Source organism: Athene noctua, chromosome 1 (assembly GCF_965140245.1).
Source record: "Athene noctua chromosome 1, bAthNoc1.hap1.1, whole genome shotgun sequence".
Lineage (NCBI taxonomy): Eukaryota > Metazoa > Chordata > Aves > Strigiformes > Strigidae > Athene > Athene noctua.
Window position 1 is genome coordinate 130,282,761 of NC_134037.1, and position 287,220 is coordinate 130,569,980.

The 287,220-nt window shown below is 45.8% G+C and overlaps 4 protein-coding genes across 17 annotated transcripts; 2 read left to right on the forward strand and 2 right to left on the reverse strand.

Moving 5' to 3' along the window:
• Nucleotides 1-6,458: 6,458 nt before the first annotated feature.
• ARHGEF33 (Rho guanine nucleotide exchange factor 33) lies at nt 6,459-35,242 on the forward strand. The gene is given in 16 exon segments (XM_074933189.1): nt 6,459-6,559; nt 9,897-9,946; nt 15,144-15,308; nt 16,918-17,039; nt 17,940-18,082; nt 19,850-19,909; nt 20,955-20,966; nt 21,088-21,300; nt 21,921-22,050; nt 23,373-23,505; nt 25,306-25,389; nt 26,264-26,347; nt 27,159-27,307; nt 28,192-28,350; nt 30,030-30,791; nt 32,515-35,242. Coding segments are annotated over 16 exon segments (2,427 nt in total). The 5' UTR covers nt 6,459-6,537; the 3' UTR covers nt 32,654-35,242.
• On the reverse strand, nt 24,356-93,858 carry SOS1 (SOS Ras/Rac guanine nucleotide exchange factor 1). 7 transcript variants are annotated; one of them, XR_012635605.1, is made up of 23 exons: nt 93,421-93,858; nt 83,583-83,708; nt 80,722-80,853; nt 80,037-80,201; nt 76,388-76,597; nt 75,752-75,895; nt 71,877-71,987; nt 71,669-71,767; nt 59,546-59,673; nt 57,926-58,581; nt 52,899-52,980; nt 52,358-52,480; nt 51,704-51,807; nt 50,364-50,586; nt 49,610-49,729; nt 49,127-49,289; nt 48,663-48,780; nt 47,152-47,324; nt 46,062-46,178; nt 45,611-45,875; nt 44,435-44,553; nt 26,966-27,275; nt 24,356-25,541 (listed from the first exon to the last, which is right to left on the reverse strand). XR_012635605.1 is itself a non-coding variant. In XM_074932886.1 (23 exons), the coding sequence occupies exons 1-22, from the start codon at nt 93,505-93,507 to the stop codon at nt 27,240-27,242; spliced, it is 3,501 nt and encodes a 1,166-aa protein (XP_074788987.1). In that variant the 5' UTR covers nt 93,508-93,858; the 3' UTR covers nt 24,358-25,541; nt 27,201-27,239. The 7 variants fall into 7 exon arrangements, 6 of the variants coding, with proteins under 6 accessions (XP_074788987.1, XP_074788918.1, XP_074789150.1 ...); XM_074932886.1 differs by having other exon boundaries at nt 24,358-25,541; nt 27,201-27,275; XM_074933049.1 differs by lacking the exons at nt 24,356-25,541; nt 26,966-27,275 and adding exons at nt 35,754-36,802; nt 37,604-37,648.
• A 2,100-nt stretch (nt 93,859-95,958) lies between these two features.
• MAP4K3 (mitogen-activated protein kinase kinase kinase kinase 3) lies at nt 95,959-180,222 on the reverse strand. Of its 8 annotated transcripts, none has more exons than XM_074933384.1 (35): nt 180,008-180,222; nt 169,897-169,954; nt 166,680-166,770; nt 161,115-161,179; nt 158,806-158,861; nt 155,472-155,519; nt 153,354-153,396; nt 152,658-152,730; nt 150,561-150,692; nt 150,193-150,255; nt 150,027-150,108; nt 149,815-149,925; nt 144,867-144,942; nt 143,803-143,861; nt 141,119-141,181; nt 139,073-139,102; nt 131,158-131,216; nt 129,948-129,986; nt 129,596-129,649; nt 125,884-125,926; nt 124,696-124,858; nt 123,596-123,705; nt 121,811-121,852; nt 118,747-118,831; nt 116,643-116,722; nt 113,965-114,025; nt 113,761-113,872; nt 111,091-111,149; nt 108,652-108,755; nt 107,691-107,862; nt 105,091-105,159; nt 104,882-104,974; nt 102,590-102,660; nt 99,931-99,986; nt 95,959-97,420 (listed from the first exon to the last, which is right to left on the reverse strand). In XM_074933384.1, exons 1-35 carry the CDS (start codon nt 180,107-180,109, stop codon nt 97,333-97,335), a joined length of 2,712 nt encoding a protein of 903 aa, XP_074789485.1. In that variant the 5' UTR covers nt 180,110-180,222; the 3' UTR covers nt 95,959-97,332. The 8 variants fall into 8 exon arrangements, with proteins under 8 accessions (XP_074789485.1, XP_074789412.1, XP_074789571.1 ...); XM_074933311.1 differs by having other exon boundaries at nt 113,761-113,878; XM_074933470.1 differs by having other exon boundaries at nt 107,685-107,862; nt 113,761-113,878.
• Nucleotides 180,223-185,951: 5,729 nt separating this feature from the next.
• TMEM178A (transmembrane protein 178A) lies at nt 185,952-187,553 on the forward strand. The gene is given in 4 exon segments (XM_074927267.1): nt 185,952-186,051; nt 187,313-187,326; nt 187,328-187,446; nt 187,448-187,553. Coding segments are annotated over 4 exon segments (339 nt in total).
• The last annotated feature ends 99,667 nt before the right edge of the window (nt 187,554-287,220 follow it).

Here is a 287,220-nt window from a genome sequence, read left to right on the forward strand (position 1 = left end):
TGCAGCACATAAAATGGTATTTAAATTATTTTGCATCTTCAGTGCCCAACAGTTATTTCCAGCTGTTTTCTTCTAAGACTGTGTATGGACATCTAGCTTCTTAGTGTGCTGCAGAATCTTGTGAGGCTGCATTTGTAGTAAGGTCTCTAAAATACCAGGTTAAAAAGACCTTTTATGCTCCTACCATTTAAGAGCTAAATTGAGGTATCATACTGAATTGAAGTATTTGAATGACAACTGTGTTAGAGTTAGCTGGAGGAAAAGCATGAGAGCAACGAGAGTAAATCACTGATTTTTTTCTCTTTTTAGAGAACTGGGTGTTGTTCTCCAAGTGGGATATTTTAAACAGCCAGCAATCTCAGCTGGCAGGATTGAAACAGTCACTAGGAAGATCCCAAGCAGTTATTTAGAAAAATTATAGATGTCTAACAACTGAAGCAGCAAAAGTGCTTATGGATTCCCCTGCACTGTTACCCATGTCATGATTTCAGAAGCAGAATGGGACCAAAAGCCAAACAAATAGTTACTGTTGTCTGTAAAGGCTAGGCTGTAAATTCTTTACTGAGCTTTTCCTGTTTGCATGCTGGTCCTCAGGGTATTTGGTTAGTCTTTTTAACAAGTGATCCTCTGCACAGTTGATTGTTTCTCCCAGTTCCATGTGGGGGGAGCGCATAGTCACACAAATGCATTGCAGGCTGCAGGACCTGCCTTCCCCATGCACAGCTTTGTGTGGGAATCCCACCCCTGTACAGTTTCAGTGGCACCTTGCTCCCATCTTCAACCCTGTGCCTGAGGCATAGCTAAAGTGGGCGACCCGCTGGGACCTTCCTGTCCACCCATACCTTCTCCTTGGGGATTCCTTGCGAAACGTGTGCTGGCTCTGCCTCTGTTAACTTTCACATGCTACACGCTCTGCTCTGGAGGGGCTGCAGTGCCAGCTGCTTGTGCAAGGCACTGGGGCCATATTCTTTGCTGGACACCAGTGGCCAGAATCATGGCGATTACTAATGGCAGATGTGGCACTCAGCTTTGTTTCTGGGGCTCAGCAGATTTGGCAGCTGGAGGAAAGATAGAGACAAAAGGGAAGAATACTTCCTTTTGCCATGATAGAGGAATCTGGTGGCTTTAACACCCTGAAACTATTCTCCGGGCTTCGCTCTGGAGATGTAATTCTGGCTTGATGAGAGCTGCGGGAGGGTAAATGACTTTTATTGCTTAGCTCTGAAGAAACAAGCACATCTTTGCTGTTTCTTGTCCCTAAAGCAGGGGGGGCATGGGCTTGGGTTGTGGGCCAAGACAGTCTGTTGACGGCTTCATGTCACTGGGTGTTGAGTCTGTCCAGTGGGGAGCTTGTAGAGGAACAATAACATCTCCTTGCTGATGAAGAAACTACCCTGTGGTCAGCTGGCATATCAGGCAAATGGATTGGATTTGCTGTGGGTGGAGGCTGGATGGTGGTTGAGGAAAGCAGCCTCATGGAGGGTTTGCACTTGCTGCAAATATGCACATGCATTCATGTATGTTCATATGGGTCGGGGTTAAGGGTGTGGGGCTTGCTCAGGACTGAGAAAAGTTTTTTCCTCAGCTTTTAATTGCCTCAAGGGGGCTATAAAGCAGAGTCCAGAGTCTTCCCAGAGGTGCACAGTGAAAGGCAATGGACACAAACTGCAGCAAAGTAAACCCTGACTGGATGTAAGGAAAAATATTCTTTCCCAGGGTACTGGAGAGCCCAGAGAGGCTGCAAAAACTCCAGTGTGGGAAATATTCAGACTGGAGCTAGAGATCCAGTTTGGAGTTAGCCTTGATTTGAGCAGGAAGTTGGACTGGAGACATACAGGGTTCCTCCTACTCACCTACACTCTGCTGTGAGTTTCTGAGCTGTTTGCTGCCAGCAGAGGTAGGATTTGACCAAGCAGCCCACATCCAGGGTCTTAGGGTCAAATGTCAGTCCTATTTTCCAACCCCTTTTTGCACCCCTTGGGAAAAAGCCAGACACTGTTCAGCCAACTCAGGCTGACTGAAACCCTTGTCCCTGATGAGGACAGCGTTAACGCTGGGGGGGAAACAGAGGACAACCATTCACTCCAAGCCATGGTGAGGTGCATGCCTTGTTTGTTTTAGTAATGAGGAAGTACTGACTAGTTTTGTTCCCTATATTTGGCAATTCAGATAAACCAGGGCCACAGTCCTGGTTTCCTCTGTATTCACAGAGTTCGCCAATGAGCCCTAAATGCTGGAAAGTAGCCAGTGTAATGCAATTATTTAATGTAACAAAGAACCGAGGGGTGACTCAGGAAATTGCAGGCTGCATCTAGAGGACATACAAAAGACATTTACTCTGGTATAACAGGGAAGATTTTCTGGACCCACATAACCAAGGTCGACCTACTTTGCAGTGTGACCATATACTGGAGCTCCTGGCAGTGCCTGGAGCAGGAGGAGATAGTGGCATCCCCGGTGTCCCAGTTTCAAAGCCTCACTCCTAAGCTCTGCAGAGGAGTGCTCAAACATTGCCCTTGTCTGCATGAGTGTGATGTGGAAGCTCCTCAGTTAAATCTCCATGCTGTGCAGATACGGTTTTAGGCTCCCTCTATCAGGAAAAATTACTTCTGGTACCAGGAACCCACAGTGTTTTTACAACCCAAGAGATAAGATACAATGCCAAAGGACTACCTTCCAGGCCTGTGTGGCCCTGACTTGAAAGCACATGAGAACAGAAGATAGGTAATGGGGCATTGACACATTCTCATACAAGCCCTTCTTCTACAAGTCTTATTTCTCATTAAAACCTCATGTAAGTTATTTTTCTCCGTATCAGACAAACTTCTTTTTTTGTAGTGGACCCAAGAAATTTCACATCATCACCTGTAGCACAGCAGAGGGAGGAAGTCCCTCCTGTGAGCTTCACCTCTTAGGTGCATCACCCCTCATGACAACTGTACTTTTCCATGTGTTAGTGGAGGGTAGCCACAGATTCTCTTTGTGTTGCATCCTTCACTCTGAATCACCACCTGTGAGACTGATGGCATAGCCCCGGTGAGGTGCTGTGCAAAGGGACCTGCCCCAGTGGGACTTAGAGACACAAGCATTCTGAAGTCTCGGATGCCTGGGAGGAGCTGGTCTTAAGAGTGGCAGTAGAGAGCGCTTCGTGGAACTGAATTATGCTTTAATTCTGGCTTTTTCTCTCCTTGGATGCCAGCCATTGTGACCTGTTTATACAATGTTTCCTCATGTATTACAGTTCCTTGACTCCCCCATATAAAGCTGTGCTGCACTATGGGTTAAAGATTCTCATTTTTGTGATGTAATAAATGTTCCCAGTACCAGCAGGGTATGATCACCCTGCCTTGCGAAGGTCAGAGGTATGAATGTCACATTGTCACTGGAGATTAGGGATACTGAGAACAATTCACCAAGTGGATAGTAAATTTATAAAATTTTTAAGACAGACTATGCAGTTAGTGTATTTAATGGCATATTAATATAACTAATTCCATACTAATTGATGTTTGCTAATTATTATTAATAGTTAACAATTATATGCTGTTATATTGCTACAACTGGCATGATAAAACAATATAAAAACAGAATGGATAAAAATATGTACATGTTTTTGTTAAAAAAGTTAATGAATTTCCAGCAAAAAGCTATTTTCATTATTTTCAGTGAAACTGTTTATCACAGAGAAGGTTTATGTTTCTTTCATATCTGTTTTGCTTTTTTCTATTTGTTCCTTCTCCCCCAACATTATAAAAACAATTCTGAATTTTGAAACTAGTTCTCAGTGTTAAAAAAGCTGGTCCTAGTTCAATGGCCAATAACAAAAGCCTCAGGAATTTGCTATGGCATTGACAAGTCTAAACTGGGAGCAAAGTTTAACAACTTTGCTAGTGAAGTTGAAGTTAAAAGTCTGTTTCACTCAGAGATCCAAACTTAAGAACCTTCTTCTTAAAACTACTGGAGGGGAGGTTTAGTTACATTAAAAAAAACAGCATAGGTTTGTTTTTTTCTTTTTGGAAGCATTCTTGCCATTCTTTGGAGTACCTCTCAGAATTATTTTTTTTTTTGTTTCCTGTCTTCTGCTAAAGAGGGATGGAGCACACAGCATAGGAGGAGACTCTGAGGAAGTTGGGTTTGTTCAGCTTGGGGAAGGGAGGGGGGTTGTCCTACAGCCATCTGCAACTACCTAATGGGAGTTATAGCCCAGACAGTCAGGCTCTTCTCACAGACAAAATGAAAGGATAAATTGTCATAAGCACAAGCTTGTTTGTTTTAGCAATGAGGAATGATTGACTAGTTTTGCTCCATATATTTAACAATTCAGATGAACCAGGGACATGCAGGCAATGTTATATATTCACAGAGTCCCCCGGTGAGCCCTAAATGATGGAAAGTAGCCAGTGTAATGCAATTATTTAATTAACAAAGAATGAGGGATAACTCAGGAAATTGCAGACTGCAGCTAGAGGACACATGAAAGACAATTACTTTGGTGTAACAGGGCAACAAGGGAAACCTAGACCCGCCATAAGGAAAAAACTTCTTCCCCATGGGAGCAGTGCAGCCCTGGGGCAGGCCCAGGAAGGTTGAGAAGTCTCCACCCTGGGAGATACTCAGACCTGGACTAGATGTGGCCGTGAACAATCTGATCTAGCTTTGGGGTTAGCCCTGCTTTGAGTCAGATAACTTCAGAAGTCCCTTGCCCATCTAAACTCTGCCATGAGCTGAAGTCTTCAGAACAAAAAAATAACTTTTACACTATCAGCTGAGAGAAAACAGATTTAACAAACTATTCCATGTATCTCACTGTAACCAGGCATCCACCTAGAAGCTTTCCCAGCCTGTTTGTACAAAGCCCACATCCAAAGTCCCTTCACCTTTGCTCAGGTTTTCAACATGTCACCTGAGAAGACAGCGGATCTTAGAAGATCTCTTAAGCAGCTCCCTTACAAATAAGTTTATCCTTTCATTAATTCTCAGTCTCAAGAAGATGCTAAACCCCCAAGGCCCTCCAGCACTGTGCTGGAAAATTTTTAGTCCACATCGTACACTAAGCAAGAGGCCTGCTGGGTATGCTGATGGCTGTACCACTCCCAGCCTGACTGCAAAAAACATCCCTTGCCACACAGCTCACAAATGCTCAGCATTTCCTCCATCTCAGAGGCCCCCATGGTGCTACCACCCTTAACCCTTGTGAGTAGTTCTACACTGGAAAGCTGTCAGGTCAAAAGTTTGTGGCCACCAAGCTACACTGCTGATTGCACCAGAAGCAACTGCTTCTGCAGCAAGTTCCTAAAGCCACTCAGGGCTTTTTCGTCTTTTGCGTCTCTCCCATCTGCCTAATGCTATGTGCCTTTCTCTGTGCCTGCTTTCCTGAAAACATCACCCCAGCCTTCTCCGAACCACCACACCCCTCCTGACAGTGCTGCGTCAGCAGAGATCTGTGCCATAATTACACTGGGCCTCTTCAATCCCATTAGCAAAGCTAACGATAACTCACATCAGCCTTGGGCATATCTATATCAAACCGGAAGGGAGCTGGGAGGTTATTCTAGACTCCTAAATCACGTCTACTTTCCTAGTAAGTCTGGACAAAAGCAGACTTGAATTAAACCCTGGGGAGAGGAAGTGTGGATGTGGGGCAGTGCCCATGCTGATAAGAGAAGTGTGAGCTGGTGCAATCCATTTTTTCTGGGGCTCTGCTGCATCATTCATCAGGCATTATCTTAAGACTATTCCTAAGGTCCTAACCCTATTACCAGACTGATGACACGCTTTACCAAGGGAGTGACTTGGACATGGCATCATGCTCTTGTCGGCCCTGCTTTCCAGAGAAGCTGCAGCTCTCTGGTTGGCAATGTTATATATTCACAGAGGCACTGAGGTGCCTTGTAGCACTCCTGTGCCTCCAAAGGTCAGGGAGACAACTGAAAGAGAAAGCAGGCATGGCGGTACATGTCCCTCCAAAAGTGCCGGCACAACTGAGCAGCAGCATTGTGAAGGCAATATCTGTGGCCCAAACACAAGTTTGGAGGACATTTTGGGTGATTAGTTGCATAGCAAAAAGGTGGTTCTTTGATACAAAGCTGCCGTGCAAAATGTTCATGTGACATTCAAAACACATCTCATTTTGCTTCTGTATTCATACAAGAAGCACCTTGCTGAGCAAGTAATCTCTGTGGGATTACACAGTACCTCTTAATCACCTGTCTACACAAGCACAAATGGCCTTGGGCTGGGAGGGGAGTGCTTGTACCCATGCCCGCTCTGCTTTTGGAGGCACTGTGAATCCAAACAAACCTTTCGGATGCCTCATTCCCTCTAAAATCTCTCCTTCTCCATCTGTTTTCTGAACTTTGAGCATCTCCACTCAATAAACCCTTTCTGTATCTTTCCGCACTCAAGGTTCACACCAGCTCACCCATCGCAGGGCTCACATGTGGGCAACTCTAAGCCATGGGATATTCCCAGTGACCAGCCAGACCCCTCCAGAGTGAGGACAGGAGTCCCTACGAGGATGCACACCCTATAGCAGCCATGGACTCAAACAAACAAGAAGGTAAAACATCCTCCTATTTCACTTTTTGATAGTACGATAGACAGTGAAGAAGAAACCTGCTCTCGTATGACCTGTCGGCAGGTGCCAGCTAGCCCTCCAAGAGCACCTCTTAGCCACAGCAGCTGTGGACAAGTGTTCCCTTCTTTTAGTTTCATAGAAATATCTGGGGTTTGAGGTTTTTAGTTCTTATTTTAGAAACACCTCCCTCTCCCCTCTAGAAAATAATCCTGTGGAATGTGTAATGTCCAATACAGGAAGTCATTCCCCTCTCTTGCCTTGGACTCACCTCTGCCTTGGGATGTACAGAGACTTCTGTCAAAAGCTACGTCTTACACGAGGGCACTATGATGAGGACCTGCTTCTCTCCCACACATGATTTGCTGCAAGGTGTTCTTGTTTATGTCAGTGCCACAACCCAGACTTCTGCACCAGTCCTGGTCATGCAAGCACTACAGGCCACAACTGCTTGCATGCAACCAGTCTTGCTACAGTCTACAGCACTTTTAGAAAGTCTGCAAAGCTCATGGGTTTCAGGTCCAGGGTTTTAGTGGTTATTGGCTTTAGATGTCCTTCTTACAGTGGAATGCGTGGCTGGTGGTACTTGCTTTCCACCCCAAACCCCTTGCAGCATTGTACTCTGCCTTGCCACCTCAGAGCTGCCTGTGTCCATATGCTGAGGAACTCTTGAAACTGTGAGGAGCAGGGGGAGCAGCTTTAGGAGTGCCCATAACTGCCAGCTCAAGAGAGAGCCTGGACCATCTCTTTCCCTCTTAAAAGATTCATTGTGGTGCCAACATTCATTCATGACATAAGAAACAGAAGAGTTAATTTCTCTATTATTATTTTAATTTGACTAAATTAGGTCTGTGTACCTAGGCCACTGCACTACAGCAGGCTGAAAAGGAAATTAACTCAGGGATTTTTTCCAATTAATTGGCATGCTCCTATGGGCTGCAGATGCTCACTGAAGAAATTGGGAGGTAACCACAAAGCACCGTTCTCCCCACAGTGCAACTGTAAGGAGCCTCCTCTATTCTGGCTCTTTGCAGTGACTTTACAGAAATGATCTGGGTTTTGACTGGGTGTTTGCAAAGTGCTTCTGCTCATGCCCACGGCAAAGGTGTGAGGTAAAATCACAGTAGCAGGGATCCTCTCCTTTCTTCTGGTCTTGCTCAGGAGTAGTTCCTTGCTTTGAGTGTGTCCAGGAACATTACAGACTGATCCATACCCAAAGACAAAGGAAAGGCCCTTACAGACCTGCAGGGCTTGGGTTGAGCCCTCTATATTATGTATCAGCTTGAAGAACACACAGAGAAAATGTGAGGAGACTATGGCTCTTCCTTGCTATGCTGCACTTCTACCTGACATCTCTAGCCCTTCACAAAACTCAGCATCCAATATGTCCACCAAGTTGCAAAAACAGCATCTCCCTGTCCTCTCAGCATCTGGTGTTATTGTGCTATTAAGAAATATGTCTTGATCTTTTTGGGTCAGTCATTACCATTCCACAGTAAGAGTCCAGCAGTAGCATTTACATCAGAACAGACATGTACATCACTTTTCTTGATTTAGGAGGATCACAATAAGTACTGGCTGCCTTCTCAAGCCTCAACTCCAGATATCGTGACAAAGCTTCATCATTCACTTCAGGACAAAAGTCAGTTTCTAGTTTGTGGGGTTGCAGAGAAAATAATAAAAAAAAAGACCCAGAAGGGCCAAAGCCAAAAATGAAAACAACCTCTCATTTAAAAGATGAAACTTGAGGCTTGGTACAGGCTGGCTGATGAGTTTTGACCTGAAACAGCTGGCAGTTTGGGGTCATGGTTACTTCTGTCTGCTGCCCTTTGTTTTCCCCAGGAGGCACCTCAGAGGATATTGCCTGGAGGAATGAATGTCTGATCCTGCTAACCCAACCCCATGGCTGCAAGACCAGCCAGCACAGGGAGAAAGTGGCACATGGGCAGAGAGGGGCACAAGGCCTCTTCTCCTCTGTCTCTCACTTCTGTGAGTCACTGAGGAATTTGCCCATGTTCCTCTGAATCAGGACAAATCCTAGAGACCAGAACAGGGCCAATTCATAGGTGCCCTTGGCAGTAACCGATATTCCCCCTCAGGGGTAAAGAAATCAGAACATAGCTGTGCCTTGTAAAGCTCTGACTTCCAGGCTTCAGCTTGCCATTTCATCACTGGCTGACTGCATAGAGTCCTCTCTGCACCCTTTTCAAGCCTCTGTAGAAATGAATTTCTGTGGTCTTAAAGGGCCAGGTGTACCCACTGAGGGTACTGAGTTTCTGCATGGAAAGAGGGAGCTTGGCTGCCTCTAGAATTGGGCATGGGGTCACTGGTCATGTCTGTGACTGACAGCAGAGAAGAGTGAAGCAAATTCTTGGAAGCAAGAGAAAACCCACCTCATGATGTGACATTGCTAAGGGGAGGTGATCCAGACATGGAATTGGGTGGCATGGCGTTTTCTGGGAGTGGAGGCCAGCCAGGGAGCCTGACATAGGGAATAACATGGGAACTGATGACCATTGGACTGCAATTCCCTCAAAGTGTAATGGTGGCACAAGTGATGATAATTTCCATTCTGTTTCTGCACAGAAGAGACAATGTTAGAAGAGTAAATAATAAATACAGACTTTTTTGGTTTTAATCAAGAACCCATTAATGCCTAGAGGTAATGTCTCTGCAGTGTCCAAAACACTTCTGCAAAATAGATATAAGCTCCTCCATGAGCTAAGTCTGGTTCAGAAATGTTAAGTCTAGCTCCATTGTACAATATCAGGCGGGATCACAATGCCACAAAAACCTAGGAATGATGAAACTGATGAAAAGATGTTTGGTGTTACAAAAGACATTGCTTGGAATGCATTGTGACAAAATATAACTTAGGGCTTAAAATATACAGATCAGATCAGTCTTTTGTGGAGATAATAGAAATATGTACAAATATAGTAGAGGATAAAATTCACAATTTCAGAAGAGAGACAGATCAGTAATGCTTTAGGGTAAAAAACATGTTACTTAAGGCTGATACACAGGGAGCAATTTAGTCCTAATTGCACATACAAGGTTTCCTACCTCTTCTCATGGATCAGCTTTGGACAGACACAGGACAGAAAATGAGGTGAATTTAACATCTGATTTAGGTGAGCCATTCCTGTTTTATACTTGCGGTTTATTTTACAAACAATATGCTGTTCACACCTCATAAAGTGAGACTTGAGTCCTTTAAAACTGATTTGTACCTCAAGAGGGGCTTCAAACCCTCTGTTCCAGTTATTTATAGCAACTATAATAAGTCATTTTAATTGACTGAAGTTCTTTATTCCCACAGGAGAGACTGAAAGTGTGCCTGTGAGTACCCCTGCAACACAGATTTCCCAGGTAAAGATCAAAATGCCCTAAATAACTCAGAGAGTTTAGAGAGTTACTAATATATAAGCAGTGGTTAAAAAGCTAAATTAGGTGGAAAAATGTAAGCACTTACAGGGAACATGGAAGTGTGCACACTGCATGAATACATATCACATCTTGGGCCTCATTTTAAAAGACACTTCAGTAAAATTTCTCTGTTCACAACTAATTGTATTTAGACAGGTGATTTGTGGGCTCAGCTAATTACTAGCTGGCATCATTAGTACCAATTAGAGAATGTCAATTTACTGGGCTGGAGGGATATTTCATGGCTGAGCTCTGATGAACTGTCCCAGGAGCAAGGATATGTTGATTGACATGGGGCAGGGGTGTCTACCCAGCAGGGGCCTAAATCTTCTGGGGGAGCTCTGGGTTATCCTGGCAGCCTCACATCTCCTTGGACCATGGAGTGCTCTTCTTGCCTGATAATCCAGAGCAGATGGGCCAGCCAGAGCATTGAGTCTTGCTGCATGTCTCTGGCTCCCCTGCCAGAAGCTTGAAAACCCTGTCTTTGAGCCCATGTTGGCTCAAGGTGATCAGGACTTCCAGAGCTTTGCAGCTGCTCTCCGAGTTGACATTCTTGCTGCAATTAGCCACCATGGATACAACAAGATTTTGTATACCACAGTCCAGGGAGCATCCTTCCTGTAAGGTGCAGTTTCAGTGTTTCCATAGTGATGTTTCCTATGCATTTTCAGTCTGCAGGAAATGCAACAGAGTTTTGAGCACTATAAACTTTGGTCTGGTTCGATATGGAAAACCATACTCTGAAAGAGAAACATATCCCTGAACTGGAAATCCTGACTATTTGAAACCTCCCTTGTCACCATTGCAACACTATAATTGCCACCACGGCAAGTGGAGAAGCTACTGCTTTCTATTAACTAGTCAGTGCTTCGCTTGCCTCATCCTCTTTTCCCGTCCAGACAGCTCCAATCAGGAGCTGTTACTGGGTTGCTGAAGCGCCCAGCACAGTGGATCCAACATGCATGGAAAGCTGGGACAGTGTGCTGGGAACACCCCACACATGTGTTTCTTACAAGAAAAACCCAGCTGAGATGTGGACACATGAATGAATTCTTTAAATGAAAGTTACTGGCTGTCTGTCCTCTTCTGCTTCAGCAACGGCCCTAAGGACACTGCAGTTACCACAAAAGACTGCACAGATGTGAAACAAGAGCTGCTAAGTGCTTGCAGTCCCCTTTAAGTATCTCCATCCTTCTCTTCTGTCCTTACCCTGAGGCTCTGCCTTTATTCCTACCATCCTTGCCTAGGAATATAAATACTGGATATACTCCTAGGGCCAGATTCTCTACCACTGTAAATCAGCACAGCTCTGCTGCTTTCCCACTATGAGGCATTGCAAGCCTTCCTAATGCTTGGCTATAGAAGTGCTGCCCTTAAATGCAGGTGCTAGTAGCTGTGTTAGAAATTAGTTGTTCCTGGTAAAAGCATACATTATGCAGCTCAGAAAAATCAGATCTAGGGTTTGTGGCAGGTGTTGGACTTTGCACCAGATTGGTGTCCTCAGGTAGCCCTCTTTTGGCTGACACTGTGTTTCCTTACTTCTTCAGATCACCCACATAAGATGTGCCAAGTGATGGACAGTAGATAAGATGTGGGAATTTAACACCATTCATGGCCACAGAAGGTTTTGCTCTTTTTGAGGATGTATTTATAATAGCAGAATTATTCCTGTGCAGTATTTCTTCATCATGAGCCTGTTTTCTACTGGTTTTACCAGGCTTCAGCTCAAGGTCCCTGAGAGCAGGCCATGTTCTAGTGTAAGGACCCTAGGCAGCTGCCAAGGATGGCAGATACAAATAGCCATCCCTTTGGAGATACAGAGCCCTGAACAGACTGGCTGGTGCTGGAGGAGATATGCGGGGACACAGCTACTCATGGGAGCAAGGGTTCCCTCTCATCCTTTCAGTGGCAGGCAGGGCAGTAAACCCAGCTCACCAAGGCTCTTTCCTCTGCTTTCCATCTCAGCCCTTCCTTCCATAAGCCATCCCCATCTGGCCACAACAATCTTCTCTGGACTGCCTCAAAGTCTGAACAGGTTTGAGGGCTATGCTCCAAAGGCAGGTGGGGGCTAGAATATGTATCGCATATGAAATTATTTAGATGCCTAAATTTTTTTTTTTTTTTTTTTTTAACAGTTCTTGGGCAGGTTCTAAGGACTCCCTATGATCATGCAGATTCATTTATCCTCTAGGCATTAGTTCAACTTAAGTTGTTATGGTGTGTTCCCTAACTTTTCCACATTAAGTGTTAAAGTGTGTATTTATTCCCATGAACAGGTGAGCCAGTGCAAGTTTCTGTGGTAGTATAAAATTTATCTTTTTGCTATGTGTTGCACTTGAGAAACTTTGGAAATACTGTACTGGCTTGACTTTCCAGGGGTTCACACACTGTGAAATGTCTCTTTGGTCCTGTAGGCATAATCACCTGGGCAAGACATAAGCATAAGCAGATGCTTCAATGGCTTCCATTTGTTGTAACAGCCCATGGGATTTAAAGGATGGTTTTCTACAGCTTGTTGTTAGAAATGAGCTCAAACTAAAATCCATAGCTCAAGCACTACGCTGACCTTGGCAGGAGTTCAAAGATAATGTGTTGTTCCTGTACCACTCCACTCAATTTTGGATCAGACTTCCATCCAGTGCCACAAGGCTGTTTGTGTTTCCTTTCCATGCTCTGAGCACTGAGGGCAGCAGAGGAGGGAGTTCTCAGGGTTTCAGCACTTCATATCTAGCCATACAAGCCCTGCCAGATGTGGCTGATTAGTGTTGCTGTCTGCTTTCATCCATCAAGTGGCAACAAAGGGAAATAAATGTGAGTGTAAGATGCATTTCTGTGTCTGAAACAGCCACTGCAAGCTGCTTGGGTCCGAGGAAGGATGTACAAGGCAGAACAAATCCAGGCTGGGGTCTGTACCACTGAGAAAGATACACAGAGAAACCAAGCTAGCACTGTGACTGCAAAAGCAGAGCCTGGCCAACAGTGAACCACAAAACTACAAGTGACTGTTTGCTCTTAGATGCAGAGGATATTTTAGTCCAGCTTCTAGTCCAACTCTTTCTTTTGGCTGCCTGAACTCTGCTTTCACAGAGCATTTCTGTGCACATGGACATCAAAGTCTCTGCAGTGGTCCCTTTTTGCTGATGCCTAGCAGTTTTGGACTCTGAATCCTTCAGATCAGCAATGACTTCCATCCCTGTACCTTTCACAAAGGATCTGTCTAGTTTACCCCTTTTCTGGAAGCATCTGATGATATGGCCAGGCCTGTTGGCAGAAATATTTCATTTTGGGCTTATTCTCCACAGACATTGTTGTCTTCAGGGCCAGCTTCTGGACTGTTCCACTGCTATCAAGACTTGAGCCTGTGACATCTCCATCTGGAAGCAGATCTCTAAAATTAATAGCATGGGATAGAATAGAATAGCATATTTCAGTTGGAAGGGACGGATCTGATTAATCACCCCTTCTCAGTTGGAGGAAAGTGTGTGATGCCTAGCCCTGACACAGGGTAGCAGGAAGACTGACTTGGCAATGTCAGCTCAGTGTGGAAGTGTGGCAAGCACCTGTGAGCAGGGATGGGAATATTAACATTTTGCACAGTTGCAGTACTTTGTATCCCTCCACTTCTCCAGGCATGTATGTTAGGATGTCATGACCATCTGGCTCACCCCTCTAGGCTGAGATATCAGAAACAGTATGGTCACTGCCTCCCCCAGCAGCCATGGCCCCAAGCAGCCCCTCTAATGCTTCAGGCTGCATTCACAGGGTGACAATTCCTGTGACAGGAAGGTGTCCACTGTGGCCAGAAAGGGTGGGTGAAGGGGTTGAACCAAGGGGTCTGGAGCTCCAGCTGGCTTGGGGAATCAGGGTTAACTGCTTGAGGAGGGAGGATATCCTCAGCCTCCTGCTCCCCTCTACCCTGTCCCAGCTCCTGTCAGTTCTACTTGTCCTACCCAGGTAGCTCTGGGAATGTGTGTCCAGCCAGACCAGACTGGGGACTGTGGGGTAATCACTGGGGTAGGAATGGGGATGTCAAGCAGACGTCCTCTGTAAAGACACTGCCAGTCTTGATCAGAGGAGGATGGTGCATGCCATTGCCCTGAGGTATCGGAAGCCATCTCTGCTCCATTTACAGGACTCAAGCGCCTGAGTTTCCCGGGGTGGCTGTCCTCTTACCATCAGTGCTCCAGTTTTGGACTCAGTTTATAACCAGATGTTAGGCCGAATTTCTGTTGTAAAGGTAAAAACCACTGGTTCCGAAGCACCTTGGGCCGCGACCTTGCCATGGGCTTTGGGCAGGCAGAGCGAGCGCCTTGCTCACAGCAGTGGGGGCAGAGTTCAGGGTTGCCAGCCCAACCTGCCCCCAGTGAGGGTGTCCCTGCTTAGCCCTCTGAAAGCTGTCTAACTCCCCTCACACCCGCCTCGTCTGCTCGCTATGCCAGCCTGGCTCTCCCTGGTCTGTCTCCTGCTTCACCCAGCCATCAACCAGCTGCCTCCAGCTTAGGTTGTGAGCTCTTCCAGCAGCACCAGGGCCTCTAGGGACAGAAAACAGGGAGAGGGGGCACAGGGTTGCTGTATGCCAGGGGAAAACCTCCTGCTCCCTCCCCTTCACAAGTTTAAGTGTTGCCTCCTTCCCCGGAAAGGACCCGCTGACCAAGGACAGAGCTTCTCCACAGCCCTTGGAGAGCAAGGAGGTGTTAGATCTGTCTGGGGAGAGCACCAGCCCCACAATCATGTGGGGGAGGAGGACTTTCTCAAAACCAGACATGTTCTTGATTGCTCAGCTGCTTTGGGGATTGATATAGTGGCTGCTACTATTACAGACCTTCTTGGCATGTTGCAGGCTGTCCTACAGATTGACAGGCTGCAAACTGCCAGGGAGCCTGGAAAAACTCTAAATCTAAAAAGGGGCACATTGACTGCCCAAGACAAATACCTCTTACACTATACTGAGGCTGCAGCAGGGGCCAAACCTCCCTTCATGTCTCCCAGCCATGAGAGGAGGAGGAGAAAGAGGACAGCACCTTACAGGATGAGTTACATCCAGCCTCCTTGCCACTCTGAACCATGGGTGACCCTCAGGGACACAGCCACCTGCATCTGGGAGGAGGGACTGAACCCACCGTGTTTGTGGTTCCTCTAGTTGCAGGCATTAGCCTCTGAGTTGAAGGCGGGTTTCACAGAAGCGATGCAGGAGCTGTCACGAATCCAGCATGGCGAGTATGCCCTGGAGGAGAAGGTCAAGAGCTGCCGCTGTGCCATGGAAGAGAAAGTGGCAGAGATGAAGAATTCTCTCAACACATTCAAGGTAGGATTGTTAACCTGTGGGGGGGTGCATACTTGCCACATCAGCTCAAGTGTCATAGGGCAGCATTCCCCTGACTCCATCAATCCTTTCTGCTTGCAAAGAAAATATTGCTGGCAATTGTTTCAGATGTATCTGGTGCACTTCCTTTGGCTTTGTGTCTCCCATGACTATTCCAACCCAAACATAACCCACATCCTGACCCGTTTAACCTTCTCAATGGGCCATGAGGCTGTGCTGTGATCTACCCTGGGCACAAGCAACCCTTACTCTGGGCTGCACATGCAACAGGCATGTGGCCTGTGCACAGGCTGCTGTTGGGCCACTGTGCCATCTCTCCCTGGGTCAGGTCTTCTGCATTTCCTGCAGGAACCAAAGCTGCTGGGGAGCAAGGAATTAACACAAAACCCTAAAGCCTTTTGAAGTTGCACTCCCATGTGGCTGGGAGGAAGTGCTGCCTGGTTTGATCCAGCCCAAGAGGATAAAGACAAAGGACTAGAGAGCAAGAAGTCTTGACATACACTTTAAACCAGCCAGTCTCCATGCAGAAACTGGATGACTGCCTGTGAGGAGACAGGCAAAGGAACTGTTTTATTGTTTTTATGGTAAATTTGCCCCATGGGGTTTTGCTGAGTCAATAATACCTTGTGAAGTTAAAGAGGGCTGCTTACTGGAAAAACCTGTTACTGACCCTCTGACAGGGAGAGACGGATGGCACCAGGCAAAAGGAGCCCTGTTGGTCCTTGATGAGTGAGGGAGACAAGAAGTGTAAGGGCACATGGCAGAGGTCTCAAAGCAATCAGAGGCAGGGTTATCAAGGACATTGTTATGGAGGAAAAAGGGGTTTTAAAATCCATATACAAGGAATTACATGAACAACAGGAGGGGCAAAGGCTGCTCTCCCTCTGCCTCATGCCCATGTTGACTGTCCAGATGTTGAACTCCCAGTGAAGCCACCTCCTTGATTGGGAAAAATCCCTCTCCTTCAATTTACAAGAAACTTTTGTGTCTCCTCCATCCTGTTGCTCACATTGATGAAACTTGCAGGAACTTCATGCATCAGAGAGCTCTACATCCTAGCAAGGCTTGTTTGAAACTGCCTGAGGGAGGATGTGATGACAGGGAGGTTATGGAGGGCCTCATTTCCTTAGGAAACCAGGCTAAAAAGGCAGCTCCAAGGCCTGACTGGCAAAAGCTTATACATGTTAGTGATCGCACTGGGATCTGAACCAAGTGCGACGTGTTAATACACTTGCTAGAGAACTGTAGAGGGAAACATGCTTTCTCAGGGCTACCTCCAAATGCCATTAAAGTTCTCCCAGTGCTTTCAGCATGTGGTGGATGAAGTACTATGTCTTCATCTCCCATCAGTGCCTTAACCATGTGACATCACACTGGTTTAGCTGAGTTGCCTGTAGTTGAATTAAGGATTGCCATGCTTTGCATGGCATGTATTACACACACTGGACCTGCAAAGGAAGAGTGTCTAATCACAGCACCACTCACTGAAGCACCCTGAAGCATCTCTAGTGTGCACCAGCCAGCATTCAAACCTATGTTATGTAAGGCTGATGGGCACCCTGGGAATGCTGTGCTTTTGCCTGTTTCTCAGGAGGAGCTCAGCGATGCAAAGTCAATGATTGAAGAAATCAGTGCGAAGCAGGAGGAAATGCAACAGAAAATTGAGCAGCTGCAGCAAGAGAAGCGGCGGGAATCACGGAAAGTGAAAGCTAAGTAAGGGCCCAAACTCCAGGGCTCCGGAAGTGCTAATTAGAAGTGGTGTCTGTTTCGTTGATTTCCTTATAGCTTAATTTCTTAATTTTTTCCTGGCTGGACATGTATATCAACCCTGATTATTACTGGAAGCTCTAGCATTTGGTTCACCCCAGGCTTTTAGATACATACCCTACAGAGCAAACACAGCAGAAAAACAGTAACACCTCACTGGGATTCCAACAGCAAAATAGCCCCAGCAGCTCTTAGGAAAATGAGGCCCTGGACAAACACACAGACCTGCTAGAGACATCTTGGGGCAGGAATACTTTTGAAAGTCAGGAGCCTTCACCATTACAAGCTATTGCTAACCCACCCCTATCCAGACAATAGCACTGCAGTTTCCCCTTCCAAGCATGCAGGACTCGGTGGACTCCTAATGATGCAGTCATGGCCTGCCTTGCTATCACCAGTCTTTTTAATCCAAGCAGGGTCATGCAGAAGCATGTTTGCACACTGCTGGGCCACACTGTTGCTGTGATGAAGCAGACGGCTTGTCCACCTTGGTCCTGATTGTCCTCCTTCTGAAAACAGAGTTTTGATGATAAGCATATAGCTGCCTTGATGCAAACACTTTGCAAATCTAGGCTAGTTCCTTAGCTAATTAAGCCATTTAATCAGATGAAATATGCTCTGCAAAAGAACAGTTCTGAAATAACCTTCCTCTATAGCCAGTAGAAGTTACTTCCAGAACAGTTCATGAACTGCAATCAAAGCCAACTCCTTTCCTGGTCTCTGCTGGAGTTGTCCTAATTTGACTCTGTGCTTGTACTTATACTGATGTCTGCCACAACTGTAGTGTAGGAGCTTCACCTGTAGCATTCATACTTTCCAACTGTCTCATTCTTTGTATTTTTACAGAAGAGCACAGAAGGATGATCATGGGTCACAGACAGTGCCTACGCCTCTCCAGGGCAGCCCATTTCGATCTATTAGCCTCCCAGAACCTGTGCTGATCAATGAAGATTTTACAAGTCTTTTACACAACGTTACTTATGAAAAAGGTAGGAAATACAGTAGGCAAGTGCAGTGCCTTCCTCAGGAAAAAAATCCAGAAAAAGGTCACTAGGCTAAGAGGATACCCAGTTTTCCTCAGGTGCCAGCTGCACAAAAAGAGAACTGGGGTGCTCCCCAGAGCAGCACTGCTCCTGGGTCTGTGCACACAGCTCAGCACAGTGTCTCAGGATAGCAACCTTGCTGCTGGCCTGGATTCAGGAGATGCTGCTCTGTGAATACTGTCCCAAAAGCTATTGCTTGTCTCTTCCAAGGAAAGGCAAGCAGGCTGGATCTTCTTCCTGCAATGCTAGTGGCACAGACACAGAGCCAAGTAGGAGCCCTGATAAGAATACTACAAGCATTTTACTCTGCTCTCATGAGACCCCACCTGCAGTCCTGTGTCCAGCTCTGAGATCTCCAACATCAGAAGTTGAGCAGGTCCAGAGAAGGCCTGGATGAACAGGGGGCTGGAGCACCTCTCTAATCAACCTCACCTCAGAGGACAGGCTGAGAGAGTTGGGGGTGTTCAGCCTGGAGAAGGCTCCGGGGAGACCTTGTGACTGCCTTCCAGTACTTAAAGGGGGCTACAGAAAAGCTGGGGAGTGTAGGAATGAGCGGTAACATGTTTAGATTAAACATAAGGAAGAAATTCTTAACTGTGATGGTGGTGAGGTGCTGGAACAGGTTGCCCAGAGAAGTTTTAGATGGTCCCTCCCTGGAAGTGTTCAAGGCCAGGTTGAATCTAGTGGAAGGTGTCAGGGTGACTAGAACCAGATGATCTTTAAAGTCCCTTCCAACCCAAACCATTCTATGATTCTATGATTTGTTTCTGTTTAAGGGAGCAGGGCACAGAAAGGAGGATCACAGGGATTGGGCTGACAGACAACAGTGGTTGATTTGACAAGGGGACATGGGAGTGGTACATATACATATGAGGCTACTGGTGTCACTGCTCCGTGCATATACACACTGCTAGGAGAATCACTGCCCCTTGTTAGCTGCAGAAGCTGCTAACTCATGGTGTTAGAGATACACCTTGACCACGAAATCACTGTCAATTGCCAAACATTTGGGAAGACTGGAATCAAAGAAAAGACGATGGACCAGAGCCATTTTTTGTATAATTGATTTTGGGGGTCTAAAATGGTCTGTCATGCACTTGCTGTTCAGATAGGAAGACACTAAAAACATATACATTTAAAATGTCAGCAAACGCAGAGATTGGATGAAAACTGTATGCTATTTTCTACTCTCTTCTGCTTAGACTCTGGTCAGTCATGCCCCACCCTCTGCCCTATTCTGAGGTGGTATGTTAGTCCTCTCCTCCCTCATGTCCCTCTTGCACATCCACCTCTCTCACCTACTTCTCCCACTGCCCATTTCTTTCCAGTCATCTTACTCCTCCACTCTTTAATAAGCTCCTTTCTACCCCAAATGGCAGCTGTGTGTCTGTCAGGCCTCCATCCTCTTGTTCTGCTTGCTGGGTGCTTTCAACCCAATGTGCACCTACTGAGCAAGGACAAAATGTTCCTCTGTAGTCATACAGCACCAAACACAACAGGGACCCCCACATTAGTCTGCCTGCAGGGGCTACTGAAACAAAGACCACAAGAGCCAAAACAGTAAAGATCCTCCTCAGTGGAGGATCTAACAGGACATTCCCATAGCAAAAATGTGAAAGACTAGAGGATCTAACCATACTGACTAGGCTTGGCAGGAGGAAGCCTGCTCTTCAGCTGTCTTCTCTTGTAAAGTTTCAATTTTTTCTTCAACAGTGTCCGACACCAGGATCATGCCAATGGGAGAAGGAAATATGAAAGTCATAGCAGGTCCAGGTAGGAAAGTACTGAACTGACAAAAACCAGTAGGACAATGATTCAGAGCAGTTGCCTTACTGCACTAAAGAAATGCTTTCAGGGCACGCATTTCAAAGGAATGTTTTTCACTTTGCATGTACCTCCATTTTCATACTTGTAGTTGAGATACAAGGGCAAACCTGCATACCTGAAGTGCCAAATACCTGACAGACAATTCAAAGGATTGATATTTGTCAGGAAAAGCTTTTCTGCTGCTGATTTTGCAGGGTCTAAGTGCCTTTGCAGAAAGGAAGAACGGACATTTTTTGCAACTGGGGAAGAGATGGTCTTTGCAGTGACTACACACCAGTAGAACTGGTGAGCTGTTTATTTGCCCACCAGCTTCCAGATTCCTTGTGGACATGTCTGAATATTAATAAAGGAGTTTTTCTGGCAAAAATAAAAGTTGGTCAGAAGTAAAAGAATGGTATAGTAAGGGGACACTAAGGACCCTGTCCAGCAAAAGGACACATGAGAATAGCCATTAGATGTTCACACTGTTCACCAGAAGCACTCGCTATTCTGGATGGCTCTTTTGCTTGAATACACTTGAAAAAAAAAGAGAGAATAAAAGCTACAGAAAATGGTTCATAGCAAGACAAATTCAAAGTATTCACATGAAAGCAATTCCAGCCCAATAGCTCTAATACACTTTCACCCTCCCCTACCTTATCTGTGATTTAATAGCCTCAGACTATCAATCTTGCTGCTACTGTATAATCACATAGCACTAACAAAAATTTTAAGATCCATAACTGTTCACATCCATTGAGAATAGCATTTAATGCCAATTTATAATACTATTTTCTGTTTCTATAATACCTGCCAGTATGTGTCATATTACCAAGTCCTGAAGTGTCCCAAAACCCTGAAGTGCAATCATGCTTGGAATATATATTTTTTCTTTTCTAATGTCTAATTTTGGACCTTATTTGACCTGAAAATAAATGCTAGAAGAGTGCAAACCTTGTTCTGCAAGAAGTGCTCACCAGATGCACTTCTGTTTGTAAATTAATGCTACAAGGCTAAAGCCCTTGTGAAGCACAGATAATGCTTCAGACTCTCCTTCTAGTACTTCAGATGTAGGTTGGCAGCCTGCTGTAGCTGATGTAGTCAATTGATGTCAAGATCCATGCAGCTCTTTGTCATTGCAGGAGCAACCATAGAGACAGATGATAGTCTCAAGCCTTCCTTGACAACAGAGGGGCAGTCAAAAGTGCATCTGCCATCAACAGTGTGGAAGCAACCCAAGGACACTAAGGACTGGGGAGATGAATACATTTCCAAAGAGCAACCGGAGAGAGGGAAAGACATAGGCCAAAGCAGATACAGCTCAGCAGACAACATTATATGCGAACCCTCTTTGGCTGGTAAGGACAGAGTGGAAAACTCTGGCTAGAGGCTTATTCTCATCTGGTGTGAGCTGGTCAGTAATCAGCTTCTACAGAGGGAGACACAGAGGCAGTTTCTCCTGCAAGAGGAGAATGTCTCAGGGCTTCAGTCTCCAAGACTTCTAGCTTTTGTATTTGCTGGTCTGTGCCACTGACAGTATTGCTCTGCACCCAGGACATCCATTCTCCTTTCCAGGACCTGGCCAGTTCAGAGTACTGATGGGATTGTGACAGTGTAGTTGCTTAAGCAGGTGAAAAATACTTCTCATTCTGCAGAAAACTGGATGTGAATCCCTGTTATGAGTTGCTTTGCCTTTGATTGCTTGTTTTGTTATTCTTAAATAGCATTCATAGGGGAAAACACATTTGCTTTGGAGCTTTCTTAGGAAGCTGTGTCTCCTGGCATGTCTGGGGAATGCTGTAGCATCAGGCTAGAATTTTATATTTTGGGGAGAGTAGACATACAAAGACAAGATATTGATGTCACTTTTCAGCAGTTTCTCCTTTCATGTTTTAATATCAGACCACTGGTCTAACATGAGGCTGTCCTTGAGGTCAGCATTTCTTTACTTTTAAACTTAACCATTATCTTCTGGAAGCCAAAAGGCAGAACATCGCTTTGGAGCTGCTGGAATCAGAAAGAAAATATGTCATCAACCTTTCCCTAATCCTGAAGATCAAGGCCACATTGCAGGGACCAGATTCGAAAAGGAGCACCAAAGAAAGAAGGTATTTGATTTAGTGTGCTCTCTCTTTTGGGGAGTTTTCCTCAGTCAGTATTCTTTCTGCATCATCCTCTCTCCCACTTTCACTTCATCCACACAGAGATCTTCGAACACTTAGAGCTTATTTCTAGTTGAAAATTGGAGGCACTGGAAGGTTTTTGCAGTGATTAAAGACCTTCCTGCCTGTCCTTACATCTCGTCCACCTTGCATCCCAAATTGTTTCACTACTACTTCATTTCAGTTTCCCTCTGAGTCCCATCAGTTTCCTATTCTTTTGCATGCCTCCTGTGCGGGCAGAAAAAGAGCTTTATGCATTCATTGCTGCCTTCTCCCCATCCACAGCTCCAGCTCTAGAAGCTGCTGTGGGCATAAGTCCCTGGCTAGTGGCTGCGACCCATCAGATATGAATAGACACAGACATACACATATATTTACACACAGATACAAGACCAGTGGGGACTGACCCAGTCTAGCAGTTAAACCCAGCTCTTTGCAAAGGCTAGCCCCTGGGGCAGCTTAGTTCTCAGGATGGGATAGCTCCTACAGCTCTCCCCATTCACTCAGCTTTGGCCTGGGAGCTTCCAGTCCCTAAGCACATTTGGGGAGCCCAGTCCTGGCTAGCTTGCTCTCTTCTGGCTCTTTCCGCTGTCCCTAGGAGTCCCATATCCAAGGAGTCATTTGACAGAAGTCTACTCGGGGACATGTGGTACATGGGTTGATGTGAACTCATTTAAGCAGATACATGACACACACAGTTCAAACTGAAGCATGATAGTACAAAGTGAGGTTTTATTTTTCCTCTTTGTTCCTGGGACCTTTCCATGTGGCAAAATATTTTAATATTTGACATCTTCATTCTGAATGAAATCAGTATGCAATGACAAAAGGAATAGCATGCTTTGACCAGCTCTTTGTCAAAGGGTTGGCTTTTTAAAGGACCTGACAAATGAGACAAAATACAAAGCTGGGGAGCTGTCCTCCAAGCACTATGGGATGGCTCAGGACCATGGTCCTGCTTCATTAGCCACAGCAGCATTTCCTTGAGCTTTTTAGTTCTGCAAATTCTGGTCAGCTACACAATGCACTGGAGTCAGCCTAAGAAACATGCAAAACACTGTAACAGCAGCCTACTGGGGAGGGTACCAGCATGTACATAGAGGCCAAAACAGGGCCTTCTGGTGCATCCAGGACTCCAGTAAAAGTAGTTAATAATACCTGTGTTTAAAGTAAGCCTGTGCTGACCACCCATGAAGGCACGCTTCAGCAGTACACGTTAGGGCTGAGCTTCTGCTCTGTGTAACCAGTCTGATATCATCTCCCTTCAGTTTCTTCCCCAACTCTTTGAGGTACCTGGTCCAGCAGCATGTCGATTTACTTCATGCTCTACAAGAGCGAGTCCTGAGCTGGCCCCGACAAGGGATCCTAGGAGACATCTTCCTGAAGTTAACAAATGATGAGGTATGTTACAGACCTCTCTGGACTCTTCTGCTATGATTCATGATGTTGGGCTAATGGCCCACAGGTGGGCCAGGATACCTTGCAGAAAGAGTGGTTGTGCTGTGGAGCTGTGGCTAGCATAAGGCCTTTTGGCCAGCCTCCTTTGAGCAGCACTGGAACGCTACTACTTTGTTGTAGTACCTGGTTGGTCAGGGAGCCCCCATGCCAGACCCACCTGGGAGCATGCAGCCATGTAGCACAGCCTTATAATAAATGCACGAGACCTAGACTTAGTTGCAGGAGCCACATGTGAGTCTTTACAACTTAGATGCCTGTATTCAGGGTGAGGGTGTGAAAAAAAGCATGTTTCTCATGCTCCCCTTCCCCATTATGCTTTGCTCAGAGTTAGTATAAGCTGATGGGCCCCTTACCCTATATGGTTTTTAGCCCCAAGTAAAACACCACCTCCTTCTCAGGGTGAAGGTGTGCCCAACCCCTGACAAGCAGTAGGACCTCTCCTGAAAGTATGTGTAAAAACTCATCTGATGCTTTATAAATTTTAAGAGTCTTAAATAAGAAAAGCTTCTTTCTCCCCAGCCCCTCTACACCTCCCATCTGCTATTGCCATGGTTTGAGCCCAGAGGGCAACTCAGCACCACAAAGCAGTTCACTCACCCCTTCCCCCACCAGCCCTGGGAAGGATAAATATGAAGGCTTAGGGAGATAAGGACTGAGAGGTGTTCCTCACCCGTTAAAGTCACAGGCAAAAAGACAGTCTTATTAGGGGAAGAAATAAACACCTGACATCACTTTAATTCAAAACGCTACCAACAGTGGCATTTAACAGACAGAATGGGACAGTGAGAAGCACTACCACATCTTAAAAACACCTCCCCCCACCCCTCCCTTCTTCCCAGGCCCAGCTTTGTTCCTGGTATTTCTACTTCCTCCCCTAGTGGCACAGGGGCAGGGGACGGGGGGTGAAGTCAGTCCACAGCTTCTTCCTCCAAGGAGGGGGAGAAGCACTCTTCTGCATTCTTCCCCTGCTCCACGTGGCATCCCTCTCATGGGAGACATGGGAGTCCTTCACAAGCTCTCTCCACTGTGACTCCTCCCCACAGGATGCATTCTTCCCAAGATGCTCTGGTGTGGGTCACCCCTGCATGTTGCAGTCCTCCCAGCACTGAACTACAACAGCGGGGGCTTCCTCTTCCCACAGAGTCCCCGGGGTCCTCCACAGGCGGATCTCTGCTCCTCTGGTGACCTCCATGGGTGGCAGGGGGGTGGCCTTGCCATGGGATTCAGGGGAGTCTTTGCCCCAGCACATCTCCCCCCCCAGCACCTTCACCCCTTCCTCCTTCCTTCCATTGATCTCTGTGTTCACACAGGTAGTGTCCTTGTCCTAATGTCCCCTCATGAATCCCCCCACTCCCTTTAGGTTCCCCTTTTCAAATATGTTATCACAGAGGTGCAGCCACTGTCACTGGCTTGGCCTTGGCCGGAGGAGGGTCCGACTTGGAGATGGGGAAGCTTCTCACACAGGCCACTGCTGTAGCCCCCTCCCCCACTACTAAAAACCCTGCCACACACACCCAGCACAGCTATAAAACTTTATACACAGTGCTCAACAGCTGAACACATTTTATTAAACATCCTTTCTTGGGAAATCCTAAGACCTAAAAGTTTCACAGTGCTGCAGCTCTGCTGCACTGCTGAGCTCCCAGGAGTGATAGTGGGGAATCAACGGTTTCTTGTTCTGGCTTGTTCTATGAACAAAAATCTCTCAAGTTTCTTTCTTCTTTTCTTTTTTCCTTTCATAAGAATAATTTTCTGGACTACTATGTTGCTTACCTGAGGGACCTGCCAGAATGCATCTCTCTGATCCACGTGGTGATCCTGAAGGAGGTAAACTTCCTGCCTGCTTCACAGATACGCAATGGCAATGTGCAAGCTGGATGTCCTCCTGTTATGCCTGTCTGCAATAGGACTCCTCGGACAATCATCTTGTTCTGTTACCAAATGTCAGTTTCATGAATGGTGCCATAGCTGACATGAACCTAAAAAAGGCAGCTTTAATGTTCATCACTATGTGTAACCAAAGTTATATTTCTGCTGTGGCATGAAACAATGTCTTGGATCAAACCTCCGAGAAAGCTTGCCTATGCATACACTATCCAGACCTGTCCCAGGCAAGTGGTGTCTCTGGGAAAACGGGGGGCTCATCTAAACAGGGAGATCAAGAGTGAGGCTGTAAGTGCTTTAGACAGAAAATAGTCTCTACCGTTCAGGTATTCCATCTTGCATTCTTAATTCTTGGTTTAAACTAGGAAAGTTAAATATAAAGGTAGTTTTAGAGTGCAGTAACTAACCACACTAGCTCACTTCCAAGACATCTTAATTTAGAAGTCAACTGTATTTTGTTCAGTTCATTTGGGCCTAAACTAAGAACTTCAGTCTGAACAACAGTGTCTGTCTGGGATTTCAATGAAACTTAACTAGTGCACTTTAAACATACACCCCTACTTAATGAGTGTCCCTCATAGATAATCCCCAACATAAGGAATTTCATCTTTAGGACTAGTATTGCTAGTAGAAGGAGTTGCAAATATCCCTTCCAGAAGCAGATGAAGACTCTGACACGCACAACTGTCACTTGACTGGTGTCCTATGAATGGTTATAACTACTTACAGCATAACTATTCATTAAACCCCAGAACCATCTGGAAGCAGACATGTTTTATGGGTGGGAGAGACTCTGAAGTTGCTTTCTCTATTTCAGATAGAAGAAGAAATCAAGTCTGATCTCTACATTCTGTTCTTCCATATAGTCCAGCGAATCCCTGAATACCTTATTCATCTACAGGTAGGGCCCTAGGATGGAAACTGTCTTGCTGAACTCTTATCACATAAGACTTAACTCAGAGCTGGTATTCAGGCCTGTACAGGTACAGGGCTTCTGGCTAACCCAGTGGGCTCTCTGAAAAAAAATTTTTGAAAGGGAAAGCCAGCTGAGAATATCTTAATTTGCATCATTTTCAGCTGAGGCTTGCTTCTATTTGCCAGTTTCTCCATTTGGCCTGACAGAACCAACTTTTGTCTCCTGGGAAGCCGAAAGCTCTGCTGCCTGCTCTTCTGGGAGAACAGGAGGCCAAAGATAGGGCACTACAGAGCTAATCTATTCTGAGCTCTGACCTAACCCCTGTAACAGAGCTGGCATCTTTGCTAGGTGGTCCACATGCCTGTTAGCTGAGAGACTGAGAGGACTAGAGGTTCCAACAGCCTCTAGAAAACAACCTTTCCTATACAGAGCTTGCTAATAAAAAGAGTTCTGGGTCCCAGGAGGGTTATCTGAATTGTTCTAAAACATTTCAGCCAAGGCAAATGACACAAAGCAAGCCCTGTAAAAACAAGAGATTGGTTTGTTTATTCAATGCTAAACTCAACTAGTTCATCACCCACACATGCCCATGATTGTATTTACCGTGGATACTTGTGTATTTGCACTGGAGTGGTAGGAGGCAGGCATCATCCAAGTCCCTCTGGTTCTGCCCAGAAGAGCTCCCACAGGGCAGTGCATGGGCACTCCATAGCACTAATCCATGATCCCAATAGCACCTTCTTCTCAGAAAGGGTTAGGACACCCTCCAAACAGTCTGCTCTCCTCTGTGCCCCAGAATGTCTTGAAGTTCACGGAGCAAGAGCATCCTGACTATTACCTGCTGCTGGTGTGTGTGCAGCGCCTCCGCGTTTTCATCTCACACTATAGCCTCCTCTTCCAGTGCAATGAAGACCTGCTTATACAGAAGAGGAAAAAGCTGAAGAAGTAAGCTCAACATCAGCTCACCCCCTCTATTACCAGGAAAAGGGAGGTGTGGGGGAAGTCCAGCAGCAGGGTGTTTAGGATCCAGACAAGACCAACAGGCACATTGTTCTGTTGAAATAAAGCCCTTTGCATATGAATGCTGGAGTAGGCTCACTATTGGCATTTGTCCTCCAAACTGAGGTCAGATTTGGGAGTTGGCCCTTCTGTCTGAGAATGAAAGGAAAATCAGTTTAGTCCTTCTAAACACAGCAGCCACGTGTTTCATGGGAATATTTGATTCCTTGAACTGATGGTAAAGTCACTCCCTAGTGGGAGAACACATGGGGACTTAGTTGCTTTGGCAGCTCAGGGCCCTGGTGAGCACCAAGAAGCCCTCATCGGCTAAGACTGAGAAAGAATAGTATTATCTTATTTTACTGAAGGAGTGGGGTGGAAGAAACAAAAGCCTCCCAAAACCTGTTTGAGATGAACTGTGATAGAAATGACTCTGAATATAGATTCTTAAGTTGTGGTTCAGAAGAATTCCTTGAAATCGAGACTTTTTACTAAAATCAAAATCTGGCCACCTTTGCTCCTTGTGATGATTCATTGGGGGAGCAGAACAAGATCAAACTTCAAGGGAAGCTTCCAAATATGGAGGGTGGTAAAGGGCTGGAGCAGACTGCTGGGGAGGGACTGCTATCAGGAGAAACATTAACAGCAGGACAGAAAGCAGGATGCCCTGCTGACTGGGACAGATTAGGTGGAACAGGTCTTTCCTTGGGGTGGGAAGAGGTGAACAGGGATATAAAGGTCCCTCCCAGCTCTGTTTTCTGTGATTCTACATGCTTGTGCTCATTCCCTGCCTTATTTCTTAGCACGACGATGGATTTCTCCTCCCTCAGGTCATCCCTGGTGAAGCTGTACAAAGGTCTCACCTCCCAGTGTACGAGCCAAGAGGTTTCTCCAACACCCAGTGCAACATCTATCCGGGACAGTGGGATCCACTCCGAAGAGACAATACAATCATTCCCACCAGCACCTTCCTCTGGCACGACAACCCCGTAAGCCTATTGTCCCAGTAGAAGGCTTTCAAAGTAGGCTTAAAACTCTCTCCTCACCCATACTTTGCCAGCAACACTAGGCAGTTACAGACTGTTATTTCCAAGACTACTCCCTGTGTATGTGTAGAGATGAAGGGCTGGCTCCTTCCTCCTATCCACTACCACATGACTTACAAGCAGGAAACATTTCAGAGCTCTACCCAGGGCTATTCTTGCTAGCTGTCTTAACAGTATACCAGGGAGCACATGTATTTGTGTAGGCCTGGCAGTGGTGTACATAGTAACTCCACGTTATTCACTGTGAACATTACAAGAGCTAGGAAACATGACCAAAGTCTCAGGCTAGCAAAAAAAAGTACTTTTCCACATAGCATGTCACTGAATGATGTGACTCACTATCACAAGATGCAAGTAAAATGGGTTCAAAAAGACACAAGAATAATTCAAGAAAGATGAGGCTACTGGTACCACCCAGCAATCTTTGCCATTTTTAGTCTACTGAGATGATTATCAGAGAAGCATTCTAGACTTATTTTTTTTCTTATGTCAGCAATTTGTGGCTGTTGTGCTTCCTTACATCATTTGACACTAAACAAGAAGAGTTTGGCTTCATCATTGAGTCCCCCTCAAGTGGCAATGTTATTACACCAATACCTAGCCTCCTTCTCAACAAACTACCCAAGCCAATCACAGATGTGATGCTCCAGGCCCTCATCTTGGTAGTCTCAGCTAGCACCTCCTCAGTTTCCCCACATTCAGCCTGATCTGAGGGCCCAGCACGGGGCCAGGTGGGGGTCTCATCAGCACTGAACAGAAGGAGGAAAAAAACTCCCCAGGCTCAGCTGGCGATGGAGCTCCTAATACAGCTCAGGTCAGGGTTTGCCTTGTCTGACATGAGAACATGCTGTCAGCTCATCTTTAGCCTGGCATCGGCTATAACCCCAAATTCATACCAGATATGCCGCTCAACCCAAATCTCCCAGCCTGGTCTGATGTGTGGGGTTATCTTGCCCCAGATGCAGAGCTCTACACATCATGAATATCACAATGTTTCTGTTCCCCCAATCCATTCATTATGTCCCCAGATGATGGCAGTGGGACTTTTCTAACTAGGGTCTGTTAAGGGCCATGGAGGTGCACACCCTGCAACTAGTATCTCAACCAATGCAGTACTCTCTGCTGACTTACCTGGAACACACAGCAGGTAGGAGCCCTCCAAGGACTCCTGACACACTTCTGAAGACAGTCACCCTACCCAAGAAAGGAACATTGTTTGTCTGAAAACACAGTCAGACCACAGGAAAGTAAGACAGAGCCCCTGCATTACAGAAAAAGAAGGAAAGTAAAAATCCAAAATGCAGATGAACAGGAAAGAGATGGAGCAGTTGGTTTCTCATCTGTTTCTATTAATTTCATGATGTAGAGTACAAAAGTCAGCCAAAGCTACTGGATAAGCAGTTCTACCTCTGCAGGTTTGCTCTTGCTAATCCATTCAGGCAATTTCTATTAGTGGCAGCTCTGTTACTGTTCTACAAGATATGATAATAGCTATTGGCATTAAAAACAAGAGAATGGGACTGGGGGAGTGAGGGGGGAAGAGGGCTTGTCATGCTGTATCTCGCTTATCCTTTAGTATTCCGCTTCCTTCTGTTTTTTTTGTTCTGTTTCCTATTTTTAAGGCATTTGATGCCTCAGCTGAAGAAACCCCAATCCACTGTGATGGAGAACATCCAGGCTGTAAAGCCCCCTGACTGGGAAATAGAAAGTAGAAAACATGAGAGGCCAGAGAACATCCTTGCATCCTCTCAGCTCACAGAGCAGGAACTCAAGGCTCTAACGGCCCCCTTACAATCCATCCCTGAAATGGAGTATGAAGCACCACCAGCTGATGCAGTGGGAAACACCGAGAGAGCCATCAGGACCTCTGTGGAGCTGCTGCAGGATGCGAGGAACTTTGTGCCAAGCTACGAAGAGTTTGACTACCCTGGAGAGGTTTTCACCCTGCCAGGCCCCTATGAAGATGATGCCTTCCAGAACCTCACTCTCTTTGAGAATTGTTCCCCAGCCTCTTCTGAGTCCAGCTTAGACATTTGTTTCCTTAGGCCTGTTAACTTCACATCAGAACCAGAGAGGACAGATCACGCCTTACAGCCATTGCCTAAGAGCTGCACTCCTGTGAGCAGCAGTACTTACAAACGTGAGATGTTCCACAGCAAAGGCAAGCAGCTGAGCAGGTCTCTGAAGGAGCTGCCAAGGAATGCTGAGGGTGTGAGCACCAGACTCTACAGCACACGGAGCAGCAGTGGGAGCCGGCTGCAGCAGAAGCAGGAGAGGAATGTCCAGCCTCACATGATCTCAGCCTCATCTCGAAGCTCCCAAAGGAGCTACTTCCCCCCACAGAGAGGAGTGGGTGAAAAACAGAGCTTTTTGGAAGTAAGGAGGCTTAAATAGGAGGAGAAAAAAAAAAGGCACATGGTGGTGCAGAAGCAGTGGCAGCAGCAGGAGAAAGATCTGAGATACAGTTAGGGCAGAACATGCCAAAATAGCTTCCAAGTCCACACATTCAGAGTCCTCATCTGCATGTACACCCCCAAGGGAGGGACAAGACAGCTCCTTTTCACACATATCTTCACAAGCATGGGCTTGAAGCACACAGCTGCTGAGTGACAGCTAGAACACTCTTGAGACAAGCTAGCCTCATGTATCTCTAGCTGTCACTAAGCTTCCCCCACAAGTATCTGACCAGGATCACAAAGTATGCACAAAGCTGTTCAAAATTAGTGCTATAGGGTGGCACCCAGTTTAAAGGGTGCCTTTCCACCTGCTGTGAGGAATGCTGGGTTAAGAAAACCAGTGGATTTACTATCAGATACTCAGCCAGTATAAACCAGAATGACTTGGCCAAACTCAGCCCATTTACACCAGCAAGGATCTGGTTCATGGATTTTGTTTCACCTGTGTTTGTTGCATGGATCACAGACCCATGCTAAAGTCTGTGTGAAAACAGCCCAGCAACCACATCCGTCAGACAACCTCTGGCATGGCAGACAGCACTCTAGCCCCTCAGGGACACTAAGTCTTGCAGGAACAATGTTTCTGTAGTCTGCAGTGCCTGTTCAGGGTCAGCTTTGAGCTGTCACAGTCAGGGGGGAAGACAGCCTTCACAATTCCTGGGGAAGAGGCCGAGGGTGCTGTGAAGTGCTTAGCTAGTTCTCTCAGTGCTGCCTGGAGAAACACCCTTCTGTTAAAATGAGGCAAGATGGAGATGAGGCTGTAGATAGATGATGATGGGAGGAAGGTTCTAACAGCCTGACTGAAAAGTCAGCTGGAAAACCTTGGAAAAAAAAGAGAGAAAAAAGCCTAGTGAGTGAAGAAGGTGGGGGAGAGCTGAGCAGGGGAGATAAGGCAGAGGGAAAAGAGCTATGGGGACAGTCCGCCCAGAAACAGGAGCTTGTGAGCTCTTTGGCACTCACCTGCACAGAGCTGTGGCCCACAGCAGGGTGCAGATGCGAGGCTAGTCCAGAACTGCAGGATACTTTCTCCCTCACAGAGCAATGGAGACTACCATGGCAGTGGTGGGCAGAACTGGAGAAAAGAGACTTGTTCAGACCCTTGCTGAGAGGAACCGAGCACTCTCCCAAAAGGGGGAAGAAATCTTTTAGTGACACATTTATCCCAAGGTGTGTGTGTGCTAGTGCAGCTTTCTGCTCCACAGATATAAAACCAGGCAGTAGTAGATCCAGCAGAAGAGTCTTTCACATTGTATCAGCTCAAGAAGCTTGAAACCTCCCTGCTCTAGGGTAAACAGAGAGCTCATGAGCTCTCAAGGAGAGGGTGGGAAGTTCCTTCAACTGCCCATGCTGGCTTGCTCCCTCATTGGCAAAATGGGCTAGTAAGCTCCCCCTAAACAAAAAACTTAGCAAGGAAGGCTCCAGTTTCCTCTAACAATGCTTATCCTTCCACTCCTCTGCCACTGCCTCAGCCTCAGAGCCAGTCAAAAGCGCTCTGCAGAGGTACCAGTGTTGCTGAGGCCTGAGTGACCTGTTGTCTCCCAGCCTTGCCAGCACCTCCTCATCCACCAGGCCCCTCCTAGCACAAAGAGAGAGAAAGAATGGGAAAGGATGTGAGGTTGAAAATGCTGGTTAAATTGTCTTTTCCCTTTTAGGAGCTCCATGCAGAAGACAACACCAGGTTCTGCCAGAAGGATGACAATGAGCAAACATCCTTCAGCGACCACAACCCACGGCACGAGCCCAAGGGGGGTTTCCGGAGCTCCTTCCGCAAGCTCTTCAAAAAGAAATAAGCAGCCCCAAGAAAGGCAGGCCACAGCCTAAGTGCAACAGTGTTTCCCCAGGTCCCTGAGGGTGGAGAGAGACAGCAAGGCCCCAAGATCCCCCCTGACTAACACAGTAGGTGGAGGAGTGGGGGAGCAGAGACTGTCACAACTGCCTTACAAATGCATCCTGCTCTTCCTAGCACAGGGCAGGGCCAGGCTATGGGTTGAAGTGAAGCTCAGCCAGCAGGTCAAACAAGCACAGGAACTTGCTAGCTCTCACTCCCTGCCTAACTTAACTTTCCTTGGAGTTTTGGAAAGCTTTGGCTGAATCCCACTGTCTTCTCCTCCCCCTCATCCCCCAATGCTGCTTGATTTGCCATACATCTTTGCTCTTCCAAATTCAAGCCAGGACTAATTTGGGCTCACCCACAATAGAGGTGTTACCTTTGCAGCCTTGGCAACCTGGCCAGAAGTCTGAAATTCCTCTCCTTCCTCCACTTTCCAAAAAACCCCCACACCATCAGTCTTCCAGGAGGCCAGCTCACATTACCCTGCTGGTTTTAGAAAGTCTAACAAGCATCAGCTGAAGCACCTGGGCTCTGTACTACTTAATCAGCAGTATCCTTTCTTTTGGACTTCCATCACCCCCCAAAATCCTCCTTCACCTTTTATGTGGCATGCTGCTTCCTGAATTGCCTCCTGCCATATGAATATCTGCTCCTGCTGTCAGAATTGCTCATGTCTCCAGGCAGGTGATGCAGGGCCTGCCAGAAGAGGCAAAGACTCTACCCTATCCCTACCATGGATCGATGCAGATGCTGACAGTCAGTCAGTGTCCTGGCTCTGAAATACTGACCTGAAATACTCTTTGCTAACTCTCGTTGGCCTGACAACACCTTACAAGCTCCATCATGTGCAGCACCCTGCCTGGGAGCAGTTCTAGATAAAATTGAGGCACTGTGGTAGGAAAGTTGATGGTGCTCCATGTTCAAAGTCACAAGCCCTCCTTCTTGCAAGGACACTCTTACACCCACAACACATGCCACCCTCCTTGCATCTCAACATGACAAACCCTCAGTAATGCTGTTCTCTGCAGAAGACTCAGCTTTTGTTAGAAAGAAATTATGGAGAGAAATACAGTCCTCTGATGTGACATCCATGTCACACCCCAGCAGCAAGAACAACTGTTCATACAGGGCTGTGGTGTTAGCTGAAGTTGGGGCACACTAGGGGTAGTTTCAAGAGGAAATGTTGTTTTATCACCTTATTTTGGCAGGATTGGGACACTGGTCTGTCATAAAGAACAGCTTCATCTGAAGAGGTTGTGAACTGTCTCTGTGGGTCCAACAGCAATGTCTTGGGGGAAATATACAAGGCTGTGCGATTAGGGGCTTGGGACTTCAACGACAGCAAAGGGTGACTGAATCTGGTGCCAAGAGAAGAGCATTCACCATACTGCACAGCACTCCTGGCAATGGCAATGGTACAGGGAGGGCCCAGAGCAGGTGTCCCCAGCTGCAGTGGCTAACACCCACTGCAGACACAGGGACTATAGCACAATGTTGACTGACCTGCATCTACCATCTGATTTCCTCCTCTGGTGGAGGTGAAGAAGTGTGTGTGAACAGGGTTATCCCCTTAAAACAGACAAAAGCTATGCTCTATCTCCATCAAAGTTTTCCCAGTGTTTCAAAAAAGTGACCAAGCAAAACCTCAAAGTTTCAAATGTTTTAGCTGATGCCTGCCCCGCAGATTTCATTGGACCCAAAATAGTTCCTAAAAATCCACTCCTCCTTACAAAGAGGAAAAAAGATACAATCTTTTCTTCCCACCCCCCAGCTTTTGGAAACTATTTTGGGAATATTTTTTTAAATTTAAGGTTTTTAATGACAAAAACCACCTTCCATCTCTTTCTCTCTCCCTCACATCCTCATTAAGTTACAAATTCCCAGGCCCATCTCAGTCAGGACTGCTCCATGCTGACCAGTCAGTGCATCACAAAGACACTTCTGTGTGTGGGCACTTCCTATGACTTTGCAGCTTTCAGTCAGACTGTGCAGGTTCAGGATAGAAATATGTAAAAAGAGCCAGATACTTTTAACTGAAGCATCAGCAAAGCCTGTTGGTTCTGCAAAGGAATCAGCCATAGGCAGACCTATTTGTTTGTCCATGGAACCAGACTTAAATCAATATGGATGAGTTTCCACTTAATGCACTGATGCTGTCAAGGGCTGATGTTTGTGTCTTTGGTTTCTTATATAACAACACTTCTTCATAGAATTTGCCAGTAACAGGAAAAAGGGGAAACCTATCTGCTAATATCTGGGTGAGGAAATCCTTCCAAAGTGGCAGACCCTTGCTTGTAAAATGCATGTGGATTTTAGCTTCTGTTTTAGTGATTTGAGGCATGGTCAGAATTGATGGTTATTGCTTTCTGGCCCTGTATGAGTTCTTACTTCCAGGCCTATGCTTACCATTTGAGATGTCCTTGTACCTGCTCAGAATCTGCAAATGTAAATAAAATGAATAATGCTCAGTATCACACAAAACCACCCAAACTCTTTCAGGATTCAATCCAACTTCACTTTTAGTGTACGTGTGTGCTCTCGATTATTTTTTTTCCTGTGCCAAATAAATGTTGCTTTTAAATAATGCTGTTGTTTCTTTTGCACTGAATCAGCCATAAGGTTGCATCCATTAAAAAACCCCACATTTCTTGGGTCCCTTTCCGAAGCAATATTTCTTACAAAATTCTGTTCCCCTGCACACAGTCATGTGAGAAGACTGTTTCCATACACCTGGTTCCAAGACTCTTACCCAGCACTCAGCCGACTGACTCTAGGCTTCTGGTCAAGATCCTGTTGTTGGTACAGGTCACTAACATTTCTTCAGCTCCTTCCTCCACCTCCTTTACTCCTTTTCTGCGGCTGTTGTTGCAAACAAATTAGCTTTCACAAAAAACCCCCATAAGCCTCCTCCAGTGACATGCATACCAGTGTAATTTCAACTAACCAGCTCTGTGAGAGATCTTAGTATCTTCCTGTGTATCACAAACCTTTGTTGCGTACCAAGTTGTTTTTTTTTTTTTTTTTTTAAATAATTCCAGTTCTGACTATCAAGACTGTCTTACCTTTGCCACATTCTCAGCAGGTCCAAAACAGCGACACCACAAACAGGAACAACTCTGCCCATGGTGCTCATACATCCCCACTCCACACAGCACCTGCAAGCGTGTGTCCCATTCCTCCTACTGCTCTGTAGCTCCCTGCAAACAGCCCAAATGCACTCCTGTGCAAATCTAGTGGGGTGTTTTCTCCTCAGATCCCTTTCAATCATAAGGATGTAGAGCATGTTTATCATCTGGCTGCTGGGGAACTGCCAGCACCTGAGACAGTCCCCAACAGAACATGCTCTTATTGTGGCTGTGACTCTTCTAGATCACCTCTCCATGGCTACATTCCCTGCTTAACTCAACCACCCTAGACTCTCCTCAAATTATGGGTAACTTTGACTTTCAGCACTGGTCAAATGTATCCTCTTACCACTTCATTCCTTTAAGTCAGCATAACTGAAGATACTTTAAAGTTTTATATAAAACTTAGGTACTTTCTCCTACTTTTTTCCCCAGAGTTGCAATATATCCTACCTTCCTCTACAAGACCTTAGAGTATTTCCACCTCAATAGAAGTCATATACATGTACAACTATTCCTCAGTAAGGGAAAAAAGCACTTCAACAGGTTCCAAGGAATCCAGTTGCTTTTTACGAACTCTACGTAAAGTTGATAGGGCCCTTGCTCATGCCTAAACAGGAGAGGAGCTGGGGCATGTGTAGTACTGTCTTTGGCCACTGTTTGGTTGGGGTGGATTAGATGGAGGAGACTACCCTGAATATTAAGCAGTTTCTACTTGTGAGTTGTGAAAACCACTCTGTTTCGCTGTTCTTTGAAAGATGTTTTGACTATTGACAAATACAAGATATTAAACATAATGTCCCTTTATTTAGTGTGATCTTATTCAACAAGGAGATGAGATGTAGGCTCTTACATGAAATTACCTACCTAAAAAATTAATACAATAAAATTCAAGAGTATTTACCCACAGACTACAGATCCTCTGATGGAGTAAGTTGTAACAGAAAGCTGCAGAGCTGGAGTAACACCTACAGTGAATAATCCTGTGGCAGAGAACAAACAGTTAAAGGATGCTATTTTGTGTACCCTACTGTATGTACACCTTGCTTACTTGTCTCCTACTCCATATGGTTCATCTGCTCAAAAGCTACTGTGTCTTTTAGTATTTTACTTTCCTGAGCAAAAGCTGTATCTGTAACAGACTCATGATTGTCCTTAATGTAAAGCACATAGTATTTAAGCTTAAGGAAGCAAGCCTTGAACTACAAGGACTTTCAGTGTATCTTACATATTCAAAAGTGTACACTTCTGGAAGACGTAAGGTGCTTTTATTTTTAGAACACATCTTTAATGTCAAAAGGTAATATCCACTATTAAATTTTCACTTAAATGCAATCTGAACCCCTTCAGACACAGCACACGATTACCTACAGACAATTATGCACAAAAGTCATCAGATGTGCCAGCTAAAGTTTACCACCCGTCTTTGTTTTCTGTTTTTTTTTTTTTTTTTTTTTTTTTTTTCCTTTTTACAGTTGTTTGATTGACAGATTGACACAGCTTTTAACATTTACTCATTTTGGCAAGTAACCATGCCAAAGGCAAATGTACACATACTGGAACAAACTTATTGGAACCTAAAATCTGTTCTTTTCACAAACAAAAAAAGGCTTATTTTGAAGTAGATTCGAACAAATTTGTCCAAAGCAATTCCAGCAACATGCACCCCTACTTCTGTCTACCCTTTTAAAAAAAAATTACAGATGTTCTTTGATAAAAGGCACATTTGGCAGCTCCTAAAATTGTCATGCATCTGACATACGTTTTTAAAATTTTATTTTTACCTTTCAACTTTTCAGTCATCTGGTACAGGATTTCACATTTGCTGGCTAGAAAGTGAAAAAAAAAAAAGTGACTTTCTCTTTACTTTGACTTATAATGATGCAGCAGTTGGCTACTTATGCACCATTTTCCACTGAAGGTAAAAAGGAAATTTGCTCAGTTGACAGAAGAATGCACTTAAGGGTTTTTTTTAAAATTGAAAATAAGGCATGGAATTTACAAAGTTAAAAACGCTTTTGGTTTTATAACTACATTGGGCCACAGGTTTCTCTCCTTAATGGGTAAGAGCTAATAAAGCCAATAAATGCCCATCCACCATCTGGGTTTTGAAATGACAATTCAACAACTAAAAAAGGGTATTTTGAGGTGGGGGGGACAATCCATAAGAATTTGCAAATTTTTAAATACCACTTTAAAACAGTCTTTTTAAACAAGGCCCTCCTTGATGGCTAGAAAAGGCAGCAAGGAGAAAGTCAAGGAGGGACTTCTACGCACTGCAGCTAATTGCACTGCTCACAGCAGCAAAACATTAAGAAACATTTTGGTTTTGTAAGAAAAACATCCATGAATAGGGGCTCTTTCTAGTTGAGCTTAAATGGCAATGCTAGAAATACCAGTAGTAGAGCCTGCCTCTGTAATGCCATACTAGGTTGAAAAACTGCCACAAAGAAACAAACTGATCCTTATTATAATGCACTGGCATGACCACACAGCCTGCCATGATGAAAACTTGGGCAGGCAATTCTTCAGGCTTATGTAACAAAATAAAACCTTCTCCCTGAAGCACAATAATCTACTACCTTCAATAGTGGTACCTCCAGTGACATCACCAAACTTGAATCAGACCCAATTCAGGAAAAATCTAATTTAAGATACACACAAAAGAAAAATAATTAAGCATCCCATGACGTCAATCTCAATCTTGAAGGATCTAAATCCAGTGTATTAGCATAAACCTACTCTTTCTGAGACAGAGCTTTCCCTCCCTGATTTAAGAGAGTGGCATATTGGAGAAACAAGTTAGCCTACACTGGAGATGGCTTCCTGAGGATGGAGCACTCAAATGCTTCTACAGTATTGATCCTGGAAGCAGGATAATATTCTCTGCTAGCAAACAGTTATAGAAAAACTTTGCAGGGGCTGCTGAATGTCATGACAACAGCATGTACCTTGGGGTCAACAGGCAGAACTACAGCTGACTTCCCATACAGCATGCTGGACAGAAGTAAATGCATGGCACTCGCAAAATCACATCATCATAGAATGGTTTGTGTTGGAAGGGATCTTTAAAGGTCATCTAGTTCAACCCCCTCTGCAATGAGCAAGGACATCTTCCACTAGACCAGGTTGCTCAAAGCCCCATCCAACCTGGCCTTGAACACTTCCAGGGAGGGGGCAGCCACAACTTCTCTGGGCAACCCATGCCAGTGTCTCACCAACCTCACAGTGAAGAATTTTTCCTTATACCTGATCTAAATCTACCCTCTTTCAGTTTAAAACCATTACCCCTCCTACTACCTCTACACTCCCTGATAAAGAGTCCCTCCCCAGCTTTCCTGCAGCCCCCTTTAAGTACTGGGAGACCACTGTAAGATCTCCCCAGAGCCTTCTCTTCTCCAGGCTTGACAACCCCAACTCTCTCAGCCTGTTCTCATAGGAGAGGTATTCAATCCCTCTGATCATTTTCGTGGTCTCCTCTGGACCCACTCTAACAGGTCCATGTCTTTCTGTGCTTAGGGTTCCAGAGCTGGACACAGCACTCCAGGTGGGGTCTGACCAGAGCAGAATGCAGGGGCAGAATCACTTCCCTCGACCTGCTGGCAACGCTGCTTTTGATGCAGCCCAGAATGCAGCTGGCTTTCTGGGCCGCAAGTGCACATTGCCAGCTCAATGTCAGTACCCCCAAGTCCTTCTCCACAGGACTGCTTTCAACTCCTTCATCCCTCAGCCTGCCCTGATCCAGGTGCAGAACCTTGCACTTGGAATCCTAGCGCTTCCAAATTTCCAGAGGGCTTTTCTGAGCTAACACACAACCATGCAACTCTGGAAGAAAACTAACCCAGGTTACACACCACTGTTGCACTAGACTATATATAAAGTAGAAACCTTGAGGTGAAACAGCACAAATTGTTAAGTAGTGCAACTATAAAGTTTTGCTGACCTTTATAACCCCTGCCTACAGTTTGCAGTTACTTAGGCTGACTTTTAGCCATACATCAGCACTCTAGAGTAATACAGCAACTCACCTAGCCTCCACAGAAGCATGTCTCATTGTCCAGGCCACATCACCATCCCATGCCATACCAGACCATCCAGGGTCATTTTACCAAGGAGACAGATAGCATCATTAAAATGATTTAATTTTTTATGTGAAAAGTATTGTCACTAATGCAAACATGGTCCAAGTAAGAAGTAATTCCAGATAAAATAACTACTAATGCAAATAAAGCTGTCTTAGACAAACCAGTGGTTTAGCAGTTTTACTCAAAAATCCTATTCTAAATGCAACAGGTTTGACTCTCACCCTGTTTCTCCTCTTTGTAGCCGAGTCAATACCATGACTTGTGCAATGTATGACTGACCCACTCTGCTGGGCTCCAAAGCACATTTAAGTTAGGTTCTCACACAGTGACCATTACCACCTGTTGTCCGAGTAAGTCACCAGTAAAGCACTTTTATTTTCAACCACAGAGGTGTGAAACAGCATTCTCCATTTCACAAAGGGAAACAGAGACCTATTGACATTCAAGAAATCTGTTGATTAGCAGGATCCATGTGAAGTCTTTCCTTCTAGCTGAGTAACCTAACCACTGGATCATTCCTTCTGTCTGGTCTGCCTTGGCTGCAAAATAGCACAGACAAGAGCATACAGAAGAAGAGATACAGATCAGAAAGTCTAAATTTAAGGAGTGTTCCCTGGTAATCCACTCATGAGCTAATAATTTAGATGACATTGCCAACAGTATGTCCATCATGGTATTTATATCCAAAGAACTGATAACCTAAACTACATCTCCTGTAGCTTGAGGGTTTTTACAAAGCTCCCGTATAATGTTTTCCTCTGAAGCCGAGTTTTAGAGATCTTTACTTTTTCTTCTTTTGCCAGGAAAATATTTCAAAACAATGTTGTTCAAGACATCAAAGAAGTAAAAACAATTGACACATTTCAACACTTGACTGCAATGAAAACTGCTGCTCTTGATGATGAAATCAGAACACTTTCTGAAATGTAATGACCACACTAAAAGATCAAGGGACACTAATGAATGGCATTGCAGAAAGCATTTAAGAAAGGTGACTTCCATCATCATTTGACTAACACCATCTCTAATGACACAGCTTTCTAAGATGCTGAAATGTATCCTTGTTGCAAAGAGGAAATGTGATAGAATTTTACTTTGATCCATGTTAACTGAAGATGAGATTCTTTACGCTTCACATACATATTATAGTGGAGATTATAGAGCTTCTTTTCTTCTGTAACTGCCATGCATTACTGTCACAGTATTGTCTGGAGTTGAAGAGCAGTACACAGGTTTATAGATAATCCATATCATGATACTTATACCCATACGTGTGTATTTTGGACATAGAAAGCTACTGTAAAGATTAATGCAAGTTTGAATTTTTCTAACAAGTGTCATACAGGAGGTGTGAGAAGTTTTATAATATATAGTAACTCACTTTGGGAGTAAACCAGCTTCTCAAATATTCCTAAATTATTACTTTGTAACACATGCCAAAACTGACTTCTCTTTAGACTCATTACTAAAATACATACACTGAACTAGGAAAAATATGTACCACATGTGCTTTATCCTCTTCAGGGCTTAACTGAAAAACTGAGTTGTACACTTGTCCATGTTATATTAACATATGTCAGCCAAACATATCTGTAGCTGTATTTCAATTAAATTAAAAACAATCTGCAACTATATTTATGCAACATTCACTATATACACGATTTATGCAACTACAAGGCAAGTCTATGCTGATTAATCTATTGTTAGTAAAACATGACAACAGGTATGGAAGTTGACCAGTGAGTGCTCCCTTTCCCAAGTGACTGTTTTTATGGCATGACTGAAAAAGAATAGCTACTAGCCATGAAATGGATTATCAGTAAACCTTAAAAAGAATGTGACATAACCTAGCAGAGATTAACAGTCTTCTAAATGTAGTAGTACATTTACTTCAGATGATAGTGCTGCTTTTTATTATATAAAAAATTTGCCATAATCTTCACGATATAAGACTTTAATCTGCTCTATCTAAAGAAAGCAATAATTAGACATTATGCTTCCTGGCAAAAATTTATTTTTGAACTGGCACCATAATATTTCAGAAAATAATAATAAAGTACCTCTTTGGTGAAGCCTAGGTACCCCCTACTACTCATTGTAACAACTTGTAAACAGGACCGCAATACAGTGCTTTGCCTTAATTCTAGCTCAGTTAGGTACCACAGATCTTCCTCACAGTCCTTCTCATAATTTAGGAAGGTATTTTAAAGCAGGGAGTAAACCAAAGGAAAATCAAGGATATAAAGTTCCCTGTTTGAGATTTTTAAAAGTGCATAACGTTTTCATTCCAAGAACTGTGCCACTGTATGGAACTGATGGATACAAGACTGTTTTTCTTCCTGTACTGGACATTATTTATCATTACACAAACACAGTCTCTGCTCATTGGCCAAAGAAGTCTCTCAAATCTGTTTTCTGGTACAATCAATTGTCCAATTACTTTAGAACAATGTCCTGCATACTAAAACAAGAATAGAAAGTTAACCAGTTTTTCCACTAGAACGTCTTTCTCTGCAACTCCATTTCTGTACACTGCATTTCCAATCTATTAGAGAGTTTTTAGTGTTTGGCATACACATCCCAACTCCTTGGCACCACCAGGTTCAGTGCATCCATTGCCAGCAACAGACGTAGCACCAGGAAAATGCAACTCCTGGCACAAGGGACAGTTCAGGAGGAGTGGGCATTCTCCAGCAATGGTGGTCCGTCTCGATGCATTGATGGGTGTGTGGGCTCCCTTTTGTAAGTTTTTGGAGGAAGCTTTGGGATATGTTGAGAAGTGCTTTGTCGTGGAGGAACAGGTGGTCCAGCAACAGAATGGAGGTCCACATCTTGCGGTATCAAAGGTGGTGATGGAAGATGCCTCCGTGTTATATGTGGAGATGGTGTCTGAGGGGGAGGGGGAGTAAATGGAGATGGACTGTTTGGGAAAAAGGTGTTACCAAGTTCACTTTTTCTCCCCAGTGGTGGAGGTTGAAGGTGTAGTGGTGAGCTAGAGAAAACATCTGGAGTTCGCACAGGTTCTCGTGGTGGTAACACAGGAGGACTTTCAGGGGGGTCAGAGATGCAGGTCCGGTCAGGCACTGAGTACCTTGGTGAATACACTTTAGAGGTTGGTTGCCTAGGAGGGATTGCTGGTGGGCTGTCCAGGTGTGCAGAAGTAATCTGAGGTACACAAACATTTAATTTAAAAAAATGTTAGAGTGGCAATAAAGAACAGGACCCTGCTGTGAAATGGAAGCAGAGCTCCTGCCCTGCAGACAGCTGTTATCCAGTTAAAGAGGAGGCACAGCAAGTGAGTGCAGAATGAAGATGGGGAGAGTAAGGAAGCAAAAGGAAGTGGTGGTGCCTGAAAACTATGTTTCTCAGAGTGATGCAGACAGAAAAGACAGAGACTGGATGTGCAGGGGGAGAGTAGAGGTATATCAATACAGGAGTTAAGAGCCAAGTATTGAAGGAATGGAGATGCACAGAGAGGGACAAAGGGAAGTCAAAGAATGGTCAAAGCAACAATTTCCATCCCAGTTCCAGTCTGTTTGCTGGGTAAGTCTGGGTATCTTCCACCACCTCCCCAGTAACAAGCACTTGGGGGGGGGGTAATACACCAGATATTCCTCCAAGAAAATGAGGAAAAGGAGAGGCAGATGATGCTGAACAGGGTAAAAAAAACCCTACACTCAGAAGATGGAATTAAGTAGTCAGAATTATTGAAGTGAACAGTTCCCACGCTGCAGACCAAAGTGACAGGGCATTTGGTCTCCAACACCCTATCATGTATACGATGATTTCAATTATATTTTGGTAGGAGCGTGATGCTGGCTGATGGCATAGTCACCTGTAGTATGAGAATAACAACTTGCTGAAGAGCCATACACAAGCCCTCTTCAAAGACACATGCACTCCAAAATAATTTTGAGTGGGATTTTCAAATCCACCCAATTCTCTGAAATCAAAAAACCCCATCTCCCACTGAAATCAAGAGACATTTGACACTGTCTGCAACAAAGGCTGGATCAGATCCCAAATGCCAGACAAATGCAAAAGAAAAATGTAGCAATGGCTCAAGCAGGCAGTCAGACAAGACAGGTAATCAAGAAGGGAAAGAAAGCACTGAGCACCACAGCATCACAACCAAATAATCTAATGAACCTTATCAGAGGACTGAGTGTGTACATCACTTTACAACATTACTATTCTTCAGTTCTTTACCCCCACTCATACAACCAAAATGATATTCTGGGACAGTTATTGCAGATGGAAACATCTGCCTGAGGCCTCAAGTTCTCACAGGCAATGTGAGGGCCTGAGCATAGCAGATCAGTAGACAAGAGACATTTCTAACCCTAAATTTAAATCCCATCTGTTAATTTTCATTTTTTTTTGGATCAGGACATAATAAGGCAGAGCTGTGAAGGTTTGAAATACATGGCTGCTTACTCTTTCACATATACGTACCAACTGTAAGAGTTATTTTCTATCATACCCTGCCCTCTGCTCCCAGAGAAAATGCCCTCTTTTCCCCTTCCTTACTTTTGATGGGGAGGATTCAGCTGGGGCAGACTCTGGTCGCCTTCGTGGAGGAACTGGAGGAGGGACATGAGCTTCATCTGAATTTTTGGTAAAGTTTATGGATGACACAGAAGCAGATCCTAGCAGACATAAAAAAAAAAATCCTGATAATGATGAACTTTTGTTCGATTCAGTGTATTGACAGCAATAAATGAAATATAGGGTGTCATAAATAATAAAGTAATTGCTCGTAAAAAGAAGCACAAATCACAAAGGTGTTAAAGAAAGACAACAACACAACCCTCTAACTTGCAGCTTCCAAACTCATTTTCTGAGCTGCAGTCATCTCTGTGGCCATCAGTTCCTGCACATTCTTAAGTAATCCTTGAGACCAAAAACCACATCACAAAGTTGTTCTTGTATCACAACAGCACTAAAACAATATCGTGAACCTGCAGTCGATGGGCTGACTCAGCAATGAAGAAACATCATCTTCTGAAGAGGTATTCCAGAAAACTGGCTTGGACACTCAGCAGTATCACTGCTCTGCTAAGCAACTTTGTTTTTAGCAAGTCATTTCACCTCTTGTGACAACCAGCTGAACACAGGACTAACCTTGTACTTCCTCTGAAAGCCCTCATACATGAAAGGAGGCTATGTCCACTATTAATTACTCGAAGCACCCCATAAAATACGAACTTTTCCTTGTATGTTGGTGAAGACAGAAGAAAAATAGGTGTGAATGGGTCCTGATGGATTTAAAGCAAGAAAATACCAATTTTAGAGTCCTGCAGGAAAACTATCCATGTGCACTGAAACCAATTTGGAATGGCAGACAGCAGAATAAAGCACCCACAAGACATCTGTTTTTATTCTCATTGCTCACCACCAGATACTCAAAGACATTCACCACATATATATATGGCAACAAATCCCATATATGGGTGCTAGAGATATATTTCTGCCTTCTGTTTTGACAGTTTCTTCAAAGACATGTAATACTCTCTATGTAACACACCTAATTCTGTTCAGTTGTAAAAAAAAAAAAAGGAGTAAAACACACTGAAAGTTTTTGCTGCTGCAAGTAGACAAAAGCAACTATTTCTATAGTCACTTCAGAAAACTAAACACAATTTCACCCGTTTGACACTGCAAAAACTAATATGCACATTCCTGGTAGACTCTATTAGCACCTACTTGCATGAAAAGGACTTGAAGGATCTGAGTCAAACACACTGCAGGCATCTGTAGTACTTGAAGTAGCAGAAGGAGGGGGGGGTGTCAAAGGCGTTCGGGGAGAGTTTGGTGCAGATGCTGTAGTTTCAGTCTCGCTCTCTGGGATGCGGCTGTAACTAATCTTCCTTGGCTCCTGTTGCAGGGGTGTGGGATGTCTCATGGTACCTGGCCTTGGATTAGAGGGACGAACACCTGGGGACTTGAGAGGATAGCTGTATTTTTTTGGCTGAAATGACAAAAAAAGATAGTATCAAACAAAATCAAAAGGCCACAAGATGACCTAAATGTAGCTTTGGATTTATGAAGTTAGAGATCTAAAATGACTTTGGCTATCTGTGAAAGACAAATGTAGGAGTTTTCTGAAAAAAAAAATAAAATAAAAAAAAAAAAAAAATTAAATTTGAATACTAACAAATCTTGGTGGAGGCTTGACATTTCGTGGCTCTATCTCTAGCGACTTGTTGAACAGATAATCTGTAAATTCTGTCTCCATGCTGTTTCCCATTGGATTCAGGTTTTCAAAAAATCTCTGAAATACAAGGAGGTAGAAAACTTGTCAGGTAAGCTACTTTTCAGAAGCTTAGTACTGTTTGTTTCTACTTCAAAAACAATCCAGCTGTTCCAGAGAAGAGAGAAAATGCTGGAGTCAGAAGCAATGATAGATTTTTTTAAAAGTTATTAAATCTGCTTGTTGCTGGGCATTGCTACTGCTACGCTTGGCTTGAAAACCAACTGTACCCTAAATACTTTCTGCAGTGCAAAAATCAGACCAGGTTAGCTCAAACACCTTTAGAAGCATCTGTATGTAGTCTATCTTTACACTGATGCAGCGAAGACTGCTCTCACAGTGCACTGTCAAGCCCTGAGAAGAACAAATAACAAAAGAAAATCTTGCAGCATCTCTTAAGATAACCTATCCTATGATTTTCTGAAAGTATACAGGTCAGAACATATTTTATAAAAAAAATAAGAAGGAAGAAAGGAAAGCAAACAGAGAAAACAGAGGACTGCTTAGAGAATACCACAGACCAAGGAGAGCAAACACCAGAAGCAATAAAAATGTGAGCGTCATTATCACCAACACATGATGTAGACGCAGTACTATCAGGTAAACCAGGAAACATAAAGGCGGTGTAACAGAGGAGGAAAAGGACAACTGGGATGACTGGACAAATAAACACAACTGAGTGAAGGACAGTGAGAATCTGGTAGTTTCTGTTCCTATTTAACACTGTCCAGTAATAAGATCTATCTACCAACATCCCAATACCCAGGGGAAAAAAAAAAAATCTAACACCCAAACCCCACCAAACTTCAAGCATTGAGCTTTCTTCTCTTTCTTACAGTGAGACCTGAGAGTGATTTTATGACAGGCCTTCTGCTCATCTCTGATTCAGCCTGATTTGCATCTATATGAATTCAGTCTATCCTTATGGTCTATCAGCTGACAGTCACCACAAAGGTAGCTCAGTGCATGGACACAATGAAATAATGCCACATACCCTGATGTCAAATTCCACTCTTAAACAATATGGCTGGTTCTGGTACTGCTGTATCTCTCCTGTTATTTCAGCTACCTTTCTTCTCTTGCTGAAGTTTATAAGTTCTTTCCCATGTCGCTTTAGAAATTCAGGGTTGCCTTCTTCTGTTTTCAAAATGTTAGTTAAGTAAATCCCTAAAGAGCACACAGAAGAGGTTCTCAAAATATAGTACAAGAGGAAGTCACATGACTGGAACACAAAGAATTCTTAAAGAATTTAATTTGTGCCCTCTAATTATTGAGAAAAATTCGCTGTTAGGGTCAATAACAGAATCATGCCTAATTTTCAAATAAGGGCAACAATTCAAATATTTTAATATGCCTTTCCCAGAAAGCTGCCTTTTTCGCATCAAAATCTCAAAGTCTATGCATCTCTCTATTGTTTAGGAAGCTCACACAACTGAACACTATCAGCATTTTGCAAGACAAGAGTACACTGAACTCAAATGCTTTCTCTGAAGTGTTCTGCTTCAATTCAGCTCCATTAGAGACCCCAGCTAAGCTCTAAAAAATTATTTTCAGATTTTATTCTTCTGTTTCACTTTCCACTCCTGGCTTCATAACTGTGTCAAATCATTTGAAGATTAGAAAGAAAAGAGCGCTCTCAAGTCCAGACATAACATATCTGGAACTGTGATTATGATTCTTTTAAGTATAAATCGAGAGAAATAACTAGAGCTATTAATGTGTGATCCTGCTAACCTCTACTCATCTCTGAAGCAGGACAGAAGGTTTCTTAGTTGATCTTAGCTTTCTTTGCAGAGCTCTGGAGTATATCTTTTCCCCAATCTGTAAAAGGCCAAAAAAGCCATCAACAGTACTTACTTTCAGCTTTGGCCTGAAGCCTATGCTGGACAAGTATAATGTCCAGAGTTGGAACTGATCTGCAGCAAACATCCAAGTAGCTTGCTAAAGAACAGGAACGTCATGTGCTTAACTATATAATTCGCTTCACAATTTCATCAGAAATTCTGAGCAATCTACTTAAAAGAACTGTTAAGTCTGATGATAAAGAGCAGTCTTTCTTCCCAAAACTGTTTTTTACAGAAGATTTTAACAGAAATAATACTCTAGTTATAAGAAACTATAAAAATTAAAACACTAGCTTTAATTTTTCCAATTTTCAGTGGAGAAGGGAGTCCTCTCTACTAGTCAATGGCAATAATATTTCTGTGACTGCCTTCCATTTATGGTCGCAACACAGTTCAAACCACATTCAAAGTAAAAATGAGTAAATACGTAAACAAGGTATCACAGATATACTTATTTTTGCCACAAATAACATCTATATTAGTAGTCACTTGAATTTTTAGATCACATATATGCAATTAACATCTGGGCATCTGAAAGTCAAACCCAAATGTCCTGTTAAAACTCACTTCTCACTACTGTTCATATTCTGTTTAGCGCCATAGCTCAATACTTGCCTAATGTTTATGTATGATATTGCCCATTCAAATCAAATGTACTTACCAAAAAAAGGCACACAAGGAGGATTAATGGACCTGAGTTTTGCCAAGTATTTCTTATAATGATCCTCACTCAGCTCATAAGCTTCTTCTAAAATCCTCTTCTGGCGACTTGGAATTTGCTAAAACAAGAGGTGAAACAGGTTGTTTGGAAAGATAGGATAAAGGTGTAGCCCAGCAACAATACTGAGAGTAATGGTCTCCCACTGATATTTAAGTCAGTGACCATGACAACAGTGTTTCACCATCTCAGGATCTTGCTACCTTTTCCTGTCATTAAGTGAGGATTGATTTCTTGCTTCTGTAACTGAGAAATTATTCTCTATTAATAATCTCTCTATTACAGCCCAATTGATTCATTTGTTGGGGGATTTACCTTCTTTGAAGGACATGCTTACTGAAAAAAATAGGCTTTTAGCGTAGCTAAGGTGCATTTCCGTACCAAAAATGGAAAATATTTCACTGTACCTCAAATGTGTGATCCAACCTATACACTGCTGCGGAGTTCATAGCACTGACAATCTCAAGGACACCATTAAAGTTGTTTAGCTCTTGAAAAACTTGCAGGATCTCAATTATCCGGCTCACTACAATTACTCTTTCCTCTAGGTTTTCTGTTTCTACAATGCATCTAAATAAACAAGAACATTTGATTTTGTATTAAAGCATTGATGAGATTTCCAAAATCATATATTAAGTCGTTACACACATATGAAAAGTTTATCAAATTATTTGACACAGTTTTGAAAATATTTAGAGAATAAACATTATTCTAAGAATAAAAAGCTGAGACCATTATGGTACAATTCTCACCAGGACCAGTTGTATCATTTAACATGACTTAGAAGTGGAATTCTCCCAGAACAGAATTTTTCACAGTTTTTCACATTTCCGAAAAGACTGTATATGTCCAGAAATGGGAGTAGGTACGGATTCAGAAAAGTCACTTACTTTTCAAACCACAAAGTGAGGTTAGTTGTATGCCTTATCATTTTGAGAAGGTTGGGAGAATTTATTTCTTTATCTTCCTTTGTCCACACACTTCCAACTAGTTCAGATGGCTGCACAGCTCTAGAAAAGTAAGAAAAAATGTAATTAAAAGCAGGAAAGGACATATTTTCTCAAAACCTCTTTATTTCCAGTGAATTTGGAATTGGTATTAGGAAATAAATTCTTAAGTCACTTGCTCCCCACGTAACTGACTGGTATTTCTACACTTTTTTAGTAAAGATTTCTTAATTTATGTGACAATTAACCATCTTTGTTCATCTAAATGAAGAACGAAATCTACATCTCATTCACCATAATAAAATGCGAGCTTCCAATGTCTGAACAACCTCTCACAGACAGCTGGTGAGGTCTGACATGGTCCGTAATTTGCTTCACAAACTAGGATATGAAGAAAACTGATTTAATTAAGGTTCATAACCCTCAAAGGTTGATCTACTTGGAAAATATCAAGAAAAACCTGCAGCACAATGCAATTAACAGTATGCATCAGTCACATGTACTGCACGTTAACTTGTGGAGGATAAGACAAATATTGGTTTTTAGAATTTTTTTCTGAAAAAATAGCAATTAATATACAGCACTGGTAAAGTCCCTTGACCTACCGTGGGGCTTCACAGCAGGGGCCCGCAGAAACAATTTCATGCTGGAGAATATTTTGGTTTGTGTCATGTGTTTTTCAATGGAGGAAAGTTACCTGTAAAAATCTGACTCAAGTAAAGTGAGCTGTCGAGCAATTTCTATTGGATGCAAAGTGAGCAAGTCAAAAGTCTCTGTGTGTCCTGGTTTGCTTATGTGCCATTCAATCGCCGGAGGTGGGCTCTCAAAAGTAATGTTGTGACTTGATCCAATGGCTTGTGCCTGCTTTTTACGGTTGATTATCTTTGTGATAGATTCAACCCATTTCTTCATTGCTTTGCCTGGCACACAAAGAAAATTACTATTTATTTACTCTTAATACTGTTTTCCCAAAGAGGTCAGTATAATTTAAAAAACTCTAGATTTAAATCCAAAACCTACTAAATTAAAGCAATCATATATTCTTTAGAAGCGTGTTAGTGGTGTTTTCACATGAGTCTTAAAGATTTTGAACATATGAAGAATTCCTCAACAGCCAATGATGAGCACACCAAGTTTGCCCAAGCACAATTCAGAAGACCCTAATTAGGCTCCTGCTCTGAATCAGGTGTTTTCCTTTCTTTTCTGACTTTAAAATAAGTTTATGAGAACTAACCTTCTTTGCCCAAAATGAACTTCTGTAAACACCCTGAACTTAGGGCAAGAGTAGATGCTTAACTCAGATAACACAGAAGGGCAAAACAATAAACAGGGAGAAGCTTCTCCCTCTACTGCATTTAGCATCAAAGTTCAAATAAAACCCAAAGGCCAAATGCCTGTTTAGCTCTATACCATAAGAACCTCATGCATGAGATGGCAAGTCCATTGGAAGTTTACCAGTAATTCACATTAAACTAGCTGACTCATTCTCCCCCTCTTTTTAATTGCTAAATAATCATTAAATACTTCTTTAAGATAGTATCTTCCTACAAACTGCTCCTGTAGCTATCTCAGTTTTCCTTACAAGGGCACAGGAAAGATCTGTACAATCCCACCTGGAAGGTGTCCTACAGGTCTAATATGCACTGTGAAATAGCTGGAAACCCCTTGATTCAAAGAAATAGTAGTTTCCACCATGAGACTTTTACAAAAACTACCCCTGTGTATAGTTTAAGAGGATAATCAAAGCAATTATTCTGTCCTGATCATTACTCAGTTCTTAGTATTTGCATTATTTCAGTTCCTTTATAACAAATCCAGTACTTATTTCTCAGGATGTAAATAACATTCATTCTTCTGAACAGGGGACAGACTTTGAATACTACTGGGGTTATTTTTTAGAATTAAGGTTTATTTTTTGTTCTTTGTGAAGTATTTAATAAGCGTTCAGTCCTGTTTATCTGCTCAGTGAAAGGAAAAGTGATCCTATTCAATACCTTTGAAAGGGGATGCTTTATGATAAATGCCAGCTGTAAGTACCTCTTACTGTTCCAATGAATTCCTCCAAACGTTGTAGAAGATCAGCATCTCTTTCAAAGTCATAGAAGTGGTGTTCTACCCAGTGTCGACATACATTTAATACTCTACAAAAGTAAAGGATAAGTAAGCACTCTACAATACAGTCTGTCTTCATGTCAAGCATTTGAAGGCTTTTAGTGGGTGAGGGCTCACAGGAATATCAGAATCAGCAGACCAAATGCGATTATTCTACTGTCTGCGTTTCACCAGCAACCAGCTATAATCATTTTTCTACCTTAAAGAACTCAGAGTAATTCTATTGTACATAAAAAGAACTTTATTTAAAATGTTCTCTGTCTACATCTTTGTGGCACACATGCTATATAGCCTTGCAGAAACACAGATTTAAAAAAAAAAAAAAGGCAAGGGTAAGAAACTAATTTGCACTCTAATAGTCTAAAACTCAGCACAAGCCTTTCCCAAGGCTTTTCATGTCACAAACTCAAATTTCCACCAGGTTTGCAAGCAGCAAAGTCAAAATGGCTGACTGCCCATGCACGCTCTCTATCAATGCACCTACAAGAAAGGCTGCTGGTATCACAAAGAGCCACTGCATCCAAAAGATGGTACTTCAAAAGACTTAACTCAGTTTGGCTCAACTGATGCAATACTCACCGTAGTTGCACAGGCTGAATGTACTCTTTCCTAAATCTTTTTAACTCTGCACTAAGAGGCTGGTCTCCGTTCTCCATAGCCATACGATCAGCTTCTGTTGGCTCAGGCTCTGGAATTTCAAACCTAGCACAGAAGATGGGTATAAGCACTAGGCTCCTATTACACTAATCTTGCTCCCAGCATGCACAAATAAAATGTTTTTAAAGATAGCTTAAAATTTAAAACACTTCCACATGTCAGAATCTTATGTCTTGGTAAGCACATAGGAAGATCTGCTAAATTCAGCAATAATATAGATTTCAAAGACAAAACCATGGAATGCTGGAAGTCACTGGAGCTACCTGAACAACCTTAAAGCTTCTGGATATAACTTGCACATTTTACTTGCAATCCTTGAATTTGAAAACTTTTAAAAAAGTGTTTGGAGTGAATAAAAAAACAACCGGAAAATGAGAATCTTACAAACTCTACTGCAAGTAAAAATTTAAAAAAAAAAAAATTACTGTCCATACGAAGTGTACATTTAATAACAGTGGCATACCTTTCTATTAGCAGACTCAGCAACTCTTGAGATTTACAGAAGGATCTATATGTTGTGAGAAAAGTCCGAACAAAGTTGGGATCTAAGACAAAGAATAATTTCATGCTCTTGTCAGCAATTACATAATATTTTTATATTTTAAAATAACTTTAAGTATCCTTTGAAATTAAGGGTGCTGGCTTATCAATTTACAGAGATGATGTAAACCAAAATTGCTCTTAAAGCCATCATTGCTCTTAAAATAGCAATACAAAGTAGAATTTAAAACCGATTTTTATTCTGTTGAAAATTCAAAACAATAACTTTATTTCCCTTGAATTATTAAAAGACTGGATTCTTTTTCAACAGCTTTGAAAATTATAAACAGATTATGTTATTTATGAGCATTCTAGTAAAAAACTGGTTTTGACAATGATCAGGACAAGATAACTCAAAAGACACTTAAGTAACTTTGCATGGATAGAAATGTCTTCTAGAGGAGAATATTTTCCCTTAAACTGGTACAACTGATAACCAGTCATGGTTAAGGCAGGGTAGGTATTATTTCAACTGACAGCTATACTTTGAGGTTATATTTATTTCACTTAAAGAAAATCAACAGATTTGACTGATTATAGATAAGTTCATTGAAAATATCCAAATGTGTTTTAAAACCAAGTAGTATTCAAAACAGAAAACTGAAGTGTCTCCCTTAATTACAAAAGCAAACCCACTTGTTTTCAAGTATGAGGAAAGCAGTGACAGCATGCTGCCACTGCACAGAGCTGACTAGAAACAAGCTTAACATTGTTATCATGGAACAAAATTAATGAGCAGGTTGCAGTGGTTCTGTATATTAAATCCATATACAGATTTTAAAAACAAACCCCAAATTGTAATTTTTCTAACACAGAGTGGCTGAAGCAGAGCACACAGGACTTGAAGCAGGAGTTCCTATAGGCTGTAATGAATTAAAAATAAATGCCTGCATTATTTGGCCTAACACTATATTAAGCAATGAGACTTGTTTCCTGGAATATGGGTTTTTAAGAGCTTTTTAAAAATCCTCCTTAACTATTTACCAGCATCTTGTCCATCTGAATGAACATTTTACCTTTCTTACATCCTACTAAGGTCTTCACTTGGGCAACAGTTTACTGTAATGCACTGATTAACTGTGTGTTGTGTAACACAGCATTTCCTTGCAATTCTGTTGTATGCCAATTCCTGTTGCTTAAACAACTGCCTATTCTGCTTTACCATCTCTACGTCCTTCATTGCTCTGTTTTTCTTATCATAACACCTCTCCCACCTCTCCTTGAAACTGTACAGTCTAAAATCCTTTTCAATGGCAAAGCTCAAATCCTTTTGCACGAAGAATGTCATCCCTATCCCCATCATCCTCAACATGAAAATACACAATTTTTGTTGTCCTAAAAAACAAGTATAGAAGTAAGCACAAAACCTCATGTTTTCACAGCCTGCATTCTGTACACAGCATCCACCCTAAATAGATCTGGTCTACATGAAAAAGAAAGACTCCATAGCAATTAACATCTTCAGATTACTGCAAGCTCTGAGTCATAGCTATTGTCATTAACAGGTAGGGTCAGTGTTTAAATCCACAATACATATTGAATTTCAAATGAAGGGGATCAGAAAATCTAATCTAACCTTGTTATCTTACTAGCAAAATCTGTAACTCAAAATATTTTACAATATTTGAGCAAGCAAAAAAAAAGATACAGACAACACTACCTAGTCAGGATGTCTGCTCATGTGATAATTCTCTCTTCAATACAGCCAATTTGAAAGCTAAAAAAGAACAATAACTTGTTCTACAAGGATTTATAAATAAACACTCTTGAATTCCTTAAGAAAGGAAACGGACACTATGATGACGCACAAGCACTCTTACCATATCAAAGCTTTAAAAATAGAAGAGCACTGCCCTATAGGAAAAAAAATTGCCATGACTTTCAAATCTGGGTATCACCTAATCTGGCTGCTCTTAAACAAGAATTAGGCAAAGGAGGAGATAATGAACACAGAAACACATTAAAACAAGTAAAACCCACCAGAACATGCAAACGGAGTCAGAACCTGAATTTCTATCAAAGGGCAGTTTCCATCGTGTTAAAATATATGGAAAGCTGCTTTTGCAGAGGACATTTCTGCCTGTTTTTCTGCTCCACCAAAGGATGGTTTGGACAGTGCTGTACCTTGCGACCAGGTGGCTGTCAGGCTGTCTCCCTGTCTGAGCTCTCGCAGTGGCTGGATGCCTCTGAGCCCTGGCATTGCTGCTTCATTAAGAGCTAGGCTACTGGGCTGTCTCTGTTCCACAGCAAAACAGAGAAATATTTCACCTGATAAGTTGGTTTGTGCATTGTCAGGGAGGCGAGGAAAGAAAAATAAGGTCCAACACTCATATCTACAAATGAGATAAGACTATGTGGATCTTCACAGACAACAAAAAAGTTGAGACTGATTTGACTGCTGTCTGAACACAGCCCATATACTCAATATGCAACTAAACAAACTGCTCTTCAGCTACTTTCAGCAAATTGGTACCACCTCTGCCATTACATCTGTAATTACATCTGTAATTATTCCTTACAGTACTAGAAAAATCTAGAGGAAAGTCAAGGTAAGAGATATGGTAAATACCGTCCTTAGACAGATCAAGGGCTGCCATAACTAGTCACGCTACGTTTGAGAAAAGCCGCCTCAGAAAAGTAAGGGCTTGCTATTTGGGCAATGAATGTGAAGTCAGTAAATTCTTTTAAGATTACAATCACACATGTCCTTACATGGGGCAAGAAAAGCATTTCTACAGACTGTAGCTGTTCGGTTAGATATCACCAGAGTACTCATCTTTCCACATCTCCAAGCCCTGAGCTCAGCTGATATGTGCATAAAATAAGTATATGATTATTATGGAAAATTGTTGCCCTGCTCACTGCATCTCATAAAATGCAACAAAAGACTGAATGATTTACATAGTAAATGGACCTTGTTTCCTGTACAACAGACCATTTTTGGCTGAGTCACTATCTCTATTTCTTTGTCCTCCTGGAAAAAACAGCATGAATGGTTAGAAAGATGACATTTTTCCTCATAAAAAACCAATCCTAAAACAGAAGGCACAGAAGGAAAGATAAGGGTGTTGACAAATAACGTGCAACCTATCAATTCGGATCAGGTCCATGTATGTTGCACTAAGATATTTAAGGCTACAAAGATAGGCCAAACACATCACAAGACTTTTATTCTTTTATTCTTTTGGTCAAAGACTTTCAGCTTATCTCACAGTACCCACATTCTCATTTTTTTTCGTACAATAGTTTGGTCAACATTATGCATACCTACAATGTTAGGCTTCAAGCAACCTACTTAAAGTATTATTAAATAGGGGCTGTTACAGCAGGGATTTAAATGACTGTGGATGAAGGTGGATCTGATCTGAGTTCCTCCTTCAGGTCCTAAGTACTAGAAAGGCCAAAAAGACATGCAGATGCTAAAAAACAAGAGACATATTTCAACAAGCCACATGTTCCTTAAAAACAGACCTTTGTATTTTATGGACCTGGAGAATGCAGTTTGTGGCTTTCTGGACACAGATGATGTGTGGAGAGCACTGCTAGCACCTGGAGCAACACCAAGGCTATGGCACCAATGTCCCAGCACGTATGGAAAGGGCCATTCTTAATTGTGTGCAAGTCAGCCAAAGCAAAGCAAATGTTCACAAGGGCACTAATGTAGTACCATTTTTCCTAATTCACTGCCAAATACCATGTTAGGTAAAAAAAAAAAAAAAAAAAAGTCTTCCTTTCTCTAAGGCTGAATTGTTTTATTTTAACTTTCCAAAACATTAAATTATGTCCTAAATCATGCCTGTAAAATTTGAAGCCAAGAGCTAAAAGTTTATGAAGTGACAAAAAAACGTAGACAGGGACAAAAGTGCTCTGGTAAAAAATGAGGGTACAATATTGCATTTTGGTTTCTAATAAATTCTAGGAAAGCTCAGCTGAAGAAAATATGGAGAAGTGCAATAAAAGAACTAGAGTAAACAGATGTATTTACAAGCATTTAAAAAATAAATAAGAGTAATAAACTACACTAATTATATTCTGCTTACTCCCCACTTCTTCCAAACAAATATTCCTGGTCTGTGCAGGGTATAGAGGACTGAGCTGCAGAAGAACAATTCAGGATAACCAGAGTGTAAAGAGTAAAAAGAAAGAAAAAAAAGAATCTACAGTTGAGTATGAGAAGCACTAATACCAAGATGCATGAAGTTTTAGAATAAATATCATATAGGTAGAACCAAGTAAATAGCTAAAAAAGTCCAACCCCAAAAGCCAAGCTTTTCACCACAGTTTATGAAAATCCTGGGAAATATTTAAGGAAAACTCCACACACTGAGGTCAGACTGGTGATCACATAAATGCCTCTGATGTAATTCAACACAAACAGAAACCCAAAGTCAAAAGAACTTAAATCAAATCCTCACTGAATTTCTGCTTAAGGTGAAGTTCCAAGGCCAAATTATGCGAGTGACTGCTTCTAGCAAGCTGGTATTTGGTCTTTTCATTACACATCAGCATAAACATGGTTAACAGTCAACAGAATACAACTCTTAACTGAAAACACTGGGCCCATAACTCTCTCCTGCAATACTGGTGCTTCATGTACCACCCAACTTTGGAAGTACTGAAAGCAATTCTTGTAGCCTGGGGCATACAGGAAAAAGTATTGTCTAGAGCTCAATTCCTGCAGGCCCTCACCCCCCATCCCTTGCACAAGAATAATGTTATTCACATGCATATCCCTCCCCATTCAGCCAAACAGGATTCATATTTCTAACTGCCACAGCTACACAGGCGTATAGTTAGATCTCAAAACCCTAACACAAAGAGCATGTTGTACTGCAAAGCATATTCACTTTCTACACACTTTATACATTTTGCTGCATGGATTTAATACAGAAAGAGAAGCATAAACTAATCAACACCTCGAGTTTTGGCTATATAGATGAAGTGCCTCACCTGCATACATATGGTAAGTCAGCCTCTCGATGAGCTTGACAACAGTTCCTGCCTTGATGATGGGGATTCCAGATTTGGGTTGCATGTTTTCTTCAAACACAATATTCTCTTCAGAGTCAGGTTCTGCAAATCTGTAAAGCTCAGGGTTTGGAAATCTCATCTGCTCCTCTTTCTCTTCCTGCAACATTGTTACATCCAACATTCTTTCCAGAGTGCTTCTATATTGCAAAGATATCAATGCTGCCATCCAGTTGTTCTTCTCTTCAGCTGATTTAGCAGCAAAAACAACGCTGTTCTCATCTTTTAAGATGATTTCAAAAGCATGTCTGTACTCATTAGTGTCATCTTTATCATTGATCTGTACCTTTCGCATGAAGAACTTTTCTTTTAGGCGATATTCTGCATTGCTAGCACCAGGAAGTCTTGGCTGGCCGTGATTTGACTTACAGCAAATCATCAAGCCATCAAATAGAAATATGTGTCTCTCATGCTTTGCTCCTACACGCGTGAGCGTTCCTTCCATGATGAACTCATTACAGCATTGTCCAATGTCTTTACCCTCCCAACCATCAATATTTTTCTGGATTTCATTCATTTTCTTAATTGCTAGCTGTTTTCCCTTCATCTGCTGAGTATAGAATCGGCATGCAGATTCACTTCGTTGGAGGATGGGAGAAAGGCAGCCTATTAGTATACATGTATTTGAAAACCACAACCACCACTAACAGCAAAACCACGAGATCATCTTTCTGAGTGGTGAGAATTCCACTGAGAACACACTCAGTAACAGCACATTGCAAGCCTCAACTAATGTTTCTCTTAAGTACCTCACCTGATAAATTTTCTAGTTATCTTCTATGCAATAAACATTTTACCTAAACACAGGCAACCAGAAGTGGGCAAGCCATTAGTGCTTCTTACCCTAACAAAGCTCTCATTTTCACAGCCGACAAAACAATTCTAGACTGCATTAATTTGAAAGAAGCACATTCTGATAAAATAAATTGTAAAATGCAATCATGTCTGAGCCTCAAGACTGCACTTTGCAGCACAGAAATTGTTTGTCAAAGGAAACATTGAAACACTTTTAAGAGCAAAAGTAACGTTTTAACATATTTAATTAACTGCACGAATATTAGCATTAAATCAAACAGCAGATAGCATAATCAAAGAAAATTTGCTACAACAGTGCAACCAAGTACTAGTTATCTATATTTCTAGTATTCAGTGGTAATTTGAACTAGGCATTACACAAAAAACTCCTCAGATTACATAGTTTCAAATTCAAGAACAATCTTCTAATCACACAGAAACTTACATTTACAATATTTTTAGGTGGATATTTATTATCTAAGCATATAATTAACGCACAAATGCTGTAACTTTCTACTTACCAGTGAATTCTCGGAACATCTCAACTACCAGTATGCAAGGACATATAGAAATTAGAATGGTTTTAAAACAATAACAAATTATCTTGGCTTTGATATCACTTCCTCTGAAAAAGCAGGCTTGTCACAAACTATTTTGTTCATTGTTTACTAAAAGAGGAAACTGGGAGCCCTGGATTTATAGCAAAGTATTAAGAGCAGAAAGCAGGAAAAATGGAAACATGTTTACCTAAGCCTTCGTTTTGCAAGACTTTTGGAGCATATCCGTTCCATACTGCTTTGAAGATTTAGTAGGGCAGTTATTGCTTGCTTTAAGCACTCTTTATCCTCTTCATCCTCACTTTTTTCTTCCAATTGCTGTGAATATTGAAAGTCAAATACAAGAAGTGTTACAAGTATTTTGGCACGAGCAAATCCAAAAGTTTGACCTAGGAAGAAGAAATCCAATTGTGCTGATTTTGCATGTTCCTGTTTGTTATTAATGAAATAACCAGGTGCACTACCGACACAGGCAAGAGAGACAAATGTCTGTTAAGAGCTTAATCTCAGTAAAATGAGAGCAGCAGTCACTAGTCCCCCAGATACAGACACACTCAGGCACTATTTAGCACAAAACTAGTTTTGATTTACCTTACATCTCCAAAAAAAGAATCCATTAAAGGTGTGAAATCTGAAGAGGAACAGGTAAGGAAGGAGATCCCCATACACACCACACTACAGCACCAGATCAACTCTGCAGGATGTTTGTAACAGGTATAAACACTCCTGGAACAGGAAAGCTGGACCAAAAGCTTTTACAAACAGAAGATTACAAGGACTGTCACCTCACTAACAACAGGCTAATCAATTAATTCAGGTAGGAAAGGACCTTGAAGATTATTTTACCAGCTCAACTGCAGAGTGAACATAGATCAGGTTGCCTAGGGCCATATTGAGTTTTCAATTATTCTCAGGATGGAGAGGCCACAAGCTTTCTGGACCCTGTTCCAATGTCTGAAATACCTCACGGTAATTTATTTTTTTTTTCCCCCAAATAGCTTATCAGGATTTCACTTACTGACTTTTCACAGTGGAATATGTGGAAGCACTACACAGCTGTGAGTAGTATTTCTATATTCTCCAGCCCATCAGATAGCAATAGACAGCAGGAAGGACTCCTCTCCAGAACGAGATAAGCCCACTCCCCCAGCTTCTCCTTCATCACATGCTCCATTCCACATCTCATTTTGACAAGCCCTTCGAGCAGGCTTGTTCTGGTACACCAATGTCAACAGGAAGTCCTAGCTGGACACTGTTCTCCCAACACAGCCTTGCCAATACTGAACAGGTATGCAGTGCCACTTCCCTCAACCTGATGACTACACACTTTCTAATACACCAATACAGGTCTTCCTTGCTGTAAGGCTGTTCTGCTGGCTTGCATCCAGCTTATTATCCATCAGGACCGATTTTTTTTTCACGCCAAAAAAACAGAAGGAAAAAACAGTAACCAGAGAGATGGTGGGGAGAAGTAAATGTTCCTCCTCCATGGAGGGGCTGCCTGGCTGTTAATCAAAAAACATGCGGGCATCTAACCATGGCCAGCTTGTAAAACCAGGGTCCTTATTCTAGTACACAGCTACATTAATGCCTTCATATACTAATTCAACTTTTCCCAAAGAACAAAAAAATATAATAAAGTTATAAACTAAAACTGGATGAGAAGGGTTAATGCTAATATTTTGTATTAACTACCACTGTGACAGATTTTATAAAACAAGATCTGTCATGATTTTATCCTAAGATGTTTAAGATTTTAATCTTTAATCTTCATTTAACCATTAAAATGTTTCACATTATAGTCAGTAAAATACCTGTTGACTACAGCTGTGGCTTAGACATAAAACTGAGATAATTATTTATAGGATTGTTAAGTGACAAGCATTTCAGACGAATACACACCAAGAACTGGTTCCAACAAGTCAAAGATCTGTTTTGACAGAGATGGTAAAAGTAAAGTGACAGGCTGGCATGGATCAGAATAAGACACACTTGGGAAACAGTGGAATCATGCTGTTTGCTTCCAGTGTGAAATAAAATCCAACTGAATACAACGTCATGTTTGACATTTGAATGGGTCATAGAATAGCATTCATTTTTTACCTGACTTTTAACCAGAGTTAATCATTCAGTGCAACAGCTGTCAGTGCCAAAACCCACTTTATTTGTGTTTTCAGCTATAAGGATGATCACAATATTTATTCTAGTCACCTCTGGTTCATGTACTGTAATCTGTCATACTCTTGACCTAAGCGGCATTAGGCATGAGTGCCTACTCATACTACAACCACTGAAACAGAGCTGACACTGCACAACAGGCATTACTTCCCAAAAGGTCTCAGGGAGAATGCATCAATCCAAGAAGGAACAGACTGCCCCTGTCATATTCCTCTACTCTCTAGATTTAACAGAGCGCTGTAATCTTCCCTTGCTTCAGTTATGTAGATCATCTAGGTTTACAAAGAACTTCAGACAAATGAGACAGGTACAGCACTGCTGGCGGAAGTCCTGAAAGAAAGCTAAGAAAAATGGGTAACTAAGATTTTGCATCTTTCCTGCACAAAAGTTCAAAGAAGGCTCTTTACCTCACACACTACCTCACTGACAAGTTCCATCAATAGAGTTTGGCTGGATTTCCTATCATCTTTGGGTAGCTACCCCTCAATAATGGACAAGATTGTTTTAGCCTAGTCTCCTTGAAAACAAGCCTTATTGGATCCTACAATATTCTGCCATTTGCTTGCAAGGGTGCCACAGGAGACAAGTGTAAGGAGCAACAGACAATTAAAACAGTAAAAAAATCATGAAAATTAGACTCAATGCGCATCAAAGCATTGTCTAAATAACCTAAACGCTTCAAAGTAACCCAGATGCATGCTGCCTAGCATAAGGCAGAACAAAAGTGACCCATATCCCAAAAGAAGAAAGTTTTTGAAATTTGGAAAAAATCTCAAAAGAAACCTCTGCAAATGCAGGTTAATATATAAGAACAGCACTAAACTAAACAAACAGAAAAATAAACCTCTATGAAGTAATCAGAAACTTTCTCAATGTAGTACCTTATCAACTCAAATACCCGGAAAAAAGACTCCTTGTACATTCTCTTCAGAAACATACCAGTACAGATTAACGTTTGTTACTGAAAAGAGTTCTGCTCCAGTACTGAGTTTATAAAATGCTTTTTACAGCAACTTCTCTCCAGTTGCAAAAACTTTGGTATTCATCACAGAGAAGTCCATGCCCAAAAGCAAAACACATTTACAGTGCTGGACAGAAAGCAATTGTTGAAGACTAACATTTCCCCATCAGGATCCACTGGAAGTAACCCATATTTCCAACTATATATATAAACTAAGTCCAGTGAGTGTAATTGTGCTCCGAGTTTAATTTAGAAAGTAGTGTGCAGAAGTATGTATCTTCTTAAGACCAACACAAATGGCAAATCAGACAGTGCTGTGAACTACAATGAAGACCTTTCTCTGCACACAGAAAGGGAATTTGAACATTTATATTCTAGCATTATATAATTATCATAAAATGTTATCAAAACAGTCTTAGAACTGAGCTTAAATTACAGCAATGACCTTCATCTTATACTGCCCGCAGACAGTTTGGAAGATGAAGTTATAGAAAGTGAAAGGGCATCACTGGAAACACATCCAGGTTTCTCGGCAAATCCCACTGATTCTTCTATAGGTGTGCAGTGCCCCCTAATGAACGAATCAGGTAGTACTAAATAAAAGTAAGGAGTTCTTGATTTTTTTCTTTTAGATAAAGTATTCTCTGAAGAATATTATTACAGGGAGGAGGTGCAGATTGCTGATTATCAGTAGTATTATAATTGTTGTGTTTTTTAATACTCTTGTGAGAAAGTGTTGGTTTATAATGATTGTAATCACAATACTATAGGTGTAGTATCCTGGTCATTCAAAGAAAACAAACCTGGAAAAACAGATTGCTGAGGGAATTTTCTTATAAAAGAAATTCTCTACATTCTAGGTTGCAAGCTCTGAAGAGATATCAAGAAGTGGAAGACAAGGTATTTTGTTCTACCTGTTGCATAACACAAGGATTAGATATTTATAGAACCAGGAAATTCCAAACAGATACAAAAGAAATCCTCCTCATGCAATGCAAAATTAGATTATGGTAGTCCTCCTCTTATGCTGTCAAGGAAGCATCTATCTAGAAAAACCATGACAGAAAACACTTTTATACTTATGATGAGAATATGCCAGTATAACAATGCTAGCAGGTGTCACAATGGGATATAACATCTTGTACTTCAGGGCTCACAGCACAGTCTAGACTTCTGTCATTCTATAAGATTATTCTAAATCTAATCACCAAAATTTGTGAACTGCAGTTTTTCCCATTCATCTGGAAAGAGAGATCACAAACCAGCTTTTATACGCAAAAGAAACAATAGCATAAGGGAGGCAGGGAAATCACAACTGAACTTGCTTAACTTATGCTTAACTCAAGATCACCCAATGGTAGGTGCTAGCAATACTTACTGCTCCTCAAAACATTAACCCAAGAAGTTTAGTGCGTAAGTGCTCCCACGTTACAAGTGAAAGCCACACACCACAGTACTCAGAACAGTGAGCTCGAGCTAGTGCTGTTTCAGGGAAGCCTCTTCAAAACCCACCGTAATTTCTTCAGACATCCTGAAGCCCACAGCAAGGTAACAAAACACTTGCATAGCTGGCAAAGCAAACCTGATCTGTAGTGCAACCTAGCTATCTGCTCTGTAGCGAGAAGCTTCACAAGCAAGCAATGTTCATGAGAACTTGAAGTATACTGGTATCAGTTAACCCAGTTTCTGTTCAATGTGTCTCTGAGAATAGGATACTTAACAAAATGCAATCCTGAAACAGGCTATTTTGTGATCAAGAACGAAGATGAACACGGTTTCTCCTCTGACAAATGCAAGCAGGCAGGTCTACTGGCCCTTTGCCATAAAACAATCCTGGATGCTGTCTCAGGAGCACTGAGCTGCCCAAGAGTTCTTTCTGATTTTTTTCAGTTGCTCCAAATAATAAAAAACTCAGGCCAAAGCAGCAGTATGCTGAGAAAAAAGTGCTCTCATATCCAGAAACTTTACTTTTTAGAAAGCATCAGGATATCATCTGGAGTAGCAAATGGTGACAAATGCAGGGAACACTATACACTTCTGGAAAATGCTAGCAGTCTAAAAAGCACTTCACACTTGAAGTGAAAAGGAAACTCCACGTGCTGTATTCTTAGGACATACACAGCTTTAATGCACTGAAATCTCAAAAGCTGTTTTGTCTTAATATAAACTCAGACAATCTGGAGCACAGTGCAGTAAAAATATGCATACATTTATATAACTTTGTTTAGGTTTACATTACAATCAGGAGTGTTATCTGCATTAAGAGTGAAACAGAACTTAATATATTACTGAACTAACGGTAAAAAACTTTCTCCACTCAAAGTTTAACTATGCCTTCTGAGTTTAATTTTAAAAAGCTACATTAAATCACATAATTTTACATAAACATGACAAATATCAAACCTCAGGTATAATTAGTTACAAAAAGTTTCCAGTATTCTCATGGAAGTACATTTTAAAAGAGATAAAAGCTAAAAAGCCCTTATCTTTTATTTCACAGTGAGTTTTAATCCATAAAGTGTAAAATTCAGCCAGCCCATTGGGAAGAACACTGTATAAATGAAGCATTAACAGAGGAAAATAAGAAGCATTTCCACTTCTAGTACAAGCTTCCCAGTTCTTTCACAACTTGACTATATGACTTAAAATAGGTCTCAAAGGTATGGGGGAAATTTCAGTACATCAGACTTCAGCTGAGCCCGAAGAAGTAAAACCATTTCGACTAAAGAAACATGTGAATTTAAGGAATTGTTACTTTGATTACTCAATGTGGATGCTCTTATTTGAGGAGGGGGGGGGGGGGGAAATTGATATGAAAATAAATCTGTTTCAGAAATTACACTACTCCAAAACATCATTTTTCAAATCAGGATAGATACTGAGGAAAAGTCAGGTAACAAAAAAAAAGCTAGGAAGCCTTGTTTTCAGGTAAGTTCCTTGATGTTCTCATAAAACCATTTCCTAAACATTCAGACTTTTTGTGGGCTACTAGCTGTCATATATGACTTTTATATGCCCAGATTCCATTATTAGGAAATGGCTACTTAGTTTACAGGTGGCCTTGTCTGCTCAGAGTATGGAAAACCCATTTGCTCTGCATTCTTCAGAAATATGGAGGCGATTTTTTTGCATATGCTGATGTCTCTTCCACAGCAGATTCATTACCTTTCTGTAACAAACGTACAAATTCACACAGATCCTTCCAGAGCCTTCAGGCTCTGAAATTATCTTCCTTCTTACTGTCACTTTGGTGTCTCATCATCATTATCAGACCTGCAGAATACATCAGAAATTTAAAGTTCATCATTAAGTTGGTAACATTTAGTTAGATCAGTAGTTGAAATATCAGAAAATATTTATTTACCTATGCGCTTCCACTCTTGTAACTGAAGTCTTCCATTTTCTTCCCCCAAATTCTGCATCATAGTAAAGACAACTGAATTTGAAAACATCTTCCCTTTCTCTTTATAATTCCAAAGTGGATTAAAATCCACTTCCACTGCTTCAGCACAGTTCAAGTCTGATCTTTGCCAGCCAAATTTGTGAGGCTGTAAGCTCAAATGGATGGCACCTCTATGTTTGGACAGAAATGTATCGATTTTTTAACACTATGTAAGATGAATTCACAATTTCAGAGATCATTCTGTAAAGCAACAGTAGAACCCTGTTGATCTGAAGAGGAACCCTGTTGATTAAGGAAAAAAACAGCAGAGAAAAATCAGTGATGACAGGCAGAACCCTATCTGTAGACTTGATCTACAGAAACAATGATTGCAGCTTGTTGTTTTGTTTTTTCCTACATCTTTCCATTGATTTTCACCGAAGATATGAAAGTCTTGACAGAAACATAGACCTCCACTGCTGTAAGAGCTAACAGAGAAAGCATGCTAGTAGTGGGACTAAATGCACAGCTTTGTGTCCAGAAACATTTCCACTGAAGAAATCAAGTATATGAAAGTCTCAACCACAGTGCTACCTCTCTCTGAGGATCTCCCTTTTGTACAGACCATGACAGGAACACAGGCAGAAGAGGACAAGGAAATATACTACTGCTATGAAAAGACTATACACTTGTACTGCTGTATGAGGGACCACATCATGACTGCCACAGTTACAAAAACTAATATTCCACAGAAGTTGAAAATTTCAGCTACAATAAGATCTTAGCATTCAATCCTCAATGGAATATGTTAAAACTTTTATTTAGAGGGGGAGGAAAAAAAAAGGATTAAAATTTCTCCAAGTCCTGTAAAACTCACCTATTTTCATGAGAGCTTAGCCTTGGGAGTTCAGTATTAACTGCTTCCATGTACGTTAAAGAGCTATCCACCATCATTAGCAGCAGTCCTTAAAACTGGGAACAGATCACCAGCCCTGGAGAACAGTCTACCCCAGTACAGCTTTCCTAATTCCTACAGTATCAGGGAGAACTTGCCTTGCAGGTATTCCTAGAAAATGGATCAGAAAATAGGACTCTGGAAACCTACAGCTAAACACGTAAGTGAAGTCAAAAGTCAGAGTTCTGTTATTGCTTCATCTGACTCCCCAAAGGGGGCATCATCTAGGTAAGAAGAGCCTGGCCCTGTGCCACTGCTCCTTGCTTCAAGGGATCAAAGCACAGCATTTGTTGGTCTGGCAGCAGATTGACAAAAACACAGTTCAAGTGTCACTGAGAACTGTGAGCAAAGTGGAAGGAGGAATTTTTTACTTTTACTTTTCTGAGATTTTATCCAGCTTTTGCAGAGAAGCAATGTTAGCAGGATAATGGCAAAAATTATTCTCCAAGGTAAATACTTCTCATTAGAAAATTCCCTGGAAAGAGACATCTGCTTCTTAAGAGCCCAGATACATTCTGTGTAAAAGAAAAAAAGCTATACAACAGAACATACAGCCCCATCACAACTCCATAACAGATGACATAAGTAACTGACAAATGAAGTGATACACGTGCACATGTATGTATCTGATGTAAATACATAGGAAATCCATCAGCAAGTATGACAGCTAGAAACAAAAAATTAAATACATTCTGAATAACATTTTCAATTGAATACTTACCTCAAGAGAGCCCTATTACTTAGATCAACAATAACCAAGTTTGTTGAAAAAGTGCACACACACATGAAAGTTTTGTTTTCCCCATCGCCTTCCCTTTGGCTGCCAAACACACAGCTGACTTAAATCATAAACTCACTAGCATTTAAAGGAGAAGAGTAAGAGAAACATTGTGAATGAAACCACACAAGCAAGAAAGAGAGAACCTCATTTACCTAGCTTTATCACCTCCAGCTTCTACCATAAGACACAACTTCTGTACCTTTACAACACTGCAGTTGTAATAAGTCTTCACAGCTTAACCATATGAAGAAGTTGCTTAAATTTTTCAACTACTGTCATATTCTAGGAAATCTCTTCTTAGACTTGAGACCAATTTTCTCCCAAGAAACAGTCAAATATGCTTTGCAGTCTTTATCACACACTAGCAACAGTTTGGTCAAGCTACATTTCCTTCAGTAGATAAGCCTGTCACAGAGACATAAAATTGCACATTATCTCCAGTAGATGTAAACAAAGCATCCTCATCTGTAGTTATGTATACTAATACATGTAAAACAGTAATACTTCTGGCTTTTATTTCAAAGCAGTATTGTACATAGAAGTTACTGTGTTTGGAAAGAAGCACAGCACAGATTAAAATCTTTTGCTGACACTAAGTAAATACTTTCTTAAAGTAATTTATTGGTTTTGTTTAATTGAAGGAGACTTTAGGAATTGACTAAAGCAAGAACCTGCTAATTACAGTGCCTGTAATAAATACAAGCAACAGTGTTTTGAGACAATAATCTATAATTGCATATATTGTAAAAATTTTTCAGACTACCAAAGTCGAACTAATTAAGATTCAGTGATTATCCACCCTGGGCTAGGATACACCAGTTACAGGTGGGATTGCAAACCAACTTCCTTAAATTTGTTACACTCTGGATCATGTGTCTGGCTGAAAATCAAAGTGAAATCAAAGCCCAACACATAGCAAGAGACTTACAGGATCAACCTAAAGGTACTCTAGTCCTAAACTACTAACATCTCACCACACTGTGCCTTCTCCAGCAGTAACAAACACGCAGCAAATTTAATACCATCAGGTTGGGAAAAGGGTTTCTCATCTTGGAAGACCTTGTCAAACTAGATTTTTTTTTTTTTTAAAGTTACATTAGCATAGTAAAAGAGAAAGGAAAAAATGTTTAATTGCGGAGTATTTCTACTTCAGTTGAATTGCCAGTCAGTAAAGACTGGCAAGTTATTTATTCTCTAAGAACAAAGTTTGGAAAAATAAATAACACACACTAGACGATGTTGTGAAATTAAAGCATCCTGAGAATTTACAATCATTATAGGTAGAATTCCAACTAAAAAATACTTGAAAAGAGACAAGAAGTTTCTATTCATAAATCATGGAAGGCAAGCCTTTGAAAAAAATAATCTGGCTAGCTCTCCTGTAACATATTGTTTTATCGAAGCAAAGTTTACATGTTTTGAGCCATTCCTACTTGGAAAAAAAGGAGTTTTAAAGTAATCTTCTATTCACCCAAAGAAAGGAAAGTATTATACATGCACACAAATTGATAGCATCTGAAACATTGCCCAATTCAATCTAAGTCTTGTAAACGACTTTCTTCGATTACTCAAGGTCACAAATAACTGCACTATTTGTACCACCCTACCTCTCACTTCAGAGTCCACATTTCTATTGACTGAATCCTACAATTCTGTAGTTTAGAAAAGCCCACATATTATCTGCAAATGTGCAGAAAAGCAGTTTCATATGGGTCAGCTATTTTATATAGTTAGTTACTTATACATGTTTGGGGATTTTCACGTTGGTTGAAGGAAAACACAGCCTTTAGTCATGTGCTAATTTTCCAACAAAGTTACATGAAGGAGCTTCAGCTAAAAATAGAATATATCTTTGTGTGTTCCTGGTGCCCTGCCAAACTTCAGGAGGGCTTTAGTTTCTAAATAGAATAACCATCAATGGATAGAAATTTACTTCTTTTGTAGTCTGCATAGTTAGAAGGTAACTTTGAGATGCATTTTAAATAGGTAACTTCAAACTATGCAAGATTACACAATACAGATCAAAGAAAAATGCTAACCCCTTTATCCTTAAGTATATGCATATTCAACAGAAATAAAATATTTTTTCCACATACTACTTAACCCACATTTTGTCTCTTCTTACAAAGAGATCCATTTTCATGTGTTTTTAACTTGATTATTCAAAGATATGCCTGTAATCACCAAATCAGGTCTTTTACCATACAAAAGAATTTAATACAACCTTGCATTGGTGAAATTATCAGGATTATATGGCTAAGTAATTCCACCAATACCCTTCTGTCAGGCCATTTAAAAGTATAAAGATATAAGAAAGTGTTATTGCCAACAGAGACTACTTGAGGGAGGCATTCATATGGTAAGTGCACATGTATGTACTAGTTGACAGATGAAGCTATTGCCATGAGAGCTAGTATCTGTGTCTTCATGTGCTCCTATGACCCATCACTGCACATTACATGTATCACATCTGACAGCCCACTGTGACAGGTATCTAACTAAAATTTGAAATGAGAAACACAGTGGGAAGAAAACCTGGAAGGTTATCATATAGAAAGCAAAATCTAAGCCAACAACATCAGATTTAGACAGGGTGTGGGGGATGTGTGTGTAGAGCATGAATGAGAAAAACCAGGAATTTTACATAAAGCGTAGGTCAGCAGTTCGAAAAAGATTGATAACCTTCTGGAGGTGGGCCTAACTTAGACTCCAGTTTGCCTAGAAAAGGCGAACATGAGCTGCTCCCTACTTCCATTAGCATGTCCTCTTTCCCCCACTAAAATTACCAATGGCAAGAAGCAACACAGAATGCCTGTGTGTCACACAATGTTAATCCTTCATGCTTTGTCTATTATGTAAGACAATACCATGTTCACACGGAAGTATGCAAAGCCACTAGGTACTGCATTTCAAGACTATGAGATAAAAGCATGAACAGAGAAACCTTATGTCTGGGCAGGTCTTTATCACACAAAATGCAGACAAGTTGTATCACACCTCCCTTCCAATGGGCTGTCATGAAAGGAAATGCTTAATATGTTGAAGATAACTCAAAAGTCAGACCAAACCCATAAGGTAGACAAACCGATCAAGCATACATTCCAAAATTAAAAAAAAAACATGTTATACAAGATCAGCTACGTGCCAAAGTTGTACATGTAGATCTAAATCAGTAAAAATGGTGTTAAAACTGTAGACACTTAGACTCAAAGATGATCTAATTACTGGGTTATCCCAAGACAATCAAGCAAACATTCAAGAAACACACACCCAGATTTCTTCAAAAGAGCAGAAATTTTTTTTACTTCTGATCCACGTTTCCCAAGTAATTAAGTTTGGAACACTATATCCCTTATGAGTTTCCATTGAGTCCAAATGAAGATTCTACTTGAAAGTTTTCCTCAAAATGCTCTACACTCCTTAAAGATTATTATTCAATGCTGATAAATACCCCAGAAAAACATTCTGTAGCTACCTTCTTTACATGTGTATGTTATAGAAACTTTATTTACTGTTACCCTACCAATGTGAGGTCTCATTACAGAAAGCCCAAGAAGCGTATATATCAATCAAGCCTTCCCTTTGAAGGAAGGATATCACCTTTACAACCACCATGGGATATGCACTCCAAGAACACTGAAGCTTTTATGAAAATTAAATTAAGTCTGAGGGGAAATCTTACTGTAATTTTAAATTTATAAAATAACAGCTTGAGAAAGTCTTGGACATTTTCTGTAATACAGCCATTTGCCATTATCTCTTACCACTGTTGAAACAATCATTCCAAGAATATGAGTACCTAGATCTCTTTTACTTTCTAAATGAATAGTAACTTGATTGTTCAACAGAAATCATCAGCTGCTGTAAAACTATCAGGAAATTACAACCTGATACTCAGTTATAGCATGCACCAGAGCATATAAACTGTTTTCTTTCATCATAGCAGTTTCATTATTCACACTATAGTAAAAGGTAACACCTAACTGAGCACACAAAGCTCTGGTATTCAACACTGAGAATTATGAAAAAAATATCAGATTGGCAGAAAGTTCTTACTTTTAGCAGTTCAAAATAATGAAGACAGTGGTAAACAGGAGCAAGGAGCAGCCGGGGTAGAACATACTGAACAGCTTCTTTAAAGCCTTCACCTATTGACTAGAAACGAAATAAGTTTCAGTCTTAAAACAATAAATGTATTGAAGCAACAATATAATGTAATTAAAATAGTAACATCAATAATATGGCTTGCATAAAAGAAAGTTACCTGTAAATAAAATGCTGCTCCTGGCTTTGATAATTGACTTAGAAAATGATCATGAAAACCAGGTCGCAAAATATCTTGTGCATATGATTCATATGGATCAAATGCCAGTTCCTAAGAGGAGATACAGATTAATTTTACAGAACTGATTTAAGTCCATAGTTCTTAAAGAAAATACATATGCTACCTAGGACAGACTTTTCTGCCTATTTTTTTCCAGAACACCTCTGGAGAAGATTCAATACTTTTACATGCACAGACTCATGGAGTAATTCAGTCTGGAAGAGATCTCTGGAGGTCAACTAGTCCAGTTCCCTGTTCAAAACAGGGCCCACCTCAGGCCATAGTCAGATCCAGCGCCAAAGCTAGCTGACGTTGCTCAGGGTCTCATCCAGTTACACAGGCACCAAAACCTTTCTGGGCAGCCTATTCCAATGTTCAATTGTTCTCACTGCAGATATTTTCCCCCACCAATATCTATTCTTTTTATCATTCGCATGCTTTCTCTCATCTCACCTCACAGTTCTCTACTGTGAACCCCCAGTAAAAGCCTCTCAAGTCTTTTCTACATCTTCCCTTCAGGTAACTGAAGACAGCAATAAGATCTCCTTCCTCAGACTTCTCTATAAGACTGAATAAACCCAGCATTCTTAACCCACTTTGTACATCACAGGCCTCAGCTCCTTAATCATCACAGCAAACTTCATGTACTAGTGTATCTTGTATTAGGAAGACCAAAACTGGCACAGTATGTCAGATGTGGTCTCAAGTGTTACACAGAAATGATCCCTCAACCTGTCAGTTACGTATTTCCTAATACAGCCCAGCAGGCAGTCTTCACTGCTGATTCCTTAGGATCTCCAAGCCCTGTTCAGCAGTACTCCTCCTCAGCCAGGCAGCTGGACTGTTGCATGGGGCTGTTTGGCCCCAGGTGTAGAACTTCATGTTTGCCTTTACTCAACCTCCATGAGATTCCTGTAGGTCCATTTCTCCAGCCTGTCAGGTCCCCTAAGAAGTAGCCCTGTCCTATCTGTGGTCTCCCACAATTTGGCATCACCTACCAACTTGACGAAGCAGACGTTCACCCAGAACACCAATACAGACATTAAACAGTATCAGCCCCAGTATCAAACCCCAAGGAATGCTGCTAACCATCAGCGACCAGATGGACTTTGTATTGCTGATGATGGTCCTCCAAGCCAGTCCAGTCCAGCCAATTTCCCCCCCACTCTATAATTCAACTAGCTAGTCTACATCTCACGAGGCTGACTATAAGGACACCATGAGAGACTGTGCTGAAGGCCTTGCTTAAGTGCAGATATGGGATATTAACTGCCCTTCCCTTTGTCCATGGAGCCAGCCATCTCCTCTTCAAAAGCAGCCAAGTTGGTCAGGTACAGTTTGTCCTTTGGAAATCTGTGCTGGCTAATGCCAATCACATTCTAGTCCTTCACAAGGCTGAAAGTGACTTCCAAAAAGATTTGCTAGTATTTTGCAGGACTAAGGAGAGGCTGACCAGTTCCTAGTTTCCAGAATCTTCCTCAGTCTTTTTGAGATTGGGCAAAGCATTTTATCTCTGATCACTGGAGGCCTCCACAACACATCACTAAATTTCAGGAGTTCTAGAGAGTGGCCTTACAATGACATTAGCCAGCTGCTTCAGCATCCTGTCCTGCCCCACAGACTTGCATATATCCACCTCAGATCAGTAGTCTCTAACTTGATCTTTTACCTCTCTCCCTTGATATTCAGTGGCAGGCCTAACTGGGAAAACTAGAAGCACGTCTTATAAAGAAAGACCTAGCAAAGGAGACCTGAGTACCTCAGTCCATTCTATGTCCTCCAGCACAGGGTCTCTCACCCCATGAGCAAAATACCTGCCATATTCCATCTTCTTTTTCATTCTATTTTACCTATAGAAGTCATTCTTGCTTTGCTTCACAATCCTCATCAAATTTAACTTCAGCTGAGCTGCAGCCCTCTTAATACCATTTCCACCTGCCTAGACAATGCTTCTACATTCTTCTTGGAAAGCCTGTTTCTTTTTGAATCACAGAATCATCTGGGTCAGAAAAGACCCTTAAGATCATAGCGTCCAACCATAAATCTAACACTGCCTAAGTGCCATTTCTCTAAGCACCACATCTACATATCTTTTAAATACTTCCGGGGATGACGACTCAACCAATTCCTTTGGGCAGCCTGTTCCAGTGTTTGATAACACTTTCAGTGAAGAAATTTTTCTTAATGTCCAATCTAAACCTCCCCTGGAACAACCTGGGGCTGTTTCCTCTTGTCCTATCACTTGCTACTTGGGAGAAGAGACCAACACCCACCTCATTACAACCTCCTTTCAGGTAGTTGTAGAGAGTGATAAGGTCTCCCCTCAGCCTCCCTTTCTCCAGGCTAAACAACTTCATTTCCATCAGCTGCTCCTCATAAGACTTGTTCCTAGACCCTTCACCAGCATCGTTGCTCTTTGGACATACTCCAGTACTTCAATGTCTTGTAGTGAGGAGCCTGAATTTGATTAAACAGGAAACTTCAAACTGCGCTCATCCTTACCTCCTCCTACACCTACCCTTTTTCTTATGGACTTGGAATGCATATTCCTTGAGCACACCACCTTTGAAAATACACCAGCTCTCCTGAGCCCTTTCAACCCTCAAGGCAGCCACCAATGTGATCCTGCCTCTCAATTCCCTGAAAAAGCTAGGTCTATTCTCCCAAAGTCCAGGGTCTTCAATCTGCTTATCTCCTGCACTTTTCTCATGACCTTAAACTCTACCATCTCTACCATCTGTGGCCAAGCCTGCCAGTAGTTACGGTGTTCCTGCCAGTTCTTCCTTATTCGTAAGAAATAGGTAAAGTGCAGCACTTTTTTCAGTGGGCCTGTCAGTACATGCCACAAAAAACCTCTCTCCTGTGCCCTCCAGAAATAATCTGGATTACTTGAACCACAGTGAATTGTCCACCCAAAAGATATCAGGAAGGTTATTATCCCAAGAAATCAGGGCTTGTGATAAGGAGATGAGTCCTACTATTTAGAGAAGATTTTGGCCACTTGTTGATTGGGCAGTCCTTGCAGGAGAAGCTTGACCACAACATCCCCTTTGGTGGCCTCCTCCTTTGATACTGATCCTTAAGCATTCAACCAGCTCATCATTAATTCCATAACAGAGCTCCATGTATTTGAGCTGATCTTTTGTTAAGCCTCCTGGCCTCATCCTCCCCACCTGTCCTTCCTGAGTCCTGTATTTATTCATACAGCCCTCCATCATACAACCCTTCCTGCCATGTTGTTAATTCCAGTCACATGACAGCTCTATAACCGTGCACAGACTCCCAGATCCACCTATCTGTACACGAGCACATACACCCTGGGGAAACGGACAACTCATCCCACCTTCTCAGGAGGAAGGTGCAAGAACCTTTCTTCTCATCCTTTCTGTTATGCACGTCCCTTCTCTCATTTCTTCAGTCTGCAGGCTTTGGTCTCCATCCACTAATAAGCCTAGATCAAAAGCTTTCCTTACCAGCCTGGCAAGACTGCTGTCAAAGAAGCCTTTGTTCTACTTTCTCTTTCCACAGCAATCCTGACCTACAGTCAATTTACAGGATACTTCCACTTCTGCTGAAGTCTAGTCACAGGGTTTTTTTTCCCCCGTGCTCTATAAAAAGCCCTATAAAAACTGAGGTTTAGAGACTAAAAAGGTAAAAGTACTCTCAAAAATGGGCAGTCTATTCATCATGGTGGGTCTGGAAGAAGAGAGATCTCAACCTAAACAAAAGCAGCTAGAACAGAGATGCATTCAGCATCTAAGTGCAAGTCATTAAAATGCATATGAATAGCAAAAAAACCCCAAGCATTTTCTTACCTCTGCCATGTCTTCAAAACAGCTGCCTACTAGTGGATGAGGACTACCTTCATCTGTCATTTCAACAGTGTCTTCTATATGACCTAATAACTTCACACTAAGTTCATGAATGTCTGATATACGACTAAATATATTTTCCACATCCTACAAAAAGCAAAAGGAACCAGACAAAAATCAACAGGTAATTGGACACAATTTCTAAGAGGAAAAATGTTATGTGCAAAGCTACTCTGTTACGATATGAAAGTCAAGCACTTCCTTAAATAAAACAAGATTTTATGATATATTTTATAATATACTTTCTGTATATTTCGTATATAATTATAGAATTTATTTTAAAAATAAAGACTATATAAATATATGAAAATTTACAGTGATTCAAACATGGCAAGGAACAATGACAAATCTTAAAATTATGGGCTTGAAAGTGAATATAGTTAATTGGGTGGGTTCTTCCACAGATCTACAAAACTCATGCTTTCCCTCAAGTGCTCCTTCACTATTTCCATTTCAGAATGAGACAAGTGCTTCCTCTACTACTGATATGTTAAATGGGACAACAGTTCAGTTCTAGAAGTGCTCATCTAGATTTATAGATATAGATAGGGGCTTTTATGTGGCTTGTACAATACTTACATGAGATGAAAACAGTTTTGAGTTGGAGGCATATGGCTCTCTGAAAACTCTAATAATGAGATTTAGTTCTCTTATATATTGTCGAACCTCTGCCATAAATGACTTCACTAGGTCATAATAGGTTTGCTCGCCTGAGGTGGATGGTTCCTCATCAGATAAAGTTAGTGCACTTAAATCTTCTACATCTTGATGGAACATATCCATTAATACCTAGGTAGCAAAGAGGGGGAAATTCACAAAGTGAGAACAATTTCAAGATCTACCAGCAAGTTAACAGTAAAGGAAATTTATTATTCCCATAAAATCAGACTGATCAGCAGTAAGATTTGCGTTATCATTCTGCAACCAGTTGAGCATTACAGAAGCAATATTCACCGCTATGAATTTGCAAGTCATTATTTGCAGTGGCAATTTCTGAAGAATTCCCAGTAATTTAGACCAATACAGGCAGCTCTCCAAAAACGTGCTTCTATAAAACAACTACAATTTTAAGATGTCTATGAAGTATACACATTTAGCATTTAGCTGTATTCCATTACTCTGAATTAGCTGTGCATAACCTAAGTTTCTGAAGATACTATATTATCTGAAGTCAAAAAGTGTGTGCATTTTGGCTTTTCAGCTTTAGCTTTAATGGGAAGTCACACATGATTGTGCTCAGAATCCTGTCATCTATCTGTGATGAATACTGGCCTGCCCACACATTATACATGGCCTGTTTCCTGTCAGGAATGGAAATGGACCCTTGAGGAAGGGCACCAGCTTCAAAAAAGGTGTCAGTCACATTGCAGAACTACATAGACAAAAAGACCTCTAAAAGCTTTGACTACCAGAGGTCCCAATTCATACCCAAGCAAGGCTTACCAAACACAATAATTTGAACTGCTCAAGAAAAGTGGATCACTGAACACTTCTCGCAGACATGGTATCTGAGTCAGGAGTCATTACAAAGACTTAGCAAACAGAAATCACACTTTTCATTGTTTCCATGATACTCAAAGAGCATCTTAAAATATAAACTAAATAAACTGACTGCAAATTAGTAAAAGGCATCCTAATTTTAAGTATATTTAGCGGAAAGAAAACCTAAAGAGGGTCCACAAAAAAAAAATCTACAATGACATAGCAAATCTTAATAAGCCAGCATGAGATGAAGTTCAACATACAAGATTACTTTGTCCTGAGATAGACAGATGGAACACTATTTATAAACAAATCCGCTGTCCAGAGCTACACTCCTTCTAGGAAGTCATGAAATATATCAAACAATGCATATGAACTTCAAAATAAGTGAGAACTTAAGTGCTGCTTGCCAGCCTCCCTTCCAAACAAATGTAGGTGAAGCCATGGCAACCTATGCCTGCTACTGCAGAGACTGACATGACTGCTGTCAATCACTGTAAAGACTCAGGAAAAGACTGCAGGATCGAAGCTGTAAATACTGCTCTGAGAACCACAGGAGGGAAGGTTAACACTCACTAAACATGAACTAGAGTTTTTAAAATGGCAGAAAACGAAATGAAAAAGGGGTTTTCAAAATAATTATAAAACCAGAGATCAAGAATCAAACTTCTGAATAAGTCCCAACAAACATGACATTTACACCACGGTATTTACAGTATTTTTTCTTTAAGGCATGTTACAGGCACTTCTGCAGAAAACATGTCAACCAAGCTGTTGACTAGTAGTATTAGACAAATGATCTATTCTGCAAGAGAATACTTGGGGTTCTGTAGGTTCAAGAGATGGTCTGGTAGGTTCATCACACTTGAATATTGGAACAAACACACCTACCTATAGCAGTCATTCTTCACCCAGGTCTTGTCCTAACACTCCTCAAAAATATACAGGTCTAGTGAGGAGGGAAATGGACATAAAGCAGGCTCTTTCTCCTAGTGAGTCAAAGGTCCCTGCTACACACCCTGGTCTTAAGTTTCTCTGAAAGCAGAACAATGGACGTTTTGCATTAAGACTGACTACTTATGAAGCTTCAAGAACAGAAGGTGATTTGTCTTTTAAAGCCAGTGAATGTACATGGAACTCTGGTTATAAAGAGAATCCTGATTAGTTCTGAGGAAGGGGACATTACAGGGTCACTACTGTAGGAAATTACATGGAATAATTCAGGTATTCAAGGAGGCCCCAATATATGTGATTTTACTTCAGAGTTCCAGCACATACATATCTGACTACTACGAAATCCACAGAAACAAATTAAAGTAACTATACCTCAGATATAGGATTCAGAGCAATCAGAAGCACGAGCAGATAGAAGATAACCAGTGTGCATTTTAATGGAATTTGTTTTTTGCAGACAAGACAGTTTTCCAGATGGATGGCACAAAAGCAAGTGTGAAAGTGCTTGAGAAAAAAAATGGCACACAGGGCCAAGAAATTGTTCAATTTCAAAAAATGGCACACAAGCATGTGTTATGAGTATGAACATAATATATTATAAAATTTCTCAGTGCAACTGGAAACAAAATGGCTTGTTCTGCTGAGGCAGTAAACAAACAGTCCTGCTTTAGAGTCTTTCAAAAATTTCTTCTGAGTACCTATCAAAGAGTTCCTCCAGTGTAACAAATGGAAGTTCCTAAATCAACTTCATCATGGCTCTCCTGTTCACCACCCTTCCTAGGATAGAAAGAAGCATGCAGCACTTGTTCCTGTTATTATTCTATGACAAATATTCAAACATACACCTTCAAATCCTGCCCTAATGACCCAGGCAGATACGCCCAAAAGCAAGAGTGACCAAGACTGTCCTGACTGAAAAGTACTTGACTCTTCAAGAAAGTAAAAAAGGTGAAGAAAGTTGGATAAAAAAAAAAGTGAACAGGAATGAGACAAAGACATTCACTGAAACACAGAGACGATCCCAACTGAAGATATTAACATAGATCAACACAAAATACTGAAAAGGTGATAAATCTGAAAATCTCTAGACTTGAGAGATTCTTAAATCCCACCCCTTAGAGGACTAACTTCAAGCTTTATTGTTTAAACAATGGAAAACTTGAGATGCTAATGAGGTGGCCAGAGAAGCTAGAGTGAAAAGGCAGACAGGCGACCCTGCTCTATCACTGCTAGAGAGAGGTGATTCCTGTTTGAACCTAATGAATCTTCTGAAGCTACAAGAAAGACTACCTGTAGATAATAATATGGACCACTAAGGAAAAATTACGCTGAGATGTTAATGCAGGTGGGTTTTTTTGTATAAAAATTCTGGACCATTGAAACATTACTTTTTACATGCAATACAGACTTATTTATTTTGGGAGAACACTCAAGCTTAATTTCAGCCTTCTTTTTTCAACCTACAAAATCAAGCTCCATGATTACAGTTTAGGAAAGTTACATTTTTAAGTTAGCACTCCTTTACAATAATTTTTAAAACATTCACCCATCGCTGAGATTAGGCAAGTGGTATCAAAAGGAAGAGAGACAACTACTAGTAAGCACAAGCAGCAGCTCTGTAAACTCAATTGGCTTTTTGGTGGCTTTGCTCTATTACCAAAGCCATATTTTATGGCAGTAATTGCTTCTTTGAAAGGTACACACTCCATGTACTCAGTGAGGAATAGACAATGCCCTCTCAAAACTTAACTAAAACTTCCTGTTAACATAAGAAACAAAGAGTCAGGCTTACCTTATCAGCACACATTGCCACTTTAATATCCTGTTTTGTAATCTCATAATGTCTTATATTCCGCACATAATTCCCAACCAATTTTAAGATGTCTGCAGAAATATATTCTAATACTGCCACTATGTAAACAGACACTTGGTGGTCAATTTTGTAGCCTAGAACTTCCTGAAAGGAGAAACAAAAAAAGGAGTGTTCCACTGTTACTCAGTTGACAAAATACACACCATTGGTTACAGTAAGTTTAAGACCCTACTCAACATTCACCACATATCCACAGTCTACTGTAGTAACAGAAACACAGTAGTTTGTCAGCCTAGAGAAGAAAGAGTGTCATGATAGATGCTGCTCTATTAACTGGGGAAGTGACAACAGCCAACAACTGTCCCAAAAACCTCACTTAAACATCTAGGGCTATTTCCAGAAATTCTTGAGCATTTTCTTTGCCATGCAAAATGAAACAAGAATAACCGAATTCACAGCAAATGAGTTCTTCGCTTTGTTTGTCCAACAGAGAATTAACTAATTTTTAAGTGAAATATATGCAATTGACTGAACTGGAACACAAAATAAAACTGTGCAACAAACACATTCTTAATCCTTTTTGTTTACATTTCAGGCAGCACACAGACATTACATGAAACAAATTCTAATTGCATTTAAAAAGTAAGACTACATCACTGCTTACCTTTAATAAGGGATGGATTTTTTCTACTGGGAGAGATAACGGATTTCTTCGTTTCCTTTTCTCAATAGCAGACTGGGCATCAGCTATTGCCCACTTATCAATAGGGTGGGGAAAACTTTTTTGAACACGATCCTTAAAAAAACAGGACTAAAGGGTAAGTGCACAATCTGAATGAACTTAACAATATTACTACATTATCAAACCGTTTTCCATTACTTCACAAAGGAACATTTGCTGATGCTAGTATTTCAACTATAAAAGCCTGTATAACACAGAAATTTTATCATTTTGGTACATGCTTCTCAACACATTCATAAGGCTGTACCAGAACATCACTGTCATAGAATAATCTAGTGCTCAAAATTTAAGAAATGCCAGAATTAAGTTGCCACTGCAAGCACAATTTGCTCCCCTTGTGCACATGCCCGGTAATTCAGCATTTAAATACCTGACTATATTTATCCTAGCACTTTACTCCCTGTACAGAATGGTCACTGAATGAGATGATATGAGTTTTCAATTTAACCTTTACTGATCAGCGTATGGTCCAGATTGTATACATTCAATGGCACGAACATAACAGGAAAAGAGAGGGAATGTTCAACAGCACCCACAGATTTAAAAACAGTTTTAAGGTCTACAGTTGGACCATCTGTCCCAGATTTACTCCTTTCAGCAGTCAAGGTGCCTGAGGACACCTACACTCTCCCATGCATTGAACAACTCTCCTGCTGTAACTACAGGTGTCTGAAGCTTCACCATTTTTGGTAGCCTGGTGTTCAGATATGCCAAAAATCAAATTTCTCAGACAAATTCACATTTTATTTTTTCAGACTACAGTTCCCACTGACTGTTTTGGTTGCAAGTGCTCACTTATGTAAATACAACCCCCATTTGAGCATCCATGAAATGAGGAAGATGAAGTTATTGACCACTTACAAAGAGCTGGTACAGGAAAAGTACACAAAAGCTTTCTGACAAAAAACTGGGACAGAATACAATTCTATAGAAGTGGCACCCAACTTCCCAAAGTACAGGCTTTTCTTTTTCTTCCCTCATCATAACACTTCTACAAAAGGAAGTCCTACCAAAAAAAAAAGTCTCATTCACTATCTAATACCAATTCACTCTCCTAACATAGTCCAGCCTGCTGACTGAACAATGAAGGTGTCCCAGGGGAAAAAAAAATGTGTATGGCCCCATAATTAAAGACAGCATAATTATGCATAAACGTAAAGGGGGTAAACTTAGGTTGTTCGATCATCTCAAATTCTTGCATTTCTCATCCTAACTTCACAGCCATAAGACTCATAATGCAATGCTGCATGTCAAGTTTTCTGTTAGTGTTGTTTAAAACACAGCATTGAACAATCTTCCACAAACCTCCTGTCTCGAGGTGCCAGACCAGAATGATGTTGCGAAACAGGTCAGCCATTAAAGGTGATACTGGAACATCATTACAGGTGTCGGTGTTCCAAAGAGAAGAAGGAGGATGAAATTCATGAATTGATCTCAGAGCCAGCTACCTTTCTAAGAGGTTGGGTTTTTTTTAAAGAGGTTGGGGGTTTTTTGCCATTAGTCCACTTTTTTCAGAATGTGAGGAAGTTGCATCTTGTTTTGTTACCTAACCTGCCACAGGCATAGCCTCCAAGTACTTGAAACCAACAAGCACACTGCACTTGGAGTCTGTAGCTTGGCATCAAAGTCTTTGAATTATGGTGAAGCACAAAGGGCAAGCAAGATATTAATGGGATCAGAAGCTTAACTCATTCATCTTAACTAATTTGTTTCTCCAATGAAGAAATAGATCAAGTCCTCTTTCTCAAACATCAAGCTGCTTTGCGAGCAACAGAGGTTGTAGATCTCTGTACTGGGTCTGGCTGAGCTGGAATTAGTTTTCCCCTATAGCAGCCCTCACGGTGCTGTGTTTTATGTTGGGAGCTGTCAGGGTGTTGATAGCACCCTGGTGTTGTGGCTACTGCTGAGCAGTGCTTACACAACACCAAGGCTCTTTCTGATATTTTTCCCCCCCAGTGGGATGAGGTGGGCAAGATCTTGGGAGGGGACACAGCCAGGACAGCTGACCCAAACTGACCAAAGGGATATTCCAGACCATATGACGTCTGCTCAGTATAAAGCTGGGAGAAAGGAGGGAGGGGGTGGGGTCACCCTTGGTCCTCCAAGGCAACCACTACGTGTATTGGAGCCCTGCCTCTTCCTGAAAGGGTCCGACAGCGCCTGTTAATGGGAAGTAGAGAATAAATCTGTTTTCTTTTGCTTCCGCGTGTGGACCTTTGCTTTGCTTATATTAAAACTGCTTTTGTTTTACCCACAAGGATTGGTCTATCTTATTTTCTTTCCCCTCTTTGCCCTGTTGAGAAAACAAGGGGAAAGGGGGGGAAGTGATAGAGCAACTTGGTGGATACCTGGCATTTAGCGAAGGTCAAACTGCCACAATCTCTGAAAAGGTAATTTTAAGAGAAGATGTTTCTACATAGAGGAAAGAAGTGCTCCTCAACTCATTCTGAGAAAGTGATTGAACTTATTTTGTTCAAATTTCCAGGATGGCAGGGGGTAGGTATATCAACCTAAATCACCATGCTGAGAAAGCAGCACAGAGCCTCAGACTAAGCAGCTACAGCTTGCATGATGTACCCACAAGGACAAAAGGTCTTTCAAAAGGAACCACTCAGCTTTATGTACACAAGTTACACTTACCATCTATTATACAGTAATACAGTTCAGAGATTACTGTGTATTGAACAACAAATTCAACTGATAAGAAAATACATAATTACTGCTTTCCTTTTTACATGTAACAGTTCAAATTATTACAGATTTGCAATAATTATTCTCTATACCTCTACATCCAGAAAACTTCTTGGCTGGGCTTGACACAACATATTTAACAACTGGAGAATTAACTCCTCCACATACTGTAACGCATCTTCAGTAGAGGAAAGTTTAGGATGGACTTGCACCTGAACCTGCAGGAAACAGAAGAATTCAATCTTTCAGTTTTGCTCTTCCCCAAACCACATGCTTTACTTGCAAAAAAAGATAACAAAAGAATGAGCCAACAGCTCAGAAAAATCCAACCCAAAAGATAGCTCTATTAAGCCACACCAGACAAACACAAGTGAAACACTCATTGAAGCCTGGTAGAAATACATATCTCAAGTGTTAAATGTACTCAAATTGCTGTGACATCTAATGTCAAGAAAACAGCTAATTAATAATAGTGCTTAGCAGTGCAATTAGTAAAAATGTTTAAAAGCCCTGCATATATTTATCTTTCTTCCCTAGCTCTTAAACCACTGTTTATACAAGGTGTTTTAGACTGGGGTTTTCTCCCTTTTACAACTCATTGTTTGTCACTCAATCTATAATAATAAATACAGAAATTTTTCCACAGTGAGAGCACTACTGAAACAGTAATGATTTCAGCAGTATTACTCTGCAAATTATTTAATCCATTTTCAATTAGCTTTCACTAAAATAAGATTGGGTTAGAGTTTGTTTCCATACCGATTTTTAAAAATGTCAGCCTCTAGAGTAAAAAAACATTTCAAAAGAGGTCAAATTGTTGTCCTGGCATTAAGTGGCAGTTCAGAGCTTTTGAAAGTTTGGTCCTGATGTTTAATTTGTATGTCATAACTGTCCATAAAGTCTCACTGTTGTAAATCCACTGAGGCATGATCCTCCTTGCTTCTCCTATTATTTTTCCAGACAGTCATTTTACTTCTGAAACAAGCCTCCAGTATATCTTTCCTCTGCACTCTGGTAGTTCAGAAAATAGCACAGTTTTAACCAGTTGAAATTTCAGGTACGCAAAGCTCAGTGCTTTAGATCTTAAACAGACATACAATTTAATCTCAATCCTACGCTGATGGCAAATACTATGACAGAGCAAGCTGACTGCTAACTTTCACAACACATCTTTGAAGCCCCAATTTCATCATTTAACCATTCCACTGCACACAACTCAAAATGCCTCCAGTTCTCTCAATCACTAACACAAGAGCTTAACCACCTTAAACCAAAATCGAACAATCTGTCTCATCCAAACATCAAACCCATGTCTATATTAAAATACTGGTGCCATAATTATTTAATTTCACACTTGAGTTTTCATTCCTGTTTGCAGCTATAGCAAGAATGAAATGTTATGAAGTGCAAACACAGAACAGCCTCAAATAGAAATCCACTTGCCTGCTAAGGCACTCATTAGTTTGCAAACTTCATGTCTGGGCATAGTTCTGGTGCCCATTTAACTGTTGTTGAGATTTAAATATGCTAGATCATGCATTTATTTTCTTGTGGACTGTACACCCTTATAGAGGTTTTTTTTAGGACATACTGCATAAGTTATTGATTTTTTAACTTAAAAGCACTCTGGTAAAAATAGAACAGAACTCTTCATTTGACTAGCTAATGTAACTATTTTGATTATGTCAACAGTTTAATTTTTCCCACGAACTTCCACCATGCACAGCTACAGAGTGTATTTGTGAAGGTACCCAAGTAACAGAATGCCCAGAAGTCCCAAACATTATTTACAATTCAAAGACTGACATCAAATACTGTACCAGCTTGGAACATCTTAACAGCAGAAATTACAGACTTGCACAAGTATTCTCTTAAAGATCAGAGCTGATCTGTGCTGCCTGGAAGATACTGCCTTTAATGTATTTTTTAAAGCTGAACAGAACAAATTTGTATTACATTCTCCCTGCAGTATACTCCAGCATTTTGTATTTTGGAGAGTGTTAAATTACCAAGTCAATCTGACAGTAAAAATACAGATCATGATAAACCAGAGTTATGAAGAGCAACTCTGGTTTCTCCGTTACTTGGAAAACAGATTGTAGACTTAAATAGCCTTACCACAACTCTTTTAGTCTGTAACACAGAGTCTATAGGAATAAGAACAAACAAAAATCCATCAGGCTGTGACCTGAAACATTATCCACAGTCAGCCAAAACAGTCAACAACAATTATCTCCTGAACCAGGAGTAGGCTAAGCTCCAAACATTTTTCCTAAGCAAAAGAGTGTGTGTGTGTGTGTGTGTGGGGCAATTACATCATTATTCTCAAAGGCCATCATCTTCTGGCACTACCAAGCTCTGCTTTAGTAGAATATCCACCTCAGCAGAGTGTAAGGAACTGAAGGAAGTAATGCCTCAAACATTCAACACAGAAAACCCCAGGGACAAGCTGTGGCCTTTGTGATTAGTCTAAGGAATGTCACTCAAGGAAGGAGCATATCGAAGGATGCACCCCTTACTCCCCTGCAGTTGTATTGACAAATTCCTTAGATAAGCCTCAAAGGGGGGAAACATGGACTGAGTGAAACCAAATGTTTCTCATCAAGCACAAAGACCAGTAATCATTGGCTCCACTGTGTAAGCCAAAGGCCTGAGAAGTGGTAAGCATTTCTGACCCAGAAGCTGGATGATTGCTCAAGAAGCATGAAGTCAGCAAAAATCTGTGGGAACAGAGGACAGGGTATGACCACTGACTCAATTGGACAAGGGGTGGTGCACCCCATTCCCCCTCAATGTATGCACAGAACCCAGGCTCCACCTTTTTCCCTCATCTCTCATAGAAATGAGTTTGTGGAATACCTGCCTCTCTTTGTCTAGTATGGTAATCAGCTGATAGGATGAATTTAAAAGGCGACAGAAACTTTGCTGTGTGTGCACCCACCACCCAAGATTACCAGACTTGAGACAATGCTGGATCCAGGGGTGGTGATCTGGATTTGACTCTCTTTCTCTCCTTTCTTTTTTTTTTCTTTCTTATAAGAGACCACATTGCTTATTACCCTTGCCCAAGGTTAAATTGTTTTCTACCACAAGTAAATCATTTTAACTGGTCGTTTGGTGTCGTTTCACCTTAATTTAACCCCAGGTGATCACAGAACCATTGCAACTCTCTGGGCTTCCAATCTGGGTTGTGACAGAGAAAAATATCCTGAGGTGCCACTGGCTTGCCAGCATAGCTTATCTATATTAGGTAGGTAGTAAATAAGCTTCACCACTACTTAAGTGAGATTTAGTATCATTTAGGGTTCAAACTCATATAAGCAAAAGACAACAAATAGACTAACAAGGAAAATTACAGGATAGCTTGGTATACAATTATAACAGAAACGTGTAATTTTATTATCTGTACTACTGTAGTACTTAAAGGCTCAGACTGACAGTGAAAGCGTTATTTAAGGTATTCAAAGCAAGTCCCAAGAAGTCCATTACCTAAGATGTGATGCAAGACTGAGTAAGATGCAAGATTTAGTAAGAGAAGACTAGAACATCGGTTAGCATACACTGTCACCATGACCAATTTCAAAAAAGATCAAGTTACCACGGCGTTTTCACCCTTCTCATAAAGTCAGCTCAGATTTTAAATTAAAAAAACTGGGCCACCCTGCCTTACCTCCCTTGAAAAGGAGTATGGGTTGAATCCCACCACATCCTTCACAGGATCTTCCTATGTTAGGAATACACATGATAAAAAGAGACTAACAACTTCTAACTTCCCTTAAATAATGACAGAACCCTTTCCCTCCTACACACACAAAACGTCTATCTTGTAAGGGAATTTACTAAAAGAGCAGCTTAAGATCTTTTCACAAAAGCTTCTACTCTTTGAAACACCCCAATGAATTCCACGAGGTAAATACATCAGCTACAGATCCCTGCCTCCATGGCTCTGTTTTTACTCATCTGATCACTTTTTTGAATATTCAGTCTTCTCAGCCTTTTTTAATTCTCAAAAGAGAAATGACTAGGACTTTTTTTATTTGAAGGTAAGCAGAATCAGCATTTGTTGAACAGCTTTTCATGCTCTGTTTAAGAACACAAGCAGAGACAAGCAGTGCCTGCTTAAGAAAATTCGTAGCGCTTCAGGAAAATCCTACGATATGATCACTTGGCTTTTTTTCCCCCCCTTCCCTTAAAGATCAACAAAAGCAAGGAATTTCTATCAGGAATGGTAACACCTTAAAAATTAGGCAACCATAAATCTAAATTGTCAGAAAAAAAAAATCAGTTAAACCAACTTAAAAAAAATACAAATATATCTGATCTTACTTTATAACCTGTAGTAATTTATTTTATATAAAACTTTCTCAAACCATTCCTTTCAAACTCTACATAATAAATCTGAACATAAACACTCCCAAAGCCTCATGTGAAGCAGTAGGGATCTAGACCAAACCCAGAAACAAGTTTCAGTTAAAGCAGATTGAACAGCTCCAGTTTACAAAGAGGCTTGGTCTCTGACTGGTCCAACTCCTAGGCTGGTCACAAGATAACCCAAACCACCGGTCTAGACTGACTCTCAGCAGCTCATTCTGCACTAGAAAGAGTTGTTTGATAACAGAAAAGAAAGAAAGACTCACATAGTGAATTTAACAATCCTACGACACTAAACAAGCAACAGTTTTCAGTTACCTCTTCCTCACTTGGTCATGAAGAAAAGGCTTATCGATGTTGATTTTAAAGCTGAGAAAAATCAACTTGCAATGAAAAAACCTCTCCAGGGACTTCTTAAAGCAACTTCAGGTATTACACAAAACCACCAGTGTAATGTTCCCAAATCATCATTAACAATCAATGTAATCAGGCTCACGGTTCTCAGTTCTGCTAAATACAGAACACACCAGAAAAATCTTACATGTGAAAGGCTGCAGAGAACAATACCAAACTGAGTCCCATCAGGAGCAGCAGAAGTTCCATTAGCTTCAGAAGAGTGCACAACAGAAGGAAATAATTCTAAAGCTACATAACAAACAAAAATAAAACCAAAGCATCTACTATTGGTTAGAGATACTGTTTTTCATATCTGGGCAACACTACCCATTCTCTGGGATTCTGGTAAGAAGTCACAGTATGAACCAAAAGCCAATGCCTACTAAAGAGCAACTGTACTTCACTGCTGAATACAGGTATTGCTGCACTGCCACTCTTCCTTGGTGGTGTCTGAAGTCCTTGTAAGACAGTGTCTAAAGGAAAAAAAAACCATCATATTTACCACAGCATTTTGATAATAAAAAGGCAGAGCTGTAACGACACAACAGGCCAAGCTGTTTTCCAGAGCACTAGAGAGGGTGAAACTTCACTGATTATGAGCATTTTTCTAAACTAGTAAACTAGCACTTTATTTTAAACATAACATTTACTAAACCTTTGCAGACAGTTTATTCAATGGATTATTAGTAGAAATTACTTGGCCACAGAGCAGAATTCTTGGGGGGAGTGGGGAAATTATCTTCATTTTGGTAACTTTGAAAGTCTTCACTAATCCTATAACCTTATTTTTACTCAACACATTTTTTGTTAATCTTCCCTCAGTGACTACAAAGCTACTGACAAGCAACCGCTTATCACTAAAACACTCCAGGATTAAATATTTTATGTAGAGATTGCATGGATGAGTGTTCTCATAGTGTAAGCACCCATACAAAGTTTTTTTCTTCTATTCTTGTACATCTCAGCTGATATTTGGCAGTCCTGTCCATGCTTTGTTACCTCGATCAATTAAAAATCCAGTAAATTAAACAAAATACAAATGTCTTGGATCCACGATTCAGTAACAATTCACTGAGGCCATGAGACGCAGATTTTTGCTAACATTTCTCTTGATGTATCAAGGCAGCTGTATTACACTGCACTAGTGAGCACATGAAAAAACTTACTGTAAACACTTGAACCGTAGGAGGATCTTGATTTTATCCTGCACAACCATCAGAAGAACACAGAACCCAAAGCGATCAGAAATTAAGGATCTTCTACATCTGCAGTGATTATATGTCAAGAATAAGTAGTGCCATTCTGATTAGGAAGTGGCAACTGGACTATCATTGATTTTAAGAACTAGGTGATTAAAAGCCAGGTGGAAATATCTTTGCCAGCCATAGCTTCCAGAACACTCTGCAGACACTGAAGCAGCTTTTCTAGTCTCTTTTGCTCCACGAAAGGTTCAGAAGACTAACTATACAATACCTGGAAGCACAATGTCTGAAAGAACATCCTTAACTGAGGGAGCAAACCCCCCTCAGCTGTCAAGCCACATCACTCCAATCATTTTGACCACAACAAATCCAGACAAGAAATCCCTGTTGATTGCTCAACTGATTCAAAACAACTTGAGGTACACAAACAATATCTGTATGTAAGACAGTTCTTTTGCTTTTCTCAATCACTGAATTGCTTAAGGTATCAATCAGTAAGAATGATATGCTTTCTACTGTAAAAACCAACATATAAGTGAAGAAGCAAGTCACAGACACACAGAAAAATTCTGACTGTATAAACAAGAGTTATACAAGCAAGATGAAGCCACAAGGAAAGGCATTTAGGAAAAAACTATCCAAAAGGTTATGACCAGAATAAAGAGTATAAATTCACTTGAGAAAGAACATTAGTGTTGGAAGAGGCATCACTTTGCAGGTGTCCTTTCTGAGTCCATTTTCCAAGGTGTATTAAATGCCATGTATCTCCATCTCCAGACACTCAAGGGCTCTGGTGTATGTCCTGAATCCTCTGTCTTCAATCCCAGCATCTCACCTTCTTCTGTCTGTCTCTGCAACTACAACTTCAGACACCAGCTGTTATTCTTACTTCCTTTTCTGGTACCTCATCATCATGATTACTGTCTTTTGCTGCTTCAAAATAACACGTTGACCAGACAGAGAAGCATCTCAGTACACATAATTTTCTTCCTAATTGAGTGCACTGGAGTCAATCTTGACAGCATCTGAAGGAGAACTAGAAGAAAAGGGATTACATTATGATCTGAATGGTACAAGAGCTGCTTTTTTCAAATGCAGCTGTTCAACACAAATACAGTTCTATTGTTAAGGTTCATGTCTAATAAAATAGAAAGGATGATCTCCTAAGAATCTGTTGATGTAGGAAGAGATTTATTCTTACTACATATTCTTGGTTTTGCTGCTTGATTAAAAAAATAGAATCAAAATAACTAATTGGAAAAAAAGAAAGCTATTGCAATGATTTAACAATACCAATATTTTAAGAAACTGATTCCGAGGCTGTAGTTTGAGCTCTGCATTACAAGTCAATCCACAGTTACAAAAGAGCAATGGCATTTTAATGATTCAGTCCACAGGTGACAGCTTTCCCTAATAGCTGTGAACACTCCATCCTGATATATATACATTAATGATGTTAAATTAAACACCACTTTTTAGAGATATTAATTCAACACAGGTCTTCTCAAACTATTAAGTCTCATTTCCAACTCTGCATAAATCATCACAATCCTGTTTGTACATCTACCTGGTTTCAAGGTGGCGTTTAGAAAGCAGCTTGCTGTCACTAGCTGAGAACGATTGTCAGCATTTGGTCAGTTAACAGGGGAAACAAAGGAAAGGTTCTCCACTAGTAATGACAGGATGTACATGAGCTTGAGATAATCTGACTCCTACTGAGATAGCATGCTCTGGCAATTCAAAGCCACAACGCACTTGTTTCCTCATAGGACAGTTCTGCCGTTTGAGCTCACTGGCGTATCCTGACACATTTCTCTCCTTCACTAGTCCCACGTGCTGGCCTCCAGGTACATCTCAGATCTTTAGCTAAGAGAACAGTGGGTCAGCGTCTCAAACACACTGGCTGCAAACTGCAGTATCGCACCTGTCTTCTGAACACTAACAGATGATTGTCAAAGTAAGTATGCTGCTACGTTCACCGTTTTATCTGCCACCTATGAGAGATTCATTACTTTACAGGGCCTTTATCAGGGCTAAACACCCTAACCAACACTACTTGCACCTAATATGTTAGTAAAATACCCAATTTAGTTTCTCCGTTAATGAAGAAGCCAATAACATAATAATTTAATATTTTAATCTGTCATTTAGTTTTCCTGTAACTCAAAGTATTTGGCTGTTCAGTTAAGCAAGTGACAATACAGACAGATTCTTCATTTCTACCTTTACAAGGACAGCAACAGTAACCGGCAGAAGACAGTGCTTCTGGAGTACAGGGGGCAACAGCCTCAGAGAAGAAACAAGCGGCAATCTCACAAACTGAGGTTAAAGGAGTTAACACCTGCCAGACAGTTGCAAGTTTGAGCGTGAAGCCTTCAAAACTAACTCCACCTCATTCCTGCCACCTGTCTACAGTAAGAAATAGAGCACAGCACAACAAAACCAAGACAACTATACCTTGCAGGGCCAGTTTGTCATCCTGGGTAGCTTGTCATCATTAGACTTCTCTGTTGACTTCTCCAAAATTCCTTTTCCCTCCAAGGAATTTATCCAACGCCTTCAGCAAGCATCTTTACTGCATGGTGACTCCACAAAGTTTGTCCATCGGGAAGAAATGTTGCAGTTCAAATGTAGCAAGTAATTCCAAAGTCTGAGCTAGTATTTGCCTCACTCTATGTCCTCTAGTAGTTAGCACTGAACCTCATTTCAAATTTGACAACCCCCTGCTACACCACAGAATAAACCATCCTCCAAAGGAATAAGCTCTGGCTGGCTGAGACCTTGGGTAGCTCCAGTTTCCAAGCAGCCTCCAATTGGATGGCTATCCAAGTGCTTACAAGCACAAGAAGCAGTGAGTTGTACAGTTAATGCAGAAGTACAGTTTCAAAGAAGTGACTGCTGATCGGGGTAAGTCATTAACAGTACATGCTATGGGCAGAACAAGTAAGAAGAACTGAATGAAACCGCAGAGTGCTGGAGACCTCATAGAGCACGCCCAGAAAAGCAAGGCAATACACTGCATGAGGAAATTAGGAAGAAATACTGAATGAGCACAACGTCAACATTTGAGACTTCCAACGCATACTGGAGGACGCAATAGTTCAAACAGCCCTAGGAACAAGTCTTCGATGCAAAAGTTGCAGTTAATCACTGTAACTGGACAAACTCATAAAGCATCACTGTGTAGTTACTAAAAAGTGTCCAGTTCTGCAATCTGAAGGCAGCTCGAGCAATAGTGTTAAGAAACCTCTCGTTTTTTTAAGCCTTCCACTTTCTGACTCTAGCTGCAGAATTTGAAGAGGAGCCCTCACCATTTTTTCTCTCTTCAAAATAAATTATTTCCACAGCACGGGTGCAAGCTTCACCATCCTCAGGGAGCAAGACTTGCTAGTTTGTCCTAATGAAGCCTTCTCAGCAAAAACGTATTTAAACTAAGAGAAGCTTAACTAAAAGTCATTAAGCCCGAACACTAATTAACCAAAATTCTCTCAGCAGTTCATCATAACGATTCCCCCCACCCCCAACCGTGTCACGTCTAGGCGCTAAGGGAGCCCAGCAGAAACCCACAGCAGCACTACTTGCTTCCTTCTGAGCACAGCAGGGCCAGGACCCGCGTGTCCATAAACCAACTTTTATTTGCACGATTCCGTTTGCCGGAGCGTCGCCCAGCGCGGCTCCCGCGCGCTGCGCGGGGACGCCGGAGGCCTCCTCTCTGGGGCACCCGCCAAGGCAAGTCGCCCGCCGGGCAGGGTGGCAACGACCGACCCCCCACCAAGCCCTGAAGCCGCTTCCGGAGCGCGGGGAGCGTCGGCCAACCCCGCTGACCCGGCTGGGCCCAGGCGCCGCTCCGGCCGCGGCCCACCCCGCGCTGGGGCCGGGCCGCTGCGATGGGCCCCAGACCGAAAGTCCACTCCCACGGCCCTGCCCGCCGGGGCGGGCGGGGGACCCCGCTCCCCCTCACCTTCTTGAGGGCGGGCACCAGCAGCCCCCGCCACTTAGGCGCGTTCTCTTCGCTGAAGAACTCGTAAAGCAGCGGCTGCGCCTGCATTGTGCCGCCGGGCCCGGCCCGCTCGGGGAGGCGGGCAGGCGGGGCGGGGCTGGCCCGCCAGGCCCGGCGAGGAGGACGCCGCGGGAGGGCTCGGTGCCCCTCAGCAGGAGGCCCAACGGCCCCCCACCGCCGGGGCCGGCGGCGGCAGGCCCGCAGCGGTGGGGGGAGGTGGCAGCTGCCGCATTCCCCGCCCCCAGCTCTCGGTGGTCTCCTCGGGGAGGGGGGGGGGGGCGGCAGTGGGCAGCGGGAGGGGCCGGCAGGAGCAGGGTCACGCAGCGCGCGGGCCGCGAGGGGCGGAGCCGGGCACTCGGGGCGCGAGCGCCGCCGCCTCCCCGTTCTCCAGGCTCTTGGCCCCAGCTCGCACGGTTGGCGGCCGCGGCGCATGCGCACTGCAACGGCGTAGCAGAGCCAACCGCGCCTGCGCTCCGGCGACGCGTCATCGGACCCTGCCTCCCCAGCGGAAGTGACTTCACGAGGCGGCCACACCCTCTCCTCCCCCGCGCGCCCCCTATCGGGGGTAGGCGCCGTGCAGCTCCAGGGAACCGCCCGCGTTTCCTGGATGGGCCGGCGAGCCACACGCCGCCCGGGCACCGCCGCGTCGCTCCCGGCCACTGCAGCGGTGTGGGAACGGCTGCGGCCCGCCAGGACCTGCGTGCAGCCTCAGCTCTGCCTGCCCCCAGCAGCTGCCGAGCCACCTTGGGGTTCGGCCTTGGGAGGGGATTGGGCGCGGGGGAGCCCTTAGCCCAGGCCTCAGCCACCCAGGCCAGGCTATGGGCCATGACCGTCAAGGGAGAGTCGGGTAGTGGAGTGGTAGTGGCCCCACACAGCCCTATGGAGGTCTGGGGAAGAGAGAGGGCTTTGGCTTCATGGCAAATGCCAGTGGAACTCTGCTGCGGCAGGCAAATTCCCTCAACCCCTTTCCAAGCTAGTGCCTCTGTAGGTGCACTAATAATAATGTCCCTGAGGCTTTGCTTCCTGTAGACTTCCTCACTGCTAGCTTCTTGCCGGCCTCCCTTACCAGGGTGACCTGAAGCACAAGGAGATGTCATCCACCTGTGACAACCAACTGTCTGCTCAGAGCTGGGTGTGGTGGGATGGTGTTACCCTTCCCTGGAGAGCTCTGTTTGAAAGACACATGATGTCACTGGGGGAATCAAGATCAGATAACAGCCAGCATCAAGGATGAAAAAAGTACAGCTTTGATGAAAAAAGTACATTTTTTCTTGGGGAAAAAAGGACAGAAAAAGCAAAGCCAGAATGAAAACAAAGGCCAATGGTTTAAACAGGACAAAGTCCATGGTGGGCTACAGGGCCTGGCAGAGAGGAGAAAGACAATGCTTGAGATTAAAAGCAAGTCATTGTGCTGTGTTTCACGAGACAAAGGTAAGGGGCCTTGGAAAGCCCAGGGACCAAAAAAGGAAAGAGAGAAGGAGAGATGTATGGAAACCTTCACTGATCACTGGAAGAAAGGTTTAGGACCAGCTAAGGGAGGAGAGCAAATACCCAGAGATTGCTTGGAGAGAGTGTTGATAATCCATTAAGCTAAAGGGCTGGTTGCACAGACACCTGTTGGGAACGGTATGCATGTTGAGAGGCTCCATTAGCGTTCGTTAAGTGCTCTGAGACAGGAGATATTCTGGAGACACTGAGCAGTACTTTAGCAGGTAACAGATGGAGACTTTAGAAAAGAGCTGTCCTTGCCCTGCAACTCTGCCTCAGGTGTTTTTCCTCCAGGCAGATACTGGAGTAAGTCAGAATGAGTCAGACTTCTGCTTTGAGCTTGCTGGAAGAAAGATGAAAGGCTGGAATATTCACAACTCAGAGCTATTTTCTTGGTCTAGCAGCCTGCCTGTGCATTCAGGGTCACCATCAAAGCATCAGAGAGATTATGGAGCTATCGCACCTGCTGCCTTATGATGGAAAATCAGTCTGTTGAAGTTTAAACCTTCAGCCGCTCTCAACTTTGTGCAACACTGGGTGTAAAACTCCATCAGTGCTCTGCTCTCCAGCAGATTCCATTTGAAGATGAAAGTGCCAGGACTCGTAAATACCAGTGGATGGTCTATAGCATCTCTTTCCTTCAAAGCAGCATTGAGTAATGTGAGATCGCAGGCACTGTGTTCAGTTGGTTCAAACATTTAGCAAGGCCAGAGGACAGCCTGGGCCCAAGCTCTCCTCCTACCCAGAGCGACCAGCACCAGGTGATAGCCTTTCTCTGCTGGTTTTCAGTGCTTTTTCAGTTCATGGCAATTGCAGGTCTAGTGATGGACAGAAGAAATTAAACAATCTTGAATTTGGAAAGACTTCTTTCAAATACATATACCTACTGCCTGTATGTCAAAAGGGTATTAATGCCTACCCTGAAGTGCTGTGGCCTAAACTGAGTTGAGCTCCAGTGGTCTGACCATTCATGAATTCACAAATGCCCAGCTTCTGTGTTTGGCACAAACATTTAATAGCAGAATTCAAAACTCAGTATGTTCCATTTTAGTCTTATGTGGAAAATTAGTGCAGGTGATAATCTAATTTTACAACACCATGTTAAAAAACGTTTATTTTACATTATATACATTAGGGAACATATTTCAAAGCATTACCAATCACAACAATAATGCAGGTCATAAATCACGTTTGGTTTTAGTGTATATTATCACAATAAAATATAAAGAACATATACAAAAAAAGGAGTAAAATGTTTGCATTTTGATAAAACTTGGCATTTACATACTCCATTGGAAAATAGCAATCAAAAATACGTCTGATCAAAACTGAGTTCCTGTGATGTGTAGTAACTATTATATTGTTTGAATGAGGTAGTAACTAAATTATTTTGGCCATGTGTTAACATCATAAAGAAAGATAAGTATGGAAATGGTTGTGAGGCCAAAAAAAGGTCAAAATGGCAACATCTTTGAGCCATTTCCACAATGTGGAATGTTGCTACTTTTTATTGTGATATGAAACTACTTAGTAAGACAAACAGTAATACTAATTTTTATCATTGTGTACACTAAGGATTCAAACACGTATTGCAGTGTTACAGCCAGGTACCACTAGTCTGGGACTGATGCCCATCCAGAAAATACTGTTTTCAAGCACAGAGAAGTAATCATAAGGAGAGTTTTAATTAAATATAAAAATACAGGTGTTTAACTGGTTTGTTTCACAAAGAAAATTACCTAAATAAACTAAAGGAACTTTGAAGCCCAAGTCATATGCACAAAGTCACAGCTTACCTTTGTGACTAAATACATTACATCTCAATACATTGTGCAAATATGAACACCAGTGTGTTGCATCAAAATTAAAACAAGATTGTAATCTGATTACAGCCTTGGTTACAATTTCTAAAAGTTAAGATTTATTTGTATTAGTAAATTACATAAAATACAATAGTGTTGTTAAATGTACTATATTTGTTGCTAGCATCCCACTTTATTATAAACACATGAGAAGTCCTTAAAATAGTACCCCTATTTAATTTTTGCATCTTTTTTGTGACTTTTACATCTGTACAAGTAAGACACTTGTACTTAACAGGAGGACCGCTATCTACAGAAAGTCAGTGTAGGTCTTCAGCAAGTTTCACTGAAAAATACTGCGTATGTACAAAGATTACATAACAGTAAATGAAGCACTTCTGTGGTATCATAATGCTTATGTGCCCATACCACAAACAACTGTTGTTTTCCTCTCATGCCACAATAAATTATAAAGTAACTGAAGTGGGGTTACTGCAGCTTTTGTGCAATTTTAGCCACGAATACTGCTGCAGCAGGAGCATTCTCTTGCCATGGTGAGCTAGCTGCCTGCCACATGCTGATCTCAGTAACTGTTCTCATGCCCTGCCAGGATATATAAATTGCTGTTGGCTGTTGGGTTATCCGTCGGCCTACTCTCCAGTACCACGACCCTAAAATGAAAAAAGCCACAACGTCAAGTAAGCCTTAATTTAAAATACATCCCTGGATATAATTGTAAATAGTCTTTCCAAGGATCCATCCGATGAGTAGTCATTTCTCTTTCCCTGGATGCCTCTAGTCCAAAAGCTGCTCAAAGCAAGGCCAACCTCAAAGCTAGCTCAGGGTGTTCTGCAGGCAAGGTGTCCAAGGATCTCCCACAGCCTCTCAGCTCCTGCTGCAGTGTTCAGTCACCCTCACCATGACGTTTTCCCCTCTTTCATCAAGCTGGAATTTCCCTTGCTGCAGTGTATGCCTGTTGCCTCTTGTCCTTTCAGTAGGGGCCTTCTGAAGAGTGTCCATCACTCTTCTACTGCCTGGGCTTGTGCTTCCCCAGAAGCTTTGCAAAGCTAACCAGGCTAGAAGTTGTTAGTCTGCCCTCTGCCACTGGTCATGACAGTTGACCGAAGCTGACTCTTCTGTCAGCATTTCTAGTCTTTCCCTGAGCCCATGTAACCTAAATCCACAGAAACTTCCTCCAGCTCTTGGAAGTCCCAGAGACAAAGACTTGCAGGCTGAGATAGTCCCCAAGGAAAATATTATTCTACACATAGTGATCTTTTACTTGAGGACTATGTGCAGAATCCTCTCTGACTCTTTTCTTGCCACCTGCTTTTGTCCAGCAATGGGAACAGAAGACTGGGTTAGCTGGACTTACACTACAGCTGCAGAGACCACAAGGAATGTTCTAGATCAGACCTTTCTCTTCAGAGGAGAGAAATTAGCAATCACAATTCTGTTTCACAAATGATTTGACATTTTTTAATCGGGCAAGAACTGCAAAAGCTGCTAAATGGATCAGGATGTTCATGATTGAATTATCCGCCACAAACACCCTGAAGTGATGGTAAATTGTGGGAAATTCAAATCCGTCTATTGTACATTCACCCAAGGAGAGGTTGCTTGCTTCAAAACTATCACTAAAAACCCCCTACTCTCTGCTCAAAGTGCTCCACAAAGGGAGTAACATGCCATGCCACGAGGCATTCTCTGCTCACCTGGAGAAAGCAACATGCAAGCTCTTATCAGACTGATGTCAGGTTTTTTGGCTGCTCAGAACCCCAATTCCTATGAACTGCCTAGGAAATTACATGTGTTACTGGAAATGTGTTTCATAGCTCAAGCACAAAATATGACAAAGCTGCAAACAAAATGGTAACTGAAGAAGTTTAAATTAATGCTTATTGCAGTGCAAAGTCTTTAAACTTTGTCTCAGAGTTGGCAGACTGTTAGTGCAAGCCAGAAGTAGATGGAGCCATATTTGGGGAAGAGAACATTATTTTTCCAAGGCAATGATTTGCAATGTGAAGTCAGACTTGTTTTTAAATGAAGCTGTGCTGCCTCTCAACAACTAAGAGAAATGAGATAATAAAGCTGAACTCAATGCACACATCACTGGAACAGAGGGTAAAACCCTTGGGTCAGAGATGAGTATTACTTACAACTATCCATCACCAAAAAGCTGTCAGGGATTGCACTTAAGGCAGAATCCTCAACCCCCAAGTGGCAAAAATTGCTTGTAGCTAGCTAATAAAGCCACAGCACCATTCAATGCTGTCGATGTTATGGGTAATTACAAGGCTTGGAGCAGCATCAAGCTTGGAGAAACGGATTATGGGGAAAACCTCTGGTTGATGTGAAGCCTTTTTGGTAGTTCTAAGATGCCACAAGAAAATGAGTTTACTGTGACTGGCATAAGACGGAGGCAATTCTCAAAAATGAAAGCCTATCTTTGTACCTCATATGAATACATTACTGGTGAAACCATCAAGTCAGAATGCACTCCCTAGAAAACTAAAACATTGGCGTTTTCGTGGCTGTTAAGAAGTACAAAGTTTGACAGCAGGTCAGAGAAAGTTGAGGAAGTCAGTGACACTCCTAAAATAGCAGTTACTGACTTGACAAGTTGGTATCTGATGGGTCAGACAGACATGGTGTTGGTATCCTGTAAAGCAGATGCCAAAGAACAGCTACAATAATAATTATTAAGAGCTCTTACAAGACCTGAGCTGTCACATCGGGAGGACAACTGGTAGAGTTCCTTTCTGGGGGTGAAAATGAGGTATTTACATTTTTACATATTTTTTTATATTAGTTTCAAAAAGTAGATCTTGATAAGCTACTGCAGCAGAGCATCCAAAAGTAAAGCTTTCACCGAATTAAACACAACAATTACAGCAAAAAAAGGAATACATTCCTGCAGATTGTGATCGCAGCCAAATACAAGCCTGCTAGCATGCCTGAGTGCTTCTGGAAGCTCACAAAAACTTTTAGAAGACTTTTTTGGGGGCTTTTTTTGAAGAAAGAGAAGTAAATTTGAAGGGCTGAAAGGCAAACATGTACATAAAGGAATAAGATGGCTAAAAAATAAATCACAAGAAACAAGCAAAAAGAACTTTTACAAGGGAGGATGAACACACATTATTCTTCTATTTTATCATGCCATGTTCACTTCTTTTCATACCTGTCAGATCCCAGAAGCCTGAATATCCTTGTATTATCAGAAATTTCTTGCGTGATCTAGACAATAAAAATAAGTGTTTACATGTTAAGTACACAAGTGTTTTTGTGTTCAAAACCAACCTAGAGAAAAGAATTGACTATGATGTTACCAATTTACTGCTGATTTAAATTCACTACAGAAATTAATGCAACTGCCACTTTTAGATGAGATCTAACAGTTCTCCATAAATCCTGCTGTATTATATGAATTCCTCTGGTAGCAACTGCAAACACAACAGCAAGTCAGCACTGCACAGCATCTGAGCTACTGGTGCAATTATTTTTACAGCCTTGACTGAAATAGGTAGCTGTAGTTTGCAATTTGTTTCACTCTAGATATCCAAAACGGGTCAGATAAATTACATATAAAATGCATTTTGTTGAAATTCTGAACCATAGTAACAATGCAGTTAAGTTCACATTCTGAAAACCTTAACAGAGAGACACAATCTAATTTGTGGTACTTATGCCCATAGTATTTCAACATTTCAGACTAGTGCAATAAACCTTTGTTTACTGTGGGTGAACTTTACTTGCGTGATCCATCTTTATGATCACAAGAATACCAAAGCACCAAAGAAAACATATTAATCAATCAAGTCAAACAAAGCTCACCGCATACTCCAAAGTCACACCGTGAACAGGCAGCACTGTTTACAAAGCTCCTTTTCTACAAAGCCACATTTCCCATCCTTGAGGAAAGAATAGATTCTTCTTTCCTTCCCAGATCCTTGTAGTGTTAGCTGACTTAGTGAATTCACTTCTGGCACACAGAACTCGCAAGAGAATTTTAATGCACAAAGTTCCCCACTCTGTTAAGAAAATTACTTCCTGTTTGTTGTGGGGGCTGAGTCTGCACAATCTTGGTCCAAATTTTGAGCATTTTGTTCTCAGAATTCACACAGTTCCTTGTTTCATTCTTCTCGCTCAATCAAACCACCGTGGGACGTCATGGTTGTGGAAGGAAATAACTTTGCAAGCAGCTCAAATCATCCCCAGTTAGGCAAACTATTATTAGATTAGGGAATCTGAACTAATAATATCTTCAAAGACAAATGTAATGCAAAGTTAGGTTGATCAGGTTTTTGTCCCATGCAACCACTTCCTACACAGTACATTGTATAAAAGTCTGCTGAAGTAATGAATACAGTTAAGAAAAAAGCCTGGCAATGCAGATTTTCAGATTCATTACAGATGAAAATGAGTTTATTTTTTCTCTTAACTGTGACGGCTAGTAGGACAGCCGGTAGAGAAGAGATTAAAAAAGGTCTGAGAGCTTACCCTATACATGTTCTACAGGGAAAAAGTTTTGAGTGGGTTGCTTTCTGACAACAGCTCAGTTCCACCTTCTGTTCTTCATTTAAGTGCTGGCTTTGGCTTGACAGTAACAAAGCAAGAAGACAGTGTGCCTTATGCTTTACATAAACATAAAGCATCCACTTGCACTGCAGCACTCTGGGGCACGTCCTCCAACAACTGGATAAGAGCTACTGAGTGGAGGAATCCACCCAGCCTTGCAGAATGCTGCTAGCAGGAGTCTAGAGTTGGAGAAGTGCCTAGTGGCGTCATCTCCTCCTGTGCTAAACAGCAAGGTGCTGCAGTTCACCATTACGAGTTCTTGGGAGAAGGACAATCATGCCTCGGGATCAAATATACAGAAATTCCACAAGAACCATTTGCAGACTTTGAAATAAGAAGAAGTTTGACTCTAGCCTTTGGTCCAACTTCCCACAAAGAGCAGGTTTACTGTCAGCACAGATTAGGTCAGCTGTGGCTTTGTGCAAACAAATGTAGTTGTGTAACGATGTGGAGTATATCTAAGCTTGGCATGGTGTGACAGTATGTGTACCTTAAAATACAATTAGTCATAATGAGCTCAATTTTTCAGCCAATGTGACACGGATGAAACAACCAGTGAAGTTTGTAAACATTCTTTAATAACCAAATTAAAGGACTAATTAAAATCCTACAAAGCAAGGCATTTCCACTAACACATAGATGCACAAGGTTTGCAGCAAGAAAAAAAAAAGAAAGAGTTGGGAGGTTATTTATAATGGTTTAACTATGTCTAAAAAGGACATCTAACTGGCTGAAAAAACAGACTACACAGAAATTTTAGAAAAAATCTTTAGGTCAATCTGACATTTTTCTCCTCAGAATGGAAAATACTTATGAAAGCTGGGCACTAAAACCTTCAAAGTATTTGTAAATCAAGGGATCATGGAAGAAATTAAACAACAAAGGGCAACTCATTCAACAAAAATCTCAAGCTCAGCAGTGGAGCGTGCAATCACTGGCAAAGCCCAAATGTTGGTATGCACATGTGAGAAGCTAAAGGACTGACATTGGTCTTCAATGCAATTTAAGGTGAAGATTAATGTTATCAAAAATTAAGCTTGGATATTTCTTATGGCATCATGGCCTGGTGTCTTGTTGCTTTCTGCTTTGTATGTTAGACTTGACAGGGGCTTATGAAACATGTTTTGAATGAAACTTAAGCTTCCAGGTCTAACCTGGAAATTACTGAAGTTTTTACTCTTTTTCAGACCACAGCATTAGGCATTTATGCTCTACTTGGCTTGTATTAGAAGCCAGAATCTGAAGCAAAATGCAATACTCACCTCATTTGATCTAAAACTCCTTCCTTGCATGCCGTGTTTCCAGAATGCTAACACACTGTCCTGTAGACAGACTGGTAAGAAAGAACACTGTAATCAGTTTTGAAGCATGTCAACTCAAGCTTTTAAGGCCAAACACACAGGACTGTAATTTTGAAATTTGTATGTGTATGTTTTATTGTATCACGTTCACCTACACAGACTGCAAAACGCCTCACAGGAACTGCTGAACCTGCCTCAAAAGTAGGTGCATTTCTATATTTATTTGTTTGTTTAATGAGCAGAGTTAAAAAATATTCCCACCTAACCAGAAAAAGTTCTAAAACTGTACTTCTGTCTAGTCCTAAACATGTTCTTTCCTTTGAATGGGAAAACCCACCTCATTCTAACAGTAGCAGAAAATATATATTGAATTTTAGCAGAAAGTTACAGGGATGCTGCAGTGACATTTTTCACTTTCACAGCAACTACTGGATAATACAGTCCTATAGTAGCAATGCAAAGCTTTACAGAGCCCTCTACCTCCCAGTCCTTCCCCTTGCCAGAAATGTGGTGAGATGTCTGTATTTGAACCCTGTGAAAGGAAATAGGTCTATAGCCTTCCCCAAAGAGAGGGCAAGTGTGTAGGTCCCCAGAAAGAATCTGTCCCACCTGCATCCAGCATCCTGTCTCTGGACAGGTATGCAGGAAAGAGAGCACAGCTCTTTGGAGACACTATCAGGCCAGAACAGGACACTGGTAGCTTGTTTGTGACAAGCAGAGAGAACTGCAGTACATGCAGAGGTCCCACAGTGAGCAGCTTCAAGTACACATACTCGTAACCCACAGGAGCCATAATGTTTTCCATGACAATGTTTTTTTTGTCCTCTCCTCTGTGGGACATTATGTTTGAAGTGTGTGAAACTTTAAAGCTTCTCCTCAAAAGCAAATACCCTCCAACTTAATATTTTTATTCCCACTGTTCCTCCTCTTCTGGTGCTACTCTCCATCTGTGCACACATCCTTCCTCATCCCTCTTTCAAAAGCATACAATGCAATTCAGGTATGTAACCACTGGAGAACTATTAAAATAAACGTGTTCTGTCTTTCTGTTTCACGAATCTAATTCATTCAGATTCTTCACAAAAATGCAAAGTTTACATAAAGTGTAACATATTATATGATTCAGTCTCTGGGCTGCTTTATAAAAATAGACTGTGTGAACACACATGCAGAATGAATTAGCCATGAGCGATTCTCAGAGTTTATGTAGACTGTGTTAAGGTACTCCTTTAGAGGCTGAAGGTTTCCATTATATTCTCAAGACACTGGTCTAATCAGGGGAGACTCCAGGGTTATTACTTTATTGCAGCTGCTCCTAGAGAAGTGTGCTGAACCTTTCACTGAGCCTTCTCCCGCAGAGTGAAACGTGTGAGAGTGTTTCAAATATAAAGACCTGACAGTTAGCATCTTGAATTCTGTTCTGTAACAGTAAACAAGTTAATCATAGAATAGCTCTAGTTGGAAGGGACCCACGAGGATCATTGAGTCCAACTCCCTGCTTCTCATAGCACCACCTAAAACTAAACCATATGACTAAGAGCTTTCTCCATATGCTCCTTGAACTCTGACAGGCTTGGTGCTGTGACCACTTCTGTACGGAGCTTGTTCCAGTGACTGACCACCTTCTGAGTGAAGAACCTTTTCCTAATGTCTAATTTGAACTTCCCTTGACACAGCTTCACACCATTTCCACATGTCCTATTGCTGGTCACCAGACAGAGGAGATCAGCACCTCCCCCTCTGTTGCTGACCTTGAGAAAGCTGTAGACTGTGATGAGGTCACACCTCAGCATTCTCTTCTCCAAGCTGAACAAACCAAGTGACCTCAGCTGTTTCTTGTAAGTCTTGCCGTTCACCACCTAGGTTGCCATCCTCTGGTCATGTTCTAACAGTTTGGTCCTTCTTATACTGAGCTGCCCAAAACTGTACACAGTACAGTGCAGTGTGGAGTGGGACAATCACCCTCCCCATCTGCCTAGCTGTGCAGTTCTTGATGCACCACAGGACACAGTTGGCCCTTTAGGCTGCCAGGGCACACCATTGACTCATCTTCACCTTGCCATCAACCCAAACCCCCAGATATCTTTCTGCAGGGCTGCTCTCCAGCCTCTCATCCCCCAATTTATATGTATAACCAGAATTACCTTCTGCCAGGTGCAAAATCCAACATTTGCTCTTGTTAAATTCCATACAGTTGGCAATTACCCAGCTGTCTATCCAGATATTCAATATTAATGATGAAATGCAACTTACCTATTGATTCAATCTGAAAGTCAAATGTGAGCTCCGATGACAGTTTGCGGCTGGATTTTAACCTGCCTTGGAGATTCACTATTTTTATACAACCTAGACAACAAATAGGATATGTCACAAAGAATCTTCAATATATGATCTAATTTGAAGGCAGACAGTATGCATATATACATACATACATATATATTTAGTTGATACTGAAAACTTACAATCCAAACACACCAAAATGGTATCTCTCTCCAGCTGTGTTACATGTACAACACTCGTCTCTGTAGTGTCTATAAAAAAATGACAGTGTTAGTTCATAACATAAATTAGCATGATATTTGAAATGGAAGTTCTAGAGATTGAAACAATTTAATGGGTTAGTGTGTTATCTACTTAAAATAATCATCTTACCAGTGACATTTCTCTTCTCTTAGAGAGGCATGTCCACTTATCCAACATGTTGGCTGTGACAGGAAAACTGAAACTGTAATATTAAAGTATGGACTTAATCCAGCCTTTTCTGAGCCATGTCACAAAGCATACTCACATGTACATTGTTCTCCCTTTATTCTCTGTTGGTGTCATTTAATACTGCTGTTGCAAAAAAAGGCCGATATATGAGACTGCCCACACTAAACCTGAATGCTGTTTCATTGCATTTTATTTCTGCCTTTATTTCTATTCTTGGTAGGGACTTTTGTATCAGTATTTAGTTCTTGCTGCTATTTGCAGACTCTCCATTCTCAGATTTCCCAGAAGTAGGGAATTATTTCCTTCTCCAAACTCTTAAAAAAAGGGTTACCTTACTCTCTTCTGGGTTACAGCTGCAGCAGTCTCCATCACAGCAAACAGGGGGATCTGACCCACAAATGATTAGTGGACATGTCAAATCAAAAGAGAAGTGTAGTTTTGCACCATTTGTTTGTTAAAACTACACAAAAAAGCAGCTCATACTAATGCAGCATTACTGCCAGTGATTCTGTAGGCATTCTTCTATACAGAAAAGAGACACTCAATACATCTGTTAGACATGAGAAATTAGAGCATGTTACCTAAAATATGAAAGCAGCTTTCAGTTAAATAATAAAATCCATGATTCTGTTGAGAAGCAAAAAAACTCAAGGATGATGACAGAAGTATGGTCCTTGAGATGGTCCCTCCAACTCTTTTTTGCAGTTTGTCTTGAAGGTATATATTTATGATCTTAATAAATTTCTAATGCATGATCTTAACCAAAGGTGGATACAGCCATGATGAAAGCATGCAAAAGAAGGACTGGAGGATATACATCTGTGCAACCTCATTGTGCAATGTGGAAACATGCACTGCACTGGCTGGAGTTAACAGGAGAAGGATGGCAAGGGGAAAAACCCCCTGCAGTAAATCTCTGCCAACTAATTTTTTTAAAACGTTTTGGGTTTTTTTTTTTTTTTTTAAATGTCTGATAAAAAAGTCAAACGTCAAACAATGAAAACTATTATTTGATGGAAGCTATTTGTGACCATATGGTACACTTTCCTCATTTGAAAACCACTGAAAAATCTGTTTCACTGCATTATTGCTCTTCTGCCAGCAGGGGACAGGAATAAATCAATACAACATGAGGGTTTAGAGTCAAACAAATAGGAGAAAATAACAACATACACAACACACAAATGATTCAAGGAAGCTAAAGAAGTAATTTTGGAAGGCACAATGCAATGTTAAGTTTTACACATTAATAAAAATGGAACTGGGAAGGAATTACTGTTCTTGTCTTTACACACTGATGCTGACAATACTGTGAGAAAAATGACAACAGGACATAATGGGTCAAAAAAATTTCTCTTCAGCATGTTATTTTATGGACTCTACTGAAGTCACACAGTTACAGAAATATATGTATGAGTTTGCAAATAAAATGCACTTTAATTGGCCATCCACTGATCATTTTGCTTTTTCTAACTATGCTTTAAACTGTGTCAAAATCTGGTACACTTTTCAGCAGCAAGGAAGTCAGCAGGCACCTTTCTAGTAAAACTGTTGGTCTCCATGAATTCCATGGCTGGACTCACACACATGTACATGCCAGCACAGGGTCATGTATAATCCTTCATGGATCAGAAAGGGCTCTATGCCTGGTAATAACAAAGCTATTTACTGCTTCTAAACCTGAAAGCTATGACTGGGGTCAACTCATCACTGTATCTAGGTTTAGAGGGGAACCCTGCAACTCTAGAATAGTAATTCTTAGCATGTTTCCTTCTTAAAGAGAATTTCTACTGTTGCTCAGATGGTGGCCTCCTCATTCATAGCACTATACAAGTGATGGACAGGTACTTGGTTTCCTGCTACCAGTGGACCTAATCCATTTCACTTTCCATAAACATTGGAAGAACAGAAATATGCTCTCTTTCAGCAGAAGGCTGATAACACCATTTCTAAACACACTGCTTTATTGCAAAAGAGCCAAACCACACCTACAGAGACACTGAAAAAAATTACTAAGAGTAGATTCTATTAAAATCCATTAAAGAAAACAGAAGTCATGGTGCCAGGGAACAGCACAGTGGATAACAGTCAAGCACAGCCTGATTTATGAAAATGCAAGAAAATGTAAGTACATCCTCTGCTATACTCAAAAATATCAAGAAACCAAATGAATTCAACAAGTAGAAACATCCAAACAACCAGATAACCCTTTAAATGGAGAACTTAAAATGATCACTTAGTCTTAATGATTTAACCATTAGTTTCCTCAGATAACACTACCTTTCTATTGCTTCAGCAGTACTACAAGAGCAAGAAACATTTAGGAATGCAATTACATCATCACACAAACCTGTTTCTGTAAACCATGAAGAGGTAGAATTTGGGTTGACAGTCTCAAACTTCACCACCTGGTTGAAGTCTCTTCCTCTACTGACACCGACACAAACTAATGGGAATTCCTGCTCGGGGACTACCAGCATTTCAAACAATCTCAATGGACAAGGTACAGGAAAATCTATGTGCTAGATTAAGAAATAAAAATAGATATTAGAAGGGAAACAAGTTTAGTCTGAATTGCTATTAGCTACTTAAACTGTATGATAAATTCTATGCCATAAGTTTTGTAACATTACGTTTACTACTTCAGATAACAGTAACTGATATATACAAAAAGCCTGTGTTAAGAAGTTTTAGAAAGTCTTCATGCCGATTCAGTTAAAATAAGACAGCATGTCTTTCATCATCTGTGTCCTGTGCATCTGCCTACAGGTGACAAAGAGCGCTATACTCATCACTGTTCCCTCAGTATGGAGTCTCTAAGCCTTGTTTCCCAGGCCAGTGAAGTTAGAGCAGCTGCCTCTCTACAAACACAAGTCCACCCTGGCAGCTCCATCTCTTCACGTGGAGTCAGACAGGCAGATAACAAGCATTTCTGTGCATCTCCCATGTCACAAAGCATCGAATAAGTGGCCACCTTCTCTCTGGTATGGGAGCAAGCCCCCTGTTAACTGATGTTATCACTCCACTCTGCAATGTCTCTGTCAGCTGTTTTTTTACTGTGCAACTAGAAGGCAATGTTCACAGAGAGAGGGGCTTTGTTGTTTAACTGAAGTGCACCACAAAACCAAGAACATTCCTATAAGTATTTCGAGTTAGTTAGTACATATTTAAATAGCTCTTTTCAGTGTAATTTAACAGAAACCAAGAGAAAAGTCTAATGACTCAAGAAATGGCTAATAATTACTCTCAACAAGTCACTACAAGATAAATAGAACTGAACACAAGAGTATCTCAGCCTACTGTAATATTACCTTGATTAACATAAATTTTTGCATTGGCTCAACCCATTCTAACAAAACAATGCTGGACTGTAGCGCTCCACAAAGGTACTTGTGCCCTGTGTAGGGATTCCTCACTGCCAAAAAAAGAGAGGTAAAGTAGATTAGTGTATTAAGCAAATACAAATTATAAACTATTTCCAACTAAGTAACAGTCCATACACTTTTGGAAAACACCCACCACCACCACCACTCTAATTTTTATGTAAGGAAGCTGCTGAAAAGTCAACATCCACACTATGAAAATAGTGACAGTGCGCATGCTGGAGCAGGGGCTGTCCTTCCACCAGGCATAAACAACTAATAGCTGGTGCCAAGGAAGCCATAATAAACATGACTCCCACGAGAGCACTGTGGTACCTCTCCAACTCAAAATAAAGTTTATTGTTGTTTCTTTAGACTGGTAGGTGGGATTTACTATTTTAGACAGTCTTAAAATTAGTTGACTACACACACATTTGAAGTATCTTACTCCACCATGTTGGCTTGCCTAAGCTATCTCCTATCTCTGTAAAGTGACATCATTTATTTCCACTCAACTGCTCTTTTTCTATTGTTTGTCAGAACTCAAAAATGGGAGAATAATAAAGTTGCAAAACTGAGCACTGTGATATCTGAAGTTTCACAACTTTAATTCTACAGTATCAACAAAATTTTACTCCTTAAGCACTTGCAGCATATCCATTAAGAGGAACAAGTGCTACTTTGCAATTTGTACAATTACATCTAAAGGCCAGATTTTGAAATGTAGTAAAGTGACTATGGGCCATCAGGCAATTAACAAAACAGTTCAGATAACGAGCTTCTACAATCCAGTACTAAGTGAAACAGTCTCATGCATTACTGCCAAGGAAATCCACTAGCAACTGCTTGACACCTTAAACATCAAAGCTTAGTTTCATTAATCCAAGTTCTCACTCACCATCAATCAAAGAGACTGCAAACTGCAGCACATAACTTGGCATGACCTTTGTTAAGGCTGAACTCAGCAGCAGAAACCACAAAACATGCTCCTAGCAACACTTGTAAGGTGAAAAAACAAGACCAGAAGTTCTGGTCTTTTTCTGCCTCCTGTGGCACTGCTGCTTCCCCCAGGCCAAAGGGATGCGTACACTGCCAGCAGGAATGGACGCTCAGGTTGCACATAATAAGTAGGGCAGGAGAGGGGAATCTATAATTTCTCCCCTTGGACCTGCCTTTTGCAGCCACCCTTGTTGCCATCACAAATTATTACTTAAGCTATCATGCAGGAAGGACTCCAGGCTTATTAGGCTAAGCTATCTCTGAATGCCAGGACAGCAGACGACTACTAATAAATGCCAAGTCCCACGGCACTCTTGTTAAATTCTGTGCCTGTTAGTACAGAAACTGTAAGACTACAGAGGAGCACATGACCAGGTTTCTAATTTCATAAACAGAGACTTGAAAACATACAAACTTCCAAATTAATTTTCATGTCAGAAAGACAGCCTTTGTCCCTAGTCTGTCCATCCACCCCTTCAGGCGTTCCCTTCAGCAGCCATTAACACTCACAGCTTGACTAGATGCCTCAATTAGGGCAAGGCCTGGACATAAACAGTACATACTGTTAACACCCTACCACACCCTAGAGAATTTGTATCCCAGAAAAAGCCAAGTTTTACGGTTGAGCTGGACAAAGAAATGATAACAAACATTCGATGTTTTAGCAATACGGAGGAGAATTTTGTGAAGATAAATGACAGATGCTCACTTACCACTGAATCTCTGAAAAATCTGTGTAATACAACTCATCACACCATTCATTTGATTATGGAACACCAGGTGAAACATTTCCAGGGACAAGAGTCTGACCCTAAGAAATCATCCATAGGTCTGTTTCCTACTTTGTTTTTTGTTTTTCCCTTCAGTTGTTTGTTTGCATGTATCTACCCCATCCCCCTTTTAAAACATGTCTTAATGCAGTGCAGCTTTGACACTTCAATAGCTGGCACTCTGAACACACTATAAAGGCTTCAGAGACAACACACTCCTCAAAGAACTGGAAATCTGCCTCTTTTTATCATCCAATATTGATAACTGGAACTTGTGCTAGAAAATCAGGCTACTTAAACCTGATGGTAACTTCTTTAAGTCACTCCATCCATGGAGATTAGGTTCTTCCTGAGGGCTTGTTGAAATTTGACATGCATTCTCCTCTGCATTTCTTGAGAATTGTCTAAAGACACAAATAAATATTTAAAGAGCGAACTGGGAAAGTTTTCATTGCTTAAACACAAGGACTAACCTGAACAAGCTCATTGTCTGCAGATACATAGTTTCATAATAATGACAAGTCTCTTCTCCCTTTACCTCTTAAACCTGACTCAGTAATCTTAATATTGTCACCATTTGTACCGTTTCTTGGCATTTATTCTTCAGATCTTTACTTACCAACACAACACTTCTGACACCATTTAGTGTCAGGAATTTTTGTAGACACTGCAAACTTCCTACAAGATATAAATACAAAATTATTGATCAACTAAAAGAACGGAATTAATTTGTTTTTTAGAGAGCTGCTGGTGGGAAAATTATATTTGCCCACCCAAACCCCTAAAACTGTATGTATTTGTATATTTCTTCTCAAATAATATGCCTAGAACACACATGGTGACTACTCTGTAGTTAACACCGAGATGCTGCTCAGTTATGCAGCATTATGAATGCAGTTAAAAGTCAGGAATGGAGAAGAATAGGTGCCTCAATACCTGCAAGCATCATTTACCACTATGTCTTGCTATTATATGTATTTCTAACACATGTCTGGATAGTCTATTGGTACTTCCATGATCATTCTTCTTTGTAATGCTGTAACTTACTGCATCTTGTGTTGGGTACTACAGACAACATGAAGGCCACTCTTGTCCCAAGGACATTATAGTTCAAAGACAGGACACATGGACCCAAGTGGTGTAAGAAAAGATGTTGTACTGGATAGCTTGCTGGGCCAGTCCTTGCAAAACCAACACCTTAAATTTTGCAGAACATTTCACAGGCAGCACAGCATGCTTTTCAAGAGGAGGTCTAAAGGAGTACTGCAAGGCAGCTTTGCAAGATCTTTTCTGATGTGCAGGGGACACTCCCTTGAGAAATCATGAAAACTATTACTTGAAAATTTATCAGATAAGCGAGGGAAAATGTTGTGATGATAGTGGGAATCAGTGTTTCTACACAGACTGTAAGATGACAGGCAATATGGATATTGGTCACAGTAGCCTTGACAATAAAAATAACTAATTTGGCACTGTAGAAAAGATGAGAATAAGTGGAGCAATAGACAGACAGATGCTGCAGTCAAAACTATGAACTGGGAAAATACTTCCACAGCATTTCAAATGAAGCTGTCAGAAGTGACTGATAATGCAGCAGGACTGAGTAGCATGAAAACTGAGCACTGGTCACAAATTTTGGTTGGAAGTAGTCATGGAAGGTTTGAAAGTAACTGCTCAAGGACACTCAAGGGAAAGAAACTAGAAAGGTGACTTACCACAGATGTTATTTTCTGCCACTGAGTGTCATCCTACCAAGTATCATAAATTGAGCTTAGACCATTTCACAGATGAATGTACAAACCTCACAAATAACTGAATTCTATTCTGTTTTGCATCTTCTTTACCAAAACCTGCTTTTAACATATCTACATTTTTCATGTAGCACTCATCATCATGGTATCCAGGAACTTGGTGAAGAATAGTTTGTGATCTGGTAGGACAAAAAATTACGCTCTTCTACATACTTCAAATGTACTACTTCTGCCTGGCTAAATGTTACTGCCCTTATGCCTTACAGTAAGGGATAAAACAGCAAAATGGATTATATAGATGAATCTCTTCTGCTTTTGAATAACTGGCTTGGCACATGCACATTCAGATTGTGCTGCATTTTTCTTGGGAAGTGACATGTCCAGACAAGAAATTTTCTGAGCCCTCTACAACTTAGGTGAAGTTTCCTTCCATGCTGAATGTAGTTTGAAAGGTTTTCCTCACATGATTCTTATGATAGTTATGGTTATTAGTGCACTACTGATGCACTCCTCAAGCCAGAATCTCAGGCCAAGTTAATTTGGAAGAGAGGAGCAGAACAGTGGTGGAGGCACACAGAAGACAATTTAAACACAAATTATCTCTTAGGTAATTAGAATTTAGCTTCTAGGAAGAATACAATATTCAGACAAGTGTTGCACCATTATGTTTGCATATGGCTGAACAAGAAGCCTTTTGAATGCCAGAATTAAATGTTAATAGGCTATTAATAGAACCAAAGGTAGCAGAGAAACAGGTCTTCTATGATACAATTTCCTAACAGAAAGCCTGTTATATAAGAACCAGTGATTTCCTATGCACTTTAAGAATCAAAGGTTTCTCTGCAAACTAGGTTAGCATTACTACCTCCTCCTCTTGGATTTGAAAAGGCTCCCAAGGCTTGTTTGGCAGCCAGCGCTGTACCCAGTCTCTAGAATTTTGCATGTTCTTGTTAGTATATGAAGTGGGAGGGACTGCATGCACAATGTGCTGTAGGCATCTGGGGACAAAAGTACCTTCTACACTGGCCTGCAAAAAAATGACTAGCCAATAATGAATGTCAAATCTGTACTCCCATTCTGTTCTTCCCTGCTTTCAAAATAACCCATGAGCCCATTTCCTCTTTGGTAAGAGATTACACATTCCCACTTTTTCAATAGAATGCAAAGATAGTGCCCAGAGACATTAATGTAAGATCACTATTTTTACTTGCCTGAAATATCACAGGTACAATACTGACCCTCGATTTTGTTTAGTATCAAGTACAACCAGGATTTACCATATCCAAAAAATGCTATGCCCAGAAAGATGATGTTTCATGACAAGGAGGGAAGATGTACCAAACTCCATTTCTCTAATAAGAGTATATTCGCATCTTGATTCATGTGAATTTAGGGTTCTACCCTCTGATTAATGCCCAGATGAGTTATTCATGGCAATTTGTGAACAGAGCTCCATATTAGTTGGCATTCCCGGAGCTTCACATATCCTGAACTCTCAGAATTAAGATATTCTGATATATCTGATATCATGTATTTACCTGGGAAGTATTCGGTCAGGGAGTTTATGTGCTGGAATAGCAACTGGTAGCTTTTGCATTTGTCTTGCATAATCAAAGAGTCCTGGTAGATTATGGGAATAAAGCTGAGAAGCTTTACCTGGAAATCAGAAAACAAAGCCACCCTTCAAATATGAAACCAAATGTTTACCAGCACTACCACTCAAAGATAGCACAGTAACTTACCAGATATCGATAACAAGCAATTGTTCATGACATATAACCACGTACACCTTCGAGGAAATAGCTGATAAAGGGAAAGAATAACAAAGAAAGAAAAGCATTCAATCTGATATACACAAAATGTGAGCACATTAAGCTGATCAATTAATATCTGCATAGACAACAGGACAAAACTAATACTGACTTGCTTTTTGTAGCAGAAATTAGCTTAAGCGTAGTAACGTTTACCTGGATTCCAGAGTTAATTCAGAGTAAGTCTTAGGCACACACACTATATTTAACGTACACATTAACAATTAGAGAATTAGCACATTTTATATTTGGGTCTTCAAGTATACTATAATTAGCCCACAAGACATAATTATAAAGGTCAATCAATCATTTAAAAAAAAATTTAAAAGCTACCAAACTTTCTCTATCAAGGGAGAAAAGCTTAACGACATCAACTTTGTTTACTAAAGAATGGTCAACAAAACATAGCCATTATGAGGCCTGTACTAGTCCAAATCTCTTGAAACAATTAAAACTGGGGTAGTTGAAGGGACTGTTCCTCTGTGTATGATTACACATTTCACTTAAGTGATCAAGGAATGCAACAAATGCTCAAGGCAGAATGGCTAGTTGTCACATTCCACAATTATTAGAAAGATGGGGCTGAAACTAAAAAAAAAAACTAGCCTTAAAGAAAAGACTAAAACAAACATGGTAATTTTTTTCCCCTCTCACATAACTTCTGGAGCTTGTTGCCACACAGGTCACGGAGGCGGAAAGTATCAACAGCGTAAACTAGTAATTAGACATACTCATGCCCAACAGGTCTATAAATGGACACAACAAGCAAATAGGCAAGGATCCTCCAACATCCCCGATTTAATGACTGTACTGGAGTCTGAGGAGAAGGGGTAGTAGACAGTGGCCAAACTCATGGACATTTCCTACTGCCACTTTAGGAAACAGACTACTGGGGTAGACACATCACACAGGAGAACATTTATTTTGCTCTTAAAAATAACCAAAACACAACAAATAAAAAAACCCCACAAAAAATCCCCAAAACCCCACTCCTCACTGCTGCTTTATTAGAAAGATCTGAAGAGAGCTGTAAATTAGCTGAAAAATTTTTCTGCCAACGAGCACGTGATTCATCTTGAAGGTGTGCTAACTCCTGGAAATGTATGTTATTTCTGCTTTGTCGATTAGTAAAGTGGAATGTAGTGCAAAATAACCAAGGATACTACTTTTGCTTTTTCTAGGTCTGATACAGTTCAATGTAAGTCAATAATTAAGTGGAACATTTGAAAATGCTATTAAAGCCCTATTGCTTAATATCGTAAATAATGCTTAATAAAAGGTTAGCACAGAGGGTGTGCTTCTATTCCTGAAGTCTTCTCATAACCTAAACACACTGTAAGAAAAAACAATGGTAATATCTAACAGCCAGGCTGTATCCAAATTTGATGTGCAAATTTGATTGATCTTCTGGAGCTGCCTAAGTATATTGTGACTTAGTAGGCTTGAATCTGAGGATTAGAGAACAGCAATACTTCAGATCTACAGGTTGATTGACCTGTCACTCATGCCTTCTGTTCCACACGACTGGCTGTTTTTACAAGCATCTCTTCTCGTCTCTAAGTGACAATGCACTAGATTGGGTCTCGTCTCATTAGGCAATGCACTACAGAACACGGTGCTTAGAGAAAACAAGGATGGGTATGAGAACATGAGTTTTGTTACACCTATTCTCCTCACCAACTTCTTCCTTGGTCTACCTGGCCTACAAGAATTGTTGTATTAGTGATATTTCTTGGCATAGGTTTTACAGCCGCAGTGTAGCAGCTGAGAGGTACCTGAGCTAAGTTTAAACTAGCTAACTCAAGCATCAGTATGATTACAAGTTTCATGGAGCTCAGTGCAAGCTAGCTAGGTCTTCTTAACACAACAGACATAGCTATGTCTGGACCCTGGTGAGATGAACACACACCAGTGCCTCCAGCTTACAGTGAGAAGGCTGTCCTTGCAAATTCCTCCACCTTGATGGCAGATGCATAGCTCCCTAAACCAGGGAGAAGGCAGGAAAGGAAATAAGCCTCTTAAGAGATTAACAAAAGAGCTGGAGAAGACACCATACAGAAATGCCTGCAACTGGCATTTCCCTCTCCCCAGTATCCCCTCCAAAAGTTTACTATTTATAAGATTCTGCAAAAACAGTTTTAACTGGGATACATTAAGCTGAGTCTCATCAGCAAAGCTGCTTTTAAGACCAGAAGAACGAAATATAGAGTACAACGGATCTCCTTGCTTCCCTGTAGGTGAAACACAATGTTTGTTGAAGAATATTCTATCTTGTAACAAAGCTTTAAAGAAAACAAACTTTCATCCAAAATGTATCAGGGAAATTCCACACTATTTAACAAATCATTTAACTACAGAACAATGCACTAATGATGAAGTTCAACACATTGATATCTCCTACCTGCAACGTGTTTCAGCCTACAAAAAACCTAAATATGACTGAAAGTTATCTGCAGTCATAAACATTTACAGTAATTCTAGGTAATACATAGTTAGGGCCTACATAACTGTAGTAAAGGCAATTTTTACAAGGATTATACAACATTAATCTGAGTGGCTAAAAGTGACAAAGATGTGTTTTTTTCCAAAATATCAAAACAGAAATATACCTGCTCCATTGATGTTTCATGAAGTTCATTGAGGTTCAGTGTGTAAATACCTTCTTCTGCACCAAATATCAAGTACTGATCTGCAAACACAAAGTATCTAGAAATCCTGATCTAAGGAAGGTGTGTTTTATAAGTGTATGCAGCTCTTTACCAAAAAAAGACTTAAAACAATTATACACATTGAAACAAGCCAACCTGTAATAGTTATGGTGTTTAAAAGCATGGAAAATTAATCTTGCTAAGGGATCTTAAATTTGTGAGTGGAGCCATTTTAAGACATTAGGAAAGATCAGTCTATTCTTTTGTGACTAATAATGGGAATAAAAACTAGCAGGGATACAACCATAAGTAAGAATACATGTGAATAATTTTGCAATGTATAGATTATCCTACTCGGACATTTTCATATATGACATGTTCATAGCCTTCTTTTGGAGTACTTCAACAGTATTGACTGGAACGTTTTCTCAGTACTTTGGGGGTGTCTCACTTAAACATTTAGGCATGTGTACACAACCAAAATCTCATATTGATGGGTCAACTACAAGACTGAGTTCTGTGAATATACTTAAGTTTCTAAATACTAAGTTTCTTAAAAACCTTGTATTTTCTCGCTTACTGGCTCAGTAGCATGCCTTTAATCAAAAGGTGAAATTGCAGGCAATGCAAGTACAATGTTACCCACTATCCCTTTCATGAGACTATATAATAAAACACTAAAATGTATGCAAAAATAAGGAGAATTGCAGAAACCTGTAGGACCAGAGAGATTTTGGGGCACGGAAAAATAAGTCAACTGAACAATAAAGACATCCATCTCAACTAGGACCCCTGGAAGTCACATTTTTTTAAAAAATAGATTAGGGTTGGCATCTTTGGGACTAAAATGTTGAGAAAAGTCTTGAATCCAAACTGAGAAAGTATGGTTTTTTACCTTTGATACATAATTTATTATTTTTAATCAAATCTGAAAACTGTGCCCCATATACCTTAACATAATTTAAAAAACAACATTGAACTTCAGACAGCAGTGGCATAATTAAAGAACTTCTTATATGAAGTTTAACATCTTTATTGATGATCTAGACGAGGGGATCGAGTGCACCCTCAGTAAGTTTGCAGACGACACCAAGTTGGGCGGGAGTGTTGATCTGCTCGAGGGTAGGGAGGCTCTGCAGAGAGACCTGGACAGGCTGGAGCCATGGGCTGAGGCCAACTGGAAGAGTTTCAATAAGGTCAAATGCCGGGGGCTGCCCTTGGGCCACAACAACCCCCAGCAGCGCTACAGGCTTGGGGAGGAGTGGCTGGAGAGCTGCCAGTCAGAGAGGGACCTGGGAGGGTTGACTGACAGCCGGCTGAACAGGAGCCAGCAGTGTGCCCAGGTGGCCAAGAAGGCCAATGGCATCCTGGCTTGTGTCAGCAATAGCGTGGCCAGCAGGGACAGGGAAGGGATCTTACCCCTGTACTCTGCACTGGTGAGGCCGCACCTCGATGACTGGGTTCAGTTTTGGGCCCCTCACTACAAAAAGGACATTGAATGACTCATGTCCAGAGGAGGGCAACAAAGCTGGTGCAGGGTCTGGAGCACACGTCGTATGGGGAGCGGCTGAGGGAACTGGGGGGGTTTAGTCTGGAGAAGAGGAGGCTAAGGGGAGACCTCATCGCCCTCTACAACCCCTGAAAGGAGGGTGTGGAGAGCTGGGGATGAGTCTCTTTAACCAAGTAATAAGAGATAGGACAAGAGGGAATGGCCTCAAGTTGTGTCAGGGAAGGTTTAGACTAGATATTAGGAAGCATTTCTTTACAGAACGGGTTGTTAGGCATTGGAATGGGCTGTCCAGGGAGGTGGTGGAGTCCCCATCCCTGGAGGGGTTTAAGAGTCAGGTTGACACAGTGCTGAGGGATATGGTATATTTGGGAACTGTCAATGTTAGGTTAATGGTTGGACTGGATGATCTTCAAGGTCCAACCTAAACGATTCTGCAATTCTGTGAATAAGCCTATTTTATAATATGTTTATTTTAAAAGGAATAGGCTTAGTCATTTAAGTACTCTTGAAATCTGAGGAGAGTACAAAATGGGTAGAATATATGTAATATACTACCTCTTGTATCTGGATTTATCCATGATGTTGCACAATGGATTTTTAATGGACAGCCATTGAAAACCTTTGAAAAGCAAGCACCCATCTGTAGAAGTAAAAAACAATTAAAAATATACATACAGAAAATTAAAACGTGACATTTCTAAAAGAATTATTTTTAGTTAAAATAGTAAGAAGAGTTTAAGAGTCATTTCATTTGTCATGTGGAAAATAACCTTATCCAGACAAGTGGACAAATGGATTTTTTTTTTTTTTTAAGCGATTTTTCCTTTATGCACAAGACCATTCTGAACAAACATACCAGAACTTGCGTTTTGGAATTAGCTCTTAAATTAACAGACTGAGCACATACTTACTACAAAGGTGACAAACCTGAAAAAGGTTCCTGAATTTTCTGACTTTAGAAAAGTTTCAGCAGAGGAACTTTACTCTTGCTGTATTTTACACATTTAAAATAAAAGGTTACACAACTATCAAAATCTTAGCCTCAGATGCTCTATTAGTTGTTTTGAATTAATTTATTTTCAAAATTGATTGCTTCCCAAATGAAAACATATGGTAGAAGATCCCACTCCCTGTTCAGTATAACTGTAATAAACTCAGTTTGACTACTGTCTTACATAGTATAATATAATTAATCTATTTTCCTGCTAGTGAAGCACAAACATTTGTAGGCATTTATAAGAATACTTTGTAAATCTGCTTCAAGATGACAGAAAAGCAAAAGCCAGGGCCTCCTCCTCTGCCCTCAAACATCAACATAACAATTACCCATTCTACTTTGTTAAGGAACAGAGCTGATTGACAGTATTGTAAATGAAAAGGAATGACGCAGTAGCAAACAACAATTAAAGTGAAATGCTACCATTTATCAGATTACAGTCATAAGTAAGGGTTGCCATCCTGAATATAAGCAGGTATCACATTTACACAAAGCTACAGAACAGCTATATTTTCACTTTATAGTAATACTTTGTGAATTATTATTGATCTATAAACTGAATTAACCAAATAGCACTTGTCTTAACATTTGGACAATTTTTTTTTGTTAACCTGCTGCTGAATAAGAAAGCCTGCACTCATTTCAGTAACTTCTAAACATAGTTTAGTTTAATAAGAACTTAATCATTAACCCTTTAAAATGAAAAGCAGCAGAAATTAGACCTTTCACATCACTATAACGAAGCCTCAGTTTGTCCATATATACTTATGTGAAGGAAGGATCATATTCATTAAAGTAATCAGCAAACATTTAAGACCCTATTGGACAAAGACAAGGGGAAGGACTTCAGCACTGCTAGCACCACTGCAGAAGCCTGAGTACCAAGGCAGGGAGCTGTCTGCTTGCTAGACAATGAGATGATCCTTCTGTAGGCATAAGAACTGAAGCAATAAAAGATATATGTAAGTCAGGAACATAAGAAGATACTGATACAATGACCTCAAGGTACTGACAACTTCAGTGTTGTCAAATTCCTTGGCAGCAAGGAGTCTGAAGGAGGGATGATATAAAGAAAAACAATTAAGAGATTTTTGGGGTGGTTTTATGGAAGCCTCTTCCCAAGCACGTAGGGCACTGAAAGACACTCAATAGGTAACACTTGAAGCACTGATCTCCTAGAATACTGGTGTTTCTGCTGCTGCTGTGTAACCAGCTATGCAGCTTTCCTTGACCCTCTCCAAGCACTGAAGAGAGATGCTGCACCAAGGAGGGAAGCTGTGCTCACTGCCAAGACCTAGTTGAGCTCTCTAGTGATGTTGGATAAGAAAGGAGGAGATGGAAATCAGAAGAGACTGATCACTCTCCTCTGGCCATTCTCGGCCTTGATCTTCAGGAAGCCTGCAGAGCCAAGAGGCTGCTGCAAATACCTTGGAAGGGTAAATGGAGCTTGACGGTATTATCTCTAAATACCAAAGAAATCTCAAGAATACAGCTGAGAATCAGATAAATTACTAAACTGAGTTGCTACTGGGGAAAAAAAACCCCATAAACATAAAATAAAAGGTTGAAGCAAGGCTGTTTGATCTGACCACTGCCATGGAGGCATTTAAGTCTTGGGGGAATTTCAGCAGGCAGGATCCCTCACTGGTAGGATCTAACAGATCTCCCTGTACTGCAAGCCATCTAAAATAGCAGGGAAAAACACACTACCAGACTGGGTTATTAATAAAGTTGAACAAAATCTCTAGATTCACAGGCAACTAGGAGTGCCTGGAGTGCTTCCAAATTTTAGTCATCCACTAGTTTAAACTACGCACTCCTAGCCATGCATTTAATTTTAATACTTAGTTTAATAAAACAGGATTCACCTCAATAAATGATGCTAAACATAACAGGAATTCAGAGATCTGGAACAATCCTGCACTTACACATCCTCGTAGCAATTCTATTTTCTTATCTAAAGATGAGAAACATCTGGCTTAGAAATAATGCAGCAAAAAGGTTAGTTTAAAAATCAGATTAAACCCCCACTTGGTGCACAGCACAACTACAATGCATGCTCCAACACATGAGGAGGAGAGCGGTGAGGGCAGTAACAAATTGTCAAGAAGGAAACACTGGCTCTTCTGATCACAGTGCTGGCTAAAAGCACACTGACAAGTCCACACAGATATTGCAATGAAATTCTAGTTTGCTTTAGATGTCTGTAACAGTTATATCCAGGCATAAGGCATCTATAAAACCTGTCTTCAGAAGTTTTGAAATGTAGAACTGCAAAGTATAAAAACTTCGAGCTAGTTGCAGTTCCTGATAGGTATCAGCTCCTCAGATCAGTAAGTACCTTCAGTACGCTGAAAGAACTTCTGTGACTTCAGTCACAGAACTCTCATTCACTTTTTAACGAAGCAAGCAAACAAAAACCTTCCAAAAATTTACTTCAAGAGCACAAAATTAAGGGCCATTTCTGAAATACCATACCTGTGGCTTAACATTTCTAGGAGATACTGGGTTTTGTAATTTTTTAAAAAATACCACAAACATCCAAAAAATGTACTCTCTCAGTTTTAGTAAGAAAACATGTCTTGCTTCCAGCATGTATTTGTATAGCTCAGTAATACTCACGTGTACTTTAGGTGTGGGAGGAAGGCCATTACTAATTGGTTTCTAGAAAATAAAAGTTAAAAAGTATGTTTACACTTACACGCACACATATGAACATACATATTCCCTCCCCACACCACAGCATAACCAAAATACAAGTCTAAAAAACTTTTGTTAGAATGCTGTTAAAAGCACTTGACAAATATTGGAGAATAAATATACTAGGAGAAAATAAAAAGGTACTACTTATATAAGAAATAGATACAAAACACTTCCTACAGATTTTCTAAGACAATAAATGTTATATATTTCCACACTACACTAAAAAGAAGCCACTAGGCATCTGCTTGGACACTCCGCTGTGCCCAGTGACACATGTAGTAGATCTGAAAGTCATGGCTGAGCTTTGGCTACAGTCCCATTTTTAAGCATAAGGTTAGGTTAGAGACCTCCCTTCCAACCAACACTTCTATAATTCTGTATGAGTTTGCTAACCATGGGTCTCTAGTGACAACACACCACAAACTACCAGTATAATTTTCTTTCATTTAAGCCTCTACTATGATTCCCTAGTATCTCCTCACTGAATATCTGCATAGTCTATTGTGCAACATTTTCACATTACAATGATGCCTGAAAGAATGCTACGTCCAGCAGTACAGAGTTTAAACACTGCTGCAGCAACTGCTCAATATTACAAGGAGCATTAAACTATCAATCAACATTAGATTCACTTTACTGTGTCAGTATCAATTTCTCCTAGTAACAACATGTTTCTGAAGACATGTATTTTACAGGTTACACAGGAAACTTCAAACACACAATTTCAAATGCCAAGTTCAAAGCAGTTCAGGAAGTCATACTTTCCTAAGTATTTCCAGTATTCCTTAAAACAAAACTATACACAGTATTTCTGCTCTATTTCTTCTTCACTTCTCTCAAAAAAGTGATATTTACAACCTCATCCTTAGAAGAAGCCCCCAAAGAGTGCAGTTTCATGTTACATTTAATCTGATCTAACTACAGGTATCCCACATTCCCACTTTCACTTTTGTATCACAGTAATAGTGACCACTCTGGAAGCCGTTTGCTGCTTTGATGGAAAAACTCACTTGGAAGAGGAGAAAGGGATGCAGGAATATTCCCTTTCCCCAGCTCATGGCTGGATCAGATTACATGCAGTGTAAAACATTCTCTCCATGACTGCAACTTCATATCAGTATGTGTGGCTTAAGTCTGACAGGAAACCCAAGCTGCTAAACCCTGAAACCCAGAGCTCCAGAGGCCAGCAGGCAAACAGCTTGGAGATCTGGACGATCAGTCTCCGTATTTCCATCTTTTTTCTTCTGAACAGCAAAAAGTCAGTATGCCTATATCTGGGACAGAAGGATTCATTTGGGAATAGCCCTGATTCAAGCTCCTTTTCCAGGGCCATCCAAATCCTCTAGCAAGCCATCAGGTGGCAGCATATTCCTTAATGCCCTTATTTGCTTAGTCATTGCTCAGTACAACACATTACAGCCCTCTCCGCAGGATCTCGCTCTCACTTGTCTCTCAAGTATGTGAATACAAGCAATAAATCTTGTATATCCATGATTATGTTAGCTTCTAATGAAAATTAAATACCAGCTCAAACTTCAGCTGAAGACTGTTAGACAAACTTAGCAAAACTGTGCTTTGATTCAAAGTAAGCAAGATGCCATCCAGCATAATTTCTATACTAAAGAGTGTGCCCACTCCTTTTCATTGTGCATGTAAAACAGTTGAGAAAACTTCAAAATAACACCTAGAAGCTTAAATACCTACCAGTATTTCCTTCTTTTCTTTCCTTGAAAAATTAGTGTCTCTAGCTTCATTTTGCTGATGTGGTGATCCCTCTCTTTCACCATTTAATTGTACAGAAGTGACTCCATTACCTAGAAAGATTTGTATTTAAAAATGTATTCTCCCTTGAACAGTAGTCTAGCCTAAAAAAAATTCTGAAGGGCCAAAATTTCCACTTATGTCAGAAAACATTCCAATACCCTACTTTATTTCTAAAGCATACATGTTCCTACATGTGCACATATAACCATCTATAGAGCCACATTCAAACTCAGTCCATGACTTTTGCTAATTAATGTAACAAATCTAATATGGGCATATAAAGAGATGAAGTCACCGTTATGAGAAAAAATGTATTTAACATATCTAAAGAAAAACTTGGCTATAGCTAACGCTTCAATTAGCAACTCTTTATAAGTAGCTTTAAGATATTTCTTAGCACTGGATGCTTAAGTGCTACAAATCAAAACTGTAACACATCAGCTGCAGTACTAAATAGGTAGCAAGGAAGAGCTAGCAAGTTACCAATTAAGAGTCAGACATTAAGCTTGCTTAAAACAAGTCAGTCTAGAACAACTCTCAAAGCATCAGACCTTAATAAAAGCATAGAACAAACAGCCAAAGCAAACAGTAAATAAACACAATTACCTGCTATACTACCCAACCCAGGTCATTACATATAAAAGCAAACTTTGAAAGCAAAACTCTATTCTTGACATGTCAAATGACAACAACAGCTGACACACAGCACCAGAATCTGAAACCTACATACAGGAAAACTTTTTTATTCCCTATGACAGTCCTCATACACTACAGTATAAGCCTGTTTAGAAAAGCAACTGTGTCAATGGCATCAGCAGGAATTGTGTCAGCGACTTTACTAGAAGGTACATTTGACCCTCATAAGAGTTTAAGCATGCTTTCTTCATGCAGTTTGGCTTTCAAGCACTTCCTGTAACTTGTCCACCACAGAAAAACTACCATAGTGTGTTTTAATGTGTGCAGAGGTGAGGATGTAGAGATAAAATCACATTAGATTATTTAAGAAATATTTGTATACTTCTTGGTGTCACTCTTATTACCTAAAGCATTAGATTTCTGTGGAGGTAACCGAGGAGGTGGAGGTCTGGGTGGAACGTGAGATGCAGACTTTGCTGGACTCCCTGGTGTTGGGCATCTCTTGATTGTTGCCTGATTATCATTTTCAGAACAATGAGTTTCTTGGGAGATAAAGATGGACTTAGGCTGAAAGAGTAATAATAAAAACATAACTTAAAAAGATTCAAAGTATCCTCCATTCTACTTCTCAGTAAGAAAAAAACATGATATGCAATATTTGGATCTTGTAATTTTCATAAGTCAATTGATAAAGCAACATATTCTGCCATGCAAATTCAATTCAAAAAACAAACCAGAAGGATATACATATCAATAAGGAAAAGTTTATTACTGACAAAGGAGACATTCAAAATCATTATACTGAAGTCATGCATTAAACCATTATTTGGCATGTGGAAATGTCACTGTTTATGACTACAGACAACCATACCAAGACATTTAAGTAGAAACTAGGGAACATTCAACAATAGCATCAGAATTTTGTGTAAAGAATCCCAAATAGGGAATGCAACCACAAAGGGCAACATTGTTAAGACACTGGCTGCACTAAATCTGCTTGTAAAATCCTTCTCAGTTATTCAAAGATAGTCTGTGCAGGAGAGCAAGTAATGAAACCTGCACATTTTGCCTGGGGAACTGACAGTCAGACACACAAAAAAAGCAATTTTTTTTGTTCTTTTTACTCATATTAAGGTAACTTCACTGGGAAAAGATTCACTTACTCTTCAAGTGGCAGCATGCAAAACCTAATCTGATCCAGACAGGCCTCTGAAGATCACCATTCAGACATCAGAAGTTATCAAGCAGATACTTTATTTGGCAGTTCTTAATTAAAAATTATTTGTGGCACAATTTTTTTTAACTACCCAATTTATTCCTTCTGAAGTATCAGAAGTGCAATTAGTCAGAAACAGCACTTTCACACTTACAAATACCCTACAGTGCAAGAGTTTGTGCAGATTTGCAATTAAAGGCTTAATTAAACTTAAATTTAGGTCAACCCCCTGGATATACCTCTGACTTAAAACTTGATTCAAGTTTTCAAGTCGTGGCTCAAGTAAGAGAACTACCTGTATAGTCATTTAGACTCTTCTACATTTGTTTATTTATTTAAAGTGCCCTTTTATTCTGGGCAACAAAATCCCCCTCACCTTTGGTGGTAAAGGAGGTGGCACTTTAGGTTTCATTGTGGCACTACAAAGAAAAGAAACAGACTGTTATTCAGTGTAGCTCTTTGAACCTCTTATTGCAGTGTTCAAGAGGATACAGGATTTTATAAATGCCATATGAATAAACACTACTACCTTGTCAACAGCACTATTATATCCAAGTAACTCTATCATGAATATTTTCAAACATTTTGTTATTGCTGTGCATGCCATAGATTTTATCCAAAAATTCAATTATCACAGAACCTCTCCAGAGAGCACAAAGTGACATGAACTGATTTTCTGAAGATGCACATACTTGTGCAGAAAAAAAAGTAGGGAGATGCAGAGCAGGCCTGGTATTTACTCTGTTGGAAGAAGAAAGATTTAGGGTATCAGTGAGCTTTCCTAAAGGGCCATCTGTAGCTATACAGGGCAAAGGGAAGTTAGAAGAAAACTGATGAATACCATTCCTTGAAATATTTACCACTGACTTCTTCAGAACAGTCTTACACCTGAAAACAAAACCCATTTGCAATCGACAGCCAGACTACTGTCTGGGTTGTTCTGGGTTTTTTTCTTCCATGAGTTTCTTTTCTCACAGAAATCTTGGGAAAGAGCTTTTTAACACAAGAACAACAGCTTGGCTCAACAGTACAAGATATCAGCAGGAAACAAAAAAGCTGAAGCATGAGGAGCATTCTTCCTCTGATGGTTTTGTGTTTTAAAGAATATGCTGCATTTTAAAAAAAATTAAATTCCTAAATTTACGTTTTTAGAAAATCTTACACTGTTCCGTTTCCCAATATTTTTGAAGAGAAAATTGTTTCCATTAAATAAATCAGGAAGACAGCTGTGAAAACTTGACATTCTTGCACATTATCTTCCCTGTTCTTAAATTATGTTCCAAAGTTTGGTGGAAAAAATCAAGTCGTATAATATCTGTTGACTGGTTTACATCTTGTCTGCTTTGCTTCACTCTTTTTTCAAGAGTTTCTGTCCTGGCATCTTATCACCTGCTTTTATTTCAGAGAAGCTGGAAGGGGACTTCTGAAGAATGGGTTACTCTGTGCTGTGCACTTCAGTGGCTATGGTGGTGGAAATTATCTTCTTTTCATAACATGGGACCAAGCTTATGTCCTCAGTCATGTGTGTCCAAGCTCCATTTGTAATTTCTTTCATATTCTTCCCTGCATCTCAGGCAGCTATCACAGCCAGTTATTGGTCAACCAAATGTAAAAAAATAAAATAGCCAACAACTTGACTTAAATGTGACAGATTGTGCTGGTTTCAACAGCAAGGTTTATGTGCAGTTTGTCACTGCTGATTGCACAGGGCAGTGCCACGGTAATTTCTGCTTTCCCAGCTTCCATTACCAGGAAGTTTAAGCATCATCAGCTGTGCTGCACAGAAGAGAAAGAGAAATATCAAAACAATCAGAATTATTAAACAATGAGAGATAATTTTACATTGTTCTCTGAAGCGTGTGGATTCTCTGCTGCTATGAGTCACCCAGCTTCAGAGTCATGCAGTGGCATCAGTTTGGACTGGAAGGTGTACAGCTGCTTCATTGTTTTTGTTCTGGATCTGAAGGGAGAAGTGACTGGTGTCACATGTGCTCTTCAACTGCAGCTCCATCTCATAGGATAGAAATCAAACAAAAGCCTTGAATCTTCAGTGGGCTCCAGAGAAAGATATCCAAGACTGAGCTGATGAACCAACATCTTGCATCAGAGCTTTGGGCTCAAGCAAATACCAAGAGGAAAGGCACAGATGCAGAATCTGTCTGATCCAAGGTTGAGGCATTCAAGGCTTACCCATGTGCTTACAGGAAATTGTCAGGCCCTCTCTGTAGGGCAAGAGTACCTAGGATGAAATACAGCGTGAAGCAAAAAACACCAGGGCGTTTTTGGAAAAGCACTGGTGACTGTCCTTAGGGTCAGACAAATTGGAACCTCTCCAGAAGCTATCAGATTCTTTCTTGTTTAACCTGAAAAAGAAAATCCACAGAAATATAACAGTGACAAAAACAGCTAAAGCCAGTGCTGTTTGAAAGTTCTGATGGAGCTCACGCAAGGAACAAGGATCTCAAAGCACTGGACAAAGAAATCAGTGCAAGCACTTCAAGACAGCAGGGATCCAAGGTTCTGAGCCCTGGAACATTACTGAAGTTGATGATACTGGCTGCAAACAGAGGAAGAAATGGAGGGATTGGGGAAAGAAACATTAAGCAAAAATGGACAGAGCACTGTACACAAAAAACATCCAGAGATTAGTACGGATGGAGGAACCAAGCTGAGCTGGTTTGCAGCAGTGCAGATATTCAGAGCATCTTTGCTGAAGGCCATCAGAGTGGAGCTGGCAGTTATGGAGCTATAGGGGACCACTACATCCTACAGCACAGGAAGCCCCAGTCATTACCAAGGTCTATCCAGATATGAGCAAAGTGAGTTCTCATCTTGGTCCTAATGCAGGGGAGCAAATCAATGAATAGCATTATCAACCTCTTCCTCTCAAAAGACAAGACATAAGAACTTCGTATTATTGATGAATTGCATAATCAATCATGCATTTAAACAAACACTTAAAAAATGAAACATGAAAAATTTCTTAAGGAATTAGCAAGGGAATAAAGCCTGCTGAAAACTGGCTAAAACCAGTTTTTCTTCTATAAATATCACTCGTGTTGAACAGCAATCATATCTGTGTTTTGAGACGTTCATCATTAAACAATGCAATTTTAATGTACTTGTCATCCAGCTGACATCAGACACTATCAGTAGCCCTACCCTTCTTGAAGGGGGCTGTCCCACATGCTCAGTACAGTGATAAAAAACACTGCCTTTGTCATAAAAGAAGAGCAGTAAGATAACTCAAGGAAAAAAAAACCAAACCAGAGATATTTGGTTCTCTGTAAGGGATAGATGCCAACAATAGCTAACAGATGTTTTACAGGTTTCTGGTATGAAGCAGCACGTTTCAAAATTATCCATTAACAGAAAGTAAACACAAATTCTATCTCAATGGCATCTTTCTTTTTGGTCTTTACATCAGATTTATTTAGGAATGTAGAATTCCAAATACTGACTGTGCTTTTTAAATTTTTTAATCTCTCACCTGTCAATCAGAAAGAGCCCAAGAATACTTACACCAGTGGAAATTAGTATGAGCATAGTTAGTTTAACACGTGCCTATTGATACTGCCTTTGCAGTCACATAATCTTGCTCTCTCTGTGGTAAGGGATGCAGCTCTGTTCTAAAATCACACTCCCATATAAGCATCCTCCTAGCTGAGAATGTGGACAGAACAAACTCAATCATCTAGAGAAGAAAGTTAAGTATATATTTTTAATGAGATTTATTTTAATATACAGTCATCAGTTCTAAAGAAGACACCAGGACCAGGGTCAGATGAATTACTGGCTCAATGTAACTACACCAAGATTTTGTTCGTTAATGGAAGATAAAAGGACAACTGTATCAAGCAAGGAACAAGATTTTTTTACCTCTAATTTATCACAGGTTTATCTGCAGAGTAAGAAAGCTTCTGGTGATGTAATCTATGTAACAATGTTAAATGCCTATCTTTAAAATTGCTATAGAAGAAAAAGAATCCTCCGCTGTTAAAGAACATGATTAAACTTAAAAAAAAAAATCTATTAAAAAATCAGCTTTTATATATATTGATTTATTTTTACAAGAAGAAAGGACTTACTGCTTAGCATCATCGTCTGCATCATCATCATCTTCTAAATGTGCCACGTGACCCCTAAGAAAATGAACAAGGTACTATTGCTGAGTGAGTTGTACTAAAATGACTTTGGCTACTGTGAAAAATTCTGAGCTCAAGGGCTACTCCCTCTTTTACAGAATTTTACTGTCTCTTAGCTTCTTATCATCATTATTATTATTTAAAGCACAGCTGCAATCCAGACAACTAAGCCTTTCCCATATCCTCTCAGCAAGTACAAGGACAAATAAGAACTAGTTGTGATAGACATAAGAAAACAATGCACAAATTACTTTGAAACACACAAGAAGGGGAAAAACAAAAAGAACAGAATTACCGCTGATGCAGTTCTTCTTCTACTGATTTTAAGAGACTCCTTCAGCATTAAATAAGAATAAGAACACAGTTTAATTGTGGCACAAAACTTAATTATCAAAAGTCAGGGCAAATGCTCCTATGATTCTACCAGTAAATAATCTGAAGCATGTTATTTCAACTGACTTTCCAAACATACATCTAACAGCCACATACAATTGAACATAGCTTTTTTTTTTTTATACACAACACGTTCATATGTGATTATTTATGTACTGCTATTAAATGCAGTAATCCTTGTTCCTTGTTTGGTAAAACAAGGACTGTCTTTACTTGATCCAATTTAAGACAAACCCACACCATCCAAGAAAATCATAATAAAAAAAAAAATCAGACTGAAAATAGGATTAAACTACTATTGGAATAAATTCATTCTTCTCTAGTTAATTTGTGTAACATTCTGAACGTCTTCATTTTTGTGTCCTTTGTCTGAAAACAGACAGGGAGAAATAGCAGGCAAAACACAGGAATGAGACACAAAAAGATTTTGGAGAAAATCAGTATTTGTATTTTTTCAAACTAAAAGATTGCCTAAAAATATCATGTTCTATGCTTAGATTTTCCGCATTTGTAAAACATGATTTAATTTAGCAAAGCAAAGCTAGGCATCCTAATTCTGACATGCATAAATATTATTAAGAAATTGGGTGAAAAGGAATAATTTAATGGAAAACTTTCATATGATTAGTACAACAATATTATTAAGTGTATGAACATGAAGTCAAAGGACTCTGCTGAGACAGGTAACTTCTATTTTTTTTAAGGCATCTCTAATTGAGTGCTCCTAGTGCCCTACAGCATGAAGAAGGGCATAAAGCAATGTCAAAGAGCAGCACTGGTAGTTCCTAGATGGGGTAAAATTGTGCTCTACCGGACCTATCATACAGAACCATTTTCTTAACAGGCAGACCAAGATAACTGCTCTTAAAAGGAAGCTTACAGCCCCATAGACACAATATGGTTAACATAGCCTCAAATACTGAAGAGTGCTGCAATTCTATATAATTAGGAATTTATTTTAGAAATAAATAGTGATTTTGGAACTGTAACTGATATAAACAAGCTTGAAATTTTACTACATCTGTTTCAGCTAATGTGTTTAACACACATTTGTGGTTTTAATACTAAAACAGTCTTGAATGAATTGAAAGAAAATGCTGTTGCTTACTCACTTATTTGCACCCAAGAAGTAACCACACTGAGGACCATGACCATATTCTAGCTGTAGATCCTACAAATGGATAAAACAGAACCAATCTTTAACACTAGCATGTGAGCATCAAACACATGCCCTGTGTCATGATGCTGTTATCAAGTGGGTTTTTGCCACACTTGAGCTACCAAACAAGCTTATTCCTCTGGCCTTCCTGACCCCTAACACCACTCTCAGGCCCACTGCACCCAAAAATCTCCTGTCAGTTTGCTGCATCTCTAATTCCTTTTAAAACTCTGACCATAGCCCCTTCCCTGGACACACAGATCCTTTGCTCAGATAAAGTTGGCTGCAGAAAAGGAAACAAGACAACAACAAAAATAAAGTAAAAAAAACCCGCAAAACAACAAAAAACCTCCGCCAAACCCCAATTTGTGATCTACCAGACGCCGCAGAAAAACCAGACATCCCTCTGTGGCACACCGTAACATGCATTTCAGATGGGGAGTAGTTCTGGCAGAGTCTAAAAAGCCTTTAGCACATGGGGACATTAAAGAAATAAGCAAAGGGGATAGTAAAAGTGCTGACAGATCTGGTTATAGCAATGAATATTTTAATGATAACTATATATTTTCTCATGCATATATTAATATCACCTTTTGTACCAAAAAAAGAAAAATACAGCACCAACAGCAAAGTCAAGCACTCAAGCAATCATGGAGCAAGGGCTACTTAAAAAAAGAACTGGCAATAGGTGTCCAACACTATTATTCAATAGACACCATATGGCATATGAATTTAATGCATTAATGGGAATACAGGGACCATACTGAAGCACCATCAAATCTGCATCTACCAGGAGGATAATGCTATAATTGCAGAGTATTTTTTTTTCTTCAGGTGAATCACAACAGGAAAAATCTGAGCATAAATTTGCATCCAAATTACCAAGTGTATTCGCCAAGACAAATGAGGTATCAATCACCTAAGTTAATGATAAATGGAGCTATGTTGCTCCTTTCCAGGAAACATTTTAAAGGTTTCCCAACATCTGTCAAACGGGCCTCTTTCAGCTACAACCCCTATGTCCTGGTTCAACTAGGAGGGTTAAGTTTCCCCAGCAAAGAGAGAGGGGAAAGGGATCTCCAGCCGGGTTATTCATACCATGCTGATGTCAGGTCCAGGGGGGGGAAACTTTGACTTTACTTTCTCTTTGGCTTTTTGGTGGCAGGACCCCACGTGTCGGCTTTGTTCCCTGACCATTTTGCGGTATTTCTCTGTATATCATTTGTCTTGTTCATCGTTATTGCTTTTTATTGTTGTTATAATTGCCACTGTTGTTGTTCAGATTGTTTTATCACACTGTTGTATTAAATTTCTTTTTATTTTAACCCGGGTTTGTGCCTAACTTCCAGCCCGACCGGCTGAGGGTGGGGGAGGGGCAACAGCAACGTGCTCTCCGGTCCCTGCAGGGCTTCAACCAGCACACCCTATCAAAAGCATGCATCCTTCAGAAAGATGCCCAGATATCCAAGCTATGAGAGCAACAAGCTTGGATTAGACAAGTCAGGCGGCTGATCTCCCAAAAGGGCATTTTCAAAAATCAGAGGAACAGTCTCACTAGATTTGCTAGTGCGCCAAGCTGATGAAGCAGAAGCCACTGCAGCTTTCAGTTCCAGACTGAAGGGGGCAATCACTTTAATACAAAGCTATGTATATTGTTTTATGCTCAGTGAGGAAGTCCAGGTGGTTTACTGCACCCTCAGTTCTGCTCTGTAAAGCCAAGTAGTAGTTTCCACATGGGTGTCTCTACCACAGCTATCAGCAGCATCTTATTGCTTCAGTGACTTTCCATATTTTTCCTAGAAAAGTGAGATATTGTGGAAAAAACAGTATATAACTGATATTATAATTACTTGATGTAACAGAATGCACAGATCAGAGGGCTGAATAAAAATTGCAAAGGCATTCCTGATGTTGGAATTTCCTGAACCATGGAAAGACTGACTTTTCAATCTTCGTACCAACTTCATTACATGTCTTTTTTCCAGAATGAAACGAACCCCCCCAAACCACCAAACCACATCCACTTCTATGGATCTGACTCACAAGGGCCACCCAGTGTTGCCCCTAGACATCTGTCAGCAGACCTAGAAAGTTAGGTGACAGGAAAGAAGTCGCTCACAAGTGGCTGTGCTGGTGGGGAGGAGGGCTCACTCCTCTCCAGAAACATGTCCTAGGCTCTGCAAGGTAGTAGGTGGAAAGAGTCAGGCCTCAGTCATGCATATCTTTGATCCCTCCTGCTGTTCTTATCTTCCTTCTTCACAGTTTCATCCTCCTCCTATGTCCCAAATCTTGATGACTCCTGCTCCTTGTTCCAAACAAGCTCAGCAAGTCTCCTTCCCTCAAGAAAGGCCATCCTAGGCCCTCCACAATTTCAGTCTCTTTATCACTCCCAACAACATCTGTCTCCTTATCCAGGCAATTCCTTTCTGCTGGTCCTCACCACCAGTTGATGTGTTCCAATCCACCACACAGAAAAGCAGATTTAACTTTCTTTGCTGTGAGTACTTATATTACTTCTATGCAATCTCAAAAACTTGCACATGTAAGCACAGGTGTTTTGATGATTCAGGCTCTAGAGCAGAAGGTAACACGAATGGAAACATGTCACCAGACACACAAACAAGGAGGTTAAACAGGTTGGGCAAGTCTATGTAAGAGGAAGACAGAACAAAGACTGGGAGGCTGTTGAAAAAAAATAACCCTAGGTCAGTATCATGAAATCTGAGATTCTCACTTTGAAGTGACATACATTTTGTCTAGTGTTGCAAAACCACATTAATCAAAAGTGGGAAACAAAGATCTTATGCTGGGCAGAGCCAAAACATCTGTCCATTTTAATTTACACCCCGTGAAATGTATACATATTGTACAGCAATGACAGGAAAATTAATAAAATAAGCAAATCCCCATAAAACATAAGGAGCTGCCATCTGCTACCAGACTTTTTAACCCTTACTAGAATTTTCTTTATGAAAAATGACATCTGCCAGAATTACTTTTGTTTAAATGCTTTAAAAGGACAAAAGCTTTGTTTTGATTTAGTTTACTATTGTGCCACCTAGTAGCATTTTTTGACCAGGATTCCAACTGGATATATTTTTTTGCCTTAACTGGCTTGCTAGTGTTCTGAGCCCTTTAAATAGTGCTGCTTTTCACTTCAAATGTGAAGTAATCTATTGCTAGTGACATTCCTTCTTCTGCATTCTTGATAAATAGTGAGTTAGAGAGCTCAAGAAGTGTAACACATTTTTCCTTTACCTTCTATTCCAAATATATCCAGAAGTTATAATTTTATAAATCTTCTAGCTACATATTCGATACAAGAACATATCCTGAAAAGCCTCCAGTGAGCTGTTCTACTTTATCAGAACAACCAGTATAACTAGGTTTTTTAAAAGCCAAACATAAAGGTATTTTTCAACAAAACAGAAATCTTATCAGTTATGGATTCTCCCTGGGAAGAATAGATTAGCATTAATTACTAGATGATGCAACAACTGGCTTAATAAAAGTTGTTACCTCTCCTGCTTCCCAAAAGTAACCCAACAACTTTATGAATCTACATTAGTATTTTCATTTAACATACATACAATGCTGATTAATTAAAATTATTTTTATATCAGAGAACATTCACACAGAATAGATCTGACTAGACAGAGATTTTCCAAGAGAATTTCAATTATCTACAGGCCAGTAGGAATGAGAAGAGGTCAATAATCTTGGTATTAAATCAAAGATGCAACCCTAGATTATTCTGCATTCAGCCTCAGTTACTCATTCCTGAACCAACACAACTGTACAAGACAAGTGCTATTTGCTGGCAATGACCATGTAGGAAAAAATGGAATGTAAGGAATAATTACCAGTTCTTCTCAACAACCTGGGCAACACTAAATGAAGAAGTCACATAGAAAGGCAAATCACACCATCAGATAAATCACGTATGCAAAGTAATCAATGACTAAAAAGAATATAAAGATTTCCTCAAAGCAAAGACAAATTTGGTGGTAAAGCTATGCTATGAAACAAATTCCCCAGGAATGATTAAATCTACAATACCTTCTGCAGTTTAAATTTCAAAAACTGCTATTTATTTTCTGCAGAATTTCATGATGAATTAATTGTTACTGTAACTCTGACAGTCTTACGTTCCTAATTTGTTCTGTAGGGCTGAGCTGTACTGGAAACATATTTTTAGGTGTTCAGCCCTTCAAAAACCAAAACAGAATGTGTACAGTGAACCAGCAGTACACCATTACTTCCTACATTTGCTGTTCCTGAAATCTAGTGTGAAACAAGACCAATTTAAGTGATAAAATTAAGACTTTAAATCCACACAGTGATAGGGAATACACTCTGAATTTGAAAGAATACAAACCACTTTTGGACTACTAATATATCAAACAAGGGGACACATACATATGTCTTAGTAAAATGCCTAAGCAATTTCTATCACATTCCTTCATAAAAGGGGATATTTTTTTTAAAAGAGCCCAATAATACCTAATGCATATGCTATACTGCTAATGCATTTATTTCATTATAAAGTGCATTAATGTCTTTGGCTAGCTTAACACATCAGAAATAGCAATTATATGCACATTTTTTAAACATGCTAAATGTAAGTATTCCCTGGTGAATGAGGTTTTACTGTGCATTACTGCTATACTATCACTGTTCTCCTCTTCCTTTGTATTTCAGTTCTCTATGAATCTTGCCTGTGAACATCCACTTGGCACAAACAGCACTATTTCATCCCATATAATAGAACATCACTACCCTAACTAGCTACAATAAGGCCTCAATGCAACAGCCAATTAACTGTACACAGCATTTTTAAACTGCCTCCTAGCAATAATACTGAACATCTAATTTTTTCAGTTACATTTGCCAAGGCAGAAAATACTCAAAACATACAGGGAAGAAAGAGAGCAAAAAAACATATCCCAAGCCTTTAGGCACTTTCCCCTGATTTCCAGTTACTTTCTGCTGATCAGAAGGACCACGCATCATTTCATTATCTAAAGCTGAACACAGTATGAAGACTCTCTAAAATGCAGTGTTGATAGCTAACGTAACTCTAAAAAACACATTGCAATTAAGTAGAATAGGAGTCTTCATGGCTTTTAAGAAATGAAAAGCACATGTATGCATGTGTAGTGGAGAAAATTTACTTAAAAGAAAAAGGCTCTAGGCAAAGTTTTCTATTATTGTTGTCAATCTTTTTAATCTCCTAATATTTTAATATTTCCACTACAAATTAACACAGAACACCTATGCTGAAACACTACATTCCTAAAATTGTTAGCAAAAACTACAACAAATTATTAAACCCAGAATATATTTATAAACCAAAACGCAACCATGACTAAATTATTTAAATGGAACCAAATGTATAATGCATCTGACAAATACAACAGTGCAGACTACACAGTAACTGCAAACCTCTTACTGAATTCTCTGCTAATGATGTCTAAAATGAATGCTAAGTTTGTCACAATTGAAATCAAATGTAGGTTAGCACCTGTCATATCAAAGTTCTGTTCAACTCCTCTGTCACCTTCTAAAATGGTAGAATTTAACACTTTTCCCTCTGTTAAATACTCCAGGCTAAATTCAATAACATCCAATGCAGAAACATTTAATTTTTTCCTCAATACAAAGAAAAAAACAACCCACTAGCTATACTGTTACAGATCAGCTAGTATGATGCAGACTAGGACCAGATGGAATTGCATCCACGGTGCAGAGGTAGCTGGCTAACATCATTATGAGACCACTATCAACTAACAAAAAAAAGTGGGCTGCTAGTCAGAGGAACCCCAGCAAGCTGGAGGAGTTGGCAACAAAACTCCATGAGGTTTAACATAGCCAACTGAAAAGTCCTGCAGCTAGGACAGACCAAGCACATAAACAAGAGGAGACTGAAGACAAGCTGGCTGGGGGCAGGAAGGGCAACTCTGCAGAAAAAGATCCCAGCAGAAAAGGAGGGAACTACACATCACCATCATGCACTTGTGGTACAGGTGGCCAACCACAGTGAAGCCCAAGGCAGGTTACCCCTTCTATTTGTGACCTGGAAGGCCACATCTGCATGTGGTATCCAGTTTTGGGCTTCCCAGGACGAAGACGTTGGCAGATTGAAGGGTAGTCAGCAGAATGCCACAAAGATTGTTCAAGTGATGAAGCAAATGTCACAAACAGAACTTTTGTAGCCTGGAGAAAGTAACTGCTGTCTTCAGCTATCCACAGGGTGGGATATATATATAGATAAATACAGATATCTCTATAACAGAGAAGACAGAGCTAGACTCTTCTCAGATGCACAGTGAAAGGACAAGAGGCAACATGCACAAATGCCAGCAATGCAAACTTCAGCCATAAGGAACCAACTCCTCCCCATGGGAGCAGTGCAGCCCTGGGACAGGGCCTAGAAGCCAAACTTCAACTGGACAAGACCAAAGTTACCTCTAGATCTAGCTTGGAAGCTGCCCCTGTTTTAAGCAGGAGTAAGATAGAGATCTCCAGGGGTTCCCTTCCCACATCATCTTTTTCTTTTTTCATCTTCCCAGCCATCCTTCTTTTTCTGGTGATTCTCTGATGGTATTTATAACTTAACAAGGTAGGCAGCTCAGTCTACCATATATGAACTGGAATTATTTTTCATCTCACTATGAGGGAAGTAAGATCTTTTGCCACAACATTTCATTGCAGATCAGGGCAACTTAAATGAAATATTTTTATTTGCTCAAAAAGAACTTTTGTTTTGAATCTGAACAACAGTAAGCTTTGTTTCTCAGAAATGGGGCTTCTGGGACCAGAAGCCAAATTCTCATACAGAACCCACCACTCCTAAGTACAACACATCACCTTTGAGAGGTGGATGCAGTTACACATACAGAAACAGCACTGCAGAAGCTGTGTTTAACATCCATTACTCCTGGCTTCTCTCTACCCCATGCACCTCACTCCACCACATTGACACAGCCATTTGCAATGCCACACAGGGAACCCAAACGGGGAGCTGATTTGGTGGAAAAAATAACCTGAAAGCAGCTGTATGTTTTTCCTCAAGATGTCATATACTTGAGACTACTGCTGAACATATGCCTAATTATAGCCAAAACATTTAGACTGACAGAAATTTGGTCCTACTATGCCAACTCATGTAGATTCCTGAGACTGTCATTGTGGTGGCTGCTGCAGTACAAGATGAACAGTCATACATTTATAGCTAGACATTGAATTTTCAGGTGCTTCTCCCAGGACCAATAGCACAAAACTTAAAAATTGTTCTAGAACAAAAGTGGACATATTTTTAGAGAAGATCGCTTTGATTTAAACCATATTTGAGTCTGTATTCAGAAAATTGCTTTTAAGGTATACAGAAAGACAGCAAAAAATACAGAAGAAGCATTTGTTTGATATCTGCACATTAGACTTTACATAGGGTAGACAAGACTTTTTTTTTTTATTTAAAAGAGTCCAGCATACCTCTGCTGCTCCTGAGGCAAAGGAGATTGTCAGAAAACAGCTGCCAAAACAAAGTGCAATGACCAGAATAAAAACATGAGGAACTCAAAATGACAGAAAGGAGCATATACAAGACCTCAAACAATGGAAGATACCCAAGTAAGTTCCCAAGAAATTTGTTGGCTAGTTGCAGAGAAAGTAAAAAAGATCTATCCTGAAATAAAAAAAAAGAGCCTTGTACCTAGAGCAAAATATTATCTTATTTAATTAGATATGAATCAAAGGGGTATATTTGTAAAAGAGCACAGAGAAGTACTATCTTCTTGTCTGTTTGACATTTGCATGAAGGGATACTATAGTTTGGATACTGTTTTCTTTGCAAACATGACCTGTACCTTCTCCATTTTTCTTGCAGATCCAGATAGCTGTTTCAGGACCAGAGGTGGAAAAGGAAAAAGAGAGGAATTATTTTTAAGGGCAAGCACAGTGTAGGTGTCAAATTTTTAAATGGTAACATGCATGGTGACTGCATAAGCTGCCATATGATCTAGTCAGCTGTGCAAAATGCTAGGTGATAAGTAAAAATACTCTCACTCCCTGAGTTTGCTTTTAGCCTCAACTGTATATCTTTTATGACTCATGCTGTCCAAAATATGCCTCAATTTTTTTTTTTTTTTTTTTGGTAGGATCTTATGAGATGCATAGATAGCTCTGCATAAGAGTTGCTGCTAGTAAGGTATTTTATAAAATCAGTAGAATACCATGGGAAAGAGCCGAACAGTAGTAGGTGACATACTATGCTTGTGAAAAGGTATAACCTTTTCCTCTTGATGACATTTGAAAAATCCATGTATCACATCTCACTGAACATATCTGAAGCTAATACTGTGAAAGCATAAGGGGGAACTGGGGGAAGGAGAAAAACAGAGAAAGAAAGTCTGATTAGTATATCCTGGTCCACAACAGAAGTGTGAACCAACTAATAAATATTTCTTCTAATTTCCAGAAGGATTAGGTCTTAGTGGAAAAATTTCACAAATGGGTGAAGCATTGCCACCAAATCAGAATTCTCCTCTGGTTTCACACACAATGAGCATGGGAGGTTGTGAAGAAAGCAGTGAACCACAGAAAGTACTACTGATTAACTTTAAAAACCCTCTCACAATTGTGACAACAAGAGTACTTTATAAGCTTTATCACAGTGATTGTTTTTGAGGAGTGTACTGAACAGCACAGCTCAAAAAAGGATGGGAAAGGACAGTCCAGTTAGGAAACACATTCTCATTCATCTCAGACGCACAGATACTAGGCTAGAAAGATAATGTGACAACACTGAAAGTAACCTGCATAGGACAGATTTTAAAAAGTGATAAAATGAAAAGAGGGAACCAAAAGCAAAGCAAAGCAAAGACCACACTTTCAAAAACAGAGCAATTGCACAGGATGGAAGTGGTCCCACTGCATACAGAGAAATCTAAGCTACTGATCTCAAAACAATTTGTGAAATATTTTTATAATCAATACAGGAAGTTCCTTTCAAGAATGGGATACACAATCTAAGCTCTCAGTAAATATGGTACTGGCAGATTCAAGTCACACCAAGCCATCTGATGCCAAAACAAAAAAGTCAAACCAAACAAACAAAATCACATTAAAAAAATCCAAAGATATTCCCAAACACCCCAGTTTTCCATTTCCCCCCAGTGCACTTATATTAAACATCTCACAAACCAAAGAAAATTAGCAGAATAATGCTCTTCATCTAGTACAGAATGCTTTTTTTTAACAGTATATGAAGATCTCCAAGATTTACAAGCATTACTTTTCTAACTACATACTGTGTAAAGAGCAGAGAAATAAGAAAACTCACTTTCTAGAGTAATTTCTACACTGCAAACATTTTTTAGCAGTGCAGTAAATTTGGAAAATGTATCCGAGTATAAGTGATACCAAATGCCAATGAAAACACTTATTATTCCACTTGCTGTTATTTGTATTAAAAGTATATTAATTCTGTAATATAATTATACTCTGAAGAATTTAGAAACTTACATTTATATAATTTTATAGTCTTTCATGGGACTATTTAAAGGAACTATCAGACAAAAATATGAAGAGAATCTCTTTTTAATCACCCTCCAAAAAATTAACAAGTTATGCAGCAAGGCAGTTAAATGAAGAAATCAGAATGAGTGCATAATACAGAGCCCCTTCTAGAAAAGTGATTCAACTGAACACAAATACAGGTTAAATACTTTCAATACTGTGCATACTAAGAATTCCTTCCTACATTACAGATATATGCATATAGACTAATCCTTACACTGAATGGCCTTTACACAGATGAAAACAGCAGTAAAACAGGACAAAACGTGAGCTTTGAAAAAGGAAAACAAAGACAAAACTAACACTGACAAAGAAAGGCATAAGATGAAAAATACCAGGTTAGATCTTGCAGTGTAGTATATTTCTTCTGAATCATCCAAAAAATCGCTACTGTCAGGCTGTTCATTAAACAGAGATCAAGAAACTCAAGTTATTTACACTGTGACTGAAAGCCAGCTATACAGAAAGGGAAATTTTCTTGCTAAAAAAGGTTGTTAGTTGAAACCCAAACTATGTTAAGACAGTTCTGGGGATGGGGGTAAAACACAGCTAAGGGTATGGTCACATTACCAAACACTACCAAATCACACCAAAATAATTAATTATTGTTTATCACCTGAGTTGTGGTAATGAGTGACAAACTGCCTCAGTAAGAGGCATGTATGTACCAGTTCAACATCTCAGTGCACCACTGACAATAACTCATCATGCTGCAGTGGTCCAGTCCTTTGGCTTGTGCACTCATACCCATAAGTAAATAAGCATAAAGTTTAAGCATGCTTCGGTGAGACAGAAGCAAATGGGTCAGAACTGCTTTAATGAAAAGGGATCCACAATGTTACTGCTGGAGAAAGACAGGCACCTCTTGCTCCCACTTTCACTTAAAAGACTTTTTCTCCCCAGAGCATGTGGACTGTTACAAACTTGTCCCTCCACCTGCTTTGTCCTAAGATTCTTTGCTACAGCATCCATTCTTTGAATAGATCCCTTGTTTGCATTTGACATGCCAATTTAAACTGTCTGTTGGTTCCGTATCTAATGACAACCTATGTTTTTTCTTTGGTCTCTAGGCCAAACACCATTTTCAAAATCATAGTTCTATCTCATCTGTACACATCAGGTCTGCATGCTTCATTCTGATACAAGCAGCGGAGCAGTTAATTTCCCTCTTCAGAAAGATCCAAACAGTTATAGAACTTCCTTATAGACAGGGAGATGATGCAAGTTCTTTGGACAGGTTTCAAATATTCCAACTCTGACAAAAATAGACAATACTAAGATATTTCCTTATCACCAGAACTAATGTGGATCATTCAAGTCCCTTCTTGGAACAGCAGGAGCTTCTGAGATTCCAAAGTGCAAAAGTCCTGTCTGCTAACACAAAGTAGGAAAAGGTTTGATTCCTCCTTTCCTACACCTGCCAAAGAAGTGCTCTCAAAAGTTCACTTTAATGCCCCGCAGAAAATCTCTTTCCCCAGTTTAGCAACTCAGATTCCTAAAGTGCAATGAAAGCACTTCTCTTCCCCATGAAGTTGTATGCTCGCTGGTTTATATAGTCAATGACTGATAAAACAAGAAAGAAATGGATAACTTATTTTTAAAACTTCAGCTTCTCCATTAACATATTTTTGCAATTATGATTCATTATGCAATATGCAATTAAGGAGCAAATGCACTATAATCTGAACTATACAATGCTACCAATCGTTTTCCTTTATAATCCTGACAATGCCAACAGGGAAACAAAGACAGGTTAACTTGGAATCAGTTCCAAAATAATTTTGAGGTAATTGATGAGCTCACGGTAGAAACACTGACTTCATGACCATATTTAATAAATACATGTATAACTAGGCTCCTAAATGATGTTGTTATGCAGTTATATCAAGGTCTAAATAACGTATCTGAAATAATTGTCTAAGTCCTACATGTGATTTGGCAAGCTATTCCCCTCCCTCTTGAACAGGCACTAGAAACTGCAGACTACCTGTCCAGCCAGCTGCTGAGGAAGAGCAAGATTATACACAACCTCATAGACCCAGAGCCAGCTGACCCAGTACCAAAGGACAAGGCAGCAGGAAGAATATTTCAGTACAACAGAAGAAGGAACTCTGCATCAGAAATCCCATTCACATATGGTTTGTAGGCTAGAAAGGGAAGTAAATTCCTAGGTCCACACCCTTCCCCAGACTAACTCAGAACAAAGCCAATGTCCCTTCCACCTATGTACTAAGCCAACTTTCTCACTTCAACACCTCCCTTAGAAGAACAAAGAGAATGCAGAAGTCTGCAGTAAGGAAACAAAGGAGTGTGCTTTTTATCCAGGAATGTGAAGAAACTGATCAAGTGCACAGATCTGGAAAGCAACAGTCCCCATAGAAGAGAGGAAACTACTGCAATCATGTACCTGAGACAGTACCGATGCCTTTTCCTTCACTGCTTGAGTTCTCATTCCCCTTGTATGGGTCCATAAGAGGAAACCATTGGCAATATGCCTTTACAGAATACATCAACTGCCAGACTCAGAATGGCTCAGGTGTGATGCAAGGCCACAGAAAGATTGTTTGCATGGTAAAATAACAACCCCACCAAAATACAGTTTTTTAAAAATGCATCATACTTCTTTCTCAGGCTCTCCATTTTATTATTTCCATTACCATTGTGAATACAAACACAAGGGAGATAAACATTTGAGTATGCACAGTAATTCTACAATTAAAAATAACTCTATAAAGGAAATTATGTACTTGGCAATGAGATATATAGAGGAAACCCACAAGACAAAGGGCTGTTGCTTAGCTCATATATCACACCTGGCTGAGTCCACAAACAAGGGTCTTACTGCATATATGTGGTGGCACCAAAAAATTTAGAACCAGTATGTTAACACCTGTCAGAAAAGTTGCTACGAAGTTTAGTAGTACTAAGGAAGTATGTTACACATCTTGGATTTCTCCTCCTCCACAGATATCTGCAGGGAATAACCTGCAGAGCATAGCCCATGCTGCTTGTTACTCACAAATTCATGATGTGGCTCTGTCTCTTTCCTCAAGGGTGGATCAAATTTTACTTGACCAACTGAAGAGGAAAAAAAGGAAAACAAGAATTTAAATTGGACTGAATTAGACAAATTTAGCTCCAAAGGCTAACAAAACAGAAAAATCCAGTTTCACGAGTGTATCGTATCCCCACTGATGGAAACTTCTGACACATGGAAATATCGAACTTGTGCCTGCTAGAAACTAATGGGTAGAGAAAGTACTCTTTGATCACAAAGGCAGCACAATCACCATTTGCCTCACCTTCTCATTAGAAGGACAAGGAAAGCCATTCAGCAAATAGGGCAGTGAAGTGCCCTCTTTAGAGGAGCAATACAATGTAATTTGCAGAAAAAACACATCCACTGTGTGAATTCACTCTTAGATCTGTTCTTCTGGAAGACTCACTAGCACTGAAGAGGCTTGAATGAAGTTTGCAGAGAACTAATTATATCTTCTAGGACAGCTCTTCTGAAGATACTCGTTAACACTCCTCCCTTCAATTTTAGCTTAAAAGACAACTAAATCTCCAAGTATTTCTCTAATTCAACCAAATGAGTTACTACAATTTGGGGGGTGGAGTCTGTTTTTAGTGGCCAGTGTTCAATCCTCCTCCTTTCCTGATTTGTACATGACTGTTTCAATTCAAAAGCAAAAGCTACAAGATACTAAACTAAGGAAGAAGAAACTTCCTCTGCCATTCTGTTACCCAGCAGAATCTGGCATCACTCCAAACAACCTTGCTGAAGTGGTATAGGAATTATACCAATCAGCTCTCAGAAGAGCTCAGGTTGCATCCTGTTCAATTAAGATGAAGCAATAGTGAGATTTGCTGAAGTGTTCCCAAAAGGTGTATTCAAATATTTTACACTAATATTTCTTTGCATAGTCATGTATATCCATAAGTGAAACAGTATACCTTTTTTTTTTTCCTATATATCATTCAAAATGTTTCTATATATGCCAGATACCTAGGATACTAGTTGAAATAAGTATCAATGATTATTTTAAGAATATTTCATGTTGTCACATTACACATGCTTACAGTTTATTTCAGAGCGTGTTTTTTCTTCTCTCACATTTCTGCTTGTCGAATGAATTCTATGAGGCACTACAAGAGGCTAGAAGAGAAAAATAAACTACTTCAATACCAAAATATACTCACTTGAAACCCAGTATCATGTACCTAGCGTTTAGCAGGTTTCTTTAGCATAATATCAAAAAAGAAAGAAAGAAATCAAGCAGAAGCTAAAAATAAAGATTGCACATATGTTTCTGTACATTAAAGTTATAATTATTTAGAGATATTTTATCTCTAGAGTGTCTTTAACTTCAGGATAAGGGTTTTTAAAACACTGGATATGAGCAAATAAAGCCAATGCTGGCCAACATTTGTCTTTGCTCAAATAACACTTACTTTTTGCACCTTTCTGTTTAAGGGTATTGGTAGTTTCCAAAATAAGCAGCAAGACTAAATCTGACTTAATGGCATCATCTCCTTCATTTAGATACCTCAGTCATATTCCCAGCTGCTAACCTAAACTGATTCCTAAAATGTCATCAGTTAACTTCTTTCAGTAGATGAGAAATTAGCCTGAGGTTTTCAGAGCTGAACAGAGAGGAGTATTCCTGGTACTCTTGTTCTGTGTGGCAAGAGTAAGGCCATCATCTCTACCAAGTTCATCTTCATATTTATGTTCCACTTCTATTTTTTTCCTCTGGATTTTCATTTATTTCTCTACCAGATGAAGTGTCATGAACTTTAAGACTCTTCTTTTTGCCCCTGCTGGGTTTTCTCTCTTCTTTCCACAACCACTACCACAAGTTCTTTTAGAAACTTTAACTTAAGGTTTCTTAACGAGAGTACAAGACCAGATGACTGCTGTATACAATCAGGCCCCCAAATTAGCAACATGAATACTAACAATGCATTCTCAGTATATTCTCTGCAATGAAATCTTACTCATTAGAAAAAAAAGTTCATTTTCCATGACCAAGTAATCTCTGAAAAGTTAATGTTTGCTATGTTTCTGTGTTAAAATGTGGCAGCAACACAATTTTTAATTAAAGCAATCTGACAATAGTGTCAGAAATTGAACATGCTGGTATGTTAGCTTTGCTTTTATATATACTAATTGTAATCTTCACTTGGCAACTTTTGACTACGAAGCGGTGACAGAGTTAGAATTTCAACTGCTGTAACTGTCACAAAGAGTCACAAATAACTCAGCAACTGTTTATCCTTGAAATATTATCTGAAAGTATTATTTCTCTTCTCCCCTTTTTGTCACACACTACTTCCTTGCTTTATATCAGGATCCAACACATACGTACATAGTGTTTCACCTCCCATTTATGTTCACTTTGGTCTTTTTTGAAACTGAAGAGACTTACAGATTATGGGTATGTATTTTCTCCCACATACCTCACAAGCAGTTTGTAGTTTCTTGTAACTTATGCCAATCCTCCCCTCAATTCTGATTTGTCTATTGTGCATTCTTTTGAGCTTTAAAAACTGTTTGCTATAGCTCAGGATGTGTTTCAAGGTTTGATCTGGTTTTCTACTCCAGTATTTCAAACACTAAGTGCTAAAAGATTGCTTACTTATAATCTTTTGTTGAGGCATTGCCCACTTGCACATGACACATGTGCATCTGTAATGCCAAGAAGCAGAAGCCTGACTGTAGCAGGTGTTGGAATTATTTTTGCTTTTGCAGTGATACTGTGCGAGTTCCTTGTAGGGCACAACAGGCAGAGCCTGCCCTTACACTTCCTTCTCCATGACCAGAGAATTACTGGAAGCAGTCAAATCCTAATCTCTGAGTCACAAGGACCTACTCTGACTATAAACTGATACAAACAGCTGACACCTGAGCTGTGCAAGAAGACAAAGCAATGTAGGTTAACTTGCTGACACAAATGCCATTTGGGCACAATTTTAATCATAGTACAGATCTCAAGAGCAATCTTATCTTCAAAACTTAGTGTGCTAAGGATAAAACCTGAGTACTTCCCTCTCTGCAACCTTTTCAGCTAGCATGACATCCATCATGAGATTCACTGTCACAAATGTGGTGAACTGGCAGTTGCCAACATGTCCAAAGGTTTATACTTAAGGGAGTGAAAAGAGTCCCAAATGGAAATCCTGTCTTTGACTGCATGGGAAACCAAATGAGGCCCTCCATGAGTTGGAGTAGAGAAAAATACCCAAAATGTCAGTTACAGATCCTGATGCCAAATGAATAACAACTATATCAAGGGGAGACCTTTCTGATTATACTCAAATAATCTGGTTGGGTGTTTTTATTTTTGTTTTTACACACTAAACTTTTCACCTTTGAGTTTAGAATGTTTTAAAGATGCAGTACAGCACTTCTCAAAGAGGTGGAAAATTCACATCTTGATCTCTACCTTACCCACACAACTCTGCAGACTATCCAAGCAGTAACAGATAGCATGCCCATAAAAGCAGCATCGGCCAGGTGAAGAGCTGTCATTACAGTGGGCAGTAGACTTGCCTTCAAAGACCACCAGTAGCCAGAAAAGCTCTCTAGCATCCACAAAAACTAAATCCACCAGAAAACCCAAAACACAAACACACACATCCCCCAACAACAACCAAAACGCCAAACAAACTGGGGAACAGGTCTGAAGCTCAAGATTCTCACCAGTGTTCTCTGTACCACGTTATGTTGTACGATGTTATGTTGTTTCTTTTAATTTTTGTTGGACGCATTCAGGCAACTGCCACAAGTATAGGAGTGGTCAATCCCCAAATTAAGATTAACATCACCAGCTAACTTTGTGACCAGGTGGGTATTAGAGCAAGTTCTACTGTCTATAAAAGGAGCATGTACACTTTTTATTCCCTTTGGTTTATTACAGGAAAGATCACAATGCCAACAACTGCTTTGCCTGTGGCAGGATTCTTCAGAAGAAATACAGACCTTGCTCGAGATGCATTGGATAATCCATTATTACCTGCTTTATGCACAGAGGTGGGTTGTAGATTTGCTTATTACAAAATAAAATGTTTTCCCAAGTGTTACTATCAATTTAATTTTGCAGGTGGATTAAATGCCTCAACAGAAAATTACCTGGCAACATGGTTAGGGGAGAAATGAGAAGAGACAGATACCTAAGTTGTCTATCCAATGAAAACGATCCAGCACCGCAAGTAATGGTGTTTGAAGCTCACTTGAGAGCTCAAGGCTGTATGATGAACAGTGATGGAGAAACATCACTATGCCTAGCACAGAAGCCCACAAATGCAGCAGGAAACCTTCTGCAACTAGGATAAACAAATGAACTAACATCTGAAAAAATGCATATTAAAAGACATGCAAGCAGGCTGCTTGTCCTCCATACTGTCAGCCAGTCTAGCTCCTTCATAAATGATGAAAATATGCATTTTCTCTTGATCACTGCTGTGAGGTGGTTTCTCTTCATTTTCTTCCCAGACAAGGCATAGCTTTTTCCCCTGGTACCACACTTCATTATGGGGTAACTGATAAGTAATACACTAGACAACAGTAGAGCCTTCATATTGCTAAACCAGAAGGGGCATAAAAGAGTGATCACTATTTTGAAAGCTACACATAACTGTCAATAAAATGTGTACTGAAGTGACTCCACATAGGAAGAGATATTCTCCACCTTAGTGGCCTGAAATGAAGGTCAAAATTCATATTGAAAGATGTATTGGTGACACCAGGAAATTGAGTATAATTTCCAGGAAAGCAGAAAAGACTTGCAGGGCAAGTTACTCTGATCTGAGCAGCTCACGTGCAGGAAGTTCACTGAAATCAGCCACCTTTCTTATGACTGCTCATGAAAGCTTCAGTTTTCTGGTTTCTACAGAAATATTGCTTTAACAGGCTTCAGAGCTCTCTATCATCACTGAACAGAGACCTAAAGGATGCCTGATCCTTAGTGCTTATGGTGAGAAGACCCAAGTTCCTCAGTGCTGTCTCCATCAAGGAATCAGACTCCTTTCTCTTAACACTGATGTGAAAGTCAAGCACGTTAAAGATTTTCTTACATGTTTCATTTTCCTAAATATTTAACAGAAAAGTTTACTAATTTACACTTTTATTAATTTTTATTGTAATAATTTAGGTTATTTGCAATTGCTTTTAAATGTACTAACTAGTTGCTTCTTTTAAGCTTATTTTCCTTTGAAGGCATTTTTAGGCTGGTTTATCCATAGAAAAAGTAAAGCACAAGTATGCAATTAATGAATCCAAGGCATTTGTTTTGAAAGGATTAAATTTTTTTCCACCAAAAATAGATCATGAGTTCGAGGACTGTAAACATCTGGAAAGACTTCACTAACGTACAGTTAGGTACAAGGCCAGGATGCAGTAACAGAGTATCTGTTCTCTCATTTATGGAACACTTTAGGCCTGCACTGTTTATCATCTTACATAAGGATTCTACTTTTTCCCAGTTGTTAAAGCAGAAAATCAGACACTTTTCCTTCAACAAAACCATAAATGTAATCAAGTTTCAGAGTATTCTAAGATAGCAAATATAATCTGCAAGAAACACATAGCAAACCATTTAATAAAAAAACCTACAGAATTATTCTCATGAGAAAGTAGATTAGGAACAAAAGAACAAGTTCTACAGAGGTATGTTTTTTATGAATGTTTTCTTTGCAGATGAATGGAAACATAATTCCACAAAGAAACAGAAAGCAGAGTACATGACAGAACTCCGGACTTGAGTAGCTGTCCACATTTACTGCTGCAAAATTGCTGAAGGACAGCATTTCCAAGTGCTTACATCTCTTTCTCTTTGAGCTTCTCTCCTCCAAATATAATGAATCTCAGTGTCTGTATGTGTGACAGAGTAGCACAACCAAAAGTAAAAACAACCCTTGAGACTATTCCCAGATAACAAAACATTATGTGGCTCAATAAATCAGAATCATTTAGTTTTGCTGGCAAACTAAAACTTAATTTGATTCTGCTATTAAAACATATTGCTACCTCAGGATCATCATCATCGAAATCATGGTAAGTGGAATGATCAGGATTATTCATTTTATCCAAAAGTTCAATAGCAAGACTTCGATTTAATGGCTGGGTAACAAAAGGATGCTGAAAGACAGAAGGAAAAACACATGTTAAAATTCTAACCACTTATATTAAGCATGTTTTAATTTTATAATTTAAAGAAAATCCCATACATAAATTTATACCTGTAGTAACTTTTCAGCTGTAGGTCTTTTTTTAGGATTTTTAGTAAGTGCCATTTTCACAAAATGATGAAAACTATTGGACCTGTAAAATGAAGTGGTAAACATTAGAATCAATTGCCTGGTGAAATACATGATCATTATCTACTGAAAACAGAAAAGTACTTACCATTTCATTTTATCCTTTAATTTAGGAGGCTGGAAGTTGCTTTTCGTCATTAAAAAAAGTGCTCTAAAAAGACCAACAGCATTTCTGTGGTTTAACATTGCAATCAATACATACATGAGAAGAATCACTAAACACATTATTTAGTTGTTAGAAGTCCATCAGTTTAAGAGATGCTACCAGGACAACATTACACACCTATGCACCAAAACGAGTTGTTACAATTTCTACCATAACAATTACAACCTAATACCCTTGCAGTACCCCCAGACACCACAAGTGCACACAGCCACTATTCCATATGGATTATTTAGGAAGATGTATACATCTTCCTAAAGTGTATACACACCAGGCTGTAACCCCTTACTAACCTCATTGGATGTAGGTCAAACATTGGAGGTTGAAGTTCAGCAAGCTCTATAGCAGTTATTCCAACTGCCCACAGATCACAGAGTTGGTTATAGCCACCTTTTCTTTCTACCGCAGCAACTTCAGGTGCCATCCTAAAGTGTAAAATACACTTTTTGATAAACTTCTCACCCCAAATCAAACATTCCTCTGTATGCAGCAGTTTACTACTCTTTTCCCTAAAGGTCTCAAGCTATAAGGTCACGTATATACATATGGATATATATATATAAACACACATCTGTGTGTAAAAAGTTAGATAATGTAAACATGAATTTTTCTTCAATCATGTTCTAGCAACTAACAGGGAGTTTCCAAAACATCTATTTAGCAGTAAGTGGATGAAACCAATCTGTCTCAGATTTTTTCGCAGGCATACAACAAACTACTACTCAACAACCAAAGAGCATAAGGTGTAACTATTCAACTACAGTAACACCCAAATAATATCCAGATTCGCACACTGCTCCAGAAAGCAATCAAGTGACTTTGAAGAATTCTAACATTAAAAAGTAATAAAATGTCAGCATTCTTGTATCCTGAAAGCCTGAGTCCTGAAGACTCACTATCACCTCTGCACAGAGCACTCCTTGTTTGTAAAGTCTGCCTTGCTGTATGTCAGAAGACCTCATTTAAGTTAAAGTAGTTTCACATCCTCAGGTGGCAAAAAAATTAACAAACATAACTGACACAAATAGGGAATACCTAAAGAAAATGATTCATTAGGCATTGTCACATGCTTTAAATGGCCAAAGTAAATCATGGACTTGATTGTCCTACACAGTCATATCAGACAGCAAACGTTAATATTTTTTTGCTTTGAACTGTATTAGTCCAGATGACCTAAAAAGTAGCAGTGGAACTGGAGATTTAACTCAATACAGGTAAGGAATTCATCTGTCTTGTGACACTTAATGAGTGCTCCTGTAACACAGCAGGCAGCATCTCAAATGATGCATTATTTAAAACACAGACATCCATTATCTGTAGATCTGAAAACATGATGAGGTTTGGTGATACAACTTATTTCAAGTTTGTATAAACTATATTTACATACATTTCTTCAGGAGTTCACAAAACAGCTCACTCTAAATCAAAAGGGAAGGAGTTACCAGGGTAGAGGGGGAACATGGGTTAACTTCAGAAAGTCATGGAGGAGAAGCATGAGCATAAACAGCAGGGTTACTACAACTACACTCTGAACAGCAGTTTTGCCCCTCACTTCTCTCCCATCGAAGCCCCATAGCCTTACCTGCCCAGACACCTCTAACAATCACTAAAACCTTCACACTGCCTGTTTCCAATTAAATTTTCTTCTCCATGATCTCAACGATTCTGCTTTATTGCTTCTCCTCTCAAATCTTTGAGAAGCTTTGCAATGAAAAACTGACGCATTTAACCTATATAATGCTTCTTATTGTTTAAGGTTGTGACATGTCATTTGAGAAGCCTGGCACAATTTGAAAGTTACACAGTGATACAGACCAGGACTAAAGTCACCCAGACATCTTATGAAAGAGAGACACAAACCAAAATTATGACTGATGGGTGTTCATGTTATTCTTAAAGGGAAGTGAATCCATGCCTTGGGCAACTTACACGGCTGAAGAATACTAAAAATGCTATGTTTGACAATTTCAAGACTGAATACTTGAATGTAGGGTTTTTTTCACTACACATTTCTATCTTGTACCTACAATGCTGTCAAACAACAGAGTATCCTTCTCGGAAACATGTAACAGAAGTGCTATTTTACAGTGAAGAATGTGTGTCATTTACTTCAAGGAGAAAAGGGAAGAACCACTTCCAGTACAAAGAGGAGAAAATAAAATGCTGAACTTTAGAAAATAGACTTTCAATTTTTCAGAGTAATTAGGGCATTTTCTCTGACACTCAGCTAATACAGGTTTTAATGTAATACAGATATGACCACTAGAAAGTCTGCCACAGCCTTTAGTGATTAGTCTACCCAGAAAGTGACATAGCATGCTTTTATCACATTTTTTCAACAGTATTATATATGTTATTATTATATTAATGGCCAAGTAAAACACAGTTACCAATATGGGGTGCCAATGAATGATTTCCTTTTGGCAATTGTAGCTGTTATCTGTGCAGATACTCCAAAATCAGCTATTAAAAAAAGCAAAACCAAAACAGTTAATAACTGATTTTATGTTGTTAATGAACACAAGTTTGGTTTCTCTACTGTAAGAGTTTCTTACATATATTGGAAATATTTAAAAAATAAATAACAAAAGCAAATAATGGAAACTAGGTGTATCTCAGATACCATCTGTCAGCTCCTCTTAGCCACGTGCCAAATATGCAGGCTGCACACAAACAAGCCCCTCATCAACACAAAGCTAGCACAGGAGTCCTAACAGTTACATGCAGTGTTTTAATACAATAAAATATGTAATTTAGTATTATCCAAGATATTGTTTCAGATAACTTTTCAAAGTACATCTCACACTTAAGCACTCTAGCTTATTTTATTAATAATTTATTAAAACCTGTGATTTGATTTTTACCTCCCCCTTACAATATCAGTCCTTTACCTCAGTGCTCTAAAACTACTCCAATTATTCCTCAGATGCTAATTGGATGGTGCAGTTAGATATTAACCAGCAAGAGAAGAATTGTGTTATTCACTAATTCCTTAGATGAACCATTACATCATTAAACAGAATACAGAAGACTGCTTCTTAGAGCACATTAAAATATGTTAATAACACTAAATTGTATTAACTCACCTAATTTTACATGTCCATTATCCGTTAAAAGAATGTTTGCTCCCTTAAAAAAATCAGTAAGCATACTTGAATTAAAATATGCAGATTCCTCCCATATCATATTAAAAAAAAATTATGTGATATCTTAAGGCAAACTAAGGGCCAAGACAAACCACCGATTGTGCATTCAAGAAATCTGCAGCCTTACCAAGGTAACCTTTGTGAAATTAGCCAGTTCCCATTCTGTTATATAAAGAAACTTGGATATACAGGGTTTCTCATTAATTTTTAGTTTAGTACTCTTTAGTCTCTGGTACTACAGAGCTTCCATTGTACACAAAACTCCTCTCAAAAAGCAGAATATGATGATTTCCCTATGCTGATGAACTCCTACTTTTTTCTATTTACACTGACTGAAAGGAAATAGGAACTCTAAAGATCAATTTGGAAGTAATTTGAGTTTCTTTTCATATGTTGGAGCTGGTTTTGCCTTGTTTGAGATTCATGATAATTATAGCCTTAAGGACCTGCCTTGATATTCAAGTGTTTAGCAAAACTATTTCCATCCTGTTAGTGCTAGATTTGAAGAGTCTGCTATTGTGTGGCTGTATGTATCACTCACTTCAATAATCAAAACTACCCCAAACCAGTAGTATCATAGCAGTACCATAAAATTACAACATAAAAGGAGTGAGAACAAACCTGATACGAAGACTGAAACCAGCTCCAAATGTCAGCACCACTCATAAACTAGATAGAAAGATCAGTCTTCAAAAGAGCCTATGTTTTTACAGATTATGGCTTTTCACAGAGAAGGAAAAATCAGGCCTGCAGTAAAATGCAGCTTACTTTGGCAAATGTTGCACAAGTATAGTTGATGAGCTTTACAAATGTAGCTTGGTAAACAGTGTGACAGTCCAGTTAACATGTTCTTGACCTTGTTCACCTTCCAAGACTAACAGGACAGATACTCTAAATATATAACTTAGCTACTGGGGGAAACAAACATAATTCAAGTCAGGAGATCTTCAGATGAAGACAGTATTTTTCCATACTCACAAGAACAGCTTTTTTTTTTTAAAAAAAATTCTCAATATAAGCACTGTAAGCATTTTTCATCAGCGGTTTTGTTTAAAAACAAGTATCTGTGCACTGTATCCTTACAAGCATCATTTTGCATTCTATCAAGTATAATGAAAAGCATTTAAATTGTGTCTAAAATAATTTTTCATTAAGAAATTATTTTAATGATTGCTCAAAACCTAAATGTCCTGCAGTCAATGAGAACGAACTGGAATCAGATTGCATTAAGGCATCTACAGTTGAAGCTACTATGTACACTGCATCCCTAGTCCTAAAAAACCCAAACCAACCAAAGCAAACCAACCCCCCCCACAACACAAAGAAATGTGATAGTTTACTGTCAGATTGTCAGGAGGAAGCCTGCCGAGTTCAAGCTGCAGTCTGAGCAAGAAAGAGTTTGGAAAGGTAGTCCAGGGACAGAAAGTCAACAGGAACTATCAGAACGAAACTGTAAGATAGTGTAAGAGTCTGAACAGGCCGTCTTTGATACAGCTGTGTTGAGATGAAAGTTTAAGTAAGTCAGCATTAAGAGCCTGACTTGAGGTACCCTCTCTAATTTTAGCATCAGAGGGAGGGGACAGAAGTAGTCTCCAAGAACCACATGGAACAGCAGCCACTGGCCTGCAATCTGCTCACCAAGAAAAGCTGCATGAAGCAAAAGCAACGGCTCTGCTCACTAGCTGACTCAAAGAGAAGGGTATCTTGAGCTTCTTGGAAAGGTGTGGGAAAGACCAAACCTTTCCTTTTGCACAGAGCACACCCTTACAGCCACCCGAACACATGTTGCTCTGGACACTAGCTGATATCTAATTTTTACAGCACTCGTCTAAATAACTAGCATGTTTGGCTCCAATGAAAAGAACACACTATTTCCATGCATGCATTTTAAAGTAAGATTATTTTTCTTCCCTTGGGCAGAAACTTTTATTTTATTCTAATAGATAGAAAACCCCTACAGATTTAAAATATCCCCAAAATTGATACATAAGAGTAAAGACTCATAAAAGGTCATGGAGCCTTTTAAAATCACCAAAATTCCCTTCAGTTTTTACTTACCTTTATATCTCTGTGCATTTTTCCTTTACTGTGAAGATAATACAGTCCCTGCATAAAATATTTAGATAATAATTTAGTCCAATACTTTTCATCTTAATTACTAGGCACATTTAGGATCCAATTCAATCATCTAAATGACTGACTGAAGAACATTCTTATATTTCAGTGTATCTGTACTGCATTTGCAAATTCCATATATGTAGTAGCATAATATCTAAAACACAGGGAAGAATGGGAAGAATACTGGTCACATCTACTCTAAGAAAAGCATTCCCTGACCAAGTTTTCCTCTGGACATGGTAACTGTCACTTTTTCAGATGAAGTTAATTACTTTTAAATTGCCTAACAGTCTTCTATTCAGCAGTCAGATCACTGGATGTCAAGTGCAGTTATCTACTGTATCATTACACATTTCAGTGAAGTCTATAAGCATTCTAGCAGGCAGCACTTCAGATCTGACACAGGAGTTCAACTCCAATTTGTGGACTTCTGAAGAAGAATTAGTCTGTCTTTCTGGGTCTTGATGACAGTACCAAAGCATTTTAGGACTCAATACTTAAGTTCGAAGCTTCAAGTGACAATTCTGGAAGAATTCTATGGAACTGAATTTCTGCACGACAGACCACAGCGCATATTACTTTTGACACTGCAGGCTTATCTCTCAAATTCTCTTCCAGGGGTAAAACGACACGTAAACATCTTCCTCATTCTGCAGTCACAAATCTCCATGAAGACTACATTTTCATGTGAGATACCCATGTCAGACAGATTTTTTTTTTTCCCCCCAGCTCACACAAGACATCACAGAATTGCTTGCAAAAATAAATTAGGATTGTTTTCAATTATCAGCATGTTCATGGATGGTCCTGAACATATCAACAGGAAAAAATGAGGAAACAATTATTTAGATGACTTGGTACTTGAGATTTTCATGTGCATTGTACAGATAGACAACACTGTACAGAGAGACAACAGTACCACTGAAGATAGAGTTTTGGGGTATTTTTTTGGCAGTTCATAAAAACCTGAATGCAATGCAGCTGAAGTACTAATCAGTCATAAAATTCAAGTCCTTAAATAAACTAAAAAAGAAAAAAACACTCACAGATGTTTTAAGCTGTTTCTCTGAGGGAAATGATTAACAATACCCAGTTGGTCCAAAGTTTTTCAGAGTCCTCACCACAGGCATGCATCAGGCCCAGAAATTGGGTTTAATTTGCTTTTGGTACGAAGCACTGACCTGACCGTTGCAAAAGCTGACATTAGCTAGAAGAGTCCCTTGTACACTCCTTGCATTTAAATGTCTGGATGCTCCGCCACAGAAAGCCTCACAACTCATTTTTACCACTGCCACGGAAGAATCTGAGCTCACCATTTTCAAAACTGAATTGCCTGGAGGCAGGTACTTTAAAGGCCATATTTAAAGAGCCTATATTTTCAGAATCAGTCTCACTGATTCCAACCAGAACTGCTGGCAAGTGTTTTTTGAAAACAAACCATTTAATGGGCTTCTAAATATGGATATCAAACACTAACTTTAGGCATTCAAGAGAAACTCTGGATTCATGGAAACTGATGGCAAAATTAACCTTGGACAAATTACTTTTATGGATGGACAGATGGCCTATATTCTTAAGACTTTTAATTAGGAAAAGTGATTGCTGCATCATAAGCTACAGCAAGAAACTATGTATGTTATATTTGGTCAGAGTGTTATAAGCATGTATTTAGAGGTAACTTTGAAATACACAAAAATGGGTCCACGGATAACACTTAGAAAGTACACTGAGTAGGAAGTTTCCTTCTCACAAGCAATTTACACATATTAACCAAATCTAGGTCTAACCCCTGTCTAGGGTCTGTACTAGGACTAGTACTGTCTTGTACTACTTGTGGTATGAAAAGCTGGACATGAGCTGGCAATATGTGCTCACAGTCCAGAAAGTCAACCGGGCTGCATCAAAAGCAGCATCGCCAGCAGGCCGAGGGAGGTGATTCTGCCCCTGCACTCTGCTCTGGTCAGACCCCACCTGGAGTGCTGTGTCCAGCTCTGGAGCCCTCAGCACAGAAAGACATGGACCTGTTAGAGTGGGTCCAGAGGAGACCACGAAAATGATCAGAGGGATGAAACACCTCTCATGAACAAAGGCCAAGAGAACTGGGGTTGTTGGAGAAATGAAGGCTCTATAGAGACCTTATTATAGCCTTTCAATATTTAGAGGGGGCTTATAAGAAAGATGGGGACAGACCTTTTAGTAGGGCCTGTTATGATAGGACAAGAGGTAATGGTTTTAAAGTAGAGGTAGATTTAAAGAGGGTAGATTTAGACTAGATATAAGGAAGAAATTCTTTAGAATGAGGGTGATTAAACACTGGGACAGGTTTCCAGAGAGGTGGTAGATTCCCCATCCCTGGAAACATTCAAGGTCAGGCTGGATGGGGCTCTGAGAAACCTGATCTAGTTGAAGATGTCCCTGCTCATTGCAGGGGGATTGGACTAGATGACCTTTAAAGGCCATCTTTCAACCCAAACCATTCTATGATTCTATAAGAACAAAAGGCCTTAAAAGTTCAAAAACTGACTCCCTGATGTCATGTAAGACTTCACTGGAAGGTAAAAAGCGCCATGTCCTCTAAATCAGAAGTCAGCTGTCCTGGCATAGCACAAAGAGATGGTAAGTAGTATGCAAGGGAGCTGGCTCGGGGACAGAGCTATCTTGAGAGTGTCTGAGAGGCAGCAGCTCTCAATTGATGGCATTCAACAGATTTGCATTCACTAGAAGCTAAAAACTGCTCTCACACATGGAAGCAAGACATCCACCAAAAAAGTTGTTTCTGATTAAGTTTCACTGGTGAACTGAACCATTAATTTAGGAAAGAAAAATGAAAACTAGCATATCCATGAGGAGAGGCTGGTGACCTTAAGTTGAACATCTCAAGTACACAGGCAATTTTTTTTTTGATTGGCATAGATCAACTATTGGATAAGTGAAACTCAGACTATAAATTTTCGTTCAAACTTACAATAACTAATTTGTACCACAGATATGAACTAATAAATACGCTGCTTCCCCCCTTAAAAAAAAAAAAATTAAAATTAACTGCAGAAAAATGATGACAGTTCTCTTCAAATGATTCAGGATAATTTGAGGTTATGCAACTATACAAAATCAGTTCTAGGCTATAATACAGGACTTCCTCAGAAGTCTGAGAAAAATGATAAGCCATCCAAACACTGTATTTCCATGGCATCACATGTACTTGTAGCTTTTATTTATAGCTTTTAATACTTTCACATTAAAAGTCAACCATAAGAACCTGAGAACACACTACCTGTAGTGTTTCTCTGCTAACATAGGCAATCTGCTGTTCTGAAAGTGGTCCAGTCACTGAAATGGAAGGGAAAAAAAATTAATTCTCAATATCAGGTAAGATACTGTCCGTTCCAAATCCACACCTCCATTACTTCCATTCGCACTGATAGGATCTTACACTAGAAGTTTCAAAGTAAATGTGCTTACTTTCCCTCAGATTGAGCATCCCAAAGACACCAAACATTTTTTGAACTCAAAAATGTCTAGTCCCATAGGAAGGGAAACTACTAACTTCCTCCATATACAAATCTCAAAGTAATGAAGAGGAAAAAAAAAAAAACAGAAGCAGTGATTTAAGCACAATTCTTTCCCCTGCACAACCTATTATGTCCTTTATGCAGGCCTGGACTTCCAACCCAGTGACTCAGAGCTGCAGCAAACTCCGCTCAGCTCCCTCTGAGTCCTAGGAATTTCCTTCTGCCCTTTGCGACCTGCTCTCTCCTTCCATCCTCTCCACTGCTGTGCAACCTGCTCTCCATTCCGTGCAGCCACGTGATGTGCTCTCTGCAGCTGCTCAACCCTTTCCTGCATGAGCTACCAGCACTGTTGCTCCTGGGCCTGCCACACCATGCCACCTTCTCAAACGCTCCCTCTGAGCAGTCTCAGCAGCTTACCAAGGAAAGGAGGAGTCTTAATCTCCCTCCAGGGTCCCACCTCACTCAAGTCTCAAAGGAAAACAATTAAATTCAGAACAAATACGTAAACCAAATACTGAACAGCAAGCAAGGAATGGCCTGTGACTTCTCTCCAGTCAGTGGACTTTGATCCCGAAATTAAAGGGTTTTAAGACCAGGAAATGCAGTCCTCACTGCAAGCTTCTCAGGTTTTGCAGAGAAAAATAAATAGAAAATTTGGATGGGGCTTCTCAAAGGAAACTGAAAGAGTAGGGAGTTCAAAATGAAGCAAGACTTAAGCACCTAACTGCTTAGGAGGCATGAAAAACCCACAGCCATAATATAAATTAGTATCATGCAATATATGTCTTCAGAACAGGTCTAGATCCCTCTTCAAAAGAAAAGCTCCAAACCCACATACAACTAAATATATTAGCACCCAGAGTATATATTTCTAGGCATGTATGTTTGAGAAATTTTATTCTGATTAACTTAAATGATTTAGGATTACAGAGGCCTATAGTTCAATCAAAATAAGACCCTTTGGAAGGTAATTAAGATCAGAAAAGAACTTTCCGCTCTACCAGCAGAGAAGCAAAAAATCAGCTGCAACAGGAAACTGTTCCTGTACAATGTCTGTTCAGGCATTTATGTGGCACGAGCTCATTTCCTACTCTACAGGTGTTCCATATAACAAAAGCTATTAGACACAAGGCTTTTATCAACACTAGCAAAAATGTAAAGGATCAGCAAGGCCATGCTCAAGTACCTATGCCATGAGCACAGTGTGAACTTATGAACTGGTGCCTTGTTTTAATTGCACCCATTTTTAAATATAAAAATGCATACAAGCTGTTTATGCACAAGAGAAGGATGTGAAGATCCTAACATGTAAAATCTTCACAATTTAGAACATGGATAGATTTCCTATCTGAAAAACATAATCCGAGAACCACAGAACTGTTACTCACAGTACACTCCTTTCCTACACAAGTTTTAATTCCAGGGCAATAAAATCCCTCAAAACTGTTTTTGTCTCTTGGAAACTAGCAATCAACTGATCCTCTCTTTATGAAATAGATTTGCACATGCCCCTTGTTTCTTTGACCACTCACTGCACCTAAGCCTGAAGCAAATATACAAGGCCACCTCTGCTTTTCACATGTCATTGATGCAGCATAAAAAAAGACCCTTGTTGCACTACTGCTATACAAACATACAAAAGATCACTGTTTACGAAGAGCATCCATGCTAATCAATCCACTTATCTAGGTATCTGTAGGCAGTGGTATAGATTATACTAAAGCAAAGTTCAAAAGTTCAGAAACAAAATGGCTATGAAGACAGCACATCAGTATATACTTTTTTAATTTTTGTAATACAATATTGTCTCTTTTTACAGCCTTTTAAAAGTAGTGATGGGTACAGAAGCTACTGAGGGAAGAAAGTAACTTCTGCTGCTCAAAAATACCCCACTATAGCTAATTCTGTTTAAGAAAATGCAACACACAACCTAAAAGCTAAAATTTACCTTCAACATATTATTATGTATACTAAACTTAGGATTCCTTCTCCCTGATTCTTAAACACTATAATCATCTCCATTTTTGAAAATAAGCTTTACTTAGACTTTAAGGAATTACTCTTGACATACCATGATAAATATCCTGTAGAGAGCCACCTCCGCAAAACTCCATGCAAATCCATAGCTTGTCTCGTCTAAAAAGTGACCAAAACCATTCATTAGCTGTCAGATTTGAAAACAGCAACTATAAAATTCAGAGGACTCAAACATTATAAAGCACAACATAACAAGCTCTGTATTATGAAAAGTACAAGTCAAATAGCAAATATGATTTAATCTTTATGGGATAATTCACTGTCAGATCAGTAACTAATGAAATATTCAAAATATTCCAGGGTTTATTGGAGAAACAGAACCAGTGAAACATGCACAATGACTTTTGCTTAAGACCTACCATGAAAATGAAATCTATTTTTACTGAGAGTAAAGAGAAAACAGATGTGGGTTCTTAGTTCTTCCTCACTTTCACTTCTCCGATTTTTTCAGAGCACAGGAATTAACACCAAAAAAACCCCAAAACAGCCAAACAAACCCAAACCAAGAAGCCCTAGGGATATCTCTCAACTCAGTTTCTTACACAACAGTGGAGTGAAACTCTAGTGCTTTAGTCAAAGCTAGGCAGAGTGGAGTCCATGCTGTGGGTAAGTGCCTTGTCAGATGAAGTCTTTTCCCTCAAAAAATACCTATGGATATTTTTGGTGTCAGGGGTCAGAGGTAAGTTTTTCAGACGCTATTAAGGGAATCAATTCAGTGTGACTCACTACACCTCCATAAAAGGTACTTTTCAAGAACAGACAACAGGCTGAAGGATTCAAAGGTATCTTCTAGTATGAACACTAAAGTCTATTTCCACTTAGTAATTTTCACTGGTAAGTCAGATGTACCACATGTGGCTGCAGAAAGGCATTTTGGGGAGCAGAAAATCTGGGACATGCCTAGTCATTCCTTGCCATCAAACAGGCAAGAAAGAAAAACCACATACAACCACATTAGGGCAAATTGTGACACCAGACAAAGGAAAGACTGATGATTGCTCTGCAGCTTGCCCATGACCCATGGTGTTACGTTTCTTTCATTCATAAGGCTCTGTTCGAATAGCTGAGACACACCTGTGGGCAATGCCAACACTTGTGGAGGTGTTCTGCAAGGTAATGGTGTAAGTGCTGAGCTTATCCCCTGAACTGCAAATTGCAAGTATTTCTCACCAGCAGCTAACAGCTAGAATAGCTGCTGTTCCAAGAACTGTATTTCTTGGATTTCCTCCCCTTTTATGTCCACAGTCCATGCAGTTCTCAAAGCTACACCCTGTCTGCTTCCTCTAGTGGTGGGAAAGATACTATTCAGGCATTACAGAGGTTTTAAGCCATGCAAGTCCCTGGCTGTTAAATCCATACATTTCTAGGTGTTAATTAAAGCATTGCTTGAAATATGAAGGCTTTTCACTGAAATAACTGATCAAAGTCAGACACAGAAGCAATGTGACTACCTGTGAAAGAGGACTGGCAATGGCAGCAGAGGAACAAGAGTGAGAAAGCAGCACTGAAGAGACAGACATCTGCAAGTCCCTTGTTTATTCCCCACAATGATGCAGGACTCACAGTGACACTTTTGGGGGCGCTGGCCTCATGAAAGCCACTCTTTCCCATCCTGTTTGATGCCAACACCAGCAATGTGGAAGTGGGAAAAAGCCAGGTAAACTCCAGCAGCCTTGGGACAGCAGCAAAGGACCCACAAATTAAAGAGGCATGAAGTAGGTAAGTGCTGTAAATTCCCACCTTCCCTTACTGGGCATTAACTTCCCAGTGTGGAAAATCCCTTCAGAAAAGGAAAAACACGTAAGAGGATCAAAAGTAGAGACTGCATTTCTGATTTGCTATCTAGCCTTTATTATTGTGCCTAAGTGCTTTCAGATAGGTGAAGCTGCATGTATTCAACATTTGTCTGTGTCTCCAGAGCATATGGTAAGCACAGGAAACAAGAAAGACACAATCCACAGGACATTTAGTGTCTCTAACTTAACATCTAGGCTAACAGCAAGGCAAAAATTTGTCTGAAAAATCCAAACATAAATAGAAGAAAAGCATGAGGAATAATATGCTGTAAGTGCCAAGTATAGGATGATAGTTTCTTTCTTACTGTTCTTAGCATTGAACAATACTTGAAAAGCAAAAGGTCAGACAGTGAGAGGCCTCAAACTCAGCCATTTGATCGCCCAGACAAAAGAGAAGGGGAGGGAACCAAGCAAGAGCACAAGAGTGCCAAAATATATATTTCCCAAAATTTAATTCTGGGTCTACAAAGGTATAATTTGATACCCTGAATTAAAAGAAATTTTTTAAAAGAAAAAGCATCCCCAGCCTGAATACAGCATGAGACGAGGTACCATTTCAATCTAAAAGTTTTAAAGGAAGTTGAATGCAATAATTTGTTCACAGTCTGTTTCCACGTGAAATCTTAAGTCATCAGAAACAGCTTTTTATTAGTTATACTAAGCAATCTGTTCCCACTAGGACTAGTTAAAAGAAGCAGCTGGTATGACAACTGGATACATCTGTCAGTATTTCTACAATGCAAATAATGTCACTTCCAGAAACAAACACAAATGGAACGCTCATACATTCTCCTCAGAAGTTCCTACGTTAGAAAAACAGCTTGGGGTTAACTTCAACAACACTGTGGAGAACCAGCCATCCCCTTTGCCATTCCTTGCTTGCTTCTTTCTTCTAAATTTGTCTTCTGAAAAGATTTCTAACAACTTCCTTCCCAGTACTGAGGACAAATAAAGCCATCAGGTAAAGTGGAGGACAGTTAAACATATCAAGGTGATCTCTTCCCAAACAATGGCAGGCTTCGAGGTTGGGAAGAAACTATTCGGTCCCAGCCATACAACTTCCAGAATAAGCAACATCCATTTAAGAAGCTGAGTCCCCGTAACACAGAACTTCCAAATACTGCCTTTCTGAGATCACAAGATCCCTTACCAACTTTACCACCTGACAATCTGTAAGCTGCTGTCTAGTAACTCCACAAAATCTCAGTAGCAGTACTGATCATGCACAAGAAGCCTGCCAGCAGTACACTGAATAGAAGTGACATACAGTTTAGATTAACCTTCAAATTAACCTTAAATATTCAAAGCTGAAGTGCAGACACTTCAAGTCCCTACACGTACACATGCTTTATCTGTCTGCACACCCACACAAACTTGTGCATAATGCAGCTCACAGACCAGGCTGGAGTTAAAAAAAGCATTCAGGCTGCCAAGACAAGCAACCTTCCAGGAGTGGGATGCCAGAACAGCATGGCTTGTTGATTTTATCTTCAGACTTTGATCCCTGCCTGTACATATATACATGATAATGCAAGCAGTACACAATCACACACCTCCCAGCCTTGCTCAGTGCAGCATGCAGATGCTGTTCATCTAACGGGTTAGTCAGCAGCTTGCTTTCCTCTTTGTTCTCATATTTTCAGTGCATTTCCACTTAATCTTATTCTGAAAATACATCTGCTCTTGGAAACTTCCTTCATACTTCACACTGAACTATGTCTGTGAAGTACTAATATGCTTTTCCACTGCAGACCTTTGAAATTACTATAAAACAAACATAATTCAAAACACGAATTCTACTGACTCAAAGCACATCTGTCAGCATGCAATATTCATACACTCATCAGACAAAAGCTAACAGGATACTCATACCGAAAAAGATGCGGTGAACCCCATCAGTGATAAAACATGGTTTCAGTGAGCACCCAGGGCTATTCAGGACACTGAATACAAGAGGCAGGGAGAAGAAACTCCTCAGGATAGCATTAGTCAGCCAAGCTTCTGCATGAGACCTCTCCTTCTCCTCTAGCATGTACTGCCAGGACCTTCTTGCTTCCCCACCACTGCCTCCAAGTTCTGGCACAATCAACTTGTCCAATTTCAGTTTGCTCTAACTATGCAGATGTTCAGCATTGAGGTCACTAAGAACACCACACAGTGCTCTACACTTGCCATTTCAACATCCTGTCCTAGCTCGTCCCAGAGCAATATAAGGAATGCTCAACAATTATCACACAAGCCAGGGAACACATTAGCTCCTCTGTAGCACTGCAAACATGCTACCAGACCAGACACTGCTGGCTAGAAAAGAAACAGTAATTGCAATTTCCTTACATCTGGTTGATCTAGAATGAAAGTAAAAGAGATGCACTACTTCAGAAGATAACTTGGTCAAATTTGGAAGTATTTTTACAAAGAAAAGATGCACTCCATACACAAGACCAAATTCCTGCTTCAAAGATGGTAATTTTTTGTTGAAAGGCTTTCATGCACCAAGACTTTTCATGCGAAAATACCACCTATATCTTCCCACCTCCAATCCTGAAGCACTCTGCTGATATTACTGAAAAGCTTTTGGCTACAGTAGATAGTCATCATGGAGAATTTCAGCTGAAGCTGCTGAAGTGTAGTACATGTATGTGTAACTCAACTTGGCATCTTCCCATTATGGTTAGAGTCTAGTAACCTCCCAACATACAGAACTATCATGTCCCACCTATACTGTCCCCAAGCAGACAGAAGATACAGGAACACGTGAAAGGAACAAGAAGCCTCTGCCATAAAGAGCATCATGACTTTTCAGAGCCTTTTCAAAGCTTTTTATTACAGGGCGTGATATGCCTAAAATTATGACGACGTTAGATTACAAAATCCAGGTCTAGTCCTTGAATTTCAAGCCATTGCTTTACCTAGCATAAAACATTTGTCAGGATGTATTAAAAAGAATTGTAATAGCAAACATTATTAGAAACTAGCCATCAATTTTCTCAAAACTAAGACTTTGTCTGGAGTTCAAGTTTACTGTACTTGTAACAAGTATCCATAATATCTTGAGAGGAATTACACAAAAGAATGAGACAGAACAATTCACATATACTACATCAAGTGTCCTGAACAACTCTGCAGCTAAAGAGAAAAAAAGCAAAGATGAAAGAGCTAAAATATTTTAACTTTTAGATTTCAAAACAAATCCAAAACACAAATCACCAGTGAACTTTTTAAAGGGTGCATGGTTTACATTCTTAGGTACTCTAGCATGAAATTGTTCTTAAAGCTTAACAGAGCACTACTACTCTTAGGCAAGAAAAAAAACAACAATTTTTTCCTCCTTATTTCCCCATAACATTTAATTTTGAGTTTCTCAGACAATTTTACATGCCAACAGCAGCTAAGTAAGAACATTTCTGAGAACTTCATCTGTATTAGGCAATATTTACACTTCCCAAAGTTTTGCGGTTTTAAGACAAATTTTACCGAAACAGATTTAAAAGATACTCTATATACAGAATTTTTCCTCATGCTTGTCATACTTCTGCTCTATTTTCATTTATGTATTAAATTCCAACCTTTTAACAACTCATTTCCAAGGAAACATGACTACATGGTCACTGTAAGACTTTGCTAAGAGAAACATTACTTATAGTGAGACACTGTAGTAAACAGAACAGATTTTAAGGTAAATGAAAAAAATAATATACAATTTACTTATTTGGTAAATTATGTTTTGCCTAAGTCACTTTAGACCTGTCCTTTACAAGGAGATAGAGAGGCATTTTTAAGTGAACAAAAGAAACAAAATGTACCTGAGATAGCTGCCAAAATAAGCAACAATGTTTGGATGTTTACAGTCTTTCATCATAATGATTTCCTGCTGCACAACAGCAAAATCTTCTCCTGAAAAGCAGAAGAATGAATATTTTCATTGGCTTGGTTCATACTCACATCTTACCTAGACTTTCAGTACATGTTTATAAAATAAACATTTTGAGTAATTAAAACTAATTATCTGCCAGTTTCACAGACATATAAAGCAGCTGTAAATCAATATTTACTATCAAGAACTTATCAATAAGTAACTATATTCTTAAGAAGTTTCATTCTGGGCCAGACAGACCTCACATCTGCTATCTCTTACAACATTGGCCATAGCTTTTTCTAGTCTTTATTTTCTGAGACTCCATGCTGTGTCCATCTGCCTATGCCCAGGTTCTTAAAAACATGACAAAAGTTTACTATTTTTCGCCACATGTCCAGAACCCATTAGATCATCTTCCTGAGCAAAAAACATTCAATAGCACGCTGCTGCTGCAACTTTTCAGTAAGCTCGGTAAGCACATAAATTTACAGACTGAACGTAACGCTGACATAGACGTGACATTTATCGGAGTCTTACTATTTGGTGCCTCGGTTGTCCCTGTCCTTCTACAAACAGTTCTTACCAGATGTGTACACAGAGAAATTTATGCATGAAATTGAAAACCCAGACACATCTTTGTTTCCGGGGTGCTGCAGACAACTTTGTTTTGGGGGTGTTGTGAGGGATTTCATAGGTAAGATAAAGAGAAGGCAAGAAAGATATCAAATATATGAAAATGATGGTAACATAATTGACAGCCTTTTTAATCCATTTTTTTAAGAAATACACGTCAAATGTTCTTCTGCAGTTCAGTATCTTACACTGGGGCTCCTCTGAAATTTCCTAAGTCACAAGGGCAAATTATAGCTAGTCTGGTAGTACTTCTAAAGAAGTTCTTAAGTTCGTTTAGTTACTAGATATACAGTTGACAAAACCCAACTCATTCTTACCAACCTCAAGGATTTCACAGGTGAAACAAGCCTGAAGACCTAAAATAACCATTTAACTTCATGAATAACTTGAGACTTTATAAGCAAGTTGAAAAAACAAGAAAATCCGAAGTATGTCAAAATTCCCCTTTCAGTATACCTCAGCGTAACTCAAAAGAGCTTTTAAACCAGAAGCTGAAGCCATTGTCTAAAAAGTCAATATAGTCACAAAGCTCAATTTTATCAATGATCACAACCCAAAAGCACTTCTCAAACACGGCTGTTAATAAATTTCAAATGTAACACAACAAATTCCAACAGAACTGGCAAAGCTATTACCTAAGAAAATATGTTTTTCTCCCAACACATTAACACACTAGTGAACTATCCACTGGGTTCTTTTTAACCAGAAATCCAATATTCACATGTATTTTATTTAACTGATAGCAAGTTTCAAACCACAAGCTGCAAGTTAACATCACAACACACTGTCTACTATCCGTGGTGTGCTGCTGATGGCTTGCTGTATCATAGCTACACATTTAAACTTTCAAACACTGAGGAGCACACAAGTAATTATTTTCACATATGGAGAGGTATCTCTTGGAAAGGACATGATTCCTTCAGTACTTGACCAGTGTTTTCATTGCATCCAAAATATTAAAGTAGCATAAGATTTAGAATAACTACCTAAACATTATTAACATTTTTCACACTCTTCCCCAATCTGCAAAACTTGCAAAGAAAGCCAGTGCCACGCTTCTGGAATGTGGATGCTGCTTGTCTGAAGACAAGGGAGTCAAGCCTCTACTGAACTGGAAGGGACAACTACAGTGAGAAACTGAGCTTGCTGAGCAGACAGAGGGTAGTTAAAGGGTGTTCTCTGTGCCCACTCGGGGTATCCAAAGGCTGCCAAAAAGACACGATTCAACTGCAAGAGGCCTGTTGTTATCCCCATCAGCACAGCATGAGGGCAAATGACCCCAGCTGCAGTGCTCCCCAGGCCCTATCCACAGCTCGGAGAACACACACAGCACCATTCTCTGAGCACTACTCAGCACAACCCATACAACACCCTTTTTAACCGAGTCACTTCATACTTTCAAGAGTGGTAGTCAGCTAAGTAAAAAGTTGCATTATTTTAAATGTTGACATCATCTGTGTCTGCAGAGTCCTATGGTTCTCTCCCCAATATGCAAATCTTATATTTTCAGTTCCACAGGGAGACACAAAATGGCTGCTCAGCTTAGCCACTGGTAACGCACATCATGCACAATCAAGTACTCCAGCAATGGGAACTGACACAAAAAGCCAAAGAATAGACAAGACTAGACAAGATAATCTGGGACCACAACTTTCAGCGTGAACAAAAGAAGTGTGGTGAACATACACTTATGGAGCTATGCAGGAACAGACTGTCCTATCTTGAATTTTTAAATATGCATGCATTATATAAACATACAATTCTGGAAATGATTAGAAATGTTAAGACAAAAAAAAAAATAATGGAAGAAACCTGTAACTTTTTTTCCCTTCTTGCCCACACAGAACTTAAGGATCAAGGCAGGCAGTAGTTAAAGTATTACCCCCCCCACCTGCATAAATTTTGAAAGGGAACATCAACAGTTATGAGTTAAACAAGAAATCTGGACATTTTACTTCCCAGATTGTGCAATAAGTCTAGCCATATTAATAGAGCAGCACCTGCAGGCTGATAACTGATACGTAGGACATATGTACTTTGCAAAATCACAACATAAGCACAGTTCAAGCACAAATCTAGTACAATGAAATCCTAATCAGAGTTCCAAGAGAATTTCATGAAATGTACTCAATTCCCAAATACTAGGCTTAGCTATTATTTCACCCTTCCTTTTTCTATCTCCCTCTATACTCTTTCCAGGTTGAGTTCTTTTCTGCCTTGTCATCTTCCTCATTTCTTTTGTTCTGTACAGGTTTTTGTATCACATGGATTGAAAACATAGTACTTAAGACCAAAAAACCCAATTCTTGCTGAAATTTTAATCAGCTTTTCTTTACCTGTTCTCCAGTTACATTTTTTCCTCTTGCACCTCGCTTGTCATGCTTGTTCTTTTTTAGAACTGTGTATTTTGTCCTACATGAAAAGTGAACAATTATCCTTTCTTTAAGTGGACTAAATTGATTTTGTACAATTGTATCTTAAGCATGAAAATATTTCATTTCCGTAGCTTATTTCAGTTAAGAAACACTTACCTGGTTCTAGTTTTATTACTTTAATTGCTGCTAGCTCACCCGTGTTGACATTTCGAGCCTACAAAAAGAAAAGAATATTTATAAAACAGAACACAGCAGTCAGCTCTGCATTCTCAACTTGACATTCTCTGACAACACAGAGTCAAAGAGCAGCTGAGATACACAAGGATCTAAAACTGTGAAACCATTTGCTGGTGTTTGGTTTTGGTTGATTTTTTTTGTTTTTTTAAAGCAAAAACCATCCCAGGAGAAGCCAATAAATTAAAACATCTTGTATATTTACGTTTCATTCAGGGTTAGAAGTTTTTTTTCCCCAAATACACCATGCATTTATTTTTTCTTGGTCTTACAGCATATATTTTCATTAGATAAACATCATTATTGAGTTCTGCTAATACTCAAAACACTTACCTAAAATAATTCACATCTGCACTCAATGACAGTGAACCAAACAGTAATAATTCTGTAGCTAACTTACTCTTCTTGTGTATGTGTCAAAGCTTCTCATCCTGGATTTATTTTCTAACAGCAAAGCAAGCTATCTCAAAAAAAAACAAACCATAAAACCCACTAGGCAGCTAATTTATACCAAGATCTGAAGCTTTAAGTATGCTCAGGAAATTACTCTGCCACACAACAGTCCTAACTTCGGGAAGTCCTCAACCATGCTGTACCTCCATATTAAAATCAATAAACAAACCAATCACTGAAATACTGACTACAAAGTAGTTATAACATACACGAATCAGACAAGCAGGGCCCAGGGAGCACCAAGGGCTGTACCCTGCAGTGCATGTGACTGCTTCCAAGACTCCAAGGAGAGCGATGCAGCACTTCCTGCTCATTTCACTACATGCCCCTTGATCCTTACTCTCTGACAGCAACAGCATCCTCCCCTTGCTGTAAGGGTGCAAAAAAACCAAGCCAGCAAACAATGGAGTTCGAAAGCATTCCCACAGCAGCTCTGTGGCAACTTCAGTAGCAATTACTCAGCAGCTTAACTGCATTTTGCACAGGGCTCTGGCATGCTATAGCTTACGATCTACAGAACAATCAAGGAAGCTAAACTTTTAAAAAGCCATTAAGAAGCAACACAAATGACAGCAGCAATGATTTATCTTCTAGAACTGTTGTTGCATTTCCCTACTAACTGCAAACCAAGAAGCCATCTGTCCAGTGCTTTCAAGACACTTCCGTACTCCCACACCCAGCTATGGGAGGGGGCAGCAAAGCTGCTCCCCAGCACAGATGCAGCTGGCCTTAAGTAAGCTCAGCAACAGCCTCTCTTCTTCCCAGGGGTCTCAGCACCTGGAGCTGCACTGTGATGGACCACCGCTGCACTGAATGCCATACCCACTGTACCCTTACACAGGACGCAGAAAGTGCAACTAGTCCTGCTTTTGCTTTTCCCCCCATGCACTTTCAAATCAAAAAAGGTCAGAATTATGAAACTTAAATATGTAGATAGGTGCCCACTTTTGCAGTGGCTAATGGACTCATTTGAGTCCCTTTAGGACCCAAGGGCTCACACCTTTTATTGACTGGCTATGAGACTCACCGAATACCGTATAAGGTATTGATTTGTGACATGGCAGCTCGAGAGCTGGTTGTGGAACCACAAGTGGAGGGAAAAAAACCCTCTAAGACTATAAAAAATAGCCAGTGATACAGTCTGGAAATGAATGCAGTGTATATTCCTGTGTTTAGAGATCTACGCAGGTCATTACTAGCGCAGCCAACCTCTCACCATTTCCTGGTGTGGCAGCGCTCTTCTGCAACCCTGGGAATACCAGCTTTTGCTAATAATTTGCATTTGATGGTTATGGATAGATCCTGAGACCAGTGGGAATCCTGTAAAAGTTAAGGAGTAGTCCAAACTTGATAGACTGTGGAAAAAAACAGGTAAAAATGAATTTTCTCTGGCAGCCTCTCTGTAAGTCATTATTTGCCCACCCCACCGATAGCAGCAAGGTCTCCACTCATCACTTATGGTGGAAAAAAGACGCTAAAATATTTTCCTTTTATCTGTACTAGAGAATGAAGGCAACACATGAGAAAGTGGCACCGCTGAAGCATAAGCTTTTTATTCCTTATTTCTCTTCCCAACACATGCTTTTCATAGCAAGAAACACACAGAGGCAAGATGTTCATGAATCAAAAGGTTTGCATTTTTTAACCTCAGAGATTAACAAGAAAAATTGCTTTAACAAAGATCACAGATCACCAAGGAGTCTTGTTAATACTTAAAGATAAATTTTGGGGCAACTTGTACTAGTAAGGTGATCAATGAGACAAACTGTAGTGGATACAAGTAAGGAGATCCTGAAGTTATGCAGCCTGCATAAAGCTGGGATGTGCAAGCCAAGCTGGAAAAATTTCACAGGCTTCAGCAACATTGCTAGTCAACGAAAAAAAAGTGGAGATTTTTTCCCATTTTATTATTTATTTTTAACAATACTTGTCCAGCTGTCAAAAATTTATTTCTTTGACTATGGCTCCACAAGTTACTATGCTCTACAGAGTGCTGTGGCAACTAAAGCAAGATAGAAGGTGGGTAGGAGCTAGTGACAATTTCAGAACAAATCTGATTAAAACATATGGGGATACTAATCACAAAATTTTATGTGATCGTGACGCCAAAAAGCTATCAGTAGTAGACAGACAAATCTATAGATACATCTGGAGCAGGACATGCAAAATCCCAGCCAAAGGAATAGAGTCTCAGCAGCAGGCAGCCTTGCCACACCTGTGCTATCCACACATTGTGACTGGTTTGGCCCCACTCCAAAAGAATTTCTTCTTCAACCTCATGTTCTCAAAAGAGCTCTTCAAAATCATGGGCAGGAAAGAACAGACATTCTCTTGGGCATTTCTTCCTTTCTTCAACACCAGCAGTAGTGGGACTCTGGCCAGCTGGCCATTCTCTGGACCAGCATCTGCCTGGGCTCATGAAAGGCAGAAAGGAGGAACAAAATCTGATTTAATGCAGGTCACCAATGCCTTCAAGAAGGGCAGGATACCAAGTCCTCAAGGGCATAAACTACGACATAAGAAAACATGAATTGAGGTCGATAATGAGATGGGGAGTCTAAGTCAGATAATAGTAAGTTACCACTTTGCATCCTATTCCATTTGGGTTATTATAGTTGAAAGTGGTGTCACAACTAAGAATATTAATTGTCTTTGTTAATCTGAGTATATAAAAAAAGATTATTATGACCATAGTGACACAAGGGTTCCCGGCAAATGATGAAGATTTAGGCACCCCTGAGATCCCATCAACACACCAGTTACAAAGCAATTCCTTGACTAAGTTCACAAGAACGAGAGACTGAGAAAGACTGAAGTACTGTATGCTTTTCAACACATGTTGGAGCTAGCTCTGACTCTTAATTTGAGGGTGCTTGTATACGTACCGTACAATAGCTCAGAATGTTGAGGACACTATCTCATGCTTTCATTTAGCATAATCACACTAAAGTTGTCAATTACTTAGAGGCTTTGAGACTGAAGCATCAGGATGGAATATCTGGCTGAAGAACAATTTCAAACAAGTATTTTTGAGTTAGCAAATGCAATGAAAACTTTCAAAGAGATTCATGTAAAAAAATACATTCATTTTTTTTCTTTCCTCTTGAACCTTAAGTGCTCTATCTCCCAGTCTTTTTGATGATGTCAACAGCAATTGCCAAGAGTTTTTCCTCCCATCCCTGTTTCCACAATCAGGAGCCTGCAATTAATTCCTCTGCATGCAGATTTCATTAGGTCAGTAGGAATGAATCAGACAGGTCTTCCAGAAGCAAAGATCAGCCTACAACGCTTGCATCTACATGCAGTCATTTCACTAAAAAGCGTACAACATTTATACAGTGTCTACTCTGGAAAACCATCTAGAGATCCTCATTCTCCCAGCAGCTAAAAGAACAATACCCTTCCAGAGATCTAGATTGCCACATGGGGGGAGGAGTTTAAAAAAAATTTAAAAATCCACTAACCACTAAGTCAAGCTGAAGAAGCATTACCTAATTAAACAGGAAATAATTAACAGCATCTCTGTGACAATAACAGGATATCAGATCAAACTGTTACATAAAAAACAGCCACCCACTAGAAAAATCCAGGTCTTGTTGTTATTACATTATACTAAAATTCATTATCAAAAATGCCTCACGATTGGAAAGACCTTATTACCCTGAAATAGAGAAAGAGCAATAGAATTGGGCAGCATTTGGATGGGCTCTATGTGGGAAACATCAGCCAAGCAAGAGATGTGTGCACGGTGTGTGTCTGAAAAGAAATGGAGGCGAAAGAAGAAAAAGAGGAGGAAGGCTAATACTTAGCACTGTACCTTAATATATGCCACAACAGCAGATTCATAAGAAGGCTGTGCAGCTGAACCAGTATAGACATAAAATCCAAGGTCCAAGGAAGTAAATCTGTTGCCAAGTTTATATTTGTCCTTCAAATGGAAACAGTAATATAAAGGATAAAATGCTGCCACAAAAACTAGGCCAAAAAGCAAGGTCTAAGACAGTAACAACCAGGTGCTTCTGGTTTTGATTACTTCTTACATGAATTGTTGCACAAAATGTAGACAACTAATCTCTAAAAAAGTTGCTACTTTACGAGATAACTGGCCCCAGAGCACAGATCCTGACCTGGATTAGCTCTGCTCTTCAGGAAAGGCAGCCTAACAGCTTCTCAACCTCCCTGCTTCTAAGACCTACAGTCCTCCCCTTCAGCCTCTCTCAATCCTACAGAACTCTCCCCAAAGTCAATTCAACTCTCCAAGCCAGCAGAAATCCACCTGCCTCCCTTTTCTGGGTTAGTTTTCTGTCAGGTTAGCTAACCGCGCCAGCCCAGGCATCATGCCGAGTGCCAGAGCAAACGCGAGGTAAATGGCAAGACAGCCAGAACCAGGGTGGAGAATCATGCCTCTTGGGCAACAGTGAGATGTTTAATCAAATCAGCACATCCTATGAAGTCACAGCTGTAATTAACAGGAACCAAACTACCAAAAATTATGCTAAAAATGATTAGGTTCCACAATCTGGTAGGAGGTGTGATACCAAAACACGACAGCTACAATTTTAGAAAGCAATGCTTTGATAAAGGTGATGTTAAACAAAAAGATCTGAAATGAAGGCAGACAAAAATCCCTATGGAAGGCATGGATTCTAGATTAAGACCACAGGCACAGAAACTAAGCCCTGCAGTACTTACTCAGCACAGTAAAAACAGGATGGCAAAACATCCACCCCTCTCTGCCTGCCAATCTTCAAAAGACTATTAAAACTAAAATAGAGAGCCTTCAAAACATAGATATTAATTCCTAGAAAAGTCAAAAGGAGCTTTAACAGCTGTAAGGTCAATCAAAAAGAAAGGAAGACTGAAATGCCTATCAAAACCCACACAACTAAAAGGCACGGTTTCAATATTTCAGAAGAGCAAAGCTGTAGAAGAATTGATGCCTTACCGGATCACCCCAACAAAGAGCAGCAAGGGTATGGACATGGAGAGAAGAGATTTGTGCGTAGAACTCTGCAAAATGGGAATTCATAAAAATTCAGGTTCATCTGTTTTGGACACATTCTCTTCCAGGAACGCACAGAAGCCCTATCAGAAACCAGAAATTCCAAAACACACTTGACAGAAGAAAGCAGTAACAATCACCAGGTGCCCCCCAGAGATACCTACAGAATCTGAGAGTTTCTGCGTGAAGCATCTGAACTGACAGATACATGAATGCCCTCAACAAAACCAAATCCCACGCGAAAGGGTTGAGGCACAGAAAATCAGGCTTTTTCCTTTTCAAAATGAGACCCCAGGCAAAGCACACTCTACCAACTTCCATGTCTTCACTTGTTAACTGGCTGAAGCCATAAATGACAAAAAAGCTGAATTAAGGCAGACATGGTATAACAGATATATTTGCAGGAACAATAATCTCACTAATTATCAGAACTATTTGAATTTCAGTAAAGGGAAAAGTAAAAGGCAGCCCTTGCTTTTAGTAAGATGCTAAAAATCTTTGGAAGGGTCCACCCATGCTAGATGAATGATCAGACGGCAAATGAAGTTCAACCTTTACTAAACCAAAGTGATGATTTTTTTTTTTGTCTAAGATGTGCTGTAATTTCTACCATATGAATAAAAGAAATTGACCTGCGATCACCTCAGAATATACTTCAAATCTACGTGCAGTTACTATCAAAACCAAAGATATTAGGATGGGGGCAAAAAGGAAAATTACAGCATTACTATTAACATAAGTCTCTCAGAATACCACGTGCAGTACTTGTAACCCCAAACGAATGGCATAAATTACAGAGGGCCTGGGACTAGGGACAATTAGAATGGCAATTTCATACAAAGAAAGCAAAAATTCTTTCTAAATAAGAGAGGGAGTAAAGACAGGGCAAACAAAAGTAAGCAAACACCTTGTTTAACTCTAGGAATATTTCCTGAAACTGAGCAGGACAGAATAGTGTCTCTTTTTCACAACCAAAAAAGCATAATTCTCCTTTTACACTTTGCTGTCCACCCTACACAATTAAATTCTTTGCAACTGAAATTCAGAAACACAAAAGACAGGAATTACTTGTACAATGGCATAACTAATTTCCACCCTTTCTATAGGGTGTCACTTTGGATGAGAATATTTGACGGATACAGAAGGTGAAATTCAAGAACTTCCCTAACATAAATGCAGTCAGAAAATCAATTCATTAGTCTCTCAACTAGATGAAGCTAAATTACTTGACAAGTAAGTTTCCTGAGACATAGAAAACAAAACCACACAAACAAAGAAGTGCTATGCAACACTCAATAACACTCAACTCCAAAAAAAAAAAAATAGCAGATTGTCTATGTTTTGTTACAGATACATCAACTATTCAAAGTAGTAACCTGATTTCACCATTAATTTTAGCAGTCTTGAGAGGAGACATCTCTAGACACAGGAACAGATTTTAAGTCCTGTGTTTTACTTAAACTTCTAATAAGAACTCTGTAATATTAATGTTTTAGCTATCTATTGTGGCAACATAGCTTTATTGAAAAAAATTTTAAAAACCCAAACATCATCTCTCTCTTGCAGGCCCTCACTGAAAAGAGTGTTATGTCCAGTTGTTACATTCCTCGCATGTACTAAGAACTAAGCAACCTACATGAAAGTTTCATCTCCTACAACAAACTTACACTGGTGCTAGTTAGAAGGGACACATTATTATTGACTCTGCATATTTGATAGAGAGCTAATTTCACAAACTAGTAACCCACTACCTTTCCTGTGATGAATTCTCTTCTTCAAAGCCTCTTTGAAAGCTGAACTTGAGTGGGACAGCAGATAATTCTAAAATAACGGTTCAAGCCAAAAATCTATACTTGTGCTGCACTAGCACATTTCCAGGTATCAGCTACACAGCAGGACTTACAGGAGCAGGATCATATCAATCCGACCCATATCCTCATTCTCTTAGAGTCTTCATAGTTCAGTCTGCACCACAGGCTCTTACCTCAAATCTAAAAATCTTCCTAGTAGAGACTCAGCTTTTTTTTTTTTTTTTTTTTTTTAAAAATATGTTGTTTTTTTTTTTTTAAGAAATAAAACATTTAACCCATGTCCTGTTGTAACTCAGTTCAACTAAAACGGAGCAAGGAAGTAGATGCCAGTCTGCTCTGCTTTCAGCTCAACACTCTGCCAGGAAAACAGGTTACAGAACAGTCAGCATTCAGCAAGAATGTCAACATACCAAAACTGTCATCTTATTAAGGCAATAACCCCTACTTATTAACAGCAGAAACACCTCCCTGCATGTGTCTCCCTGCTAAGGAGGAAAACCACAGTTTACAAAGAATAGTTTGAAGCTGACCGAGTATATCCACTGCTTGGATTCAACTCTGCTAAAATCCCATCACTGATGAGCACTATGATCACATGGCTAATCTCAACTTCACATAATAATTATTTCATCAACCACAAAGTTCACCTACAGATGACAGCATGAAGCAAATGAAAGAAGGTTTATGAAATTCTTCACAAATTTAAGATAAAACCCTAGTAAGCTCATGTATGGATACCACTTAGTACTGCATTACTTCCTCTTTGTCATGTTAAAAGTAATCAGTCTTCATTATTATTTTTGGGCTACTTTTATGCTCCACTTTGAAGATGCCTAGGGCAAGATACCTTGCCTCAAAATGATACAAGTAATAAATCATCCAGGAGAAAAAGCGCATCTCATTCTCCTTACACTGTCCACAACATAATCAGAAAGCACTTACTTCTCTCTCATCTAAAAAAAAAAACCAACCAACTACACCACCCTAGTGTATCTTGGTCCTGAGAGATCACCTTTAATTCAGTTGTCACGGGCAGACTGTAAACCTAAACAAATCCACTCAAACAACGCCCCAAACAAAATAAGTCACAAGCAATGCCAAACATTGGCCACTCACAAAGCACCGAACTGAAGGCTACTGCATTATAAGTACAATCATCATCAAGAAACTTTGATAAATTCAATGAAACTCAATAGGTTTCAGATGCATAGTGGACCCGCAAATGTAAATATTCACTCTATGGTTGGAGCTAATGTCCTTAAAATTAAACTGTAAACATAGATGACTTGTCTAATTCACATCATGTACAGAGCACTGAAAAAAAAAAATCTGATTAATAAGACAGAGCCCATATGCCAGTTAAACTGCAACAGAAATAGAGCTGAGCACATCAAGATAACAGTTTGTAGAAAAACAAAAAAAAAAAGCATACGGCACGCAGACTTGGATAATTAAAATATTGGCATAGTACACAAATACTTAAAGAAAGCTGACAAGGTAGGGAAAACAACACAAAAACTCCTTTGAACTAAACAATAAAGCAGGGAATTAGCACACTAAGATCGAAGTAACAAGAGGATTTATGTCGTTAAACTTCCATAACATTGAAGCAAGCTGAGATTAAACCAAAATTGCCCCAACCCAAACAAGACTTAATTCTAGGCATGTTCACTAAGAGTCAAAGGCAGCATCAGCGCTAGTTTTGTGCACCTCAAACTGGAATGTTTCCCTACAGTCCTGCCCGCCAATACAAGTTTTCTTAGACACACATGCCCACCCTGTGATGACAAAAACGGACCAGAAGACACTCTGAAACCACACTGTAATGATGGTTCCAATAGGCTGCACGCAATTCTCCTCTCTGCTCAGCCACCAAACAGGAGCAGGTAAGAACTAGCGTCATCCTACCTGAGAGACAGACTCCCGCATTACCATGCAAGAGTTCAGTTGGCTACACAACAACATAAGCTGCAGAGCAGAGAAAAACGTCCAAGTATGCTATAAGGCCGAAAGGGCCAAGTTTATGTTTAGCTGCTGTTGCTTTAGCTTTGCTTCTCCTACATTTCTGAATTTTTAGGACAGGATCATGAAATACTCTGATCGTGACAACGCCTTTCCTGACTCCCTAGTTTGCCCTCCAACTGGTCTGCCTCACGTTTTACAGAAACACAAGCACAAACCTCTGGTATCTCGAACCCAAGACAGTGACGGGAGCAGTAGCCGGGATGAGCAGTCCTGCTCGCCCTTAGGCTCACGATTTAAAGCAACATTTAGCCTGGAAACGAGCGAGGAGGTGTGCTTCCCAACACGCCACAGTCCCTGGCTCGTTCCGGAGGGGAGCCAACCCTCAGGCTCCGCCCGTGAAACAGACGCCCGAGCCGGCACCCAGCAGCGGGAAGAATCGGACCTGTTCCGGGGCCGCAGAAAGCCGGGAGCGGGGCCGCGGTGCCTCGCCGGCAGCAGGGCCCGGCCGCCTCCAAGCCACGGAGACGCAGCCAGACCGGCGGCAGGGAGAAGCGAGGCGGGCAGGGCCCCTCCGATGGGCAGCCGGAGGCAGCCAGGCTAGGCCGGGCGCCCACCCACCCCCACCAGGCCGGAGCCTGGGACGTGGGACGACCTCACTGCTCACAACGGCGGGAGCACCCTCGGGGCCGGGGCGGAGCAGGAGTAAGCGGCGTCCCTTGGCCCCCCTGAGGTTTTGGAGGGTGTGGAGGGTGTGTGTGTGGAGAGACGACACCCCCCCGCCAAACCGCGGTGCTGCGTCTACCTTGTAGACGTCACCGTAGGTGCCGCTGCCGATGCGCTGGATAAGCTCGAAGTCCTCCTGGGGGTTGCGCCGGGACAGGTCGCACACCCGCCCGCCGCTCATGGTGCTGGGGGAAGGCGCCACTCAGCCACGGCCCCCCACGGGGGAGGAGAGGGGGAGGAAACCCAACACCGGAGCGCTCACAGGCTGCCCCCAGCCCGCTCCAGCAACATGGCGCCAAGCCTACACACTGCGCAGGCGCAAGAGCTATTGCTCCCTTGCCTTGCCTTGCCTTTCCTCCCCTCTCCTCTCCTCCCCTCCCCTCCCCTCCCTTCCGCGGCGACCTTTGCGCCTGCGGAGTGCCGGCAGGAGGTACGGAGGCCTTTCCGGCGCATGTACGCGCCCCGCCCCGCCCCTCGCGAGGTCCGGCGTGGTGGGGGGCGGGGTGACCCGGCCGGGGCAGCGGTTTGTGCTCTGGGGCTGCTGCCAGCGGCGCTCGGCGCTGGTTACTGTACCGATCCGCGGCGGCACCGACAGCTCTTGCGAGGCGCCCAGCGGCCGCCCCTGCCGCTCCGCCGTTTCGCTCCCCGCCCCGCCGCTCTTCGCCACGCACGCCGGGACCCGCTGAGGCGGATCCGCTGCTACCCGTGCATTGACTCCCTTCTTGACAGCCTCGTCCGCAGGGGTGAGCCGCGCTATCGGCTCGGGCACACCCCGGTTTCAGCCCCTGTGCTTGCAGCCGGGGACCCTAAAAGCCAGCCCTATGGACGTTTACCGGGATCCCCCCCAAAAAGGACAGCGCCCGAGCATGCAGTCGGAACCCCTCAGAGCCAGCCCCTTGGCACGGGAACCGCAGTCCGTCCCCGGACCCGCGCATGGAGCTCAAGACCCGCAAATTCACCAGCTGGGGACCCCCCTCAGAGCCAGTTCCTCTGTCCATGCAGCTGGGGGACCCTGCAGCACCCGGAGCCCAAGGATCCCCCCATACTGTCCCCGTGCACCGGGGACCACCTCCCTAACCGTGGTGCCCGGCCTCTGGTCTCTAGCTTGGGACAGGGCACTTCCCTACACCTCAGTGCGTGGAAACCTGGGGCTCCCTGCCCCAGTGCACAAAACTGGGAACCTGCTGGGATCCCAGAATTGCCCAGTTGCCCGCAGCCTCTTGTGCCAGCTCCTGCTGGAGCTCCTGGGGCCCTTGCTGGCTTTTGTGGGGCATCTATCCTTCCCCAGTGAGGCATGGAAACCGCGTGTTACAGGTGTCACCACACCTGCACTATGCTGTGCACCTGCCAGTCCCCTGCACCATTGGTGCATCATTTGTGCACACCCATCCAGCACAGCCTGACTGGGCAACACCTTCCACTCAACTGCAGGATCACTTTGTCTTATTTTGTGACTTTTTGGAGTGTCATGCATGCTCTTGCAGGACAAAGTGTGCATCCCTTCTCCTCTTACACTAGTGATGCCAGTCCCGCTTCATGCAGTGCTTGCCTCCATCCCTGGCAGTGTCCCCCATCCTCTCTGTGCAGGGAACAAGTGCCAGACAGCTGTGGGAACCCTTCTCCCCAGATGTGCAACCCCTGTGGCATGGCTCTGTGGTGTGTGGGTCCTAGGGCACCTCTTGGGCTCTGGGCTGGTGAACCAGTCATTGCTTTTCCCACCGCCTCCTGATACAAGTGACTGATGGGTGAAATAAAGAGTGGAATGAGGGCAGACTTTGGGCACAAAGATGCACCATCTGCTCACCACCCCTGCCTACCTTTCCAAGGATGTTGGCATGGGAGACCGTCCTCTCCATTGAGAAGGTGCATGGAGATGGGCATGGCCTCATTTCAACGTGTGAATATTGGAGCAGAAAAGGAGCTCAGGGGATTGAGCTCTGGCAGGTGTAGCAGTGATGGCTGTGAAATTGCATGGTGTCTGTTGGTGCATTTGTCCTGCCAGATGCCCTGGGCCATGCATCCCTGTCCTTGGCATCATTTTTATGACTTCTCTCACAAGTAAAACAGCCTCAAATCTGCCAGAATTGGATTCAGGCTACTGTGATTTTTCCTGGCATGTGACCAAGGTTTAGGGTGCATGCTGTGCTGATTTCTCCTGCAAGAAGAGCCAGGACAAGCAGCAGGTGTAGATTAGGTGGACAGGGCTGCCACAAATGCTCTGAGAGCTGATTCAAGGGGACTGGGCTTTGTGACAAGTATAGGAGTAGCAACAGCTCTGAACAAGTTACGGAAGGAAATGTCAGTGAGTTTGAGCTCTGTCCAGAAAGGATAACAGACGTCCTGCTGGGGACCACCGATAACCTCATCACCCACCTGCTCTTGCCTCTCAGTCTTCATTTTTATCTCATTAGAGGGGAAATGGGTCATAATTGTTCCCATGTTATGTCATTGCCAAATTCTGAAATGGCTATGAATGAGGCAAGCAGGGTTATTTTCCCCTTCAAATCCTGTTTTCTATCCGTAGGAGCTGCCTGTGCTTCTTCTGTTCTTGTAAAAACACCCACAGGTTTCTCCAGGAGTGTCTGTGTCCCTTCTTGTTAAGAGAGATAGATAGAGCTAAGAGATGGGCCCTCCACTGCTTTCAGAAACAGGTTGGATCAAATGGGTATCAAACATCATTTTCTTCCCCAAGCTTTGGAGCAACTCGTCCCACTTTCTCTTATTCATTAGATGTGGCTACAGTAGGACAGTTGAGCTGTATACTGCAGAGAGGCAGACTGGGCCTTCAGCACAGCTCAGAAAGGTCAAATGAATTCAATAAAACTGTATTTGGGTGTTAAACACTTTTGTGGCAGTTCAGCCAGTGCTCTTCCTTTAAGAGTTCTGGTGATGGTGGGGGACTGGCTGTGACATTTGACTGCTCTGCTTCCAGGGATCACAAGCCCCAGGTGTAGTCAGTGGCACCCCACAGCCACAGAAAATACCTTGCTGAGGCTGGTTGTCTTGTTATTTCAAGCTTCACTCACGACCCATCCATCCTGCTGCGTAGATCCGAAGTACCACTTTGTGCTCTACAACCCCAAATTCTGTCCACTGCTTGAAGTGGAGTGCTGGCTCCTTGGCTGACATGCATTTACAGGCTCTGGCTGGCTCCAATCAGGTGATGCCTATGAAATTTGCTGCAGTTGGAGACCTCTTCCTACCCTTCTGTCATCTTTCCGTGCCAGATAAAGGGCAAAGCACTGCATCTGCCAGTGCTAGGGTGGGGGGAAGGTGTGGCCTGGGGCTAGCCTGTCCCTTTTGCTTATGGGAATTGGGTGCAGTTAGAGGGTAAGTGTCCATATTGTGTCCACAGAGAACATGTTCAAGCCCAGTGGGATCAGACATGGAGGCAGGCAAATGCTTTCTGGAATGCTGAAGGCTACCTTGGTCAGTGGAACAGCTGTCAGTCCCAGGGCAGATTGGTTGTGGTTATAAGCTGTGCCCCAAGGAAAGTGTATGAAGGGAAGTTTAAATTTAGAGGGCCCAGCTGGCTCCAGATGTGGGAGGCCCATGTACACAAGTTTCATAATGGTACACTCCTGTTTCAGTCACTCCTGATGTCCAGGGAGAAGAGCTATGCCTCAGACTTTTAATGATGACTCTTATGAGTGTAGTGCAGCCTGGACATCTTTCTCCTCTCCTCAAACATGAGGCTTTTGCATTGTGCTTCACAGAAAATAGGAAATAAATCTTTCCAGCATGATGTCAACAGTCTGAAGACTTGGTTTCTTCTATGTTGTCCTCCTCTTTAATGCCTCCCCAGAAGAGCTGTCCATTCCTCAGCCCCTCCTGACCACAGCCGGCATCTCTTGGGTGCCACTTCCTTGTGGCATCCCACACCAACTCCCATGTGCTCTGGGATGTCTTTTGCTGGTTGCTTCCCATTCAGCTGAGCAAGCCCAGCTGCACCCTCCCAAACATCCAGAACCCTGCCTCAGAGAGGGGCACCCATGCAGGATAAGACCCTTTGAACTGCATGCTTCGTTTATCTGTAAGTGGAGATACAGCCCAAGACTGCCTTTTAAAGCAGCCACCTCCATGGTGTCACACCAAGGAGCAAGGTACCAGTGACAGCTCATGCTGGCATTTGCCCTGTAAGGAATGCCCAAGGCAAAAAATGCCTTTTTTTTTTTTTTTTTTTTTTTTTAAGGGAAATTATGCCCCAGGGCAGCAATGACTGCAGGGGCACAGTAGGGCAGTCACCATGGCATATGCCAGATGGTGGCCCTTTAGGAGTACTGATTGGTGGTACAGCATGTGACAACTAGAACCCAGCCAGACCCCTGGACCACTTTTTCTTTTCTTCGTCTTTTTTTTTTTTTTTTTTTTTCCCCCCTGCCCTCCCCTCTTGCAGAAACTAAAGACTGCATGAGTTCCAGACCACCTTCCCCCTCTTCTCCCTCCCCTGTCACTTCTGTGGCTCAGCCAGCACAGGCTGCCTGGGAGAAGTTAGTAATAGCCAGTTCCCAGCAGACAGGCTTCCTGCCTGCAATTTTGCATTAGTCAGAGCATTGTTTCTCCTGATGCAGTGCAAGCCTTTTCTGGAAAGGTTTTGTCTTTGCGAGGAGAGACAGGAATATAGTGTGAGAGGAAAAACTCTGATTGCCTTTGCTTGGCAGTCCCGTAGTAAGTATTCCCTACGTTTCTACATTTCTGTGTGGAAATGCTGTCTTTCCGAGAGAAGCAGTACCTTTTTGGAAGGGGCAAATGGGACAGAAGAAGTCAGGCTCCTGTGTAATAGGTAATGTTTTACAAGTGCTGCTGGCCATCAGTAGTCTCTGGAGGATCCAGGACATGGGTGTTGGTACTGGAAGAAGCTGGACAGAGCTGATTACTCAGAGGAGAAAGGGTGGGCAGGAGCCAAGCAGATGGCAAAAGGATGGGGAGGAGGTGGGCAGGCAACAAGGACTAGCTGCAGGAAAGGGGGATAATTCTCAGAGCTGGGAGGGAAAACCGGTGCTGGTTTTGGTTACCTGGGATGGGAATGCCTCATCTTTCTCTCCAGCAGGCATTGCTCAGAGGTGCACTGCTATCAAGTACCACTTTTCCCAGCCAGTACACTTGCTCAGTGTCCCCTTCAACTTGATAAGATGATCCATGAGGATAAATGGTGTCTGCTCTGTAAGTGTTTAGCATGGCCCATTCTTCCCTGTCAAGCTCTGTGGTTCATGCTCTTCCTGTCACATGGAAAATGCATCAATGAGACACTAGTTTGCAGAGGGGGGAGCTGAGGAGGCAGGATCCCACAAGGGCCCAGTCATCAACAATCTTCACCCTCATTTTTACTTGCAGGCGACTACGGTTGGCCCAGGAGAGTGTGAACACCAACACACAAGGGTTTTTAAGCTTGTTGAATGTAACCTGCTCTTAGTCACCTTTCACAGGCAGATCACATCTCCCCTTGCCTCTCCAGGGGTGAGTAGAAACCAGATTGAAAACCTGTGTTCAAGTGTCACTGGAAAAAATCCATCAGGAGATGTGTCAGAACCTGATGACAGAAGCCACATGCTAAACAATTATGGCAGAACCTATCTGCATGGAAACTCCTTGGCACTTAGAAATTGGATCATTTCTGTCCATCCAAGTTGCTTTAAATTTAAACTCTAGAAGGAAATAGAGAACAAAGAGTGTATCAGTGTTTCTGCATAAAACCAGGCTGCACCCATATCCTGAAGGTCATAAGGCTGAAGCCATCTGAGTATGTTTCATATGACAGTGGGAAGTTTATAGCATAACTACAAAACGGCTAGTTTCTAACAGCCTTGCTAGAGTATCACTTTCTATTAACAAGTACTCACTCCTAAAGCTGGGATTAATCCTACTGTGGGTCCACCTGGCACAGCCAGCTGTACTCATGGCTGTTTCTAGGTGTTCCTTCACTTCCTCCTGTAGTGGAAGGCTTGTCTGTTGTAACATCCACTCTTCGTTTCTTGGGTTTGGTGGAAACAGACTTGTGAAGGATCATGGCTGGATTCCTGGGCATGACTGCAGCTGTTCTCTGCGGGTGCACTGTGGCAGCAGTCAGCTTTTCAGAGGAAAGCCTCACTCAGCATGTTACAGGTCTGCTGTTCCTGATGACAGGTAATGCATTGTTCTAGCATGCTATTTACAGATGAAGGCTTACTAGGTTTCACCTGGGTAGGCAGCATGCACTGCCACTAAGTGGAGCATGCCTTCCCTTCTGATCTCCAGTTACTGTGCCTTGCATGAAGTGAGTTGCTTACTCATACAAGTGGAATAACCAATAATTAGAAAAAAAACTCCAAACCTGTGAAAAATGCTTTAGGCCTCCTACAGCAGCAGGAAAGGACCACGGGGCTTAAACAACTGCTCCCTCTTCTGTATGTATGAAGCGATCTCTCTCCTCCAGAACAGAACAGTCCCTTGGTGCAGTTTGCAGTCCTTGATAATGGACTAAATATTTCTTTTAGCACTGAAGCAGGAAAAGGGGATACTTAAAACAAACAAACAAAAAACCCAACTTAGTTATAAAATGATTGTTTAGAGATGGAGGAAGGTTAAAATCTGCAAACATGAAGCCAGCATGAGTTTGAACCGTTCAAACTCATGAGGCTAAGCACTACAACTTCTCTTGTGCCAGAGGAAATATTTTGATTTGAGCAGCTGTAATGCACAGCACAGCTATGTTTCTTAATACATTTGGAAGACACAGGACTGCAGAAAGGCTTACTGAGCACAGCCAATGTAACTGCTTAATGAAAAACACAGTGTAATGAAAAACGCTTGGGGAAAAATAACCCAACAGAAAACCTAGGCTGGAATAAGGGTGCCGGCAAAGAGCAGGGGAATGATTTCGCCTGAACAGCTCCTCTGCAGAGGTATGTGGAGGGCCACCCATGGAGGTGTTTAATAATCTCCAGATCAGATTACACACAGCACACACAAAACACTTTTCCCTGGCTGTTCTGAGGTGTTGCAGCAGGCTCTGCTCTCACAGAGGGGATTTGGCATCACAACACCAGTTTGCATGATATAATTGTATCCCATGGGTCAGATATGATCACGAATGGAGGCTTCAACTACATTGCTTCTGTTTGAAGGGCAGACATCACTGAAATCACAGAGGAGACTCTCTTATTCTTAAAAGTAGCAACTAAAAAGTTTGGTGGATGCAATTCACAACCACAGAGCTAGGGCCTTGCATGACTAGGTAATACATGGAAACTTTATGAATGCCAGTAGTTATTACCTGTGTGCTACCCAAGATAACTTATACCAATAAAGCTGGGTGCAAGTTATTTGATTAGTAAGGCCTAACATTTTTTTTGTTTGTCACTCCATGTTACATCTCAAAATAACAACATGATTATTTAATTTACAGGGGTATTTTGCACCTATGTCTCTGTGCACTTATGCAGCCAGCATACCATATGACCTAAACCACATTCCCACATTCATCTATAATCTTCTCAATGATGTAGAACATGGATACAGCTGCTGTCTATTTTCTGCTTGGTAGTCTGGGATTTACAGTAGAAGCTGGGTCTCTTTGCACAGTTTACCCTTTTGTTAGCAGGGGCAACATTATGCAGTTGGAGTCCACCAGAGACTCCTCTGTATGACTGCCCACCTGCCACCAACATCCTTCAATTACTTATTCAAAGAAGCAGAAGTGAAGGGAAAACTAAAGTCAGGATTCCAGGCACAAAAGTCTGACTCTTCAAAATCTGTCATGTTTTACTGGTTCAACAAGCTGTTCTTCCATGCTGCCAAACAGAGAGATTTGAAAAGGAGACAGCTCTCAGAGAATGGAGATGGCTCAGGATCAGATGCTTCAGTTCAGCATGCCAGGTCCATGCAGAGGAAGATATTTGTACTGGAAGGTAAAAGGGGGAAGAAAGTTGCTGTAAGAGTTCAGGGTTATTTCTGTTTTTCAAGGATCTGTTCATAAACAAATTAAGGAAAATTCACTGTTGTCAAATGAATCCTAGTCAGAATTATACCCCTCTTCCCAGGGCATCACCTGTAGTGTTTTAATTCAGAACCTTCTGCACTTGACCCTAAAGGAAGGCTTTGGTGCCCCTCTCCTCCCAAAATGCCAGACAGACATTTTCTCTTTTAAATCAGCATGTACCTGTTCCTCTTTGTGTATCCTTTGTACATGAAGTTCCTGGGTAATTTGTAAATAACCAAGATTTCCATTCTGAGCACCTAAGCTGCACTGTGAGGAGGATTAAATTACTGCTGTACATTCCTGGATGGTCTCTTGGTAATGAGGCATTTGTCAGGCTACAGTATCTGTAATAAAATACCTGCCTCTGTCAAAAGCATTTGTGTCAACTGCAATTTCACAGCTTGGAAACAGTGTCTCCTGCAAATCAGAGAAAGTTCATGAACAAGGAGGGTTGTAACCTGGACCGTGCTTGCACCAAGCATCCCTATGAGGCAGTGCAGCATGGTGGAGCTAGAGCCCCAGAGAACCTCTCCTGCTTGGGCCAAGAAGCCAGGCATGGCAACAGAGGAATGGGGAGATGCTAGAAGGGGAGCGGCTTTGCTTTTCTGGTGCTTAATGGCAGGGTCATATGAGTTAACAGATGAGAGCACTATGCTGATCTGTCAGACAGCACTCAAACTGACAGAGCCAGTTCCCACAATTAAGAGACTTCAGTGCTATGTTGATGCATCTGTCACAACTCACTCAAAGCTGCAATACTCTGCCATCACCTAAAAGCCAGTTTTGCCCTTGAAGCATGGCATCCATACATTCATTGCCAGAGCAATGTTTCACATCTGCTGGGCACAGGAAAGAGTTGCCAGGCCCCTGGAAAGGTCCCCCAGGCTGCCTTGCAGAGGGCACAGGCTCTGTCAGGAATGGAGCAGACACTGCTGATGGAGCAGAGCGATCAGAGAAGCCAATTCTGCAGTGAGGGTGGATGGTGCAAGATGAACACAAAAGGGAATGGTGGGAGAAAAGGATCAGATACAGAGTATTGTGAGCATAGGGCTGGGAAGAGAAGAAGGGAGATGCGAAAGAAAGGTTGAAGACCAAAGGGGTGTGACAGAAAGAAGGGGAGGTGAGAAGCAAGGGTGGTGGAACAGAGAAGTATTGCCTTACTGCAGTAACCATCAATTAAATGACAGCAGAAAAAGTCAGTGCCAAATTAGACTAAGAAACACAATCATACAGAGTACACTAAAACCCAACAGATCAATTTATTGATCTGTGAACAGTCAAGGCACCAGGAAGCAATGTCAGGAGAAATCAGCATCAGCACTAAGCACAGCTTTGGGGCCAGCCTGCATTTCTGTGCATGGTTTCACTGCTGAGCACAGAGCTGTATCTCTCAGCAAACAGTTAGGTCCTGTTGAAGTCAACTCATACCTGTTTACATGGTTGTCTTGTCATACTATATTGGGAAAAATGGTCTGGTTTAGTCCTGCGCCAGGCAAAGGTAAAGGCAAACCCATCCACAGGATTGCTTTTGCCCAAGGACCTGGGTGTACCTGGTGGGTGATGCAGGACAATGGAGAGGTCTGATGTGTGCCACATGAGGACTTGATTCTGGGTGAGAACATGCCGTGAATTATGCTGTGCCTTTGTAAATTGTTGGTTTGTTATTGTTAACTGCTAAATGGCAGCTGGACATGACGCAGATGGTATAGAATAAAGGGGTGGATTATGTCCTGGTTCAGCTAGGATAGGGTTAAGTTTCCCCAGAAGAGAGAGAGGGGGAAGGGATCTCCAGCTGGGTTATTCATACCATGCTGACGTCAGGTCCGGCGTGGGAACTTTTTACTCTTTCCTTGGTGGTCTTGGTGGCGGGGAGCTGTTCCGTGACCATTTGCAGTATTTCTCTGTATATCTTTTGTTTTGTTCACTGTTATTGCTGTTTATTGTTGTTATCATTGCCACTGGTGTTGTTCAGATTGTTTATCACACTGTTGTATTAAATTTCTTCTTATTTTAACCCAGGGTTTGTGCCTCACTGCCAGTCTGACCGGTTGAGGGTGGGGGAGGGGCAAAGGGCAATGGGGTCTCCGGTCCTGGCAGGGCTTAAACCACCACACATACACAGATCAAGAGAGAAATACTCTCTCCACTTGGTTTATACAACTAATATAACGCCAAGAGTTTAACTTGGCTCCATCTCAGATGAAGAGCACACATAGCCATGGGTGTCACTAAACTGGAGAGGTGGTACCATAATGAATGACAGATCTTCTGCCCAGAGGGCCTCAGTCAACTTGAGAAGTAGCATCCTGTGGTGTTCAAGAAAGAGATAGGCAGAGATCTCTGTGTGGGGTGACACAGACTAATACATTCAGCCAGGCTGGGAGATTCAAGCTGGGCAGCAACCCTGCTGAGAAGGGCTTGGGGTTACAGCAGACAAGGGACTGACCACTAGCCAGAAGCATGTTCCTACTGCAGATAAGACAAATGGGCTACACTAGGAGCCATGTGGCTAGAAGAGCCAGAAGAGTGATTTTTATCCCCTCTGTTCAGGGTTGGTAAGGCCTCACCAGGGTTTGTGTCCAGTATTAGGCCCTCCAGTTCAGGAAGGATGTGGGGAAACGAGAGAGGGGCCAGCAGAGTCTGCAAGAATGGTTAGGGGCCTGGAGAACAGTGCCTGTGAGGGGAGGGAGCTGGGCTTAGGTAGTCTGGTGAAAAAGAGGCAGAAGGGGCATCTACCAGGAGCCTGTGACCGCTTGAAGAGCAGTTACAGACATGATAGAGCCAAACTTCTGCAGTGTGAGACAATGCAGTGAGTGACAGCAGCCACAGATTGCAGCTTGGGAGGCTCACACATAAGGAAAGTTTCTCCCCCCAGGAGGGTGGTGTGTCTTGGGACATGTACCCAGAGAGTCAGGGATCTCCATCCTTGGAGGTTTCTTGCACAGTGCAAGAAAGCTACTGATTCCCAGCAGTACCGATCTTCCTGTATTTGTATATGAAAGCCCCAGCTGCTGTGATCTAGCATTGACGATAGGTCTGCTCTAACAGGGAGGCTGGAGGCCACCAGAGGCACCTTCCCACACATTTGGCAACTGTATTGAAAAGACACCTTTGTATAAAGTTGGGGGACCTCCACAAGCAGTTCTCATCAACAGTAAGTTTTAGTCTCTTGCAATAAAATTAGCCTTAAGATTAAAGTCTCCTTCCTTACCCAGCCAAAGCACCTTGTCAGAATCAAGAAGAAAAATCAAAGGAAAGCAAAAAACCCCAGACACACTACTAATAGTATCTCTGTACTAAACAGCAGAGGAACACAATGCATGAGTCCATCCTATCTTGCCAAGTTGCAAATGCTTGTCCAAAAAAAATAGCATTGGAAAGTAGTATAATCTGCAGTAATTCTCTATAAAAATACTTCACTGTCATCTCAGCAAGGGAAAGCCTTGAATTAGACTATCCTCCCCCCTACCAACCCCTTTTGCACAGACTATAAGAACTGCTAAGACTGCTCTCTTTTCAGGAGAAATTTTGCATATGCTTCTTTGCAGAGAGAAGTCACTTTTAATTGTTCATCCACTTGGCAAGTCTTTCCATCTTCCACATTGTGCCCTTGGAGTAACATTACCAAGTAAGGGAAAGCATTATTTTGATAGAAATAAATGTCTTCACCATAAAATGCTAAAGCATACCCATTAGACACTGTAAACACTGCAAAGAATTAACAGAAAATAGATTATTTTCCACTCTGAGAGATCTGAATAGTGAAATTTCAAATTCATCAGAAACTAGCTTTAGAGTAAGCAAGGCACATGATAAAGCATACATCCAGCCCTTAAAAACAGCTGGAGACTTCTTCAGACAAGATGTGAATCCTAAAGACATTGCTGAAGGAGAAAATTAATTTACATTTAATATTACCACGTTTGATTTTGCATTTCTGCAAATGAAGTCCTTCTCTCCCAGAGAAACTCCTCCCAATACTGAGAGGCTTTGCTTAAACAACGATTTGAGGACTCTCATCTCATTGCAATGCTTTACAGTAAAAACATTTGAAACACTAGCTGGCATCTTCCACATCTCCTAAAAACCAAAGAGAGAAAAGCAGCACCTTGGGACATCCACAGAAAATGTGGTAAGCTAACAAATGGCACAGGGCTTGGATCAGCAGGCCTCTATCAGATCACTGCCGTTCTGCTTTTCAAGTGTATCAAGATTCAAGCTCACTTTGCCACAATGCAAGAAATCTGCTGATTCCCAGCAGTAGAGATTTCCTGCATTTGTATATGAAAGCATCTGTCTTTCCAAGACTAACCCCATAGATGCCATTTGGCACCAGTCACCCAAACCATAACTGTCAGCTGCTGAGAAAGGATTCTTCAACACCATTCACCAAGGAAGAAGAATCTTCATCAATATTCAGGGCTTTTGCAGTGACGGTTTCACTCGCTCCATCAGAAATGGCATTAAGAGAGTAATTTTAAACACACAATGTCATCCATGTGCTTATGGAGAACTTGGCTCAGCAGCAATACAATAGTCCCTCCAACACAAAATGCTGTGTCATTTGCAGGAAAAATAAAGGTTAGGTGTTCATCCTGCATGGCATTCTTTTGTCTGTGCAGAACTCAACACTGCTGACACTTCAGATGTCAGTTGCATTCAGTAAAACACCTAAGCACATTAAGGGCCGTTGGTCAACTCAGTAAGCTAAGTCTCCAAATGGAATTTAAATTTCCTATCTTCATAACTCTTCCTAGATGGGAGTACTGAGGCCTGTCCTGACTCTCAAACATTTCTGACCTTGGGAGTTCTTTCCATTGGTTTAGCAAGGAAATTGTTATTCTCCCAAGGACCAAAGGCACTAAAACCTTCAAACCCCATTTATAGGTTACATGAGCCTCCCACCATTCTGCAAAGGAACTGCTTCCCAGAGCAGTAAGAGCTTCTCAGGTTGATGAAGCTGAAGCTGGCCTTTCCCTTTGGAAACTTTAAAAGGTCTGTTCTTTCCATGCTCCACTGATCCTTAATGGCTTTCAGACTCAGGAAACAGGAAAATTAGCCATTGTTTGCAATTCGTTTTTCTTAGTACATGAGGAAACATTACACTTGGCTCTGAAAGAGGGGAAGGAAAAGGCTCTCGTGGCTCTGTTCACAGCAAGTGGATTGAACCGTCTTACTTGTGGAACTCTCATGGTAGTGGTCCCTTCCTCACCTCCACCCTCCCAAGGAAATATTTTGCTTAGGATGGCCCAACAGAGCAAATGAGACCAGAAGACAAGCACGGCCAAAGGGAGGCAGGGTCAGGGTAAGCTGATGTAAGATTTCCCTGCCGTTATGTGGAGCTACCTCACCTTCTTCACCATCTTCCCACCACATTGCTGCACTGGGTGAGCAACATCAACACCCATTGAAGAGCAACCTTACAGAAAGAGCGTTTTCAGCCATGGAATGAAATAAAGGGGCAGATGGTTTGAACTGCCCCATAAAAGCAGCCTGCTATTAGCTTGGTTCAATTCTGATGCAGACAGGGCAAAAGAGGAAAGGAGGCATCTAAAAGCAGGCTAGGTGGCGAGCTGGATATGCCAGTATACACTAACAGAAAGTAAAACACTCACCACCATTTTTTGGTCTGAGATCCTTCCTGCCAATGCAGGCTGGTGAAAGTTTGGTTGTGAATCCTAAAGGAAAGCCTATGATTTTATATAAGCAGATCTCAACCAAGAAAGGATTATTACTTTATTTGCCCGGCCATGCTTTAAGTTTGTCCAGGTCATTCTCTCCTCCCTCTTTCTGTCACCATTATGCCTTGTAAAAAAATATTTGTGAGTGTGGCTCACACAACAAGCTCATTCCTTGTCAGCCTGGGTGACCATCAGCACTTCCAGAGTTTGCCAGACAAGCCACAACAGCCTCTAAGGGAAAAATAAAGGACTCAGACTTTCACAGCCTGCACAGGACCAGATTACAGAGCTGGGGAGTGTTTGGAATAAAGCAAACCTGAAGCTGACTGAAGTTTAGGACTGCAAGCCATCATGACATTTACACCAAACCCCATGCATGTCAGAGGCCACACGTACATCTCCATTTCCTGGAGAATATCTGGAAGGACTCATATGTCTTTTATGATCTTGAACTTCTTTCCAAAGAGAATATCTGAAATCACAGCGTCAAAGCTTTCTGAAGGCAAAGGCAATGCTGCAGAAGAAAGGCAGGTCTTTAGATCCTGAAAAACGAACAGCAGCTGTGCCCTCATTCACCTTAAAAAACTGTCTGCCAGCTCTTCCGCAGGTTATACACCCGGATTCATAGCTCCTTCCTTACCTTTCCTCGCAAATGGCACTACAAAGCTACCAACCCAATGCAGACCGGGAAGACAAATGCATGAGAGTGTGGTTTATGTTACAGATTCCCCATTACTGGTGGTAGGAGAGTAGGACTCTCTGAACAGGGGACTGCATGGTGCCAATCTAGCTGCTGCTTCTCAACACACATCTTTACAAGCACAACGTGAAAGAGAAGCTAAGCTTGCAAAGAGTTAGCGCAGAGGTTCAGAGACACACGTATGAATGGCAAGGAAACACATGCTAAATTTCTCTCCATCCCACTTTTCTCCCCTCAAGAATCTGATTACAGTCCGGATCACTTGGGTACTGTCGGAGCCTTTGAAGTATCTCCCCAGAGTTTCTGCATCCTGGGAACAGGCAGTTGTCTGGATCATGGGGCAGCACTGCACCCTTGTGGTGCTGTCCAGAGCTAAGCCACCATGTGAGAGGATGAAACTATGGGTTCTCCACCCCTCAGGATGCTTCAAATCTCGACTGGACAAGGCTCTGAGCAACCTGGCCCAGCTTTAGTGTCAGCCCCAGTCCCATCAGATGACATGACTAAAGACCTCCAGCAGTCCCTTCCCACCTAAACCCTGCTGTGATTCTATGCCAGCCTTTCCAGAACTAGCTGAAGGTGTTTCTCAGACCACCTTGAATCGACACTTGCAGTACAACAATTTTATCTACAAATGGAAGGACAAGTTACCTACAGTTCTCAAAGCATGCAGAAATAACACCTGACCAGTGACAAAGACACCAATTACTCATTCTGTATTAGAAAAACATGACATCAAAGTACCTTCCATTATCCTAGAAGCAAGCCCAATCATAGGTTTGAAGTAAGAAATAAAGCTATATATATTCTTATAAGAAATAAATAGTAATATTTCTTACCATCCTGGTAAAAAGTAGGTATTGCAAAGGAAAAAAAAACCCCGCATACTTCATTATCCATGCACATGGAAAAACATGCAGCTTTTGTCTGTCATAAAGGACTAATTTAGACTCACACTTTGAGGTCCAGAATAATGTAATAAAATTACTTTCTCCCCAGAGTAGCTCATGGACTGAGAGCAAACAAATTCCTTCTCCAGGAAAAAGGCATTGTCATTTAAAATACACCTACTGCAAAACATTAACAATTCAACAGTGAGCTGAATGAGTCTCTACTATTACTCATTTTGTACATTTAAGTTGCAATCAACATTTTATCCGGATTCATCCTTGCTGTGCTCCTGACACAAAAAACTCTCACATAGTATATACTCTTTGAGGTATTCACGAGTTTACCATTAAGACAGACAACTACTACCCATGTCTGACAATGATTGTTTTCATTGTCTTCTGCTGACTTTATTCTTGCCAAAGTTCAGAGGGGAGAGAACAAATAATTATCCACTTGCTAGTGCTACAGAGTCACTACTCAGCTATTTGTGAGAGCTAGCTCTACTACATATCCCCCTAAGAGAACCTACATTGTCTGTGTAGTCCCAGAACCACAAAAAAATTTCATGTATTTCGCTTGGAAAGCCTACAAATATACCTTTTACAGAAGCTTTAAGTAACTCAGTTTTATCCACCAAGCCTGCAGTCCTAATATTCACATCTGCACCCTCTAACTGTGAATCACTTATATGAGCACGCCACTGAAAGGCTTCTGTTTTGCTGATCAAGGATGCCAATTAAACTCAAACAGCAGAGTGAAAAGAGTAGGCATATTTTGCTGTTTATAATTAAAGGATATGACCAAGTAATAGAGAAAATAAGCATTAAGAGAAATACAGAATAGTACACTGTACTGGGTCTGGCTGAGCTGGAATTGGTTTTCCCCTATAGCAGCCTTCACGGTGCTGTGTTTTATGTTGGGAGCTGTCAGGGTGTTGATAGCACCCTGGTGTTGTGGCTACTGCTGAGCAGTGCTTACACAACACCAAGGCTCTTTCTGATATTTTTCCCCCCCAGTGGGATGAGGTGGGCAAGATCTTGGGAGGGGACACAGCCAGGACAGCTGACCCAAACCGACCAAAGGGATATTCCATACCATATGACGTCTGCTCAGTATAAAGCTGGGAGAAAGGAGGGAGGGGGTGGGGTCACCCTTGGTCCTCCAAGGCAACCACTACGTGTATCGGAGCCCTGCCTCTTCCTGGGAAGGCCCGACAGCACCTCTTCATGGGAAGTAGAGAATAAATCTGTTTTATTTTTGCTTCCACGGGTGGACCTTTGCTTCGCTTTGCTTATATTAAAACTGCTTTTGTTTTACCCACAAGGATTGGTCTATCTTATTTTCTTTCCCCTCTTTGCCCTGTTGAGAAAACAAGGGGAAAGGGGGGGGAAGTGATAGAGCGACTTGGTGGGTACCTGGCATTTAGCCAAGGTCAAATGACCACATATACTTAATTATTACTATATACAGATAATTATAGAAAATAAGAACAAGCAAGGTCATGCACCTAATCATTACTACATGGTAGGGAGAATAGTGATTAAGAAAGATACATCACCACTTGCATATGATCTGCAGATACTGGGAAGTCCCAGTTGCAATGAGGATCTGGAGCACCTTTCCCTGAAAGTGGGAATCTTATACAACGCATCCATCCATAGGTGAGGCATCCAAAGTCGTGGCAAGAGGGTTCAGCTGTATATACCAAAAATCAGCAAGTCAAAATGACTTGCACCTTTCTTTGAGTGGAAACATCTAGTTTCATCCTCCAGTTGGATTCCTCCCAAAGCCTGGCCAGGGCTCAGGGGGGAGAACCAAGGGAGTTTCCAACAAGGCCAAACACTTGGGTTCTCAGCCTTGAACAAGGCCAAACAGAACCAAGTGAGTCCCTTTATCTGTTTGGTTCTGTTCCCACAAATTTCCAACAAGGCCAGACAAGGAAAGTTGGATACATTATCACGGCATTTCATTCTCGTTACTGATTATATTTTGTCTAAGCTATATCTTTCACTAATGAGCATACATATTTCATTAATGGTCAGATACTAATAATGAAGGCTAATAGTAATACAGATTTTACTAATTAGCAGATACGAATAATGGATAACGTTAGGTTGTGAGGTTCATCTAGAGGCCAACTTTGGTTTGGGACTTATTATTCAGGCCCTAGCACTACAGCTTCCTGTTCAGAGACAAATATAAAAGCAATTTTGTTGACAACCAGGTGGATTTATTTTATAAACCCTTCTCAGAACTGCCTCATTGTACAGCTTTTCCAAGACAACCCCCTTCCTGTGTTATCTACTGCCATTACACAGAGCAATACGTAGACCCAGAGAACAGAGGAATAGGGGAAGTTTGCGCTATCTTCACTTCTTTCATGTTCTGGTCTGCTCAAGACACTTGTAACTTACAGAAATATTGAAGCTATGTCCTAACATGTACCAGGAACCCCCTTATTTGCAGGACGAGGCTGTGAGACAAGACACACACAAATATGGTTAACAGTCAAGCTCCGATCTTTATTAGAAAAACAAGTCCTTATGTATTCCTGTGACAGCAAATCCATGTGTTGCTCTGGCGCATGCTCATTTCAAAAACTCGTTCCTCTCAGCACTTTCAACAAGCGCTACTAAGCCTGCACAACTGGTAGATAAATTTCTGCTTTGTTATTTTACAGATTCCTTTCTTATCTGTTTCTTCCCTAATGAGTAAAAATACTTTCACTTTTAGCCGTCGTTAATCTAGACGCCGTTAGTCTTCTAACACGAGTGCGTCATTAATTTAAAAATTGTTAATCTTCTAACTTGAATGCTGATGACACTTTTACATTGTCAGTGACGCAGACGGTTTGCGACCCGGCATACGCACCCACACTCACATCAAGACCCCAACTAGATACAGACAGCCACTGACACCCATACTGTCACTGACTGTACTGTCCTATTGACACCTCCATTCCCAGCATAAGTCCAGGGAGTTTTACAAATCCATAATTGCCTTACACAAACCCTGCAGTATAAATCCAGAGCTCCCAGTACCTTCCTCCATAAATCTGCAGACCCTGCTGTGAGTGATTCAGCACCCACAGCTCAGAGGGAAGTACCAGGAGGGCAGCCGGGAGCCAGCTTCTCCCCTCCACAGGTGACCTTCTCTGCTGTAGGGCTGGTGACCCCACAGCCACCTCTGGGTCTGCAGCACTGGTGGCTGCTTAGTCAAACAAAAGTAAAGGGGAAGTATGGTGACAGGATGTGAAGAACAGGGTAGCAGTAACACATTCTCCACCTCCTGTGGGTAATGTGGAAGTCGTGGCCTTGGAGTGCAGCCATGCAGGTTCAGGGGGAAATCAGGAAGGTCATTCTAACAACCAAGTTAGGCAAAGTCAAGGAGCGTTTGATTGTTTTTAAAGCAGGCTAGAGAAACCCATTAGGACTGGTAACACAGGAAGAGGCACTAGATGACTTTTCTCCCTCTTCTGTTGGTCTTAGGTAATTTTATTGACCTTGCATCAGTGAACATTTCCCTTCACTTCTTGTTATATCACCCACCACTAATAAAGCCCAGCCCCAGGCTCCCATGTGGGACACCCTCTAAAGGAGGCATACACAGGACTGGCAAACAGTTTTCCTTCTGTCAGCTGAAGTGCAGAACCTCATCCAAAATAAGTGCTAACTGCTCACATGCAGCCCTGTGTACAGCAACGAGGAACAGTATGAGAGCTGCTGCTTTGCTGGGGGCTGAGCCCTAACCACAGAAGGGGCAAAGAGATACGCATGCTGCAGCCTCCAGCAGGTACCTGTGATGGTTTTCTTGGGGAAAATCAGTGGTTTGAAACGCGAAGGAACAGCCAGTGAAAATGTAAATGCAGAGGATCTGCATGTGGGGCAATCACCGGTACATCCATCAGCAACAGTTAAACAACACAAACTCCATCAGTAGTAGCCTCCTATACAGCTGTAAGTAAACCGCTGTCACTGGGGCCAAATAAACTCCTGCTACTGCAGCACAGCTTTGCAAGGGACAAATTCAGTCTACTTGGCCAACAGGGAAGTTGGGTGTGAAGGTGTGTGCTGGTTCACTCCTCCTCCCATGTCTCTAATACACAAATTTAACTCCCTTCCCTGTACCCAGCTCCACCGGAACTTTACCAGAGGTTTATCACAGCAATGAAATACCCTGTTATTCAAGCACTGATGGGCAGGAACTTTTATTCTCCAGACTACTCTGTTGTATGGAGAAAGGTTCTTATCCTCCCTTTCCACTTATTTATAGAGGACAGAGATAGTGTGAAGTAGCACGGGTCTTTGGGAGGGCCCAAAAGGCAATGCTCCAACAGTAGGCAAAGTGAAATTCTGTCTCGTCTATTGCAGCTGTTCTGCCTCTGGATAAATTGAAAAACGGCAACTGTTCCCTGGCTGGAGCAAAACCATCTGTGCTCCAGACAACACTGGTCTCTAACAAGTGCTAAAAAGCAAGAGGTGGCAGGATACAAACCAGACAGAGAGAACAGATTTCAGTAGAAAATTTAGACTTAAAAATACTTATTGTCTTGGTTCCCTTCCCTCAATCAGCCAGGGATAGTTTGCTACATTTTATTTCTCTGTAGCCACCCCTGGAAAAGCAAACACCAGTTGACCCATTGCAGCACGAGTCCAGCAATTGGGTTTGTGACTCTGATGAGGAATAGGAGTCCACCTGCGATGTAAGCAGTCAAAGCCAACACTTTCTCGAAGCAACCACCAATTTAGTTTTTTTAAATTGCAGCCTCTCGGCACATCTTTGTCTGAAGACAGTTGCCTAAACCCATCAAACTCAGTGGAAAATAGAGGTCCCTCAACAAAGCCACTGTCTTTCACTATTTTTGTCTTGATGCCTGTGAGAAATGAACTGGTTAACAGCTGGAGGAGAGTTGAGGAGAAGGTTTTGGAGGAACTGGAAGCACTAAACAACCTATACAGCGCTGATTTACACCATGGCTGAAAGGAAAACTGACAGCTGCCTTTCAATCCAACATGCTTACCTTACTGCTGCTGCAATGTGGGAGAGCAGCTGCCAGGGCAGTCAGGCTGGTAGCAGTCTCAGCAGAAATCCAACATTTCCAAGAAGCCTTCACTCCAGCTGGGCATGAAAAGGTAGCTGTGAGCTCATGTGAGAGTGTAGAGATAGAACACTTTTGCAACGGTACCTAAAATCATCTTAGACAATGCCACAGTTTCCCTCAAAGAGCTTCACATTCAACAAGGTGACTCTCTCAGGAATAATTTTTCCCCCCTCAGAAGCAGTCTCATAAAATTCACCCTGGTCCTTGCAGCATAAATCAATATTGGTGTGCTCTTTTGCAAGAAAAAGCGATTTCATGCAAAAATGTGAACACTTCCACTCCCGAGGCACAGAGAAGCTGCTAGCCAGGAATTCTCTGCCTGGTTTTACTCGCTGCCGGGAACGCTACGCAGGGCAAAAGCGATTCTCGTCCTCCGTGCTTGCTTTTTCTCAGAAAGAGCCTTGGTGTGAGTTTTCCCCCGAAAAGGCGTTTTCGGCCGAAAATGGGTACGTTTGCACTTCCCCGCCACAGGGAAGCTGCTAGCCGGGAATTCTCTGCCTGGTTCTACCCGCTGCCCGGAACGCTACGCAGGGCAAAAGCGATTCTCGTCCCCCGTGCTTGCTTATTCTCAGAAAGAGCCTGGGTGTGCGTTTTTCCCCCGAAAAGGCGTTTTCGGCCGAAAATGGGTACGTTTGCACTTCCCCGCCACAGGGAAGCTGCTAGCCGGGAATTCTCTGCCTGGTTCTACCCGCTGCCCGGAACGCTACGCAGGGCAAAAGCGGTTCTCGTCCTCCGTGCTTGCTTTTTCTCAGATAGCGCCGTGGTGTGCGTTTTCGTCGGAAAACGCGTTTTCGGACTAAAACGTGTACGTTTGCACTTCCCCGCCACAGGGAAGCTGCTAGCCGGGAATTCTCTGCCTTGTTCTACTCGCTGCCCGGAACGCTACGCAGGGCAAAAGCGGTTCTCGTCCTCCGTGCTTGCTTTTTCTCTGAAAGAGCCGTGGTGTGCGTTTTCGCCGGAAAACGCGTTTTCCGAAAACGTGCACGTTTGCACTTCTCCGCCACAGGGAAGCTGCTAGCCGGGAATTCTCTGCCTGGTTCTACCCGCTGCCCGGAACGCTACGCAGGGCAAAAGCGGTTCTCGTCCTCCGTGCTTGCTTTTTCTCAGAAAGAGCCGTGGTGTGCGTTTTCGCCGGAAAACGCGTTTTCGGCCGAAAACGTTTACGTTTGCACTTCCCCGCCACAGGGAAGCTGCTATCCGGGAATTCTCTGCCTGGTTTTTCCCGCTGCCCGAAACGCTACGCAGTGCAAAAGCGATTCTCGTCCTCGTGCTTGCATATTCTCAGAAAGAGCCGTGGTGTGCGTTTTCGCGGGAAAACGCGTTTTCGGCCGAAAACGTGTACGTTTGCACTTCCCCGCCACAGGGAAGCTGCTAGCCGGGAATTCTCTGCCTGGTTCTACCCGCTGCCCTGAACGCTAAGCAGGGCAAAAGCGGTTCTCGTCCTCCGTGCTTGCTTTTTCTCTGAAAGAGCCGTGGTGTGCGTTTTCATCGGAAAACGCGTTTTCGGACGAAAACGTGTACGTTTGCACTTCCCCGCCACAGGGAAGCTGCTAGCCGGGAATTCTCTGCCTGGTTCTACCCGCTGCCCGGAACGCTACGCAGGGCAAAAGCGGTTCTCATCCTCCGTGCTTGCTTTTTCTCAGAAAGAGCCGTGGTGTGCGTTTTCGCCGGAAAACGCCTTTTCGGCCGAAAACGTGTACGTTTGCACTTCCCCACCACAGAGAAGTTGCTGGCCGGGAATTCTCTGCCTGGTTCTACCCGCTGCCCGGAACGCTACGCAGGGAAAAAGCGATTCTCGTCCTCCGTGCTTGCTTTATCACAGAAAGAGCAGTGGTGTGCGTTTTCGCCGGAAAACGCGTTTTCGGCCGAAAACGTGTACGTTTGCACTTCCCCGCCACAGGGAATCTGCTAGCCCGGAATTCTCTGCCTGGTTCGACCCGCTGCCCGGAACGCTACGCAGGGTAAAAGCGGTACTCGTCCTCCGTGCTTGCTTTTTCTCAGAAAGAGCCGTGGTGTGCGTTTTCACCGAAAAACGCGTTTTCGGCCGAAAACGTGTACGTTTGCACTTCCCTGCCACAGGGAAGCTGCTAGCCGGGAATTCTCTGCCTGATTCTACCCGCTGCCCGCAACACTACGCAGGGCAAAAGCAGTTCTCGTCCTCCGTGCTTGCTTTTTCTCAGAAAGAGCCGTGGTGTGCGTTTTCACCGGAAAACGCGTTTTCGGCCGAAAACGTGTACGTTTGCACTTCCCCGCCACAGGGAAGCTGCTAGCCGGGAATTCTCTGCCTGGTTCTACCCGCTGCCCGGAACGCTACGCAGGGCAAAAGCGGTTCTCGTCCTCCGTGCTAGCTTTTTCTCAGAAAGAGCCGTGGTGTCCGTTTTCGCCGGAAAACGAGTTTTCGGACGAAAACGTGTACGTTTGCACTTCCCCGCCACAGGGAAGCTGCTAGCCGGGAATTCTCTGCCTGGTTCTAACTGCTGCCCTGAACGCTAAGCAGGGCAAAAGCGATTCTCGTCCTCCGTGCTTGCTTTTTCTCAGAAAGAGCCGTGGTGTGCGTTTTCGCCGGAAAATGCGTTTTCGGCCGAAAACGTGTACGTTTGCACTTCCCCGCCACAGGGAAGCTGCTAGCCCGGAATTCTCTGCCTGGTTCTACCCGCTGCCCTGAACGCTAAGCAGGGCAAAAGCGGTTCTCGTCCTCCGTGCTTGCTTTTTCTCTGAAAGAGCCGTGGTGTGCGTTTTCACCGGAAAACGCGTTTTCGGCCGAAAACGTGTACGTTTGCACTTCCCTGCCACAGGGAAGCTGCTAGCCTGGAATTCTCTGCCTGGTTCTACCCGATGCCCGGAACGCTACGCAGGGCAAAAGCGGTTCTCGTCCTCCGTGCTTCCTTTTTCTCAGAAAGAGCCGTGGTGTGCGTTTTCGCCGGAAAACGCGTTTTCGCCGAAAACGTGTACGTTTGCACTTCCCCGCCACAGGGAAGCTGCTAGCCGGGAATTCTCTGCCTGGTTCTAACCGCTGCCCTGAACGCTAAGCAGGGCAAAAGCGGTTCTCGTCCTCCGTGCTTGCTTTTTCTCAGAAAGAGCCGTGGTGTGCGTTTTCGCCGGAAAACGCGTTTTCGGCCGAAAACGTGTACGTTTGCACTTCCCCGCCACAGGGAAGCTGCTAGCCAGGAATTCTCTGCCGGGTTCTACCCGCTGCCCTGAACGCTAAGCAGGGCAAAAGCGGTTCTCGTCCTCCGTGCTTGCTTTTTCTCAGAAAGAGCCGTGGTGTGCGTTTTCACCGGAAAACGCGTTTTCGGCCGAAAACGTGTACGTTTGCACTTCCCTGCCACAGGGAAGCTGCTAGCCGGGAATTCTCTGCCTGGTTCTAACCGCTGCCCGGAACGCTACGCAGGGCAAAAGCGGTTCTCATCCTACGTGATTGTTCTTTCTCAGAAATAGCCTTGGTGTTTCGTTTTCGCCGGAAAACGCGTTTTCGGCTGAAAATGTGTATGTTTGCACTTCCCCAACACATGGAAGATGCTAGCCTGGAATTCTCTGGCTTGTTTCACCTGCTGCCCGGAACGCTACGCAGGGCAATAGAGATTCTAGTCCTCCGTGCTTGCTTTATCTCAGAAAGAGCCGTGGTGTGCGTTTTCGCCAAAAACAATTTTTCGGCCGAAAACGTGTACGTTTGCACTTCCCCGCCACAGGGAAGCTGCTAGCCGGGAATTCTCTGCCTGGTTCTACCCGCTGCCCGGAACGCTACGCAGGGCAAAAGCGGTTCTCATCCTCCGTGCTTGCTTTTTCTCAGAAAGAGCCGTGGTGTGCGTTTTCGCCGGAAAACGCCTTTTCGGCCGAAAACGTGTACGTTTGCACTTCCCCACCACAGAGAAGTTGCTGGCCGGGAATTCTCTGCCTGCTTCTACCCGCTGCCCGGAACGCTACGCAGGGAAAAAGCGATTCTCGTCCTCCGTGCTTGCTTTATCACAGAAAGAGCAGTGGTGTGCGTTTTCGCCGGAAAACGCGTTTTCGGCTGAAAACGTGTACGTTTGCACTTCCCCGCCACAGGGAAGCTGCTAGCCGGGAATTCTCTGCCTGGTTCTACCCGCTGCCCGGAACGCTACGCAGGGCAAAAGCTGTTCTCATCCTACGTGATTGTTCTTTCTCAGGAAATAGCCTTGGTGTTTCGTTTTCGCCGGAAAACGCGTTTTCAACTGAATATGTATGTTTGCACTTCCCCGCCACAGGGAAGCTGCTATCCGGGAATTCTCTGCCTGGTTCTACCCACTGCCCGGAACGCTAAGCAGGGCAAAAGCGGTTCTCGTCCTCCGTGCTTGCTTTTTCTCAGAAAGAGCCGTGGTGTGCGTTTTCGCCGGAAAACGCGTTTTCGGCCGAAAACGTGTACGTTTGCACTTCCCCGCCACAGGGAATCTGCTAGCCCGGAATTCTCTGCCTGGTTCGACCCGCTGCCCGGAACGCTACGCAGGGTAAAAGCGGTACTCGTCCTCCGTGCTTGCTTTTTCTCAGAAAGAGCCGTGGTGTGCGTTTTCACCGAAAAACGCGTTTTCGGCCGAAAACGTGTACGTTTGCACTTCCCTGCCACAGGGAAGCTGCTAGCCGGGAATTCTCTGCCTGATTCTACCCGCTGCCCGCAACACTACGCAGGGCAAAAGCAGTTCTCGTCCTCCGTGCTTGCTTTTTCTCAGAAAGAGCCGTGATGTGCGTTTTCGCCGGAAAACGCGTTTTCGGACGAAAACGTGTACGTTTGCACTTCCCCGCCACAGGGAAGCTGCTAGCCGGGAATTCTCTGCCTGCTTCTACCCGCTGCCCGGTACGCTACACAGGGCAAAAGCAGTTCTTGTCCTCCGTGCTTGCTTTTTCTCAGAAAGAGCCGTGGTGTGCGTTTTCACCGGAAAACGCGTTTTCGGCCGAAAACGTGTACGTTTGCACTTCCCCGCCACAGGGAAGCTGCTAGCCGGGAATTCTCTGCCTGGTTCTACCCGCTGCCCGGAACGCTACGCAGGGCAAAATCGGTTCTCGTCCTCCGTGCTAGCTTTTTCTCAGAAAGAGCCGTGGTGTCCGTTTTCGCCGGAAAACGAGTTTTCGGACGAAAACGTGTACGTTTGCACTTCCCCGCCACAGGGAAGCTGCTAGCCGGGAATTCTCTGCCTGGTTCTAACTGCTGCCCTGAACGCTAAACAGGGCAAAAGCGATTCTCGTCCTCCGTGCTTGCTTTTTCTCAGAAAGAGCCGTGGTGTGCGTTTTCGCCGGAAAATGCGTTTTCGGCCGAAAACGTGTACGTTTGCACTTCCCCGCCACAGGGAAGCTGCTAGCCCGGAATTCTCTGCCTGGTTCTACCCGCTGCCCGGAACGCTAAGCAGGGCAAAAGCGGTTCTCGTCCTCCGTGCTTGCTTTTTCTCTGAAAGAGCCGTGGTGTGCGTTTTCACCGGAAAACGCGTTTTCGGCCGAAAACGTGTACGTTTGCACTTCCCTGCCACAGGGAAGCTGCTAGCCTGGAATTCTCTGCCTGGTTCTACCCGATGCCCGGAACGCTACGCAGGGCAAAAGCGGTTCTCGTCCTCCGTGCTTCCTTTTTCTCAGAAAGAGCCGTGGTGTGCGTTTTCGCCGGAAAACGCGTTTTCGCCGAAAACGTGTACGTTTGCACTTCCCCGCCACAGGGAAGCTGCTAGCCGGGAATTCTCTGCCTGGTTCTAACCGCTGCCCTGAACGCTAAGCAGGGCAAAAGCGGTTCTCGTCCTCCGTGCTTGCTTTTTCTCAGAAAGAGCCGTGGTGTGCGTTTTCGCCGGAAAACGCGTTTTCGGCCGAAAACGTGTACGTTTGCACTTCCCCGCCACAGGGAAGCTGCTAGCCAGGAATTCTCTGCCGGGTTCTACCCGCTGCCCTGAACGCTAAGCAGGGCAAAAGCGGTTCTCGTCCTCCGTGCTTGCTTTTTCTCAGAAAGAGCCGTGGTGTGCGTTTTCACCGGAAAACGCGTTTTCGGCCGAAAACGTGTACGTTTGCACTTCCCCGCCACAGGGAAGCTGCTAGCCGGGAATTCTCTGCCTGCTTCTACCCGCTGCCCGGAACGCTACGCAGGGCAAAATCGGTTCTCGTCCTCCGTGCTTGCTTTTTCTCAGAAAGAGCCGTGGTGTGCGTTTTCACCTGAAAGCGCTTTTTCGGCCGAAAACGTGTACGTTTGCACTTCCCCGCCACAGGGAAGCTGCTAGCCGGGAATTCTCTGCCTGGTTCTACCCGCTGCCCGGAACGCTACGCAGGGCAAAAGCGGTTCTCGTCCTCCGTGCTTGCTTTTTCTCAGAAAGAGCCGTGGTGTGCGTTTTCGCCGGAAAAAGCGTTTTCTGCCGAAAACGTGTACGTTTGCACTTCCACGCCACAGGGAAGCTGCTAGCCGGGAATTCTCTGCCTGCTTCTACCCGCTGCCCGGAACGCTACGCAGGGCAAAAGCGGTTCTCGTCCTCCGTGCTTGCTTTTTCTCAGAAAGAGCCGTGGTGTGAGTTTTCGCCGGAAAACGCGTTTTCGACCGAAAACGTGTACGTTTGCACTTCCCCGCCACAGGGAAGCTGCTAGCCGGGAATTCTCTGCCTGCTTCTACCCGCTGCCCGGAACGCTACGCAGGGCAAAAGCGGTTCTCGTCCTCCGTGCTTGCTTTTTCTCAGAAAGAGCCGTGGTGTGCCTTTTCGCCGGAAAACGCGTTTTCGGACGAAAACGTGTACGTTTGCACTTCCCCGCCACAGGGAAGCTGCTAGCCGGGAATTCTCTGCCTGCTTCTACCCGCTGCCCGGAACGCTACGCAGGGCAAAACAGGTTCTCGTCCTCCGTGCTTGCTTTTTCTCAGAAAGAGCCGTGGTGTGCGTTTTCACCGGAAAACGCGTTTTCGGCCGAAAACGTGTACGTTTGCACTTCCCCGCCACAGGGAAGCTGCTAGCCGGGAATTCTCTGCCTGCTTCTACCCGCTGCCCGGAACGCTACGCAGGGCAAAACAGGTTCTCGTCCTCCGTGCTTGCTTTTTCTCAGAAAGAGCCGTGGTGTGCGTTTTCGCCGGAAAACGCGTTTTCGGCCGAAAACGTGTACGTTTGCACTTCCCCGCCACAGGGAAGCTGCTAGCCGGGAATTCTCTGCCTGGTTCTACCCGCTGCCCGGAACGCTACGCAGGGCAAAAGCGGTTCTCGTCCTCCGTGCTTGCTTTTTCTCAGAAAGAGCCGTGGTGTGCGTTTTCGCCGGAAAACGCGTTTTCGGCCGAAAACGTGTACGTTTGCACTTCCCCGCCACAGGGAAGCTGCTAGCCGGGAATTCTCTGCCTGGTTCTACCCGCTGCCCGGAACGCTACGCAGGGCAAAAGCGGTTCTCGTCCTCCGTGCTTGCTTTTTCTCAGAAAGAGCCGTGGTGTGCGTTTTCACCGGAAAACGCGTTTTCGGCCGAAAACGTGTACGTTTGCACTTCCCCGCCACAGGGAAGCTGCTAGCCGGGAATTCTCTGCCTGGTTCGACCCGCTGCCCGGAACGCTACGCAGGGCAAAACAGGTTCTCGTCCTCCGTGCTTGCTTTTTCTCAGAAAGAGCCGTGGTGTGCGTTTTCGCCGGAAAACGCGTTTTCGGTCGAAAACGTGTACGTTTGCACTTCCCCGCCACAGGGAAGCTGCTAGCCGGGAATTCTCTGCCTGGTTCTACCCGCTGCCCGGAACGCTACGCAGGGCAAAAGCGGTTCTCGTCCTCCGTGCTTGCTTTTTCTCAGAAAGAGCCGTGGTGTGCCTTTTCCCCGGAAAACGCGTTTTCGGCCGAAAACGTGTACGTTTGCACTTCCCTGCCACAGGGAAGCTGCTAGCCGGGAATTCTCTGCCTGGTTCTACCCGCTGCCCGGAACGCTAAGCAGGGCAAAAGCGGTTCTCGTCCTCCGTGCTTGCTTTTTCTCAGAAAGAGCCGTGGTGTACGTTTTCGCCGGAAAACGCGTTTTCGGCCGAAAACGTGTACGTTTGCACTTCCCCGCCACAGGGAAGCTGCTAGCCGGGAATTCTCTGCCTGGTTCTACCCGCTGCCCGGAACGCTACGCAGGGCAAAATCGGTTCTCGTCTTCCGTGCTTGCTTTTTCTCAGATAGAGCCGTGGTGTGCCTTTTCGCCGGAAAACGCGTTTTCGGCCGAAAACGTGTACGTTTGCACTTCCCCGCCACAGGGAAGCTGCTAGCCGGGAATTCTCTGCCTGGTTCTACCCGCTGCCCGGAACGCTACGCAGGGCAAAAGCGGTTCTCGTCCTTCGATCTTGCTTTTTCTCAGAAAGAGCCGTGGTGTGCGTTTTCGCCGGAAAACGCGTTTTCGGCCGAAAACGTGTACGTTTGCACTTCCCCGCCACAGGGAAGCTGCTAGCCGTGAATTCTCTGCCTGGTTCTACCCGCTGCCCGGAACGCTACGCAGGGCAAAAGCGGTTCTCGTCCTCCGTGCATGCTTTTTCTTGAAAGAGCCGTGGTGTATGTTTTCGCCAAAAACGTGTTTTCGGCCGAAAACGTGTACGTTTGCACTTCCCCGCCACAGGGAAGCTGCTAGCCGGGAATTCTCTGCCTGGTTCTACCCGCTGCCCGGAACGCTAAGCAGGGCAAAAGCGGTTCTCGTCCTCCGTGCTTGCTTTTCTCAGAAAGAGCCGTGGTGTGAGTTTTCGCCGGAAAACGCGTTTTCGGCCGAAAACGTGTACGTTTGCACTTCCCCGCCACAGGGAAGCTGCTAGCCGGGAATTCTCTGCCTGGTTCTACCCGCTGCCCGGAACGCTACGCAGGGCAAAAGCGGTTCTCGTCCTCCGTGCTTGCTTTGTCTCAGAAAGAGCCGTGGTGTGAGTTTTCGCCGGAAAACGCGTTTTCGGCCGAAAACGTGTACGTTTGCACTTCCCCGCCACAGGGAAGCTGCTAGCCGGGAATTCTCTGCCTGGTTCTACCCGCTGCCCGGAACGCTACGCAGGGCAAAAGCGGTTCTCGTCCTCCGTGCTTGCTTTTTCTCAGAAAGAGCCGTGGTGTGCCTTTTCGCCGGAAAACGCGTTTTCGGACGAAAACGTGTACGTTTGCACTTCCCCGCCACAGGGAAGCTGCTAGCCGGGAATTCTCTGCCTGGTTCTACCCGCTGCCCGGAACGCTACGCAGAGCAAAAGCGGTTCTCGTCCTCCGTGCTTGCTTTTTCTCAGAAAGAGCCGTGGTGTGCCTTTTCGCCGGAAAACGCGTTTTAGGACGAAAACGTGTACGTTTGCACTTCCCCGCCACAGGGAAGCTGCTAGCCGGGAATTCTCTGCCTGCTTCTACCCGCTGCCCGGAACGCTACGCAGGGCAAAACAGGTTCTCGTCCTCCGTGCTTGCTTTTTCTCAGAAAGAGCCGTGGTGTGCGTTTTCACCGGAAAACGCGTTTTCGGCCGAAAACGTGTACGTTTGCACTTCCCCGCCACAGGGAAGCTGCTAGCCGGGAATTCTCTGCCTGGTTCTACCCGCTGCCCGGAACGCTACGCAGGGCAAAACCGGTTCTCGTCCTCCGTGCTTGCTTTTTCTCAGAAAGAGCCGTGGTGTGCATTTTCGTTGGAAAACGCTTTTTCAGCCGAAAACGTGTACGTTTGCACTTCCCCGCCACATGGAAGCTGCTAGCCGGGAATTCTCTGCCTGGTTCTATCCGCTGCCCGGAACGCTACGCAGGGCAAAAGCGGTTCTCGTCCTCCGTGCTTGCTTTTTCTCAGAAAGAGCCGTGGTGTGCGTTTTCGCCGGAAAACGCGTTTTCGGCCGAAAACGTGTACGTTTGAACTTCCCCGCCACAGGGAAGCTGCTAGCCGGGAATTCTCTGCCTGGTTCTACCCGCTGCCCGGAACGCTACGCAGGGCAAAAGCGGTTCTCGTCCTCCGTGCTTGCTTTTTCTCAGAAAGAGCCGTGGTGTGCGTTTTCGCCGGAAAACACGTTTTCGGCCGAAAACGTGTACGTTTGCACTTCCCCGCCACAGGGAAGCTGCTAGCCGGGAATTCTCTGCCTGCTTTTACCCGCTGCCCGGAACGCTACGCAGGGCAAAAGCGGTTCTCGTCCTCCGTGCTTGCTTTTTCTCAGAAAGAGCCGTGGTGTGCGTTTTCTCTAAAAACGCGTTTTCGGCCGAAAACGTGTACGTTTGCACTTCCCCGCCACAGGGAAGCTGCTAGCCGGGAATTCTCTGCCTGATTCTACCCGCTGCCCGCAACACTACGCAGGGCAAAAGCAGTTCTCGTCCTCCGTGCTTGCTTTTTCTCAGAAAGAGCCGTGGTGTGCGTTTTCGCCGGAAAACGCGTTTTCGGACGAAAACGTGTACGTTTGCACTTCCCCGCCACAGGGAAGCTGCTAGCCGGGAATTCTCTGCCTGCTTCTACCCGCTGCCCGGTACGCTACACAGGGCAAAAGCAGTTCTCGTCCTCCGTGCTTGCTTTTTCTCAGAAAGAGCCGTGGTGTGCGTTTTCGCCGGAAAACACGTTTTCGGCCGAAAACGTGTACGTTTGCACTTCCCCGCCACAGGGAAGCTGCTAGCCGGGAATTCTCTGCCTGCTTCTACCCGCTGCCCGGAACGCTACGCAGGGCAAAAGCGGTTCTCGTCCTCCGTGCTTGCTTTTTCTCAGAAAGAGCCGTGGTGTGCGTTTTCTCCAAAAACGCGTTTTCGGCCGAAAACGTGTACGTTTGCACTTCCCCGCCACAGGGAAGCTGCTAGCCGGGAATTCTCTGCCTGATTCTACCCGCTGCCCGCAACACTACGCAGGGCAAAAGCAGTTCTCGTCCTCCGTGCTTGCTTTTTCTCAGAAAGAGCCGTGGTGTGCGTTTTCGCCGGAAAACGCGTTTTCGGACGAAAACGTGTACGTTTGCACTTCCCCGCCACAGGGAAGCTGCTAGCCGGGAATTCTCTGCCTGCTTCTACCCGCTGCCCGGTACGCTACACAGGGCAAAAGCAGTTCTCGTCCTCCGTGCTTGCTTTTTCTCAGAAAGAGCCGTGGTGTGCGTTTTCGCCGGAAAACACGTTTTCGGCCGAAAACGTGTACGTTTGCACTTCCCCGCCACAGGGAAGCTGCTAGCCGGGAATTCTCTGCCTGATTCTACCCGCTGCCCGCAACACTACGCAGGGCAAAAGCAGTTCTCGTCCTCCGTGCTTGCTTTTTCTCAGAAAGAGCCGTGGTGTCCGTTTTCGCCGGAAAACGAGTTTTCGGACGAAAACGTGTACGTTTGCACTTCCCCGCCACAGGGAAGCTGCTAGCCGGGAATTCTCTGCCTGGTTCTAACTGCTGCCCTGAACGCTAAGCAGGGCAAAAGCGATTCTCGTCCTCCGTGCTTGCTTTTTCTCAGAAAGAGCCGTGGTGTGCGTTTTCGCCGGAAAATGCGTTTTCGGCCGAAAACGTGTACGTTTGCACTTCCCCGCCACAGGGAAGCTGCTAGCCCGGAATTCTCTGCCTGGTTCTACCCGCTGCCCTGAACGCTAAGCAGGGCAAAAGCGGTTCTCGTCCTCCGTGCTTGCTTTTTCTCTGAAAGAGCCGTGGTGTGCGTTTTCACCGGAAAACGCGTTTTCGGCCGAAAACGTGTACGTTTGCACTTCCCTGCCACAGGGAAGCTGCTAGCCTGGAATTCTCTGCCTGGTTCTACCCGATGCCCGGAACGCTACGCAGGGCAAAAGCGGTTCTCGTCCTCCGTGCTTCCTTTTTCTCAGAAAGAGCCGTGGTGTGCGTTTTCGCCGGAAAACGCGTTTTCGCCGAAAACGTGTACGTTTGCACTTCCCCGCCACAGGGAAGCTGCTAGCCGGGAATTCTCTGCCTGGTTCTAACCGCTGCCCTGAACGCTAAGCAGGGCAAAAGCGGTTCTCGTCCTCCGTGCTTGCTTTTTCTCAGAAAGAGCCGTGGTGTGCGTTTTCGCCGGAAAACGCGTTTTCGGCCGAAAACGTGTACGTTTGCACTTCCCCGCCACAGGGAAGCTGCTAGCCAGGAATTCTCTGCCGGGTTCTACCCGCTGCCCTGAACGCTAAGCAGGGCAAAAGCGGTTCTCGTCCTCCGTGCTTGCTTTTTCTCAGAAAGAGCCGTGGTGTGCGTTTTCACCGGAAAACGCGTTTTCGGCCGAAAACGTGTACGTTTGCACTTCCCTGCCACAGGGAAGCTGCTAGCCGGGAATTCTCTGCCTGGTTCTAACCGCTGCCCGGAACGCTACGCAGGGCAAAAGCGGTTCTCATCCTACGTGATTGTTCTTTCTCAGAAATAGCCTTGGTGTTTCGTTTTCGCCGGAAAACGCGTTTTCGGCTGAAAATGTGTATGTTTGCACTTCCCCAACACATGGAAGATGCTAGCCTGGAATTCTCTGGCTTGTTTCACCTGCTGCCCGGAACGCTACGCAGGGCAATAGAGATTCTAGTCCTCCGTGCTTGCTTTATCTCAGAAAGAGCCGTGGTGTGCGTTTTCGCCAAAAACAATTTTTCGGCCGAAAACGTGTACGTTTGCACTTCCCCGCCACAGGGAAGCTGCTAGCCGGGAATTCTCTGCCTGGTTCTACCCGCTGCCCGGAACGCTACGCAGGGCAAAAGCGGTTCTCATCCTCCGTGCTTGCTTTTTCTCAGAAAGAGCCGTGGTGTGCGTTTTCGCCGGAAAACGCCTTTTCGGCCGAAAACGTGTACGTTTGCACTTCCCCACCACAGAGAAGTTGCTGGCCGGGAATTCTCTGCCTGGTTCTACCCGCTGCCCGGAACGCTACGCAGGGAAAAAGCGATTCTCGTCCTCCGTGCTTGCTTTATCACAGAAAGAGCAGTGGTGTGCGTTTTCGCCGGAAAACGCGTTTTCGGCTGAAAACGTGTACGTTTGCACTTCCCCGCCACAGGGAAGCTGCTAGCCGGGAATTCTCTGCCTGGTTCTACCCGCTGCCCGGAACGCTACGCAGGGCAAAAGCTGTTCTCATCCTACGTGATTGTTCTTTCTCAGGAAATAGCCTTGGTGTTTCGTTTTCGCCGGAAAACGCGTTTTCAACTGAATATGTATGTTTGCACTTCCCCACCACATGGAAGATGCTAGCCTGGAATTCTCTGGCTTGTTTCACTCGCTGCCCGGAACGCTACGCAGGGCAATAGCGATTCTAGTCCTCCGTGCTTGCTTTTTCTCAGAAAGAGCCGTGGTGTGCGTTTTCTCCAGAAAACGCGTTTTCGGCCGAAAACGTGTACGTTTGCACTTCCCCGCCACAGGGAAGCTGCTATCCGGGAATTCTCTGCCTGGTTCTACCCACTGCCCGGAACGCTAAGCAGGGCAAAAGCGGTTCTCGTCCTCCGTGCTTGCTTTTTCTCAGAAAGAGCCGTGGTGTGCGTTTTCGCCGGAAAACGCGTTTTCGGCCGAAAACGTGTACGTTTGCACTTCCCCGCCACAGGGAATCTGCTAGCCCGGAATTCTCTGCCTGGTTCGACCCGCTGCCCGGAACGCTACGCAGGGTAAAAGCGGTACTCGTCCTCCGTGCTTGCTTTTTCTCAGAAAGAGCCGTGGTGTGCGTTTTCACCGAAAAACGCGTTTTCGGCCGAAAACGTGTACGTTTGCACTTCCCTGCCACAGGGAAGCTGCTAGCCGGGAATTCTCTGCCTGATTCTACCCGCTGCCCGCAACACTACGCAGGGCAAAAGCAGTTCTCGTCCTCCGTGCTTGCTTTTTCTCAGAAAGAGCCGTGATGTGCGTTTTCGCCGGAAAACGCGTTTTCGGACGAAAACGTGTACGTTTGCACTTCCCCGCCACAGGGAAGCTGCTAGCCGGGAATTCTCTGCCTGCTTCTACCCGCTGCCCGGTACGCTACACAGGGCAAAAGCAGTTCTTGTCCTCCGTGCTTGCTTTTTCTCAGAAAGAGCCGTGGTGTGCGTTTTCACCGGAAAACGCGTTTTCGGCCGAAAACGTGTACGTTTGCACTTCCCCGCCACAGGGAAGCTGCTAGCCGGGAATTCTCTGCCTGGTTCTACCCGCTGCCCGGAACGCTACGCAGGGCAAAATCGGTTCTCGTCCTCCGTGCTAGCTTTTTCTCAGAAAGAGCCGTGGTGTCCGTTTTCGCCGGAAAACGAGTTTTCGGACGAAAACGTGTACGTTTGCACTTCCCCGCCACAGGGAAGCTGCTAGCCGGGAATTCTCTGCCTGGTTCTAACTGCTGCCCTGAACGCTAAGCAGGGCAAAAGCGATTCTCGTCCTCCGTGCTTGCTTTTTCTCAGAAAGAGCCGTGGTGTGCGTTTTCGCCGGAAAATGCGTTTTCGGCCGAAAACGTGTACGTTTGCACTTCCCCGCCACAGGGAAGCTGCTAGCCCGGAATTCTCTGCCTGGTTCTACCCGCTGCCCGGAACGCTAAGCAGGGCAAAAGCGGTTCTCGTCCTCCGTGCTTGCTTTTTCTCTGAAAGAGCCGTGGTGTGCGTTTTCACCGGAAAACGCGTTTTCGGCCGAAAACGTGTACGTTTGCACTTCCCTGCCACAGGGAAGCTGCTAGCCTGGAATTCTCTGCCTGGTTCTACCCGATGCCCGGAACGCTACGCAGGGCAAAAGCGGTTCTCGTCCTCCGTGCTTCCTTTTTCTCAGAAAGAGCCGTGGTGTGCGTTTTCGCCGGAAAACGCGTTTTCGCCGAAAACGTGTACGTTTGCACTTCCCCGCCACAGGGAAGCTGCTAGCCGGGAATTCTCTGCCTGGTTCTAACCGCTGCCCTGAACGCAAAGCAGGGCAAAAGCGGTTCTCGTCCTCCGTGCTTGCTTTTTCTCAGAAAGAGCCGTGGTGTGCGTTTTCGCCGGAAAACGCGTTTTCGGCCGAAAACGTGTACGTTTGCACTTCCCCGCCACAGGGAAGCTGCTAGCCAGGAATTCTCTGCCGGGTTCTACCCGCTGCCCTGAACGCTAAGCAGGGCAAAAGCGGTTCTCGTCCTCCGTGCTTGCTTTTTCTCAGAAAGAGCCGTGGTGTGCGTTTTCACCGGAAAACGCGTTTTCGGCCGAAAACGTGTACGTTTGCACTTCCCCGCCACAGGGAAGCTGCTAGCCGGGAATTCTCTGCCTGCTTCTACCCGCTGCCCGGAACGCTACGCAGGGCAAAATCGGTTCTCGTCCTCCGTGCTTGCTTTTTCTCAGAAAGAGCCGTGGTGTGCGTTTTCACCTGAAAGCGCTTTTTCGGCCGAAAACGTGTACGTTTGCACTTCCCCGCCACAGGGAAGCTGCTAGCCGGGAATTCTCTGCCTGGTTCTACCCGCTGCCCGGAACGCTACGCAGGGCAAAAGCGGTTCTCGTCCTCCGTGCTTGCTTTTTCTCAGAAAGAGCCGTGGTGTGCGTTTTCGCCGGAAAAAGCGTTTTCTGCCGAAAACGTGTACGTTTGCACTTCCACGCCACAGGGAAGCTGCTAGCCGGGAATTCTCTGCCTGCTTCTACCCGCTGCCCGGAACGCTACGCAGGGCAAAAGCGGTTCTCGTCCTCCGTGCTTGCTTTTTCTCAGAAAGAGCCGTGGTGTGAGTTTTCGCCGGAAAACGCGTTTTCGACCGAAAACGTGTACGTTTGCACTTCCCCGCCACAGGGAAGCTGCTAGCCGGGAATTCTCTGCCTGCTTCTACCCGCTGCCCGGAACGCTACGCAGGGCAAAAGCGGTTCTCGTCCTCCGTGCTTGCTTTTTCTCAGAAAGAGCCGTGGTGTGCCTTTTCGCCGGAAAACGCGTTTTCGGACGAAAACGTGTACGTTTGCACTTCCCCGCCACAGGGAAGCTGCTAGCCGGGAATTCTCTGCCTGCTTCTACCCGCTGCCCGGAACGCTACGCAGGGCAAAACAGGTTCTCGTCCTCCGTGCTTGCTTTTTCTCTGAAAGAGCCGTGGTGTGCGTTTTCACCGGAAAACGCGTTTTCGGCCGAAAACGTGTACGTTTGCACTTCCCCGCCACAGGGAAGCTGCTAGCCGGGAATTCTCTGCCTGCTTCTACCCGCTGCCCGGAACGCTACGCAGGGCAAAACAGGTTCTCGTCCTCCGTGCTTGCTTTTTCTCAGAAAGAGCCGTGGTGTGCGTTTTCGCCGGAAAACGCGTTTTCGGCCGAAAACGTGTACGTTTGCACTTCCCCGCCACAGGGAAGCTGCTAGCCGGGAATTCTCTGCCTGGTTCTACCCGCTGCCCGGAACGCTACGCAGGGCAAAAGCGGTTCTCGTCCTCCGTGCTTGCTTTTTCTCAGAAAGAGCCGTGGTGTGCGTTTTCGCCGGAAAACGCGTTTTCGGCCGAAAACGTGTACGTTTGCACTTCCCCGCCACAGGGAAGCTGCTAGCCGGGAATTCTCTGCCTGGTTCTACCCGCTGCCCGGAACGCTACGCAGGGCAAAAGCGGTTCTCGTCCTCCGTGCTTGCTTTTTCTCAGAAAGAGCCGTGGTGTGCGTTTTCACCGGAAAACGCGTTTTCGGCCGAAAACGTGTACGTTTGCACTTCCCCGCCACAGGGAAGCTGCTAGCCGGGAATTCTCTGCCTGGTTCTACCCGCTGCCCGGAACGCTACGCAGGGCAAAACAGGTTCTCGTCCTCCGTGCTTGCTTTTTCTCAGAAAGAGCCGTGGTGTGCGTTTTCGCCGGAAAACGCGTTTTCGGTCGAAAACGTGTACGTTTGCACTTCCCCGCCACAGGGAAGCTGCTAGCCGGGAATTCTCTGCCTGGTTCTACCCGCTGCCCGGAACGCTACGCAGGGCAAAAGCGGTTCTCGTCCTCCGTGCTTGCTTTTTCTCAGAAAGAGCCGTGGTGTGCCTTTTCCCCGGAAAACGCGTTTTCGGCCGAAAACGTGTACGTTTGCACTTCCCTGCCACAGGGAAGCTGCTAGCCGGGAATTCTCTGCCTGGTTCTACCCGCTGCCCGGAACGCTAAGCAGGGCAAAAGCGGTTCTCGTCCTCCGTGCTTGCTTTTTCTCAGAAAGAGCCGTGGTGTACGTTTTCGCCGGAAAACGCGTTTTCGGCCGAAAACGTGTACGTTTGCACTTCCCCGCCACAGGGAAGCTGCTAGCCGGGAATTCTCTGCCTGGTTCTACCCGCTGCCCGGAACGCTACGCAGGGCAAAATCGGTTCTCGTCTTCCGTGCTTGCTTTTTCTCAGATAGAGCCGTGGTGTGCCTTTTCGCCGGAAAACGCGTTTTCGGCCGAAAACGTGTACGTTTGCACTTCCCCGCCACAGGGAAGCTGCTAGCCGGGAATTCTCTGCCTGGTTCTACCCGCTGCCCGGAACGCTACGCAGGGCAAAAGCGGTTCTCGTCCTTCGATCTTGCTTTTTCTCAGAAAGAGCCGTGGTGTGCGTTTTCGCCGGAAAACGCGTTTTCGGCCGAAAACGTGTACGTTTGCACTTCCCCGCCACAGGGAAGCTGCTAGCCGTGAATTCTCTGCCTGGTTCTACCCGCTGCCCGGAACGCTACGCAGGGCAAAAGCGGTTCTCGTCCTCCGTGCATGCTTTTTCTTGAAAGAGCCGTGGTGTATGTTTTCGCCAAAAACGTGTTTTCGGCCGAAAACGTGTACGTTTGCACTTCCCCGCCACAGGGAAGCTGCTAGCCGGGAATTCTCTGCCTGGTTCTACCCGCTGCCCGGAACGCTAAGCAGGGCAAAAGCGGTTCTCGTCCTCCGTGCTTGCTTTTCTCAGAAAGAGCCGTGGTGTGAGTTTTCGCCGGAAAACGCGTTTTCGGCCGAAAACGTGTACGTTTGCACTTCCCCGCCACAGGGAAGCTGCTAGCCGGGAATTCTCTGCCTGGTTCTACCCGCTGCCCGGAACGCTACGCAGGGCAAAAGCGGTTCTCGTCCTCCGTGCTTGCTTTGTCTCAGAAAGAGCCGTGGTGTGAGTTTTCGCCGGAAAACGCGTTTTCGGCCGAAAACGTGTACGTTTGCACTTCCCCGCCACAGGGAAGCTGCTAGCCGGGAATTCTCTGCCTGGTTCTACCCGCTGCCCGGAACGCTACGCAGGGCAAAAGCGGTTCTCGTCCTCCGTGCTTGCTTTTTCTCAGAAAGAGCCGTGGTGTGCCTTTTCGCCGGAAAACGCGTTTTCGGACGAAAACGTGTACGTTTGCACTTCCCCGCCACAGGGAAGCTGCTAGCCGGGAATTCTCTGCCTGGTTCTACCCGCTGCCCGGAACGCTACGCAGAGCAAAAGCGGTTCTCGTCCTCCGTGCTTGCTTTTTCTCAGAAAGAGCCGTGGTGTGCCTTTTCGCCGGAAAACGCGTTTTAGGACGAAAACGTGTACGTTTGCACTTCCCCGCCACAGGGAAGCTGCTAGCCGGGAATTCTCTGCCTGCTTCTACCCGCTGCCCGGAACGCTACGCAGGGCAAAACAGGTTCTCGTCCTCCGTGCTTGCTTTTTCTCAGAAAGAGCCGTGGTGTGCGTTTTCACCGGAAAACGCGTTTTCGGCCGAAAACGTGTACGTTTGCACTTCCCCGCCACAGGGAAGCTGCTAGCCGGGAATTCTCTGCCTGGTTCTACCCGCTGCCCGGAACGCTACGCAGGGCAAAACCGGTTCTCGTCCTCCGTGCTTGCTTTTTCTCAGAAAGAGCCGTGGTGTGCATTTTCGTTGGAAAACGCTTTTTCAGCCGAAAACGTGTACGTTTGCACTTCCCCGCCACATGGAAGCTGCTAGCCGGGAATTCTCTGCCTGGTTCTATCCGCTGCCCGGAACGCTACGCAGGGCAAAAGCGGTTCTCGTCCTCCGTGCTTGCTTTTTCTCAGAAAGAGCCGTGGTGTGCGTTTTCGCCGGAAAACGCGTTTTCGGCCGAAAACGTGTACGTTTGAACTTCCCCGCCACAGGGAAGCTGCTAGCCGGGAATTCTCTGCCTGGTTCTACCCGCTGCCCGGAACGCTACGCAGGGCAAAAGCGGTTCTCGTCCTCCGTGCTTGCTTTTTCTCAGAAAGAGCCGTGGTGTGCGTTTTCGCCGGAAAACACGTTTTCGGCCGAAAACGTGTACGTTTGCACTTCCCCGCCACAGGGAAGCTGCTAGCCGGGAATTCTCTGCCTGCTTTTACCCGCTGCCCGGAACGCTACGCAGGGCAAAAGCGGTTCTCGTCCTCCGTGCTTGCTTTTTCTCAGAAAGAGCCGTGGTGTGCGTTTTCTCCAAAAACGCGTTTTCGGCCGAAAACGTGTACGTTTGCACTTCCCCGCCACAGGGAAGCTGCTAGCCGGGAATTCTCTGCCTGGTTCTACCCGCTGCCCGGAACGCTACGCAGGGCAAAATCGGTTCTCGTCTTCCGTGCTTGCTTTTTCTCAGATAGAGCCGTGGTGTGCCTTTTCGCCGGAAAACGCGTTTTCGGCCGAAAACGTGTACGTTTGCACTTCCCCGGCACAGGGAAGCTGCTAGCCGGGAATTCTCTGCCTGGTTCTACCTGCTGCCCGGAACGCTACGCAGGGCAAAAGCGGTTCTCGTCCTTCGATCTTGCTTTTTCTCAGAAAGAGCCGTGGTGTGCGTTTTCGCCGGAAAACGCGTTTTCGGCCGAAAACGTGTACGTTTGCACTTCCCCGCCACAGGGAAGCTGCTAGCCGTGAATTCTCTGCCTGCTTCTACCCGCTGCCCGGAACGCTACGCAGGGCAAAAGCGGTTCTCGTCCTCCGTGCATGCTTTTTCTTGAAAGAGCCGTGGTGTATGTTTTCGCCAAAAACGTGTTTTCGGCCGAAAACGTGTACGTTTGCACTTCCCCGCCACAGGGAAGCTGCTAGCCGGGAATTCTCTGCCTGGTTCTACCCGCTGCCCGGAACGCTAAGCAGGGCAAAAGCGGTTCTCGTCCTCCGTGCATGCTTTTCTCAGAAAGAGCCGTGGTGTGAGTTTTCGCCGGAAAACGCGTTTTCGGCCGAAAACGTGTACGTTTGCACTTCCCCGCCACAGGGAAGCTGCTAGCCGGGAATTCTCTGCCTGGTTCTACCCACTGCCCGGAACGCTACGCAGGGCAAAAGCGGTTCTCGTCCTCCGTGCTTGCTTTTTCTCAGAAAGAGCCGTGGTGTGAGTTTTCGCCGGAAAACGCGTTTTCGGCCGAAAACGTGTACGTTTGCACTTCCCCGCCACAGGGAAGCTGCTAGCCGGGAATTCTCTGCCTGGTTCTACCCGCTGCCCGGAACGCTACGCAGGGCAAAAGCGGTTCTCGTCCTCCGTGCTTGCTTTTTCTCAGAAAGAGCCGTCGTGTGCGTTTTCACCAGAAAACGCGTTTTCGGCCGAAAACGTGTACGTTTGCACTTCCCCGCCACAGGGAAGCTGCTAGCCGGGAATTCTCTGCCTGGTTCTACCCGCTGCCCGGAACGCTACGCAGGGCAAAACAGGTTCTCGTCCTCCGTGCTTGCTTTTTCTCAGAAAGAGCCGTGGTGTGCGTTTTCGCCGGAAAACGCGTTTTCGGTCGAAAACGTGTACGTTTGCACTTCCCCGCCACAGGGAAGCTGCTAGCCGGGAATTCTCTGCCTGCTTCTACCCGCTGCCCGGAACGCTACGCAGGGCAAAAGCGGTTCTCGTCCTCCGTGCTTGCTTTTTCTCAGAAAGAGCCGTGGTGTGCGTTTTCGCCGGAAAACGCGTTTTCGGCCGAAAACGTGTACGTTTGCACTTCCCCGCCACAGGGAAGCTGCTAGCCGGGAATTCTCTGCCTGCTTCTACCCGCTGCCCGGAACGCTACGCAGGGCAAAAGCGGTTCTCGTCCTCCGTGCTTGCTTTTTCTCAGAAAGAGCCGTGGTGTGCGTTTTCGCCGGAAAACGCGTTTTCGGTCGAAAACGTGTACGTTTGCACTTCCCCGCCACAGGGAAGCTGCTAGCCGTGAATTCTCTGCCTGCTTCTACCCGCTGCCCGGAACGCTACGCAGGGCAAAAGCGGTTCTCGTCCTCCGTGCTTGCTTTTTCTCAGAAAGAGCCGTGGTGTGCATTTTCGCCGGAAAACGCTTTTTCAGCCGAAAACGTGTACGTTTGCACTTCCCCGCCACATGGAATCTGCTAGCCGGGAATTCTCTGCCTGGTTCTACCCGCTGCCCGGAACGCTACGCAGGGCAAAAGCGGTTCTCGTCCTCCGTGCTTGCTTTTTCTCAGAAAGAGCCGTGGTGTGCCTTTTCCCCGGAAAACGCGTTTTCGGCCGAAAACGTGTACGTTTGCACTTCCCTGCCACAGGGAAGCTGCTAGCCGGGAATTCTCTGCCTGGTTCTACCCGCTGCCCGGAACGCTAAGCAGGGCAAAAGCGGTTCTCGTCCTCCGTGCTTGCTTTTTCTCAGAAAGAGCCGTGGTGTGCGTTTTCGCCGGAAAACGCGTTTTCGGCCGAAAACGTGTACGTTTGCACTTCCCCGCCACAGGGAAGCTGCTAGCCGGGAATTCTCTGCCTGGTTCTACCCGCTGCCCGGAACGCTACGCAGGGCAATATCGGTTCTCGTCTTCCGTGCTTGCTTTTTCTCAGATAGAGCCGTGGTGTGCCTTTTCGCCGGAAAACGCGTTTTCGGCCGAAAACGTGTACGTTTGCACTTCCCCGCCACAGGGAAGCTGCTAGCCGGGAATTCTCTGCCTGGTTCTACCCGCTGCCCGGAACGCTACGCAGGGCAAAAGCGGTTCTCGTCCTCCGTGCTTGCTTTTCTCAGAAAGAGCCGTGGTGTGCGTTTTCGCCGGAAAACGCGTTTTCGGTCGAAAACGTGTACGTTTGCACTTCCCCGCCACAGGGAAGCTGCTAGCCGGGAATTCTCTGCCTGGTTCTACCCGCTGCCCGGAACGCTACGCAGGGCAAAAGCGGTTCTCGTCCTCCGTGCTTGCTTTTTCTCAGAAAGAGCCGTGGTGTGAGTTTTCGCCGGAAAACGCGTTTTCGGCCGAAAACGTGTACGTTTGCACTTCTCCGCCACAGGGAAGCTGCTAGCCGGGAATTCTCTGCCTGGTTCTACCCGCTGCCCGGAACGCTACGCAGGGCAAAAGCGGTTCTCGTCCTCCGTGCTTGCTTTTTCTCAGAAAGAGCCGTGGTGTGCGTTTTCGCCGGAAAACGCGTTTTCGGCCGAAAACGTGTACGTTTGCACTTCCCCGCCACAGGGAAGCTGCTAGCCGGGAATTCTCTGCCTGCTTCTACCCGCTGCCCGGAACGCTACGCAGGGCAAAACAGGTTCTCGTCCTCCGTGCTTGCTTTTTCTCAGAAAGAGCCGTGGTGTGCGTTTTCGCCGGAAAAGGCATTTTCGGTCGAAAACGTGTACGTTTGCACTTCCCCGCCACAGGGAAGCTGCTAGCCGGGAATTCTCTGCCTGGTTCTACCCGCTGCCCGGAACGCTACGCAGGGCAAAAGCGGTTCTCGTCCTCCGTGCTTGCTTTTTCTCAGAAAGAGCCGTGGTGTGCGTTTTCGCCGGAAAACGCGTTTTCGGCCGAAAACGTGTACGTTTGCACTTCCCCGCCACAGGGAAGCTGCTAGCCGGGAATTCTCTGCCTGGTTCTACCCGCTGCCCGGAACGCTACGCAGGGCAAAAGCGGTTCTCGTCCTCCGTGCTTGCTTTTTCTCAGAAAGAGCCGTGGTGTGCGTTTTCGCCGGAAAACGCGTTTTCGGCCGAAAACGTGTACGTTTGCACTTCCCCGCCACATGGAAGCTGCTAGCCGGGAATTCTCTGCCTGGTTCTACCCGCTGCCCGGAACGCTACGCAGGGCAAAAGCGGTTCTCGTCCTCCGTGCTTGCTTTTTCTCAGAAAGAGCCGTGGTGTGCGTTTTCGCCAGAAAACGCGTTTTCGACCGAAAACGTGTACGTTTCCACTTCCCCGCCACAGGGAAGCTGCTAGCCGGGAATTCTCTGCCTGGTTCTACCCGCTGCCCGGAACGCTACGCAGGGCAAAAGCGGCTCTCGTCCTCCGTGCTTGCTTTTTCTCAGAAAGAGCCGTGGTGTGCGTTTTCGCCGGAAAACGCGTTTTCGGCCGAAAACGTGTACGTTTGAACTTCCCCGCCACAGGGAAGCTGCTAGCCGGGAATTCTCTGCCTGGTTCTACCCGCTGCCCGGAACGCTACGCAGGGCAAAAGCGGTTCTCGTCCTCCGTGCTTGCTTTTTCTCAGAAAGAGCCGTGGTGTGCGTTTTCGCGGGAAAACACGTTTTCGGCCGAAAACGTGTACGTTTGCACTTCCCCGCCACAGGGAAGCTGCTAGCCGGGAATTCTCTGCCTGGTTCTACCCGCTGCCCGGAACGCTACGCAGGGCAAAAGCGGTTCTCGTCCTCCGTGCTTGCTTTTTCTCAGAAAGAGCCGTGGAGTGCGTTTTCTCCAAAAACGCGTTTTCGGCCGAAAACGTGTACGTTTGCACTTCCCCGCCACAGGGAAGCTGCTAGCCGGGAATTCTCTGCCTGGTTCTACCCGCTGCCCGGAACGCTACGCAGGGCAAAATCGGTTCTCGTCTTCCGTGCTTGCTTTTTCTCAGATAGAGCCGTGGTGTGCCTTTTCGCCGGAAAACGCGTTTTCGGCCGAAAACGTGTACGTTTGCACTTCCCCGCCACAGGGAAGCTGCTAGCCGGGAATTCTCTGCCTGGTTCTACCTGCTGCCCGGAACGCTACGCAGGGCAAAAGCGGTTCTCGTCCTTCGATCTTGCTTTTTCTCAGAAAGAGCCGTGGTGTGCGTTTTCGCCGGAAAACGCGTTTTCGGCCGAAAACGTGTACGTTTGCACTTCCCCGCCACAGGGAAGCTGCTAGCCGTGAATTCTCTGCCTGCTTCTACCCGCTGCCCGGAACGCTACGCAGGGCAAAAGCGGTTCTCGTCCTCCGTGCATGCTTTTTCTTGAAAGAGCCGTGGTGTATGTTTTCGCCAAAAACGTGTTTTCGGCCGAAAACGTGTACGTTTGCACTTCCCCGCCACAGGGAAGCTGCTAGCCGGGAATTCTCTGCCTGGTTCTACCCGCTGCCCGGAACGCTAAGCAGGGCAAAAGCGGTTCTCGTCCTCCGTGCTTGCTTTTCTCAGAAAGAGCCGTGGTGTGAGTTTTCGCCGGAAAACGCGTTTTCGGCCGAAAACGTGTACGTTTGCACTTCCCCGCCACAGGGAAGCTGCTAGCCGGGAATTCTCTGCCTGGTTCTACCCGCTGCCCGGAACGCTACGCAGGGCAAAAGCGGTTCTCGTCCTCCGTGCTTGCTTTTTCTCAGAAAGAGCCGTCGTGTGCGTTTTCACCGGAAAACGCGTTTTCGGCCGAAAACGTGTACGTTTGCACTTCCCCGCCACAGGGAAGCTGCTAGCCGGGAATTCTCTGCCTGGTTCTACCCGCTGCCCGGATCGCTACGCAGGGCAAAACAGGTTCTCGTCCTCCGTGCTTGCTTTTCCTCAGAAAGAGCCGTGGTGTGCGTTTTCGCCGGAAAACGCGTTTTCGGTCGAAAACGTGTACGTTTGCACTTCCCCGCCACAGGGAAGCTGCTAGCCGGGAATTCTCTGCCTGCTTCTACCCGCTGCCCGGAACGCTACGCAGGGCAAAAGCGGTTCTCGTCCTCCGTGCTTGCTTTTTCTCAGAAAGAGCCGTGGTGTGCGTTTTCGCCGGAAAACGCGTTTTCGGTCGAAAACGTGTACGTTTGCACTTCCCCGCCACAGGGAAGCTGCTAGCCGTGAATTCTCTGCCTGCTTCTACCCGCTGCCCGGAACGCTACGCAGGGCAAAAGCGGTTCTCGTCCTCCGTGCTTGCTTTTTCTCAGAAAGAGCCGTGGTGTGCATTTTCGCCGGAAAACGCTTTTTCAGCCGAAAACGTGTACGTTTGCACTTCCCCGCCACATGGAAGCTGCTAGCCGGGAATTCTCTGCCTGGTTCTACCCGCTGCCCGGAACGCTACGCAGGGCAAAAGCGGTTCTCGTCCTCCGTGCTTGCTTTTTCTCAGAAAGAGCCGTGGTGTGCCTTTTCCCCGGAAAACGCGTTTTCGGCCGAAAACGTGTACGTTTGCACTTCCCTGCCACAGGGAAGCTGCTAGCCGGGAATTCTCTGCCTGGTTCTACCCGCTGCCCGGAACGCTAAGCAGGGCAAAAGCGGTTCTCGTCCTCCGTGCTTGCTTTTTCTCAGAAAGAGCCGTGGTGTGCGTTTTCGCCGGAAAACGCGTTTTCGGCCGAAAACGTGTACGTTTGCACTTCCCCGCCACAGGGAAGCTGCTAGCCGGGAATTCTCTGCCTGGTTCTACCCGCTGCCCGGAACGCTACGCAGGGCAATATCGGTTCTCGTCTTCCGTGCTTGCTTTTTCTCAGATAGAGCCGTGGTGTGCCTTTTCGCCGGAAAACGCGTTTTCGGCCGAAAACGTGTACGTTTGCACTTCCCCGCCACAGGGAAGCTGCTAGCCGGGAATTCTCTGCCTGGTTCTACCCGCTGCCCGGAACGCTACGCAGGGCAAAAGCGGTTCTCGTCCTTCGTTCTTGCTTTTTCTCAGAAAGAGCCGTGGTGTGCGTTTTCGCCGGAAAACGCGTTTTCGGCCGAAAACGTGTACGTTTGCACTTCCCCGCCACAGGGAAGCTGCTAGCCGTGAATTCTCTGCCTGCTTCTACCCGCTGCCCGGAACGCTACGCAGGGCAAAAGCGGTTCTCGTCCTCCGTGCATGCTTTTTCTCAGAAAGAGCCGTGGTGTATGTTTTTGCCAAAAACGTGTTTTCGGTCGAAAACGTGTACGTTTGCACTTCCCCGCCACAGGGAAGCTGCTAGCCGTGAATTCTCTGCCTGCTTCTACCCGCTGCCCGGAACGCTACGCAGGGCAAAAGCGGTTCTCGTCCTCCGTGCTTGCTTTTTCTCAGAAAGAGCCGTGGTGTGCGTTTTCGCCGGAAAACGCGTTTTCGGCCGAAAACGTGTACGTTTGCACTTCCCCGCCACAGGGAAGCTGCTAGCCGGGAATTCTCTGCCTGGTTCTACCCGCTGCCCGGAACGCTACGCAGGGCAAAAGCGGTTCTCGTCCTCCGTGCTTGCTTTTTCTCAGAAAGAGCCGTGGTGTGCGTTTTCGCCGGAAAACGCGTTTTCGGCCGAAAACTTGTACGTTTGCACTTCCCCGCCACAGGGAAGCTGCTATCCGGGAATTCTCTGCCTGGTTCTACCCGCTGCCCGGAACGCTACGCAGGGCAAAACAGGTTCTCGTCCTCCGTGCTTGCTTTTTCTCAGAAAGAGCCGTGGTGTGCGTTTTCGCCGGAAAACGCGTTTTCGGCCGAAAACGTGTACGTTTCCACTTCCCCGCCACAGGGAAGCTGCTAGCCGGGAATTCTCTGCCTGGTTCTACCCGTTGCCCGGAACGCTACGCAGGGCAAAACAGGTTCTCGTCCTCCGTGCTTGCTTTTTCTCAGAAAGAGCCGTGGTGTGCCTTTTCGCCGGAAAACGCGTTTTCGGACGAAAACGTGTACGTTTGCACTTCCCCGCCACAGGGAAGCTGCTAGCCGGGAATTCTCTGCCTGCTTCTACCCGCTGCCCGGAACGCTACGCAGGGCAAAACAGGTTCTCGTCCTCCGTGCTTGCTTTTTCTCAGAAAGAGCCGTGGTGTGCGTTTTCACCGGAAAACGCGTTTTCGGCCGAAAACGTGTACGTTTGCACTTCCCTGCCACAGGGAAGCTGCTAGCCGGGAATTCTCTGCCTGCTTCTACCCGCTGCCCGGAACGCTACGCAGGGCAAAACAGGTTCTCGTCCTCCGTGCTTGCTTTTTCTCAGAAAGAGCCGTGGTGTGCGTTTTCGCCGGAAAACGCGTTTTCGGCCGAAAACGTGTACGTTTGCACTTCCCCGCCACAGGGAAGCTGCTAGCCGGGAATTCTCTGCCTGGTTCTACCCGCTGCCCGGAACGCTACGCAGGGCAAAATCGGTTCTCGTCTTCCGTGCTTGCTTTTTCTCAGATAGAGCCGTGGTGTGCCTTTTCGCCGGAAAACGCGTTTTCGGCCGAAAACGTGTACGTTTGCACTTCCCCGCCACAGGGAAGCTGCTAGCCGGGAATTCTCTGCCTGGTTCTACCCGCTGCCCGGAACGCTACGCAGGGCAAAAGCGGTTCTCGTCCTTCGATCTTGCTTTTTCTCAGAAAGAGCCGTGGTGTGCGTTTTCGCCGGAAAACGCGTTTTCGGCCGAAAACGTGTACGTTTGCACTTCCCCGCCACAGGGAAGCTGCTAGCCGTGAATTCTCTGCCTGCTTCTACCCGCTGCCCGGAACGCTACGCAGGGCAAAAGCGGTTCTCGTCCTCCGTGCATGCTTTTTCTTGAAAGAGCCGTGGTGTATGTTTTTGCCAAAAACGTGTTTTCGGCCGAAAACGTGTACGTTTGCACTTCCCCGCCACAGGGAAGCTGCTAGCCGGGAATTCTCTGCCTGCTTCTACCCGCTGCCCGGAACGCTACGCAGGGCAAAAGCGGTTCTCGTCCTCCGTGCATGCTTTTTCTTGAAAGAGCCGTGGTGTATGTTTTCGCCAAAAACGTGTTTTCGGCCGAAAACGTGTACGTTTGCACTTCCCCGCCACAGGGAAGCTGCTAGCCGGGAATTCTCTGCCTGGTTCTACCCGCTGCCCGGAACGCTAAGCAGGGCAAAAGCGGTTCTCGTCCTCCGTGCTTGCTTTTCTCAGAAAGAGCCGTGGTGTGAGTTTTCGCCGGAAAACGCGTTTTCGGCCGAAAACGTGTACGTTTGAACTTCCCCGCCACAGGGAAGCTGCTAGCCGGGAATTCTCTGCCTGGTTCTACCCGCTGCCCGGAACGCTACGCAGGGCAAAAGCGGTTCTCGTCCTCCGTGCTTGCTTTTTCTCAGAAAGAGCCGTGGTGTGCGTTTTCGCCGGAAAACGCGTTTTCGGCCGAAAGCGTGTACGTTTGCACTTCCCCGCCACAGGGAAGCTGCTAGCCGGGAATTCTCTGCCTGGTTCTACCCGCTGCCCGGAACGCTACGCAGGGCAAAACAGGTTCTCGTCCTCCGTGCTTGCTTTTTCTCAGAAAGAGCCGTGGTGTGCGTTTTCGACGGAAAACGCGTTTTCGGCCGAAAACGTGTACGTTTGCACTTCCCCGCCACAGGGAAGCTGCTAGCCGGGAATTCTCTGCCTGGTTCTACCCGCTGCCCGGAACGCTACGCAGGGCAAAATCGGTTCTCGTCCTCCGTGCTTGCTTTTTCTCAGATAGAGCCGTGGTGTGCGTTTTCGCCGGAAAACGCGTTTTCGGCCGAAAACGTGTACGTTTCCACTTCCCCGCCACAGGGAAGCTGCTAGCCGGGAATTCTCTGCCTGGTTCTACCCGCTGCCCGGAACGCTACGCAGGGCAAAACCGGTTCTCCTCCTCCGTGCTTGCTTTTTCTCAGAAAGAGCCGTGGTGTGCGTTTTCGCAGGAAAAAGCGTTTTCTGCCGAAAACGTGTACGTTTGCACTTCCACGCCACAGGGAAGCTGCTAGCCGGGAATTCTCTGCCTGGTTCTACCCGCTGCCCGGAACGCTACGCAGGGCAAAAGCGGTTCTCGTCCTCCGTGCTTGCTTTTTCTCAGAAAGAGCCGTGGTGTGCGTTTTCGCCGGAAAACGCGTTTTCGGTCGAAAACGTGTACGTTTGCACTTCCCCGCCACAGGGAAGCTGCTAGCCGTGAATTCTCTGCCTGCTTATACCCGCTGCCCGGAACGCTACGCAGGGCAAAAGCGGTTCTCGTCCTCCGTGCTTGCTTTTTCTCAGAAAGAGCCGTGGTGTGCGTTTTCGCCGGAAAACGCGTTTTCGGCCGAAAACGTGTACGTTTGCACTTCCCCGCCACAGGGAAGCTGCTAGCCGGGAATTCTCTGCCTGCTTCTACCCGCTGCCCGGAACGCTAAGCAGGGCAAAAGCGGTTCTCGTCCTCCGTGCTTGCTTTTTCTCAGAAAGAGCCGTGGTGTGCGTTTTCGCCGGAAAACGCGTTTTCGGTCGAAAACGTGTACGTTTGCACTTCCCCGCCACAGGGAAGCTGCTAGCCGTGAATTCTCTGCCTGCTTCTACCCGCTGCCCGGAACGCTACGCAGGGCAAAAGCGGTTCTCGTCCTCCGTGCTTGCTTTTTCTCAGAAAGAGCCGTGGTGTGCATTTTCGCCGGAAAACGCGTTTTCGGCCGAAAACGTGTACGTTTGCACTTCCCCGCCACATGGAAGCTGCTAGCCGGGAATTCTCTGCCTGGTTCTACCCGCTGCCCGGAACGCTACGCAGGGCAAAAGCGGTTCTCGTCCTCCGTGCTTGCTTTTTCTCAGAAAGAGCCGTGGTGTGCCTTTTCCCCGGAAAACGCGTTTTCGGCCGAAAACGTGTACGTTTGCACTTCCCTGCCACAGGGAAGCTGCTAGCCGGGAATTCTCTGCCTGGTTCTACCCGCTGCCCGGAACGCTAAGCAGGGCAAAAGCGGTTCTCGTCCTCCGTGCTTGCTTTTTCTCAGAAAGAGCCGTGGTGTGCGTTTTCGCCGGAAAACGCGTTTTCGGCCGAAAACGTGTACGTTTGCACTTCCCCGCCACAGGGAAGCTGCTAGCCGGGAATTCTCTGCCTGGTTCTACCCGCTGCCCGGAACGCTACGCAGGGCAATATCGGTTCTCGTCTTCCGTGCTTGCTTTTTCTCAGATAGAGCCGTGGTGTGCCTTTTCGCCGGAAAACGCGTTTTCGGCCGAAAACGTGTACGTTTGCACTTCCCCGCCACAGGGAAGCTGCTAGCCGGGAATTCTCTGCCTGGTTCTACCCGCTGCCCGGAACGCTACGCAGGGCAAAAGCGGTTCTCGTCCTTCGTTCTTGCTTTTTCTCAGAAAGAGCCGTGGTGTGCGTTTTCGCCGGAAAACGCGTTTTCGGTCGAAAACGTGTACGTTTGCACTTCCCCGCCACAGGGAAGCTGCTAGCCGTGAATTCTCTGCCTGGTTCTACCCGCTGCCCGGAACGCTACGCAGGGCAAAAGCGGTTCTCGTCCTCCGTGCTTGCTTTTTCTCAGAAAGAGCCGTGGTGTGCGTTTTCGCCGGAAAACGCGTTTTCGGCCGAAAACGTGTACGTTTGCACTTCCCCGCCACAGGGAAGCTGCTAGCCGGGAATTCTCTGCCTGGTTCTACCCGCTGCCCGGAACGCTACGCAGGGCAAAAGCGGTTCTCGTCCTCCGTGCTTGCTTTTTCTCAGAAAGAGCCGTGGTGTGCGTTTTCGCCGGAAAACGCGTTTTCGGCCGAAAACTTGTACGTTTGCACTTCCCCGCCACAGGGAAGCTGCTAGCCGGGAATTCTCTGCCTGCTTCTACCCGCTGCCCGGAACGCTACGCAGGGCAAAACAGGTTCTCGTCCTCCGTGCTTGCTTTTTCTCAGAAAGAGCCGTGGTGTGCGTTTTCGCCGGAAAACGCGTTTTCGGTCGAAAACGTGTACGTTTGCACTTCCCCGCCACAGGGAAGCTGCTAGCCGGGAATTCTCTGCCTGGTTCTACCCGCTGCCCGGAACGCTACGCAGGGCAAAAGCGGTTCTCGTCCTCCGTGCTTGCTTTTTCTCAGAAAGAGCCGTGGTGTGCGTTTTCGCCGGAAAACGCGTTTTTGGCCGAAAACGTGTACGTTTGCACTTCCCCGCCACAGGGAAGCTGCTAGCCGGGAATTCTCTGCCTGGTTCTACCCGCTGCCCGGAACGCTACGCAGAGCAAAAGCGGTTCTCGTCCTCCGTGCTTGCTTTTTCTCAGAAAGAGCCGTGGTGTGCCTTTTCGCCGGAAAACGCGTTTTCGGCCGAAAACGTGTACGTTTGCACTTCCCCGCCACAGGGAAGCTGCTAGCCGGGAATTCTCTGCCTGGTTCTACCCGCTGCCCGGAACGCTACGCAGGGCAAAAGCGGTTCTCGTCCTCCGTGCTTGCTTTTTCTCAGAAAGAGCCGTGGTGTGCGTTTTCGCCAGAAAATGCGTTTTCGACCGAAAACGTGTACGTTTGCACTTCCCCGCCACAGGGAAGCTGCTAGCCGGGAATTCTCTGCCTGGTTCTACCCGCTGCCCGGAACGCTACGCAGGGCAAAAGCGGCTCTCGTCCTCCGTGCTTGCTTTTTCTCAGAAAGAGCCGTGGTGTGCGTTTTCGCCAGAAAACGCGTTTTCGGCCGAAAACGTGTACGTTTGAACTTCCCCGCCACAGGGAAGCTGCTAGCCGTGAATTCTCTGCCTGGTTCTACCCGCTGCCCGGAACGCTACGCAGGGCAAAAGCGGTTCTCGTCCTCCGTGCTTGCTTTTTCTCAGAAAGAGCCGTGGTGTGCCTTTTCGCCGGAAAACGCGTTTTCGGCCGAAAACGTGTACGTTTGCACTTCCCCGCCACAGGGAAGCTGCTAGCCGGGAATTCTCTGCCTGCTTTTACCCGCTGCCCGGAACGCTACGCAGGGCAAAAGCGGTTCTCGTCCTCCGTGCTTGCTTTTTCTCAGAAAGAGCCGTGGTGTGCGTTTTCTCCAAAAACGCGTTTTCGGCCGAAAACGTGTACGTTTGCACTTCCCCGCCACAGGGAAGCTGCTAGCCGGGAATTCTCTGCCTGGTTCTACCCGCTGCCCGGAACGCTAAGCAGGGCAAAAGCGGTTCTCGTCCTCCGTGCTTGCTTTTTCTCAGAAAGAGCCGTGGTGTGCGTTTTCGCCGGAAAACGCGTTTTCGGCCGAAAACGTGTACGTTTGCACTTCCCCGCCACAGGGAAGCTGCTAGCCGTGAATTCTCTGCCTGCTTCTACCCGCTGCCCGGAACGCTACGCAGGGCAAAAGCGGTTCTCGTCCTCCGTGCATGCTTTTTCTTGAAAGAGCCGTGGTGTATGTTTTCGCCAAAAACGTGTTTTCGGTCGAAAACGTGTACGTTTGCACTTCCCCGCCACAGGGAAGCTGCTAGCCGGGAATTCTCTGCCTGGTTCTACCCGCTGCCCGGAACGCTACGCAGGGCAAAAGCGGTTCTCGTCCTCCGTGCTTGCTTTTTCTCAGAAAGAGCCGTGGTGTGCGTTTTCGCCGGAAAACGCGTTTTCGGCCGAAAACGTGTACGTTTGCACTTCCCCGCCACAGGGAAGCTGCTAGCCGGGAATTCTCTGCCTGGTTCTACCCGCTGCCCGGAACGCTACGCAGGGCAAAAGCGGTTCTCGTCCTCCGTGCTTGCTTTTTCTCAGAAAGAGCCGTGGTGTGCGTTTTCGCCGGAAAACGCGTTTTCGGCCGAAAACTTGTACGTTTGCACTTCCCCGCCACAGGGAAGCTGCTAGCCGGGAATTCTCTGCCTGCTTCTACCCGCTGCCCGGAACGCTACGCAGGGCAAAACAGGTTCTCGTCCTCCGTGCTTGCTTTTTCTCAGAAAGAGCCGTGGTGTGCGTTTTCGCCGGAAAACGCGTTTTCGGTCGAAAACGTGTACGTTTGCACTTCCCCGCCACAGGGAAGCTGCTAGCCGGGAATTCTCTGCCTGGTTCTACCCGCTGCCCGGAACGCTACGCAGGGCAAAAGCGGTTCTCGTCCTCCGTGCTTGCTTTTTCTCAGAAAGAGCCGTGGTGTGCGTTTTCGCCGGAAAACGCGTTTTTGGCCGAAAACGTGTACGTTTGCACTTCCCCGCCACAGGGAAGCTGCTAGCCGGGAATTCTCTGCCTGGTTCTACCCGCTGCCCGGAACGCTACGCAGAGCAAAAGCGGTTCTCGTCCTCCGTGCTTGCTTTTTCTCAGAAAGAGCCGTGGTGTGCCTTTTCGCCGGAAAACGCGTTTTCGGCCGAAAACGTGTACGTTTGCACTTCCCCGCCACAGGGAAGCTGCTAGCCGGGAATTCTCTGCCTGGTTCTACCCGCTGCCCGGAACGCTACGCAGGGCAAAAGCGGTTCTCGTCCTCCGTGCTTGCTTTTTCTCAGAAAGAGCCGTGGTGTGCGTTTTCGCCAGAAAATGCGTTTTCGACCGAAAACGTGTACGTTTGCACTTCCCCGCCACAGGGAAGCTGCTAGCCGGGAATTCTCTGCCTGGTTCTACCCGCTGCCCGGAACGCTACGCAGGGCAAAAGCGGCTCTCGTCCTCCGTGCTTGCTTTTTCTCAGAAAGAGCCGTGGTGTGCGTTTTCGCCAGAAAACGCGTTTTCGGCCGAAAACGTGTACGTTTGAACTTCCCCGCCACAGGGAAGCTGCTAGCCGTGAATTCTCTGCCTGGTTCTACCCGCTGCCCGGAACGCTACGCAGGGCAAAAGCGGTTCTCGTCCTCCGTGCTTGCTTTTTCTCAGAAAGAGCCGTGGTGTGCGTTTTCGCCGGAAAACGCGTTTTCGGCCGAAAACGTGTACGTTTGCACTTCCCCGCCACAGGGAAGCTGCTAGCCGGGAATTCTCTGCCTGCTTTTACCCGCTGCCCGGAACGCTACGCAGGGCAAAAGCGGTTCTCGTCCTCCGTGCTTGCTTTTTCTCAGAAAGAGCCGTCGTGTGCGTTTTCGCCAAAAACGCGTTTTCGGCCGAAAACGTGTACGTTTGCACTTCCCCGCCACAGGGAAGCTGCTAGCCGGGAATTCTCTGCCTGGTTCTACCCGCTGCCCGGAACGCTAAGCAGGGCAAAAGCGGTTCTCGTCCTCCGTGCTTGCTTTTTCTCAGAAAGAGCCGTGGTGTGCGTTTTCGCCGGAAAACGCGTTTTCGGCCGAAAACGTGTACGTTTGCACTTCCCCGCCACAGGGAAGCTGCTAGCCGTGAATTCTCTGCCTGCTTCTACCCGCTGCCCGGAACGCTACGCAGGGCAAAAGCGGTTCTCGTCCTCCGTGCATGCTTTTTCTTGAAAGAGCCGTGGTGTATGTTTTCGCCAAAAACGTGTTTTCGGCCGAAAACGTGTACGTTTGCACTTCCCCGCCACAGGGAAGCTGCTAGCCGGGAATTCTCTGCCTGGTTCTACCCGCTGCCCGGAACGCTAAGCAGGGCAAAAGCGGTTCTCGTCCTCCGTGCTTGCTTTTCTCAGAAAGAGCCGTGGTGTGAGTTTTCGCCGGAAAACGCGTTTTCGGCCGAAAACGTGTACGTTTGCACTTCCCCGCCACAGGGAAGCTGCTAGCCGGGAATTCTCTGCCTGGTTCTACCCGCTGCCCGGAACGCTACGCAGGGCAAAAGCGGTTCTCGTCCTCCGTGCTTGCTTTTTCTCAGAAAGAGCCGTGGTGTGAGTTTTCGCCGGAAAACGCGTTTTCGGCCGAAAACGTGTACGTTTGCACTTCCCCGCCACAGGGAAGCTGCTAGCCGGGAATTCTCTGCCTGGTTCTACCCGCTGCTCGGAACGCTACGCAGGGCAAAAGCGGTTCTCGTCCTCCGTGCTTGCTTTTTCTCAGAAAGAGCCGTGGTGTGCCTTTTCCCCGGAAAACGCGTTTTCGGCCGAAAACGTGTACGTTTGCACTTCCCTGCCACAGGGAAGCTGCTAGCCGGGAATTCTCTGCCTGGTTCTACCCGCTGCCCGGAACGCTAAGCAGGGCAAAAGCGGTTCTCGTCCTCCGTGCTTGCTTTTTCTCAGAAAGAGCCGTGGTGTGCGTTTTCGCCGGAAAACGCGTTTTCGGCCGAAAACGTGTACGTTTGCACTTCCCCGCCACAGGGAAGCTGCTAGCCGGGAATTCTCTGCCTGGTTCTACCCGCTGCCCGGAACGCTACGCAGGGCAAAAGCGGTTCTCGTCTTCCGTGCTTGCTTTTTCTCAGATAGAGCCGTGGTGTGCCTTTTCGCCGGAAAACGCGTTTTCGGCCGAAAACGTGTACGTTTGCACTTCCCCGCCACAGGGAAGCTGCTAGCCGGGAATTCTCTGCCTGGTTCTACCCGCTGCCCGGAACGCTACGCAGGGCAAAAGCGGTTCTCGTCCTTCGATCTTGCTTTTTCTCAGAAAGAGCCGTGGTGTGCGTTTTCGCCGGAAAACGCGTTTTCGGCCGAAAACGTGTACGTTTGCACTTCCCCGCCACAGGGAAGCTGCTAGCCGGGAATTCTCTGCCTGCTTCTACCCGCTGCCCGGAACGCTACGCAGGGCAAAAGCGGTTCTCGTCCTCCGTGCATGCTTTTTCTTGAAAGAGCCGTGGTGTATGTTTTCGCCAAAAACGTGTTTTCGGCCGAAAACGTGTACGTTTGCACTTCCCCGCCACAGGGAAGCTGCTAGCCGGGAATTCTCTGCCTGGTTCTACCCGCTGCCCGGAACGCTAAGCAGGGCAAAAGCGGTTCTCGTCCTCCGTGCTTGCTTTTTCTCAGAAAGAGCCGTGGTGTGAGTTTTCGCCGGAAAACGCGTTTTCGGCCGAAAACGTGTACGTTTGAACTTCCCCGCCACAGGGAAGCTGCTAGCCGGGAATTCTCTGCCTGGTTCTACCCGCTGCCCGGAACGCTACGCAGGGCAAAACCGGTTCTCGTCCTCCGTGCTTGCTTTTTCTCAGAAAGAGCCGTGGTGTGCGTTTTCGCCGGAAAACGCGTTTTCGGCCGAAAACGTGTACGTTTGCACTTCCCCGCCACAGGGAAGCTGCTAGCCGGGAATTCTCTGCCTGCTTTTACCCGCTGCCCGGAACGCTACGCAGGGCAAAAGCGGTTCTCGTCCTCCGTGCTTGCTTTTTCTCAGAAAGAGCCGTGGTGTGCGTTTTCTCCAAAAACGCGTTTTCGGCCGAAAACGTGTACGTTTGCACTTCCCCGCCACAGGGAAGCTGCTAGCCGGGAATTCTCTGCCTGGTTCTACCCGCTGCCCGGAACGCTACGCAGGGCAAAAGCGGTTCTCGTCCTCCGTGCTTGCTTTTTCTCAGAAAGAGCCGTGGTGTGCGTTTTCGCCGGAAAACGCGTTTTCGGCCGAAAACGTGTACGTTTGCACTTCCCCGCCACAGGGAAGCTGCTAGCCGGGAATTCTCTGCCTGGTTCTACCCGCTGCCCGGAACGCTAAGCAGGGCAAAAGCGGTTCTCGTCCTCCGTGCATGCTTTTTCTCAGAAATAGCCGTGGTGTCCGTTTTCGCCAAAAACGCGTTTTCGGCCGAAAACGTGTACGTTTGCACTTCCCCGCCACAGGGAAGCTGCTAGCCGGGAATTCTCTGCCTGGTTCTACCCGCTGCCCGGAACGCTACGCAGGGCAAAAGCGGTTCTCGTCCTCCGTGCTTGCTTTTCTCAGAAAGAGCCGTGGTGTGCGTTTTCGCCGGAAAACGCGTTTTCGTCCGAAAACGTGTACGTTTGCACTTCCCCGCCACAGGGAAGCTGCTAGCCGGGAATTCTCTGCCTGCTTCTACCCGCTGCCTGGAACGCTACGCAGGGTAAAAACGGTTCTCGTCCTCCGTGCTTGCTTTTTCTCAGAAAGAGCCGTGGTGTGCGTTTTCGCCGGAAAACGCGTTTTCGGCCGAAAGCGTGTACGTTTGCACTTCCCCGCCACAGGGAAGCTGCTAGCCGGGAATTCTCTGCCTGGTTCTACCCGCTGCCCGGAACGCTACGCAGGGCAAAACAGGTTCTCGTCCTCCGTGCTTGCTTTTTCTCAGAAAGAGCCGTGGTGTGCGTTTTCGACGGAAAACGCGTTTTCGGCCGAAAACGTGTACGTTTGCACTTCCCCGCCACAGGGAAGCTGCTAGCCGGGAATTCTCTGCCTGCTTCTACCCGCTGCCTGGAACGCTACGCAGGGTAAAAACGGTTCTCGTCCTCCGTGCTTGCTTTTTCTCAGAAAGAGCCGTGGTGTGCCTTTTCGCCGGAAAACGCTTTTTCGGCCGAAAACGTGTACGTTTCCACTTCCCCGCCACAGGGAAGCTGCTAGCCGGGAATTCTCTGCCTGGTTCTACCCGCTGCCCGGAACGCTACGCAGGGCAAAAGCGGTTCTCGTCCTCCGTGCTTGCTTTTTCTCAGAAAGAGCCGTGGTGTGCGTTTTCGCCGGAAAACGCGTTTTCTGCCGAAAACGTGTACGTTTGCACTTCCACGCCACAGGGAAGCTGCTAGCCGGGAATTCTCTGCCTGGTTCTACCCGCTGCCCGTAACGCTAAGCAGGGCAAAAGCGGTTCTCGTCCTCCGTGCTTGCTTTTTCTCAGAAAGAGCCGTGGTGTGCGTTTTCGCCGGAAAACGCGTTTTCGACCGAAAACGTGTACGTTTGCACTTCCCCGCCACAGGGAAGCTGCTAGCCGGGAATTCTCTGCCTGCTTCTACCCGCTGCCCGGAACGCTACGCAGGGCAAAAGCGGTTCTCGTCCTCCGTGCTTGCTTTTTCTCAGAAAGAGCCGTGGTGTGCGTTTTCGCCGGAAAAAGCGTTTTCTGCCGAAAACGTGTACGTTTGCACTTCCACGCCACAGGGAAGCTGCTAGCCGGGAATTCTCTGCCTGGTTCTACCCGCTGCCCGGAACGCTACGCAGGGCAAAAGCGGTTCTCGTCCTCCGTGCTTGCTTTTTCTCAGAAAGAGCCGTGGTGTGAGTTTTCGCCGGAAAATTCGTTTTCGGCCGAAAACGTGTACGTTTGCACTTCCCCGCCACAGGGAAGCTGCTAGCCGGGAATTCTCTGCCTGGTTCTACCCGCTGCCCGGAACGCTACGCAGGGCAAAAGCGGTTCTCGTCCTCCGTGCTTGCTTTTTCTCAGAAAGAGCCGTGGTGTGCGTTTTCGCCGGAAAACGCGTTTTCGGCCGAAAACGTGTACGTTTGCACTTCCCCGCCACAGGGAAGCTGCTAGCCGGGAATTCTCTGCCTGCTTCTACCCGCTGCCCGGAACGCTACGCAGGGCAAAAGCGGTTCTCGTCCTCCGTGCTTGCTTTTTCTCAGAAAGAGCCGTGGTGTGCGTTTTCGCCGGAAAACGCGTTTTCGGCCGAAAACGTGTACGTTTGCACTTCCCCGCCACAGGGAAGCTGCTAGCCGGGAATTCTCTGCCTGCTTCTACCCGCTGCCCGGAACGCTACGCAGGGCAAAAGCGGTTCTCGTCCTCCGTGCTTGCTTTTTCTCAGAAAGAGCCGTGGTGTGCATTTTCGCCGGAAAACGCTTTTTCAGCCGAAAACGTGTACGTTTGCACTTCCCCGCCACATGGAAGCTGCTAGCCGGGAATTCTCTGCCTGGTTCTACCCGCTGCCCGGAACGCTACGCAGGGCAAAAGCGGTTCTCGTCCTCCGTGCTTGCTTTTTCTCAGAAAGAGCCGTGGTGTGCCTTTTCCCCGGAAAACACGTTTTCGGCCGAAAACGTGTACGTTTGCACTTCCCTGCCACAGGGAAGCTGCTAGCCGGGAATTCTCTGCCTGGTTCTACCCGCTGCCCGGAACGCTAAGCAGGGCAAAAGCGGTTCTCGTCCTCCGTGCTTGCTTTTTCTCAGAAAGAGCCGTGGTGTGCGTTTTCGCCGGAAAACGCGTTTTCGGCCGAAAACGTGTACGTTTGCACTTCCCCGCCACAGGGAAGCTGCTAGCCGGGAATTCTCTGCCTGGTTCTACCCGCTGCCCGGAACGCTACGCAGGGCAAAAGCGGTTCTCGTCTTCCGTGCTTGCTTTTTCTCAGATAGAGCCGTGGTGTGCCTTTTCGCCGGAAAACGCGTTTTCGGCCGAAAACGTGTACGTTTGCACTTCCCCGCCACAGGGAAGCTGCTAGCCGGGAATTCTCTGCCTGGTTCTACCCGCTGCCCGGAACGCTACGCAGGGCAAAAGCGGTTCTCGTCCTTCGTTCTTGCTTTTTCTCAGAAAGAGCCGTGGTGTGCGTTTTCGCCGGAAAACGCGTTTTCGGCCGAAAACGTGTACGTTTGCACTTCCCCGCCACAGGGAAGCTGCTAGCCGTGAATTCTCTGCCTGCTTCTACCCGCTGCCCGGAACGCTACGCAGGGCAAAAGCGGTTCTCGTCCTCCGTGCATGCTTTTTCTCAGAAAGAGCCGTGGTGTATGTTTTTGCCAAAAACGTGTTTTCGGCCGAAAACGTGTACGTTTGCACTTCCCCGCCACAGGGAAGCTGCTAGCCGGGAATTCTCTGCCTGGTTCTACCCGCTGCCCGGAACGCTACGCAGGGCAAAAGCGGTTCTCGTCCTCCGTGCTTGCTTTTCTCAGAAAGAGCCGTGGTGTGCGTTTTCGCCGGAAAACGCGTTTTCGGTCGAAAACGTGTACGTTTGCACTTCCCCGCCACAGGGAAGCTGCTAGCCGGGAATTCTCTGCCTGGTTCTACCCGCTGCCCGGAACGCTACGCAGGGCAAAAGCGGTTCTCGTCCTCCGTGCTTGCTTTTTCTCAGAAAGAGCCGTGGTGTGAGTTTTCGCCGGAAAACGCGTTTTCGGCCGAAAACGTGTACGTTTGCACTTCCCCGCCACAGGGAAGCTGCTAGCCGGGAATTCTCTGCCTGGTTCTACCCGCTGCCCGGAACGCTACGCAGGGCAAAAGCGGTTCTCGTCCTCCGTGCTTGCTTTTTCTCAGAAAGAGCCGTGGTGTGCGTTTTCGCCGGAAAACGCGTTTTCGGCCGAAAACGTGTACGTTTGCACTTCCCCGCCACAGGGAAGCTGCTAGCCGGGAATTCTCTGCCTGCTTCTACCCGCTGCCCGGAACGCTACGCAGGGCAAAACAGGTTCTCGTCCTCCGTGCTTGCTTTTTCTCAGAAAGAGCCGTGGTTTGCGTTTTCGCCGGAAAACGCGTTTTCGGTCGAAAACGTGTACGTTTGCACTTCCCCGCCACAGGGAAGCTGCTAGCCGGGAATTCTCTGCCTGCTTCTACCCGCTGCCCGGAACGCTACGCAGGGCAAAAGCGGTTCTCGTCCTCCGTGCTTGCTTTTTCTCAGAAAGAGCCGTGGTGTGCGTTTTCGCCGGAAAACGCGTTTTCGGCCGAAAACGTGTATGTTTGCACTTCCCCGCCACAGGGAAGCTGCTAGCCGGGAATTCTCTGCCTGGTTCTACCCGCTGCCCGGAACGCTACGCAGGGCAAAAGCGGTTCTCGTCCTCCGTGCTTGCTTTTTCTCAGAAAGAGCCGTGGTGTGCGTTTTCGCCGGAAAACGCGTTTTCGGCCGAAAACTTGTACGTTTGCACTTCCCCGCCACAGGGAAGCTGCTAGCCGGGAATTCTCTGCCTGCTTCTACCCGCTGCCCGGAACGCTACGCAGGGCAAAAGCGGTTCTCGTCCTCCGTGCTTGCTTTTTCTCAGAAAGAGCCGTGGTGTGCCTTTTCGCCGGAAAACGCGTTTTCGGACGAAAACGTGTACGTTTGCACTTCCCCGCCACAGGGAAGCTGCTAGCCGGGAATTCTCTGCCTGCTTCTACCCGCTGCCCGGAACGCTACGCAGGGCAAAAGCGGTTCTCGTCCTCCGTGCTTGCTTTTTCTCAGAAAGAGCCGTGGTGTGCGTTTTCACCGGAAAACGCGTTTTCGGCCGAAAACGTGTACGTTTGCACTTCCCCGCCACAGGGAAGCTGCTAGCCGGGAATTCTCTGCCTGGTTCTACCCGCTGCCCGGAACGCTACGCAGGGCAAAAGCGGTTCTCGTCCTCCGTGCTTGCTTTTTCTCAGAAAGAGCCGTGGTGTGCATTTTCGCCGGAAAACGCTTTTTCAGCCGAAAACGTGTACGTTTGCACTTCCCCGCCACATGGAAGCTGCTAGCCGGGAATTCTCTGCTTGGTTCTACCCGCTGCCCGGAACGCTACGCAGGGCAAAAGCGGTTCTCGTCCTCCGTGCTTGCTTTTTCTCAGAAAGAGCCGTGGTGTGCCTTTTCCCCGGAAAACGCGTTTTCGGCCGAAAACGTGTACGTTTGCACTTCCCCGCCACAGGGAAGCTGCTAGCCGGGAATTCTCTGCCTGGTTCTACCCGCTGCCCGGAACGCTAAGCAGGGCAAAAGCGGTTCTCGTCCTCCGTGCTTGCTTTTTCTCAGAAAGAGCTGTGGTGTGCGTTTTCGCCGGAAAACGCGTTTTCGGCCGAAAACGTGTACGTTTGCACTTCCCCGCCACAGGGAAGCTGCTAGCCGGGAATTCTCTGCCTGGTTCTACCCGCTGCCCGGAACGCTACGCAGGGCAAAATCGGTTCTCGTCTTCCGTGCTTGCTTTTTCTCAGATAGAGCCGTGGTGTGCCTTTTCGCCGGAAAAAGCGTTTTCGGCCGAAAACGTGTACGTTTGCACTTCCCCGCCACAGGGAAGCTGCTAGCCGGGAATGCTCTGCCTGGTTCTACCCGCTGCCCGGAACGCTACGCAGGGCAAAAGCGGTTCTCGTCCTTCGATCTTGCTTTTTCTCAGAAAGAGCCGTGGTGTGCGTTTTCGCCGGAAAACGCGTTTTCGGCCGAAAACGTGTACGTTTGCACTTCCCCGCCACAGGGAAGCTGCTAGCCGTGAATTCTCTGCCTGCTTCTACCCGCTGCCCGGAACGCTACGCAGGGCAAAAGCGGTTCTCGTCCTCCGTGCATGCTTTTTCTCAGAAAGAGCCGTGGTGTATGTTTTTGCCAAAAACGTGTTTTCGGCCGAAAACGTGTACGTTTGCACTTCCCCGCCACAGGGAAGCTGCTAGCCGGGAATTCTCTGCCTGGTTCTACCCGCTGCCCGGAACGCTACGCAGGGCAAAAGCGGTTCTCGTCCTCCGTGCTTGCTTTTCTCAGAAAGAGCCGTGGTGTGCGTTTTCGCCGGAAAACGCGTTTTCGGTCGAAAACGTGTACGTTTGCACTTCCCCGCCACAGGGAAGCTGCTAGCCGGGAATTCTCTGCCTGGTTCTACCCGCTGCCCGGAACGCTACGCAGGGCAAAAGCGGTTCTCGTCCTCCGTGCTTGCTTTTTCTCAGAAAGAGCCGTGGTGTGAGTTTTCGCCGGAAAACGCGTTTTCGGCCGAAAACGTGTACGTTTGCACTTCCCCGCCACAGGGAAGCTGCTAGCCGGGAATTCTCTGCCTGGTTCTACCCGCTGCCCGGAACGCTACGCAGGGCAAAAGCGGTTCTCGTCCTCCGTGCTTGCTTTTTCTCAGAAAGAGCCGTGGTGTGCGTTTTCGCCGGAAAACGCGTTTTCGGCCGAAAACGTGTACGTTTGCACTTCCGCGCCACAGGGAAGCTACTAGCCGGGAATTCTCTGCCTGCTTCTACCCGCTGCCCGGAACGCTACGCAGGGCAAAACAGGTTCTCGTCCTCCGTGCTTGCTTTTTCTCAGAAAGAGCCGTGGTTTGCGTTTTCGCCGGAAAACGCGTTTTCGGTCGAAAACGTGTACGTTTGCACTTCCCCGCCACAGGGAAGCTGCTAGCCGGGAATTCTCTGCCTGCTTCTACCCGCTGCCCGGAACGCTACGCAGGGCAAAAGCGGTTCTCGTCCTCCGTGCTTGCTTTTTCTCAGAAAGAGCCGTGGTGTGCGTTTTCGCCGGAAAACGCGTTTTCGGCCGAAAACGTGTATGTTTGCACTTCCCCGCCACAGGGAAGCTGCTAGCCGGGAATTCTCTGCCTGGTTCTACCCGCTGCCCGGAACGCTACGCAGGGCAAAAGCGGTTCTCGTCCTCCGTGCTTGCTTTTTCTCAGAAAGAGCCGTGGTGTGCGTTTTCGCCGGAAAACGCGTTTTCGGCCGAAAACTTGTACGTTTGCACTTCCCCGCCACAGGGAAGCTGCTAGCCGGGAATTCTCTGCCTGCTTCTACCCGCTGCCCGGAACGCTACGCAGGGCAAAAGCGGTTCTCGTCCTCCGTGCTTGCTTTTTCTCAGAAAGAGCCGTGGTGTGCCTTTTCGCCGGAAAACGCGTTTTCGGACGAAAACGTGTACGTTTGCACTTCCCCGCCACAGGGAAGCTGCTAGCCGGGAATTCTCTGCCTGCTTCTACCCGCTGCCCGGAACGCTACGCAGGGCAAAACAGGTTCTCGTCCTCCGTGCTTGCTTTTTCTCAGAAAGAGCCGTGGTGTGCGTTTTCACCGGAAAACGCGTTTTCGGCCGAAAACGTGTACGTTTGCACTTCCCCGCCACAGGGAAGCTGCTAGCCGGGAATTCTCTGCCTGGTTCTACCCGCTGCCCGGAACGCTACGCAGGGCAAAAGCGGTTCTCGTCCTCCGTGCTTGCTTTTTCTCAGAAAGAGCCGTGGTGTGCATTTTCGCCGGAAAACGCTTTTTCAGCCGAAAACGTGTACGTTTGCACTTCCCCGCCACATGGAAGCTGCTAGCCGGGAATTCTCTGCTTGGTTCTACCCGCTGCCCGGAACGCTACGCAGGGCAAAAGCGGTTCTCGTCCTCCGTGCTTGCTTTTTCTCAGAAAGAGCCGTGGTGTGCCTTTTCCCCGGAAAACGCGTTTTCGGCCGAAAACGTGTACGTTTGCACTTCCCCGCCACAGGGAAGCTGCTAGCCGGGAATTCTCTGCCTGGTTCTACCCGCTGCCCGGAACGCTAAGCAGGGCAAAAGCGGTTCTCGTCCTCCGTGCTTGCTTTTTCTCAGAAAGAGCTGTGGTGTGCGTTTTCGCCGGAAAACGCGTTTTCGGCCGAAAACGTGTACGTTTGCACTTCCCCGCCACAGGGAAGCTGCTAGCCGGGAATTCTCTGCCTGGTTCTACCCGCTGCCCGGAACGCTACGCAGGGCAAAATCGGTTCTCGTCTTCCGTGCTTGCTTTTTCTCAGATAGAGCCGTGGTGTGCCTTTTCGCCGGAAAAAGCGTTTTCGGCCGAAAACGTGTACGTTTGCACTTCCCCGCCACAGGGAAGCTGCTAGCCGGGAATGCTCTGCCTGGTTCTACCCGCTGCCCGGAACGCTACGCAGGGCAAAAGCGGTTCTCGTCCTTCGATCTTGCTTTTTCTCAGAAAGAGCCGTGGTGTGCGTTTTCGCCGGAAAACGCGTTTTCGGCCGAAAACGTGTACGTTTGCACTTCCCCGCCACAGGGAAGCTGCTAGCCGTGAATTCTCTGCCTGCTTCTACCCGCTGCCCGGAACGCTACGCAGGGCAAAAGCGGTTCTCGTCCTCCGTGCATGCTTTTTCTTGAAAGAGCCGTGGTGTATGTTTTCGCCAAAAACGTGTTTTCGGCCGAAAACGTGTACGTTTGCACTTCCCCGCCACAGGGAAGCTGCTAGCCGGGAATTCTCTGCCTGGTTCTACCCGCTGCCCGGAACGCTACGCAGAGCAAAAGCGGTTCTCGTCCTCCGTGCATGCTTTTTCTCAGAAAGAGCCGTGGTGTGCTTTTTCGCCGGAAAACGCTTTTTCAGCCCAAAACGTGTACGTTTGCACTTCCCCGCCACATGGAAGCTGCTAGCCGGGAATTCTCTGCTTGGTTCTACCCGCTGCCCGGAACGCTACGCAGGGCAAAAGCGGTTCTCGTCCTCCGTGCTTGCTTTTTCTCAGAAAGAGCCGTGGTGTGCCTTTTCCCCGGAAAACGCGTTTTCGGCCGAAAACGTGTACGTTTGCACTTCCCCGCCACAGGGAAGCTGCTAGCCGGGAATTCTCTGCCTGGTTCTACCCGCTGCCCGGAACGCTAAGCAGGGCAAAAGCGGTTCTCGTCCTCCGTGCTTGCTTTTTCTCAGAAAGAGCTGTGGTGTGCGTTTTCGCCGGAAAACGCGTTTTCGGCCGAAAACGTGTACGTTTGCACTTCCCCGCCACAGGGAAGCTGCTAGCCGGGAATTCTCTGCCTGGTTCTACCCGCTGCCCGGAACGCTACGCAGGGCAAAATCGGTTCTCGTCTTCCGTGCTTGCTTTTTCTCAGATAGAGCCGTGGTGTGCCTTTTCGCCGGAAAAAGCGTTTTCGGCCGAAAACGTGTACGTTTGCACTTCCCCGCCACAGGGAAGCTGCTAGCCGGGAATGCTCTGCCTGGTTCTACCCGCTGCCCGGAACGCTACGCAGGGCAAAAGCGGTTCTCGTCCTTCGATCTTGCTTTTTCTCAGAAAGAGCCGTGGTGTGCGTTTTCGCCGGAAAACGCGTTTTCGGCCGAAAACGTGTACGTTTGCACTTCCCCGCCACAGGGAAGCTGCTAGCCGTGAATTCTCTGCCTGCTTCTACCCGCTGCCCGGAACGCTACGCAGGGCAAAAGCGGTTCTCGTCCTCCGTGCATGCTTTTTCTTGAAAGAGCCGTGGTGTATGTTTTCGCCAAAAACGTGTTTTCGGCCGAAAACGTGTACGTTTGCACTTCCCCGCCACAGGGAAGCTGCTAGCCGGGAATTCTCTGCCTGGTTCTACCCGCTGCCCGGAACGCTACGCAGAGCAAAAGCGGTTCTCGTCCTCCGTGCATGCTTTTTCTCAGAAAGAGCCGTGGTGTGCTTTTTCGCCGGAAAACGCTTTTTCAGCCCAAAACGTGTACGTTTGCACTTCCCCGCCACAGGGAAGCTGCTAGCCGGGAATTCTCTGCCTAGTTCTACCCGCTGCCCGGAACGCTACGCAGGGCAAAATCGGTTCTCGTCTTCCGTGCTTGCTTTTTCTCAGAAAGAGCCGTGGTGTGCCTTTTCGCCGGAAAACGTGTTTTCGGCCGAAAACGTGTACATTTGCACTTCCCCGCCACAGGGAAGCTGCTAGCCGGGAATTCTCTGCCTGGTTCTACCCGCTGCCCGGAACGCTACGCAGGGCAAAAGCGGTTCTCGTCCTCCGTGCTTGCTTTTTCTCAGAAAGAGCCGTGGTGTGCGTTTTCGCCGGATACGCTTTTTCAGCCGAAAACGTGTACGTTTGCACTTCCCCGCCACAGGGAAGCTGCTAGCCGGGAATTCTCTGCCTGGTTCTACCCGCTGCCCGGAACGCTACGCAGGGCAAAATCGGTTCTCGTCTTCCGTGCTTGCTTTTTCTCAGATTGAGCCGTAGTGTGCCTTTTCACCGGAAAACGCGTTTTCGGCCGAAAACGTGTACGTTTGCACTTCCCCGCCACAGGGAAGCCGCTAGCCGGGAATTCTCTGCCTGGTTCTACCCGCTGCCCGGAACGCTACGCAGGGCAAAAGCGGTTCTCGTCCTCCGTGCTTGCTTTTTCTCAGAAAGAGCCGTGGTGTGCGTTTTCGCCGCAAAAAGCGTTTTCGGCCGAAAACGTGTACGTTTGCACTTCCCCGCCACAGGGAAGCTGCTAGCCGGGAATTCTCTGCCTGGTTCTACCCGCTGCCCGGAACGCTACGCAGGGCAAAAGCGGTTCTCGTCCTCCGTGCTTGCTTTTCTCAGAAAGAGCCGTGGTGTGCGTTTTCGCCGGAAAACGCGTTTTCGGTCGAAAACGTGTACGTTTGCACTTCCCCGCCACAGGGAAGCTGCTAGCCGGGAATTCTCTGCCTGCTTCTACCCGCTGCCCGGAACGCTACGCAGGGCAAAAGCGGTTCTCGTCCTCCGTGCATGCTTTTTCTCAGAAAGAGCCGTGGTGTGCCTTTTCGCCGGAAAACGCGTTTTCGGCCGAAAACGTGTACGTTTGCACTTCCCCGCCACAGGGAAGCTGCTAGCCGGGAATTCTCTGCCTGCTTCTACCCGCTGCCCGGAACGCTACGCAGGGCAAAACAGGTTCTCGTCCTCCGTGCTTGCTTTTTCTCAGAAAGAGCCGTGGTGTGCGTTTTCGCCGGAAAACGTGTTTTCGGCCGAAAACGTGTACGTTTGCACTTCCCCGCCACAGGGAAGCTGCTAGCCGGGAATTCTCTGCCTGGTTCTACCCGCTGCCCGGAACGCTACGCAGGGCAAAAGCGGTTCTCGTCCTCCGTGCTTGCTTTTTCTCAGAAAGAGCCGTGGTGTGCCTTTTCCCCGGAAAACGCGTTTTCGGCCGAAAACGTGTACGTTTGCACTTCCCCGCCACAGGGAAGCTGCTAGCCGGGAATTCTCTGCCTGGTTCTACCCGCTGCCCGGAACGCTAAGCAGGGCAAAAGCGGTTCTCGTCCTCCGTGCTTGCTTTTTCTCAGAAAGAGCTGTGGTGTGCGTTTTCGCCGGAAAACGCGTTTTCGGCCGAAAACGTGTACGTTTGCACTTCCCCGCCACAGGGAAGCTGCTAGCCGGGAATTCTCTGCCTGGTTCTACCCGCTGCCCGGAACGCTACGCAGGGCAAAATCGGTTCTCGTCTTCCGTGCTTGCTTTTTCTCAGATAGAGCCGTGGTGTGCCTTTTCGCCGGAAAAAGCGTTTTCGGCCGAAAACGTGTACGTTTGCACTTCCCCGCCACAGGGAAGCTGCTAGCCGGGAATGCTCTGCCTGGTTCTACCCGCTGCCCGGAACGCTACGCAGGGCAAAAGCGGTTCTCGTCCTTCGATCTTGCTTTTTCTCAGAAAGAGCCGTGGTGTGCGTTTTCGCCGGAAAACGCGTTTTCGGCCGAAAACGTGTACGTTTGCACTTCCCCGCCACAGGGAAGCTGCTAGCCGTGAATTCTCTGCCTGCTTCTACCCGCTGCCCGGAACGCTACGCAGGGCAAAAGCGGTTCTCGTCCTCCGTGCATGCTTTTTCTTGAAAGAGCCGTGGTGTATGTTTTCGCCAAAAACGTGTTTTCGGCCGAAAACGTGTACGTTTGCACTTCCCCGCCACAGGGAAGCTGCTAGCCGGGAATTCTCTGCCTGGTTCTACCCGCTGCCCGGAACGCTACGCAGAGCAAAAGCGGTTCTCGTCCTCCGTGCATGCTTTTTCTCAGAAAGAGCCGTGGTGTGCTTTTTCGCCGGAAAACGCTTTTTCAGCCCAAAACGTGTACGTTTGCACTTCCCCGCCACAGGGAAGCTGCTAGCCGGGAATTCTCTGCCTAGTTCTACCCGCTGCCCGGAACGCTACGCAGGGCAAAATCGGTTCTCGTCTTCCGTGCTTGCTTTTTCTCAGAAAGAGCCGTGGTGTGCCTTTTCGCCGGAAAACGTGTTTTCGGCCGAAAACGTGTACATTTGCACTTCCCCGCCACAGGGAAGCTGCTAGCCGGGAATTCTCTGCCTGGTTCTACCCGCTGCCCGGAACGCTACGCAGGGCAAAAGCGGTTCTCGTCCTCCGTGCTTGCTTTTTCTCAGAAAGAGCCGTGGTGTGCGTTTTCGCCGGATACGCTTTTTCAGCCGAAAACGTGTACGTTTGCACTTCCCCGCCACAGGGAAGCTGCTAGCCGGGAATTCTCTGCCTGGTTCTACCCGCTGCCCGGAACGCTACGCAGGGCAAAATCGGTTCTCGTCTTCCGTGCTTGCTTTTTCTCAGATTGAGCCGTAGTGTGCCTTTTCACCGGAAAACGCGTTTTCGGCCGAAAACGTGTACGTTTGCACTTCCCCGCCACAGGGAAGCCGCTAGCCGGGAATTCTCTGCCTGGTTCTACCCGCTGCCCGGAACGCTACGCAGGGCAAAAGCGGTTCTCGTCCTCCGTGCTTGCTTTTTCTCAGAAAGAGCCGTGGTGTGCGTTTTCGCCGCAAAAAGCGTTTTCGGCCGAAAACGTGTACGTTTGCACTTCCCCGCCACAGGGAAGCTGCTAGCCGGGAATTCTCTGCCTGGTTCTACCCGCTGCCCGGAACGCTACGCAGGGCAAAAGCGGTTCTCGTCCTCCGTGCTTGCTTTTCTCAGAAAGAGCCGTGGTGTGCGTTTTCGCCGGAAAACGCGTTTTCGGTCGAAAACGTGTACGTTTGCACTTCCCCGCCACAGGGAAGCTGCTAGCCGGGAATTCTCTGCCTGCTTCTACCCGCTGCCCGGAACGCTACGCAGGGCAAAAGCGGTTCTCGTCCTCCGTGCATGCTTTTTCTCAGAAAGAGCCGTGGTGTGCCTTTTCGCCGGAAAACGCGTTTTCGGCCGAAAACGTGTACGTTTGCACTTCCCCGCCACAGGGAAGCTGCTAGCCGGGAATTCTCTGCCTGCTTCTACCCGCTGCCCGGAACGCTACGCAGGGCAAAACAGGTTCTCGTCCTCCGTGCTTGCTTTTTCTCAGAAAGAGCCGTGGTGTGCGTTTTCACCGGAAAACGTGTTTTCGGCCGAAAACGTGTACGTTTGCACTTCCCCGCCACAGGGAAGCTGCTAGCCGGGAATTCTCTGCCTGGTTCTACCCGCTGCCCGGAACGCTACGCAGGGCAAAACCGGTTCTCGTCCTCCGTGCTTGCTTTTTCTCAGAAAGAGCCGTGGTGTGCGTTTTCGCCGGAAAAAGCGTTTTCTGCCGAAAACGTGTACGTTTGCACTTCCCCGCCACACAGGGAAGCTGCTAGCCGGGAATTCTCTGCCTGGTTCTACCCGCTGCCCGGAACGCTACGCAGGGCAAAAGCGGTTCTCGTCCTCCGTGCTTGCTTTTTCTCAGAAAGAGCCATGGTGTGCATTTTCGTAGGAAAACGCTTTTTCAGCCGAAAACGTGTACGTTTGCACTTCCCCGCCACATGGAAGCTGCTAGCCGGGAATTCTCTGCCTGGTTCTACCCGCTGCCCGGAACGCTACGCAGGGCAAAAGCGGTTCTCGTCCTCCGTGCTTGCTTTTTCTCAGAAAGAGCCGTGGTGTGCGTTTTCGCAGGAAAAAGCGTTTTCTGCCGAAAACGTGTACGTTTGCACTTCCACGCCACAGGGAAGCTGCTAGCCGGGAATTCTCTGCCTGGTTCTACCCGCTGCCCGGAACGCTACGCAGGGCAAAAGCGGTTCTCGTCCTCCGTCCTTGCTTTTCTCAGAAAGAGCCGTGGTGTGCGTTTTCGCCGGAAAACGCGTTTTCGTCCGAAAACGTGTACGTTTGCACTTCCCCGCCACAGGGAAGCTGCTAGCCGGGAATTCTCTGCCTGGTTCTACCCGCTGCCCGGAACGCTACGCAGGGCAAAAGCGGTTCTCGTCCTCCGTGCTTGCTTTTTCTCAGAAAGAGCCGTGGTGTGAGTTTTCGCCGGAAAACGAGTTTTCGCCGAAAACGTGTACGTTTGCACTTCCCCGCCACAGGGAAGCTGCTAGCCGGGAATTCTCTGCCTGCTTCTACCCGCTGCCTGGAACGCTACGCAGGGTAAAAACGGTTCTCGTCCTCCGTGCTTGCTTTTTCTCAGAAAGAGCCGTGGTGTGCCTTTTCGCCGGAAAACGCTTTTTCGGCCGAAAACGTGTACGTTTCCACTTCCCCGCCACAGGGAAGCTGCTAGCCGGGAATTCTCTGCCTGGTTCTACCCGCTGCCCGGAACGCTACGCAGGGCAAAAGCGGTTCTCGTCCTCCGTGCTTGCTTTTTCTCAGAAAGAGCCGTGGTGTGCGTTTTCGCCGGAAAACGCGTTTTCGGCCGAAAACGTGTACGTTTGCACTTCCCCGCCACAGGGAAGCTGCTAGCCGGGAATTCTCTGCCTGCTTCTACCCGCTGCCCGGAACGCTACGCAGGGCAAAAGCGGTTCTCGTCCTCCGTGCATGCTTTTTCTCAGAAAGAGCCGTGGTGTGCCTTTTCGCCGGAAAACGCGTTTTCGGCCGAAAACGTGTACGTTTGCACTTCCCCGCCACAGGGAAGCTGCTAGCCGGGAATTCTCTGCCTGCTTCTACCCGCTGCCCGGAACGCTACGCAGGGCAAAACAGGTTCTCGTCCTCCGTGCTTGCTTTTTCTCAGAAAGAGCCGTGGTGTGCGTTTTCACCGGAAAACGTGTTTTCGGCCGAAAACGTGTACGTTTGCACTTCCCCGCCACAGGGAAGCTGCTAGCCGGGAATTCTCTGCCTGGTTCTACCCGCTGCCCGGAACGCTACGCAGGGCAAAACCGGTTCTCGTCCTCCGTGCTTGCTTTTTCTCAGAAAGAGCCGTGGTGTGCGTTTTCGCCGGAAAAAGCGTTTTCTGCCGAAAACGTGTACGTTTGCACTTCCCCGCCACACAGGGAAGCTGCTAGCCGGGAATTCTCTGCCTGGTTCTACCCGCTGCCCGGAACGCTACGCAGGGCAAAAGCGGTTCTCGTCCTCCGTGCTTGCTTTTTCTCAGAAAGAGCCATGGTGTGCATTTTCGTAGGAAAACGCTTTTTCAGCCGAAAACGTGTACGTTTGCACTTCCCCGCCACATGGAAGCTGCTAGCCGGGAATTCTCTGCCTGGTTCTACCCGCTGCCCGGAACGCTACGCAGGGCAAAAGCGGTTCTCGTCCTCCGTGCTTGCTTTTTCTCAGAAAGAGCCGTGGTGTGCGTTTTCGCCAGAAAACGCGTTTTCGACCGAAAACGTGTACGTTTGCACTTCCCCGCCACAGGGAAGCTGCTAGCCGGGAATTCTCTGCCTGGTTCTACCCGCTGCCCGGAACGCTACGCAGGGCAAAAGCGGTTCTTGTCCTCCGTGCTTGCTTTTTCTCAGAAAGAGCCGTGGTGTGCGTTTTCGCCGGAAAACGCGTTTTCGGCCGAAAACGTGTACGTTTGAACTTCCCCGCCACAGGGAAGCTGCTAGCCGGGAATTCTCTGCCTGGTTCTACCCGCTGCCCGGAACGCTACGCAGGGCAAAACAGGTTCTCGTCCTCCGTGCTTGCTTTTTCTCAGAAAGAGCCGTGGTGTGCGTTTTCGCCGGAAAACGCGTTTTCGGCCGAAAACGTGTACGTTTGCACTTCCCCGCCACAGGGAAGCTGCTAGCCGGGAATTCTCTGCCTGGTTCTACCCGCTGCCCGGAACGCTACGCAGGGCAAAAGCGGTTCTCGTCCTCCGTGCTTGCTTTTTCTCAGAAAGAGCCGTCGTGTGCGTTTTCGCCAAAAACGCGTTTTCGGCCGAAAACGTGTACGTTTGCACTTCCCCGCCACAGGGAAGCTGCTAGCCGGGAATTCTCTGCCTGGTTCTACCCGCTGCCCGGAACGCTACGCAGGGCAAAAGCGGTTCTCGTCCTCCGTGCTTGCTTTTTCTCAGAAAGAGCCGTGGTGTGCGTTTTCGCCGGAAAACGCGTTTTCGGCCGAAAACGTGTACGTTTCCACTTCCCCGCCACAGGGAAGCTGCTAGCCGGGAATTCTCTGCCTGGTTCTACCCGCTGCCCGGAACGCTACGCAGGGCAAAACCGGTTCTCGTCCTCCGTGCTTGCTTTTTCTCAGAAAGAGCCGTGGTGTGCGTTTTCGCAGGAAAAAGCGTTTTCTGCCGAAAACGTGTACGTTTGCACTTCCACGCCACAGGGAAGCTGCTAGCCGGGAATTCTCTGCCTGGTTCTACCCGCTGCCCGGAACGCTACGCAGGGCAAAAGCGGTTCTCGTCCTCCGTCCTTGCTTTTCTCAGAAAGAGCCGTGGTGTGCGTTTTCGCCGGAAAACGCGTTTTCGTCCGAAAACGTGTACGTTTGCACTTCCCCGCCACAGGGAAGCTGCTAGCCGGGAATTCTCTGCCTGGTTCTACCCGCTGCCCGGAACGCTACGCAGGGCAAAAGCGGTTCTCGTCCTCCGTGCTTGCTTTTTCTCAGAAAGAGCCGTGGTGTGAGTTTTCGCCGGAAAACGAGTTTTCGCCGAAAACGTGTACGTTTGCACTTCCCCGCCACAGGGAAGCTGCTAGCCGGGAATTCTCTGCCTGCTTCTACCCGCTGCCTGGAACGCTACGCAGGGTAAAAACGGTTCTCGTCCTCCGTGCTTGCTTTTTCTCAGAAAGAGCCGTGGTGTGCCTTTTCGCCGGAAAACGCTTTTTCGGCCGAAAACGTGTACGTTTCCACTTCCCCGCCACAGGGAAGCTGCTAGCCGGGAATTCTCTGCCTGGTTCTACCCGCTGCCCGGAACGCTACGCAGGGCAAAAGCGGTTCTCGTCCTCCGTGCTTGCTTTTTCTCAGAAAGAGCCGTGGTGTGCGTTTTCGCCGGAAAACGCGTTTTCGGCCGAAAACGTGTACGTTTGCACTTCCCCGCCACAGGGAAGCCGCTAGCCGGGAATTCTCTGCCTGGTTCTACCCGCTGCCCGGAACGCTACGCAGGGCAAAAGCGGTTCTCGTCCTCCGTGCATGCTTTTTCTCAGAAAGAGCCGTGGTGTGCGTTTTCGCCGGAAAACGCGTTTTCGGCCGAAAACGTGTACGTTTGCACTTCCCCGCCACAGGGAAGCTGCTAGCCTGGAATTCTCTGCCTGGTTCTACCCGCTGCCCGGAACGCTACGCAGGGCAAAAGCGGTTCTCTTCCTCCGTGCTTGCTTTTTCTCAGAAAGAGCCGTGGTGTGCTTTTTCGCCGGAAAACGCTTTTTCAGCCGAAAACGTGTACGTTTCCACTTCCCCGCCACAGGGAAACTGCTAGCCGGGAATTCTCTGCCTGGTTCTACCCGCTGCCCGGAACGCTACGCAGGGCAAAAGCGGTTCTCGTCCTCCGTGCTTGCTTTTTCTCAGAAAGAGCCGTGGTGTGCATTTTCGTTGGAAAACGCTTTTTCAGCCGAAAACGTGTACGTTTGCACTTCCCCGCCACAGGGAAGCTGCTAGCCGGGAATTCTCTGCCTGGTTCTACCCGCTGCCCGGAACGCTACGCAGGGCAAAAGCGGCTCTCGTCCTCCGTGCTTGCTTTTTCTCAGAAAGAGCCGTGGTGTGCGTTTTCGCCGGAAAACGCGTTTTCGGCCGAAAACGTGTACGTTTGCACTTCCCCGCCACAGGGAAGCTGCTAGCCGGGAATTCTCTGCCTGCTTTTACCCGCTGCCCGGAACGCTACGCAGGGCAAAAGCGGTTCTCGTCCTCCGTGCTTGCTTTTTCTCAGAAAGAGCCGTGGTGTGCGTTTTAGCCAAAAACGCGTTTTCGGCCGAAAACGTGTACGTTTGCACTTCCCCGCCACAGGGAAGCTGCTAGCCGGGAATTCTCTGCCTGGTTCTACCCGCTGCCCGGAACGCTACGCAGGGCAAAAGCGGTTCTCGTCCTCCGTGCTTGCTTTTTCTCAGAAAGAGCCGTGGTGTGCGTTTTCGCCGGAAAACACGTTTTCGGCCGAAAACGTGTACGTTTGCACTTCCCCGCCACAGGGAAGCTGCTAGCCGGGAATTCTCTGCCTGGTTCTACCCGCTGCCCGGAACGCTACGCAGGGCAAAAGCGGTTCTCGTCCTCCGTGCATGCTTTTTCTCAGAAATAGCCGTGGTGTCCGTTTTCGCCAAAAACGCGTTTTCGGCCGAAAACGTGTACGTTTGCACTTCCCCGCCACAGGGAAGCTGCTAGCCGGGAATTCTCTGCCTGCTTCTACCCGCTGCCCGGAACGCTACGCAGGGCAAAACAGGTTCTCGTCCTCCGTGCTTGCTTTTTCTCAGAAAGAGCCGTGGTGTGCGTTTTCACCGGAAAACGTGTTTTCGGCCGAAAACGTGTACGTTTGCACTTCCCCGCCACAGGGAAGCTGCTAGCCGGGAATTCTCTGCCTGGTTCTACCCGCTGCCCGGAACGCTACGCAGGGCAAAACCGGTTCTCGTCCTCCGTGCTTGCTTTTTCTCAGAAAGAGCCGTGGTGTGCGTTTTCGCCGGAAAAAGCGTTTTCTGCCGAAAACGTGTACGTTTGCACTTCCCCGCCACACAGGGAAGCTGCTAGCCGGGAATTCTCTGCCTGGTTCTACCCGCTGCCCGGAACGCTACGCAGGGCAAAAGCGGTTCTCGTCCTCCGTGCTTGCTTTTTCTCAGAAAGAGCCATGGTGTGCATTTTCGTAGGAAAACGCTTTTTCAGCCGAAAACGTGTACGTTTGCACTTCCCCGCCACATGGAAGCTGCTAGCCGGGAATTCTCTGCCTGGTTCTACCCGCTGCCCGGAACGCTACGCAGGGCAAAAGCGGTTCTCGTCCTCCGTGCTTGCTTTTTCTCAGAAAGAGCCGTGGTGTGCGTTTTCGCCAGAAAACGCGTTTTCGACCGAAAACGTGTACGTTTGCACTTCCCCGCCACAGGGAAGCTGCTAGCCGGGAATTCTCTGCCTGGTTCTACCCGCTGCCCGGAACGCTACGCAGGGCAAAAGCGGTTCTTGTCCTCCGTGCTTGCTTTTTCTCAGAAAGAGCCGTGGTGTGCGTTTTCGCCGGAAAACGCGTTTTCGGCCGAAAACGTGTACGTTTGAACTTCCCCGCCACAGGGAAGCTGCTAGCCGGGAATTCTCTGCCTGGTTCTACCCGCTGCCCGGAACGCTACGCAGGGCAAAACAGGTTCTCGTCCTCCGTGCTTGCTTTTTCTCAGAAAGAGCCGTGGTGTGCGTTTTCGCCGGAAAACGCGTTTTCGGCCGAAAACGTGTACGTTTGCACTTCCCCGCCACAGGGAAGCTGCTAGCCGGGAATTCTCTGCCTGGTTCTACCCGCTGCCCGGAACGCTACGCAGGGCAAAAGCGGTTCTCGTCCTCCGTGCTTGCTTTTTCTCAGAAAGAGCCGTCGTGTGCGTTTTCGCCAAAAACGCGTTTTCGGCCGAAAACGTGTACGTTTGCACTTCCCCGCCACAGGGAAGCTGCTAGCCGGGAATTCTCTGCCTGGTTCTACCCGCTGCCCGGAACGCTACGCAGGGCAAAAGCGGTTCTCGTCCTCCGTGCTTGCTTTTTCTCAGAAAGAGCCGTGGTGTGCGTTTTCGCCGGAAAACGCGTTTTCGGCCAAAAACGTGTACGTTTCCACTTCCCCGCCACAGGGAAGCTGCTAGCCGGGAATTCTCTGCCTGGTTCTACCCGCTGCCCGGAACGCTACGCAGGGCAAAACCGGTTCTCGTCCTCCGTGCTTGCTTTTTCTCAGAAAGAGCCGTGGTGTGCGTTTTCGCAGGAAAAAGCGTTTTCTGCCGAAAACGTGTACGTTTGCACTTCCACGCCACAGGGAAGCTGCTAGCCGGGAATTCTCTGCCTGGTTCTACCCGCTGCCCGGAACGCTACGCAGGGCAAAAGCGGTTCTCGTCCTCCGTCCTTGCTTTTCTCAGAAAGAGCCGTGGTGTGCGTTTTCGCCGGAAAACGCGTTTTCGTCCGAAAACGTGTACGTTTGCACTTCCCCGCCACAGGGAAGCTGCTAGCCGGGAATTCTCTGCCTGGTTCTACCCGCTGCCCGGAACGCTACGCAGGGCAAAAGCGGTTCTCGTCCTCCGTGCTTGCTTTTTCTCAGAAAGAGCCGTGGTGTGAGTTTTCGCCGGAAAACGAGTTTTCGCCGAAAACGTGTACGTTTGCACTTCCCCGCCACAGGGAAGCTGCTAGCCGGGAATTCTCTGCCTGCTTCTACCCGCTGCCTGGAACGCTACGCAGGGTAAAAACGGTTCTCGTCCTCCGTGCTTGCTTTTTCTCAGAAAGAGCCGTGGTGTGCCTTTTCGCCGGAAAACGCTTTTTCGGCCGAAAACGTGTACGTTTCCACTTCCCCGCCACAGGGAAGCTGCTAGCCGGGAATTCTCTGCCTGGTTCTACCCGCTGCCCGGAACGCTACGCAGGGCAAAAGCGGTTCTCGTCCTCCGTGCTTGCTTTTTCTCAGAAAGAGCCGTGGTGTGCGTTTTCGCCGGAAAACGCGTTTTCGGCCGAAAACGTGTACGTTTGCACTTCCCCGCCACAGGGAAGCCGCTAGCCGGGAATTCTCTGCCTGGTTCTACCCGCTGCCCGGAACGCTACGCAGGGCAAAAGCGGTTCTCGTCCTCCGTGCATGCTTTTTCTCAGAAAGAGCCGTGGTGTGCGTTTTCGCCGGAAAACGCGTTTTCGGCCGAAAACGTGTACGTTTGCACTTCCCCGCCACAGGGAAGCTGCTAGCCTGGAATTCTCTGCCTGGTTCTACCCGCTGCCCGGAACGCTACGCAGGGCAAAAGCGGTTCTCTTCCTCCGTGCTTGCTTTTTCTCAGAAAGAGCCGTGGTGTGCTTTTTCGCCGGAAAACGCTTTTTCAGCCGAAAACGTGTACGTTTCCACTTCCCCGCCACAGGGAAACTGCTAGCCGGGAATTCTCTGCCTGGTTCTACCCGCTGCCCGGAACGCTACGCAGGGCAAAAGCGGTTCTCGTCCTCCGTGCTTGCTTTTTCTCAGAAAGAGCCGTGGTGTGCATTTTCGTTGGAAAACGCTTTTTCAGCCGAAAACGTGTACGTTTGCACTTCCCCGCCACAGGGAAGCTGCTAGCCGGGAATTCTCTGCCTGGTTCTACCCGCTGCCCGGAACGCTACGCAGGGCAAAAGCGGCTCTCGTCCTCCGTGCTTGCTTTTTCTCAGAAAGAGCCGTGGTGTGCGTTTTCGCCGGAAAACGCGTTTTCGGCCGAAAACGTGTACGTTTGCACTTCCCCGCCACAGGGAAGCTGCTAGCCGGGAATTCTCTGCCTGCTTTTACCCGCTGCCCGGAACGCTACGCAGGGCAAAAGCGGTTCTCGTCCTCCGTGCTTGCTTTTTCTCAGAAAGAGCCGTGGTGTGCGTTTTAGCCAAAAACGCGTTTTCGGCCGAAAACGTGTACGTTTGCACTTCCCCGCCACAGGGAAGCTGCTAGCCGGGAATTCTCTGCCTGGTTCTACCCGCTGCCCGGAACGCTACGCAGGGCAAAAGCGGTTCTCGTCCTCCGTGCTTGCTTTTTCTCAGAAAGAGCCGTGGTGTGCGTTTTCGCCGGAAAACACGTTTTCGGCCGAAAACGTGTACGTTTGCACTTCCCCGCCACAGGGAAGCTGCTAGCCGGGAATTCTCTGCCTGGTTCTACCCGCTGCCCGGAACGCTACGCAGGGCAAAAGCGGTTCTCGTCCTCCGTGCATGCTTTTTCTCAGAAATAGCCGTGGTGTCCGTTTTCGCCAAAAACGCGTTTTCGGCCGAAAACGTGTACGTTTGCACTTCCCCGCCACAGGGAAGCTGCTAGCCGGGAATTCTCTGCCTGGTTCTACCCGCTGCCCGGAACGCTACGCAGGGCAAAAGCGGTTCTCGTCCTCCGTGCTTGCTTTTTCTCAGAAAGAGCCGTGGTGTGCGTTTTCGCCGGAAAACGCGTTTTCGGCCGAAAACGTGTACGTTTGCACTTCCCCGCCACAGGGAAGCTGCTAGCCGGGAATTCTCTGACTGCTTCTACCCGCTGCCTGGAACGCTACGCAGGGTAAAAACGGTTCTCGTCCTCCGTGCTTGCTTTTTCTCAGAAAGAGCCGTGGTGTGCGTTTTCGCCGGAAAACGCGTTTTCGGCCGAAAGCGTGTACGTTTGCACTTCCCCGCCACAGGGAAGCTGCTAGCCGGGAATTCTCTGCCTGGTTCTACCCGCTGCCCGGAACGCTACGCAGGGCAAAACAGGTTCTCGTCCTCCGTGCTTGCTTTTTCTCAGAAAGAGCCGTGGTGTGCGTTTTCGCAAGAAAACGCGTTTTCGGCCGAAAACGTGTACGTTTGCACTTCCCCGCCACAGGGAAGCTGCTAGCCGGGAATTCTCTGCCTGGTTCTACCCGCTGCCCGGAACGCTACGCAGGGCAAAAGCGGTTCTCGTCCTCCGTGCTTGCTTTTTCTCAGAAAGAGCCGTGGTGTGCGTTTTCGCCGGAAAACGCGTTTTCGGCCGAAAACGTGTACGTTTCCACTTCCCCGCCACAGGGAAGCTGCTAGCCGGGAATTCTCTGCCTGCTTCTACCCGCTGCCCGGAACGCTACGCAGGGCAAAACCGGTTCTCGTCCTCCGTGCTTGCTTTTTCTCAGAAAGAGCCGTGGTGTGCGTTTTCGCAGGAAAAAGCGTTTTCTGCCGAAAACGTGTACGTTTGCACTTCCACGCCACAGGGAAGCTGCTAGCCGGGAATTCTCTGCCTGCTTCTACCCGCTGCCCGGAACGCTACGCAGGGCAAAAGCGGTTCTCGTCCTCCGTCCTTGCTTTTCTCAGAAAGAGCCGTGGTGTGCGTTTTCGCCGGAAAACGCGTTTTCGTCCGAAAACGTGTACGTTTGCACTTCCCCGCCACAGGGAAGCTGCTAGCCGGGAATTCTCTGCCTGGTTCTACCCGCTGCCCGGAACGCTACGCAGGGCAAAAGCGGTTCTCGTCCTCCGTGCTTGCTTTTTCTCAGAAAGAGCCGTGGTGTGAGTTTTCGCCGGAAAACGAGTTTTCGGCCGAAAACGTGTACGTTTGCACTTCCCCGCCACAGGGAAGCTGCTAGCCGGGAATTCTCTGCCTGCTTCTACCCGCTGCCTGGAACGCTACGCAGGGTAAAAACGGTTCTCGTCCTCCGTGCTTGCTTTTTCTCAGAAAGAGCCGTGGTGTGCCTTTTCGCCGGAAAACGCTTTTTCGGCCGAAAACGTGTACGTTTCCACTTTCCCGCCACAGGGAAGCTGCTAGCCGGGAATTCTCTGCCTGGTTCTACCCGCTGCCCGGAACGCTACGCAGGGCAAAAGCGGTTCTCGTCCTCCGTCCTTGCTTTTCTCAGAAAGAGCCGTGGTGTGCGTTTTCGCCGGAAAACGCGTTTTCGTCCGAAAACGTGTACGTTTGCACTTCCCCGCCACAGGGAAGCTGCTAGCCGGGAATTCTCTGCCTGGTTCTACCCGCTGCCCGGAACGCTACGCAGGGCAAAAGCGGTTCTCGTCCTCCGTGCTTGCTTTTTCTCAGAAAGAGCCGTGGTGTGAGTTTTCGCCGGAAAACGAGTTTTCGGCCGAAAACGTGTATGTTTGCACTTCCCCGCCACAGGGAAGCTGCTAGCCGGGAATTCTCTGCCTGCTTCTACCCGCTGCCTGGAACGCTACGCAGGGTAAAAACGGTTCTCGTCCTCCGTGCTTGCTTTTTCTCAGAAAGAGCCGTGGTGTGCCTTTTCGCCGGAAAACGCTTTTTCGGCCGAAAACGTGTACGTTTCCACTTCCCCGCCACAGGGAAGCTGCTAGCCGGGAATTCTCTGCCTGGTTCTACCCGCTGCCCGGAACGCTACGCAGGGCAAAAGCGGTTCTCGTCCTCCGTGCTTGCTTTTTCTCAGAAAGAGCCGTGGTGTGCGTTTTCGCCGGAAAACGCGTTTTCGGCCGAAAACGTGTACGTTTGCACTTCCCCGCCACAGGGAAGCCGCTAGCCGGGAATTCTCTGCCTGGTTCTACCCGCTGCCCGGAACGCTACGCATGGCAAAACCGGTTCTCGTCCTCCGTGCATGCTTTTTCTCAGAAAGAGCCGTGGTGTGCGTTTTCGCCGGAAAACGCGTTTTCGGCCGAAAACGTGTACGTTTGCACTTCCCTGCCACAGGGAAGCTGCTAGCCTGGAATTCTCTGCCTGGTTCTACCCGCTGCCCGGAACGCTACGCAGGGCAAAAGCGGTTCTCTTCCTCCGTGCTTGCTTTTTCTCAGAAAGAGCCGTGGTGTGCTTTTTCGCCGGAAAACGCTTTTTCAGCCGAAAACGTGTACGTTTGCACTTCCCCGCCACAGGGAAGCTGCTAGCCGGGAATTCTCTGCCTAGTTCTACCCGCTGCCCGGAACGCTACACAGGGCAAAATCGGTTCTCGTCTTCCGTGCTTGCTTTTTCTCAGAAAGAGCCGTGGTGTGCGTTTTCGCCGGAAAACGTGTTTTCGGCCGAAAACGTGTACATTTGCACTTCCCCGCCACACAGGGAATCTGCTAGCCGGGAATTCTCTGCCTGGTTCTACCCGCTGCCCGGAACGCTACGCAGGGCAAAAGCGGTTCTCGTCCTCCGTGCTTGCTTTTTCTCAGAAAGAGCCATGGTGTGCATTTTCGTAGGAAAACGCTTTTTCAGCCGAAAACGTGTACGTTTGCACTTCCCCGCCACATGGAAGCTGCTAGCCGGGAATTCTCTGCCTGGTTCTACCCGCTGCCCGGAACGCTACGCAGGGCAAAAGCGGTTCTCGTCCTCCGTGCTTGCTTTTTCTCAGAAAGAGCCGTGGTGTGCGTTTTCGCCAGAAAACGCGTTTTCGACCGAAAACGTGTACGTTTGCACTTCCCCGCCACAGGGAAGCTGCTAGCCGGGAATTCTCTGCCTGGTTCTACCCGCTGCCCGGAACGCTACGCAGGGCAAAAGCGGCTCTCGTCCTCCGTGCTTGCTTTTTCTCAGAAAGAGCCGTGGTGTGCGTTTTCGCCGGAAAACGCGTTTTCGGCCGAAAACGTGTACGTTTGAACTTCCCCGCCACAGGGAAGCTGCTAGCCGGGAATTCTCTGCCTGGTTCTACCCGCTGCCCGGAACGCTACGCAGGGCAAAAGCGGTTCTCGTCCTCCGTGCTTGCTTTTTCTCAGAAAGAGCCGTGGTGTGCGTTTTCGCCGGAAAACGCGTTTTCGGCCGAAAACGTGTACGTTTGCACTTCCCCGCCACAGGGAAGCTGCTAGCCGGGAATTCTCTGCCTGCTTTTACCCGCTGCCCGGAACGCTACGCAGGGCAAAAGCGGTTCTCGTCCTCCGTGCTTGCTTTTTCTCAGAAAGAGCCGTCGTGTGCGTTTTCGCCAAAAACGCGTTTTCAGCCGAAAACGTGTACGTTTGCACTTCCCCGCCACATGGTAGCTGCTAGCCGGGAATTCTCTGCCTGGTTCTACCCGCTGCCCGGAACGCTACGCAGGGCAAAAGCGGTTCTCGTCCTCCGTGCTTGCTTTTTCTCAGAAAGAGCCGTGGTGTGCGTTTTCGCCAGAAAACGCGTTTTCGACCGAAAACGTGTACGTTTGCACTTCCCCGCCACAGGGAAGCTGCTAGCCGGGAATTCTCTGCCTGGTTCTACCCGCTGCCCGGAACGCTACGCAGGGCAAAAGCGGCTCTCGTCCTCCGTGCTTGCTTTTTCTCAGAAAGAGCCGTGGTGTGCGTTTTCGCCGGAAAACGCGTTTTCGGCCGAAAACGTGTACGTTTGAACTTCCCCGCCACAGGGAAGCTGCTAGCCGGGAATTCTCTGCCTGGTTCTACCCGCTGCCCGGAACGCTACGCAGGGCAAAACAGGTTCTCGTCCTCCGTGCTTGCTTTTTCTCAGAAAGAGCCGTGGTGTGCGTTTTCGCCGGAAAACGCGTTTTCGGCCGAAAACGTGTACGTTTGCACTTCCCCGCCACAGGGAAGCTGCTAGCCGGGAATTCTCTGCCTGCTTTTACCCGCTGCCCGGAACGCTACGCAGGGCAAAAGCGGTTCTCGTCCTCCGTGCTTGCTTTTTCTCAGAAAGAGCCGTCGTGTGCGTTTTCGCCAAAAACGCGTTTTCGGCCGAAAACGTGTACGTTTGCACTTCCCCGCCACAGGGAAGCTGCTAGCCGGGAATTCTCTGCCTGGTTCTACCCGCTGCCCGGAACGCTACGCAGGGCAAAAGCGGTTCTCGTCCTCCGTGCTTGCTTTTTCTCAGAAAGAGCCGTGGTGTGCGTTTTCGCCGGAAAACGCGTTTTCGGCCGAAAACGTGTACGTTTCCACTTCCCCGCCACAGGGAAGCTGCTAGCCGGGAATTCTCTGCCTGGTTCTACCCGCTGCCCGGAACGCTACGCAGGGCAAAACCGGTTCTCGTCCTCCGTGCTTGCTTTTTCTCAGAAAGAGCCGTGGTGTGCGTTTTCGCAGGAAAAAGCGTTTTCTGCCGAAAACGTGTACGTTTGCACTTCCACGCCACAGGGAAGCTGCTAGCCGGGAATTCTCTGCCTGGTTCTACCCGCTGCCCGGAACGCTACGCAGGGCAAAAGCGGTTCTCGTCCTCCGTCCTTGCTTTTCTCAGAAAGAGCCGTGGTGTGCGTTTTCGCCGGAAAACGCGTTTTCGTCCGAAAACGTGTACGTTTGCACTTCCCCGCCACAGGGAAGCTGCTAGCCGGGAATTCTCTGCCTGGTTCTACCCGCTGCCCGGAACGCTACGCAGGGCAAAAGCGGTTCTCGTCCTCCGTGCTTGCTTTTTCTCAGAAAGAGCCGTGGTGTGAGTTTTCGCCGGAAAACGAGTTTTCGCCGAAAACGTGTACGTTTGCACTTCCCCGCCACAGGGAAGCTGCTAGCCGGGAATTCTCTGCCTGCTTCTACCCGCTGCCTGGAACGCTACGCACGGTAAAAACGGTTCTCGTCCTCCGTGCTTGCTTTTTCTCAGAAAGAGCCGTCGTGTGCGTTTTCGCCAAAAACGCGTTTTCGGCCGAAAACGTGTACGTTTGCACTTCCCCGCCACAGGGAAGCTGCTAGCCGGGAATTCTCTGCCTGCTTCTACCCGCTGCCCGGAACGCTACGCAGGGCAAAACCGGTTCTCGTCCTCCGTGCATGCTTTTTCTCAGAAAGAGCCGTGGTGTGCGTTTTCGCCGGAAAACGCGTTTTCGGCCGAAAACGTGTACGTTTGCACTTCCCTGCCACAGGGAAGCTGCTAGCCTGGAATTCTCTGCCTGGTTCTACCCGCTGCCCGGAACGCTACGCAGGGCAAAAGCGGTTCTCTTCCTCCGTGCTTGCTTTTTCTCAGAAAGAGCCGTGGTGTGCTTTTTCGCCGGAAAACGCTTTTTCAGCCGAAAACGTGTACGTTTGCACTTCCCCGCCACAGGGAAGCTGCTAGCCGGGAATTCTCTGCCTAGTTCTACCCGCTGCCCGGAACGCTACACAGGGCAAAATCGGTTCTCGTCTTCCGTGCTTGCTTTTTCTCAGAAAGAGCCGTGGTGTGCGTTTTCGCCGGAAAACGTGTTTTCGGCCGAAAACGTGTACATTTGCACTTCCCCGCCACAGGGAAGCTGCTAGCCGGGAATTCTCTGCCTGGTTCTACCCGCTGCCCGGAACGCTACGCAGGGCAAAAGCGGTTCTCGTCCTCCGTGCTTGCTTTTTCTCAGAAAGAGCCGTGGTGTGCGTTTTCGCCGGAAAACGCGTTTTCGGCCGAAAACGTGTACGTTTGCACTTCCCCGCCACAGGGAAGCTGCTAGCCGGGAATTCTCTGCCTGCTTTTACCCGCTGCCCGGAACGCTACGCAGGGCAAAAGCGGTTCTCGTCCTCCGTGCTTGCTTTTTCTCAGAAAGAGCCGTCGTGTGCGTTTTCGCCAAAAACGCGTTTTCGGCCGAAAACGTGTACGTTTGCACTTCCCCGCCACAGGGAAGCTGCTAGCCGGGAATTCTCTGCCTGGTTCTACCCGCTGCCCGGAACGCTACGCAGGGCAAAAGCGGTTCTCGTCCTCCGTGCTTGCTTTTTCTCAGAAAGAGCCGTGGTGTGCGTTTTCGCCGGAAAACGCGTTTTCGGCCGAAAACGTGTACGTTTCCACTTCCCCGCCACAGGGAAGCTGCTAGCCGGGAATTCTCTGCCTGGTTCTACCCGCTGCCCGGAACGCTACGCAGGGCAAAACCGGTTCTCGTCCTCCGTGCTTGCTTTTTCTCAGAAAGAGCCGTGGTGTGCGTTTTCGCAGGAAAAAGCGTTTTCTGCCGAAAACGTGTACGTTTGCACTTCCACGCCACAGGGAAGCTGCTAGCCGGGAATTCTCTGCCTGGTTCTACCCGCTGCCCGGAACGCTACGCAGGGCAAAAGCGGTTCTCGTCCTCCGTCCTTGCTTTTCTCAGAAAGAGCCGTGGTGTGCGTTTTCGCCGGAAAACGCGTTTTCGTCCGAAAACGTGTACGTTTGCACTTCCCCGCCACAGGGAAGCTGCTAGCCGGGAATTCTCTGCCTGGTTCTACCCGCTGCCCGGAACGCTACGCAGGGCAAAAGCGGTTCTCGTCCTCCGTGCTTGCTTTTTCTCAGAAAGAGCCGTGGTGTGAGTTTTCGCCGGAAAACGAGTTTTCGCCGAAAACGTGTACGTTTGCACTTCCCCGCCACAGGGAAGCTGCTAGCCGGGAATTCTCTGCCTGCTTCTACCCGCTGCCTGGAACGCTACGCAGGGTAAAAACGGTTCTCGTCCTCCGTGCTTGCTTTTTCTCAGAAAGAGCCGTGGTGTGCCTTTTCGCCGGAAAACGCTTTTTCGGCCGAAAACGTGTACGTTTCCACTTCCCCGCCACAGGGAAGCTGCTAGCCGGGAATTCTCTGCCTGGTTCTACCCGCTGCCCGGAACGCTACGCAGGGCAAAAGCGGTTCTCGTCCTCCGTGCTTGCTTTTTCTCAGAAAGAGCCGTGGTGTGCGTTTTCGCCGGAAAACGCGTTTTCGGCCGAAAACGTGTACGTTTGCACTTCCCCGCCACAGGGAAGCCGCTAGCCGGGAATTCTCTGCCTGGTTCTACCCGCTGCCCGGAACGCTACGCAGGGCAAAAGCGGTTCTCGTCCTCCGTGCATGCTTTTTCTCAGAAAGAGCCGTGGTGTGCGTTTTCGCCGGAAAACGCGTTTTCGGCCGAAAACGTGTACGTTTGCACTTCCCCGCCACAGGGAAGCTGCTAGCCTGGAATTCTCTGCCTGGTTCTACCCGCTGCCCGGAACGCTACGCAGGGCAAAAGCGGTTCTCTTCCTCCGTGCTTGCTTTTTCTCAGAAAGAGCCGTGGTGTGCTTTTTCGCCGGAAAACGCTTTTTCAGCCGAAAACGTGTACGTTTCCACTTCCCCGCCACAGGGAAACTGCTAGCCGGGAATTCTCTGCCTGGTTCTACCCGCTGCCCGGAACGCTACGCAGGGCAAAAGCAGTTCTGGTCCTCCGTGCTTGCTTTTTCTCAGAAAGAGCCGTGGTGTGCATTTTCGTTGGAAAACGCGTTTTCGGCCGAAAACGTGTACGTTTGCACTTCCCCGCCACAGGGAAGCTGCTAGCCGGGAATTCTCTGCCTGCTTTTACCCGCTGCCCGGAACGCTACGCAGGGCAAAAGCAGTTCTGGTCCTCCGTGCTTGCTTTTTCTCAGAAAGAGCCGTGGTGTGCGTTTTCGCCGGAAAACGCGTTTTCGGCCGAAAACGTGTACGTTTGCACTTCCCCGCCACAGGGAAGCTGCTAGCCGGGAATTCTCTGCCTGCTTTTACCCGCTGCCCGGAACGCTACGCAGGGCAAAAGCGGTTCTCGTCCTCCGTGCTTGCTTTTTCTCAGAAAGAGCCGTGGTGTGCGTTTTCGCCAAAAACGCGTTTTCGGCCGAAAACGTGTACGTTTGCACTTCCCCGCCACAGGGAAGCTGCTAGCCGGGAATTCTCTGCCTGGTTCTACCCGCTGCCCGGAACGCTACGCAGGGCAAAAGCGGTTCTCGTCCTCCGTGCTTGCTTTTTCTCAGAAAGAGCCGTGGTGTGCGTTTTCGCCGGAAAACGCGTTTTCGGCAGAAAACGTGTACGTTTGCACTTCCCCGCCACAGGGAAGCTGCTAGCCGGGAATTCTCTGCCTGGTTCTACCCGCTGCCCGGAACGCTACGCAGGGCAAAAGCGGTTCTCGTCCTCCGTGCATGCTTTTTCTCAGAAATAGCCGTGGTGTCCGTTTTCGCCAAAAACGCGTTTTCGGCCGAAAACGTGTACGTTTGCACTTCCCCGCCACAGGGAAGCTGCTAGCCGGGAATTCTCTGCCTGGTTCTACCCGCTGCCCGGAACGCTACGCAGGGCAAAAGCGGTTCTCGTCCTCCGTGCTTGCTTTTTCTCAGAAAGAGCCGTGGTGTGCGTTTTCGCCGGAAAACGCGTTTTCGGCCGAAAACGTGTACGTTTGCACTTCCCCGCCACAGGGAAGCTGCTAGCCGGGAATTCTCTGCCTGCTTCTACCCGCTGCCTGGAACGCTACGCAGGGTAAAAACGGTTCTCGTCCTCCGTGCTTGCTTTTTCTCAGAAAGAGCCGTGGTGTGCGTTTTCGCCGGAAAACGCGTTTTCGGCCGAAAACGTGTACGTTTGCACTTCCCCGCCACAGGGAAGCTGCTAGCCGGGAATTCTCTGCCTGGTTCTACCCGCTGCCCGGAACGCTACGCAGGGCAAAAGCGGTTCTCGTCCTCCGTGCTTGCTTTTTCTCAGAAAGAGCCGTGGTGTGCGTTTTCGCCGGAAAACGCGTTTTCGGCCGAAAACGTGTACGTTTCCACTTCCCCGCCACACAGGGAAGCTGCTAGCCGGGAATTCTCTGCCTGGTTCTACCCGCTGCCCGGAACGCTACGCAGGGCAAAAGCGGTTCTCGTCCTCCGTGCTTGCTTTTTCTCAGAAAGAGCCGTGGTGTGCGTTTTCGCCGGAAAACGCGTTTTCGGTCGAAAACGTGTACGTTTGCACTTCCCCGCCACAGGGAAGCTGCTAGCCGGGAATTCTCTGCCTGGTTCTACCCGCTGCCCGGAACGCTACGCAGGGCAAAAGCGGTTCTCGTCCTCCGTGCTTGCTTTTTCTCAGAAAGAGCCGTGGTGTGCGTTTTCGCCGGAAAACGCGTTTTCGGCCGAAAACGTGTACGTTTGCACTTCCCCGCCACAGGGAAGCTGCTAGCCGGGAATTCTCTGCCTGCTTTTACCCGCTGCCCGGAACGCTACGCAGGGCAAAACCGGTTCTCGTCCTCCGTGCTTGCTTTTTCTCAGAAAGAGCCGTCGTGTGCGTTTTCGCCAAAAACGCGTTTTCGGCTGAAAACGTGTACGTTTGCACTTCCCCGCCACAGGGAAGCTGCTAGCCGGGAATTCTCTGCCTGGTTCTACCCGCTGCCCGGAACGCTACGCAGGGCAAAAGCGGTTCTCGTCCTCCGTGCTTGCTTTTTCTCAGAAAGAGCCGTGGTGTGCGTTTTCGCCGGAAAACGCGTTTTCGGCCGAAAACGTGTACGTTTCCACTTCCCCGCCACAGGGAAGCTGCTAGCCGGGAATTCTCTGCCTGGTTCTACCCGCTGCCCGGAACGCTACGCAGGGCAAAACCGGTTCTCGTCCTCCGTGCTTGCTTTTTCTCAGAAAGAGCCGTGGTGTGCGTTTTCGCAGGAAAAAGCGTTTTCTGCCAAAAACGTGTACGTTTGCACTTCCACGCCACAGGGAAGCTGCTAGCCGGGAATTCTCTGCCTGGTTCTACCCGCTGCCCGGAACGCTACGCAGGGCAAAAGCGGTTCTCGTCCTCCGTCCTTGCTTTTCTCAGAAAGAGCCGTGGTGTGAGTTTTCGCCGGAAAACGAGTTTTCGGCCGAAAACGTGTACGTTTGCACTTCCCCGCCACAGGGAAGCTGCTAGCCGGGAATTCTCTGCCTGGTTCTACCCGCTGCCCGGAACGCTACGCAGGGCAAAAGCGGTTCTCGTCCTCCGTGCTTGCTTTTTCTCAGAAAGAGCCGTGGTGTGAGTTTTCGCCGGAAAACGAGTTTTCGCCGAAAACGTCTACGTTTGCACTTCCCCGCCACAGGGAAGCTGCTAGCCGGGAATTCTCTGCCTGCTTCTACCCGCTGCCTGGAACGCTACGCAGGGTAAAAACGGTTCTCGTCCTCCGTGCTTGCTTTTTCTCAGAAAGAGCCGTGGTGTGCCTTTTCGCCGGAAAACGCTTTTTCGGCCGAAAACGTGTACGTTTGCACTTCCCCGCCACAGGGAAGCTGCTAGCCGGGAATTCTCTGCCTGGTTCTACCCGCTGCCCGGAACGCTACGCAGGGCAAAAGCGGTTCTCGTCCTCCGTGCTTGCTTTTTCTCAGAAAGAGCCGTGGTGTGCGTTTTCGCCGGAAAACGCGTTTTCGGCCGAAAACGTGTACGTTTGCACTTCCCCGCCACAGGGAAGCCGCTAGCCGGGAATTCTCTGCCTGCTTCTACCCGCTGCCCGGAACGCTACGCAGGGCAAAAGCGGTTCTCGTCCTCCGTGCATGCTTTTTCTCAGAAAGAGCCGTGGTGTGCGTTTTCGCCGGAAAACGCGTTTTCGGCCGAAAACGTGTACGTTTGCACTTCCCCGCCACAGGGAAGCTGCTAGCCTGGAATTCTCTGCCTGGTTCTACCCGCTGCCCGGAACGCTACGCAGGGCAAAAGCGGTTCTCGTCCTCCGTGCTTGCTTTTTCTCAGAAAGAGCCGTGGTGTGCTTTTTCGCCGGAAAACGTGTTTTCGGCCGAAAACGTGTACATTTGCACTTCCCCGCCACAGGGAAGCTACTAGCCGGGAATTCTCTGCCTGGTTCTACCCGCTGCCCGGAACGCTACGCAGGGCAAAAGCGGTTCTCGTCCTCCGTGCTTGCTTTTTCTCAGAAAGAGCCGTGGTGTGCCTTTTCTCCTTAAAACGCGTTTTCGGCCGAAAACGTGTACGTTTGCACTTCCCCGCCACAGGGAAGCTGCTAGCCGGGAATTCTCTGCCTGGTTCTACCCGCTGCCCGGAACGCTACGCAGGGCAAAAGCGGTTCTCGTCCTCCGTGCTTGCTTTTTCTCAGAAAGAGCCGTGGTGTGCCTTTTCTCCGTAAAACGTGTTTTCGGCCGAAAACGTGTACGTTTGCACTTCCCTGCCACAGGGAAGCTGCTAGCCGGGAATTCTCTGCCTGGTTCTACCCGCTGCCCGGAACGCTACGCAGGGCAAAAGGGGTTCTCGTCCTCCGTGCTTGCTTTTTCTCAGAAAGAGCCGTGGTGTGCCTTTTCGCCGGAAAACGAGATTTCGGCCGAAAATGTGTACGTTTGCACTTCCCCGCCACAGGGAAGCTGCTAGCCGGGAATTCTCTGCCTGGTTCTACCCGCTGCCCGGAACGCTACGCAGGGTATAAACGGTTCTCATCCTCCGTGCTTGCTTTTTCTCAGAAAGAGCCGTGGTGTGCGTTTTCGCCGGAAAACGCGTTTTCGGCCGAAAACGTGTACGTTTGCACTTCCCCGCCACAGGGAAGCCGCTAGCCGGGAATTCTCTGCCTGGTTCTACCCGCTGCCCGGAACGCTACGCAGGGCAAAAGCGGTTCTCGTCCTCCGTGCTTGCTTTTTCTCAGAAAGAGCCGTGGTGTGCGTTTTCGCCGCAAAAAGCGTTTTCGGCCGAAAACGTGTACGTTTGCACTTCCCCGCCACAGGGAAGCTGCTAGCCGGGAATTCTCTGCCTGGTTCTACCCGCTGCCCGGAACGCTACGCAGGGCAAAAGCGATTCTCGTCCTCCGTGCTTGCTTTTTCTCAGAAAGAGCCGTGGTGTGCGTTTTCGCCGGAAAACGCGTTTTCGGTCGAAAACGTGTACATTTGCACTTCCCCGCCACAGGGAAGCTGCTAGCCGGGAATTCTCTGCCTGCTTCTACCCGCTGCCCGGAACGCTACGCAGGGCAAAAGCGGTTCTCGTCCTCCGTGCTTGCTTTTTCTCAGAAAGAGCCGTGGTGTGCCTTTTCGCCGGAAAACGCGTTTTCGGCCGAAAACGTGTACGTTTGCACTTCCCCGCCACAGGGAAGCTGCTAGCCGGGAATTCTCTGCCTGCTTCTACCCGCTGCCCGGAACGCTACGCAGGGCAAAACAGGTTCTCGTCCTCCGTGCTTGCTTTTTCTCAGAAAGAGCCGTGGTGTGCGTTTTCACCGGAAAACGAGTTTTCGGCCGAAAACGTGTACGTTTGCACTTCCCCGCCACAGGGAAGCTGCTAGCCGGGAATTCTCTGCCTGGTTCTACCCGCTGCCCGGAACGCTACGCAGGGCAAAACCGGTTCTCGTCCTCCGTGCTTGCTTTTTCTCAGAAAGAGCCGTGGTGTGCGTTTTCGCCGGAAAAAGCGTTTTCTGCCGAAAACGTGTACGTTTGCACTTCCCCGCTACACAGGGAAGCTGCTAGCCGGGAATTCTCTGCCTGGTTCTACCCGCTGCCCGGAACGCTACGCAGGGCAAAAGCGGTTCTCGTCCTCCGTGCTTGCTTTTTCTCAGAAAGAGCCGTGGTGTGCATTTTCGTTGGAAAACGCTTTTTCAGCCGAAAACGTGTACGTTTGCACTTCCCCGCCACATGGAAGCTGCTAGCCGGGAATTCTCTGCCTGGTTCTACCCGCTGCCCGGAACGCTACGCAGGGCAAAAGCAGTTCTCGTCCTCCGTGCTTGCTTTTTCTCAGAAAGAGCCGTGGTGTGCGTTTTCGCCAGAAAACGCGTTTTCGACCGAAAACGTGTACGTTTGCACTTCCCCGCCACAGGGAAGCTGCTAGCCGGGAATTCTCTGCCTGGTTCTACCCGCTGCCCGGAACGCTACGCAGGGCAAAAGCGGCTCTCGTCCTCCGTGCTTGCTTTTTCTCAGAAAGAGCCGTGGTGTGCGTTTTCGCCGGAAAACGCGTTTTCGGCCGAAAACGTGTACGTTTGAACTTCCCCGCCACAGGGAAGCTGCTAGCCGGGAATTCTCTGCCTGGTTCTACCCGCTGCCCGGAACGCTACGCAGGGCAAAAGCGGTTCTCGTCCTCCGTGCTTGCTTTTTCTCAGAAAGAGCCGTGGTGTGCGTTTTCGCCGGAAAACGCGTTTTCGGCCGAAAACGTGTACGTTTGCACTTCCCCGCCACAGGGAAGCTGCTAGCCGGGAATTCTCTGCCTGCTTTTACCCGCTGCCCGGAACGCTACGCAGGGCAAAAGCGGTTCTCGTCCTCCGTGCTTGCTTTTTCTCAGAAAGAGCCGTCGTGTGCGTTTTCGCCAAAAACGCGTTTTCGGCTGAAAACGTGTACGTTTGCACTTCCCCGCCACAGGGAAGCTGCTAGCCGGGAATTCTCTGCCTGGTTCTACCCGCTGCCCGGAACGCTACGCAGGGCAAAAGCGGTTCTCGTCCTCCGTGCTTGCTTTTTCTCAGAAAGAGCCGTGGTGTGCGTTTTCGCCGGAAAACGCGTTTTCGGCCGAAAACGTGTACGTTTCCACTTCCCCGCCACAGGGAAGCTGCTAGCCGGGAATTCTCTGCCTGGTTCTACCCGCTGCCCGGAACGCTACGCAGGGCAAAACCGGTTCTCGTCCTCCGTGCTTGCTTTTTCTCAGAAAGAGCCGTGGTGTGCGTTTTCGCAGGAAAAAGCGTTTTCTGCCGAAAACGTGTACGTTTGCACTTCCACGCCACAGGGAAGCTGCTAGCCGGGAATTCTCTGCCTGGTTCTACCCGCTGCCCGGAACGCTACGCAGGGCAAAAGCGGTTCTCGTCCTCCGTCCTTGCTTTTCTCAGAAAGAGCCGTGGTGTGAGTTTTCGCCGGAAAACGAGTTTTCGGCCGAAAACGTGTACGTTTGCACTTCCCCGCCACAGGGAAGCTGCTAGCCGGGAATTCTCTGCCTGGTTCTACCCGCTGCCCGGAACGCTACGCAGGGCAAAAGCGGTTCTCGTCCTCCGTGCTTGCTTTATTTCAGAAAGAGCCGTGGTGTGAGTTTTCGCCGGAAAACGAGTTTTCGCCGAAAACGTGTACGTTTGCACTTCCCCGCCACAGGGAAGCTGCTAGCCGGGAATTCTCTGCCTGCTTCTACCCGCTGCCTGGAACGCTACGCAGGGTAAAAACGGTTCTCGTCCTCCGTGCTTGCTTTTTCTCAGAAAGAGCCGTGGTGTGCCTTTTCGCCGGAAAACGCTTTTTCGGCCGAAAACGTGTACGTTTGCACTTCCCCGCCACAGGGAAGCTGCTAGCCGGGAATTCTCTGCCTGGTTCTACCCGCTGCCCGGAACGCTACGCAGGGCAAAAGCGGTTCTCGTCCTCCGTGCTTGCTTTTTCTCAGAAAGAGCCGTGGTGTGCGTTTTCGCCGGAAAATGCGTTTTCGGCCGAAAACGTGTACGTTTGCACTTCCCCGCCACAGGGAAGCCGCTAGCCGGGAATTCTCTGCCTGCTTCTACCCGCTGCCCGGAACGCTACGCAGGGCAAAAGCGGTTCTCGTCCTCCGTGCATGCTTTTTCTCAGAAAGAGCCGTGGTGTGCGTTTTCGCCGGAAAACGCGTTTTCGGCCGAAAACGTGTACGTTTGCACTTCCCCGCCACAGGGAAGCTGCTAGCCGGGAATTCTCTGCCTGCTTCTACCCGCTGCCCGGAACGCTACGCAGGGCAAAAGCGGTTCTCTTCCTCCGTGCTTGCTTTTTCTCAGAAAGAGCCGTGGTGTGCTTTTTCGCCGGAAAACGCTTTTTCAGCCGAAAACGTGTACGTTTGCACTTCCCCGCCACAGGGAAGCTGCTAGCCGGGAATTCTCTGCCTAGTTCTACCCGCTGCCCGGAACGCTACGCAGGGCAAAATCGGTTCTCGTCTTCCGTGCTTGCTTTTTCTCAGAAAGAGCCGTGGTGTGCGTTTTCGCCGGAAAACGTGTTTTCGGCCGAAAACGTGTACATTTGCACTTCCCCGCCACAGGTAAGCTACTAGCCGGGAATTCTCTTCTTGGTTCTACCCGCTGCCCGGAACGCTACGCAGGGCAAAAGCGGTTCTCGTCCTCCGTGCTTGCTTTTTCTCAGAAAGAGCCGTGGTGTGAGTTTTCGCCGGAAAACGAGTTTTCGGCCGAAAACGTGTACGTTTGCACTTCCCCGCCACAGGGAAGCTGCTAGCCGGGAATTCTCTGCCTGCTTCTACCCGCTGCCTGGAACGCTACGCAGGGTAAAAACGGTTCTCGTCCTCCGTGCTTGCTTTTTCTCAGAAAGAGCCGTGGTGTGCCTTTTCGCCGGAAAACGCTTTTTCGGCCGAAAACGTGTACGTTTGCACTTCCCCGCCACAGGGAAGCTGCTAGCCGGGAATTCTCTGCCTGGTTCTACCCGCTGCCCGGAACGCTACGCAGGGCAAAAGCGGTTCTCGTCCTCCGTGCTTGCTTTTTCTCAGAAAGAGCCGTGGTGTGCGTTTTCGCCGGAAAACGCGTTTTCGGCCGAAAACGTGTACGTTTGCACTTCCCCGCCACAGGGAAGCCGCTAGCCGGGAATTCTCTGCCTGCTTCTACCCGCTGCCCGGAACGCTACGCAGGGCAAAAGCGGTTCTCGTCCTCCGTGCATGCTTTTTCTCAGAAAGAGCCGTGGTGTGCGTTTTCGCCGGAAAACGCGTTTTCGGCCGAAAACGTGTACGTTTGCACTTCCCCGCCACAGGGAAGCTGCTAGCCTGGAATTCTCTGCCTGGTTCTACCCGCTGCCCGGAACGCTACGCAGGGCAAAAGCGGTTCTCTTCCTCCGTGCTTGCTTTTTCTCAGAAAGAGCCGTGGTGTGCTTTTTCGCCGGAAAACGCTTTTTCGGCCGAAAACGTGTACGTTTGCACTTCCCCGCCACAGGGAAGCTGCTAGCCGGGAATTCTCTGCCTAGTTCTACCCGCTGCCCGGAACGCTACGCAGGGCAAAATCGGTTCTCGTCTTCCGTGCTTGCTTTTTCTCAGAAAGAGCCGTGGTGTGCGTTTTCGCCGGAAAACGTGTTTTCGGCCGAAAACGTGTACATTTGCACTTCCCCGCCACAGGGAAGCTGCTAGCCGGGAATTCTCTGCCTGGTTCTACCCGCTGCCCGGAACGCTACGCAGGGCAAAAGCGGTTCTCGTCCTCCGTGCTTGCTTTTTCTCAGAAAGAGCCGTGGTGTGCCTTTTCTCCGTAAAACGAGATTTCGGCCGAAAATGTGTACGTTTGCACTTCCCCGCCACAGGGAAGCTGCTAGCCGGGAATTCTCTGCCTGGTTCTACCCGCTGCCCGGAACGCTACGCAGGGTAAAAACGGTTCTCATCCTCCGTGCTTGCTTTTTCTCAGAAAGAGCCGTGGTGTGCGTTTTCGCCGGAAAACGCGTTTTTGGCCGAAAACGTGTACGTTTGAACTTCCCCGCCACAGGGAAGCTGCTAGCCGGGAATTCTCTGCCTGGTTCTACCCGCTGCCCGGAACGCTACGCAGGGCAAAAGCGGTTCTCGTCCTCCGTGCTTGCTTTTTCTCAGAAAGAGCCGTGGTGTGCCTTTTCGCCGGAAAACGTGTTTTCGGCCGAAAACGTGTACGTTTGCACTTCCCCGCCACAGGGAAGCTGCTAGCCGGGAATTCTCTGCCTGGTTCTACCCGCTGCCCGGAACGCTACGCAGGGCAAAATCGGTTCTCGTCTTCCGTGCTTGCTTTTTCTCAGATTGAGCCGTAGTGTGCCTTTTCAACGGAAAACGCGTTTTCGGCCGAAAACGTGTACGTTTGCACTTCCCCGCCACAGGGAAGCCGCTAGCCGGGAATTCTCTGCCTGGTTCTACCCGCTGCCCGGAACGCTACGCAGGGCAAAAGCGGTTCTCGTCCTCCGTGCTTGCTTTTTCTCAGAAAGAGCCGTGGTGTGCGTTTTCGCCGCAAAAAGCGTTTTCGGCCGAAAACGTGTACGTTTGCACTTCCCCGCCACAGGGAAGCTGCTAGCCGGGAATTCTCTGCCTGGTTCTACCCGCTGCCCGGAACGCTAAGCAGGGCAAAAGCGGTTCTCGTCCTCCGTGCTTGCTTTTTCTTAGAAAGAGCCGTGGTGTGCGTTTTCGCCGGAAAACGCGTTTTCGGCCGAAAACGTGTACGTTTGCACTTCCCCGCCACAGGGAAGCTGCTAGCCGGGAATTCTCTGCCTGCTTTTAATCGCTGCCCGGAACGCTACGCAGGGCAAAAGCGGTTCTCGTCCTCCGTGCTTGCTTTTTCTCAGAAAGAGCCGTGGTGTGCGTTTTCGCCAAAAACGCGTTTTCGGCCGAAAACGTGTACGTTTGCACTTCCCCGCCACAGGGAAGCTGCTAGCCGGGAATTCTCTGCCTGGTTCTACCCGCTGCCCGGAACGCTACGCAGGGCAAAAGCGGTTCTCGTCCTCCGTGCTTGCTTTTTCTCAGAAAGAGCCGTGGTGTGCGTTTTCGCCGGAAAACGCGTTTTCGGCCGAAAACGTGTACGTTTCCACTTCCCCGCCACAGGGAAGCTGCTAGCCGGGAATTCTCTGCCTGGTTCTACCCGCTGCCCGGAACGCTACGCAGGGCAAAACCGGTTCTCGTCCTCCGTGCTTGCTTTTTCTCAGAAAGAGCCGTGGTGTGCGTTTTCGCAGGAAAAAGGTTTTTCTGCCGAAAACGTGTACGTTTGCACTTCCACGCCACAGGGAAGCTGCTAGCCGGGAATTCTCTGCCTGGTTCTACCCGCTGCCCGGAACGCTACGCAGGGCAAAAGCGGTTCTCGTCCTCCGTGCTTGCTTTTTCTCAGAAAGAGCCGTGGTGTGCGTTTTCGCCGGAAAACGCGTTTTCGGCCGAAAACGTGTACGTTTGCACTTCCCCGCCACAGGGAAGCTGCTAGCCGGGAATTCTCTGCCTGGTTCTACCCGCTGCCCGGAACGCTACGCAGGGCAAAAGCGGTTCTCGTCCTCCGTGCTTGCTTTTTCTCAGAAAGAGCCGTGGTGTGCGTTTTCGCCGGAAAACGGGTTTTCGGACGAAAACGTGTACGTTTGCACTTCCCCGCCACAGGGAAGCCGCTAGCCGGGAATTCTCTGCCTGCTTCTACCCGCTGCCCGGAACGCTACGCAGGGCAAAAGCGGTTCTCGTCCTCCGTGCATGCTTTTTCTCAGAAAGAGCCGTGGTGTGCGTTTTCGCCGGAAAACGTGTTTTCGGCCGAAAACGTGTACGTTTGCACTTCCCCGCCACAGGGAAGCTGCTAGCCTGGAATTCTCTGCCTGGTTCTACCCGCTGCCCGGAACGCTACGCAGGGCAAAAGCGGTTCTCTTCCTCCGTGCTTGCTTTTTCTCAAAAAGAGCCGTGGTGTGCTTTTTCGCCGGAAAACGCTTTTTCGGCCGAAAACGTGTACGTTTGCACTTCCCCGCCACAGGGAAGCTGCTAGCCGGGAATTCTCTGCCTAGTTCTACCCGCTGCCCGGAACGCTACGCAGGGCAAAATCGGTTCTCGTCTTCCGTGCTTGCTTTTTCTCAGAAAGAGCCGTGGTGTGCGTTTTCGCCGGAAAACGCTTTTTCGGCCGAAAATGTATACGTTTGCACTTCCCCGCCACAGGGAAGCTGCTAGCCGGGAATTCTCTGCCTGGTTCTACCCGCTGCCCGGAACGCTACGCGGGGTAAAAACGGTTCTCATCCTCCGTGCTTGCTTTTTCTCAGAAAGAGCCGTGGTGTGCGTTTTCGCCGGAAAACTCGTTTTCGGCCGAAAACGTGTACGTTTGAACTTCCCCGCCACAGGGAAGCTGCTAGCCGGGAATTCTCTGCCTGGTTCTACCCGCTGCCCGGAACGCTACGCAGGGCAAAAGCGGTTCTCGTCCTCCGTGCTTGCTTTTTCTCAGAAAGAGCCGTGGTGTGCGTTTTCACCGGAAAACGCGTTTTCGGCCGAAAACGTGTACGTTTGCACTTCCCCGCCACAGGGAAGCTGCTAGCCGGGAATTCTCTGCCTGGTTCTACCCGCTGCCCGGAACGCTACGCAGGGCAAAAGCGGTTCTCGTCCTCCGTGCTTGCTTTTTCTCAGAAAGAGCCGTGGTGTGCCTTTTCGCCGGAAAACGCGTTTTCGTCCGAAAACGTGTACGTTTGCACTTCCCCGCCACAGGGAAGCTGCTAGCCGGGAATTCTCTGCCTGGTTCTACCCGCTGCCCGGAACGCTACGCAGGGCAAAAGCGGTTCTCGTCCTCCGTGCTTGCTTTTTCTCAGAAAGAGCCGTGGTGTGCGTTTTCGCCGGAAAACGCGTTTTCGGCCGAAAACGTGTACGTTTGCACTTCCCCGCCACAGGGAAGCTGCTAGCCGGGAATTCTCTGCCTGCTTCTACCCGCTGCCCGGAACGCTACGCAGGGCAAAACAGGTTCTCGTCCTCCGTGCTTGCTTTTTCTCAGAAAGAGCCGTGGTGTGCGTTTTCGCCGGAAAACGCGTTTTCGGCAGAAAACGTGTACGTTTGCACTTCCCCGCCACAGGGAAGCTGCTAGCCGGGAATTCTCTGCCTGGTTCTACCCGCTGCCCGGAACGCTACGCAGGGCAAAAGCGTTTCTCGTCCTCCGTGCATGCTTTTTCTCAGAAAGAGCCGTGGTGTGCCTTTTCGCCGGAAAACGCGTTTTAGGACGAAAACTTGTACGTTTCCACTTCCCCGCCACAGGGAAGCTGCTAGCCGGGAATTCTCTGCCTGCTTCTACCCGCTGCCCGGAACGCTACGCAGGGCATAAGCGGTTCTCGTCCTCCGTGCTTGCTTTTTCTCAGAAAGAGCCGTGGTGTGCGTTTTCGCCGGAAAACACGTTTTCGGCCGAAAACGTGTACGTTTGCACTTCCCCGCCACAGGGAAGCTGCTAGCCGGGAATTCTCTGCCTGGTTCTACCCGCTGCCCGGAACGCTACGCAGGGCAAAAGCGGTTCTCGTCCTCCGTGCATGCTTTTTCTCAGAAAGAGCCGTGGTGTCCGTTTTCGCCAAAAACGCGTTTTCGGCCGAAAACGTGTACGTTTGCACTTCCCCGCCACAGGGAAGCTGCTAGCCGGGAATTCTCTGCCTGGTTCTACCCGCTGCCCGGAACGCTACGCAGGGCAAAAGCGGTTCTCGTCCTCCGTGCTTGCTTTTCTCAGAAAGAGCCGTGGTGTGCGTTTTCGCCGGAAAACGCGTTTTCGTCCGAAAACGTGTACGTTTGCACTTCCCCGCCACAGGGAAGCTGCTAGCCGGGAATTCTCTGCCTGCTTCTACCCGCTGCCTGGAACGCTACGCAGGGTAAAAACGGTTCTCGTCCTCCGTGCTTGCTTTTTCTCAGAAAGAGCCGTGGTGTGCGTTTTCGCCGGAAAACGCGTTTTCGGCCGAAAGCGTGTACGTTTGCACTTCCCCGCCACAGGGAAGCTGCTAGCCGGGAATTCTCTGCCTGGTTCTACCCGCTGCCCGGAACGCTACGCAGGGCAAAACAGGTTCTCGTCCTCCGTGCTTGCTTTTTCTCAGAAAGAGCCGTGGTGTGCGTTTTCGACGGAAAACGAGTTTTCGGCCGAAAACGTGTACGTTTGCACTTCCCCGCCACAGGGAAGCTGCTAGCCGGGAATTCTCTGCCTGGTTCTACCCGCTGCCCGGAACGCTACGCAGGGCAAAAGCGGTTCTCGTCCTCCGTACTTGCTTTTTCTCAGAAAGAGCCGTGGTGTGCGTTTTCGCCGGAAAACGCGTTTTCGGCCGAAAACGTGTACGTTTCCACTTCCCCGCCACAGGGAAGCTGCTAGCCGGGAATTCTCTGCCTGGTTCTACCCGCTGCCCGGAACGCTACGCAGGGCAAAACCGGTTCTCGTCCTCCGTGCTTGCTTTTTCTCAGAAAGAGCCGTGGTGTGCGTTTTCGCAGGAAAAAGCGTTTTCTGCCGAAAACGTGTACGTTTGCACTTCCACGCCACAGGGAAGCTGCTAGCCGGGAATTCTCTGCCTGGTTCTACCCGCTGCCCGGAACGCTACGCAGGGCAAAAGCGGTTCTCGTCCTCCGTCCTTGCTTTTCTCAGAAAGAGCCGTGGTGTGCGTTTTCGCCGGAAAACGCGTTTTCGTCCGAAAACGTGTACGTTTGCACTTCCCCGCCACAGGGAAGCTGCTAGCCGGGAATTCTCTGCCTGGTTCTACCCGCTGCCCGGAACGCTACGCAGGGCAAAAGCGGTTCTCGTCCTCCGTGCTTGCTTTTTCTCAGAAAGAGCCGTGGTGTGAGTTTTCGCCGGAAAACGAGTTTTCGGCCGAAAACGTGTACGTTTGCACTTCCCCGCCACAGGGAAGCTGCTAGCCGGGAATTCTCTGCCTGGTTCTACCCGCTGCCCGGAACGCTACGCAGGGCAAAAGCGGTTCTCGTCCTCCGTGCTTGCTTTTTACCAGAAAGAGCCGTCGTGTGCGTTTTCGCCGGAAAACGCGTTTTTGGCCGAAAACGTGTACGTTTGCACTTCCCCGCCACAGGGAAGCTGCTAGCCGGGAATTCTCTGCCTGCTTCTACCCGCTGCCCGGAACGCTACGCAGGGCAAAAGCGGTTCTCGTCCTCCGTGCTTGCTTTTTCTCAGAAAGAGCCGTGGTGTGCGTTTTCGCCGGAAAACGCGTTTTCGGCCGAAAACGTGTACGTTTGCACTTCCCCGCCACAGGGAAGCTGCTAGCCGGGAATTCTCTGCCTGGTTCTACCCGCTGCCCGGAACGCTACGCAGGGCAAAAGCGGTTCTCGTCTTCCATGCTTGCTTTTTCTCAGATAGAGCCGTGGTGTGCCTTTTCGCCGGAAAACGCGTTTTCGGCCGAAAACGTGTACGTTTGCACTTCCCCGCCACAGGGAAGCTGCTAGCCGGGAATTCTCTGCCTGGTTCTACCCGCTGCCCGGAACGCTACGCAGGGCAAAAGCGGTTCTCGTCCTTCGATCTTGCTTTTTCTCAGAAAGAGCCGTGGTATGCGTTTTCGCCAGAAAACGCGTTTTCGGCCGAAAACGTGTACGTTTGCACTTCCCCGCCACAGGGAAGCTGCTAGCCGGGAATTCTCTGCCTGCTTCTACCCGCTGCCCGGAACGCTACGCAGGGCAAAACAGGTTCTCGTCCTCCGTGCTTGCTTTTTCTCAGAAAGAGCCGTGGTGTGCGTTTTCGCCGGAAAACGCGTTTTCGGTCGAAAACGTGTACGTTTGCACTTCCCCGCCACAGGGAAGCTGCTAGCCGGGAATTCTCTGCCTGGTTCTACCCGCTGCCCCGAACGCTACGCAGGGCAAAAGCGGTTCTCGTCCTCCGTGCTTGCTTTTTCTCAGAAAGAGCCGTGGTGTGCGTTTTCGCCGGAAAACGCGTTTTCGGCCGAAAACGTGTACGTTTGCACTTCCCCGCCACAGGGAAGCTGCTAGCCGGGAATTCTCTGCCTGGTTCTACCCGCTGCCCGGAACGTTACGCAGAGCAAAAGCGGTTCTCGTCCTCCGTGCTTGCTTTTTCTCAGAAAGAGCCGTGGTGTGCGTTTTCGCCGGAAAACTCGTTTTCGGCCGAAAACGTGTACGTTTGCACTTCCCCGCCACAGGGAAGCTGCTAGCCGGGAATTCTCTGCCTGGTTCTACCCGCTGCCCGGAACGCTACGCAGGGCAAAAGCGGTTCTCGTCTTCCATGCTTGCTTTTTCTCAGATAGAGCCGTGGTGTGCCTTTTCGCCGGAAAACGCGTTTTCGGCCGAAAACGTGTACGTTTGCACTTCCCCGCCACAGGGAAGCTGCTAGCCGGGAATTCTCTGCCTGGTTCTACCCGCTGCCCGGAACGCTACGCAGGGCAAAAGCGGTTCTCGTCCTTCGATCTTGCTTTTTCTCAGAAAGAGCCGTGGTATGCGTTTTCGCCAGAAAACGCGTTTTCGGCCGAAAACGTGTACGTTTGCACTTCCCCGCCACAGGGAAGCTGCTAGCCGGGAATTCTCTGCCTGCTTCTACCCGCTGCCCGGAACGCTACGCAGGGCAAAACAGGTTCTCGTCCTCCGTGCTTGCTTTTTCTCAGAAAGAGCCGTGGTGTGCGTTTTCGCCGGAAAACGCGTTTTCGGTCGAAAACGTGTACGTTTGCACTTCCCCGCCACAGGGAAGCTGCTAGCCGGGAATTCTCTGCCTGGTTCTACCCGCTGCCCGGAACGCTACGCAGGGCAAAAGCGGTTCTCGTCCTCCGTGCTTGCTTTTTCTCAGAAAGAGCCGTGGTGTGCGTTTTCGCCGGAAAACGCGTTTTCGGCCGAAAACGTGTACGTTTGCACTTCCCCGCCACAGGGAAGCTGCTAGCCGGGAATTCTCTGCCTGGTTCTACCCGCTGCCCGGAACGCTACGCAGAGCAAAAGCGGTTCTCGTCCTCCGTGCTTGCTTTTTCTCAGAAAGAGCCGTGGTGTGCGTTTTCGCCGGAAAACTCGTTTTCGGCCGAAAACGTGTACGTTTGCACTTCCCCGCCACAGGGAAGCTGCTAGCCGGGAATTCTCTGCCTGCTTCTACCCGCTGCCCGGAACGCTACGCAGGGCAAAACAGGTTCTCGTCCTCCGTGCTTGCTTTTTCTCAGAAAGAGCCGTGGTGTGCGTTTTCGCCGGAAAACGCGTTTTCGGCCGAAAACGTGTACGTTTGCACTTCCCCGCCACAGGGAAGCTGCTAGCCGGGAATTCTCTGCCTGGTTCCACCCGATGCCTGGAACGCTACGCAGGGCAAAATCGGTTCTCGTCCTCCGTGCTTGCTTTTTCTCAGAAAGAGCCGTGGTGTGCGTTTTCACCGGAAAACGCTTTTTCGGCCGAAAACGTGTACGTTTGCACTTCCCCGCCACAGGGAAGCTGCTAGCCGGGAATTCTCTGCCTGGTTCTACCTGCTGCCCGGAACGCTACGCAGGGCAAAAGCGGTTCTCGTCCTCCGTGCTTGCTTTTTCTCAGAAAGAGCCGTGGTGTGCGTTTTCGCCGGAAAAAGCGTTTTCTGCCGAAAACGTGTACGTTTGCACTTCCCCGCCACAGGGAAGCTGCTAGCCGGGAATTCTCTGCCTGGTTCTACCCGCTGCCCGGAACGCTACGCAGGGCAAAAGCGGTTCTCGTCCTCCGTGCTTGCTTTTTCTCAGAAAGAGCCGTGGTGTGAGTTTTCGCCGGAAAACGTGTTTTCGACCGAAAACGTGTACGTTTGCACTTCCCCGCCACAGGGAAGCTGCTAGCCGGGAATTCTCTGCCTGCTTCTACCCGCTGCCCGGAACGCTACGCAGGGCAAAAGCGGTTCTCGTCCTCCGTGCTTGCTTTTTCTCAGAAAGAGCCGTGGTGTGCGTTTTCGCCGGAAAACGCGTTTTCGGCCGAAAACGTGTACGTTTGCACTTCCCCGCCACAGGGAAGCTGCTAGCCGGGAATTCTCTGCCTGGTTCTACCCGCTGCCCGGAACGCTACGCAGGGCAAAAGCGGCTCTCGTCCTCCGTGCTTGCATTTTCTCAGAAAGAGCCGTGGTGTGCGTTTTCGCCGGAAAACGCGTTTTCGGCCGAAAACGTGTACGTTTGCATTTCCCCGCCACAGGGAAGCTGCTAGCCGGGAATTCTCTGCCTGCTTCTACCCGCTGCCCGGAACGCTACGCAGGGCAAAAGCGGTTCTCGTCCTCCGTGCTTGCTTTTTCTCAGAAAGAGCCGTGGTGTGCGTTTTCGCCAAAAACGCGTTTTCGGCCGAAAACGTGTACGTTTGCACTTCCCCGCCACAGGGAAGCTGCTAGCCGGGAATTCTCTGCCTGGTTCTACCCGCTGCCCGGAACGCTACGCAGGGCAAAAGCGGTTCTCGTCCTCCGTGCTTGCTTTTTCTCAGAAAGAGCCGTGGTGTGCCTTTTCGCCGGAAAACGCGTTTTAGGACGAAAACTTGTACGTTTCCACTTCCCCGCCACAGGGAAGCTGCTAGCCGGGAATTCTCTGCCTGGTTCTACCCGCTGCCCGGAACGCTACGCAGGGCAAAAGCGGTTCTCGTCCTCCGTGCTTGCTTTTTCTCAGAAAGAGCCGTGGTGTGCGTTTTCGCCGGAAAACACGTTTTCGGCCGAAAACGTGTACGTTTGCACTTCCCCGCCACAGGGAAGCTGCTAGCCGGGAATTCTCTGCCTGGTTCTACCCGCTGCCCGGAACGCTACGCAGGGCAAAAGCGGTTCTCGTCCTCCGTGCATGCTTTTTCTCAGAAAGAGCCGTGGTGTCCGTTTTCGCCAAAAACGCGTTTTCGGCCGAAAACGTGTACGTTTGCACTTCCCCGCCACAGGGAAGCTGCTAGCCGGGAATTCTCTGCCTGCTTCTACCCGCTGCCCGGAACGCTACGCAGGGCAAAAGCGGTTCTCGTCCTCCGTGCTTGCTTTTCTCAGAAAGAGCCGTGGTGTGCGTTTTCGCCGGAAAACGCGTTTTCGTCCGAAAACGTGTACGTTTGCACTTCCCCGCCACAGGGAAGCTGCTAGCCGGGAATTCTCTGCCTGCTTCTACCCGCTGCCCGGAACGCTACGCAGGGCAAAACAGGTTCTCGTCCTCCGTGCTTGCTTTTTCTCAGAAAGAGCCGTGGTGTGCGTTTTCGACGGAAAACGCGTTTTCGGCCGAAAACGTGTACGTTTGCACTTCCCCGCCACAGGGAAGCTGCTAGCCGGGAATTCTCTGCCTGGTTCTACCCGCTGCCCGGAACGCTACGCAGGGCAAAAGCGGTTCTCGTCCTCCGTGCTTGCTTTTACTCAGAAAGAGCCGTGGTGTGCGTTTTCGCCGGAAAACGCGTTTTCGGCCGAAAACGTGTACGTTTCCACTTCCCCGCCACAGGGAAGCTGCTAGCCGGGAATTCTCTGCCTGGTTCTACCCGCTGCCCGGAACGCTACGCAGGGCAAAACCGGTTCTCGTCCTCCGTGCTTGCTTTTTCTCAGAAAGAGCCGTGGTGTGCGTTTTCGCAGGAAAAAGCGTTTTCTGCCGAAAACGTGTACGTTTGCACTTCCACGCCACAGGGAAGCTGCTAGCCGGGAATTCTCTGCCTGGTTCTACCCGCTGCCCGGAACGCTACGCAGGTCAAAAGCGGTTCTCGTCCTCCGTGCTTGCTTTTTCTCAGAAAGAGCCGTGGTGTGCGTTTTCGCCGGAAAACGCGTTTTCGGCCGAAAACGTGTACGTTTGCACTTCCCCGCCACAGAGAAGCTGCTAGCCGTGAATTCTCTGCCTGGTTCTACCCGCTGCCCGGAACGCTACGCAGGGCAAAAGCGGTTCTCGTCCTCCGTGCTTGCTTTTTCTCACAAAGAGCCGTGGAGTACCTTTTCGCCGGAAAACGCGTTTTCAGCCGAAAACGTGTACGTTTGCACTTCCCCGCCACAGGGAAGCTGCTAGCCGGGAATTCTCTGCCTGGTTCTACCCGCTGCCCGGAACGCTACGCAGGGCAAAAGCGGTTCTCGTCCTCCGTGCTTGCTTTTTCTCAGAAAGAGCCGTGGTGTGCGTTTTCGCCGGAAAACGCGTTTTCGGCCGAAAACGTGTACGTTTGCACTTCCCCGCCACAGGGAAGCCGCTAGCCGGGAATTCTCTGCCTGCTTCTACCCGCTGCCCGGAACGCTACGCAGGGCAAAAGCGGTTCTCGTCCTCCGTGCTTGCTTTTTCTCAGAAAGAGCCGTGGTGTGCGTTTTCGCCGGAAAACGCGTTTTCGGCCGAAAACGTGTACGTTTGCACTTCCCCGCCACAGGGAAGCTGCTAGCCGGGAATTCTCTGCCTGGTTCTACCCGCTGCCCGGAACGCTACGCAGGGCAAAAGCGGTTCTCTTCCTCCGTGCTTGCTTTTTCTCAGATAGAGCCGTAGTGTGCCTTTTCGCCGGAAAACGCGTTTTCGGCCGAAAACGTGTACGTTTGCACTTCCCCGCCACAGGGAAGCTGCTAGCCGGGAATTCTCTGCCTGGTTCTACCCGCTGCCCAGAACGCTACGCAGGGCAAAAGCGGTTCTCGTCCTCCGTGCTTGCTTTTTCTCAGAAAGAGCCGTGGTGTGCCTTTTCGCCGGAAAACGCGTTTTAGGACGAAAACTTGTACGTTTCCACTTCCCCGCCACAGGGAAGCTGCTAGCCGGGAATTCTCTGCCTGGTTCTACCCGCTGCCCGGAACGCTACGCAGGGCAAAAGCGGTTCTCGTCCTCCGTGCTTGCTTTTTCTCAGAAAGAGCCGTGGTGTGCGTTTTCGGCGGAAAAAACGTTTTCGGCCGAAAACGTGTACGTTTGCACTTCCCCGCCACAGGGAAGCTGCTAGCCGGGAATTCTCTGCCTGGTTCTACCCGCTGCCCGGAACGCTACGCAGGGCAAAAGCGGTTCTCGTCCTCCGTGCATGCTTTTTCTCAGAAAGAGCCGTGGTGTCCGTTTTCGCCAAAAACGCGTTTTCGGCCGAAAACGTGTACGTTTGCACTTCCCCGCCACAGGGAAGCTGCTAGCCGGGAATTCTCTGCCTGGTTCTACCCGCTGCCCGGAACGCTACGCAGGGCAAAAGCGGTTCTCGTCCTCCGTGCTTGCTTTTCTCAGAAAGAGCCGTGGTGTGCGTTTTCGCCGGAAAACGCGTTTTCGTCCGAAAGCGTGTACGTTTGCACTTCCCCGCCACAGGGAAGCTGCTAGCCGGGAATTCTCTGCCTGCTTCTACCCGCTGCCCGGAACGCTACGCAGGGCAAAACAGGTTCTCGTCCTCCGTGCTTGCTTTTTCTCAGAAAGAGCCGTGGTGTGCGTTTTCGCCGGAAAACGCGTTTTCGTCTGAAAACGTGTACGTTTGCACTTCCCCGCCACAGGGAAGCTGCTAGCCGGGAATTCTCTGCCTGCTTCTACCCGCTGCCCGGAACGCTACGCAGGGCAAAAGCGGTTCTCGTCCTCCGTGCTTGCTTTTTCTCAGAAAGAGCCGTGGTGTGCGTTTTCGCCGGAAAACGCGTTTTCGGCCGAAAACGTGTACGTTTGCACTTCCCCGCCACAGGGAAGCTGCTAGCCGGGAATTCTCTGCCTGGTTCTACCCGCTGCCCGGAACGCTACGCAGGGCAAAAGCGGTTCTCGTCCTCCGTGCTTGCTTTTTCTCAGAAAGAGCCGTGGTGTGCGTTTTCGCCGGAAAACGCTTTTTCGGCCGAAAACGTGTACGTTTGCACTTCCCCGCCACAGGGAAGCTGCTAGCCGGGAATTCTCTGCCTGCTTCTACCCGCTGCCCGGAACGCTACGCAGGGCAAAAGCGGTTCTCGTCCTCCGTGCTTGCTTTTTCTCAGAAAGAGCCGTGGTGGGCCTTTTCGCCGGAAAACGCCGTTTCGGCCGAAAACGTGTACATTTGCACTTCCCCGCCACAGGGAAGCTGCTAGCCGGGAATTCTCTGCCTGCTTCTACCCGCTGCCCGGAACGCTACGCAGGGCAAAAGCAGTTCTCGTCCTCCGTGCTTGCTTTTTCTCAGAAAGAGCCGTGATGTGCGTTTTCGCCGGAAAACGCGTTTTCGGCCGAAAACGTGTACGTTTGCACTTCCCCGCCACAGGGAAGCTGCTAGCCGGGAATTCTCTGCCTGGTTCTACCCGCTGCCCGGAACGCTACGCAGGGCAAAAGCGGTTCTCGTCCTCCGTGGTTGCTTTTTCTCAGAAAGAGCCGTGGTGTGCGTTTTCGCTGGAAAACGCGTTTTCGGCCGTAAACGTGTACGTTTGCACTTCCCCGCCACAGGGAAGCTGCTAGCCGGGAATTCTCTGCCTGGTTCTACCCGCTGCCCGGAACGCTACGCAGGGCAAAAGCGGTTCTCGTCCTCCGTGCTTGCTTTTTCTCAGAAAGAGCCGTGGTGTGCGTTTTCGCTGGAAAACGCGTTTTCGGCCGAAAACGTGTACGTTTGCACTTCCCCGCCACAGGGAAGCTGCTAGCCGGGAATTCTCTGCCTGGTTCTACCCGCTGCCCGGAACGCTACGCAGGGCAAAAGCGGTTCTCGTCCTCCGTGCTTGCTTTTTCTCAGAAAGAGCCGTGGTGTGCGTTTTCGCCGGAAAACGCGTTTTCGGCCGAAAACGTGTACGTTTGCACTTCCCCGCCACAGGGAATCTGCTAGCCGGGAATTCTCTGCCTGGTTCTACCCGCTGCCCGGAACGCTACGCAGGGCAAAAGCGGTTCTCGTCCTCCGTGCTTGCTTTTTCTCAGAAAGAGCCGTGGTGTGCCTTTTTCTCCGGAAAACGCCTTTTCGGCCGAAAACGTGTACGTTTGCACTTCCCCGCCACAGGGAAGCTGCTAGCCGGGAATTCTCTGCCTGGTTCTACCCGCTGCCCGGAACGCTACGCAGGGCAAAAGCGGTTCTTGTCCTCCGTGCTTGCTTTTTCTCAGAAAGAGCCGTGGTGTGCGTTTTCGCCGGAAAACGCTTTTTCGGCCGAAGACGTGTACGTTTGCACTTCCCCGCCACAGGGAAGCTGCTAGCTGGGAATTCTCTGCCTGGTTCTACCCGCTGCCCGGAGCGCTACGCAGGGCAAAAGCGGTTCTCGTCCTCCGTGCTTGCTTTTTCTCAGAAAGAGCCGTGGTGGGCCTTTTCGCAGGAAAACGCATTTTCGGCCGAAAACGTGTACGTTTGCACTTCCCCGCCACAGGGAAGCTGCTAGCCGGGAATTCTCTGCCTGCTTCTACCCGCTGCCCGGAACGCTACGCAGGGCAAAAGCGGTTCTTGTCCTCCGTGCTTGCTTTTTCTCAGAAAGAGCCGTGGTGTGCCTTTTCGCCGGAAAACGAGTTTTCGGCCGAAAACGTGTACGTTTGCACTTCCCCGCCACAGGGAAGCTGCTAGCCGGGAATTCTCTGCCTGCTTCTACGCGCTGCCCGGAACGCTACGCAGGGCAAAAGCGGTTCTCGTCCTCCGTGCTTGCTTTTTCTCAGAAAGAGCCGTGGTGTGCGTTTTCGCCGGAAAACGCGTTTTCGGCCGAAAACGTGTACGTTTGCACTTCCCCGCCACAGGGAAGCTGCTAGCCGGGAATTCTCTGCCTGCTTCTACCCGCTGCCCGGAACGCTACGCAGGGCAAAAGCGGTTCTCGTCCTCCGTGCTTGCTTTTTCTCAGAAAGAGCCGTGGTGT

Coding starts and splice junctions, on each gene's coding strand:
- SOS1 (XM_074932627.1), bottom strand. CDS start 93,507: ATGCAGGCGCAGCCGCTGCTTTACGAGTTCTTCAGCGAAGAGAACGCG. Junction 71,768..71,876: donor GAGCAGCATTTTATTTACAG/GTAACTTTCTTT, acceptor TTTCGTTTCTAG/TCAATAGGTGAAGGCTTTAA. Junction 51,808..52,357: donor ATTCAGCCTGTGCAACTACG/GTGAGTATTGCA, acceptor TTACTTTTGTAG/AGTATTAAATGTATGTCGAC.
- MAP4K3 (XM_074933470.1), bottom strand. CDS start 180,109: ATGAGCGGCGGGCGGGTGTGCGACCTGTCCCGGCGCAACCCCCAGGAG. Junction 158,862..161,114: donor TCTACAGGATATTTATCATG/GTATGTCAAGAG, acceptor CTTCCATTTCAG/TGACTGGACCACTTTCAGAA. Junction 121,853..123,595: donor AAGAAAAGAAGGAAATACTG/GTAGGTATTTAA, acceptor TTTATTTTCTAG/AAACCAATTAGTAATGGCCT.